This window comes from Macrotis lagotis, chromosome 1 (genome assembly GCF_037893015.1).
Source record: "Macrotis lagotis isolate mMagLag1 chromosome 1, bilby.v1.9.chrom.fasta, whole genome shotgun sequence".
Lineage (NCBI taxonomy): Eukaryota > Metazoa > Chordata > Mammalia > Peramelemorphia > Peramelidae > Macrotis > Macrotis lagotis.
Genome location: NC_133658.1, coordinates 897,363,089 through 897,645,321, shown reverse-complemented (window position 1 = coordinate 897,645,321; position 282,233 = coordinate 897,363,089). Strand labels below are relative to the sequence as shown.

Here is a 282,233-nt window from a genome sequence, read left to right as displayed (position 1 = left end):
CTGCCTTCTGTGGGGGAGGGGTGGGGAGGGAAACAAAATTAGGAGAAAAATGGTAAAATCCAAAATAAAATTTTTCTAAAAAAAATAAGAGTCAAAGGAGGCAGTTTTATTGTAAAGCACTTTGCTTAGCGTTATCGAAGCTCTTAATTTCTGGTAATTAAAAAATAGGAAACTCCTTGGTAAAGAATCAGAGAATAGGGCGGCTAGGTGGGACAGTGGATAGAGCGTCGGCCCTGGAGTCAGGAGGACCTGAGTTCAAATCTGACCTCAGACAGTAATGACCTAGCTGTGTGGCCTAGAGCAAGCCACTTAACCCCATTTGCCTTGCAAAAACCTAAAATAAATAAATAATAAAAAATGTGGCTCAGTTCTCTGTATATTTTAGAAATGAGTCCTTTGTCAGAATCATTAGTTGTAAAGATTGTTTCCCAGTTTACTACATTTCTTTTGATCTTGGTTACAGTGGTTTTATCTGTGCAAAAGCATTTTAATGTAATCGAAATCATCTAATTGGTTTTTGGTGATGTTCTCCAACTCTTCCTTGGTCATAAACTGTTCCCCTTTCCATAGATCTGACAGGTAAACTAGTCCTTGATCTTCTAATTTGCTTATAGTACTGTTTTCTTTTTATGTCTAAATCCTGTAACCATTTGGATCTTATCTTGGTAAAGGCTGTGAGGTGTTGGTCTAATTTAAGTTTCTTCCATACTAACTTCCAATTTTCCCAGCAGTTTTTATCAAAGAGAGTAAAAAGAAAAATTTTAACCTTAAGCAAACTGAAATCTCTTGAATTTCTCACCATTGCTCCTAGTCTAGGGGGAAGAACAAGGCTCATCCCTCCTCTGTTAGACCCTCTTTGAAATACTCAAAAACAGTTATCACATCATTTTTCATCCACATTTTCGTTCTTTTGGATCTTCCACTCCCCTTCTGCCATCTTGTTGACCCTCCTCTGGACATAGATCTGCTTGTCAATGCCTGCCTGACAACAAAGTGCCCAGAATTTAATAATAGCACCCCCATATGCAGTAGTGAGGACAGAGGATTGACTAATCTATGGGTGCCTAAGTGGACAAATTTTTTTTAAGTACAGGTGGTGCAGGGACAGCTGTGGCCCCACTCCCATCTCTTGAAGATTGAAACCACAGGACATGTTCCCTGAAAGCTTGAATCAGTAACAAAGCTACACATGACTTTGCACCAAACTGAGGGAGACTGAAGGACGGGTCGCTATATACTTTCCGAGTCAGAGAAAAAAATTAGTACCTTTCTTTTTGATCCACTTTAATATCCTTTTTCCTCATCTGGAAAAATGTTTTTATTTACACAAGACTGTCAGAAAATAGTCTAAATTCTTTCAGGCCTGATGGATTCTGTTCATATTGAGAACTGGAAAATTACCAAGAAACCAACTCAGATAATTTTAAGAAAAGGCCCTCAAGTGAAAAAAAAAATCAAAGACCGAATCTAGAAGCACAAATATCGATTTTATTTGACTTTTCCAGAACAATGCTCATAGAAAGAAACTAATCCATCTGTTTTACTCATATCAAAGGAACAGCCAAGAGGCATCCACAGGATTTATTACACAGTTACCAACCACACAAAAGAATTAAACAACGACAAACCAAATCACAAATGAGGAACATCTTTTAGAAAGCAATGATCTTAGTTACAGAAATACTGCAAGAGACGATACACAAAATACCTATAAATGGCTTGTTCAGTGTGGTTTTTGTCCTACACGTTTGGATTTGGTTTAAGAAACACAGTTTGGCTCAAGTGTAGAAGAAGCAGTTACTGTTGCTATTTTCAAGTTTCTTAAAATGGAAAATTCACTATTTTATTTTTAAAATCATTTTCATTTGTACACAGGGATGCTTAGATATAACTATGTGTGTATGGCAGGTCTGGTACTGGAACTCCCTGGTAGTCATTTCTACAGCCCCGATCAGATCAATTCTTCTCCTGATCGATGGTGGTGTGGATATGGATGGTGGTGTGACTTCCCTGGTTTCCAGGAAGCTTTAGAATCTCTCTGTGACCAATGTTTCTTAAGGCAAATTCTGAAGTCATCTCTTTTCTTCTCTCCAGTATGCATTCCTCTCTATTCTCTAGTAATCTTTATTAACCAAGCAGGCAGAATCCCGCACAAGGCTGGACTCTGACAGGTAACAATCTGATATTATAGTATGCTTTTATTTTCAGGACAGGTAACAATTTGAAAAGAGCCAAGCAGGATACATCCCTTAGCCCAAAGGTTTTAATTTGCTTAAGACTCATAGCTCCAGAGAAAAAAGTATTGGTTTAGCAAACATAGACTGGAAAGGATATGTGTGGGCTGTCCCAGGATCAAATTAACAAACCAAACAAGTTGTTTCTTGGCTGGTCCCCATTCAGGTAAGGATACTGATTCTTAGTGAGTTGTTTGTTGGTAGCTTTGCTGAGTCAAGTAACCCTAGTTTATGGCTGTTTGAGGAATTTGGAAACTGGTGATTTAAAGTGGCATGTAAACACCCATTGTCAAGCCCACAAACTATGGCTCACTTCCTTTACAGTGTTCATCATTTAACTTGGTCCCTATGACCTTGGGGTGTCCTCCCTGGCACAGAGTATTGGCTTTTTCATTGACCTTTTCATCTTATGTCTAAATGATGGTCCAGATCATCAGCTTCTATTTAAGAGGGTTGACAGTTTGAAAGTTAACAGATCAAAAGTGGAGCTGTGGTGCTCCAAATTAAAACAACACCAAAAAAAGACCTAGAAAACAGAGCAGAGGTTGCTAAATAATTTTTTACTTTTCCAGATGAAATTTAGGGCAAATCTGGGCAAATCATCAAAGTCCATTTCCAAAGCAACAGTTCACCATTCTATGAAGAAAAAAATATCAGTGCTCCTAAGAAAGCCAGAGGGTGCTGCATCTGTAAAGCAAAGTTGTTGCCATGACATTTGGCACTAAGATGCCCTGAGCCTCAGCCAGCAAAGAGAAAACCAAAAAGATAAACAAAACCAAGATACCCCCTGGCCAGAGTTCAGAGGCTCAACTAACTTTATCCACTAAGAATAGGAAGGGCCCAAAGCCTGGAAATGGGCAGATCAGCTCCAAAAACACCAACTCCTCAGCTCTGAGTTAACTTAAAGCAAAAAAGAAATTATTTCTGGTCCATAATCATACCTTTGTTTCATCTTTCAACCTGAGGAAGCAAAGGAAATACTTTCTGACTTCAAATCACATTATCACTTGCCAAATGCAAAAGCCATATGGTAATTCCTTTAACCCTACAACTGATCCAAACAGTTTTCTGTGGGACAATTTATATCAAAATGTAGGCGTAAAATAGAAAACCCAATGGTTTGGGAAATATCTTTTGAAATAGTTGGGGGTTGGGGACGTGAAAAAAGATAACTTTCTTTGATGTATTCTTTACACAGTTCTGACTGCCATGTCCATACCCTTTAAAATAGAAAATATACCTGTATAAGAGGATCCCCAATACTCTAGACCTGTGGAGCTACAGCTTATAGGAAATAATGAATAAAACAACCCCTTGGATTTAAAATAAAAGCTTTCTATGCCAATTGAGTGTGCTAGAGGGGAAAGGGGAAAGAAATGGGCCAATCTTACAGTGAGAATGAAGATTGTTGCAGCAACATCAGTCAAATTTAAGGAAGATATCCAGGACATTGGACTGCTCCCCTGTGCCTGAAACTCTATGTGAGGTCATGGACACTGCACAGTGTGGATAATAATCTAAATTATTGCCATGAATATCCACATTGAGACCACAGATCTATCCATTAGAATCCATATGCCATAAGAATGGAAATGTCTTTATAGACTCTGAAAAATTTTATAGAACTCCATCCTCGTTAAATTTTTCTGCTTGTTTCTTTGTTTTATAATTAAGGATGGCAGGGGCACAGAGATTAAATTTCATCATGTAGGGAACTCTTGGTGTGGAAGTTTCTTTCACCGTTGCAGGCAGGCTACTTATTTGTAACTTTTACTCTCAGAGTTGCCTGGAAGCACCAAGAGGTTTAGGGTCATTTAGACCCAGGTCTCCCTGATTCCAAAATTGGCCATCTGTCCACAATGGCATATTACTTTTCACCCTAGCGTCTTATGTTAGTAAGTGGCTAATAAATGCTTATAGGATTGATCTGGAGACTTAATACATTTCAATGAATGGTCATAAGTCATGATCCCTAACCTTCCACCTCCACTGCCCCACACAAATTTGGAACTGCAAATAAAATCATACATTTTATTCATGTAAAAAGCTTGGGTGAGGAAATATCTTCCAACCATGTAGGTTGGCAACTCCTTTGTAACTGAGGGGTCTCAGAGAATTGCCTGGGATCATGAAAGATGAATAACTTTGCTCAGTGTCAGAAGGAAGGCTTGAAGACAAGTCTTCCTACATGTCCTTAGGGCCAGGACCTAACCCTGACTCTGGCTATACATCATCTCTATCCCAGCAAAGGAAATGGGTCAATCCAAATTTTCTTTCACAAATGGCATAGAAAACAAGATGAAATCTAGGTAGAAAACCAATGCCAGGTTAAGAGCACGAAATGCCAACAAAACACATATTTGTTTCTAAGGACACACCGACAAGAGCTCAAGTAGAATGGGTTTTCGTTACTAAAATGCCTTAGCCAAAGTTAACAAAAATAGACCATCTCTGTACATTTACATTCCCTGGACGTAAAGGGACCCCAGAATGCCCACCAATGGCATTGGTGTGCCTCAACATGGAACAAGGAGCAGGCGATCCGCAGTGAGGTCCCAGGTCTGGTTGCTGGATGTAGGAAATCTAAAGTCACAAAATAAGTAAAGATTTCTAGGAATAACTCCTCTATTGATTCAGCAATGAATTCATATTTTGAATCTGGGTTTTGACTTGTTCTGTTTTGTCAGGTTTTTTTTTTTTGAAAGGGCAAGTTCCTGGAGTCAAGAGGATCTGAATACTACAAGAAAGTTGTACATTTTCTTTCTTTTTTTTTCTTCCTTAAACTTGGATCACAGGCAGCTGCAGAAGCTGCTGGCTCATTAGCTTTCTAAAGTCTTGGGAAGCCTGTAGAAGACCCACAGATTCCAGGAGATACGTCATTCTTGACCAGTGGCAAATCTTGCAAATCTCAATTCTCTGCAAGTGGGCAACCAATCATCATAGCTTTAAGGCCTTTCCAGTTGAGTACTATTTTTTAAGACGCAGAGAAAGGGAAGCTGGTGAGGGCAGAGTAAAGATCTGTGTCCTTTTGTGTGGAAGGTAGCCGATTCAATGAGTTGGAGGGTTTCGTCTGAAGTTGGTCTTCACAGACCAGCAGAATCCCCCCACATCCTCCAACACAGCAATGGGAAGTGAATTCTCTTAAATGCTGCTCTCTCTTTTAGAAAGAAGGAAAATTGGTTTCAAGGGAATGTCACTGGAGACAATACTCTTTGGAGTCTGAGTAAACAAATCTGGAATGTCCACTGTATATGTGAGTTTAACTTACTGAAGAGGTCTTGGCAAGCTAACAGGCCTGCTGTTTGCTCTCCTGCTTGTGGGAAGCCTCTCCAGACTGGCAGAACTTAATAAGACTTAATTATTGCTCTTTGTTTCAGAGAGATTTCATCTACAGAAGTAGTTACTCGAAGCATTTTACATTTTTCCAGGTGAGAAGTCAAGCAGAGAGCTAATGAGATAATTACGGGAGGCCAAGCTGGGCAGGAAGGAGAGGAAATGAGATGGGGGAAGGGAATGGTATAACATAGAGGACCCCAAGTGGCTTTTCTCTTTTATTATTCACAGGAAAAAAAATCTCACTGTCAGTGCAGCAGATTCTGAGAACCATTAGGTTCTACAGATAGTATGAAAACCCAACAAACTCACATTATAGGAAATCCCTTTCTCCATTTCTTCCACAGGTTAAAAATAGAAACAGAATGCCAGTGTAGACCATCACTGGAACCCCAAACTTCAATCTGAAGAATATTTTTTGTTAAAAAGTGCTATAATAATGCATCTCACCGAAATTTCTATCCTTCTCACCTCCCCTGCTCCAATTTCACCCAAAGTTCACTGAAGTCATGCCCTAGGAAATAGGTAAATTATCTCTCCACCACCCTATTCCAAATAACTGCACCTCTCACTGACAATTCAACTTACAAATAGTTCCAAGGATGTCAACAGACACTGGTAAAGGCACCATCAGAGGAGAAGCTGGAATACTGAACCAATTTCTGAAATTCCTGGTTCATGATATAGATTGCACTTTTTAGACAGGATGTTTTAAGATGGGGCCACCACATAAATAGAAATGTCATGAGAGAGGTTAGGGTCATTCTCTAGGCCACTTAGAGCTACAGGGGTAAGACAAACTGTTAGTTAAGATTCTAGTTTTACCTACAAAGCACAATTTTTTTATTCCCTGAAATCTGCTCTAAAGTCTGGCAATCTGCTTATTTGTTTATTTACTACAGTATCATTTTAAACACTTTATTTTAACCAAAAATGTAAACACTAATACCTTTTACCATTTTTCTTTCTCTACTCAACAACTCATGTAGAAAAAGAAATTGAAATCTTCATAAAGTCAATGAGTGGCGAGGGGGTGGGGATGGGGGTATTGGTGGTAGTTCTAACTCCACCAATGCTAAATAAGGAAGAAAATTATCCATCATTAGAGCGGAAAAAAAAGGACACCCATTCTAAAAAGAAGAACCCCAACAATAACAACATAGGAAACATTTTGTTTTGAATTAGCCAGCATTGGGAAATAATTGTCAGTTAACATTTACTCCTCATCCATACTATCAAGAGACAGGGGCCACGGGCATTGGTCCATTGGTATGCTGGCAACTGGGTGTGAATGAAAACCCCTTCAGCACAAAAGGACACCACCATTTTCTAAAGAGTTTTTGGGGCATGGGGTCAGGAGAGGAACACAGGAAATATGCCTTTCTTTATTGCACTCCATAATTTAAAGCAAGCCTATCAAATGACCCCTCTCTCTAAATCTATCTCATTCTAGAATATATCACTGGTTTGTTTTTTAATATGCAGGTTGTGAGATTTTAAAAAAGGCAAAATACAGTAGGGACCCTCAATCTGGGTCCCTGCTCCCAAATTTCCTCCTTTAAGGGGCTAGAGGGAAAAGGGTAGCAAAGGTATATGTCCACATTCTGCCAGGGTCCAGTGTTCCACAGAGAACCATCATTACCTCAGCAAACCTCTGGTCCCCAGAACAACCAGCTTTGCTCTTTCTGGCCGATCAGCAGCCCTGATGGCATCCTTTGAGGTTGAAGGCTTATCGCAGCTACCAAAGGAAAAAGAAATGTCCTGAAACCCTCCCAGGGGTGATCATCCACAAGCTTCATCTGTCTTGGTTTCTTTTTAATTTAAGGATATGTAGGAATTAGAGGACCCAAACCTCTGCACGATTCTCTATGTTTTTTAGAAAATCTCAATGGAGAAGTTCATTGATTTCCATGGGTAGTATACACAGGGAACATCACCTTGGCACCTGGATCTCAAGCTCCAGTTTCAGTTTCCGATCATCATCCACAGTAAATTTTAGACTGCCCACCAGAACAGGGTGACAGTGCTTGTTTTCTATGTGGCAATCCATTCCATTCCTCCAACAATAAGTCCAAAGACAGTGGCAGGTCATTTTTTAATTTTTTTTTCACATTATTTCGGTGACATTACTGAGTTGAAGCTATCCCTCACCAGGGTGCTGATGCCTGAGGGTCTCTTGTCCTGTCACAGCTCTCATGACAGGAGAAAGAAATGCCTTTTGCTGATGCTGGTGACACTCCAGTCTCCCAGGCGACCTCTCAGAGCAGTGGATCATGTGGCTTCTTCACTTTACAGCTGCCATGCCCACCTGCCCCCCAGTCCCCATCTGCACATCTACATGAACAATCAAGATGTCAGCAGTGAGGAAAGGACTAACTTCCATGAGATGCCAGGGTTGTATGTGCACAATGATACATTAGCAGATGGTAGTGGCAGACCAGGGTCAATGGTACGGTTTCATGTCCTTGGCAATCAGTGGTTCTGTGTCCTCAGGGGCACTTGGACTGGTTGACATGGCGAAACTCTGCATCGCCTCCTGCTGATGCTGCTTGGCTTTGTTATAGAGAAGCACACCAATGGTCACCAGAACTGTCCCGATGGCTGACAGGCTGGTGATCTTGTTCCCAAACACAATAATACTCAGCCAGACTGATAGCGCGTGCTTGACTGTGCTGGCCACACTAGAAAGGAAAAGGGGCAAAGGCATCAACACAGCACCCCTTTCCCTCCTTCTCAGGTTACTGTCATCTGTGGGAGGGCCATGGCAATCTCAACTCATATGAAAGACATGAGATGGCCATGGCTGAATAAATGGAGTTCTTTATCCACTAGGCTATCAGAGTGGGGTTACCCACGGGAGTGGTTAAGACAATAGTGGAAAAGGCAATTAGTTACCTGGAGTTCCTAAAAATCTAGGGAGACAAACCATTTTAAAAAGGTAGTTGTCATGGAAACAAAGTAAAGACTGAAAGATTGCTTTCCGTGGGGGGTGGGGGGGAGGGAAGTAAGATTGGGTGAAAAATTGTAAAACTCTAATAAAATTTTTAATAAAAAAGGGGAAAAAGGTGGTTGTCTAGCTTTTAGACACTCTTTTATGGCATCTTTTTAAACCAATCACTCATAAGAGGGAGAGAATGCAGATCTGAAAATAAAATAAAAATTAATTTTTTAAATTAAAAAAAGTTTCTTGAATCTCTGAAATCAACTAACAATACACTCTCCACATCCCCAACACACATCCCCGCACACTTACACACCCATACACACCTTTTAGTACGTTTCACAGTATTATGGATTTAAAGATGGAAGGGAACTTAGTGGCCTTCAAGTCCAGTGCCTTCATGCTACATGAGGAAACTGAGACTCACAGAGGTTAAATCATTTGCTCAGGATCACATGGTAAGCGTCTGAGGCAATAACATCATCAGGGTCCATAGAGGTTTCCTTTTATACAAGGCATGGGGGTGGTTCTGTTATGTGTTGATGATAGAGGGATAGAATACATTGGGGCAGAGTAGGGAGGGAAGAAGAGAAAGGAAGATTAAGTGAAATCATCTCACATAATTTAGATGCATAAATTCCAATCTAATCAAACAAGAAGGGGTTGAGGGGAAGTCATTGATACTTTATGAACCTCACTCTCATATGAATTGATCAAAAGAAGGAAAAATATAGACACACATATGTAAATTGGGTACAGAAATACACCTCACTCAACCAGGAAATAGGGAAAGGGAAGGGGGAGAAGAAAGACCTAGAGCAAGGATAGAATAAGGGAGTTATCAACAAGACAAACTATAAAAATATTTATAGCTCTTTGAAATGACAAAAAAAACAGGAATCTGAGGAAGTACCCATCCACCAGGGAATGGCTGAACATGTTATAGTATATAAATGTGAAGCAATACTATTATTCTGAACTGTTGTTTGCCCTTGGCTCTCCAAGAAGACCATGACATCCAGTCAGTGGACTTGAATGAAGGGGTTACTGTGCTAAGTCACCAGTCTCATTTTGTCCTCTGAAGCCATCTGGGTTCAGTGGTCAGATAAGAATAGAGACGACTGGAGATAACCCTGGATGTGAGGCAGTCAGTGCTAAGTGACTTGCCCAGGGTCACACATGATGAACCGTAATCAGTGTAATGACCAACAAGAATTCCAGAGGACTAATGATGAAACACATCACTCAACTCCTGATGGATGAAGGATTCAGAATGCAGATGGAAAAAAATATATAGTTTTTGGACATAATCAATGTAGAAATTTGTTTTGATTGACTATATGTTTGTGATGGATATTATTTTTCTTGTATTCTCATTTTCAATTGGGGACAGTAGAAGGTTTACATAATAGGGCGAGAAATAAATAAAATAAAAGACTAAGTTTTTTTAAAGAGTCTAAGGCAGAATTTGAATTCAGATCACCTTTACTCTAAGGCTAGCCCTAAGCTCCCTGAGAGCAAAAGGGCTGTATTTGTTAACCCGTTTTATCATAGCTTACTACATGAAGAAATTATGCAAGAAATACTATCATATAGCAAGATAACCTTCTTATAATAAGATGATCACTTTAATGTATCTTTTTAAAAACTTGATTTTTGTATAACAGATTTCATTAAAGACACATATATAAGAAGGATAAAGAAGTTGAACAGGGTCACACATCTAGTAATTAATTATCTGAGTCAAAATTCAAATTTGTAATCTTACTGATTCTATTTTTTTAATGCACCAATCAAGTTTGTTGAATATTTTTTCTTAAAAACTATTTGTTATGGTGCAGTAGATAGAGCACCGGCCCTGGAGTCATGAGTACCTGAGTTCAAATCCAGCCTCAGATACTTAATAATTACCATTGCCTTGCAAAAACTAAAAAAAAAAAATGGTTAGCTTGAATAACTCTCTGGGAAAAGGCTGGGGGAGAGATACTGGCAGACATTTTATTAATATAAAAAATGAGACAGCAATAAAAATTATTTTTTAAAAAATTGCCAATTTCTGAAACTAGGCAGACTATAAAGATGAAATCTAGTCCATCTCTCAATCTCTAGGCAGGAATAAATAAATTATTTCTCTTCTATATGTTTACAAGATTTGTACAGAGATCCATTCTACAACTTTTAAAAGCTGTGCTCAAAATAGAACTTACAGGTTAACAGCGGATCATTACAATAATCACAGGATTAAGAAGTACTGTTATACTTTTGGAATGCCTGACCAATCAACATCCATCTTACAAGAACACCTGATGGCTGACATTCTCAGTTGTTTCAAGCATTCAACACCCACTGTATGGGAACTCTGAGTGATTGACACTCATTTATTACAAGCATCCACCATCCACCATATAGAAATACTTGGTGTTTGACACTCTTCTTCATTCCAAGCATGGAACATACACCATACAGGAACACCTGATGACTGACACTCATGTTCACCTCAAGCATCCAACACCCACTGTATGGGAGCCCTTGGTGAGTGACACTCACATTCATATCAAGCATCCAACATTCACTCCATTGGACCACCTAGTAATGGACAGTCTAACTTCTTTTCAACATTGCTGCTCGGGAACACCTGGTGTCCTGTGCATTCCAAGCATGGGACATGCATCGTACCGGGACACCTGGTGACTGATGCTCTGCATCATCTCAAGTCCACTCCCCCTCACTCCTGCTAAACTCTCCTGATTACTTACCTGAAAGTGACGGGGGAGATCTTCCCCATCAAAGCATAGGCTGTGACACTCTGAAGATGGAACAAGATGCCATCCATGAGGAGCAGCAAGATGACATCCTGATTGTAATGGAAACTTTTCCCACTCTTTCCAATCACTGGCATATCCTGTATGAGTCAGAAGCAAAAAACAAAAATAAATGCAGCTGCTTCATACTCCGTATATATTTGTCTCTAGATTAGAAAGTCTGAATAATAGAGAAATCTGACTTTTTTTCCTGAGGAGAGGAGGGGAGTTAAGATATCACTTTGGGGCCATAGTCCTTAACAATATAAAATTTCTAACCATATTAAAGTTAATCAAATGAAATATCATCTATTAAAAATAATACTTATCACAGTGTCTGACACATAGTGAAGTGCTATATAAATGTGAATTTCTTTTTCCTTTCCCATCCAATAAATATCCATTGAGGGCTTAATATGGTCAAGGGACTGTGTTATTATTATTATTACCTTTCTAATTTTGGTATAAAGTTGACTTATTTTTCCAAAGAGGGTTGGGTTACAGAACGTATATTTATTAGTCTAACTGAGCTCTGAAAAAGGAATTAATCAAATGAAAAACTTACTCTGTGCTCTGAAACCTCTGTCAATCAGTCTCCTAAAAGTCTCCTTTCTCAGAATGATGTTGTAAAAAGGATTACAAAGGAAATCAATTCCATTGAAATGCAGTTTCCAAAATGTTAAAGAAAAATTCATGCCCCAAGTTATGCTTTGAAAAATGCAAAATGTGGACACATCCCACATAGCAGAACAACTGATGGCACCGAAGGTCTGAAGGAAGACTGAACTTTTAAACAGCTCATAAACAAAGGTGATCAGGAAAAGACAGCAGGAATAATAACCAGACCCAGGATTCTGAGAAGATGAAATGCCCTTGGTTTCAGAGGGCAGAAAGGACCTGGTTCTAGGTCACGGGTCTGTCTGGATCAGGAGCAGGATTTTGCACCTAGGTCTTCCTGACTGATTCTCAGGCCAGTTCTTATCCAATGTACCACAGGGCCCCTCCATTCTCTGAAAATCAACCTCATGGCCAACAGCAAAGGTCTATCTTTGCATGGAGCCTCTCTCACCATGAAAAAGATCCAGGCTGGAATGAGCATGACCACAGCAGCAGCACTGGTATAAAACTGAAGTTCTGGGGCACTGCACACACAAAAAAAATAATAATAAAGTACAAAATGATAAAAACACATGCACTCTTCAAAAGCAAAGCAAGTCTTCATAGTGAAACTCTAACCCTACTCCCACATCTCTTAAACATCTTATTCCCCCTAATGAGCTCTGCAATCCAGTTACACCCACAAGGCAAGCCATCTCCTATCTCTGACTATTTTCCTTCACTGCATCCCATGTCTCTGGCATGCCTTTCCTCCTTACTTCTGCCCAGAACAAATTTTACTTGATACAGGAAGCTTTTCTCCATCCTCCTTAATTCTGGGGTCTCCTTTGATCAACCATCATTTATTTTGTCTGTATCTTGTACTCAATGGAATGAGAACCATCCTGTTAGACTGGGAGCTCTCTGAGCACAGGAACTCTCTTTTACCTTTCTTTGTATCCCCAACCCTTAGACCAGAGTCTCACACCATGAACTGCCATTGACTGACTCACCCCTGAGGAGGTGGTTGTTCACAAACTGATGAATCATGGCTTTAGATATTGGGTGAGGAGGTTTTCAGAATGTAAAAAAGGCCTTTGGAAAGCATCCTAGACAACTGAAAAATATGCTCTTCTTATATGATGATGAGGGACGACTGAATCACACAAGGAACATGGGAAACTGAATCCTAATGTCAAATATTTTATGACTGTTAAGGGAGCTCCTGAATGCCTGTGAGTAATTGGCTGGGGTTTTCATCTTTCTGTAGACCAAACCCATAGATTCCCTGTATACAAATATTTTAACACACAGGAACAGTGTGGCACTGGCATCTCAAATGGGTCATGGAAATACTGGGGTACCCCTGTGAAAGCATCACGTATACTTACGAAAACCTGTACTTATCCCCACTGAGAAGCTTTTTGGAAAACACGTTTTGCAAACTAGGAAAAAACACCGGAAAAATATTTAATTGGTCACAAGTTAGAATTAAGTGAAAATTGGAAATTATTCTTAAATTATTTGTAAAGCAACCACTTCAAATAGGTTGTTTCTAAAACAGAATTCTGTCAAGGACAGAATTTTTCTAAGGATAAAGCTATTCTTTCTTGTGGATCACAAAAATATCACATGGATGGATAAATTTATAATATAGCCTCTTCTCAAACAACAATCTAACATGAATTATCTTTTTTTCTCTAGTCTTGAGTAAGATGAATCAAACAAAATATCTCAGGTAAAAAACATGCTGTATCTTATATCCTGTATCTACTAAGCTCTTTTTTCTTTTATATTTAGCATCAAAACATACTTTTACATCTATAGCATTATAATAAAGAGGATGTGGCAGGAAAGGTTAAGAGACAGGAGCTGGACTGATGATTTTCTTTGGTCCAGGGAATTCTTAGGTGAAGGAATTCCTTCGACCAAGGCACATCTTCACCTTGTCTGCAATTTAATGTCTAAGAGAGTTGCCTAGAGTAATGAGGAGACAAAAGTCTTGCCAGGAAGTGCCACAGAAGGACCTTGAACCCAGTTTTCAAAGTCAGCTCTCTGTCTCTAGGCCTTGCAGTCTTTCTGGACTGAAACAGGCATTTGTCCTGATCTGTGATTGAATCCTTGTGGGGAATTCTCAGGGGGCCAACTCCCTCCATCAGTACAGCTCCTCTGTTAGAGAATGAGAGTTCTGAGAGGTTTGCCAGTCAGGACAGGCCAAAGGGAGGATCTGAAGCTCATCTGCTTTGCCACATCACGCTGTAAGATACATTCTGCATGCCAAAACTGAACTGTCCATTCAAAAAGAATATTTAAGTATAAACAGCATAAATACAAATGGGAGAATTTGGCTTTAGAACTTCCAGCTTCACAATATCAAAGTCATTTATTGCCTAACATCTGTCATTCTTATAGAAGAAAATCCAGTGCAGCTAGGGAGACTATTAAGATCACCTTAAGCCTCACTGGGACCAATGGTATAGCTAGGGAGAAACAACATCTACTCCAAAGGTTTTTCAATTCATCTTCCATTTTTCCCTGTCTTCTTTCTTCTCTCTGTCTGTCTCTCTGACTCTCTCTTCTGTCTCTCCTTTCCCTCTCCTCTCTTCTCTCTCTCTCTCTCTCTCTCTCTCTGTTTCTCTGTCTCTGTCTCTGTCTGTCTCCCTCTCTGTCTCTGTCTCTCTCATTAGGGCCTTAGCTCTCACCAGTCCATGATGTTAGTGGACAAGGCTGCAGAGAATCCCAGAACGTTGAAGCTGATTTCGGTAGCAGTACAAAGGGCAAGCCCACCCATAACAGGGATGAGAGACAGATTCACCAGAAGTCCTAGAAAGATTGGAGAGAAAAGGAAATGTAGACCATAAGATGTTGCCAATATCTTCTATATCTAGAAGCTTAAATTTACTGTTAAATATTCTTTCTTATACTGGATCCAACTTAAAAGCACATGTTTCTCTAACAGATTTGTTCACTGATAATTTTATTGATAATATATTCACATAATTGGTAAGCCATTGATAGCTTAATAATTGATCATGACCTCACGACTTTGCTAATGGGGGGAAACCCCAGGGAGGAGACTTCTTTACTAATGCCATCTGTACAACTTTTGTCTTTGGAGAGTTGCCCTGGATACTGGAGGGTAAGGCAGAGATGGGACATGCCAATAGGGAGAGACACAGTTAGGTGGGAGTCTTAGAAAATTCTTTCTATAGTTATGTGAATGATGGGTTATAGAGGAGAAAGCGTGGAGGCAAGGAGACCTGGGAGGAGGCTATTCAAATGGTCTGGGCAAGGAAGACAAGGGTCAGAAGTCGGGCAGAGGGCTAGGTGAGCAGAAGGGACAAGGGAGAGAACAACTCAGGTGAACAAGTCAACTGTAGCTTCTACTTTCTCACTACAGAATGGCCCCAGGGCAGAGAAGGTCCCACAGTGCCCCTAACAAGGAGCTGGGGGACTCCTGCCCAGGCTGCTCAGCTTCTCCTATGTGAAGAGCTAAAGAGACAGCAGTGCCTCTCCATGGCCAGGCAGAGGTACATAGCTGGTCATCTGTGCTGGCGTGCTCTTCAGGGAGAGATAACTTAAATTACAGAACTCAAGAGTTGGAACTGGGAAGGATTTCTGTTGCCATCCAGTCCACCCCTTCCCCTACCAAGACCATTTGGAAATGCGGAACTGACCACTCACCAGTGTATTCTCCTAAAATCATCCTGGACATGATGACTGTAAAGATAGGAGCTGAGCTTTTCACTGTTTCAGCAAATGAAACGGCCACGTTTTTCAAGCTAACCAGCCCCAAGACCACTGTCGCAAATCTGAAAATGAAGTCAAGAAGGTCAGAGGTCATCAAGGTGGCTCTCCTGTGGGACTCCTCTGGAGAATGATCAATAAGCATCATATATATGAAAGACACATACACTTTTTAAAAAAATCTAAGTAAAGGCTTATATTCCTTCCTCCATAGAGGCCACTCAGAAACTCTTTCATCCTGGAAGAGGGAAATTTCTGACCATTAGACAAACATGTTCATATGAAAGAAATGTTTGCCCTCAGGTAAACCAAAAAATAAACCCCTCAAAAAAAAGCAATATTTTTACCTCCTAAAGGTGAAACTGTTTTTCACTCATCTTATTCTAGACTTATCTGCCTCCCCCTACATAGCAACTTCTGGCATTAATTTAAGCCCTGGAGGATGACCAAAAATTTTCCTCACAACACCCTGGGAAAAGGGGCTGTTATTATTATCCCTTTACTATGGCTGAGGGAACTGAGGGTCACAGAGGAATAAAGACTTGCTCAGAGTCACGTAGATACCAGTGGTGGTAGTCAGGCCTCCTGCCTCCCAAGTCCTTCTGTTCCCACTGGCCTCTCATAATCAATACTATTCGAGGGAATGGGGACTAGACCTGAGCTTTCAGTGGTTTAGGGAACTCCCAGGTGGGCAGGTCAGCATCTTCTCTGCAAACTGAGTCTTAGAGAGTTGCCCTGAGCCAGTAAGTGTTAGTGGTGGCACTTGAACCTGGATCTTCCAAGTTTTAAAGAACAATTTTCTTTCTGTTGCCTTTATGACAAGAGCTATTAAAATAAACTAAACAAATATGAAAAGGTTGGAGGCAGCTAGGTGGCATAGTGGATAGAGCACTGGCCCTGGAGACAGGAGGACCTGAGTTCAGATCCGGCCTCAGATACTTAATAATTACCTAGCTGTGTGACCTTGGGCAAGTCATTTAACCCCACTGCCTTGCCAAAAAAAAAACAAAATAAAAAAATATATATATGAAAAGGTCCTGGAAAAACAGCCATTTGTTGGAAATATCTACTGCCTCTGTATGTTGGCTGATATCATTCAGGGAAGCTGTTTTATCTTGTAAGCTATCATGAAAAGCTTCTACTTGCTTCAGAAAGCGTGAAGGAGTCCATTGTACAAATAGTGAAGCTTGGCAGCCAGGGAGGCAGAGGGCTGGAAAGGGAGGAGGGGATCTCTGAGATTATGCAACTGCAAAAGCTGGAAAATCCTCTTACATTAAAAGGTTTACATTAGAAGCAGACAAGGACCCGAGTGTATTTGTTGGCAGATTCAACTAGTCCAGTGCCAATTCTCGTGAAGAGACAGAGACAGTTGCACGCGCTGGCCAGTTTGGCTGAACCAACTCCCTTTTTAAAAAAAAAGAAAATCTCACACTTCCCCTTTAAAAAAAAATCTTTCCTACAAGGGATACTAGATAGGAGGAGGAATACATTCAGGAATGACAGGACAGAGACAAAAATCAAGGATAAAAATAAGATTTGAACAGAGAAACGTAATCCAATATTTTCTTGGCGGCAAAGCTTCTTTACCTCATTAGTCCAACAAATATCATTATCATGATGAAATTAGATGGATAAGACAGGCGGGCTTTGTGTTGATATAAACAGCAAGGAACAAAGATCTTAATGCAGCCAATGAGTGTGGTGGAAAACATCTGTACGGCTCCTAGAAAGAAGACAGCAGAGGAGAGCCGCAATCAAGTGAGGGTCTCCAGCCCCAAGGCCATGAGCGGGCTGTCCCCATAATCTAAGAGAGAGACCCCCACCCTCACACCCACAGCCACCTCCATGCGCACTTGATGCAGGCAGACCCCGAGCAGCCCAGAAACCAGACACTGGCCTAGGGTCCAGCTCCTTCCCCGCCACAAGGTCCCTGGGTCACCTCACCCAGCATGCTGGGCTCGCCTTCCAACAGGGACAAGATGTACTTGTTAAGGAAGAGTGTGCAAAAGCTGAAGAAGAACCACAAGGTGAGGTAGAGGAGAGCGTGGGAATTCCAGATGCCCGAGTCAGACTCGATGACCGTGGTCTCGGTGATGGTGATCTTCAGGACATTCTCCTCGGGGGCGCTGTCACTTCTGGCCAGGACGATTTTCTCACTCCGATTCCCAATCAGGGAGCCCAGGCCCAACAGGGACTTCCCCTTGGGTTTGTCCTCTGGGGCCGGAGGCTTCCCCTTGGGCTTGTCCTCGGCCAATGCAGTTGGGGCTTTTGTCAAGGAAGGCATGCTGCCAGAGGAGGACAACGTGGGCTGCCGGGGTCAACGCTGCATGGGGGCGGGCTTGGCCCTCCAAGGGGAGTCCTTTAGGACGGTGGCCTCTGTCTGGCAGCCAGCTTCATCTTCTGCCCTAAAAACAAGAGGTGCACAAGGGCATCAGGCTCCCTTGACAAAGTCAACAAGTTCTTGATGATGTGCTTACAAGAGGTGGGCATGCTGCCCAGTCACCTCTGGGAACACAGAGACAGAAACAGCCTCCCACTTTGAATCCCTGCTCCCATAGGCAGAAAACACATGAAGGACTAGGTCTCAGATGCAGACTAGAGGATGGTGCTAGGGGAGGGGAGGGGCTGGAGGAATGGAAGGGGGCAGGGGGGGCAGGGGTACTTGGAGAGCAGAGGGCAAGAGGGGAGCAAAGTCTAAGAAGATGGGAAGGAAGGAGGGGACTGGTAGGGAAGGGCTCTCTTTGGTCCTGGGGGTAATAGGGAGCTATTAGAATTTGTGGAGGAAGGTTAGGATGGACAATGACATCCTTCCAGGCAATCCAGGTCTGCCCATACTGTTATTCTCAATTTAAAGATAGGGAGATTAAACCTCAGAGAAATGCAAAAAACAAACAAACAAAAAACTTGGGCCAGGGAGCTAGTCATTAAAGTAGAATTCAGAGCTGGAAGGGCCTGGGAGGGCCTCCCATTCAGGGTCTTCTGGCCTAGAATCTGATTTATTTTTAACTATAATGACAAAGGTATTTTATTTGGTTCTCTTTGTTATCCTATTAAGTTTATGCATTTAAAAAGATGATTCTGGACAAGAGAGGAACTTCTCTTAGAAGCTCTTTCATATGGGGGGCTAGGTGGCCAAGTGGATAAAGCACCGGCCTTGGAGTCAGGAGTACCTGGGTTCAAATCCGACCTCAGACACTTAATAATTACCTAGCTATGTGGCCTTGGGTAAGCCACTTAACCCCATTTGCCTTACAAAAACCTAAAAAAAAAGCTCTCTCAAAAAACTTCGAAACTAAGGACTCTAAATTTTTGAGAGACAGAACGCACAGAGGGGCCCAATGAGGCAGTGTTCCTACTCAAGGTAACCTGGAAAAGAGCAGAAAGGTTCTGCTCCCCGGGGTTGGAGGGGCGGCACCCAGAGGGGTGGCCCACCAGAGCCAGAGAACTTCAGCCTCCCGGAGGCAGGCCCAGGGCGCTGGGAGCTCCAGCTCTCAGCAGCGGGGGAGTCTCCTGAGCTGCACCCTGGGGGAGCACCGGGCACAAAGTGGGGGAACAGCGGGGGACCTCTGCCAGAGGGAACAGGTGGAGCCCAGCCCTCAGGGCACACAGCCAGCAGCATGGTCTTGGCAGCCCAGATCCAGGAACAGAAGCAGGCGAGCTGGTAAGCAGGAGCCCCCAGGGCATGAGCCCATTGAGCTGAGGGAGGGGAGTGAAGAGAGACTGCAGACCTATGTCCTCTGCCCCTGGAACAGGACTCTGGGGCTCTGACCACATTCAGATCCTGATCGCAGTCTAGGCCCCCCCATAGAACAGCAGGGCCCCCCCCACCTCAGCCCTGTGGCAGAGCGGGGCTCTTATGGTCATTCACAGACCAGGAGGGAGGACAGAACCTCACACACTGAGACCCTTGTGGGAGTGTCCCCAAAGCTGAGGAAGCACCCCCAAACCAGGCTCAGGCTGGGAAAACAAGCAAGCAGAGAAATAAGAGGAACACCATTGAGAAATATTTTGCCTGTGAACCCAAGAAGGATCAAAACACTCAGTCTGAAGAGGGGGAAGCACAAGCTCCTGCATCTAAAGACTCCAAGAAAAACAGAAATTGGGCTCAGGCTATGACAGAGCTCAAAAAAAAGACTTTGAAAATCAAATGAGGGAGTTGGAAGAAAAACTGGGAAAAGAAAGGAGAGAGATGTGGGAAAAACATGAAAATGAAGTCAGCAGTCTAGTCAAGGAAATCCAAAAAAATACTGAAGAAAATAGCATGCTAAAAACCAGCTTAGGTCAAATGGATAAAACAGTTCAAAAAGTTATTGAGGAGAAGAATGCTTTAAAAAGCAAAATTGGCCAGATGGAAAAAGAGATAAGAAAACTCTCTGAGGAAAACAAATCCTTCAGACAAAGAATAGAACTCAGGGAGATTGATGAATTTATGATAAACCAGGATTCATTACTTCAAAACCAAAAAAATGAAAAATTAGAAGAAAATGTGTAACATCTCATTGAAAAAACAACTGTTATGGAAAATAGACTTAGGAAAGATAATTTAAAAATTATTGGAATACCTGAAAGTCATGATCAGGAAAAGAGCCTTGACATCATTTTCAAAGAATTACTACAGGAAAATTGCCCTGATATTCTAGAAGCAGAGGGCAAAATAAAAATGGAGAGAATCCACTGATCCCCCTGAGAAAGAGATCCCAAAAAACCCACCCCCAGGAATATTACAGCCAAGTTCCAGAACTCCCAAGTCAAAGAGAAAATATTACAAGCAGCAGAAGGGCACAGTTCAAATATCATGGAGCTGTAGTCAGGATCACACAGGACTTAGCAGCAACTACATTAAAAGCTCGTAGGGCTTGGAATATAATATACCAGAAGGCAAAAGAACTTCGAATGCAACTGAGAATGAACTACCCTGCAAAATGGAATGTCCTCTTCTAGGGAAAAAGATGGACTTTCAATGAACCAGGGTAATTTCAAATGTTCCTGTTGGAATGGCCAGAGCTGAACAGAAGGTTTGATCTTCAGATACAGGATTCGGGTGAAGCATAGAGATTGGAGGAGAAGGGGAAAATATGAGGGACTTAATGATGATGAACTGTATGTATTCCTGTATAGAAAAATGACACTGATAATACTCATATGAACCTTCTCAGTTAATAGAGCAGGTAGAGGGAGCTTTTATAGTTGAAGCATAGGAGAAAGCTGAATTTGAAGATAAAATATGGTGTAAAAAGGGAGTCAATAGAAAAAAAGGGAAATGTAATGGGAGAAAGAAAACGGAGAGGGGGAATAGGCCAAGATATCTCATATAATATGTTTTTTCTTTATTACAATGAGCTATTGCAATGATATGGAAGGGGGGCAAGGGGGAATGAGGGAATCTTTGCTCTCATCAGAGGTGGCTAGGAGAGGAAACAGCATATATACTCAATGGGGTATAGACATCTGGAGTAAGAAGAAAAGAGGGGGGACAGGGGGAAGAGGGGTGATGTGAGTGATAGAGGAGAGGATGGACCATTGCGGGAGAGTGGTCAGATATAACACATTTTCTTTTTTACTTTTTGCAAGGGGCTGGGATTGGATGGCCTATCTCCAGGTGGATGCTGGGCCTAAGGCGTGGTAGGAGGGCTTGGGGCCTGTTCGCCCCAGGGCTGGGGATCTGTCCGCTGCCCCACTCAGCGACCCTACAGCAGAGTCAGAGTGAAAGGAGAGAGAAAATATAGTACATGGTAGTGGAGAAATAAGAAAGGAGGGTGTTGCAATCAGCAATGGTAATGGTGGAAAAATATGGAAGTAACTTTTGTGATGGACTTATCATAAAGAATGAGATCCACCCATGACAGAGTTGTTGGTGTTGGAACAAAGACTCAAGCACATTTTTTATTATTATTATCGGGGGGGTGCAGGGCAAATGGGGCTGGGTGGCCTGCCTGGGGCCGCATAACAGGGTGATCATTGGGTGTCTGAAGCCGGATTTGGACCCAGGTGTTCCTGGCTTAAGGGTCAATGTTCTGTCCACCACCCAGCCACCCCTACTATTATTAGTATTTTATTTTATTTGGGGTCTTTTTTCCCTTTTTTTTTTGTTTTTGCAGGGCAGTGGGGTTGGGGTGGTTTGCATGTCACACGGCTGGGTGATTGTTGGGTGTACGGGGCCAGATGTGGGCTCGGGTGCTCCTGGCTCCAGGGCTGGGGCTCCGTCCATTGCGCCACCTGGCCATACCTACAATTATTACTATTATCTTCTTTTATTTTAATTTTTTTCTCTCCCCTTTACTTTATCACTCAAGCAAGTCTATATTTTGTGGGGGGGGTATTCTGTTTACTCTTAAACAAGAACATTTTATTAATGTATAAAAAAACATTATTTGTACAAAAAGAGAATAAATATTAAAAAATAAAAATAAATAAAAAGATGATTCTGAGAAGGGGTTCAGAGTCTGCACCAGGCTGCCCAAACCCTGGACAAATGTCCCAAGTCCAACTGGTCTAAGTTTCTTACATAATGTCTCAGGGAAATTGAGGCCCCGAGAAGGGGGGTGACCTGTCTGTGGACATACAAGAACTGAACTGGGAAAGTCCTTTATAAATAGTATCTCATCAGATCCTCTAGACAACCCTCATGCTACAGATGAGGAAACTGAGGCCAAGAGAAATGAGGGACTTGCCCAGGGCCACACAGACAAGGAAGTATATGAGGCAGGATACAAACTGGGGTCTTTGTGACTGGGAGTCTCTCCATCTATGTCCTCCGCAACTTGGTGCCTCTAAGAGGAAAGGGTAGGAGGCCAAGTGGGGTGGTGGTTCCCTCTTAGGCCTCCTCTCAAACTGGTTATTGCTAACTAGTCAGAATGGCAGTCCTGGACAAGGGGAGACAGAGGCCATCTACAGCATCCCTGCACGCACAGGCAGGGCCCTGGTGATTTCAGTGTGTGTGTGTGCGATATGTCTGTGTATGTAATACAGATGTATGTCAGTGTGTCTATGCATGTGTGTATATGATATGTCTGTGCATGTAGTGCAGATGTATGCCAGTGTGTCTGTGCATGTGTGTGTATGGTATGTCTGTGCATGTAAAGCTGATGTATGCCAGTGTGTCTGTATATGTGTGTGTATGATATGTCTGTGCATGTAATGCAGGTATATGCCAGTGTGTCTGTGCATGTGTGTGTATGGTATGTCTGTGCACGTAAAGCTGATGTATGCCAGTGTGTCTGTACATATGTGTATATGATATGTCTGTACATGTAATGCAGGTGTATGACAGTATGTCTGTGCATGTGTGTGTATGGTATGTCTGTGCATGTAATGCAGGTGTATGCCAGTGTGTCTGTGTGTGTATGTGTGTGTATGGTATGTCTGTGCATGTAATGCAGGTGTATGACAGTGTGTCTGTGCATGTGTGTGTATGGTATGTCTGTGCATGTAATGCGGGTGTATGCCAGTGTGTCTGTGTGTGTATGGTATGTCTGTGCATGTAATGCAGGTATATGCCAGTGTGTCTGTGCATGTGTGTGTGTGTGTCTGGAGTGTCTAGGGCTGTCTCATTCCCTCCTGTAGAACTGCAGTTCTCAACCCCTGGGGCTCTTGCTCTGGGGGGGCTCTGGCGGGGGGCTCCCTGTTCTGGATCACTCACAGAGTAGGAAATGGCTCTTGGCCACAGATCTGTCCTCATTCTGGGGGGTGGGGCTGGGGGTGGGGCCAGGGAGTAAAGGTTTGTATCACCTGGCTCTGAGCCTGCCAGCCACTTTCTGTGGCGATTGCCTCCTTTGATTCAATAATGAGATAGACTAAAACCAAAAGGAAGCTTGGGCCTCCCGGTCTCCTCCTCTCTTCTGGGGCAACAGTCAATCTCTCCAGGACCTCAGTTTCCTCATCTGTAAAATGAGCTCCAGCACCTCTGCCCCCATGTCCTTCCTCTCCTCCCCTCCCCGGGCCTTCCCTAAGGCAGAGACAACATTCTGAGAGGAAAAAGGCCCCCACGGTGGCTCGGAGCCGTGACTCGAAGGAGCCTGGCCTCCATGGCCCGCCTGATGGCCGGTCAGCTGGCCATTTTCCGTTATCTTCTTTACCATTCAGTGGTTGATCTGTTTACATTTTATCTACATCACCAGCAGATACCCAAAATCCTCATCCAAAGTCACCAAAAGATAAAACTAAAGCATGATAAGAAGAAACAGTTTGTTTAGAATTTGGGACAAAGTTGAGTGCGCTCTGTTCCACCAGTCTATGGGAATGGGGATCATAATGGCCTACAGTCTCTCAAGGGAAGGCACTTGCTCCAGAAGGGCCCAGGGGACATCTCTTATTCAGAGGTTCTTAAGGGAAGTGACCTGAACTTCTTTTAAAAAAATAACTGGGGGGGGGGGGGGTGGCTAGGTGGTGCAGTGGATAGAGCACCGGCTCCAGAGTCAAGAGTACTTGGGTTCAAATCCGACCTCAGACACTTAATAATGACCTAGCTGTGTGGCCTTGGGCGAGTCGCTTAACCCCATTGTCTTGCAAAATCTTAAAAAAAAAAATAACTAGGATTGGGGGCACGAGTGACCTGAAAGTGGGCAAAAAAGGGAAGAACCAATGTTCCAAGTCAATAATTCCATACAATCAACCTCAAATGATTCTGTATACAAGAGAGTCTTCCAGGTTTAAACCATCTGAAGGCTCTTTCAGCCCAGAGATAAAAGAGGGGCTTTCCAGGGGACCCAAGTCTGCTCCTCTGGAGCAGGGGCGGCACCTTTTAGTCCACTTTCACAAATCCCTGTTTAAAGAAGCGATCCTCAGACACGGTCCTGTTTTGTAACTAGGTACATCTTTTTAAAAATCTGAAGTTTTAGTGTCGAGGTTTCCTTGAAGTGAAACTTATCTAGGTAGCTGGGAGGGGAGAGGATTATCAGCAACCAGCCCGGTAAACTGAATCAGAGAACAGTTGGGGGGAGGCGCACTGTGGCCACGACCTTCGCCTTCTCCGTCTGCAGAGGATAGCCCTTCTTTTTGATAAATTCTAACATAATATTGTCAGCAAGTCCTATTTTATTTCTATTCGAGGACCTAGTTCTCTGATTCTAAATGGGGCAAATGACTAGAAATCTTGAAATCACCTTTTTTGCATAGTAATTTTTTGGGGGTAGTTTTTTTTTTTAAAGAACAGAACCCTTCTCACAGCTGGGGCTCTTCAGACCTTTTCTATCGCTCGTGGGAGACACTTACCCAAAAGATGAAAATACAGATTAGGTCCCCTCTCTGCCCATCCTGATGCCCGCCTCCCAAGTTGTTCAGTCAGCGCCTGTTGGCCAGTTGCCTTCCCCTACCCAGCCCAGCCCAGCCCAGCCCACCCCGGGGCTCTCTCCATATGCTGCAGAGATCCACGTGGCTCCCCCTGGGGGAAAGGTGGTAAGACGGGGGCAGCCAGCCCCTGACCGATGGGGCTGAGCAGGGGCCCTCTCTGGCCTACCTCAGCTCAGGGCTGGGCCTCTTCCTCCTTGCATGAGATCAAGGTACAAGGGGGCTCGGAGGAGCGCTCCGGAGGCTCGCAGCCGATTCTGATGTTGTCCTTCCTGTTGCCACCTGACCGGCTCCAGTCCACTCCCACCCACGCCCTGGCAGGACATGCATGCTCTAAAGGACCCAGGGAGGAGGAAGATCTGCCAGGACTTTGTTGGGGGCGGGGGACCGAAGAGATAGACAGATCCACCAGATGAGAAACAGAGAAACCCTCGGGGTGCTGAACTGAGGGCTGCAAAGAAAAGTCAAACCACAACATTGCATCTCTTTGCCCCAGTTCTCAACTTCTGGGTGGCCCCAAACCACTGTTATCCATGAGCATGGGTCACCCATCCCTTGAGGGCAGGGGCTGTCTCCTCCTTGGCCGGGGCCCTGCTCAGGGCTTGGCACAGAAGGAAGGGCAGCCCCCTCGAGGGCACTGGTGGGTGGTTCCCCCTCTCAGTCCCTGGGTCCTATAACAACTCCCCAGCACTGAACGGAGGCAGCTTGAACAGCCAGCACCTGAAGACACCCCCCAGTCCGGCCCTCCCGGCAAAGGGAGCTTTTTGGTAGCCACCTCCTCCAAGGAAGAATTTAGGACGAGTTCACAAAGTTCCAAAGTCAATCCCTGCCCGGATATTCAGTCTCTGAATCCTGATCACAGCACCCTGATAAGGGGACATTAAAAACCACAGAAGCCCCATAAAGCCAGCTTCCAGGAGGGCCGGGGGCTCTTGTCTACACTGTGTTACCATCATCCCAGGACAGCGAAGTCCAGGGCTTCCTGGGCACCCTCTTGTCACCAGGAGACAACGTCAGGGCAATGAGTGCCCCGCTACCCCACACGCTGGATGCAGCCTCATAGGGCAGAGTCATGAGAAGATGTGGCTAGGATATAGAGACCCTGAGGGAAGGAGGAAGGAAGGGACAAAGGAAAGGAACCAGGGAGGGAAGAAAGAAGAGAGTTTGGAAGGGTGGAAGGACCTACACTGAAGGATTTACATCCATCAGTACCATCTGTCACAGGCTACAGGCAACTTAAAGTTCAGTAAGAGGTGTTTGCCCTCACAAAAAAACATTCAAAGCTCACTCAGATATATAGAGTCCAAAGGCAGCCCAGCATCCTTCTAGTACCATTCCCTTATCTTATAAGGAAAGAAACTGAGGCCCAGGGAAAGAAACCTCCCAAGATTCCTGAGATCACAAACATCAGAGGGAGGGTTTGAATAGGAGCTCTTCTTTGACCACAAGGGACTTCAGCTACCTACGAGCTGGGGCCTTGGAGATCCTGAGAATGAGAACTTGTGGTGGGGATGTGGGCAGCAAGCCAGTCCTAGGGCAGCTCAAAGAATCTGCCTGTTCAGCTGCCAGCCCCAAAGAACCCATCCCCAAACCCCAACGTTGGGCTTCAGAGGAGAATTACAGAATATCTCTGTCCATACTGATCTCATGCCCTTTTCCTCTCTCCCTCCCTTCCCCTCTTTCCTTCCAGTCCTCCCTCTCTTCCTCTCCCTCCTTCCTTCCCTTCTTTCCTTTCTTCCACCTTCCCTCCCTCCTTCCCCTAAGAACAGTCAAACAGCTCCCCCTCCCTAGACATGGAGCTCCATTCAAGGCCCACCTGAGTCTCCATCTGCTACTGACCTCTCCTCCTCCAGCCCAAATTCCTTTACATTGATTTTATATTCCCTTATCTGTATCCAGGTTGATTCACCAAGAGAATCAATTTTTCAGTGGTTTATTCTCTCTAACCCCAGGCAATTCTCTAAGGTTTAAATTGTAGATCTCTCTCTAAAGAGAAAGTTTCCCAAAATCTGGGAAAAAAATATCCTGAGAGCTCCAGGGAGCTGCCTGTCACGGAGTAGGTGCTTAATCAGCCAAGTTCGGATCCACAGGAAGAAGACCCAGCTGCCACCATCACAGAAAATTAAACACTCCCTGGTTTATGAGATATTTCAACACAAGGCTTGGCGGACCATCAATCTGAATACCACCAATGGTTCAATAAATCACAACAGATCGTGAACACATTCAAAGAGTATAGGTCGAAGCTGAGAGAACATTAGCTACCATTTGGCCATCTCGTTGCTCACCCCACCACCACCATTTAGCAGGGAGGTCCCACCTTTTAGCTCTTCTGGGCCACATTGTCCAAGGAAAACTCTTCAAGGGCCACATCCAGAATTAAATAACCATTCATGAATACAATGAAATCCACACTATCAGGTTGCCTCAGTTTCCCTCTCTGTAAACTGCGGGTGACACCAGGTTGCCTCAATTTCCTCATCTGCAATCTGGACGTGGCACACACCTGCCCTAAGAGAAAGCAGCAGTGGACTGGAGGGACAGGGGACTGGCCTGATCACCGCCCTCGGTAGGCCTGAGGGACCATTAACTTCTTAAGGTCCAGGCAATTCTCTAAGGCCATTGGATAGACTGAGCTCTCACCTGAGAGTTCCTGAAGCCAGTGACATCAAAGATTACTCAATCAATGGGCATGTAGAGTCAGGCCCTGGGCTAAGCCAAGGTGGGTAGATACAAAAAGAGCCAAAACAATCCCTACCCTGGAGGAGCTTCCAATCTAGCAGGAGATAAACCACAAAGGGCTATAAGCAGGATGATGTTTGTCCTTCCTTGGATGTGGGTGAGGGGGGCTGTGCTAGGTCACCTGCCTCACTCTCCTACAGAGTTATCTGGGTCTGAGCCAGATATGGGGCAATCGGGGTTCAGTGACTTGTCCAAGGTCACACAGCTAGTAAGGGTCTGAGGTTGCATTTGAACTCAGGTCCTCCTCACCCCAAAGCTGATACTCTCTCCAGTGCACACACATAATTGCCCCCAATGCAAAATAAATATGAAATAAATACCAGAAGGAAGATACTGAAATGGAGAAGGTTTAACAGAGAAAACATGGTAGCTATTAAAAATCTCCACCTAATATTTCTTGCAAAGGCTTTTAATGGGAATAGAAAACAAATTTTTTGTTATTTTTTTTTTAATTTCAGCCTTGGAATTGAAAGTGGGTCCACTAGGAAAAGCATATGTCTCTTCTTCCCCCCCCATGCCTCAGTTTCCCCATCTGTAAAAAGAGAGGATTGTAGTTGATGACCTCTGAGGTCCCTTTCAGTGGTAGGTCTTCACTTTTGTGATCTTTGAGTTCATGAGAACGAGACAAAAAAATCTACCTGAGCCTTGCCCCTCTGATCACTGATAGTGAAAGCTTCTAGTAGTGATCCAGGGGCCAAACCAAGAAAAGAGGAGCCTTCTTTCCCTTCTCTGCCAGGCCTAGAAGACCTGAGTTCAGATCCTGTTTCAGGCACTTACTAGCTTGTGATCTGAATTCAAGTTTGGCCTCCAACCCTTACAGGTCTCTCTCTATTTTTGGTTTTTGTTTTTTTGGTTTTTTTGGCAAGACAATGAGGATAAGTGACTTGCCCAAGGTCACGCAACTAGTAAGGATCAAATGTGTGAGGCCAAAATTGAACTCAAGGTCCTCCTGACTCCAGGGCTGGTGTTCTATCCATTGTACCACCCAGCTGCCCCATCAGACAAGTCTCAACCTCAGTTTGCTCCAGTTTCCTCATCAGTAAATGGGGTCATGAGGATCAAAGAGGGCAGATTATAAAGCACTTAGGGCAGAGAAAGAACTTTATAAATGCCAGCGATAATTATTATTTGCCCAGGCTATGGTGGGGCATGGATCTCCACCTATTTGGCCAACCTCAGTTGATGTCTTAGATAGTTTTTATGAGCTGCTTTTTTTCCTGTTACAAAAGATGATCCCCTTTGTAGAGGTAGGGCGTATTCAAGAAATCAAAGTGATGCAAAAATAAAAGACGCTGATGGGAGAGGGCGCTGAGATTTGGAGTCAGGGGATCGATGATTCTGACCTTAATTAAGCAAGTCATACTCTCTGACCCTCAGTTTCCTCATCTGAAAAATGAACTACCAGATCTAGTGGCCTCTACAACATCTAGGGAAACACTTTGTCCCTTAGCCTAAGGTCCCTTGTAGCTCTAGAGTTATTGTCCTGACTCCTGAATAAGTAGAAACTAGACAAGATTATTCTAATAAGCCTGGAAGCTCCCTGAGGCCTGCCTTAGCATTATAGTGGGTGCTTAACAGATGTGGACTGATGCTTTAGGGTGAATGCTGACAAAATACCATTCATTAATTAGACAAGGATACTTATTTTTCTTGAATTAATTATACCTATGACTTTTTTTTGCATTTCAAAGGAAATGAGATATGTAAGTTTAGAGTTAACTACCTCAGGTGTTCACATGGACAATTTTTCCCAACCTGTGGTAGAACATTCCGGACACACTGTGACTTTTCTCTGAGGTAGTGATGTCACTGTGATCTTCTTCAATAACAAAGGACAGGAACCAACCAACACACCTCCCCTTTCCTCCATTAATTACTCCCTATTTATTGTGTACATAGCTTGTTTGTATGTAGTTGCTTTCCTGGAAGGCAGGGATTGACTTTTACCTCTTTTTGCATTTTGTATTTCCAATGCTTAGACAACATGGCCTGGAAAACAGCAGGTGCTCAATAAATGTTGACTGACCGACTAATCCAAGCTGTTATTTAGAAATAAAAGACACTAGAACCTTAGTCCCAGGAGTCCTGCCCAGGCAACACGTCTACCCACCAGACCAAGGTACCGGCTCTTAAGCACACAGGTTCACTTTGGTGACAACCTCTGAATCAGGAGATCTGTTCATTCCCCACCCACCATCTGATCCTGTCAAGCTCCAGTGACTGGGATGGGGGATGTGGGCACAATCACTGAAAAAGGCTCATGGTTCTGTGCCCGAGGAGTGGCCATGCAAAGATCTCACAGAGAAGGTGGAATAAGGATGGAGAGGCCTCAGAAGAAGGATCCAGCCTCTCAAGAAGAGTTCACTCTACTTCGAAATGACCCAGACCCACAAGCCGGTGAGGCCCTCTGGGGCAGCAGCATCTCCCAAGATGGAGAGCTCAGCCATGGGGCACTGCCAGATTCCAGGGCTCTGCCTTTACCAGCCCAGGTGTGGGACCACAGGCAGGCCCCTTCACCTCCCAGGGCCTCAGGTTCCTCATCTGTAAAATGAGGAATTCATACTTGATGGCCTCTGAGCTTATCTGGACTCAAAGCCCTATGATCAGTACAGAATTTTAAGTTTTCACAAGGTATTTGACCTGGGCTATCCCCCTTCTCCTCACAACAATCTGTAAGGTAGGTTCTATTATTTATCTATCTATTTATTTATGAATATTTTTGGTTCTACCATTTATTAACTCCATTCCACAGACGAGGAACCTGAGGCTGTAAAGGCATGAAGTAACCTGCCAGGGTCACTTCTGGCTCACCTGGAAGCAAGGGGGGGAAGGCCTGCGTGGGCTGCCGAGAGACCTCGAATTACCCAAATGTGGTCTTGTTTCTCAGCAGAAATCACCCACAGCAAGAAACTACATAATGGTTTTGAAAGGTGGGCACCAAAGGATACTATTCTTATTTGCAATCCAAGATTCATATCGAGCTGTAGAGGGGCTAAGAGTTTCTCAGAGTTCTTCCAAGGTCTAAGACTGGAAGAATACAGCTAGGAAGTCTCTTTTTCGACTTCTCTCCCCTCTCTTCCTCTCCCTTTCATCATCTTCCCCCTTTCTTCATACCCATTTTTTCCTATCTCCTCCCCTCTCTTTCCCCCTTGTCTCTTTTTCTCCCTCTTCTCTCCCCCTTTGTCCCTGTCTCTCCATTTCCCCTCCCTCTCTCTTTTCCCCTTGCCTCCTTTTCTCCTTCCCCCCTTGTCCCTTTGTCTCTTTCCCCTCCCTCTCTTTCCCCCTTGTTTCTTTTTCTCCTTCTCCCCCCTTTGTCCCTCTGTCTCTCCATTACCCCTTTTCCCCTTGTCTCATTCTTCTCCCCCTTTGTCTCTGTCTCTCCTTTCTCCATCTCTCTCTTTTCCCCTTGTCTCTTTTTCTCCCTCTTCTCCCCCCTTGTCCCTCTGTCTCTCCTTTTCCCCCTCCTCTCTCTTGAGCCCTCACAACTTCTGAAATTGGCCAATAGCCCCCCTGCCCCCAAAGGAAACTGGAAAAAAATCTGCACCCTTTTGGCCCTACAGATAACTTAAACCTACCTCTGGCCACTAAACACGTGACAGACTATCTCAGGCAGGAACTTTAGTACTGACTTTAACCAAACCACCAACCAATTAGTGCGGATTATGTCCCTATAATGGGTCCTGGAGAGACAAAGGAAGGCAGCCATAGACCTCCCCTCAAGGAGGATAGAATCCTTTTTTTTTTTAAATATCTAGAAAATTTATTTACAGTAATTTCAAAAGAGAGAAAATGATAGTAATTGAGAGGGATAGGCATCTGTAGGAGACACCGAAGTCTGTTCTATGTTGGCAGCTAGGGATTTATGTTATATATACATATTTATGGAAAAGATGTTACATATTATTGTTCAATCGTTTCCTTTTCTTCATGACCCTTTTGGGGGATTTTCTTGGCAAAGATACTGGAGTGGCTTGCCATTTATTTCCTCAAGGAGGATATACTTTTTTTTGAAGTATATAGAAAATTTATTCATAATAATTTCTTTTCTTTTTTCTTTTTTTGCAAGGCAAATGGGCTTAAGTGACTTGCCCAAGACCACACAGCTAGGTCATTATTAAGTGTCTGAGACCGGATTTGAACTCAGGTTCTCCTGACTCCAGGGCCAGTGCTCTATCCACTGCACCACCTAGCCGCCCCAACAGTAATTTCAAAAGAGAGAAAATGATAGTAATTGAGCAGTGGCTCCTATAGGAGATAGTGAAGTCTATTCTCTGATGGAAGTTAGGGATCTATGTCATATATTCACATTTAGGAAAAATAGATATATTACATATTATCAGTCAATCAATTCCCATTTTTCACAACCCTTTGTGGGGGTTTCTTGGTAAAGATACTAGGGAGGTTTGCCATTTCCTCAAGGAGGGTATAGTCTAATGGGAAAGACAACATTAAAACAACGAATTATCTAGAAGGGGAAATCTCAGGGTGGAAGGCACTTGGGGGGTAGAGGGGGGCTCAGGGCCTCCTGTGAGATCTGAGCTAAGACTTGTGGGAACAAAGGATGCTTTCAGGGTTGGGCTGTGACCCTGCTGCCCTCAAGACCACTGCCGGGTGAGGGGAGGCACATGGATACAAAGAGACAACTGGACAAGATCGACTCTCCCAAGGGCTTGTCTCTTCCCTTCCCCACATTCTGGCTGTGAATCTGCCCAGGTGAGCTGTTCAATCTCCAGAGGCTGTGAAGCTGGTTCTTATCAGACTAAAAGGCAAGACCATTCCAAGGTCCACGAGCTCTTAATGACATTGGAGTTTTTGTTTATTGCTGTTTATTTTTTAATCTGTGATTAAATTTGCTCTGGATAAGTGAGAACAGATAGCTAGGGGGTTAGGAGCAGCCGTGTTCTACTCTCCATGACCCCCTTTAGGATTTTCTTGGAAAACTATTGGAATGGTTTGTCATTTTCTTCTCTGGCTCAATTTACAGATGAGGAAACTGAGGTAGGCAGGGTTGAGTGAGTGTCCCAGGGTCACATAGCTAGGAAGTCTCTGAGGCTGGGTTTGAACTCAGGTCTGCTGACTCCGGGCCTGGGCTGTCCTGGTCAGCAAGACCTGAATTCAAATCCTATCTCTATCAATAAGCATGACCCTGAGCATGACCGCTCTCATCCATGAAATGGTGTGACAATCTTATGAGGAAGAAAATGAGGCATTTGTTGCCCGCCTGGCGGAAGATATAACAAGAATGGCGCCGGCTGAGATAGAATTCATCATTTAACATCATGTCATCCTAATTCTAGGAATTACATGAAGCTCGTCTCCTAAGAAAGCTTAAGCCTGGATTCCAGGCCAGAGGTGTCCAGTTGTTCAAACTGCAGCCGGGACTGAGGACAGGAAGAGCAGCCTGGATCTGGGCCATTTCCTTTCATTTCCAAGGGAATGGCAGCCTCCTGGAAGGAGTCTCACTATTTGGGGGGGCAGGGTGGGGGCACCATGCACCATTATTTGGGGGCAGGGCTAGCACACAGCACTATTGGGGGGCAGGGGCTGCACACAACATTCTTGGGGGCAGGGGCTACACAATACTATTGGGGGCAGGGGCGGCACACAACACTATTGGGGGCAGGGGCTGCACAACACTATTGGGGGCAGGGGCGGCACACAGCACTATTGGGGGCAGGGGCTGCACAACACTATTGGGGGCAGGGGCGGCACGCAGCACTACTGGGGGCCAGGGGCTGCACGCAGCACTACTGGGGGGCAGGGGCGGCACACAACACTACTGGGGGGCAGGGGCTGCACGCAGCACTACTGGGGGGCAGGGGCGGCACACACTATGGGGGGCAGGGGCAGCATACACTATCGGGGGGCAGGGGCGGCACGCAGCACTACTGGGGGGCAGGGGCGGCACACACTATGGGGGGCAGGGGCGGCACGCAGCACTACTGGGGGCAGGGGCGGCACGCAGCACTACTGGGGGCAGGGGCGGCACGCAGCACTACTGGGGGCAGGGGCGGCACGCAGCACTACTGGGGGCAGGGGCGGCACACACTATGGGGGGCAGGGGCGGCACGCAGCACTACTGGGGGCAGGGGCGGCACGCAGCACTACTGGGGGCAGGGGCGGCACACACTATGGGGGGCAGGGGCGGCACGCAGCACTACTGGGGGCAGGGGCGGCACACACTATCGGGGGGCAGGGGCAGCATACACTATCGGGGGGCAGGGGCGGCACGCAGCACTACTGGGGGCAGGGGCGGCACGCAGCACTACTGGGGGGCAGGGGCGGCACACACTATCGGGGGGCAGGGGCGGCACACACTATGGGGGGCAGGGGCGGCACGCAGCACTACTGGGGGGCAGGGGCGGCACACACTATGGGGGGCAGGGGCTACACGCAGCACTACTGGGGGGCAGGGGCGGCACACACTATCGAGGGGCAGCACGCCCCGCTGCTGTAGGGCCTGTTTTCAGGGACACTTCGCGCCCCCCTTCTCTAGGCCGCGTCTACAGAGGACGGGGCCTCGGCCCCCCCCCCCCCGTCCCTCCTTCTGGCTCCTCCCGGGGACCCCCCAAGGAAGCACGGAAGGAACCCCGCTTTGCAGGCCCCTCCGCGTGGGCGCGGGCGCGATCTCCCCTTTGTCTCGTCTCTGGCCCTGGGGGCCCGGCCCGGGGCCCGAGCTCTCAGCCCGCAGGACGGGGCCGCCCCCCGCCCCGCCCCCGCCCCCCGGCCCCCCGCGCCCTACCTGCGGCCGCCCCGCGCTGCCCGGGGCCCGGCCCGGCGGAGGCGCCCCGAGGCCATCCCGGCCCCCCGGGCCCGCACCTGCTCCCCGGCCCCGGAGCCCCGGCTGCGCCCGCGAGGCCTCGCCCGGAGCCCGAGCCCGAGCCGGGGCGGGGCCTGCGGGGGGCGGGGCAGGGGGCGGGGCCTGGGGCGGGGAGGGGCGGGGCCGGGAGGGCCGAGGCGGGGCCTGCGAGGGCCGGGCCGGGCCTGGGGGCGGGGCCTGGAGGGCCAGGGCGGGGCCGGGGCGGGGCCTGCGGGGAGTGAGGGGCGGGACCTGGGGGCGGGGCCGGGAGGGCCGAGGCGGGGCCTGCGGGGAGGGGCGGGGCCGGGGCGGGGCCCGGCTCGAGCACGGCCGCCCCCCGCCCCCACGCCCGGCCCCCCAGCTCCCGGGGCGCCCCTTTCCGGCTCTTCCCAAGGACACCCCGAGCCGTGCGGGAGGCCCCGCGCCCAGGCCGGCGCAGGCCGCTGCCCCCTCACATCCAGGCTTGTCGGCTATTAGCCCACGGAATCCTAAAAAGGCAGCCCTGGGAGGTGGATGCCACCAGTATCCCCGTTGACAGGTGAGGAAACTGAGGCAGGCACTGAGTCAAGGGGCGTAGCCAGGGGGTGCGGCGGATAGCGCCCCGGGCCTGGAGACAGGAAGGCCTCAGAGGTGGAACAAGTCCCAGAACCCCGTTGCCTGGCAAAAAAAAAAAGCCAAAAAGCGCCTGAGAGTGGATTTGAACCTAGGTCCTCTTGGCTCCAGGCCCAGATCTCTATCTGCTGTACCAGGCAGCTGCCCTCAGAACATAACGTGCTTCACTGTGTTGGCAGATCCCCTGCCCCTCCCACCCCTCCTGCCCTAGGGAGACAGCTACCCTCTCTTACGTCATCGTTTTACCTCCCCCTCATCGAGTCATGTGCTCCAGACTCAGCAGACCTAGAGATAGATTATTTTTTTTAGGTTTTTGCAAGGCAAACAGGGTTAAGTGACTTGCCCAAGGCCACACAGCTGGGTCATTTTATTAAGTGTCTGAGACCAGATTTGAACCCAGGTACTCCTGACTCCAAGGCCAGCACTTAGCCACCCCCAAGATATGATTTAATAAACAAAAAGGAAGAGAAAAAGGCAAAGGAACAGAGAAAAAACCCCTTCCCTTCTCCCATCACCCCAGCCTAAGCTTGGTTCTGGCCAAAGTCCAGCTCCAGGCCAGCCACAATCTGCCCTGTGGCCTCCAGTCCCTCATCTGTAATGGGGGATGACATTATCTAGCTAAACCTCTATCCTGAGACTGCCTAGAATTACCCCCAAAAAAAGAAGAAAAGGAAACATTTTTTCAGTGCTTCCCAAGCAGTTGGGCAATAGGCCTTGAAAATGAGATCTTTGGCCATAAACAAGGATTATTGTCCCTGTCTGAGAGTTAAAGATGCTGTAGTGTAAAGAATTAACAAGCCCCATCACCACTTAACTAGGCAGGCCCAAGCAAAGGATGTCTGGGGCCTGGGCTGTAACTTCACACAGGGACCCCAACTGGCCAGTTAAACTCCCAATTTTTGTTTGGAATAGAAAAAGTGCTCCCCCGGTCAATATAAATGATTTTTTTTTTTTTAGGTTTTTGCAAGGCAAATGGGGTTAAATGGCTTGCCCAAGGCCACACAGCTAGGTCATTTTATTAAGTGTCTGAGACCAGATTTGAACCCAGGTACTCCTAACTCCAAGGCCGGTGCTTTATCCACTACACTAACTAGCAGCCCCTGGTCAATATAAATCAAGGAAACATTTATTTTTTAAATCACCTAAATCAGGAAGGAGGAGGAAGAGGCCGAGAAGGAAGATGAAGAAGAAAAGAATGTGGAGGAAGAAGAGGAGAGAGGGGAGAAATATTTTTCAGACTCAAAGGGAAAAAAATCCCCTTTTTTTTTCCATTTCCGAACTTGGGTATGTCCCTGATTAACAGATCTAGATTCAACTTTCTTTTTTAAATAGTCCCATGATTTCCTCCTTTATCCTCTTACAGATGATCAAATTAGTCTGTTATTTGGAGGGCACTGAGAAGTTAAAGGTCCTGACCAGGCTCCCAACAACCAGGATGGACCAGAACTGGTCTGACTAGTCCTCTAGCTGCTGCACCAAGCTGCCTCTCCAATTACTCTATTGTTGCATTAAATCTTATGACATATTAAGAGAATTTTTGAAAAAGCAAAATATATAAAACTGGACTCCCAATGGTTAAAGGTTTTTGAACATCCTGCCTGCCTCCTTGGATGGCAATGGAGGGCCATCTTTAATCCTTCCTTCCCTTTCCTTCACTCCCCTCCCACCCTCTTGGGATTAGACCTCCAGAATGAAGCTCTCCTATTCTTCTTTCCCTTCAACTCCACTCATTTGGCCATCAGTATTGGCAAGGCAGTGTGTCACCATGTCTGTTAGTGAGTCAATTTGTTAAGCACCCACTAACCATGCTAAGGTTAAGAATTGGGGCCCAATCAATAGTGGATGGGCTCCTAGGTCTGGAGCCTGGAGATCTGGATTCCATTCCCACTTCAGACATTTAATAACTGCAGGATGGCAGACAGCTTATATAACCTCAAGACCTTGGTTTTGTCACCTGTAAAATGGGGGCCCATAAGAATTGCCTTCTCTCCATCATTATCTCTATTTTATAATTGAGAAAACTTGGATGATCAAAGGTGAAATGACTTGCCCAGGGCCAGAGAGCTAGTAAATGTCTAAGGTTGATAAGGAAAAATCTTGCATTCCAACAAAGTTCATAAGACTCCGTTTGTTTGATGATAAGTAGACTGTTACTTCAGTAAAATAGTTATAGTCCTGAAGGTTATTCTCACCATCTGGATGGTGAAGTCGTATTTTATGAAAACCTTCCATTCTTTTCTTTGCTGCTGGGGTAGATTTTCATAGTAGAATGTAACTCTGAAGACTAACCAATGAGTCAACAGAGAAGGACAACAGGAAGGAGGAAGGGATTGCATTAGGCCAGATAATCTTACTTGACTGACAATCTGGGACAGTTCCTTGTTCTTCACTACCTTTGTGAGACTTGGAGTATGCCCTTTTCTCTAGAACAGCCAAAATAAACCTTTTTTTTATTGTGCTCAGAAAAAAAAAATTTCTAAGGTTGGATTTGAACTTCTCTTCCCCCACACACCCATGTAGTACCTTAATAAACCCATGTCTTCTTAACAAAAGCTTGACTTCTCTGCCTACTTGAAGTTGCCAACTGTTGGGTTGTCATCTGCTGTTTTGTTCAACTGCCCAGGCACCATACCAGGGGCTAATCAACACTTTTTTTTTTCTTCTGTTAGGCCCACAATCATAAAACTCAAGGCCTTTTTATTTTTGCTAAACCACACTTCATTTCTGCCATCAGAAAGACTTTCAGGTTACTAAGGTTGGAAAAAGTAAATTCCTTTCAATTCTTCTTCTACCCTGGTAGGTTGGGATCCAAGTTATGTTAAATGACCTTAGAGCTTTAATGAGCTTCAAGGAGATACTGATTATGAAGTCCAAAGTTGGCAACCTTTGCCCTGCCTACCATTAGGGTCATGTTCCTATCATTCTCATAGCTGAGTAGAGGGGTTTGGTGTCCTAAAGATGGGGAGCTGGGATAAAGAAGGCTTTAATTCGAGATATTTAGCCTTGAAAAGGGAAAACTAAAGGAAAGCACAATGATACTTTCGAGTAAATGAAAGGCAATTAGGTAGAGAAGGGTTGTCCTGCCTGGCCTTGGAGGTCCCAAAACTAGGAATAATTGGTTGGATTTTACCAAAAAAAAAAAAAAAAGAAAGGAAGAAAGAAAGAATAGAAAAAGGGATGGAAACACCTCAGGAAAATTTGGGCTCTCTGAAAGTGGAAAGAATTGCCTTGGTGGGGGGAGGGGAGAAGGAGAAGACATCACAATTCACAGACCAAGGTAAGAGAAAAGATTCTTGGCAAGGTGTGGATTGGTTGACCTCTGAGATGTCTTCTATTCTGTGATTCTGTGACTTGAAAATGTTGAACAGTCCAGAACTAAGAGCACATAGATAGATCCCTGGGCATACTACTGGAGACCTCCTTCCAAGCTCACACTGCTGATCATTTTGGGGGGGTCCATTGTCATCTAATCCATGTCTTTGTAGCTCATCCACGAGGAAGCATATGACTTTGGCACATGCTTTGCTGAAAGCCAAGCAATATAATATTACTATCTGACAAGATGGAGCTTTTGAAGGCTTACAAAATACTTTACATTGCCTTGTCGGATCCTCACGACAATCCAGAGAGGTGACTACTATTACACACACATTTTACAGATGAGAAAGTGAAACACATAGAGGTTTAAGTGACTTGCCCAGGGTCAGGTAGTCTCTGGTTATAGTATTTCCTGATTTATCAGGACTGATTTCCTGTTTTTTTTTTAAAAAAGAGAGAGACAAATGAGGTTAATTCAGATTGGTTTTCAATGGTCATATCCTCCTTTTTTAAGTACCAGCCCTTTGATGTGTTGTGAAACTCAGGAGAAGCCTCTAGCTCATTGGTCTAAGACAGGATAAAGGCACCACTACTTTGTCTTTCTGAAAAATGGGACCTTGTCTGTGATTTTTCACTGCGAAGCATTTCATATGGCATTCTAGCCTGGAATCTTCATACAGTATTCTAGCCTAGAACCTTTTCAGTCAGTTAACAAGTACTAAGCACTGTGCTAAGCGCTGAGTATACAAAGGAAGGCAAAAGACAGTCTCTACCCCAAGGAGCTCAGTCTAATGGGGAAGGCAATGTAGAAACAAGAGATAGCCAGGATGAAGTGAGGCTCAGCCCAGAAGGCCAAACTTGGTGACTTGAGCTTTCAGAGGGGGGCAGTTAAATGTTGAAGGACTATTTCCTCAATTATTTTGGATACCCTTCTATCCTCTTTTTTTTTAAGGTTTTTGCAAGGCAGTGGGGTTAAGTGACTTGCCCAAGGCCACACAGCTAGGTCATTATGAAGTGTCTGAAGCTGGATTTGAACTCAGGTCTTCCTGACTCCAGGGCCAGTGCTCTATCCACTGCACCACCTAGTCACCCCCCTGCCATCCTCCAAGACCAAAACTAAGATAAAGGGGTTAGCAAGAGATTCTACCAAAGTTTGGAACCTTGAGATCCAAGTACTTCTCTCCCAACTATTCTTGGCAGACAGGTCTAAAAGGAGTATTTGACGATCCCTTAATAAACAATGCTTGATGAAGAACTTTACTGAAGGGTAGAGATGGGGGGGGCATAGTAAGATACTTGTCTTCAGGGAGTTCATGGTCTAGAAGTTAAGACCAACAAGAAAATGAGACACCGACAAAATCGGAGGCGACTGGAGGTGATCCAGGATGGGAAGAAAGCACCAACAGCTCTGGGGGAAGAGGGAGAACTGGGAAAGGGCTCCTCTGGGATGTGGGATCTGAGCAGAGGTTTAGTGAAAACCCAGGAAATTAAGCTGAGAGGCGGGAGGGGAGAGAACATTTCAGGACTTGGGGCCAGGCAGTGCAAACTCATGGAGAGGAGAGATGCAGAAGGATGCAACAATCCAACCAACCTCTTCCAGTTGGACCTATTTGATGCCAATCTGAGCCACAGCCCACCTCCCTCTCAGAACAGTTGGACCTGAGTGAGAGCTGAGTCCAGTTTGCTTTTTCACAAAAGCATCAGAAGTTTTCTTTGATATTCTTAAACCTCAGTTTCATTCTTCAAAGGGACAGTCCAGGGAGGAGGTTTAAAAGAAATGGCAGAAGAGCAGATAAGCACAGGGGAAGGGAGTTCATTTTTTCCTGCTTCACTTGGCAGAGCTATGCTTAACAAAGAAGGAAAACAAGACACTCCTTTTGCTAAACAACACCAGGAAGAGATCCAAGAAACCTTAGGAGTCTTAAGGGAATGTTACCATTTAAGGTGGCCTATGATTAATTAAAACTATGAACAGTCTGGATCCAAAACAATGATTTTCCAGAATAGTCCTCTGTTTCCTCAGGGGGGGAACGATGAAATATTCTTGGCTAGTGGAAAATATATGTGCCAAGTTTCCAAGGAGACCAAACACAGTGAGCACTCAGCAAGTGAGGTGGCACCACTGCCCTGTACTATTACCTTCTTTTTTGCAATACTACTGAACAGCATGCTGTGAATGTTCTGGAAAGGAACTCTGGGGCCATCAAGCCTTAGTTGCACCTGACCACTCAAGGGATTATCCTGGAGAATCTGAGGGAGTTGTAGGAATCCTCCTCCTGCTGATTTTTTGCTCATTGGACCTAGGTCTCTTTACCCATTCTGATGTAAGGAGGAAGTCACTGGGAGGATCCAGGAGATAAAAATGGTAAAAAACATCCCCAGGTGAGTGATGGAAAGTTGGTTGGGAGATGATTTAAATAATGTTACTGCCTCTAAATCTTCAGAGTGCTAAATCTGTACTCCAAAGTAATCAAAGAAAAGGGATCCTTAAATGCATCAAAAATAATTTATATCCATTCTTTTTGTGGCGACAAAGAACTGGAAACTGAAGGGATGCAATCAAATGGAATACTTGCAATAAGGGAATACCATTGTGCAGTAAGAAATGATGAAGAGGGTGGCACACTGGATAGAGCACTGGACCTGGAGTCAGGTAGACCTGAGTTCAAATGTGACTTCAGACATTTAATAATTACCTAGCTGTGTGACTTTGGACAAGTCACTTGTCCTCATTGCCTTAAAAAAAATGAAGAGGAGGGTTTCACAGAAACTTGGGAAGAATTGTATGAATGACTGCAAAGTTGAGAACAGAACAAGGCTAATTTCAAACACTATCAATATTGTAAGGATAAACTTCTTTGAATGATTTAGGACCTATAACCAGTCATAATTCCAGAAAGTCTGATGTTAAAATATGTAACCTACCTCCCAACAGAGACAGAAAGGTCTCAAAGTGCAGATCAAGGGATAAATTTTTTTTTGACATCACTGTATTGATTGTATTGGTTGATTTAATAAAACTGTTATTCTTTAAGTTAAAGGTGCTTCTTCAGCAATCTCATTTCTTTATAATTTTTATCCATTTAAAATTTAAATACATAATGAAAAAAGAAAAAAAACATTTCCATGTATACAGCAGAATATGAGAGGATTCAATATAAAACAATAAATTTCCATTTCTCAAAAACCAAAGTAACAGGGCAGCTAAATGATGTGGTGGATAGAGGACCTGGGTTCTAATCTGCCTCAAGCACTTAATAATTACCTGTGTGATCTTGGGAAAGTCACTTAACCCCACTGCAAAAACCAAAACCAAAAAAAAACTTTATGTAATAAATCCTACACATTAGTTTCAAAACAACCTAGCTTGTCAGTGCTTTCCTTATAGGTTTTCCTTTGTTCTCTAATATGTACTTAAAAAAAAATTTTCCCTTCTCTCCATTCCCTCCAACCCTAAAGAAGGTTACAATTGAATGCAACTATATATACATTTATATAAACATATATATATATATATATATATATATATATATATATGTAAGGCTATACTATGCATATTTCTATTTGTCAATTCTTTCTATGGAGGTAGATAATATCTTCCTTCATAAGTCTTTTTTTCCATGTTTTTCTAAATCACCCAGCTCATTGCTTCATATATCACAGTAGTAGTCTGTCACAATTATATCCTATGAAAATCTTTTCTCACTATTCTACTTTCCTTCTAATCTTGGCTACATTGGTTTTATATAAGAAAATTTTCATTTAAAATAATCAAAACTGGGGCAGCTAGGTGGCGTAGTGGATAAAGCACCGGCCCTGCAGTCAGGAGTACCTGGGTTCAAATCCAGTTTCAGACACTTAATAATTACCTAGCTGTGTGGCCTTGGGCAAGCCACTTAACCCCATTTGCCTTGCAAAAAAAAAAACACAACCTAAAAATAAATTAAAAAAATAATCAAAAGTATCTTTTTACACTTCAATGACACTCTTACCTTATACTATAGTTGAAGAGCTGATACTGCTGAATCTCTTTCCTTTACATCCCCCCCAGTTTCTTTGAAATTCTTGACCTTTTGTCCCTCCAAATGAATTTTTTCCAATTAAGTAAAATTTTTTAGTAACTTAATTGGACATTAAATAGATGTTAGGTAATGTCATTTTTTATTACATTGATTTTGCCTACCTATGAACAGTGAATAATTCTCTATTTAAATATGACTTTGTATAGTATTTTATGTTTATATTCATGTAGTTCCTATGTCTGTTTTGGCAGGTATACTCAGGTATTTTATACTGTCCAATTATTTTAAGTGATCTAAAAGAGGGGTAGGGAAACTTTTTTTTTCTGTCAAGGGTTATTTGAATATTTATAATATCATTCATTAAACATTTAATTCATTCCTAAAAAGTTCCTAGATTTATTGAATTTTGAGTCCCTGCTGTGGTTGCCATGGCAGCACCTGAACAAATGGCCCCAGTGACCTGACATTGTTTTTTTTCAAACAGAAAGTTTTTTTTCAAAGTTTTTTTTTCAAACACAAAGTTTTGAGGCTTTATTATACAGGTGTGCTACACTTAGCCACAAAGGAAACAACCAGTCTGGAATGACAAGAATCCCATGGCACAAAATCACGAGGTAGGTAGGTGGGATTTGCATTAAAAGATGGTATGTCCTTTTTTGCCAGGGAGGTGTGTCAAATAGTGGTAAGAGTCCTTTATCAGATGGTAGAGCTTGTACAATTTTTCCTAGGGTAGATGTTTACTGAAGGATTCTGCCTTCCTGAGAATTTCACCAAGGGTCAGATCATTCCATCTCTGCTCCTGTGGCCTGTGGTCAGCACAGCCTGGTTACTTGGACCTCTGCCTCATCTTTCTCCTTTTGCGTTTCACCCCGTGCATTCACTTCTTCCTCCACTTGGCTCTCATGGTGCAATGGAAGTTGACAAAAAGGTGCTAAGAAGGGCCTGACAATCTTGTCTCTGATCAAAAACATTATTGAAAAATATTAGTGTGAGTTTCCCTATTTTTCTCTTAAATCTATTTTAGTTTTAGCTTTGTGATCATGATTACTACACCTGTTTTTTATAAACTCTACACGAGTCCAAAGTGACATGTTGAATTCAGACTTTTTAATCCATCCTGCTACCTGTTTCTATTTTATGGGTAAATTCATCCCATTCACATCCCAAGATATCATCCTCCTTTGCCTATTTCCCTCCACCCTACTTTTCCTCACTGCCCTTCTTGTCCTATTTACCTGTCGCTCTCCTCTCATCTAGTTTGCTTCTACTTGCTGCCTGGCCCTCCCCAGTCTAGTTCCTGTGAGCTATGAGAGGAGGGGTGGCCATGGTTCCCACACTTGCCTTTCATTTGGACCGGTGGTAGGAGAGCTAAGGCCAGGCTGAGGGCAGTGACCTCAGGACTAGAGCTGCCTGGGTGCCCAGGTCAGGGCAGAGGCAAGAGGACAGAAGGAGAAGTGATGCTCCCCAGCTCCACGTGAGGAGTCCCTGGGCTCCTTCTCCACAAACATCAGCCTGTGACCCCGGAGGAGATGGACAGGTGGAGGGGCCCGGGGGCCCGGGCGAGCTTGCCTCCACTTCTGCCTCAGCCAGCCGGGCATCACAGGGCGTTCTGTGGAGACGAACGCGGCAGGCTGTTGACCAAGAAGGTGAAGTCCAGAGGCATCTTCTACTTGCTAATTTCTGGGAGCAGCAGTGTTTCAGCCTTTCCTCATCTGAACAGCATCAGGCCAGAGGGAAGGGACATTGCAGCGTGTTCCCTCTGGCGGCCAGTGGAGATCCTGCAGCCCAGAGTACCTGAGGAGCAGGCTTCCAGGAGGGCAGGGGAGGAGGGTGCCCACAGGGGAGGGTGCCCACCCACCAGGCCCAGTCTGGCCGGGTGCTCCTAGGACAGCTAACCTCTTGGTGAAAGTGGCATATGCAGGAATAACCGGGCTATGAAAACAAAAGGCAGAAACGCGGTAATTAAAAAACCAATCTGGATTGGAAAAAAAAGGGGATATGCCAAGGCGCTGTCTTCTAAACTGCCTTCTATTTTTGCGTATTTATTTTGTATATACTAATATCTTTACATGCTGTTTCCTGTGACAATGTAGGAAAGGTCCTGGAGGGCAGGAACTTTCATTTTAGCCTTTGAATTTTCCTCCTTCACCCCCCCCCCCCAGTACTTGCTCATTGCCTATACAGAGTACCAGGCTTGGTGATTGATTTCCAGCCGTCTTTTCCTATTTCTTTTCTCCTTGACCATTTTGGGGAGCAGTACTTAGCATTATATCTCACATTGTCCTCCTGGATATGGTCTCCTTCTCGTCTGATTCACGTCTTCCCTCTTCTTTGCTGGATCCTGAGCCATGTCCTGTCCCTTTGGTGTGTAGCTCAGAACTCGGTAGCAGACCGACCCTCTTTTCTCTAGGTTCTCTTAGTGGTCATATCGGCTCTGACCGGTTTGTCATCATGATGCAGACGAATCCCAGATACAAATCCAGTCATCTGTGACCTGAGCTCCAGTCTCACATCTACAATGGGCTTCTGGTTGTCCCAACAGTATCTCAAACTCAACAAGCTGAAAATGGAATTGTTTTCTCCCTCAGTCATTCTTCTCAATGGTGGCATCTCCACTCTTCTTCCTTGGTCCCACATCTAACCATTTACCAAGTTGATTCTATCTACAATATCTCTTGCATTGTGCCTTCCAGCTCAAAAGCACTGATTCACAGCTCTCTTATCTCTTATGACATTCTATTTGGGATAAACTTGTGAAGTGGTTCTTTTATGAATAGAACTTGCTATACAAAAACCCATGCCACAGATCTCTGAATTGTCTTTTTTTAATTGGTTCCAAGGTCACACAGCTAGTAGGTCTGACTTGAATTCAGGACCTTCTGCCTTCAGGACAGGGCTCTATCCACTGTGCTACCTAGCTGCCCCAGACCTCTGAATTTTCAAAGAACCTTGAAACTCTTTTTTTTTTTTTTTAGATTTTTCAAGGCAATGGGGCTAAGTGGCTTGCCCAAGGCCACATGGCTAGGCAATTATTAAGTGTCTGAGGTTGGATTTGAACCAGAACCCCAAAATTCTTAAGGAACTTAAACCATCTAGCTTTGGAATTTCAGGAAACAGGAACAGTGTACAAACTCTTTGACTTTGCTTTTGTTTCTCTTCCCAGGGTTTAGAAAGGCATTCAATAATGAGGTTTTCATTCACACGCTTCTCTCCACTCAAGTGGCCAGCAACCTAGGTCATACACTCTGTACCTTGCCTGGATTATGGCAATGGCTTCCTCATTTATCTGTCAACACTCAAGCATTCTGAAGGTCTTGGAGAAAGGCTGGGGATACAAAGAAAAGCAAGCATAGCCCTGGCCTCAAGATTCCCTTCTAATAGGAGTCATTACATGCAAAGAGTTATGTATATTCAAGATATACATACAAGATGGGCTAGAAGTAGTTTCACACAGAGGTGCAATCTGAGTGGAAGACCTGAAGAGAGCAGGGAGAGGCAGAGGGGAAGAGGAAGGGCACCCTAGGGAGGGGGACACCTGGTGAAAATGCAGTCAGGTGGTAGAGGAACAGCAAGGACACTAGTGATCCTGAACAAGAAATATGGAGGAATAAAGAATAAGACTACAGAGATGTGGGAAGGGATACAACTGGCTTTGAACCCCATGATTTCATATTTGATCCTTGAGGCAACAGGGAGCCACTGCTGTTGGCAGATGCTCTAGACTGCCAGTCTTTCAGTATGTCCAATGGGCACTCCGTTAAATGGAAGCAGGGACACCCCCTAGTCCAGGTGTGCAGTGAGGAAGGCCTAAGTCAGGATGGAGGGAGTCTTCTCACTTCTCACCTTGTCATACCTGTCCATATCTTCTCAGTCTTTGGTGACTTTTTTTTTGCAAGGCAATGGGGTTAGGTGACTTGGCCAGGGTCACACAGCTAAACGATTATTGTCTTTAGGTCTAATTTGAACTCAGGTCCTCCTGACTCCAGGGCCAGTACCCTCTCCACTACATCACTTAGCTGCCCATTTGGTGGATCTTTCTCTGACACTCTCCTTGGTGGAGGCCCTCATCATCTCAAAACTGGACTCCTATAATAATTGAGGGGTGAGGGGTTCTGCCTGCCCCAAAGTTCTCCCCACTCCTGACTATCCTCCATTCCGCTGTCAAAGGGGTTTTCCTAAAGGAGAGAACAAACATGTCACTCCCACTACTCAACCCTATCGACTCCCTATTGCCTCCACAGCCTGGCCCCTTCCTGCCTACTTCCCTCCAGTATTCCACCATCCACTGACAATAGCTTCCTGGCTGGTCCTCACACAAAACCCTCCAGCTCCAGACTGGCCTGGAGCATCCTCCCTTCTCCTCCTGACCTCCTGGCTTCCCTGAAGTCCCAGCTCCAATTCCATCCTCTGCAAGAAGCCTGTCCTTAATGCCTTCCTTCTAAGATATGTTCCATTTTATCCTGTATATATCTTGTGACTATGAACTCCACAAGGGCAGAGACTATTTATTTTCCCCTTTCTTAGTATTCCCAGGCATTTACTATATGGCTTGACACAGTGGGTCCTTAATCATTGTTTGGCGACTTGACCTGTCAGAAAAGGGTCTTATAGGAAAGGTATTGCAAAGGTGGAAAAGAGAGACCTTGGGAAAGGCTGAGTTCATCAAGTGAAAAGAAGCCCGAGGGCAGAACCTTGGGGGGCACTCATGATTGATGGGGCAGCCTCACTGAAGAGCCAGCACAAAAGGAGCAAGAGTGGTCCAACAAGTAGGAAGAAAGACAGGAAGAAAGCAGTGTCACCAAAATCTAGAGGAGATTATCAAAAAGAAGGTGATTCACAATGTCGGAGCCTGAAAAGAGGTCAAGGAAGAGGGCTCAGAAAAGGCCCCTGGATCTGGCAACTTGAAAAGAGATGTTTCAGTTGAATCATGAGGTCAGAAGCCAGAATATAGAGGGTTAAGAGAGTTAAAGTGGGAGCCCGATTGTGGCTGGCCTTCTTGAGTTTAGCCACAAAAGGGGAGAAATATGGGGGGCAAGAACTGAGGATGAAATGATTGAGGGGCTCTGAGGAGGGGTGAGCCATGGGCAGACTTGCAAACAGCAGGGAAGCAGCCAGGAGGCAGAGATTGAAGAATAGTGAGAGGAGGGAGGAAAGATGAGACAATCTGCTGGAAAAGATGGATCACTTGTGCATGTAAATGGGTTTGCCTTGGGCAGAGCAGGACCACCTTCTTCTATCAGATGGAGCCAGTGGGGAAGAAGAGAGTGGAGGAAGATATATGGGAAGTGTGAGATGAGGAGGGGGAGGACAGAAGAGTGAATCAAATGGCTTTTGATTTTTTTTTTCCCCAGAAAATGAGGCAAAAATCTCAGAGGGACGATCTGGTGAGTCAAAGTGGGTGGAGAGATTTGAGGGATGAAAGGAGGACTAGATGAAAGAACTGTGGTTAGAGGGATTAGTGAGTCTATTGGAGAGATATAAAAGGATTATTTTACTGCATCAAATGTCCACATACGTGACAAACATCTGGAGTGGACCCAAGCCAGAAGAGCTTGGCAATTTTTCTCTAGCTGTTCGCTGCCATCAGTCTCGCCTTCTTCATCTTCACAAAGTAAGCAGACTGACATTTCTAAAGTATGCTGCATGACCAAATCATTTTGTTCTCAAAGTTCAGTGGTTCTCTGTTGCCTCTAGGATCAAATAGAATTCCTCTGATATTTAAAGCCCTTCCCAAGCTTTATTTCGCTTCTTCTAGGTTGATTCCACATCTCTCTCCTTCGGGCATTTTATGTTCTAGAATCCAGACAGACTGGTTGGCCTGATGTTCCCTCTGACAGTCTATCTCCAGCCTCAGTAGCTTTGTACAAGGCTATGTATTCCTCTTCCTCTTAGAATTCATAACTTCTTTCAAGTGCTAATTTCTAAGACCTATCTGGAATCCCACCCCCCAATTCTTTAATTCTTTTTTAGGTTTTTGCAAGGCAATGGGGTTAAGTGACTTGCCCAAGGCCACACAGCTAGGTAATTATTAAGTGTCTGAGGCCGGATTTGAACTCAGGGACTCCTGACTCCAGGGCCGGTGCTCTATCTACTGTGCCACCTAGCTGCCTCTACCACAACCCCAATTCTTAATGTTACCTCTCCCTGAAAATATTTAAGTGTTAATATTTATACTGTGCCTACTCTGGGCCAAGAACTGTGCTTTACAAATATGATCTCACTTGATCCTCACAACCACCCTGGGAGGGAGTGCTAATATTATTACCACCACTTTAGAGCTAGGGAAACTGAGGCAAACAGAGGTGCAGTGACTTACCCAGGATCAACAGCAAAACAGCTAACATGGCAGGCACCATGCTCAAGTGCTTCACATCTCATTTTCTCCTCACAACCACCTTGGGACAATTGGGTGCTATCCCAATTTTACAGATAAGTGACTTGCCTATGGTCACATAAGAAGTGTGTGAGGCTGAATTTGAACTCGGGACTTCTTGACTCCAGGCTTAATCCTCTATGCATAATCATCTACTGCACTGTATAATTTTTGTTGTCATGTTTGTCACATCCAGCTCTATGTAACCCCATTTGGGGTTTTTTTTGGTAAAGAAACTAGAGGCTCACCACTTCCTTTTCCAACACATTTTATAGTTTATAGCTAAAGAACTAGGGTAATAGCGTTAACTTGCTCAAGATCAGTCAGGTGTCTGAGGCCAGAGTTGAACGTTTGAAGAGTTCCAAGCCTGGTGCCCCGGTACTTACCCACTGCCCCACTTTGCTGCTCTGTGTATAATTCACATACTTACACATTCACATATAGGACATATCTATGTGTGTTTGTTAATATGTATATACACATACAATAATGTCTGTATATACACATACCAAGTTTCTGTAAGTATGGACTCCTGTGTAAATACATCACCTCATACACACACACACACACACACACACACACACACACACACATTTGTGCATGTGATTATTTTTCTCCCATAGAATGGATATTCTTTGAAGGCTCATTCTCTTCCTTGATGTGTACCTAGCTGGCACATAACTGTTGTCTGTCCTCATTCTGGAAGAGGGCCATGACATTGAGGAGGGTGATGCCATGGCATGCAGGTGAATTAGATTTGAATGAGGGGGGGGCTGTGTTGTTACCAGCCTCATTTTCTCCTCCTGAGCCATCTGGGTCTACTGGCCAGGTATGGCTCAGGAGGACTAGAGAGAGTCCTGATTGACTGGGAATGAATGGCAATAACAATTGTTTCTGTTTTGGCCAGAACTTTGCAGGTCTTCCCCTCCTCTACAGAGCTTTTTAATTGTTTTTAACTAGGCATGAGGTCATTCTTTGCTTCCTTTCTTTTCAGCCTTTTTTATAAAGTCGCCTCAAAAGGCCAAGGTCTGGCCAGGGCCATCTCCAGTCCTCCTGATCGCTATCTGGCCACTGGACAAAGATGACTCCAGAGGAGAAAGTCACTCAAAGCCAAGTCACTGGCCTGTCACCTCTTTGATATCGTGGTCCTTTTTCAGAGCACTCACCTATGTGAGTAGTGGGAGCTGCCCCGCTTTTCTCCTTTCCACATTTTTTTTTCAAGGCAACGGGGCTAGGTGACTTGCCCCTAAGTATTAAGTGTCTGAGGCCACATTTGAACCCAGGTCTTCCTGACTTCAGGGCCAGCGCTCTCTCATTACTCAAAAAGGAATGTAAATGATAAGATTAGTTTGAACCTTTTAAGTATAATTACACATGAAATATTAGTAATAGAAAAATAGTAATTACTCCTGTATCAGATTGCTTTCTGTCTGGGGAGAAAGATAGAAAAGTGTGAAACGTGAAACCTTGTCCCCCAAATGATAGATGCGGGCAGTTAGGTGGCGCAGTGGATAGAGCACCAGCCCTGGAATCAGGAGGACCTGGGTTCAAATCCGACCTCAGACACTTAATAACGACCTAGCTGTGTGGCCTTGGGCAAGTCACTTAACCCCACTGCCTGGCAAAAATCTAAAAAGAAGAAAAAAAATAAAAAAGGAAAACAAAAATTATAGGTGGCGCAGTGGTGAGTACACCGCCCTGGAGTCAGGAGGACCTGAGTTCAAATCCGCCCTCAGACACTTCATCGTGACCTAGCTGCGACCTTGGCCTCGCCACTTAACCCCATCGCCTCGCAAAAACAAACAAAACGGCGGGTAACGAATATAGTTGTTGGAAAAAACAAATAAAAGTATTTTTAAAAAAAGGAGTGCGGAGGCGGCGGGCGGCGCGGCGCCGGAAGTGACGCGCCGGAAGTGCTCGGGGCGGCCCGTCTCCCGCTCCCGCCCGGCGGCCCCTCCCCCACGGCGCCTCCACCATGTAGCCGCAAAGCCGCAGCATCTCCGGCCGCCTTCAGCGCAGGCAGCGGGAGGCGGCGGCGGACGCGGGCAGCGCCGGCATGGAGTCCGAGGGGAGCAGGTCGGTCAGTCCGTCCGTCGGTCGGTCCGGCCGTCCGGCGGGGGCGGCTGCGGCGTTGCTAGGCGACGGTGGTCCTGCCCGCCTCGCCCCCATTGGCAGCCGCGGGACGGTCCCATCCTGACCGGGCGGGGGGAGCGCCGGAGAGGGGATGCTACCATCGCTCCTCCCAAGGCGGGGGGAGGTTGGCGTCGCTTCGCCCTCCGATCGCCCCTCCTAGTGGTGGCTCCCGGAGGGTCCCATTGCGACCCTGGGGGGGGAGCCTCCGCCTCTTCCCTTCCGCCGCGCCGCCCATTGGTGGCCTCCGGACGGATCCATTCTCATCCCGGAGGAGGCGCGCCGGACCTGATCACGGTTCGTCCAATCGCGGCGGAGAGAAGGGTCGGTTCCCCCTCCCCCCGCCTGATGGTAGCTTCTAGACAAGAACCTCCAAATCCTCTGGCGGCGCCGGGGTGGACCGGACTGTACCATCGTCATGGGCGGGGGGGGGAGGAGAAGCCGCCCTTGTCCAGGCGCCTAGTGGCCGCCGGGGGGCGCCCGCAGACCACACCCCGCGGGTGAGGCTGTCCGGCTGGCTGACCCCGCCCAGATGCCCGCCGTGCCACAGTTTCCCCAATGATGACCCCCCCCCCCGACTAACAAAAGCCCCTGCCACCCCGCCCGGCCCAGGGAGGCAAACAGCAGGAGCATAATAAATGCTATTTCTGAACTTCCTCTTGAATGTTCTTTCCTCCACAGGAGGGGGGGGCTGAGCCCCAACATCGAAGCCTCTCCCCCAGGGACCCCCTTAATCCTGGGGACCCCCCAGGCTGCAGCCCCTCCGGGGCCTGGCTTCTCCCTTTCCTGGATCCCCAGTCTCCACCACCGCGTCACTAGCATACAGTCGGGGCTTAATAAGTGCTGGTCCCCACGGCCCCTCCGAACCGGTCCAACTGGGGGGGGTTGCCTCCTCTGATGGCCCCAGGGACCCCCCCCCACAGGGACCTCGGCCCCAAGGCCGGGGAGGAGGCCCCCCCCCCCCCCCCCCCCGCGCTCGGGCCCAGGCTTCACCCCGGGGGTCCCTGCTGGACTCTGCCCCCCGCCCCCCCATTGTGACCAGCGGGTGGGGGAGGGGGACGGACGGAGGAGCCAGCCCTGCCACCCCTCTTGAGGCTCCAGATTGGGGGGGCCCCCCGGAGCCCTCCGCGGCCCACGCGGGACCGGGCCCTGCGGTGCTGGGTGGGAGCGGGGGAGCCAGAGGGAGAGCTGGGGGGCCTGGGCCGGGGCACGACCCCCTGCCCTCGGGGGCACAGGCCCCTGCCCTGGGGGCGCACAGGCCCCTGCCCTGGGGGGGGCACAGCCTCCTGCCCTCGGGGCCTGGGCCGGGGGCACCACCAGTGCCACCCGGTGAGGACAAGGAGGTAGAGCAGAGGCGGTGGGGGGCCCCAGGGAGGACCAGGGCCCGGTCCCAGCCGCGTGTCCGGCGCAGCTTCCTGGCCGGGCGCCCCGGGCACGTCCCCGGGCACGTCACCCCCGTTGGCCTTAGTTTCCTCGCCTGTCCGAGAAGCTGGAGGAGGGTGCAGGGGCTGGTGGAGGCCCAGCCGTGATGCCAATGAGCCGCTGCTGGGCACAAACGTGCAGCCCCGGAACCGTGTGTGCCAGCCTGTCCTGGGGCCTGGGCCAGCCGTGTCCTCTGGCGGCCTGGGCACTGCCACGCTGCCACACCTGACCGGATCTCTCCTGCCTCTTTTTCAGAGAGCTCATCTTTCCTCCTGGCACGGAGCCTGGCGATACCCCAGCCCCCAATCTGACCCCGCGGCACCAGGACCTGGTCCCGACGCCCTGTGGTCCGGTAAGTGCCACTGCAGGGGGGGGGGGCCCTGGGAAGAGCCTGTCCTGGTGTCTGCACCGGATCCCTGCGCCTCCCCTTGCCTGGGGCTCCCCTGGAGTTGGCCGACTCTATTAAGACCCCGCTGGACTGGGAGTCAGGGAGACCCGAGTTCGAATCCAGCCTGAGACAGGGCCTGTGGGAGCCTGGGCCCGGCACCCGAGCCCCCCTCATCCGTCCTGGCACACCTGCCTCCCAGCGCTGCCAGGATCAGACAGTCTTTGCCTGGTGCTTCTCCTTCCTCCACTCCTTTGCACCGTGGGCTCGAGGCCTCGGGCTTTGGGTGCCGGACTGGCCCGTGATGGTCCCTGTGCTGAGAACCTTCCGGTCTGGCCCAGGAGCCAGGGAAGCTCGCTCAGGCCAGAAAGGGAAGTTGGGGGGCAGGGCCGGGGCCAGGGGGTGTCCAGAGCGGTGCCTTAGGAAGGTTGGAGTGGCCGCAGGCCTGGACTGGGACCGGGGAGAAGCAAGTGGGGCCCTGGCAGAGGTCCTGGGTGGCGGGACTGGGGGCGCCGTGGGTCAAGCATGGACTGCAGTGGAGAAGGGGGGCGGGGAGAGCGCTTCTGGCCTGTTCCCCCAGGCCTGCAGGGCCTGGCTTGGGGCGCAGCCGCCTGCCTCTGAGCCTCCAACATCCTTTCTAGTTTTCTCCTTACTTTGCTCTGGACCCATCAGGAGGGAAACCTTGTGATTTCTGGAGGTGGCACGCCCCATCCCTCAGCGCTGAGCCGGGGCCTCTGCCCTAGGGGCTCCCTCTCTGTCCCAGCTCCCAGACTGGGGGGGGGGCTTTGGCCGGGCAGCTCTCCAGACCACGTCTGCAGCACCGTCCCCCCAGCTGCAGTGCCGGCGGGGCCCCAGGCTCCATCTGCCTGGTCTTGGCCAGCCTGGCGGCCTCAGCCCCCGTCCATAGGCATGGCTGTTTGCCAGGCCGGTCTGGGCGAGATCCTCCATCTACAGAGAGGAAACAGAGGAGGCTGTCAGCTGAGGCGGATCTGGGGGTCTGCAGTCATTTTGGGCTCCTCTCTAGAGGATTTCTAATTTCTTTAATTGATGTTTGATTTTTCCAGTTACACGTTATGAAAGTTTTTCAGCCTTGTCCACCGCAGGTGCCCATTTCTAAGCCTCGTCCTTTCCTTCCATCCCCCTCCCCTCAGCGGCGGACAGACTGGAGAACATTGTACAGACACATCTGTGTTTAACATGTTCACATGGATGAGGAATTAGGATTAAGGGAAAAGAAAGAAAACAGGAAACAGGAAAGAAAAACACAAGAGAATTTTTTTTTTGCAAGACAATGGTGTGAAGTGGCTCACCCAAAGCTACACAGCTAGGTCATTATTAAGTGTCTGAGGCCGGATTTGAACTCAGTGCCTCCTGACTCCAGGGCTGGTGCTTTGTCCGCTGTGCCACCTAATAGAAATTTTTAAAAAATGAATGTAGCCTTCATTCAGATTCTGTAGAGATATTCTGGTTTTTCTCATTTTCTTTCTTCACCTAGATCAGTCTTGGTCTCTACCCAGGCCCCTGCCAGGCTCCCCACTGCCACCAGGGGGGGCGTGCCAGTCCAGCCCAACGCAGCCCATTGGCAGAAGCTCCTGGGAGGGGGCAATGACAAGGGAGGAGTGGAAGGGGGTCCTCAGCATCCCTCCCCCTCACTGGTGCTCCTGCAGATGCTACTTCTCCAGAGGCCACAAGGCCTGGGGGGGTCACCGGCTGGGTGGTGTTTGGGTGCAGGGCTCCCCTAGCCCAGGAGACCCTGCAAGAAGCCAGCCAGAGGCCTGGAAGGGACCTTGGTGACCCTCCTCTGTGTGATGGGGTGGGGGCTGCCCTTCCACTCACAGTTCACCCCCCACATCTTTTGTTCTGCACTCTGAGGCTGGCCAGGAGCCTCCCCCTCCTGCCCACTCCTTCCAGTGGCTCCTCAGGTGACAGGCACCTGCGCCCATGCCCCTGCCCTGGGACCACTCCTTCTCACTAAGATTGCTTGGGGGGGGTCCTCTGCTGCAGGATGGAAGCTTCTGGAAGACAGGCTCCAGCCCAGCACAGGTGCACCTGGGATCTCCTGGGGAGGGAAGTCCTTTCATTTGTGTGTGGCAGCACCTCTTCTGCCTCATCCCCCAGCCAGAGTGGTTCGGAGACAAGACTTGAACCCAGGGCTTCCTGGCTCCATCCTCTGCATCATTTCCTGCTGTCTCTTCCTTGCATATATACCAAGTGCTTAATAAATGTTTGTTGAAGTGGACAGAAGGAGCTTGTTCCCGACTCAGCCCAGAGCTCCTGCTCCAGGCTGCTTTCCCTTCAGTCCTCTGTTCAGATTTTGCCTTTTTTAGGTTAAACTTTTCAGTGTGGAAATTCCCTTCTTCAAAGATTTTTTTTAAGATTAAGCTTTTTAATTGGCCCAAATCCACCTTTGCCCAGCTGGAAAATGAAAGAAAAATAAAACCCCTCTTCCAAACATAATTCCTGCATTGATGGAGTCCAAGGAAAACCTCGGTCTCCACTCTCCCCTCATGTCCCTCGTGTCTCTGACAGCAGGAGCCCTGGGGTTTCATCAGGCATCCTCTGGCACCTCCATCAGAGGTCTTAAGTCCTTCAGGAATGTGTGTCTTTACAGTGTTGTTGGCAAAGTGTTCCACCCACTTGGTTCTGCGACAGTGCGTCCGAAGCTTCCCGGGTTTTTCTGGAACCATCCCTTTCATCATTTCTTAGAGAACAGTACTCTTGTATCCCAGCCATCTGCCACCACAACAAGCGCTGCTGCAAATATCTTCACACCTCTGGGTCTTCTCTTTCTTTGGTCTCTTTGGCCCAAAGTTGAGTCAAGTGTCCAAGGCAGGATTCGAACTCCTGTCCTCCTGGCTCCCAGACCAGCGCTTTATCCACTGTGCCACCTAGCTGCCCTTACTTACACACTCACTAGCTGGGTGACCCTGGACAAGTCACTTCACCCTGCCTGCCCTGCACCCTGGGTGATCTCCAGTTGTCTCCTCCTGACTCTGGAGGAGAGGTGGGGCCAGGGACCTAGCCCGGCCCCGCTTCACCCAAGCCAGCACACGTGCTTGTCATGGCATCACCTCCCTGATGTCATGGTCTTTGGGAATGAAAGACACACTTTTTTGGTCTCTTTGGGACACAGACCTAGGAGCAGGATCTCAGAGTCTGGGCAGTGTAATAACTTTTTGGACCTAGTTCCCAATGTCCAGGTTGTTTGCACCAGTGTTTCCCACCACCCCTTCAGCACCTGCCATCTTAGGCCATCTTGGGGGCACGAGGTAGGAGCCCAGTGGTCATTAAACTGAGCACCCACCATGCACTAGGCAGCGTGGTAAGCATCGGGAAAACACAGGCACACCCAGCTCTTCCAGAACTCAAAGTCTAGTGGGAAAAGGCAAAAGTGGGGAGAGGTCCCCCGGCACGGGGGCATGACCAAGTCCTCCAGGCCGGAGGGAAGGAGTGGCCAGTGTGCGCCCTCCTCCAACTGAGGATCTGGAGGAGCTGGTGGACGTCCACCCCAGCCCCTCTCCAGTCAGAGGGAAGGAGGGTCTCAGGGGCAGAGAGAAACAGTGGGGAAATGAACAGTTCTGTAACAGTGAGGAATTCAGAGCATTTTTCCCTATGAATTTTGAGAGTTTCAACTATTTATCAATTGGACAATGGCTCTTATTCTTATAAGTTTGAATCAGTTCTCCATGTCTTAGAAACTCGCTGCAAGGGGCAGCTAGATGCTGCAGCAGACGGAGCACTAGCCTTGGAATCAGGAGGACCTGAGTTCAAATATGAACTCAGACACTTACTATTTGTGTGACCTTGGGCAAGTCGCTTAACCCCAGTTTCCTCAAGGGAAAAAAAAATACCAATAGAAACTTGCGGCAAAAATTTTCCCTATTTCCCTAATTCCTCATTGATTTTGTTGAGCAAAAAGTTGTTTTTTTAATTTTGTCATCAGAACTTTACCTTCTGGTTTTCCTGTCTCTTGTTTGATCAGGACCTTTTCCCCCTCCAGAGATCTCACAGGTAACTTCTTCCTCACTTCTCTGATTGGTTCAGACATCACACCCCTTACCCCTATGTCACCCACACATTTTGTGCTTCTCACGGGGTAAGATGTTGGTCTATCCCTCCTTTTGGCCAGACCACTTTCCCCTTGTCCCAACGCATAGTTTTAATCATATGCCCTGATAACTGGCATCTTTGAGCTGCCCAGACACCAGGTTTCCTGGGCCTGATTTGTTCTGTGTTTTGTACCAGACTTGTTTACTGGTTGACCTCTGTGTTCTTGCCCAGTACCAGATTGTCTTGAAGCTTGCTGTCCTCCTAGGCTTGTTTCCTTCCTTCCATTTTCCATGATTTCCCTTGAGATTCTTGTTTTTTATTTTTTTTGCAAGGCAATGGTGTTAAGTGACTTGCCCAAAGTCACACAGCTAGAACATATCAAATGACTGAGATTTGAACACAGGTCCTCCTGACTCCAGGGCCGGTGCTCCATCCACTGTGCCACTGAGCTGCCCCTCCCTTGAGATTCTTCATCTTGAGATAATGGTTCATATGTTTTCTTGCCCTATATAAAGTAATTTTTGGTAGTTTGATTGGCATGGCACTAAATCAGTTCATTTAAGTAGCATTATTATTTTTGTTGTATTGGCTCAACCAATTCACTAGCAGTTAATATCCCCTAGTAGTTTAGGTCCGCATTTCTTTGTGTGAAGAGTATTTTGTTATAACTCATAGTCTTAGAGCCTTCTTTTGGCCTGGCCCCTCTCAAGTGTTTGGTGAAATCCGGGGACACCTTCTGTTAAACCTATAGAATAAAATAGAGGATTACAAAGGAAACCAATATGAACCATTATCTCAAGATGAAATAATGCACAGTGGATGGAGCACCGGCCCTGGAGTCAGGAGGACCTGAGTTCAAATCTGGCCTCAGATAATTGCCTAGCTGTGTGACCCCCATTGCCATAAATAAATAATATTTTGAAAAAAGGAAATTAATTAGATAGAATTACTCAACTATTTTAAAAAATCGGTTCATTGATGCCAGGGGAAGGGCCTCTGTCGGGAGGAATTTCCTTGAGGAAAGGTTTGACCATGCCACTCCCCTCCTTGGGAATCTCCAGAAGCCTCCTTTGACTTAGGCTTCCAAGCCCCAGCCTGCAGCTTCTACCTGCCTTTCTAAGCTCAGTGGCCAGTCCTTCCCTGCTTGCCCTCATGGTCCAGCCAATCGGCGCTCCTTTCTGTTTCCCTGCCATGACCTTTATCTCCTACCTCGGGGATTTGCCCAGGCTGTGTGGCATGCCCACAGGGCTCTCCTTCCCCACCTCTTCTTCCTCAAATCCCTGGTTCCCATCAAGGACCGTGCAGCACATGAATCCTCTCCTGGTGCCCCCCCTCCCCAGCGTTAATTAGATATGTTTTGCTTCTCTCTACCCTACGGCTGTATGCGTTCTCCACCTCCCCATAACACGGGCACCTTGAGGGCAGTTCACTTGAGGGCACTAACTTGTCAGTGTATGAGGTGACTGCCCACGGTCCTGGCTTCAGGGCTGGCCAGGTTCCCACTTGAGAGATGAGGAAACCAAGGCCCAGAGATGTGGCATGACTTCCCAGGGTCACCCAGCTAGTGGAAGACAGAGGCAGGCCCTGAACCTGGCCTTCCTCAGGCCAGGACCAGTCCCTTGGCCGGCTCTATGGTCACCGCCATCTCTTTTTCCAGATAAAACCATGGTCGGAATTGTCCTGCCCAGTCAAAGTTTATTTCTGCATCACTCTGGTGTCTCTCCTGAGCATCATCGGCCTCACCATCAAGACCCTCGTGCAGAAGTCCGACGAGAACTTCACCGTCTCCCTCATTCAGCTCATCAGCATTGGTAAGAGGGTGGGATCCAGGGCTGGTGTCCTGGAGGTCCAGGGAAAGAAGCAGGTGTACCCCCTGTGTTGAGAGGGGCCCCCTAGGGGGCCAGGGGCAAGAGAGGGGGCAGGCCTTCATTCTGCTTATCTCCTTTATCCATGTTGACAGAAATCTGCAGGTTTTCTGGGGTCCGTTTTTCCCCTTTCATATTTTCCCTGCATTTTCAGTGATAATTCTCTGAAGAGCAGGAATCCCGCATCTGTCCCTGGCTCGGTGAGCTCCCCAAGGGCAGGTGCTGCCTTTTCCCTAGTTTTGTGTCCCCGATGCTTAACACACGCCTGGCACGCAGCCAGAGATTAATTAATGCGACCAGCAGACCTTGTCCCCTCCTGCCCTGGTTCTGGGGGCCGGGGGCTCCCTTGCCACTGGACCTTGGGGATGGAGCCATCCCTCCCCAGGGAAGCAAGATCCCCGATTTGGTTGATGAATTTCTCCCACATGCAGCATCCTGGCTAGAGCCTCTACAAGCTTAAACACGGTGAGGATTTGGGGTACCCAGTTGGGATATGGGCTCCCCACAAATCTAAAGAAAACTTAGTACTTGGTAAAGTGCTGCAGCCTCTTGTACGGTGGATGGGGGACCTGATAAAGCAGGGGACCAGCCCCAGGTCATCCCCATCCCGACCCCAAGGATGGGAGCCCTGTTGGCCTGGGAGGGAAGGACAGCAAAAACACCTCCCTCCACCCCAGAGGGGCATGGGGCAGAACAGAGAGCTGGCCTCTCACACCCTTCCTGGGAGAAGCCATGAAAGCTGCCACCTTTCTCCTCCCATCCTCCCTCCCTGCCATCCCGGCCCCCTTCCCTCTTCTCCTTTTCTTTTCCCTTTCTCCCCCTCCTCATCTTCTTTCCCTCCCACCCCCTTTTCTCTCCCTCCCTCTCCATCCTACCTTCCTCCTTCCCTTTTTCTCTTCCTTCCCCCTTTCCTTCCTCCCTTCTTCCCTCCCTCCCTCCCTTCAGCTTCATGCTACCCTCCCTTGGGAAATCTCTACTTCTCCAGAATAGGTTGTGGCCTTCAACTGATAGGAAGGAGCCCTCAAGAAGGATGCTATCCTGGAGTCAATTCTCAGGTCTCTTCTTCCTTTGCTCCCTTTTTGCCTCCTTCCTTCCCTTCCTCCTTCCCTCCCTTTCCCCATCCTCCCTCCCTTCCTTTTTCCCTTCCTTCCTCCTTTCCTTCTTCCCTTCCTCCCTCCCTCCTTCCCTCTTTCCCTCCCTCCCTTCATTCCTTCCTACTCTTCCTTCCTTCCTTCCTTTTTTCCTTTTCTCCCCCCTTTCCTCAACTCATGGGTCCTCCTTGTACCCTGGATTCACCTTTCATTGCCTTGAGGGCAGACCCTGGGGCTTTTCCTCTCCCCCTCCTCCCCTTGCTTCTTGGGCTTCCTCCTGGCATCTTCTCCAGCCTCATCCTCTGCAGGAGGCCTTTCCTAGTCCCCCTACCCCTAGAGCCTTCCGCCTTCCAGTCACCTCCAGAATCTTCTGCATGTGTCCTATTATAGACAGCTTCTCTGTGCTCTTGAGTTTCTGGAAGGCCAAGAAGCCTTTTATGTTTTTGTCCCCTTAGGGCCTGGAACCCATGTATCACCCAGTGGACCCTTAGTAAACACCTATTGATTGATTGATTGATTGGGCTGTATAGAGCCAACAAGTGTTTCTCCAGGGGCCCCGCTGCAGGCCCTTGTGCCGAGCATGGTGGGGATGAATTGGAGGGCCCCCAGCTCATTGCTAAAACCATCAGAGTCTTGGCTTGGGAAGGTGCTGCCTAGTCCAGAGCCTACTGAATTGGTGCTTCTACTTGTACAGCTCCATTAAATGAGACCATGCCCTGCCATCTATATGCCCTGGGCTGGTGACCAGCTTCACAACCTTCTGTCATGGAGACAACTTTCCGGCTTCTTCCTCGTTAACCTGAGCCAGCTGGTTTGGCCCTCTGATGAGGACTGGCATCTTGACATCTACCTGGGGTCCCACTGCCTCTGTGGTAGGCAGCTTTCCTGAACAGTGGGTAGGGAGGCTGGTCAGAGTCACCATTTGTCCCCATGAGTTCTGGGCATCTTGGTGGTTCATAGAAATATCCATCATCTCAAAGTGGCAGAACCTGTGTCCTGGTAGCTGGCTTGGGAGGACAGTCCTAGGTGATGGGGGAACAGGGGCCTCTGCCGTAGGGATCACTCCAGCAATAACGGGAGGGCCTGGAATTATCCCAAGACAGATAGTCTCTGTGGTCAGAGGGGCCCGAGGAGCTCTTCTAATGATGGAAAGTCAGCATGGGTGGACAAGGGCCAGGGGAGGCTCTGTGGCTGGACAGATTCCCCTGTGGTAGCTTTGACCCTAAAAATAGTTGTGACCTTGACCTGGCTCGCTGTGGAGCTTGGGCTGAGGTTGAGAATCATACTGAAATTCTGGACAAGGGACCAGCAAGGCTGCTTTGCCAGCTTCTTTTACGGGAACAGGCCTTGGAAAGGGCAGCCAGACCCATGAACCAGAGGTCAGTGAGTGTTTTCTTCATAGAATGAGGTAAATACGCTTCATGCTGTCTCCCTCGGGACGTCTTGACTTCTCTGGAATGGGTGGGTCGTTTTCTTGAAGGGGAGATGAAGCCTCCCTAGACAAATCTCAGGGCTCTCTTTGCCTCTTTTTGGATTCTTTAACTACTTACCAGAGATCGCATGAATATCTTTTCTTGAGGCCAAGGTCATGACTGACCGACTGTCTGTTCCCTGGAAGATGCCACTGTTCCAGGGAGAGGCCTTCCTGCAATGTGGACCAACTGCCCACCCTTCCTGTCAGAGTCCATGAAGAATGAGACAGTGGGAACCTGTCCATTAATGGGGGTCCTTCCTTCCAGGACACTCCTGAAGCCACAACTCCCCGCAGCTGACTCAAGTGGAAGACGCCTTCTCTGGGGCAAGGGGAGGCATCCATCAGCTCCCTTCAATAGCTTCCTTCTCAGCCAGTAGCTGACCCCAAGGATCCCTCGTCTGCTCTGTCCTAGACCTCCCCTGGTCCAGGAGGAAACCGGACCAAGCCCAGTGGCTCTAGAAAGCTCCCAAGGAGGGTTGTGACATGCTGGAGCCAGAGGGGACCAGGCTCTGGAGATTGTCCTGGGAGAGACAGGGGAGGAAGGAGGCTGAGGGGATGGCCCAGCTTCCTGGCCCACCAAGGCAAGGCTCAGCCTTCCTGGCCCTAGGTCCTGCTCTCTACTCATCACACCCAGCCTTCCAACTCAGCACAGATGTAGGAGGTGCCCACCACAAGGCTGGCCCTGCCCGCTACTTCTTGGAGAGTAGCCACCAGAGAAGCCAGTGCAGACCACATATGTACAAAGTGATTGAATGAATGGATGAAACATTGATTAGACTCTTACTGTGTGGAAGCCGAGAGCACAGTGCTGGGGGTACAAATAGAAAGATGAGGCTAGGCAGTCCTGCCCTCCAGGAGCCCCTGTTCTCCTGGGGATGACCACAGCTGTCTAGCAGATGGAGAGCTCCCGGAGTCCTTGGCAATAGGGGACATCAATCAGCAAACATTTATTAAATGCCCAATGTGACAGACATTTGGCAAAACCTTAAGGGGGCAGTCAGTGGCCGGTCTCTTCCCTTTGGAGATGATCTGACCATTCTTCCAGAAGTTTGTGATTTTGTTGTTTTTTCTTTAATATGTACATTTTTATTTGAACTGGTCTTAAAGTCAGTCTACAGGTAAAGCTCCTCCCCCCAAGTCCTGGCACCAATCTTATAAAACTTGGGGGCAATGAGAGAGTTTAGAGGGCCATCCTTTATGGGTAACAATTAAAAATAGTAACACGTATTAAGGTGGAGGATACAAAAAAGGTTTTTTAAAAAAGATCACATGAATTTACATTAATTATTGATTTCCCCCTACCCTCCTCCCTTTCTGGATTTTTCGTTAGTAAGTGCTTTGCTCTAATTTGTAGAGCAGGATAGCCTTCACAGAGGCAAGTTACTCTTTAACAATGCATTATACAATTATTTAAAATGACTTATTTAAAAAATGAGGGGGCAGCTAGGTACTGCAGTAGATAGAGCACGATCTTGTCAGGAGGGCCTGAGTTCAAATCTAGCATCAGACACTTAATAATTATCCAGCTTAATAATTGCCCTAACTTGGGCAAGTCATTTAACCCCATTGCCTTGCAAAAACCTCCAAAATTTACAGTCAGTATTCTGAAGACAGTGTCCTACAGAACTTGGGAAGTTTACCTCCAACTAACTTAGACTATTCGTCACCTTCCCTGTTCCAGTTTTTAAATCCTGAGTCAAGCACAGCCCCCCAAAACAATAATAAAACAAATAAAGCCATGCCAATTTCATCTCTTGTTTTGGCAATTATCACACCTTTTTGACCAAAAAAAAAAAAAAAGACAAATCACAAAAAAAAAAAAAAGACAGGGGTGGCTAGGTGGCGTAGTGGATAAAGCACCAGCCTTGGAGTCAGGAGTACCTGGGTTCAAATCTGGTCTCACACACTTAATAATTACCTAGCTGTGTGGCCTTGGGCAAGCCACTTAACCCCATTTGCCTTGCAAAAATCTAAAAAAAAAAAAAAGACAAATCACCAAAAAATCCACAAATAGTCTGTTTAGAAGTATTTGTGATTCATCCTCCTCCTGCTTGCTGATCCACATCTATCGGAAGGTGGAAAGAGATGCGAGGATGGACCCTCCAATCCAGAGAGAGCGTTTGTGCTCAGGTGGGGTGATGATCTTGATCATCACTGCGCTAATCCCCTGCCTGCTGTCGGCAGTGCCTGGGTACAAGATGGTACCACTAGACAGATGATACCAGATGGGTCTTTACAGATGTCAACATCTCACGCCATGATGGAGTTGAAGGATTCCATACCTAGGGGAGGTGGCTGGAATAGAGCTTCTGGGCCTTGGAACCTCTCTTTGCCATTAGTGGTAAGCTGCCATCAGGGAGCTCCTGGCTCTTTTCTAGAGAGGAGTCAGATACAGCAGGGCCATCTCTGCTCAAGGTCCAGGGTGACAGAGTCCAGCTTCTCCTTAATGTCACTCACAGTTTCCCTCTCTTGTCCAGGATCTTCATGAGGTAGTTGGTCAGATCACAGTCAGCCAGATCCATATGGAGGATGGCATGGGGAAAGTGGGACCTTCATCAATGGGTCCAGTGTGGGTCACACCATCACAATCCCAGTGGAACACAGCTGGGGGGTTGAAGGTCTCAACCATGATCTAAGGCATCTCTTCTCTGTTGGCTTTGGAGTTCTGGGGAACTTCTCTGAGCAGCCCGGCGTGCTCATCAAGGGCCTTGCAGAGCTCTTTGTAGAAAGTATGATGCCTGGTCTTCTCCATATCCTCGAGTTGGTGACAGTACCACATTCAATGGGGTATCTCTCTTGCTCTGGGCTTCACCCCCTACATAGTCTTTCTGGTCTCTACCCACCCTGATGTCTAGAATGCCCAGCAATGGAAGGGAAAGGTGATCCAAGGGGCATTGTCCATGCCAGAGCTGTTGTCAACAAGGAGAGGAGGAATATCATTGTCCGTGGCAAACTTTGAGTTTAAACCTTAGGAGAGAAAGGAGGCACTGCCACACCTGGAGGCAGGGGGGAGGCCAGAAGAGCTCCCAGCTCCTTCCACAAGTCTGTCAAACGCTCCATTCCCTCATAACTGGGGTCATGTGTTTATTGGTCCATGGGTCTGTCTGGGGTCTCCCTAATTTGTTCCTTTGGTTGAGCCCTTCCTCCAACCACTACCAGTTTGGCTTAATAGAACTACTTGGTGGGTCGTTTGAGATCTGCCATTGTCCAGCCCCCTTCGTTCCCATTTCTTTTCTTATTTCTCTTAAGATTCTTGACCTTTTTTCCTGCATAAGATTTTTTTTGCTCCTTTTCTCCTTTTTTATAGTTCTACAAAATAATTCTTTAGTAGTGTGATTGGCGTGACATTGAATAAATAAATAAATTTTGCCTCTATTGTCATTTCTTCTGATGATGAAAAGTTTAGTAGCACCATGAACTTTTGCACAAGTTAATATGTGGGGGGGGCAGAGGGGAAGGGACACTAACAGCTGGAGGAATTGGGAAAGGCCTTGTGTTGTCCCTAGAGTCAACCCTTAAAGGGGCTGGTGCTGCCAGTCACCCTGCTTCTGCAAAGAAGTTAATGGGCCCAGCTGGTGAGGGGTCTGGCAGGCCACACCCCAGACAGGATCCTAGGCACAGGTGTCTTGTGGGTGATGGACACATGTCTCTCTTTATTTGTCTTGGTTAGTGTTCTGCATTTATTATGTGACCAGAGGAATCCTCCAGGAGAATCGCCAGGAGCTCTTCGTCTTCATCCTCTCCATCCTGCTGGTGATGCTCCGATCTCTGGTGAATTTTCTCGTACTGACTGCGGAGGAGAAGCCTGCAAAGGAAGACCCCTTCCTCCTGGTAAGCTTGGACCCATCTCCTTCAGCAGACCTGAACCTGCAGTGCAGCCCAGAGTGGAAGGGCCCCCTCTGGAGCTCAACCCGGGGAAGGAGATGGCTGGGCCCGATGCAGTTCCTCTGGCTCCTGGGCAAAGGAGAGGAAGGTGGTGCACCTGGCCCCCAGGGAGCTTTGTCACTGGCTGTTGGCGGGTGATTTGTTTTGATGTTTCTTGAGGCTCTTGTCCTCATCCGGGCTTGGCTCTGGGGGTGCTTTTCCTGATCTGCTCCCATTCCAAGTCCCTTTGTGTTAATCTGACCCTAGTCCCCCATGGAATGGAAGCTTCCTGAGGGCAAGGGCTCCTGGCTCTGGTATCTGGCCAAGATAGGCCTTAGGTAGAGTCCACCTAGCTGTTGGAGCTTTTCTCCATTTGGTCCTTCTGAGCCTTTCTGATGGGGGATGGGGCTCAGTTATGGCAAGAGCTAGGAGAGAGGAGCCGGGGGACAAAAAAACCTCTTCCTTGTGGCATTGGCAGCCTTTGATTCTGGAGCAAGCCTTGTTGGTGGTAGAGAGTGCACCACCGAAGACTTCTGCACTGGCCCAGGCTGGCTCAGGGCCTCCTCTGCAGCCAAAGGAGAGGGAACCAGAGAGTGGGATGCTGAGGCCTTCCTGCCCTCAAGGGCCTTACCTTCTCCTGAAAGGATGATACATCTAACGCCTCTCCCTATCTTTCTCCCTCATCTCTCTGGGCAGGAGCCTGTCCAGGCCTCCAGCCCCTCCATGGATGCTTATTTCAATGAGCACCCACCAAGTCCAGGGCCTAGTGCTGGACACTGGCCAAGGTCTGACTTGGTGACCTGTACCTGCAAACTCAGGGGCAGCTAATATGGATGACCCTACCCAGACTGAGGAATAGAGAAAATCTTTAGATGAATTTTTCAGATTTCTTGCTTTTTTTAAAAAAAAAATTTTCATCTTTTAAGATTTTGGGTGTCCAGAATAGCTCACCAGGCTGACACTTTGCATATGAGAACTGAGCCACAGAAACTGAGAGCTGGAGGACCCTTAGCATCCTCAGAAGAGTCCCTGACCCAGTAGCCTTGACTTGAAGACCTGTGAGGACAGGGAGCTCACCCCTTCTGGAAGCAACCCATTCCCCCATGAGACTTCCTTCCCCAGCTGGGTCCCAGTTCCCTCCCTCTTCCCCAGTGGGAACAGGAGGGTCCCAGGGAACAAGTCCTGCCTAGAGGCAGATGTGTCTTCCCTCTCAGCCTCAGTTTCCCCCATCTAGAAACCTAAGTGGACCTTCACCATATTTGAAAATGGAAAGCCCTTTGGCCTCGGGCTTGATTTTTCTCCATGGCTTCTAAGCTGTTTTTGGGCAGGACCCATCTTCTCTTTGTATTCCCAGGCCCTGCACTGGGTTTGACACAGAGGATTGACTGACCTAAGTCTCAGAAGTCCTCCTGATTGAAGTGCAGCCACCATGTCTCCACACTAGGGAGGGAAGTTCTGAGCTCCCAGGCTCTTCTTCCCGTGACCTGTCCCGTGGCTGCTGCCCCTGTTTGCCCTGTCCAGTGGCTCACCTTGGGTGTCCCAGGCCCGTGCCATGACCTCCCCTGGTGCCGGGGCCCTAACTCAGCTGATCGAGCTCAGAGGAACTCTTCTTGGGTTTCTTTCCCTGCCATGGAAAGAACAAGGGTGGGGGGACAGCTAGGTGGCGCAGTGGATAGAGCACTGGCCCTGGAGTCAGGAGGACCTGAGTTCAAATTTGGTGTCAGACACTTAATAATTACCTAGCTGTATGGCCTTGGGCAAGCCACTTAACCCCATTGCCTTGAAAGATCTTAAAAGAAAAAAACTCAAGGGCTGGGCATCATTTCTTCTCCTGGCTTAGTGCCTGGGAAGCAGAGCCTCTCACTTTCCCAGGACTGCCCACCCGACCCACACTTGAAGCTTCCCTTCTCACTGTCTAATTCCTGTAGAGATTGTTCTTGCCAACCAGCCATCCCGAGACCCCTGAGCTGCCTGGCCCCACCTCTTCCAAATTCTTCCACCAAGGTCCCCTCCCAACCTGGACTCGGCAGGCAAATCAGACTAGGGCTTCCCCTGTTTAAGTCGATCCAGCCCAGCTTGTCCACAACAATGAGCCAGCATTTGTCAGAGGCTGGCACCAAGCCCTGGAGTGGCACATGGAAGCAGCCAGAGACATGAGTGAAGATCCCTGCCCCCACTGCGGGGGGCACAGCCCCTTCCCCCTGGAGGTCCTATTCAGGAGAGAGACAGCTCATGGGAGGTTTCAGGCCCTGGGTTTCAAAGGGAACTGACCCTCAGAAAAGTCCCCGTGAGCTCATTTGAGGAAGGAAAGACAACAGTTTCTTCCTAGTGTGGAAAGTCCCTCTGATCTCACCACAAAAAGAATTAAGCAAGGCCTTGTCTGGAGACAGTGCCCAGCCGGGCCTTATCTAGGAGGCAGTGCCCAGCTGAACCTTGTCCAGGAATTAACACCAGCTGGGGCTTATCTAGGAGGCAGCACCCAGCTGGGCCTTGTGGAGGGCCTTGAATGACTCTAAGGAGAGAACTAGCACTGTAATTAGGGTGGGGTGCCGGGGCCATGACACAGCAGCTTCTCAGTGTGGCTTCCCCTCCCTCACCCTCTGTGTGATTTTGCCCTTCCCTCTCCCATTCCTCCCTGCCCTCAGGGTTTGTCTTTGCCCATCACCCCTCCCTTCCAGAGCCCAGGTTGGGGTAGGCAGAGGACAACTTGCCCCTAGAGAAAAACTGGGTTGTGGGCCTCTCCTGATTTCATTGCCAGTGGGCCTGGGCCAGGCTTCCAGACCTACAATCCTATCCAGATGGAGGAATTCCTTCTTGCAGCTCTGGGGACAGCTTGCCCATGGACCTGTCAGTGGGCCCTCGTGGTGCCAGTCAGGGGCCGGTGGATGGGTCCGTTTGGCTGGGAGGAACCTAAGGCCTGGACAGTACCCCCCCAACCCAAAAGGGACAGAGGGCGAGGGGAGTCTGCCAAGCATTCCGGCAGCTGGGTTCCTTTCTCTCTCCTGACCAGGCCCGGTTCATCGTGATCCTCTTGGTGGGCTGCTTCGTGGTGATCTATGCCGTGGTCCTCATCTGGAGCCAGGGCATGATGGCCTTCCGAGTGGGCGGGGCCCTGGAGAGTCTCCAGGCTCAGTACTTCATGCTCAATCTCTGCTTCTCCATGCTGACCTTTGATCTCCAAGCTCAGGTATAAAGGTCCCAGGAAGCCCACCCAGAGAGGGCCCTTACCCAAGGGGTGACACCCCACCTCCAAGGGGGATTTGTCTGACCTATTCCTCAAAGGATACAGGCTTGTGACTGTAAACGAGCCTGGCCTCGGCCTGACCAGGGATGACAAGCTCGTTGTAGATCACCTGGGGGCAGAGAGGGAGCAGGGGTCCATGGGGCCTCCCCAGAAATAACTGAATGTTCCTCTCAGCTCATGAGGGGCCACCTGGCCTTGTTTGATTTAAGATAGTTAATTGGAAAAGTTCACAGAGGTGCTGCCCATACACATGACGAATACCACAGAGATTTCTGGAAATTTTCAGTTAGGACCCCAGGACTCCTTTGTCTCCTGGCTGACGTAGGCTCCAGAGTTTGACAGTGTGTCCCCTTCCCCCCCAGGGGAATGGAAGACCCTAACTATGTAAAGAGTCAGCAGGAACTGGGTTCAAGTCTCATCCAGGATCCTGGTGAGGTCATTTAGCCCTGGTGCCCCACACAAGTAAGATGTAGTGGCTGAGGAGGTGCCAACCTTCACTGGCAGAAAAGAACCCCCACCCCTCTACTCAGGGAGGGAGTGGGTGTGTTCCATTATCTTTTCTCTGGCTGAACCTCTAGAGCCCCCCCCCCCAGATGTTCTGCTGAGATCTTTTAAGGTCCCTCCTGGATTTGAGGATGGGATGAGGGAGAAGGAAAAAGGTCTCTGGTTGGGGTCAGTTCAGGGTTGGGCAGGTGCGTGTGGCATTGCTTGGTCACTTTAAACAGTCAAACCCAAGATGGGTGGGACACGCTGAGCTGGGACACCTTTTATCCACCCCAAGAACCCACCACACCCTGGTGGCTTCCTTGTCCCTGGCTCCCAGCCCAGGCTCTGGTCACCAAGCACCCCAGAGTCCTCCTCGAGGCCCTTGAGGGCGGGGCTGACGTCCAGCCGACATGTCTGGGAAAGTTGACACAGTTTTTCGTGTTTGGTCTCAGCCTTGTAAAGTAAGGTGTTGTCCCCATCTTATAGATGAGGAAACTGAGGTTGTAGGGAAGTGAGGAGACTTGTCCAGGGTCACCCAGCTGGGACATGGCTAGGGTGGATTTGACCCAGGTTTGAAGTCTAGCTCTGTCTACCATGCCGAGCTGGCCCTGGAAAGGCTCAAGAGTCCTAGAGAGCATCCTCAGGAGCCATCCTGATGTCGTGAGCTTGGGTGAGCCCTCCAGCGTGGCCCTCTGTGGTCTTCTTGGCTTTTCAGGGCAGAAACAAGGAGGATTTGGGCCCGGGCTTCGTCAGCTCCTCCTCTCCTCAGAAGGACTCTTGGCCAGCCCATGGAACAGATTGAGAGCCAAGGTGAACTCGCCATTCCTAGAATCCCCAAGATCCCCCCTCTGCTTCTTGTCACTCTTTCCTTCTCTTGGCCACCAGCGCCACCTGGGGAGGCATCTGAGCTGGTTTCCATCCAACATGGGAGCCATAGACCGCTCTTTTGCATGGCATGAGTGACCTTGGGAGCGCTCATCCTTGGCAACAGGGACCCACTGGTACATGGTCTCTCTTTCTGGCCCACCTTGGTTAGCAGTTGTGGCTCTGCTCTTGGTCCTGAGCTGCCGAGCAGCTGTCTGTCCTTACCTCTGGCCCTCTCGGCTGTGGAGCCCAACCTACTCTCCAGTCTGGACCTGCTGACTTTGAGTCTTGCCGCCTTGGCCTGGGATTCCTTCTGCAAGCTTCCGTTCCTCGCCTCCATTTGTCTGATTCTGAGATAAAGGGTCAGGAATGAACTCGTCCTCCTCCCAGAGGACTGGCATTCTGCTGGGGGGCAGCCCCATCACAGAGTAGGCACAGAGGTACCTTCAGGGGAGAGGAAGCCCACAGGCTTACCAGGAAAGACCCTCGGAGTGGGGGGTGGGGGCATCCGACCAACCTGTGGAGGAAACGAAGGGCTCCCAGGGCAGGACAGGCTGGGCAGAGGGACCCACACAGGCTGATCTGGCTGGAATCCAGAGTGATGAGGGACTGAGAAGAGACCACTAGCTGCCAGTGTGAGGAGCATTTATTCTCAGACACTGAATGGTGGGAGCCGGACTGCGAAGGACTCCAGAGAGCCATCGAGGAGTCAAGGGCTAAGGTGGAAGCTTCTGGAGCACTTGCTGCTCGCAAATAGTGGTCAGATCTCATGATAGTGAAAACTGGAATCCACAGATCTCTACGCAATTGGTCCCCATCTCTGTCAACTTCCTTTTCCCAGAGGAATTCAGCCTAATGGGAATAGGGGGTCCTCCCTGGCAGAGACACAGGCTGTCAAGGCACTGCCCCTTGGTGGTCTAGAACTGAGACATCTGGGGATGGGTCCCACCAGGCCACAATGACTCCTCTGAATCTTCTGAATTAACCAACATTGAATAACAACTGGATGTTGCAAGGCTTGGCCCCATCTTGGATGGCATGGCTATTTAGATGTCCTTTTAAAATGAGGTGCAAGATGACAACTTCTCCCTTACAGGCTCCTTTCCCTTCTTCCTTCTCTTCCCCCACCCCCATCCCTCCATCCCTGCTTTCTCCTTTGTTCATTTTTGGGAGAGTCAGTGTAAGACTGTATAGCTTGTCCCTTGCTTCAGTCCTTCAGTACTTCAGCCATCAGGACAAGAACAAGGCTCCTTTGGGCTCTGGGATATGATGCCATGTCCCATTGGATTCTGCTCCAAGCACAGAGTCTGAGATTTCCCTTTCTTGACTTTCTGGGGTCATTCAGGGAAGGGGATCCGCCTCCCTCCCCATCTACTCAAGCCCCTCTTCTCCTAAGTGTCCTCTCCCTTCCCCCTCCCCCCAAGGTGTGTCTATTATCAATTTTCTCTCTGCTGGCCCACAGATGGGCCCCCTCTTGTCTGACCCCTGACAGTGGGGGTCCATTCACCTCACTGTGGCTCCTGCACTTTGCAAGGAGCCAGAAGGGTCTGGGAAACTCCCAGGAGCCAGCCTCCAGGCCTGGGTCACTTTCCCAAAGAGTGAAGCCCCCATCTTCCCCACTCCCCCCAAAACTTATGGGTATACTCAGTCAGGAACCCTTGGGTCTTCCTCAGAAGGACAGTGGTTGTCCAGAGCTCCTGCGTCGCTGCTCAGACCTTGGGGGCTGGCTAGGGAGGGCCACGGCCTGACTTCCGCCAGACAGGAGAGAGTCAGGACCATGTCCCTGAGACCTGAGGGAGGAGGTCTTCAGTGGTCACTGAAAGGCCCCGTGATTTGTTCATGTGTTTTCAGGCCCCTCCTAAGCCTTCTTTTTCTCCTCTCTCTCTCCTCAGCTCTGCCTTTGTGTCCTGATCCTGACGTCGGGCCTGTATGCCTCCCTTCAGCACAGCCTCATCCTCCTCATTGGCGTCCTCTGGGCGGGCCTCAAGGTGACCATCGGCATCCTGGCTGTGAGTATCGCCCACCTTGTTTTGTGCCCCAAGGAACCTGCACCTTTGGGGCATGGAAGGCAGCCAGGGTCGAGGGCTGGATTTGAGGCCAGAGGGCTACTCTGCCTGTGGGCAAGGCTCTCTGCCCCCAGCCCTGGCTCTCCAGGCCTTGGAGCCCTCCCCCAAGGCCAGCTGCAGTCTCGATGTCTTGGGCAGGCAGGAAGCAATCTAGTATGCACATATTCTGTGCCCACCACCATGCCAGCCCCTGGGAACACAAATACAAAAGAGGTAGCATCAGGAAACCTTGTTGATGAATTGATGGAGTGATAGATAGCTGCAGGGCTCCCCGCCCACCCCCCCCCCCCCCAGCTTCTCAGTGGACTGAGCAGGAGGTCCTCCAGGGCCTGGGCTCAGCCGCCAGGACCTTTGAGATCCATGGCTGTCCCCCCCTCGGCCTGGGGGTAAGAGTTTACTTGCAGGAAGGACAGTGGACATCAGGGCCCCCCATCTGAAGGCCTGCCCGGCCCCTGCCAGTGGACCTTTGGGAGCCTCCCCCAGGGTTCTGGGTTCTCCTCTGGAAGCTTGCTACTCCTGGAGGATGAAGATGGCCCAGGACTCGAGGATGGGGCAACTTAGGCACTGTCCATCCTGATACTGACAGGCCTAGCACATGTGGGATCTGCGTATGGAGTCTTGGGACTGAAAGGACCCTAGGAAGTGTCTGAGGCAGAATTTGAACCCAGGACTCTATGCACAGCACTCACTGTAGATCTTGTAGAGCAGTGAGGCCTGATGCCTATGGTTCGGGCTTCCCCCCCCCCAAAAGAAAAACTCTCCTTTCTCTCTCTTTTACCTTCCACCCCAACCTGAGACAGCAGGAAAAGCACCCCTCCACACAGGTTGTGTCCCCAGAAGGGGGACTCTACCCTCGCAGCCTGCTGGCCCTGCGGCTGGCCCAGGTAGGCTGGGCCCTCAGGCACTCAACTGTTGCTCTTCTGGTGTAAGTTCTTGTTGGTTCTGCTCCCTCGCTCCGTCTCCATTCCTGTGGGCTCCTCTGAAACCATCCCCCTCTTCATTTCTGTCATGGTCCCCCCCATATTCATGCACCACAATTTGTGCAGCCGTTCCCCAATCAGATTCCAATTCTTTATCACCACAAAAAGCCGCCATCGCCAGGTATGTACAGTTTAATAGCTTTTAAGACATAGTTCCAAAATAGCTTTCTAGAGCATCTGACCCAGTTCACAGTTCTATCAATAATGCACTGAAGTACGTCTCCCCCCCAACCCTTCCATTTTCTCTCTCTTTGTTTTTAAATCAATTTTGAAATCTGATGGATGTAAGGTAGAACCTCAGAGTAGTTTTAATTTATACTTCTCCAATTGTTAGCAATTTAGGGCACTTTTTTTCCATTTAGTAAGATGGATTTCTTCCTCTTAAACTGCTTGTTCATATTCTTTGACCATTTATCAATTAGGGGATGGCTCTTATTTTTAGAAATTTTAATCACCTTTCTGTATGTAACTTAAGAATGAGATCTTTATCAAAGAAACTTACTGAACATTCCCCTTCTCCCTCCAGTTTACTGGATTTTTTTTTCTAATTTTAGCTGGGTTAGTTTTGTTTATGCAAAAAGTTTAATTTTTATGTAATCAAAATTGTCCATTTTTCCTCACCATAGAGCTGAAAGATAATTTTTTTCTTATTTATTTTATTTATGATGTCACCCTTTATGTCTTAAGTCACTTACCCATTGCAGCTCCTATTGGTATATGGTATGAGATGGTGGTTTTTACTTAGTTTCTGCCTGGACACTTTCCAGTGTTCTCCACAGTTTTGTTGAATAGTGAGTTCTCGCCCCATTAAACGGGCTCTGTGGATTTCCCTCAGCTATTAAATTTATTTACTTCTATGTGTTGTGCTCTTGAATGGTTCCCCCTGATTGACCTTGCCATTTCTTAACCAATACCAGCTTGTTTTGATGATCACTACTTTGCAGGGTATTTCAAGATCTGGCACTGTTAGGCCTGCCTCCTTCCCCTTTTTGTTTTCCTTCATTCCCTTGACATTCTTGACCTTTTGTTCCTTCAGATAAATTTTGTTATTATCTTTTTCTGCTCTATGAAGTAATCCTTGGGAGTTTGCCTCATTAATTGGCATGACCCTTGAATAAGTAAATTAATTTAAGTACTATTGCCATATTTATCATGATTGCCTTGCCCTACCTATGAGCAATTTCTTTGTGTAAAGAGTGTTTTGTAGTTTTGTTCATATACTTCCTGTGTTCATATTGGCATGTAGGTGCCCAAATATTTTATACTTTTCATAGCCATTTTAAATGGAATTTCTTTTTCTGTCTCTTTCTGCTAAATTTTTGGATAATGTACAAAAATGATACTGATTTATGTGAATTTATTTTATATCCTTCAACTTTGCTGGAATTGTTAGTTGTTTCAATTAGTTTTTTAGCTGATACTCTAGAGTTGCAAAAAGCAATCATTTTATTTCCTCTTTACCCGTACTTATTCCTTCCATTTCTTTTTCTTCTAAAAATTCTAGCACAGTATTGAATAGTAATTATGATAATGGACATTTTGCTTTACCTCAATTTTTCTGGAAAGGCAGCTAGTTTATTCCTATTATTTGGGGATATCCTATTATGGAAGAAAATAATTTATTACTATGCTTTCTAGTATTTTTTAACAGGAATGATTATATCTTGTCAAAACCTTTTTCTGCATCTGTTGATAAAGTTACATGATTTTTATTCTAATTAATTTAGTAAGTTATTATTATGGTTTTTCTAATATTGAACCACCCTTACATTCTTGCTAATAGATCCATTCTGGTCATAGAGCATAATCTTTGTGATATGTTGCTATTGTCTCCTTCCTAATACTTTATTTAAAATTTTAATGCCGGTATCATCAGACATAGTGTTCTATAATTTTCTTTCTCTGTTTGCTGTTGGTTTAGGTATCCAGACTATTTGTACCCTAGAAGTATTTGGTAGGAGCCTTCTTTTCCCTATTTCTTTCAGATAATTTGTGTAATATTTGAAATTATTTTTTTAAATGTGTGATTTGTAAATACATCTGATCTTGGGTCTTTTTTTCCTTTGGGAATTCATTTATGACTTCTTCAGTTTCTTTTTCTAAGATTGAGCTATTCAAATTCTCTATTTCTTTGTTCTTTCAAACTCGGTATTTTATATTTTTGTAAATATTCATTCATTTCATTTGGATTATCTATTTAATTGGCATATACTTGAACAAGATAGTTTCCAATAATTTCATTTTTTTTTCTTTATTGGTTAGGAATTTACCTTTTTATTTTTGATACTAGTCGTTTGTTTTTTGCTTTTTTAAAAAAAAATTAACTAATGATTTATCTATTTATTGTTCTCCTTTCCAAAAAAAAAACCTCAACTCCTAGTTTTATTACTTAATTGTGGTTGTTGTCTTTTGCTGTTTTATTAATCTCTTCTTTCATTTTTAGGATTTCAAATTTTTTATTTTTCTACGTTTTTTAAAACTTGTATACCCAGTTCATGGATCTGTTCTTTTAATTGGTGAAAGTTTAGAGATACAATTTTTCCCTAAACTTTTCATAAATTGTTTCATCATCATTATACTTAGTGAAATTATTATTCAAAAATTTATTCTTTAGGATTAAGTTATATTTGATCTCTAATTAATTTTAAGGGGCACATTATTGAATACATTTTATTACATTGTGGACCATAAAAAGATATATATATATATATATATATATTTGTGCTTTTCTGCATTTAAACTCACAGGGTCAATTTCTGTGAAGGTTACATGCACAGTTAAGAGCTATATATCTGTTTGTGTGTGTGTATACACATATATAAATATAATTGTGTATACACACACTCACACTGACACAGACACACTCACACAGATACAGTCACACACACTCACACAGACACACTCACATACACTCATTCACACACACACATACACACACACACCTTTGTATCCCATTCAGTAATCTTATATTTACTTCTGAAATTCTAATCAGACTTGACTTCTTTTTTGTTTATTTTTTGGTTAGTTTTGTCTAGGTTTGAGAGAGTTTGATGAGATCTATCATAGTTTTATTTTTGGTCTCTTCCTATAAGTCGTTTAATTTTTCCCTTTAAGAATTTACTTGCGGGGTGGCTAGGTGGCACAGTGGATAAAGCACTGGTCCTGGAGTCAGGAGTACCTGGGTTCAAATCCGGTCTCAGACACTTAATAATTACCTAGCTATGTGGCCTTGGGCAAGCTACTTAACCCCATTTGCCTTGCAAAAACCTAAAAAAAAAAAAAAAGAATTTAGTTGCTATGCCATTTGGTGACTGTATTTACTACTGATTCATCATTGTCTATGGTGCCTTTCAGCAAGATGTAGTTTATTTGTTTATCTCTAATTTAGTTTTTTTGGTGTTGGTTTGTCTGAAATCATGATTGAAACCTCTACCTTTTTTATTTCAGTGGAAGCATGATAGATCTTGCTTCAGCCCCATATTTTAACTCTGTGTGTATATTTCTGAAGTGTGTTCCTCATCAACAGTATATTATTGGATTCAGCTCTCTAATTCATTTATCTGTCCTCTTCCATTTTATGGGTGAGTTCATCCCATTCACATTCATAGTTGTGGTAATTGTTTATTTCCATCTATCCTATTCTTTTATGCTTCTTCTGTTTTTTTTCCTGTTTCCTCTTTGAGTTTGTTAGCTAAAAACTAATCCCTTTCTAATTCTACCCTCCTCCTCACTCTCCCCTTTCTGTTTTTCCCTTTCCCTCCCAGTTACCTGGTTACCTGTATTTCTGTACCTTGGTAGGTATGAATTCTTTTCCCCTTTGACCAGTTCAGATGAGAGTGAAGTTCAGGTGTCACCACTCCCCCCCTTCTTCCTTGTTTGTAATAAGCTTTTATTCAGGTGCCCCATCCTTGCTCTCCTGTCTTCCTCCCAGTCTCCCTCTACCCTCTTACACCCACTTAGACAGCTTCTGTGACCCCGGCATGTTAGGGGATACAATTTAGAATGTGACCAAGTCATCCTTCCTTGGTGCCTGATGATTGCTCACTCCTGTTTACCCTTTTCATGTTTCTCTTGACTCTGGTGTTTGTATTGCACAGTTTCTGTTTGGCTCTAATAGTTTCATCAGGGATAGTTAGAAATCCTCAGTTTCATTAATTTTTTCCCCCTGAAGGTTTATATTCAGTTTTTCTTGGTAAATTATTCTTGGCTGAAAACCTACCTATTTGCCTTCTGGGATAGCATATTCCAAGCTCTCCACTCCTTTATGCTTTGGCTGCTAACTTGTTTGAGGTACCTGGCTCTTTCTTCCTGGCTACTGGGGACAACTCTGGTCCTTGACCTGGAACCTCTGAATCATGGCTCTACTCTTCCTGGGAGTTTTCTTTTGGGGCCTTATTTTGGAAGTGATCAGTGGATTCTTATTATTTCTACTTTGTTCTTCAGTCCTATTACTTGAAATATAATGTTAGGGCTCTTTTTTGGTCATGGTGTTCAGATATCCACAGATCCTTAAATCATCTCTCCTCAGTCTGTTTTCCAAGGCTGTTGCTTTTGCTCTGAAATATCTTACATTTTCTTCTTCTCTTAGAACTTTTGTTCTCATTTTCAGCAAGTTATTTTCTTCAGTAAGTTTTTGTAACCCGTTATAAACTATTAATTCTCTTTCCAAATCTTTCCTCCATAGTGCTTACTTCTTTCTGTTTTTTCCTCTCGCACTCTAATTTGCTTTTTAAAACCCCTTTTTTTCTTTTTTTATAACTTTTTCTCCATATTTGCAGGAATTCTAGTTAGACTTATGCTCAAGGTGTGTGTTTTTTTGTTCCCCAAGGCTTTGCTTGTAATTGCTTTAGATTCTTTCTCTTCTTCTGGGGGTGTATCTATCTCATCATCATCCTAGCTCTTTATGATGGGTTTCTTTTTTATTCGTTTTTCCAGCCTTCCCCTGGCTTGGAACTTAATGTAGGGCCTGGACTCTACACATTCTTTGGGGGAATAGAGAACTGATTCTTTTGTCCTCTTGGGTCCTTTTGTTATTTTCCTAAGATTTTGAATATTGTGTTGTTTCAGGATCACCAAGGCTGAGTACCTGTGAGCTTTCAGTGTTCCCAGAGGGGTCCAATCCAGGGTAAAATCTTCTTGCTGACCCCTGGTCTGAGCTGGGCTTGGGCGTAGTATAAGATTGGATGCTGCCAGACCCTGTCCCCTGTTGGCTAGAGTGACAGAATGACGACAAGCTCTCCTTGGTCTGGGCTTCCTGCCCTGGTTGTTCTTCTGCAGGCTTCAGGCTGGGAAGGGGGCTCTGGCTATGACCCTGCTCTGCCCCCAGGGTCAGAGATCCACCCTTACTGTTGATTTGCTTCCTTCCTGGCTGTGTGCAGCCCAGGGCCTTAACGGGCTCCTCACCTGAAACCCACCTTGTAAACCTCTCCCCCCCAAATTAAGTCAAAGGAACTGGGAATGGGAGTATGTGTGTGATGGGATGTGGCAGCTCCCCTCAGTCTGTCTCCTGGTCTGTTCTCCAGGACCATTACACCGTCTCCATCCCCTTCCTCCTCAACTTCAAAGGTGACAAAGGTGAGAGTGGGGAGTGACCTCCCCATCCCCCAGAGAAAGAGTAACAGAGACAGGATTTGAACCTTGGACCCCTGTGCTTCCTCTCTTATTATTACCCCAAGAGCATTCAGAGATGGGAGTTTTTGGGAGGGGAGGCTCTCTCACTTGTTCTAGCTGTTTCCCCTGGGGCTCCCCAGGTCTGCCTGGATGCACTATGGTCCTCAGTCTCTGCCTCCTTGCCGGCCAACAGGGCATCCTGGCTTTGCCTTGGGGTGATCCTGGCATCTCTCCTGACCTTTTAGGACTGGGCCTACTCTTCACTTTTTCAGTCTGTACAAAATAAAGCACGTGGAAATAGAGGGGGACCCAATTATATTGAAATATACTTATCAAAGTATTAAAAAAAAAATGCGTGACCCCCAGCTTAAGACTTTCCTGTTTGGCTGCTCCACTTCCCACCCATCCACAACCAGCTCCCTCCCCAGATTCCTCAGATTCTTTTGGCCCTAACCACTGGGTGAAGTCAATGGGTGTGCCTGGCTTGGGTAATCCTAGCAGCAGATGGTGGGAGGCTCCCTGCAGCTCCGGGCACCCAGGCCAACTGAGCTGATGGACCATTTCTGTGATCCTCTGTGCCCTCAGCGAGGAGGTGGGAGGCGGTGCTCTTCAGGGGTGCTCCCAGGGTAACAGGTCCTAGGGCTAGGGCTGGAAGGGACGGTAGGATGGTACTTGGTTCAACACCCTCATTTTAGAGAAGAGAAAACGGGCCCAAGTGGCAGAATCAGGATTTGAACTCTGCTCCTGAGACTCTGAGTTGAGTTCTCCTCTACCCAAAGGAATGCTCCTATTCTCCAAAGAGTTTTGACTCTGAGGGGAAGGGAGAGAATGCTGGGAGACTAGAGCCTTTGGGGGCCTCCAGCTGCCCCTGTGATGGTCAGAGCCAAGATGACCACCAATGAGGAATGAGGATAACATTTGCTTCCCTAGTGAACGGAGAGCCAGGAGGAAAGTGACCTTTGCATAGGAAGGTCCCCTTGTCCCCCTGAGCGCCTTCCTTTGGACTGGCTAGCCCCAGTGGTGGAGGAATGTAGCCGAGCAGGCCCACTTCAGACCCTCGGACCTGAGGCAAGGCAGGGGGAGGAAGCCAGAGGTCAGAGAGCAGCCCAGACCCTCAAGGACATCTCAGATTTCAGACTGGCCCTTTCTTTTCTGAGCCCCTAAGAAAGAATCTTGTGATTCTCCCAAGGCTCCAAGCAGGATGGGCTTGATCCAAGACCCCTTGAAGGAGTCCCTAAGACTCTTCAGGGTGCCCCTGGGTTTGACTCCTGAAAGGCCCACAAATCAGCATGGATGTTGCTCCCCTCTAACCTTCTTGCCTTTGGCTGACCCATTACTGGGTCGGCCTTTGCTGTGTCCCTCTCAGGCCTTAGCAGATCTGTCCATCCTTCCATCTCCCTGCAGTTCAGAGCCAAAGGGTCTCTGTCCGGTGATCTATGAGACATTTAACAGAACCCCAGAGGGTCTGATGAAGGCTTGGCAGCAGCTTCCACGCCAACTTCCCTGCTGCATATCTTTGCAGCCCTGGTCACAGTGTTCCATCAAGCCTGGAATGACCCGCTGTCACCCCAGAGGGTCACTTCCACCACTGCCTGGGTGGAAGGGGGTTGGAGGGACCCTTAAAGGGCTCAGCAGTCCCTCTCAGCACAGCCCTGGGGAGGGGGGAGGAGAAGAGCGAGAATCTTCTGTCCCCTCCCCAGTCATTTGGAGCCAGGGCCTGTGGCTTCTTCTCAAGGGTTCTAGGACTGGTGGTCTCTGGGTCAGGCTGGGCTGGTGGTAGATGGTGTCTCTCCCCAGGAGCCAGGCCTGAAATGTGCCTGGGAGGTTTTCTCCTTTTCTACAAGTGGGGAAATCAAGGCCCCCCAAAGTGGGGGCTATTACTATAATAATGGTAATAGTAATAGCAGCAGTAATGACAGCTCCTGGGTGGCTAGGTGACCCAGTGGATAGAGCACCGGCCCTGGAGTCAGGAGGACTTGAGTTCAAATCCACCCTTAGACACTTAATATTACCTAGCTGTGCGACCTTGGACAAGCCACTGAGCCCCATTGCCTTGAGAAAAATAAATAAATAATGACAGCAAAGCTCTTCAGCTGGGGCGTCCCATTGAGCCTCAGAACAGCCCTGTGAGGCAGGCTAGATGAGGAGGCAGAGGCTCACAAGAATCAGAGGACTTGCTCAGCTTCACGTGGCTTCTACGGGCCTGGGGTGGGATTCAAGCCCAGCTCCTCAGGACTGCCACTGCCTCTTCTGTCCCCCCACCAGGGATCTCTTGGAGGTAGCATTGAAGTAGAAATGGAACTTCTATAAGTTTTCCATTAAGATCCTATAAAACCCTATTTTATAGATGAGGAAACTGAGTCCCACAGGGAAGTGCTTGCCTGCCCATGGTGGCAGAGTGGTGGCAAAGATGGGATTCGCCCCCAGTGCTGTGACCCCAGAGACCAGTCTGCCTTTTTGTGGCTCCTCCCCCCTCCCCAGGGCTGTGCTGAGGGGGCAGAGTGCCCCTGGCCCTATTGCCCGACCCTGGGCAGAGGGTGGGCTTGGACCCCAGCCTTGTCCTCTTCCCTCTCTGTTCCTCCGTGGTGGACTCAGCCCTCCAAGGCCTTCCCAGGACTCAGGTGGTCTCAAAGGAACTTCATTTCTTTACAGATTCTGAGGGAGCTGAAGGCCTTGGTGTGGATCTTCCTGCTGCAGAACATCCCTGAAGTGGCTTACCTCTTCTATCTCCTCTACACGGTGAGGGGGCTGCAGGCTGGGGGGGCAGAGCCCCCCCAAATAAGTTATCTCTGTGCAGTGGGAAGGAAAACTGGTTCCTGGAATGCTGCATGGGCTCTCGTGTTGCGGCCTTGCTCGTAGGCTTTTCTGTGGCCAGGCCTGCCAGGGCCAGACAGTATGCAGTATGCCTTTGTCCAAGGCCACTGAGCCATGAGGAGGGAGGGAACCTCTGCTTCACTTTCCTTGGCCTGGGGCAGGTCAGGCTGACCCAGCTCCCAGCAGCTTAGCATAACCGTCTCAAGGGAGCTGCAGGCAGGCTGCGATGGGGTTGGGGGACCCCTCCTGCCCAGGAGGAGGGCACTGTTCTACTCTGGACTGTTCCCATCAACCAGACCAGAGAAGAGCTGTTGTTTGGGAGCTGCCTTGGCCAAGAGACACATTCTCCCCGTTGGGGGGGGTAGGGAAAATCAGGCAGTGGAACCCCCAGGAGAGGGCTAGAGCTAAGGACTTCCTGAGTGGGCAGGAGGAGAATGGCCCCAAGGCTAGAATGGTGCCAGGTTCCAGAGTAATGCTTTGGGAAATGAAAAAAGGCCATCAGGCTTTAACAGAGATGAGCATGGAGGGTTCCAAAGACCCCCCCCCCACGCACACCCACACATCCATGGTTTCAGTGAGGTTCAAGTTCCCAGGCCTGGAGATAGGGGTTGAGACAGGCGTCCTGGCAGACAGATGCCCGGATATTTGGCAGGTGTCCTGGCTCTCTTGACCATCTCTAGCTCTTTTTTTTTCTTTAGGTTTTTGTAAGGCAAACAGGGTTAAGTGGCTTGCCCAAGGCCACACAGCTAGGTAATTATTAAGTGTCCGAGACCGGATTTGAACCCAGGTACTCCTGACTCCAGGGCTGGTGCTTTATCCACTGTGCCACCTAGCTGCCCTCTAGCTCTTCTTTAAGTGCCATTGATCCCCACTGATGGATCTTCTCTCTCTCTGGGAGTTTTCATGCAGTAGCAACCTGCTCCCCTGACCTGGCCCCAACATTTCAGCCCACTAATAAGGGGACCTGGCCATCTTGAAGCCAAAACAGCCCCCCATCCTTCCTGTCCCCTTGTCCTTGGGGGACAATGGTCACCATTAAAAATACTGAACAAGCTGGCACCAGCCTAGCATGGGGTGGATCTGGGGCAGGTGCTAACACTCCTGACAGGGTGGGCATCCTGGCTTTACTCCTGATCGTAGTGGAAAGGCTTCTCACTTTTCATCACAACACATGATAGTTGTTGGTATCAGAGACATTACTGTGATACAGCCATTTTTCCTTACCTTTTCTAGGTTTGTTTGTTTTTTTACCAGAAACAATATTTCATTTTATCAAAAACCTTTTCAGTATCTACTAATAAATTTTGGATTTTATTGTTTTTGTATTTAAGATGGTTTATGATGTTTATAGTATTCCTTATAATGAACCAACCAGCAGAGCAAGGCTGGGCCAGAGAGGCAGGTGGGCCCTGGGGCTTCACCACGTCCGCCCTTTCCCAAGCATCTAGCTGGGCTTGGGCAGTGCCAGTAGCCAGATGCCCAGTCTGGACAGAGGCTAGCTTCCTCTTCAGAGAGGATGTGAATCTTGTTCCAGCTTTATTGGTTCACTAAGTAGAGTCAGTGAGGCATAGGGTCAACAGACCAGCTCAGCTACCTCCTACTTCCTTCCTAGGAGCAAGATCCAGCTGGGCCAGGTGTGCCCCAGAGGCTTCCCCCAGCTCCCAGCCCCCAGCCACGGAACCTGAGCTTGGCTCAGCTCCTGACCTTCCTGCTTTGGCCCAGAGGCTCCAGGAACCTTTGACCAGAATGCAAATTGTGTTGCAGGATGTATTGACTTCTTAAATGGGGAGAGGCAGCAGCTAGAGCCTGGGCTCTGGGAGGGGAGGGACCGGGCTCCCTGCACCAGCCCCAGCAGGGCTCAGCCAATCGACAGTAAGTGCCCACTCTGCTCTGGACTTGGGAGTAGAATGACATGGGCACAGCCAGCTGGTGGATGGGCGTGGGGGGGACAAAGGTGAGTCTGAAGACTCCAAGGATAGGCCTCGAGGGGGACCTTGGAATGAACTGCAGAGTGCAGAAAGGACTCCAGTCCAGGCGGGGGAAGGCCTAGGCCTGGCCACCCGAGGGCAGGCAGCATCAAGTCCGACTTAGCCACCTGCCAGGTCCAGTCTGGCTATCCAAGAGCAGACAGTGCCGGTCTGGCCTGGCCACCTGAGGGCAGGCAGCACCAGGCCCAACCTGGTCACCTGAAGGCAGCGCAGGTCAGGTCTGGCCACCCGAGAGCAAGCAGTGCCAGATCTGGCCTGGTCACCTGAGGGCAAGCAGTGCCAGGTCCGGTCTGGTCCCCCTAGGGCAGGCAGCGCTGGATCCAGCCTGGCTACCTGAGGGCAGTTAGCCTGACCACCATATGTGTTGCCCCCCACAAGGGGATATCCACTTGTTCCCAGGATCCGTCAGATAATGAACTATTATTGATAACCCCTAGCACCAATGTGCCCTCCCCCTCTCCCAGAGGCTTGCAGAGGATGTTACCCAGGGCATCTCATCTGAGGCTTACAACCCTCCCAGGCTGGGGCTGTTATCCCCAGTTTACCATAAAGGAAACTGGATGGGCCAGGATGAATGACTTGCTCAAAGTCACAGAGCTAATGAGTGCATGACAGGATTTGAACTCAAGTCTTCCTGATTGTCCCCCCTCAAGTGCTCTTATCTACTGTTCTGCCCTGCGAACCTCTCACAACATGGTTGATCCTTCATAAGAATGGCGTCTTGGAGAGAACCAGTCCCAGGCCCACCTGGGCGGCACCTGGCGTGGCCCCTGAGGACACAGGTCATAGAAGATCTGACCCCATGGGGAGGGCCACAGGTGCAGTCCCTCTCCCACCACGGCTTGTCCCACCCGCTCATTTTACAGATGAGGAAACTGAGTCCCAGAGGAGTGGGTCCTCATTCTAGGTCACCCAGGGAGGGAGTTGAGCTAAGTTCTCAGTAACAAGGTGTCGATGGAAAGAAGGCCCAGAGCCCACTGAGCGGAGAGAGTCTAGAGGTCATTGGTGGTCAGAGCGACTGTGACCTTGGGAGAAGCCTGTGTGGCCTTCCTGCCTCAGAGCCTTGATCACCAACAGAGATCTGAAGGAGACGGCGCGGGCGTGAGCACATCCAGGCCCCAGAGAGGCCGTTCCCAGGGGTTCCTGCCACCCTTCCCTGCCGTAGTCAGTGCTGGCTGCCCAAGGACACGATGGAAGCTCCTGGAGGGCAGAGGCTGGTTCATTTTATGTCTTGGGGGCTCAATGTATCATTCAACAGAGTGGGGGGGAGACCAGAGGGGCAGCTGTGTGTGAGTGGGGAGGGGAGGCGTCTGGACCGTCCTGAGTACAGCGACCGCCATCTCAGGTGTGTGTGAGCCTGGCCACGTCCAACCTGCTCCCCTGACCTGGCCCCAGCATTTCAGCCCACCAATAACGGGACCTGGCCATCTTGAAGCCAAAACAGCCCCCCATCCTTCCTCTCCCCGGTCTGACTGTCAAGGGGCTAAGGTCAGAGAAACCTTGGGCCAGCAGGGTGGGTGTCCATTCCCAAGAAGACTGGACCAGGGTTGGGGAGCAGCAGGCGATGCAGCTGGGACATGAGGTCCATCAGTTGGGGCTGGTGGGGCAAGGCAGACCCAAGGTGCTGATGGACCTGGGAGGGGCTCGGGTGCTGAGTGGGACATCACTGTCTTTTCAGATCGGCAGAGCATGGGGCCAGGGCAGCTCCTACACCGGAGAGGCGGCCGCCATCGTGGGCTCCTGCATCTCGGTGGCCATCAAGTCCGTCTTGCTTTGGGCAATGGTCCACGTGTATCGAAGCTTTGGCCAGGGACTGAGAGAGAGAAGTGAGTGAACCCTTGCCCTGCCATTGGGTCATAGGACCTTAGAGGTCACCCCCCCCATTTTACAGATAAGGAAACTGAGGCCTGTAAAGGTGAGTGGCCAAGCCCAGGCTGTCCTTTGATTTCAAACCCAATAGGAGGCCCCCGAGACCCTTCCCCATCCTGCAGGCCTGAGCAGCCAGAGACGGAGGCTCATCAGCTTTAACTAGGGAGCAGGAGCTTCTCCCAAGGTCACAGTCGCTCTGGCCACCAAACAGCGCTCTCTTCTTCAATGACCTCTAGACTCTCTCCGATTGGTGGGCTCTGGGCCTTCTTTCCATCGACACCTTGTTACTGAGAACTTAGCTCAACTCCCTCCCTGGGTGACCCAGAACGAGGACCCACTCCTCTGGGACTCAGTTTCCTCATCTGTAAAATGAGCGGGTGGGACAAGCCGTGGTGGGAGAGGAACTGGACCTGTGGCCCTCCCCATGGGGTCAGCTTTAACTAGGTCCCACCTGGGACCCTGGGCTGACCCAGGCCTCTTCACTTCCCTCCTATCTTTTCCTCCCCCCAGCCCAGCCCCCAGTCCCTTTGGAGTAAAAACTGAGAGACAGGAGTGGCCGGCTTGTGACTAGTCAAGGGCAGGAGATAAGGAGGCTGGGGCCTTCCCGGACTTCATCCCCCCCCAGTCTTCTCCCCCTCCTCTGCCTGACCCCTCTCCCATATCTACCCTCCCACCGCCCTTCCCTCCTCTCCACTCCCTTCAGGAAATTCTAAAATGCTGGGGAGCCTTTCAGAAGGCAGGGAATGTCTGTCACAGTGGAAAGGAGCCCCCCAACATTCCCAACCCCCCAGATTTTAGAGATATTGATATGGAATCCAAGGCCAGACAAGGCTTGTAAGTTCACCTGTGTGGAGCCAGAAAGTTCCTTAGAGGCCATCGAGTCCAGGTCCCCACAGGGGAAGAGAATGGCCCAGGGTGGCCTCTCTGTGAAGCGGGATAGCCTGGCCTTGAACCCAGGATCCCCAGCCAGGACCCTGCCCACTGTGCTACACTGCTTCCCAGAAAGGCTTGTAGGGGTCAGTTCCCACCCCCATCCCAAGATAATAACCTGACCCACTATTTCAGGTCTCCCCTTTGCAGTTAACTGCAGCAGCTCCAGAATTGCCAAGTCCTGCTACCGGTTGTCTGCGGCCCTCACATTTAGGCTCCCGTGCCCCTTGGGCTTGGAGTAGACAGTCTTATAGAGCAGGCCTGGGATCCTGGGGCCTGGGGCTCGAGGTTCAGACCCCTAGCTGGGCCTAGGGCAGGGCGGGAGCTGGCGATTCCCACTGACACTGCTCTTTTCTCTCCCACCAGTGTTTTCTTCCTATGGAAGGATTGAGTCCTGAGCAGCATCCCTGGACCTGGGTGCCCCACCCACCCCCAGGCTTTCCCAAGGCCTCCAGGGTTGGAATCAGGACAGGCAGCTGCCCCCCTCCCCCGGCTTCTGTGGCTCCCATAGCAGCGTTCCTGTGATGACCATTCATCAGTGTGGACCCCCCACCCTCCCCTGCATGTGGCAGTCACGTCCATCCACAGCTACTCTTGTGCCAAAGCCCCATCCACAAATGCCTTGGAGGAGCCTGGAGCCCGGCTTTGCCCAGCACCGGGAGGCTCTCCCACAGGGCCAGGGCCAGCCAACGTCCCCAGCAGATGCACCAAGCCCCGGGAGCCCTGGCCAGAGCACCTGGGGTGGGCAGTGCCAGGTCTCGGCTCCTCTCAGCCTAGGTGCCCAGGCGCCAGGGCAGGAAGGCTCCAGCTTCACTCCTGGGCTTTTGGGGAGCTGCCACCAAGGAGAGCAGAATGGCATGTGGTTCCCACAGGCCACTTGAAGAGGCAGTCAGTTCCTCACCCTCTTTCATACTTGTTGCCTCGATTTCAGTCTTTCATACTAAAGAAGCAAAGTTTTATTATTTTAACAAATGGAGCTTTGGTTACTGGCTTTGTATTTTTCAATAAAGTATGCGGAACACATGGGTGTGCTGTTGGGGGCTCTTTAGCCGGATGGGGGGATGGTTATCAGCTACCTCATGAAAGGCCCAGTCTCTCCCACCCCCGGCCTAAGAGGAACATTTTGTTTCTACTTTCTTATCCCAAAGATTGGGAAAAGAGCCCGTCTTCTCCTCCCAAGGCCAAACTGTGGCAATCTGCTTGGGATTCTTACCATTTTAGTCCCAGATAATGATGTTCTTCTCAGCTGACCATTCCTCCCCTCCAGCCAGGGCCGGGCCCTGCCGCTTCAGCCGTCCTGGGTCACTCCTTCCCGGCCTCCAGGGATCACTGGGCATGTTGGCAGTCATTTTAAGTTTCCTGAGTAGAAACTGATAGAGCCAAGGCCAGCTGGGGGGGGGGGGGGGGGATTTGGCTGATTTACGTCACCAAAGGGTGCTGCCGACATAAGCTCTCTCCGGGAGAGCTGGGCTGGGGGTGGGGGGCTGGACCTCAAAACAGGCTCTTTTTCAGGGCCTCCTGTTCATCCCACAGGGCCAGGCAGGAGACTTTCCAAAGGGGCCCTCTGTAGAACCACAGCCAGCAAGCTGGTACTTCTGGATGCTTTTTTAGCAGTAGCTGGATACAGCCACGGAGACAGAATGGACCAACTGGACCTCACCTGCCATTGTTTCCCGTGTTGTGATTTCAAGTGATTCATGCATACAAAGATATTTTTTCCCCAAAATTTCCTCCATTAGTCAAGACTAATGGAAAAAACAATACAACAGGAGGTCAACTCTCTAGAAGTCAGAACCTCGAATCCTGCAGGAGCCGGGGCTCCCCCTGCAATGGCTCTGGAGGTGGGAGCTGCCTCCCTTTCCTTCCCTCTCTGTGGTCACAGGCCATGTGGACCAGGGCTGCCTGTCCAGGTGCTCTGGCACCCTCCAGGGCGGAGGCCTGGCTCCCCAGCGGCACCCTTGCTCAGAACATGTCACCAGCTCACCCTGAAGGGCTCGTCTGTCAGGACCCCATTCCCAGAGTCCAAGGGCAGGCTACATACAACAAAGAGTCACAAAACCCACGAGGGGTGCTCACCAAGGGCTTGGTGGCATTTTCTGCATCTTTCTAGGCAGGAGAGATCAAAAAAGCCTCCGAGTCTCGTCCAATGCCAGCTCATCCAGCCAACGCCTGGGGCTGACGAGTTCCTACTTATTTAGAGAGGGAATGATGACAAAGGCCGCCAGACAACCCAGTTTGTTTCTTAAGAAAAAAGTTTATTGAAAGGATGTGAAAATAGTAATATATACTTTCAACAATAATAAATTTCCAAAGTATTAACAGTATGAAACATTAGGAATCTTCATGAGAGGTTCAAAGCACTAAAATCATACTGTGTGTCCTTTTGTTTTTAGAGTTGGTCTGCACTTGAAAAGCTTAGTCTAAGTTATCTCATGGGAAGAACAAGTCAATCGGGGACCTTGACGTTTGGGGACCCATCCCAGAGCCCAACAAGTATACCAGTGCCGGGTCTGGGCAGCAGGAGAGGGAAGGTTCTAGAAGACAGACTACCTTTTGAACTTCCAGCCTGGGGCCAGGTAACAGTCAATATTTGGCTTTCGGCAAAGTGAACTTTTACCACTTTGTTTCAAGCTGTGACTTCTAAGTTAGAAGGTTGAATTCCCAGTCACCTCTCTTCCCAGAGTTTTTTCACAAACTGGGAAGAGACAGGGCATCTCATGGGGAAGAGAACTATGAAGGAAGTTTTGCATAATGAGCACATTTTTCACGTGCACTGGATCATACCACGTTCTTGAGTTCCAAAGATGGAAAATACATATTTACATATAGGCATATATTACAGGCTGCATTTTGGAAGCATGCTCTCAGTTGTCACACTGGAGCACAAACCAGTTAGTCCGGGAAGGACCAGTCTCTCTGTTTGTTTTCCTATGGGGCTGTGCCCACCTCAAATCTCCTTTACTTCACCAGCCTTCCTGGCTCTATCATCCATACACATCAGAGTAAATGGCTTTTGCTGATTCCTGTTCTTAAATCGACTGCATGTCGATGGGAAATAATACAGAAAGGAAACAGTCAAATCACAAATTAATTCCTGTAGGAAACATTAAGCATCGAGAGGAAGTGACATCACACCGAGATGTGAAAAATGAGGTGATAAAGCCATCTTAGCAGTCATAGCACACTTGGACCCAAGGTGGAAGGGTCTTGCTCACTCCAAACAACAATTTACAAAACCTGTATAAACAGATTAATTTACATCCACAGACATAATTTCCAAGTTGATTCTACATGGTTCGTTCGAGAGCCTGGTTTTGGCAAAGCTCTCCCATCTTGACTGACGGAGTAGACATGAGGACGAGAGGGCAGGAGAGGGACAGCCGCCACCAAGTTGGGAGCATCCTGCTCTTTCCCTAGCCCGGAGCCCTCAGCTCTTCTCGCTAACACCAATCATTCCAATCAGATTCATTTCACTGGTAAGTAGACCGGGGAGCCGTCAGCTCTCTGGCCTTCCTCTGGGTCTGGTGGAGGGCGGCATGGCCACCCGTGCCCCCGCAGCTGTGTACGGTTCAATCGGGCTTTGTGTTAGTACTGATGCTTTCAGCACAGATCCTCAGTTTCTGAATCTTCGTTAGATACATAAAGAAGCATTTTACAAGTGGAGCAGAATCTTTAAAAAGGCTACATAGCTGTAAAACCTCTTCGTGAGTGCTGAAGGCACCATGGTTGCTAGGAATGTGGGCAGTGTCTGATCAGCCTCCCAAGGCAATGCTAGCTATCCCTTCTGCTGCGCTCTCGGTGGGCAACCTGAAGCCAGGAACTTCCTGGGGGGGGGGGGGGGGGGGGGCTTAGAGCCTGGAGCGAGGAGCACGGCTGCCTAGGCCTATGGGGCTGAACTCTGGTTAGGTTCTGGTGGCTTTAGTTTTAGTTTTTGGAGTGAAGAAAACTCCCTTCAATGCTGATCAACCGTAAGGGGGAAAGGGCTCCATCAGGGCCCTGGGGTGGGTGTCAGCGGCTGGGGCCAGGGACCCAAAGGAAAAATCAAGGCTGCCGCTGACTCAGAGCCCATCCTGTTCAAGTAACCTCAACAACATAAACAAATCACAATCTTTCCAGATGACTAGCAAAAATGTCCTTTTAATTTTTGTCTTTGCAGAAGCGTTTCCCCAATAGTCTTCGGAAAAATAAAGATAAATTATATGTACAGAGGGGGAAAGTATTTTAGAATCATCTGCTGAAGGAAGACATTTGGCTGTGACATATTTATTTAAAACATCAAAGAACAGTTTGTTTTATAATTCAAAGGACAGATTAAGTCATACATATCCCCTCTGAATTTTGAATCGACTGATCTGTGGAATTACAAATATGAAGTTATGTAGACTATTGTAATGTCACATTTTTAATGTTGGTATAAAAAATCACTTTGAATTTGAAACTATGAGTGAAAATGTGGATTGTTGATATCTTTTAGAAATGCCAACTCATTCTAATTTTACTTATATATAAACCACAAAAGAAAACTGAATTGAAAACATTAAACAAAGTTAATCTGGTTGACAAAAAAAGACAAATTTTAGACTCTTCCCTTTGGCCAGTGGATAGGAAATAACATGATATCTGGTCATCAGCAGATCAGACAATTGATATGAGGTACATCACCGTATTCAAAAATATATATATATCATATATATATATTTACAGACACAGACACACACAGATTGGTCGAGTTCCAGGGGCTGGGGGTTCAGGTCAAAGAAGAACACGTTGAAAGGATTTGCACACAGTTCCCCCCAGGAGTCGTGGGGCTCCGCCGGCCATCTAGAACTCTTCCTCCTCCTCCCCAGAGAAGTGGTTCTGCTTTTTCCGGACATTCCAATGTAGACACTCTGCCAGGCTCTCAAACCAGTCACTCACAGGGTTCCGGAAACAGATGGAGGGGAGAGGGTAACAAGAGGTAGTGATGCTAATGCTGATACACAAACACACACAGAAAACAGATGTTTGTTATGCTTCAGAGCTTAAGAATACCAAACAGGTCGCTATGACTGGGTCAGGTGCCCCTGAATGAGACCTACACCTGCAGCTGGGGAGGTCCTGCCCTCATGCGACTGATGCCACCTGACTGAGCCACTAGAGTTAGAGAAAGGGGGCTGGAGCTGGGCCAGTGTGGCCCAGTATCTGGAGTCCCAGGGCCTGCCGGACTACGAAATCTAAGAGAGAGACACTATGAGTTGGGACCTCTTCTATCTATTCTAGGCATGGTTGGAGAGGAAAAGATGAATGAGAGCCAGCCTTGCCTTCATGGAGCTTTACAGGTGAGGAGGCCCTACACCCTTCTGCTTCCTGGATGTCTACAAATAAAGTGCCCACCCTCAGACAAGGGCAACAGGAAGTTAAAACCTAATTTATCATCCAGGGGCACCCAAGTGGACAGATCTGGAGCTGCTGACCTGTGGGACAGGGAGTGGGGTCACAGGGAGAGACCAGAAGATGCCATCAAGTCCCTTAAAACCACCAAAGTGTTTGTCTGCCAGCCCTGACCCCAACTCAAAGTGTGGTGGCCTCCACACCTTATTTAAGGACTGACAATGCCACCACATATGCAAAATTTGCCTCCAGAAACCCAGATACCAAGGATAGGGAATGGCCAGGTGGCCTGGGTGGGGATTCTTCTTCCTCGAGGCTCTTGGAGGAAAGCACTCACCTGTCTCCATGGCAGATTTCTTGTCTCCTCCGCCCATCAAATGAAACCCATGCTGTATTCCTAGCTTCAGGTGACAGTGTGATCTGGAAAAATCACCAACTGGTTCTGAATATTTATTTTGAGAAGAAAGGAATGGCTCAAGAGGATGTGGCAAGGGTAGAACAGGCCCTGAGCATCCTGGGAAGGGTCTGGGTCTGACTCCAGACAAAGAGGGAGTCACTGACAATTATGGGGTAGGTGGGTGACATGATGGAAGCAGCTGTGGTGGGTTTATCCTGCCCCTGGCCCTGTGTGGGAGAGGAGGCGGGGTGGGGGGTTGTCTCAGGACTGGAAAAGAGTAGGCAAGTTTGGGCGGCCCCAGGGAGAATTCAGTAGTTCAACACGTGGGGGGGGGGGAGAAGTGGAGGCATGAATGTGAGGAAATGGGACTAGGTCAGAGGCTGGAGGATGTGGCCATGATGGTTGGGGCATCCCAAGAAGATCACTGGTGGAAGCAGTGGCAAGTGGCATGCCACCGAGCAGGCAGATCCTGAAGGCAAAGGCAACCAGGGAAGCTATGTGAAAAGGCCACCTCTCTAGGGAAGTGAAGAAGGGCAGACAGGAACACTGACCATGCCCACAGAGGCTAAGGGAGAAGGGGTCTCCTGCTCCATAGCTCTCAGGGGTCACCAGACCGCTGTATCTAGGGCATCTTTACAAGAGTCCCCACTGACCTTGAGCTCCACACCAGCAGGCACCACGATGGGCCGGAAAGAGAGTGAGTGTGGGCAGATGGGCGTGATCATGATGGCGGGGACGTTGGGGTGGATCATGGAGGCCCCTGCAGCAGCAGCATAGGCAGTGCTCCCCGTGGGGGTCGACACAATCACTCCTGAGGCAGGAAACACAATGTTACAAGGACGGTCAGTGGGAATGACCAAGCACCACGAGACCGCCCCAATGGGGAGAAGGTGCCAGGCTGGGGCTTGGAACGTGGGACTAAAGTGGACCAGCCTCAGGGTACACTCCAGCCTCCCTGACTCTGGATATCTCCAGGCTCAAATGGATGAGATCTACACGTCAGCCTTGTTGGGGTTCTTGAGGGGATCATATTATAAAAATTTTAACTCATTCTAGAGTCACTCAATTCAGTCCCACTAGTATCCGCCAATCTCTGTTGCACAGGCCTAGAGGATGGGGGGCTAAGCTGGGAGCGAGGACGACATAATCCTCCTAGGACTAACCCTACTAGAGGAAATTCTACCTCCTGGTGGAAGGGGTCCCAGGTCCCTGAGGGCCCCTCCCGACATTCCCTTAGGCTGACTTACCATCCCCTTGGACTGTAGTTATCAGGTGTCCATCTAGATAAACATCAACGTTAGAGAGGTATGAGGAGGGACCCCGATCAATCACCACTTCATTTAGAACCTAAAGATAGACACAGTATGTGAGGGTGCCCACGCTGGCAGGGGCTACTGTATGGGCATCACCCAGAAGCCCCAAGGCATGTATTCAAGGAAGGACCATACCTGGGGGGGAAACCTCAGCTCTGAGGGGAGCAAGATACCAACTTTTTTTTTTTTAGGTTTTTTTGCAAGGCAATGGGGTTAAGTGGCTTGCCCAAGGCCACACAGCTAGGTAATTAGGTGTCTGAGGACGGATTTGAACTCAGGTACTCCTGACTCCAGGGCAGGTGCTTTATCCACTGTGCCACCTAGCAGCCCCAAGACACCAACTTCTAAGGAACACAGCTTGGAGACACCCTTCCTGGGCCTAGAATTCTATGCTAGAGGTTTAGCCAAGACTGAGAGCCTGTGTGGGCTTAGGAGACCAGACACTGGTTTGTTACGACGGTCAAACCAGGCTTCCTCCCAGTGCTCCAAGACTGGGGATGGATCCTGGCTGGGCTCCCGGAGGGACAGGTGCGTTCCTGTACAATGCCACCCTCTCACCTTGCTCACTGTCCACACCTCCTATGGGAATCCTCGAACTTTAGACAGCCCAAAGGCAGCTGCTCTCTGGGGCAGGGGGAGAAGGTTTGGTGCACTGGGCACTGTTGGAGGCCGAAGAAGGGCAGAGGGGGGCTTTCCCAAGCAGTCAAACCTGGTAGTGCATCATCTGCTTGCCGCTCTCCTTCTCCAGGCCAGAAGACAACACTCCATTCTCATCTATGCCATTCTGTAGCATGGCTTTCTTTTCTCGGAATTCCTTGACCACCTTCACTTTGAGCCTGCTTCGAAGAACAATGGCAGCATTTCCTGGGTCAAAGAACAGATGAGCCATCAATCCATAAGGGGAGCAGATCAGGTGCCACTTACAAACCAGGGTGGGGCTGTAGAAAATGGTTCTTCTTTGACATGAGGAGATAGCCTAAAAAAGGAGAAGAAACAGGCAAACCCACCCCACATTCTCCCATCCCCCTACCCCAGCACAAACCCCTGGCCTTGGCCCATCACAAAGCAAGACAGGAAAGCCCACAGCCTCACTCCACAAGCCAGGATCACCCGGAGAAGTCATCCAGCTCCACTGACCCAACTCACCTTCTATCACCTGAGTAACTTGGGATTGAAAGTTCTCAAAGTTGAATGGGGTGAGAAAGCCAAGGGACCCCAGGTGGAAGGCCATCACCGGAGGCACACTGCCCTGTTAGCAAACAAGAAGAGGGGTCACTACGTGGGAGGGCATGAGGTTATTCATCTAAACAGATCCAGCATCCTGGGTATGGAATCCCAGAGTCTTGTGGGGTCATGGAGATGCAAACAAGGCTAAGACACCAACTCATTCAAGGGCCTCCAACAGGGAAGGAGAAACACTGGCTGGCCGGCTCAGGCTCCAGGGTCACAGAGACAGGTTCCTCCTCTCATCCAGAGGCTGTCTAGCAGCTCTCCCCCATTGTCCCCAGCAATCCTCCTCCCCCAGCTTTCTTCAGGAGAATAGGGGCCCTGCTTCGGGACTGACAGCGACCTGTGAGCACATTCAGTTGTTACTGTCCAGGGCCTCCTTTCCTTCTGCCTCTATGCTGGCATGGAGAAGACAGAGGGCTGGGTTCAAATCCTCCCAAGCCCTTATCACCTGGGTGCCCTTGCACAAGGAAACCTCTCAAGTCTCTCTGGCTTCAGTTTCTCCATATAAGGGGGCTCCAACCAGGCAACAGAGCTCTGCCACCTCTGGTCCATTCTGGAGGAAGGAACCTTCTCTTTGCTCTTTCCCCTCTCTCTCACATCTGATATTCTTCTTCCCTTTCAGTTCCAAATTTTCCCCCAATTCCTCTCCACCTGATCTATTGCTCTCAGTCCTCCACAACCTGACTCTCTTCATAATCACTGTTGACTGCCTAATCAGTCCTCTGAAGCCCCCACCTCCTTTCAGAAGGCTGTTCCTAGTTCCATGTGCCTCCTTGCCCTCTAAATGGGCCACACTCAAATGTCAGGCCTCAGTTATCCACTAAGTATGATGAGAGCTGCCCAACCTGGCACCTTGCCCTCCTCAGTCCCTCATCTCTCCCAGACACGTTCTTCCCAGGCACATCCATCCATGGTCACCAGGACACCTCTGCCCTCCAGCCAGCTCTTTTTCCTAGACTTCCTTATCTCTCCCAGTGGTGCACTATCACCCCTTAAACAGACTAAAACCCACCATCTTTGCCTTGTTCCTGGACCTTGTCCTCTACATGTAGAGTCCTTCCTTTCCATCTCTACTGTCTCTCCCTCAAGTCAGGTCCTGACCACCATAGACTGGCATTCCTGCACAACTCTCTACTGGCTTCTGCTCCTCCAAGATTTTCTCCCTCTAATCCCATGTGGGTAACACTGATAGATTAGCTATCTAAAAGAAGCAATGCTGAGCTTGAAACCTGTCCCCTTCACAACTCTTCAGGTGTCTCCCAAATTGCCCAAAAGACAGTTGATACTCTCTGGCCTCCTTAGCACCTCCCCTCTCTGACCTGGAGCCCTGAAAGGACAGCAGCCCCCTGGTCCCTCCCTCCCTCCTCCTCCAATGCTATTCTAATAGATACCTGAAACACTGTCATGGAATGACTCAACTGAAAAATAACATTTCTACACTTTTGTCTAAAAAACTGAAATATCAACCAAATTTCCCAAGTGGTAGAGTACAAAACTATGAGATGGAAAGAAATGAAAAGATATTACGGGGATCTTAAGAAGTAGCTACATGAAATTCATGTGGAAAAATATAAAAACTCTCTCTTGGATAAAAACTGCTGGGAAAATTGGAAGTCAGTATGGAAGAAACTTAGATTAGACCAACACCTCACACCCTTTACCAAGATAAGATCCAAATGGATACAGGATTCAGACATAAAAAAACAATACCATAAACAAATTAGAAGATCAAGGACTAGTTTACTTATCAGATCTATGGAAAGGGGAGAAGTTTATGACTAAGGAAGAGATGGAGAACATCACTAAAAACAAACTAGGTAATTTCAATTACATTAAATTAAAAAGCTTTTGTGGGGCGGCTAGGTGGCATAGTGGATAAAGCACCGGCCTTGGAGTCAGGAGTACCTGGGTTCAAATCCGGTCTCAAACACTTAATAATTACCTAGCTGTGTGGCCTTGGGCAAGCCACTTAACCCTATTTGCCTTGCAAAAACCTAAAAAAAAAAAAAAAAAAATTTTGACCAGATAAAACCAGTGTAACCAAGATCAAAAAGAAATGTAGTGAACTGGGAAACAATCTTTACAACTAATGATTCTGACAAAGGACTCATTTCTAAAATATACAGAGAACTGAGTCATATTTTTTTTAAAAAAAAAGCCATTCCCCAATTGACAAATGGTCAAAGGATATGCAAAAGCAATTTACAGATGAGGAGATCAAAGCAATCCACATGAAAATTGCTCTAAATCATTAATTATTAGAGAAATGCAAACTAAAGCTTCTCTGAGGTACCACCTCAAACCTCTCAAATTGGCCAATATGACCAGAAAGGATAATGATCATTGTTGGAAGGGTTGTGGAAAATTTGGGACACTATTACACTGTTGGTGGAGCTGTGAACTCATCCAACCTTTCTGAAGAGCAGTCTGTAACTATGCCCAAAGGGCAACAAAAATGTGCATACCCTTTGATCCAGCAATACCACTGCTGGGTCTATACCCTTGAAGAGATGATGAAAAAGGGTAAAAACATCACTTGCACAAAAATATTCATAGCAGCCCTGTTTGTGGTGGCAAAGAACTGGAAATCAAGTAAATGTCCTTCAATTGGGGAATGGCTTAGCAAACTGTGGTATATGTATGTCATGGGACACTATTGTTCTATTAGAAACCAGGAGGGACGGGATTTCAGGGAAGGCTGGAGGGATTTGCATGAACTGATGCTGAGTGAGGTGAGCAGAACCAGAAAAACACTGTACACCCTAACAGCAACATGGGGGTGACGATCAACCTTGATGGACTCACTCATTCCATCAGTGCAACAATCAGGGACAATTTGGGGCTGTCTGCAATGGAGAGTGCCATCTGTATCCAGATAAAGAGCCGTGGAGTTTGAACAAAATTCAAAGACTATTCCCTTTAATTTAGGGAAAAAAACCTGATATCTTATTGTCTGATCTTGTTATCTCTTTATACTTTTTGTTTCTTCCTTAAGGATATGATTTCTCTCTCATCACACTCAGTTTGGATCAATGTACAACATGGAAACAAAGTAAAGGCTGACAGATTGCTTTCTGTGGGGGGGTGGGGGAGGGAAGTAAGATTGGAGAAAAACTGTAAAACTCAAATAAAATCTTTAATAAAAGAAAAAAACAAAAAAAAGGAAGTATCTACATGAAACATAGTGTTCCCTCTTGTGCCTCAAATTTACCTGGAAAAGTGAAGAAGCATAGAGCAAGGTCCCATCTCCTCCTAGGCAGATGATGAAGTCTATCTGATTTGAGATGTCATCATAATCTGGAAAGCCCAAAGCGAGAAGTACTTAGGAAAATCAACTTTCCACCTTAAATTCCAGGATGCACAATGTGAGAAGCACTGAATGGCCCCTCACATGAAGGGGAATCTCTGTTTATTGGAGTGGGGGCTATCAAGATCACCTCATCCAAGCCCTAAAAGGTGACATCAACATTACCTAAGAAGAGGCCAAGCTGAGAAGTGACTTCAAATTCAGATCCTTTCCCATCACACCACATAGCCTAAGCTCAAGCTAATCATATTCTTTGTTAGGAATAACTAGGGAAAATCAATGAAACCTTTACAACTTTGAAGAAGGATTACCTTCTCTGAAGGTGCAGAATTTCTTCTTCACGGTTCCAAAATGTTCATCGTTCACTATGGCAGGATCTTCCAGAACTTTTTTTTCTACGTAAACAATCATGTTGTTTTCCTGAAAGTGACACAAACACATAGATCATTTCAGAAACATACGAATACCAAATCAATCAGGCTCACTGAGGAGGAGCTTGATGATATAAAGTTCAACAATATTAAAACCAGAGCCTCTTGCTATGGTAGGAAAAAAATCAACTCATCAATATTTTTTTGCCCAGAAATAAATTTCTGCTTGTTACAAATATATGTTTCTATCTCTGTTGGTGAGTTTATGAGAAGTCTCCACTACAGAATGGGATATCTGGGTGGGATTTAGGAAGTCTTATACTTTACGCTCACATCTCACATTGACATAAAAAGATGAACATGAAATTTCTATTTTTTACTTAAGCAGTAATAAAGTGCTTTGAAAACTCAAATTTTTATTCATGCTAATAAACCTTTATGATAGCCACAAATATGATTTCTTTTTTGGTTCTTCCCTAATCAGAGTTCTTTTCCTAAGCAGGTTTGGATAGTTACTTCCTCTCTGGCCTGTGGGTTATAAAGGCAACCTTCGCTGTTATGGCTCCGACCAGCAAACATACCTCCATAAGATACACACAGAGGGCTTTAAAAGGCTGCAGCAGACTGGCATCTCGGATCTTTTTTATTACAAGGACACTCTTTGGAGATTTGTTCCATGTCAACCGCTGGCTTGCTGGATCCTGAATGTGCCTGGATGGGAAAAAGACATAAAACAGTTCATGTGAGGGAAGGCAAAAGTTCAAAAAAGGACAAAGGAGGAGGAAGATCCTGTTTCCTTGGACTCAAGGCTACAGCAGCAGTTTGACCAAGACCCCACTAGATCACTCAGTCTGGGCACTTGTTTTTAAATAAACTAGCTATAGAGTTTAATAGTTAAATGCAATCCAAAAAAGTTATCTTCCCTATACCTTGAACAGTTGGATCCTGTCCTGACCTCTTGTCCTCTGCCTACAATTCTTTAGAACTCAGTTCAAAAATCTATTCTCCCCCACCACCCCCAATCCTAGAAGTCTTTCCTGATTTAACCAAGAACAAACTGGCCACCATCAAGGTCCACCTCCTCACTTTCCTGGTCATGTTCATGGGTGCTCTCATCTAGGGATTGCCACAGGTTTGTTGTAGATCAGGAGAACTCACTGATGACTCCCTCAGTATGCGGCTTGTCTGGTGTTCTCCTTATTAGATGAGAAGCTCTCAGAGGGTTGGTGTTGGACTAGATATTCCCCAAGGTCCCTCTGGACACTGACACAGCAGAGCCCTGAATGATCAAAGGACCCCTCATCCACCGAAAGAAAGATCAATCATTGAACTGTATCCACGAAAAGTGCATTTCCCCAACCCTGATCAAGAGCGACACAGCCCACACTCAACAGCCATGTGACTTTAATTTCCCCTGGTGTCCATTTCATGTTCTTACCTTGTCCATTCTTTGAGGACAAGACCATGGCCACCAGAGCCACAAAAAAGTGCATCCCTTGGCCTCCCAATGATTACTGGTAAAGGATAACAAAGATGATTTACATTATGAAATTCCACCTCCTATTTCTCCAGGGTTTTATGATCAATAAAAACAGACACTTATTTTCCTTCCTCAAAAGGGCAAGCAGTAGGAGGGAAGAGGCAAGCACAGTCACCAAGAGCAGAGAATCAAATCAAAATCAACTTCTGCAGGAAAGATATAAGAGATTAAGCAAGTCATCTAATGACTGATTTTTCTAGTAAGCTGAAATATTGGAAGTAGAGGAGCATAGCAAAAAAAAAAAAAAAAAAAAGTGCCTAAGAAATACCACAAAAGGGGGCAGCTAGGTGGCGCAGTAGATAGAGTACTGGCCCTGGAGTCAGGAGTATCTGAGTTCAAATCCAGCCTCAGACACTTAATAATGACCTAGCTGTGTGGCCTTGGGCAAGCCACTTAACCCCATTGCCTTGAAAAAAAAAAAACCTAAAAAAAAAAAAGAAGAAATACCACAAAAGATCATGTTGGTTTTAATATTAATAAAGGACAGTGGTAAACACAAATGGACAGCCTATTCCTCCCTTGGAAGAAGCCCAATTCAAACTCTTTGGACTGTCTCATTAAAGATCAAAAAAACACTTTGATTGATCAACTGGACAAATACTAATTCTATCTAATCTGACAGCACTGATGGAGGTTCAGATTACATCAGGCTGATGATTTCCACACAGATTTGTCTGACACTATAACTCAATAAATGTAAATTACATATCACACCATGAAACTACCAAAATACAAGTGTGTATATTAGTCAAAATCTCAAAAAGAGATTTTGGAAGCTCCCCGTCCTTCTCCCTTTCTCTATGTATTCAGTGCTACTGGGCTGCAGAAAACACTACTGCTGGCTCCTGTGGGTCTGCCCCCCCCCCCCAATGATGCAGGTTATCTTGGGAGAAAGAAAGGTCCTTGCTCCCAATTCCAACCTCCAACTGTTGTCCCTGGGCCTTTGGGGCCTTGCCTGAAGCTTCTTTCAAGAGCTTCAACTGATTTCAACTCTTATCCTGCAAGCTGACAAAGCACGTACTTATTGGCAAACCTAGCCCCCTTGTGTGGGGAAGGTCCCTTTCTCAATTCCATTCAACAGTAGTAAGAGCTACACATAATACAAAATACAGCATACATAGCATCTGGTTAATAAATGTTATCTAAATCTAGATAACATAATAATAATCCCTGGGGGGGGGGGGGGGGGCTGAGACACTTGTCAGAAATCTCATCCTCTAGACTACCTAGTCTTCACTGATGAAAAAGGCAAGGGCACTGGAACACTGTTTTGATCCTTGCTATCAATGATTACCAAAAAGCCCAAAGTACTCATTCATTTGGCAGTACTCACCATTTCCAGGTATTTTTGGTAAATGAGACGTCATTCATAACATTCTTTATGATCTTCATGGCTTTCTTCCAAAATCACAGATAATTCTTGAAATATTTCTTGTTTATCTTAGACTAGACTGCTGCCATTGTCAAAAGAAGTTTGTTTCTCTTGGCGGGCAAAGAAAGGTTTAAGACTTGCTAACAAAACTAAAAACACGCCCAAACTCTCCCAGTGATGCATTTAACTGAAGTTAATTTCCAAATACTAAACTTTTAATTCCAAGGCACAATGCTAAGTCAACCTATGGAAACTTTTAAAACTACCAAGCCCAAAGAGACACTGACAATCACAACTATCTAGAGCCCCTGTCACTGTTATGTCTTTCATAATATAATTTTTCTCTTAATGACCCACTCCAAAGAAAAACTTCCAGATTGCTTCTAATCAGCACCATGGGAAAAAAAATCACGGGATTTTTAGCTCTTTAGTAAGCCAGTGGTTAGAGATTAATCTCCTCAGGTTTCTTTTTGACCTACCAACAGTCCCAAATAGCCAAAGCAGACCCTGTCAGGGCTAGCAAACCTTCTCTTAGTCTTGGAACAGCAGCCTAAACTGCTCTCCTTAGCAAGTAGGGGAGGGAAGGTGTCTGCAGGCTGGGCCTGCAAGCTCCTCAGCTGGCTTGGCAGTGTCCGGCCCTGCCCACCTTCTCCTCACTCAGCCCAGTATGAAAGCCAGTCAATTCTCTCACAGGTCTGGGCCAGCCCCATGGGAGGCGCTCCGGACACCACCGGGCGGAGTCTGGTGGGAGCCCAACCCTCGGCTTAGCCAAGAGGCTCAAAACAATGCAAACAAAGCTGAGATGATTTAAAGGTGAATATCACAGGGTTTAGGATTGCCTTAGGAAATCAACACAGAGTTCCCCTTCAACCTACTGTCTTTACAAGTTTAAACTGTCAGGATATTTTAGAAAACTATCAAAGGGTAAGGAAGATTTTACTGAAATGAGAAGAGAAAAACCAGACTGATTTCATTGTGCTCTAAGTGAAAAGTCAGCCCACTCCAGGCATCCCTGCAAATACTGGGAACACATCTGGGCAAAAGTGGGTGTTAAGGGCTCTCACACACACTTTATTAGCAACATCTCCAAGCAAATGAGACAGGCCTGCAGTGACAACCAGTGGGAGGCCAGGCAGCAGGGGAGAGCATTCTTCCACATATGTCAGGGAGATATTTGCATGGGCAGAGAAAGACCTAGTTGGCCCTTTCCAAGAATCTATAGGAAAACAAACATGCCAAGTGGCACCTAATTCCACAGATACCAGATGCTGCTACCACTGCTGCAATCGTGTGGGCCCCTGTTCAGGGGCTGCAGGGAGGTCCCCAAGCAGGCAGTGCATGACCACTCTGGACATCCAAGACCAACCTCTCCAGTCCCTCAAGATCCTCCCACCATCTGTCTTTTTGACCAAAATCAGGAACTGGTTGGTATTTGAACAATCTCCCACCTCCGAGTTCTTGTATGTGTGTTCACAGAGAAGCCAATCCCTATCTCATAGGGATAATGTTTAGATCCAACTATAGCAGTAAGCTGAAACCAATCTGAAAGTTAATTCAACCAATATTTGTTGAGCCCTTGCCATGTGAAAACCTCTGTTCCAGATATTTCAACACAAATGATTAAGAAGGTAAAAGGCCATCTTCACAGGAGGAAGAGATGGTGAATAAAGGTGAGTTAAAAATTAATCATGGTGATGATAAAAGTACCAATATCAATCAGTCTCCTCACATGTAAGAGAAAAGACCAAAATGAAGAGGCATTGTTATTATTCAGTCGTGTTTGACTCTTCTTGATCCCCTTTGGGTTTTCTGGAGTGGACTGGTTTGCCATTTTCTTTTCCAGTTTATATTACAGATGAGGAAACTGAGGCAAAAGGGTACTATGCCTGCCCAGGATGACACAGCCAGTAAAATGTCAGAGGATAGATTTGCAGTCAGATCCTCTTTTTTTTTTTTTTTTTTTTTTAGTTTTTGCAAGGCAAATGGGGTTAAGTGGCTTGCTCAAGGCCATACAGCTAGGTAATTATTAAGTGTCTGAGACCGGATTTGACTCCAGGGCCAGTGCTTTATCCACTGCGCCACCTAGCCGCCCCATTTATTTATTTGTTTGTTTGTTTATTTATTTGTGTATGTATGTATGTATTTATTTATTTTTTATTTCAGTCAGGTCCTCTTGACTCCATGACTAGTATTCCATCCACTGAGCTACCCAGTTGCCTTTGAAAGAGTGATTATTTTTTCATTTGAACACATTAGCAAACAGTATAATTTCTCAAAAGCCGTCACACTCTCCTCAGGTATCTGATACTCTCCTTTAAATGAAATAGTATTTAGTCTTCTCAGAAAGTTACAGAAGCAGCCACACTGTCTCAGAATATCTTCAAAGAAGAGGGGAAGGACATTTAAAAAAGAACAAGTACCAACTTTTACAATTTTGCTTATGTATACAAATGAATATTAAGTATGGAGACACTGACATGAAATCCATCACTTATTTCCTATCCTGCCTCAATTCATCTTCATCCTGAAACCTAAGAAATAGGATTAGTGATCTAGGGCTTGTCCACCCACCTTAATGCGCAGGAAGAGGTTCCTCTTGTACTGAGGTATTTCTACCTCCATAAAAGGGACCTGACTAAATCCATCATTTTAATTCTCACCAAAAGACCTGTTTTTCTCTCCTACTAATTCATGCCTTCCCATTAAAGCCACTCCATACACTAGAATAAAGATCAAAGTCTAGTTCACTCCCTCCTAAACAAATGTCCCAAAAATAAGGCACTGAACTAGAATTCCAGGTGGCTTTGTCACACCCTTGCAGGCAGCTCCCCCAATGAGGACCATCAGAAGCAGGGGGGCCCATCACTGCCTCCCTAGAAGCCTCAGGCACCACGTTCCACACAACTCTTTACTCCTCCTCCCAGGGCTGTTTCCCACTCCTTCTGGTTCTCCACCTGTGGATGCCTCAACAGCTGATAGGTGAATATCTCCCACAGGTAACCATCTTCCATTACCCCACTGGCTGCCAAGACCCTGATCTCTTCATGGTGCCCCTTCTTCATCTCTGAGCAGAGCTATCCTACAGAAAGGTCCCTCCTTGGACCTCTTCTCCCCTCTCTCTACACCCTATGACTTCAATGATCAGTCACATGCCAGTGACTCCCCAAACCACACCCCCATTCCCATTTCCAAATGTCTACCAGACATCATCCTAGGGAAGACAGGTCTTTCCTCTAAAACGTATCTGACTCTATTAACCTTCTTTGTTGATAGTACCATGGTAGGCCCAAATCAGCAGGCTCCTCCTTGGCAAGCCCTCCTCTTCTTCTTCATTCTCTAGCCCCCATCACTAGCATATGCTCCCCCACCTTCCATTTCCACTGTCAATCCCCTCTTTAATAGTTCTTTCTCCAGGCCCTGTTCCTCTGGACATTCTTGCCAAAATATAGGCCTGATCCTATCATTCCCTTTCTCATTATCTACCAAATAAAACAGGAATTTCTCAGTTTAGCAGGCAGACCCTCAATGGACTCATTCCAACCTACTTTCTTTAGCACTGGGTAAAATGGACTATTGTTCCATAAGCTATCTTCCACATAGCTGCTAGGCTCTCCCCTCTTCCTCTATCTCCACTTAGTTATAGGAATCTGAAGCTTCGCTGGATTCCTGCCTTCCCTCTCCAGACAGATTTCTCTCAGAATTTCATCAGATGAGACCTTTATATTTCATTTTATAATGAATCTGTTTACATCTCAATATCCTTAAGATAAATTGTACTGTAAGTGAAAAGTCATCCCACTCCAGGTATCCCTGGAAAAACTGGGAACACACCTGAGCAAAAGTGGGTGTTCAGGGCTCTCACACACCTGTGTACATCTCAATGGCCTTAAGGAGAATTGATTTGAGTTACTTATCCTGTTTACATACCTAAAACATGGTCATTCATACATTTGTGACTGTTTATTGAATATGTATTAAATTTTCGATGTCAAAAAGTTAAACCCTAAATATTTCTTGTTGAGTAAAAAGAAAGTCAACTTACATGATAGTCTTGGGGTTCTGCAGCATACAAGCCTTTGGTCCAAAAGTGGTCACTGGGCAAGGCCCGTGCAAAGAACGGGTCCTCCTTTTGGAGAAAAGACAACATTTTCTATTATTGCCTTAAAACAAAGATTTGAAGAAGTAGCTGTTTGGGGAAAAAATAAGAACTTATAATAACTTTTTAAAAAAAATTTTTTATACTAACTTTTAAAAGATGAAAAATGAGACTAAAATATTTATACTCTTTGAAGAGGCCCATCCCATTGCCAGGAATATAACATCAGGAAGTCAATGGCAAAAAGAAAGGCCCATAGAAAACAAAATATTTTACAGCAGCAGTTTTTGTGGTAGCAAAAACCTGGAAACTAGCCGAGCATCAAATGGGTAATTTCCCAGGAAACTGTGGTACATGAAAAATAATCAGATGTTACTGTGCTAGAGTAATATGATGTAAAGACATCTAGGACAGCTGATGCAAAATGAAGCAAGCAGGGCCAGAAAAAACAATTTACAACAAGACTCCATCAATGTAAATGGAGAACAATAAAAATGGCCTGAAAGAGCTACAAGAAGACACTCTCCCTCATTTCTTTGCAGATGTAAAGGATTAAAGGTGTGGAATATGGCATTAATAACTTTTTAAATAGGTTGGTTTTACAGCATATTTATTATAAGGGATGGGGGGGGTGGATATAGTGGAAAATGTAGGTGACATCAAAACAAAGTATCATTAAGCCTTCTTTTTGAAAATTCAAAATTCAATCTGAACTACAGTGCATTGTCCATGGAGAAAGGGATCACATAGTGTTCCTTATCTCTGACAGGGAAAGACCTAGGTTTGGGACCCAATGCTATTATTTCCAAGGGCCAATGTGCTACCATCCTGAAAAAGTCACTTCAAAAGGTTGTGATGTCCAAGCAAACCAAGGCAGCCAAGATGGTGTTGACCTTGAGAGCACCCAGCAGACTTGTAGCAGAGAACTCTGCATTTTAGAACTCAAAAGGAATTATGGGCAGAAAAGTTCAAATTCGCATAAAAGGGAGTAGGCTCCAATGACATTGAGAAAGCCAAGACCTGTGGTGGAGGCCTTTGTCTATAAGATGCTTTGCTGATGTGATGTTAGGGAATCTGTGACACCAAGTCCTCTCTTCTCTCAGCCAACCCTTTGGCCAGTCCCCAGATGAGCTAGGGATGGAAAGCCTAGGAGTTCTTCATGAAAAATGCTACTCCCCTCTTGAAAGGGAAGTAACAGACTCAAGCATATGGGGGGGGGGGGGTAGGAGAGAATACATATTTTGATTAATTGGAAAAGTAAAATTTAATTTAAAAAGTACTAGAAATTTGGCTGTTTAGTAAATTAAAGATCACATCCTTCCCTCAACATACCTGGGATAAAGAGCATAGTAGCTTTATCATTCATTTTTGCACCATTGTCACTAGAAATAGCAATCTTAGAATGAAGTGACTGGGGCAGTTAAAAATTACTGAAATTATTGAATGATTTTGTAGATTCTTTTACACACTAAAATACTGTCAATAAACAGAAGAGGATAAAGCATAATTATAAAAGGATATCAATAAATTGAATATTCTAACCAAAGGGGAAAAAAGTCTAGTTATTCCTTTTTTGGGTACAGTTCTTTACCAGGTAATTATGACATTCTTCTAAGTTTCATTTTATCCTTTTCTAAAGAAAAACTTTTAAGCTGAAAAAGTAACTGCTTCTCCAACTCTAAGGGAGCCAGTCATAGGCCTAGTAGCTCCCTCCTGCTCCCTCATTGAGGGAGGGAGGAATCAGAATTATTATCCAGAGAATCCCAGTAGCATACATTTATCAGAAGACATCTTCCAGATTAAAATCCACTTTTTTTATATATAAACATAATAAGTAGAATAATAGTTCAGTATTCTAGAGCACTGTGAACTATGTAACAGCTGATCCTCTAATATATACATATATTTCCAAAAACATGTGTGCATGCATGTGTGTATGTGCATATGTGTGTGTATGGATGGATAGCTGGATATGTGCATGCATGAAAAATAACAGATCTGGATACGTAGGCCACCTCCAATACCACCTCTGGACTCCTGGACAAATCATTCGTTTATCTCAATCCCAGTTTCAATAACTATAAAATGGGTACAATATTACCAACCTTAAATGATTGCTGCAAGCAAAGTTCTCTGCCAACTTTCCAGTCTTATTTAAATGTACTAATACAACCAGATCTAATATTGGTGGAAAAAAAATGAATGCCCTCCAGGGATCTCACTATTCAAATTCATACCGGCTATTACCATTGGACTGGAACCAATCACACACTAATGAAGTAGATTCATTATTCACACTAATCAAGAATCAATTGTAGTAACTGATACTATTTGTCAAGATATATATATATATATGGTATACCTTAAGACATTTGAAATGGACAGTAGGTTGGGCCTAGAACTGAATAGAAAAAGAATAGAAAAAGGGCTAAGCTCTTTTGGATGGTTCTGTGCTCACCTATGGCTATGGCACTTCACAAATACAAAGAGGAAGATGTTGGGTAGCTTGCCCAAGCTAGGAAAAGATATGGAGGAGACTCCACAGGATGGGCAGCAATGAACAGGCCACAATCTGGGTCTTGGAGAAAGCATCAGTGCCAGGAGAGGCCCAAGCTGCAGTTTCAGCTAGCTGGGCAGCTCAAAGAGAGCTTCAGAGACTCTCAAAGGATTCCCTGCCTGTTGGTGACAGAGCAGGGTCAGACCTTCTGGACCTCTGCTCTGGACATTGCACCTAAGCCTTTTGTGACCTCCAGTAGCTTCAATGTGTAACATTTTCCACTGTAGTTCTGATTAGAACTTGAGTTCCACTGATTTGTGCAAAGGGGACAGAGTCAAGTTTTTAAATTCCTGGGTAATAGTTAATAAAGGAAAGCTAGCATGCCAGGTTTTAAACTGGTTGATCTTCAAATTTTCTCATAAAATCTGAGAAGCATTTATTGCCTCAAGAGATAACAAGACACCAATATTAGATACAAAATAAATGAACACAATTATTTTGGTTTTACGTGTAATTCTAAAATTTAATTTGTTTGTTTTTGGCTTTTTATTTTTTTGGCAAGACAAAGGGATTAAGTAACTTGCCCAAGGTCACACAGGTAAAGCAAGTATTAAGTGTCTGAGGTCAAATTTGAATTCAGGTTCTTCTGACCCCAGAGTCGGTGCTCTATCCTGCTGCACCACCCAGCTACCCCCTCTAAAATTTAATTTCTAAAGTCAAATGGCAAAAATTTAATTTCTAAAGTCAAAGTCAAATGGCAGGATGACATTAATGGAAGAAGAATGGGTATGGGTGACATAAATAAGGAAAGATCAAACTGACATTTTCCAAAGGGGAAGAAATTTCTTATAGCAAATTATCCTAAATATTTTTTTTTTGCAAGGCAATGGGGTTAAGTGGCTTGCCCAAGGCCACACAGCTAGGCAATTATTAAGTATCTGAGGCCGGATTTTAACTCAGGTACTCCTGACTCCAGCGCCAGTACTCTATCCACTGTGCCACCTAGCTGCCCTAAATTATCCTAAATATTGGAAATTAACCTGCATTTTAGTTCGGGGTGGGGGGGGGAGCTTAAGGCTATGAAATGGTAGGGAAGAGGTAGTTTAAAATCAAGATGCTACTGAATCTAATTCACAAATTCAGAATGATCAGGCACCACCATGTGGACATGAGGCACATCCTCATGGGACATATGTGACTTTTTCATGAGGCAATCTGACATGAATACTAATCAGATATATCAGGGGACACAAAGGTCCCAGGTGATGGGACCTCTGGGAGAGGTTACCACTCATACTGACTGATTTGAGGAGCTAGGTTGCCTTCCATAAGTCTCCTTAACATTGCAAAACCTGGAGGATTCCCAGGTCTGCAATTCTGAGAACACCCAATCTCAGCAATTTTCCCTGGTCCCATCAGTCAGAAAAAGCCAATCTCCTAGCTAAAGAGGCTGGCTCTCTTCTTGCAAAGGTACTTTACCTGAATTCTTTCGTGCTCCCCAGGGCAGGTGAGGCAGATAAACTCCGAGACTTGGCTCGACCCCGGACAGGATTCCCATAGCTCCAGTCCTCATCTCCGTGACATGCTGAACAGCGGTAAGAGGATGAATCTGGATTCAACTCTTTTCCCAGACTGATTTTTTCTTGTTCCATCTCCATAGTGGACATAAGGGAATTTCCGCCAGGAAGACACTGGTGCCTTAAAGAGAATTAAAATGATAAATTCCAAGGACTCATGATTTAGTTTCTATTTTTCAGTTAATTTAGTTCGTTACATTACACCTGTCTCTTAACTGTCTGTTTTTTCTGATCTACGAACCTGTTTGAACAACAAGTCTTCTAGGAAAGCTTTGAATTCAGTCAAAATCCAGCAACATGGCCAGAAAAAGGTAACCAAATAGGTTTTATTTTCTCTTTTCCATTTTTAACTACTACTATCCCATTAGCTCAATGAAAACTTACTTTGGAAAGCTTAAACAAAATTAAAGCCAATTCTGTTTGCCGAGGCCTGTCAGGGCTACACAACGGAGATTGGGGATACAGTATAGCATTTTCAGGAAGTTACGCAGTGATGTAAATCTAGTTATTGCTCCTTTTCGTAAATCAAGAAGTCCTCTCTACTCAGAAACCTATTCCTTGAAACAATGAAAAACAAACTCAGTTCGGCAGAGCAGCCCATCAGTGGAGTCTGACAGCACCAGCTTGGCTCCACACCCATCCCTGCTGCTGCCCAGAAGGCCCACTTTGCTCTGTCTTCTGTAAGGCCAGATAAGGGTTGGGCTTCCAGATGGCTTTTTGGTTGTTCCTTCCATTTCTGTAGTCACTCTCTTTACCGTGTTCTGCTTCATCTACAAGTCACAGTAGTAGTCCTCATAGCTGTGATTTCTTATAGGTGAAATAAAATGCTCTTATATTTCTGGGCCACAAGTCATTTATCCATTCCCCAGATGATAAGAGTCTACCTTGTTTCCAAGTGGTAACTTTTTCTATCTCGAGGACATGTTTGGCTCCCCCCTCACTTCTCAGCCTGAGAAGCTGTCCTGGTCGGGTCCACTCCAGACGCCTCTCCTTGGTCCTGCTCCTCCTGAGTGCTCAGTGGTTTCTAACACTGCTGACTCCCCACATACTTTCTCCCCCTTCCTGCTTACTTCTGCATCTCAGAGATCTCAGGATCTCCACAGTCTCACACTTCTGTTGGCCTGCTTGACTTTTCCACTCAAATATCCCAGACGCATTTCAAACTTAACTTACCCCAAACATCACCTGATTCTTTACACTTTTTTCCTTTTTGGTTTTAGTGGGGCTATGGAGTTAAGTGGCTTGCCCAGGGTCTCACAGCCAGTGAGTAAGTATCAAGTGTCTAAGGACGGATTTGAGCTCAGGTCTTCCAGTCTCCTGAGGCTGGGGGGGGGGGGGGGGGGGCAAGGGCTCTCTACAATCTTTCTGATCCAAACCCTTTTCTCTATTTACGGAAAAACCACACTGATTCTGGCTCTTGTTGCCTCACTAATGGACTAGCCCAAGGTTTAGTCAACTATAGCCCTAGCTAAGGATAGTTTTTACATTTTTTAAATGCATTTTTTGGTGTCAAAGGACATAAAAACCATTCCAAGCTTTCTGGGCCCCACAGGCAGGCTGCAGTTGGCCCTCCAGGCCCAGCGGCTCAGTGCCCCCTCCTCCGTGCATTACACCCCCTACCTACTGTTTACCAGAGAGACAATCCTAAAGCTCAAGCCTCTGCCACTTCCCTAGCCTAGAAGCTGAAAAGTCCCCCCATGTTCCAAGGAAAGAATAAAGACCAGTCTCTGATGGGAAGACCCCACCTGATCTGGTCAGTCTACTTATCCAGGTTCTTCCTCTCACACATTCTATTTTCTAAAAGATCTGACCCAATGGCTGTTCCCTTGGCATGCTATTTCAAATCTCCTTCCTCTTGGTGTATACACAGGGTATTTCCCACACCTGGAATGTCCTCTATCTTTACCCATGCCTCTTGGAAGTCCAAGCCCCTTCCCCAAGGACCACCTCTTTCAGAAGGCCTTTCCAGACTTCCTTTGGGTCATCAGGGCCCCATCCCCAAACCCAATGACTGTGTACTGCTGTGGTTTAAATGAATGTACATGTACAGTGACTCAGTTGAAAACATGTCTCTCCACAACAGAATAAGGTTCACAAGAAAAGGGACTCTCCTGCTTTTGTACTGGCAGCACCTAGTAGGTTATTTAACAAATGCTTGTTGATGTACTGACCAGCCCAGGTAAATACAGTCAGTGTAGCACCAGCTGGCCAGCCATTTGATGAAGAATGCTCTGTCCACATACACCACTGAACAAAAAAATAATACAAATGGCCCTCAATCGTATGGCGTTGCCATTCACTGAGGCAATGATAGTGGCAGGGAAGTATTTTTTCCCATTATAAAATATGTCAACAAAACAAACTCCTGAAACTGGGACACTAATGCATTTGTGGAAGGCATTGCAAACTGATCCAACTATTCTGTTTTTTTGCAAGGCAAACAGGGTTAAGTGGCTTGCCCAAGGCCACACGGCTAGGTAATTATTAAGTGTCTGAGACCGGATTTGAACCCAGGTACTCCTGACTCCAAGGCCGGTGCTTTATCCACTGCGCCACCTAGCCGCCCCATCCAACTATTCTGGAGAACAATTTGCAACTACGCCCAAAGAGCAATCACCTGTATCTACCTTTTAACTCAGCAATACCTCGACCAGCTCTGAATCCCACAGAGATTATAAGAAAGGGGATGTACAAAACTAGTAACAGGGGATGCCCATCCATTGAGTAAGTTGTGGCATAGGAATATACTGGAATATTGTTGCTCCATGAGAAATGATGAGCAGGGGGATTTCAGAAACACCTGGAAGGACAGAGTGAAGTGAACTGAACCAGCAGAGCATGTATACCTCAGTTAGTAACCCTGTATGACGATCAACTATGACAGACTTAGCTCTTCTCAGCAATATGGTGATCAAAGACAATTCTGAAAGACCTGCCATCCACATCCAGAGAAAGAATCATAGATCCTGAATGTAGATCAATGTATACGATTTTCACCTTTTAAAATTTCCTTCTTGTGGTTTTTCCTCTTTTTTTTGTTCTGATTCTTCTTTCACATCATGACCAATATGGAAATATGCATAACGTGACTGCACATCTATAACCTAAAGTGGATTACTTGCTATCCTAGGTGAGGGTGAGGAGAGGGAGGGAAAACATTTTACAAAAATTAATGTTGAAAATTATCTTTACATGTAATTGGGGGGGGGGGGGATTCCTGCATTAGTAATATAAAAAAAATTGAAATCTGTAGTAAACTCACCACATATGGGCAACATATTTTTCTCTGGAACTGTGGTATGTCCAATGACCAAAGAGTAAATATTACTGAAGACTAGCAATCTCCACATTCTTGTAGAAATAAAATGAGAAGACAGAAGGAAAATGCAGCTAAATGGAAGGAACTCTTAGACTCTCTTTGGAAAGGAAAATAAAGAAAGCAACAAGTCATTTCATGGGATTTGGCCATCCTCAGTTTCAATGATTATACTAAGTATTTATGGGGAGAAAATTCCACCATTAAGTATATAAACATTAGCAACTTTTGTAAAGGATAAAGAGAATCCCATTAGATCCACCAAATTAAATCAAAATGAACTTTGATATTCAATGATTTCAATGCCACATTTAAAAAGACAGTTTAAAAAAATGGAAAATACAGAGTAAGGAATGGGAGAAGTCCAAAACTTAAGTGACCACAGGGATTGTATTGTTTTGTCTTATTCTTTTCATTTACATTGTTGCAGTCACTGTGTCTACTCTTTTCTTGGCTTCACTTCCCTTGCATCAGATTACGTAAATCTTATCATTCTTCTTTATAATTGTTGAGTTGTTGACAACCTTATTTGGAATTTTCTCAACAAAAATACTGAATGGTTTGCCATTTTCCTTCTCTAGTTTGTTTTTTAATACATCAGGAAACTGAGACCATCAGGGTCAAGTGACTTGCTCAGGGTCACACAACTAGTGTCTGAAGCCACATTTGAATTCAGAAAGATAAGTCTTCTGACTCAAAGACCAAACTATCTGCTTCACCACCTTGCTAACTAGTGGCCATAAAAAGAAATCTGAGTAAAAGGACACTTGATTCAGCAGAGTATAATACCAAAAAGCTGTTTCCCTGACATCACTCAAGTTCAGATATGAACCCCTGAAGTGTTTAACACCAGGGATGAACTAGTCTAAAGATTCTGCATTGGCCACTGTCACAGAGATGCAACAGAGTCCCAGGTTGAAGAGAAATTCCATACAGATGGTGATGTCCTCCAGATAATTCTGATTATAGATAATTATGTCCAAGCTTCAGATGGGGGGGGGGGGGCATTTGAAAGAATCTAGCCTGACCAAACACACAAGAAAAACAAGGCAGATGAAAAATGTCTATTATCCAGACTATGATATGCAGTTAGATAGGAAAATCTACAGAACACATCCATCAGCAATCACATCTTGGATAGACATACAAGGAAACACTACAAATGGAAAATAACAGGGATACAAAAGGAGGCTTAATTACCTTTGGAAAACTTCAAAGTTCTTTTACTGACCTAAACAAGGGCACATCTTTCCACAAAATAGCAACATTCAACTGGGACTGTTTGGTACAATCATGGAACAATGCTTCAGAAGAATAGAAAACAAAGGATGGAGGGGCACATAGTGAATATAAACACACCAAAGCATTTTAAATAAATTATGGAAGAGGGGTGGCTAGGTGGTGCAGTGGATAAAGCACCGGCCCTGGAGTCAGGAGTACCTGGGTTCAAATCCAGTCTCAGACACTTAATAATTACCTAGCTGTGTGGCCTTGGGCAAGCCACTTAACCTCATTGCCTTGCAAAACAAAACAAAACAAAAAAATAAAGGAAGAGAATAAGACTAAAAAATGTAACAAAAAATCCACCCAATTGAAAAAGACAGCACAAATAAGGGGGAAGGGCAGATGGTGTGTGTGCTCCACTGGTATCCCTAGATATGAGGGGAAGCTTTGGTTAATAGTACAGGGATTGATGGGCTACAATCTGTATTGTTGGAAAGAAGACCTACAATGATGAGATCTCTGAGAGATTAGATATGTGACAACCATTGAGATCTCCACTGAGGATACACTCAATTTAGGGTAGGGGAAGAAATGAAACGTGTACCATTTAGTATGACACAAAGTAGGGGGTAAAAAGGGGAGAGAGACCAAAGTGTGACAAGAAGAGGACCAAGGGAATGAAGATTGACAGAAGAGATAAAAGTTTCCCTCTCTCTATGTGCTCAAGGATATTTTTTCTTTTAAGTCTTTCTCTTTTTCAGAATTACAAAAGGTTGTTCCAAGTTAAGGAAATTATCAATATATGATTCTTTACAAGGAGGAAACAAAAAATGAAAGCAGATGACTATATCTGATAAATGTCTTATGATTTGAGCTAAGATCTTTTTTTTTGTCCAATGGCAAAATAAATATCTCAATAAACACCAAGCAGAAGGCAGTAACTATCCATAAAGGGCTAGCAAGCTCTAGCCCCAAAATAGGTATGATTATTCAATTTCCATTTGACTAACAAATTTCTATTTTTGAAAAACAAAAAAGAATACATTCTTTAAATATCTCCTATGTGTCTGTTTGGGCAGTGAGATGTTACAGTGGATAGAGCTCTGGCCTGACTTCAAACCCAGTCTCAGACACTTACTAGATGTGTGCAGCCTGGGCAACTCAATTAACCCCTATTTGTCTCAGTTTCTCATTTGTAAAATGGGGACACACTGGAGAAGGAAATGGGAAACCACTCTAATATCTTTGCTGCCAAGAAAAGCTCATGGACCAAGTCCAAGGGGTCACATAGAATTGGACACAACTAAATAACAACAATGCACTATCTACATACAAGTTGTTTCTTCCACTAGAATGTAAGTTCTTTGAGACAAAGGGTCTATTTTTTTTGGCCTTTTCTTTGTTATCCCCATTGCTTAGCATGTACCTAATATAATTTTAAATACTTAAAAGATACTGGTCAATCATTTAAATTGACTTTAAATGCATTACTATTTTTAAATTCCTTGAGTTTTTAATGGAACATTATTTTGTAAAACCACTAAGCATCTCTTTTATTCATATAATTTCCTTCCAAGTGAGGCATAATATTTCTATATTAAAAAAACATACATAATAGTTTCAAGTTTATTTATCTGATTTTCTCCACGGAATACAATATACTGAAAACTGTTGAAGCCTAGAATGGTACAAAGTTTTCATATTTTTAATGCCATTTTTGACATTAATTATTAGAAAAATCAATATGACAAATTGAAGTACTTAGTACAAGAAAACCTGGCACTTTCATTTAAATATTTCAACTCTAATTTATTCTGGTCAACAGTAGCTATATTTCGCTCCAGTCAGTGAAAAGGGAGAAGGGATATTTTTAGAGTTTTAATTATCTAAGTTTAAAAAAAATTATTTTATTGTAAGATAAAGCACTTTTTACATTGTGCCAATCAACCAAAAATAATCAAACAGGATAGTCTCAGCCCCCAAAGAGTTTACAATCTAATGAAAGAAAACACAAAGTGGCGCTGGAAATGGGGGAGGCACTAGGCCCTCTTGATATGATATCCCTTTTGGTGTTCAGGTCTGAGCAACTCTTCCTGACCCCATTTGAGATTTTCTTGGCAAAGACACTGGAATGATTTGCCATTTCCTTCTCCAGCTCATTTTACAGATGAGGAAAGTGAAGCCAATGGGGTTAAATGACTTGACCAGGGTCACACAACCACTAAGTGTCTGAGGCCAAATTTGAACTCAGTAAGAGAAGTTTTCTCGACTGTAGACCTGGTACTCTATCCACCACACCACTTAGTTGTCTGGTTATAATCACTAAGCTATCTACATATTATGATTTGAAGCAAACTGCAGAACTGTCTCATTCTTTAATAGCTCCAACTCTATAAAGAAAATTCTCTATTCTAAGAAGGGAATTTTGGCCTGAGAATGAAGCTCTCGAAAACTTGAGCTTCCTTGTTTTGCCTTGCCCTTAGGATTTTTATAAAAAAATACATTTGGGGCGGCTAGGTGGCATAGTGGATAAAGCACTGGCCTTGGAGTCAGGAGTACCTGGGTTCAAATCCGGTCTCAGACACTTAATAATGACCTAGCTGTGTGGCCTTGGGGAAGCCACTTAACCCCATTTGCCTTGCAAAAACCTAAAAAAAAAAAATACATTTAAAAAAATGTATTAAGGCCAGCTGTCCAAAATATTTGAAATAAAACATTAAACTATTTTTTAATAATCTTTACTTGAGAAGAAAAGAAAAAAGTCCCCACCTCTCATTTTGGTAAAGAGTACTTAGAAATGAGGAAGGAAAATGAATTCTGCTTACAAATGAAGATTCAAATTCAAAAATAGAAAGCACAGAAGACATTTTCTATTTTGCTAAATTTGACAGAAATCCAATCACAGACTCATTCAAAGTATTCCTTATCACACAGAACCAAATAGCTGATAAATGACAAGTTACTGCTAAGGGGAGAAACCAAAACTTTCAAAGACATATTCCAGATGTTAAAGAAGGTTCTTTTATCAAGTTGAAGGAATAAAGAATTTCTTTAGCAGCAGCATAACTAACCCACACTTGAACAAAGTGGCATTTTGAATGTTTATCATAAAAATACTTTGCTACTCAAACTTGCAAAATCTACCATCTAAGAACAAATGCTGGGAAAATGGTAGCAAGGTCATTTAATTCACAGTTGTTCCTGGACATATTTGGCCTCCTTAGCCTTCAAAAGAAGCTGCTGGGTTAGTCCTTAAGGATAACGTGCTCCAAAGGGCTAAAAGACCTTTTCATTTTGTCAAAATGATCTGACAGAATAATTCTAGCTATGTGTCCTCACCCATTCTTTCTAATAAATGCAGCAAGTGATCTTGGGGACTCAGGATTCACAAATGAAGCTGTAGTGGGTGATTCATACATATATATATTTCATATTTTCTAACACATCTTCTAGGAGACTACATTTGGCTAGTTTCTCCAAGCACTTTCATTTCCAATACATATTTATCATAGTCCTATGAACCACAACTAATAATATACTCAAACCATATGGTCATTGTACGAGTGAGACAAGTTGTTGCTAAGTGAATCACAATAGTGTTACACAAGAACTCCCACAACAGATCTAACAGTTAACTGGCATATTATTTATTCCAAATGTATTTGAATATATTGGCATATTTCTCAGAGTTGTCATGAACTTTTCCCAATTTTGCCAATTGACTTTAGGCAAGGATGTCAGGGTCTGTCAAGTGCTGAGCTACCTCCCCAGGGCCCGCAGGCGCACTGGAGTTCGGAGACATTTTCCATTTCAGCCTAGCTTTGCACAGATGTTATCCTTACAGGCACTTGAGTCATCTGAGCTTTAAAGGTTCTGAAACTTCATCATCCAGATGGATTATTGTGCTTGTCTTTTGGTGAGACTTTTTCAATGCTTCTTATGGTTATTAGGATGTTGGCTGATGAATTTTCTGAAGAGGAGAGCAGCAAAGTCATATTAGGTCATCCAAGAGACAAGAGACACTAACTTCTTAAAAATATGACAAAGGTGATCCCCATGTCGGTACTGTCCATATTAATCAGATTTAAGTATTACAGTTATTTAAAATCAAGAGAAAAATAAGAAATCTTAAGGTTTAGATTTTTTTTCCTCCTTGGGTCCAATGGATTTCCCATATCATCCCACCCCCATGGCTGGAATACTCTTCCTCCTAACCTCTGCTGCTTGGTCTCAAGACAGCTCCAATTCTACTATCTAAAAGAGACCTTTCCCAGTCATTTACCCTCACATCCCTACCATTTGGGTCTTCCCTCCGGGGTTACCTCCAGTTTACACTATATGTATCTTATATGTACAATTTTTTACACCTTGGAAGTGAGGACAATGGGTATGCTTTTGCCTTTCTTCATGTACCCACAGTGTCAGCACATGGCCCTTAATGAATGCTTAATTGTTTGGCAACACTATATACACAATGAACGTCAGCAAAATATCTACCACATAAAAAGGTTGTAGTTTATAGTTTATCTACCTCATAAAACCAGTCCCCATAATCCACCAATGATTTAGAAGAGATCAAAAAAGACCTGGGTTACAAACAGTTCTTGCTACACTGGTGACCTAAAGTTACTGAACCTCCCTCAGCTTCAGTTTTGCAATCTGTAAAACGGGCAGTTACTGCCCAGGATCACATATGATCAAAATTACGCAAAGGAGGGGGCAGGGAGAAAGAGAAAGTCAAGAAACAGACAGATATGGAGTTTTGTAAACTTTAAAGTCCTTTCTCTCATTTTCTTCTGGATTTTGGTTACTTCCAAAGAGAAATGATTTTTTTTTGGTGGGCTTATTTTGTATCTCGCTCTTTGTAAAAGTATTGTCACTCTACTAATTAATATTTCAAATTCAACCCACCCCAAAACAGAACTCATTACCTATTTAATCCTTCTCCTCCTCAAGGTCCCTAATTCATGTTAGAAGCTCAACATTCTTCTTCCATTCTGGTCTGTAGACTCAGTATTTTACTCCCTCCTGACCCTCCCTCCTCTTCCATATTCAATCCTGTCATCTCAACTACATCACTTGTATCATTGGCAGCTACCATTTTAGTTCAGTCCTTTACCCTCTCTTGCCTGGATGGATTGTGATGGGACTCTGACTGCTCTCCCCGCTTCAAGCCCCCCTGCTCTCAACCCATTCTTCTCTCAGGTGCCAAAGGCACAGCTCTCCTATTTGGACCCTCCCTTTACTCTAAGTCGAATATAAACTCCTGTTTGACATTTAAGGCCTGTGCAACTCTGACCCCAATATATATTTCCAGCCGCGTTACAAATCTCTTTTCAAAGTGAGGAATCTCTGTCTGGACAGTCAGACTGGTATTCTCTCTGTTCTTCTCCATGTCCATTCCTTTGCACTCAGATCTCAGTACAGAATGCCAAAGGCAGAGGATAAAGAACACCTTTAACAAGTCAACATCTCCCTGTTTTATCTCCCCCCACCTCCAACTTATGTCATGAACAGCTCCCCCTGCATCAGGGAACCTTGAGGACAAGTCACCTTGTACCATCTTGACCTATGCAGGAGGAAGTCTCCTTGCTGGAGAAAGCCTTCTAATTATCTTTCATAGATGAGGAGATGGAGACCCAGTTGGGTTGCGTGTCTAGCCAAGACCACACAGCTAATTTTAGGAGGGCAGGACACCCTGTCTTTCTGACTGCCGACTCAGGCACCCTAACCTTCAGACTACACTGTTTCTCTCGATAATTATACTCTCTACCCATGTCACAGCTTAAGTACAAATTATTAATGATGTTATTTATAATCTAAGAACAGCTAGGTGGGAATCAGGTGGACTCAGACACTTCCTAACAGCATGACTAGAGAAAAGTCACTTACCTTCTCAATCTCATTCCTTATCAGTAATAAAAGAATAGTAAAAAAGACTTTGAAAAGCTAGCCACATAAATGTGAGCTATGAGTGGTATGGGTATTAAGTATTGCTAAGAGCCCACCCTAGAGTCCTCCTGGGCTTCCTCCCTTTAGGATGGTGCTGCCTTGAGCCTCACTGGTCAACTTAGGCAAGGCCTCTGTCTCTGCCATCCAAAGACTATAATGGCTCCATCAAGCAGACTGGACTCATCACCAAGCTGGCTCTGGACAGACTATAACACAAACTGGGGACAGGTACAATGATAAGCGTAAAAGGAATATGCATGGGGCGGCTAGGTGGCGTAGTGGATAAAGCACTGGCCCTGGAGTCAGGAGGACCTGGGTTCAAATCCAGTCTCAGACACTTAATAATTATCTAGCTGTGTGGCCTTTGGGCAAGCCACTTAACCCTGTTTGCCTTGCAAAAACCTGAAAGAAAGAAAGAAAGAAAGAAAGAAAGAAAGAAAGAAAGAAAGAAAGAAAGAAAGAAGAATAAAGGAATATGTACATGATGATTAAGACTTATATCCCATTAAGCAGAACCAGACCTGGTAGCAATCTTCCTGAATTCAAATCTGCTCTCAGACACTCATTAGCTGTGTGACCTTGGGCAAGTCCCTCCACCCTGAGCGCCTCGCATCCAGGGTCATTTCCCATCATTCTGATCCACATCTAACCACTGGACCCAGAAGACTCTGGAGGAGACAGTGAGGCTGGTGACTTAGCACAGCCCCCTCACTCAAATCCAATTCATGTGCTTGTCATGGCAACACCTCCCTGATGTCATGGTCATCTTCAAGAAGGAAGGACAAACATCATCATGGGGGCAGGGAGAAGGCTCAGAATAAGCCTGTTGGCTGAAAGGAAGCGATCAGGAGCCTCAATGACTCAAAAGTCTCACTCCCAGAAGCCTTTGCTGGTGTTCACTGGCCGCCACCTCATGGACAACCATTGCCTCTGTGCCCCGTCTGTTCCTGTTCCCCACTGTGGCTTTCACACAGAAGCTGCCCCTGCCCCTCCTGGCTCCGACCAGCGTGTCTAACTTTCCCTTTTAAGAAATCATTTTCAGCTCACACCTCTCAGACTGGCCAATATGACCAGAAAGGACAACGATCAATGTTGGAAGGGATGTGGGAAATCTGGGACACTAATGCATTGTTAGTGGAGCTGTGAACTCATCCAACCTTTCTGGAGAGCAATTTAGGATTATGCCCAAAGGGCAGAAAAAATGTGCATACCCTTTGATCCAGCAATACCACTACTGGGTCTATACCCTGAAGAGATGATGAAAAAGGGTAAAAACATCACTTGTATAAAAATATTCATAGCAGCCCTGTTTGTGATGGCAAAGAATTGGAAATTGAGCGAATGTCCTTCAATTGGGGAATGGTGTGTGTGATGGAGCACTACTGTTCTATTAGAAACCAGGAGGGATGGGAAGTATGGAAGGATTTGCATGAGTGAGATGAGAAGAACCAGAAGAACGATGTATACTCTAACAGCAACATGGGGGCGATAATCAACCTTGATGGATTTGCTCAGTTCATCAGGGACAATTTTAGGGTATCTGCGATAGAGAATACCATCTGTATCCAAAGGAATAATTGTGGAGTTTAAACAAAGACCAAAGACTATCACCTTTAATTGAAAAAAAAATTATTTTATGTATTATGTAAATTTGTTATCTCTTATATTTTATTTTTTCCTTAAGGATATGATTTCTCTCTCAACACATTCAATTTTGATCAATGTATAGCATGGAAACAAGGTAAAGACTATCAGACTGCCTTCTGTGGGGGGTGGGGGGGAGGGAAGTGAGATTGGGAGGGGAAATTGCAAAATTAAAAAAAAATTTTTAAATCATTTTATTCTGACTCAACAAGATTTCCTCTACATTTGAAGCCTGGGGTTTGGGGTTTTTTCCCCTTACACTGTCACCATTCTCTCTTCCCTTTCTTGCTCCTTTTGCCAAGGCAAACCTCTCCACCCAAGCTCTGGATTCCCTTTCCCATCTCTGTTGGGAGCCTGCCCCAATAATTAATTTCTCCCATCCATAAAAGAAGGGAGTTGGGCGAGTGACGTAGGAGACCCTTGCCAGCACTCCCCCACACTCAAACATACTGAGTGAGGGGCTTCCTATTGCTTCTAGGACCTTAAAGAAGTCCTCAAACTGGTTTGGAAAGCCAGATCTCCTCAAGGATCCAAACCCAAGGTCTCTACTTAGCAGCATTTACTCCAGCCCTTCTCTCCTATCCTCCCACATCCCTTTCTGGGTCTCCTCCACAGAATTTCTCTTTACACCAGCCCAGTCAAGCTGAACTTGCTGCCCTTCTCCAGTCACCAACTTCCTTCCAAGACCAGCTGCCAGTGAAGGCTGTCTTTGCTCTGAAGTGAACAGAAATGACTTCATTTCTGGTGTTTAGGTTGTTTCTACGGAGAGGGCAGTACAGCCCAGGAGAAGCCAGATGACTCAATCAGGAAGGTTGGGCCTGAGTCTGCCTTGCCCCCCATGGCTTTCCAACTGCTAGGACTGTGGAGTTCAGAGCAGGGGCAGGTCCCCACTGAGCTTCCTTGTCCACAGGTGAGGAGACCTGTGCCAAAAAGAATTATTTTACACATGCCTAAGTGTGGTCATTGTTTCTCGAGATAAAATGTAAGCTCCCTTCAATGTTTGTCTTTAAAATTTTCTTTTGTCACTGCATTGGAAGGAGAAGGGAACAAGTCTCTTTGTCGTGCCTACTATGTGCCAGTCACAAAGCTAATTAAGCATTTTGCAAAGAATCTCTGAGAATAGATGACCAATCCGTCATGGTGACCGATGCCAGCTGTGCCCTGTCTCCATCTGGTTTCCTGTTCACTGGGCTTACAGAAACTGTCAGATATATGGGAGAGGATGGGGGGAGCACCCACACACCACAAAGATGCCCATGGAATCATTTCATTCCCACAGAGTTAGAGCACATTTCACTCCCTCTTACTGTCTAGTCCCAGAGATGTCTGTCCCATGATAACTACCTCAGTTTCTAGATGTATTTAGCTATCCTATTAATAGGATGAAGAAAGTAGGAACTTAGGGAACTAAATTTTAGGATAAGATTTTGTATTGTTGAAAGCATTATGAAACTCATCTCTTTGGCACAATAGTTCCCAGACAACTAAATTCCTAAACTTGGAATTTGTGGACCTGGCCCAGCCCAGAGTTACATAGCTAGGAAGCATGAAAGGCAGGATTTGAACCCTGCTCCTCCTGACTCCAGGTCCAACACTATGATTGTTACCTAAGAATGTTGCCACCAAAATCTTAAATTACCAGTGGTTGTTTATGGAAACAAAACAGGAGTTCAATATTGGTCCATTTCATGAATTCCTCTGGTAAATCAAACAATAATTAGAAGCAGAAAAATGCTATTTTCCAACATATTCACAGGTTGTAATTGATAATAAGCTATATCACTATTCTACGTCTTGACAAAACCCATCTTTTCCCCCACCAGAAATTGTGAGATATTCAGCAATTCCTGATCTATTTGCTGTTCTTTTCCCTCATTAATACACACACTTGGGTGTACCTTCAAGAATAACAGCCTCAGGAGTAGTTAAGTGGTGCAATGAATAGAGCACCCACCCTGGAGTCAGGAAGTCCTGAGGTCTCAGACACTTAATACTTACTTAGCTGTGTGACCTTGGATAAGTCACTTAACCCCATTGCCTTGGGGGGAAAAAAGAATAATAGCCTGAGCAAGATGATCTATAGGACATCAAAATCTGGTCACCTGATTACAAGGTCAAGATTCTTCCCCTCATACTTGCTACCTTGTGCAAGAGGCCCAGATAAATGAAAAACTCAGCCATAACTGAAACAACCACTTTGAATTTTATTAGCAAAAGCCAGAGTTTACTTTTAGAAGAACTAAAAAAAAAAAGCAAATAGTGTTTTTATTTTAAAAGAATATTCTAAAAAAAAAAGAATATTTATGTGTTCATGGTTTACTGCTGAACTATTCCAGAAGCTCTATCAGTCTTTGCTAGTCAAGACTATGAGTATGATGACTAAAAATAACTTAATTTAGAAAATAATGCGATTAAACACAAAAAACAGTTTCTTGAATTCAACTGAGTTTTCCATGTTCCATTTTATCAATGGTTAATATGACTAGGATGCAATTGCATTTAATCTAAGTTTGTGTTTGGCTTAATGATATTTTAAAAAAATCAAATTTCTGACTTCCTCCAAATGCATTCAGACTTCCGATAGCACAGATTTTATAATTTATTATTACAAAAACCAGGACCCACATATTTAGTTTAAAAAAACAAACATCTGGTAGTAGGATTCTTAACTAGTAAGGGCTTCCTTGAAATATTTTCTGAGAGGAAGAGTTAAAACAGGGAAAGAAAATTATAGACCTACCTCCCTAATATAGATGCAAAAATCTTAAATAAAATCTTAGCAAAACAATTACAACAAGTTATCACTGGGATAATACATTATGATCAAGTAGGATTTATTCCGGGAATGCAGGGTTGGTTCAATATTAGGAAAACTGTTAGTATACTCAATTATATCAACAACAAACCTATCAGAAACTATATGATCATATCAATAGATGCTGAAAATTTTGACAAAATACAGCATCCATTCCTATTAAAAACACTAGAGAGGGGGCAGCTAGGTGGCTCAGTGGATAGAGCACCGGCTTTGGAGTCAGGAGTACCTGAGTTCAAATCTGGCCTCAGACACTTAATAATTACCTAGCTGTGTGGCCTTGGGCAAACCACTTAATCCCATTGCCTTGCAAAAACTAAAAATAACAACAAAAAAACCCACTAGAGAGTAGGAATAAATGGACTGTTCCATAGAATAATTAGCAGTATCCATCTGAAACCATCAAAAAGCATTATATTCAACATTCAACGGGGATAGGCTACAGGCATTCCCAATAAGATCAGGGGTGAAACAAGGGTGCCCATTATCACCATTACTATTCAATATGGTACTAGAAATGTTAGCTTGAGCAATTAGAGAAGAAAAAGAAATTGAAGGAATTAGAATTGGGAAGGAAGAGACAAAACTCTCACTCTTTGCAGATGACATGATGGTCTACCTAGAGAATCCCAAGAAATCATCCAAAAAAATTACTGGAAACAATTAGCAATTTTAGCAAAGTTGCAGGATATAAAATAAACCCTCATAAATCCTCAACTTTTCTATATATGACTAGCAAGACAGAGCAGGAAGAGCTAGAAAGAGAAATTCCATTCAAAGTAACCTCAGACAATATAAAATACCTGGGAGTCTATTTGCCAAGACAGACCTAGAAACTTTCTGAAAACAATTATAAAACACTTCTTACACAAATTAAATCAGATTTAAATAACTGGGCAAATATCAACTGCTCATAGACAGGTAGAGCTAATATAATAAAAATGACAATTCTACCCAAACTAAACTACCTGTTTAGTGCCCTACCAATCAAAATTCCAAAAAATTGCTTTGCTGAGTTAAAAAAAGTTGTAAGTAAATTCATTATGGAGAAATAAAAAAATCAAGAATTCCCAGGAATTTAATGAAAAAAAAGTGCAAAAGAAGGGGGTTTAGCCCTATATCATCTGAAATTATATTATAAAGCATCAGTCATCAAAACTGTTTGGTATTGGCTAAGAAATAGAGTGGTGGACCAGTGGAACAGACTAGGTGCAATAGCAGGAGATGATTATAGTAATCTTCTGTTTGATAAACCCAAAGAGTCCAGCTATTGGGATAAAAACTCTCTCTTTGATAAAAACTGCTGGGAAAATTGAAAGTTAGTATGGAATAAACTTAGATTAGACCAACACCTGACACCCTTTACCCAAGATAAGATCCAAATGGTTACAGGATTTAGACATAAAAAACAATACTATAAGCAATTTAGAAGATCAAGAGCAGTTTGTGACTAAGAAAGAGATGGAGAACATCACCAAAAACAAACAAGATGATTTCGATTACATTAAATTAAAAAACTTTTGCACAGACAAAACCACTGTAACCAAGATCAAAAGAAATGTAGTAAATTGGGAAACAATCTTTACAACTAATGATTCTGACAAAGGACTCATTTCTAAAATATAAAGAGAACTGAGTCATATTTTTTTTTAAAAAAAAAAGCCATTCCTTAATTGACAAATGGTCAAAGAATATGCAAAGGCAATTTACAGATGAGATCAAAGCAATCTATAGTCATAATAAAAATTGCTCTAAATCAATAATTATTAGGGAAATGCAAATCAAAACTTCTTTGAGGTACCACTTCACACCTCTCAGACTGGCCAATATGACCAGAAAGGATAATGATCATTGTTGAAAGGGATGTGGGAAATCTGGGACACTATTACACTGTTGGTGGAGCTGTGAACTCATCCAACCTTTCTGGAGAGAAATTTGGAACTATGCCCAAAGGGCAACAAAAATGTGCATACCCTTTGATCCAGCAATACCATTGCTGGGTCTATACTCTGAAGAGATCATGAAAAAGGGTAAAAACATCATCTGTACAAAAATATTCATAGCAGCCCTGTTTGTGGTGGCAAAGAATTGAAAATCAAGTAAATGTTCTTCAATTGGGGAATGACTTAGCAAAATGTGGTACATGTATGTCATGGAACACTATTATTCTATTAGAAACCAGGAGGGACCGGAATTCTGGGAAGCCTGGAGGGATTTGCATGAACCGATGCTGAGTGAGATGAGCAGAACCAGGAGAACATTGTACACCCTAATAGCAACATGGGGGGTGATGATCAACCTTGATGAATTTGCTCATTCCATCAGTGCAACAATCAGGGACAATTTGGAGTTCTCTGCAATGAAGAATACCATCTGTATCCAGAGAAAGAACTGAGGACTTTGAACAAAGACCTTAAATTTAGAAAAAACAAACTGATATTATTATTGTCTGATTTTGCCTTCTATTATACTTTATGTTTCTTCCTTAAGGATATGATTTCTCTCTCATCACATTCAATTTGGATCAATGTATACCATGGAAACAATGTAAAGACTGACAAACTGCCTTGGGGGGGAAGGGAAGTAAGATTAGGGGAAAAATTGTAAAACTCAAAATAAATAAAATTAAAAAAAAAAAAGGACACTGCAAAGAACAATCAACTGAACCCCAAATGGAACACAAGAAAAGACAAGATTGATTTTGGGGAACTATGGTTCTTTTAGTGATCGTGAGGATATCCTTAAAACAAAGACCACTGAATATCCCTAATAATTGTACTGATCATGTATGTTACATATACCTGTGTCACGGGATACCAGGTTCCAAAGAAACTGAACCCGAGGATCACCCGAAAGACACCAGGGCAGGCTGCAACACTTAAATGAGCAACTGCAGAGGGTGGGACAATATAAAGGATAAACCAAAGAAGAAGACTAGAAAAAAAGGATGGACAAGTCTTGCATCCATCATGACCAAGAGCCATCTGTCTACATACTCCACTAGTTATCTACACACAAAGAGATCCTCCCTAGATTGGGGTGACAGGAGCCTGGACAAAATTCACCAGGGATGGATAGTGGGTGATCTGCACCATAGAGACCACCCACATTACTGAGGCCACAGTCATTCAAATGAGAGTTCATGAGGGCTGGAAAGGTGGTGAACATTGTCCTGCATAGCTGAACTATTGCCAAATTACTTCTATTAGGCATATGCTACACTCAGAGGATCCCACAGACCATGCCCCATGCAAAGTTATAGCTGTCAGATAGAAATGTCACCCAAGGGGAGAGAACAAGGAATGTTACCACTGGGGATCAGAGGGGGCAACAACCCCCCTCTGATGAATGGCTCTATTTTCATGCTACCACAAGCTACACCTGCGGCAATTCAAGTTCACCATGACCATGAGGTACTTCCTCTATCTAAGGCACTACAATAGATGTTTCTCCAGAAGGTGAAAACAGTCTAGTTTCTCAGAGGAAAAAGAGACAGAATTACATCTGTCTTTTGATCTAGAAGCTTAAAAAGTCTCCACACAGGTTTCACTGACTTAGAATTAAAATAGGCCTTAAGGGGCAGCTTAAGATGGTGCCCTGGAATCAGGAGGAGCTGCCTTCAAATGCAGCCTCCGACTCTTTCTAGCTGGTGAGTCCTGACTGCCTACAAAATAAGTAAATGAATAAGATAAACAGGTCTTAAAGAACAACTATTCCAAACCTTTCATTTTTCAGATGTACAAAATGAGTCAAACATAGCATCCCCTTTTGCAGGGATCTCTGTATTCTCAATATCTTGAGTCATGCCCATAAGTGTACCGGACTTCAAGCAAAATTTGACCCCAAGCACCACCAACAACAACCTAGAGTCCTGGAAAAAACTCTTTTCCAAATCAATGGAGATCTCCACCTGCTCCTCTTCCTTCTTGAATTCTTACCTGCTCTTATCAAAAATGAGCTTTTAAGAAAAATGTCTTAATTTAATTACTAATATTTCAACAGTATTTTCTACTCTGTAAAATGGGGACTAAACTCTGAAATGCTATATAAATGGGGATTTTATCCCTTACAAAATAGAATATTGGTCTGGCTGCATTTCTTGAACTCTAAATAGGCTCTGTGGGGCCGGCAGAGGGACTATCATTTACAATGTGAGCTCTTAGAATGATTGCGTTTTCTGTGTTGGTGTATTTACAATGAAACTTTCAGAAACATAATTTGCTTGTAAGCTGTGACTGAACATCCTTAAGAACCAAAGGCAGAAAAAAATCAAACAAGAATTTACTGACTACCTACTGTGTGCAAGACACAGGAAGGAGGAAATAGAACAAATAGAGCCCTAAATTTTTAAAACTAGGTGAGCTGCTCCATTCACCCAACCCTGAGTCAGACCCCTTTCCAAGATCCTAAAGAGTGGTCTAGAGGGGTAGACCCAAGGAGGCAGGCTCCCCTCTATTATCAATTCCAAATGCATCTAGAAGATGCCTAGGATAGAAAACAGAAAAGTAGAGGGAGCATTCCAGCAAAACCCTCCCTACAATCCCTTCCAAACAATTTCTCAAATCATGAAGTGGCAGAACCAACACATTTTTCCAGCGCAAGACAACTTAGGAAGTCAGGAGAGCTCTGTGACACTGGGGTGGGGGCCAGTCTGGAGCCCACAGGGCAGGAGAAGCAGCCACCTCTGGAGCACGCCGTCCAGGAGCCAAGAAATAACTTACAGGGCCTCTTTTGCTGGCTCCAGGAGGTGGTCTGGACGGCAAAGCCAATAACCACTGTTCAGATCTAGGTCAAGGCAGGGAGGCATGTTAGTGAGTCCAAGGGAACAAGGGTCCAGGCAGAAAGGAGCATTACCAATTCTTGTGCAGTGATAACACCTTTCCTTAGAGGCTTCCAGAACTAGCCCCAAGGTAATTTCAACAGAGCTGAAATGTTCAAAAGTTCAAAGTTCAAAGTCAAGACACAGGATTATTACAAAATGAACAAACAACAAAAACTTGACCAGAAAAGATTCTACAATGAGAAGATCGAGACACAAATCTAAGATACAATGAAATGAAAATAACTACAAGCAAAGCCACAAAGGAAAAAAAAGAAAAAAGTGGTGTGTTAACCAGTCCACCAAGAATTACTGGAAGAGCTAAAGAGTTAAAAAAGGAACAAAAAAATTGATTTTAAAAATCAAATAAGAGAAAAAGAGGAAAAATTGGGAAAAAAGAAGTGAGAGTGATACTAGAAAATTAGGAAAAGAGAATTATTAACTTGGTAAAAGAGATGCAAAAAATACTAATGAAAATAACATCTAAAAATTATAACTTGCCAAATGGTAAAGCAGTATAAAAACTCACTGAAGAAAATAATTCTTTAAAAAAAAAAATTAGAAAATGCAGTAGACCAAATCCTAAAAAAGGAAATCCAGAAAAACTCAGTGTATTATTTGTTTATCCCAACTCTTCATAGGGAGATAGCTGGGAGATCTGGGGACAGTAAGGACAAGGTTGGAGATGGGCAGAGTACTCTAGCACCAACATAAGGGAGCTCTCAGACAATCCTGGGGCTCTATACCCCAGGGTACCACAATGGGGATAGTTAACAACCAGTACTAGAAGCTTTGCTGCCTGCAACCCCTGGGCAATGTCCCAAGAAAGGAAGAAACTCAGAAGGTGGCAACAGTTGTGCATCTCAGAGCAAGGACCTAGAACGGCTGGCAAAGAAATAACCAAGACAGGAATTCCAGATCAAAGGAGAGCCCACAATTCTGACCCTATGAATCAATAAACTTTCCAGCTGGCTGATAGAGGGGCAGTCCAGCTGCAGTTTACTCTTGGACAGACTGGTCAGAGACTGAATACAGAAATACATTTCACTCTACAGGGAAGAGAAGGGAAGAAAAGGGAATTAAAAGGAAGGTAGACACACAAAAACTCTGAAGATATACAAAAATATTTATAGTTCTTTTGGAGGTGGCAAAGAATGGGATTTGAGAAAATACCTATAAATTGAAGAGATTAACAAGTTAAGGTACAAAAACATGATGGAATACTATTGTGCTGAACTCATATTAGAGACATGACCAACTAGGTCCAGAAGACTAATGATGAAACATGCCACCCATCTCCTAAGAGAAAGGTGAAGAACTCAGAATGCAAAATGAGACAAATATTTTTGGGACATGGTCAAAATAGAAATGTGTTCTAATTGATTATACATGTCCATAATATGTGTGTGTGTGTTCTCAATGGGGCATGGGGAGAAGGGGAGGGAGTTGAATCTTGGTTGATTTAAAACTAATTTTTTTTTTGAGAGTTATCAGCCCATCAATATTCTCAAATCCTTCAAAGGAAAATAGTTTTTATAAGTTCTTACAAGGGTGTCATACATCAATAGTTAAACATAATTATGGAGATTTTTAAAATGTTATTACCATTGTTAGGGCAGTAAACAATAATGATGTTATAGTTATTAAAATCAATTGTATAATCCTAATATAACTTTTTCCAAGACATAATTTGAAGATTTATTTAAATTTAAACAAATATTTCAGGAAAAGGTCAAAAGAAAAATGGCTTTAGTCATTATCAAAAAATTAAATCCAAACGGAAATTTAATTGCTTTTGTCGGAAAAAACCCAAGTCCCTGGAACTTTCCTGGAACCTGGTATTTTGTATTAGCTTTTGGGCACACCCTTTTCCTACAATTAAAAAGCAAAGGACCAGATGAAACTGTGTCTCCTTGCTGAAACTGAGGCTCTGGGTAGCCAGGTGCCTGTAGTCACACAGGTCTCATAACCGTAAAGAACAATGAAGTTACTTGCCAGGGAGAGCCCATTACAGAGAGCTCTAGGTCTGAATGGACTTGGTAAAAATATTTTCTTACCAGTGTGTCCCCAGGATCTTCAAAACCTAGAATAAAAGGGGTGGCTGGGTGGTACAGTGGATAGAACAGTGGTCTTGGAGTCAGGAGTATCTGAGTACAAATCCAGCCTCAGACACTTAATAATGACCTAGCTGTGTGGCCTTGGGTGAGCCACTTAACCCCATTGCCTTGCAAAAAAACCCCAAAACACCTAGAATAAAGCAAGCAGAATAATTCTATAGCTTTATTCCTAATAACTGATGATGATTCATGGAAACTTCTAGGTTTTCAACATGGCATCTTACACACAGTAGGCACTTAATAAATGTCTGCATAACAAAACTATTCCCCAGTTGAAGTGGTCAAAAGATACGAGTAGTACTCCAAAGACTTTCAAATTATTAACAACCATGTGAAAAGAATGAGAACTGGGGATTCAAATAACCTGAGCTCTCCTCTCACCCCCAGCAAAGATGACAAAAGTTGAGAACAGTCAATGCTGGAAGAACTGTTGAAAGACAGAACACCAATGTATTGTTGATGATGTGTGACTCTCCACAAACATTCTGGAAATCAATCTGGAACTCAGCAGTGACTAAAATGTAGTCAGAGATTCCAGTGCTAGGCACAGGGAGGTCACTTAAAAAAAAAAAGAAGAAAAAGAAAGCCTCCACCCATACCCAGCAAAATATTTATAGCAGCACTTTTTGTGTTTGCAAAGAGAATGCCTCTCAACTGGAAGTGGCTAAACAAATCATGGTACAAGAATGTAACGGAATACTGCTGTGCTCTAAGAAAGAACAAATCAACACAGACAAGGGCTTACACCAATTCATATAAAATGAAATGAGCAAAGTCAGAAAAATGATGCATAAAGAGGACAACGATGTGAACACAAAGAGCCGTCCTCACAGAGCACTCAAAACTGAAAACTGCCAAGCTCCAAGAGAGGCTTGGCCTGAGATCGGAGAAATCACCTCCACTTTTCTCAGTGGTCACAGTCCACAGATGTGGAGCACTGTCTGTATTGGGAAACTTTTTCCCCCATGTACTGACCGTTTCAGCTGAATGTTTTTCTCTTCTTCCTGTTTTTCTCTATGAATAAAATTCTTTGTTATAAGAAATGGTTCTCTAGGAAGAGAAAGGAGGGGGTATGGGGGGAAACCTAGGCAACATGAAAAATAAAAGATTCGAATAACAACCATTTTAAAGGTAATTGTCCATTTCTTACTCTACTACTTACAACAGTCTTGCAGAGAGATTAAAAAGAAACCAACCAAGACTAGCAAAAACCTCAACTGCAAATCATGCATTTTGCATCTCAATGCTAGAGTCAGCATCTATGACATTTGGGGCAGCATTTTAAAACTTGCTACACACGACCCATACCGTTGTGGAGAATCAATTTGCAAAACCTTGCCCCCCCCCCATTCCCAAGACAGGTGTCTCCTGACCAATTTCTTTGGACATTTTGCAGGAAATCATAAGTTCGTAGACTGAGAGCTGAAAGGGACCTTGGAGGCCATCTAGCCTGCAAAATGAGACCCAGAGAGGTTGAATAAATGACTTTCCCAGAGCAAGGCAAAGTCTGAGGAGGGATTTAAACTCATTTTTTCTGACTCTTGCAGGTGTTGCAAACAGAAGTCGGGGTCTTTCCCCTAAAATCCATCCCTCTTCCAAAGTTCCCTAGTGCTGCTGAATCTAAACCTCGGTCACAAGCCCGTCCTCACACCAGTCCGGCCTCTAGCAAGCTACCAAAGGGATTTCCACAAATCTCGTCCTGCCCCAGTCAGGAAACCCCAGGGGTTCCTTCTTACTTTTAGAATCAAATCAAACTATTCCAGGGGGCATTGAAAGCTGTCCGCGCAGCGCCCTGTCTGTGGTCCGGCCTGAGCGGCTCCTGCTATTCCTGCGGAGTCCACCCTGCACGCCCTCCCACAGGCCCCGTGTCCAGCAAGGGCCCAGCGAGGGGTGCGGGGGGTCTGCGGGCCCAGGGAGGGGTGCGGGGTGTCTGCGGGCCCAGGGAGGGGTGCGGGGGGTCTGCGGGCCCAGCGAGGGGTGCGGGGTGTCTGCGGGCCCAGCGAGGGGTGCGGGGTGTCTGCGGGCCCAGCGAGGGGTGCGGGGTGTCCAGGGGTGTCTGCGGGCCCAGGGAGGGGTGCGGGGTGTCTGCGGGCCCAGCGAGGGGTGCGGGGTGTCCAGGGGTGTCTGCGGGCCCAGGGAGGGGTCCGGGGGGTCTGCGGGCCCAGGGAGGGGTGCGGGGGGTCTGCGGGCCCAGCGAGGGGTGCGGGGTGTCTGCGGGCCCAGGGAGGGGTGCGGGGGGGTCTGCGGGCCCAGGGAGGGGTCCGGGGGGTCTGCGGGCCCGCGGGCAGCGGCTGCTTGGCCCGGCCCGCGTCTGGGACAGTGGGCGACTGGTCAGCGCCCGTGAGGGTCCCCACGTGGCGTGACGCGTGGGCCCCGGGCAAAAAAGGCGCCTGCCCGATTCATCCTGTACACGACAAGAAGGACGGACCCCCAAATACTCCGCGGCACCCCTTTTATGAGCCAAACTCCCAGAAGCAGCCGGCCCTGGCTGTGCCGGCTCAGGGGCACGATGGGGCCCGGGTGGGCTGCAGGGTCCTGAGGGGAGGCAGACTGGAGGGGGCACCCCCGCGGGGGCGCGGGCGGGCAGGGCGCACCCCGAGGGGCAGGGGCGCTCACCCCGCCCCTCGCGCCTCCTCCTCTGGGGCAGGGCGGGCGTGGCCGGCTGGGCCCCGCCCCGCGACCCCGGAGCCCCGCCCCCGCCCGCCCCGCTCACCGCTCAGCCGCAGATGCCGACGCCTCTACATTCCCGGGCTCCCCCGGCCGCTCCCCGGGCTCGCTCCTGGGCCTGCCGGCGGCCCCGCACCGGCCCTTGTCGCCGCCGCTCGCCGTCGCTACCTCCAGGTCTGCGCCGCGGCCGGTAGCCGCCCCATGGCCGCCGGGAGCAGCGGCGACAGCAGCCGGAGCGGCAGCGGCGGCGGCGGCGCCTGCGGCCGGGCCCTCACTGCGCAGGTGCCGGGGCGGCCCTGCGCAAGCGCGGAAGCGGCGCCGCGTGTCGCGTCGCGCGCACTCCGGGGCGCGAGCCGCGTCCCCCCTGCCCCTGCCTTTTCGCTGGCGCACGCGCACACGCACGCGTAGTGCGCCCCGCCCCCAAGTCCCCGGCAGCCTCCGGCCGGGTCACGCCGCCTGGGCGGATTGGGCCATTTTACAGAGGAGGAAACTGAGGCAGAGGCAGGCGGCCGGGGCCCCCCTGCAGCTCCCCGGGAGCGCCCCTCTTCCCCAGGCTTCCCTGCAGGCTCCCCTGCGCTTCGTGGCAAAGGGCAAAGCCCTGGAAGGCTCGGTGTCTTCCCCGCACCCCTCAGTTCCTCGGGGGAACCCCTTCCTAAGACTTGCTTTCTTCCTTTTTCTTTCTTTTTTTTTTTAGGTTTTTGCAAGGCAAAGGGGTTCAGTGACTGGCCCAAGGCCACGGGCTCGGTAATTATTAAATGTCTGAGCTTGGATCTGAACTCGGGATCTCCTGACCCCAGGGCCGGTGCCCCGCCGCTGTGCCACCTGACTGCCCCGCATCCTCATAAATTCTTTTTTTTTTTTAGTTTTTACAAGACACTGGGGTGAAGTGACTTGCCCAAGGCCACACCGCTAGGGAATTATTAAGTGTCTGAGGCTGGATTTGAACTCAGGTCCTCCTGACTCCAGGGCCAGTGACTGTCACATAAGAACAATCACTACTTTAATGTCTTCACCCTTTTTAGGGGTCGCCTACTAGATAACCAATCAACTTATTGCTGCTTTGAATCCAAATCACTCTTCTTCGAGGAAAATTGCAGAAAAGCTATTACCCAAACTCAGAATCCTAATCTCCATGAATTTCCCAAAGCCCATTACACACTTCCTCCTATGCTTCGAGTGGGTGGAAGCATGGATTCCTGGAAGGAAACCAAAGAAACCCAAGGTCACAAGCATCTCCCTATTAATCTGTCAACTGTTATTTTATCTGCAACCTGAATCTCACCCAAGTCAATTGGATCAGCTTTAGTGATAATTATAATACAGCATTGAGCATTTCATGTTCACGTTTCCTTTATTCCTTATTCCTTCTCATATCCACCATATGCCTCCCCATTGTCCTATGAATACTTATTTTTAATTTTTCAGAGACCTGGCATTAAACCATGTAATACATAAACCTTAAAACAGAAAGTTGCTACTGCAAAGAACGATTTATGAGAAGACCCATGCTATTCCTTTGTAGAACTAGGAGGGCAGAGGGGATACAAAAGTGGACCATTGCATATATTGTCAGACTTCTTTTTTTAATAATAAGTTTTGGGGGGGCGTGGTTTCTGCCTCTTTTTAAAGAAGTTCTTTGTTCTAAAGAGGATATTGACCCTGTCAGTAGTGAATTTTACCATCTATATGAATGAATTTTATATATATATATATATATGTATGTATATAAACAGAGAGAGGAATGAATTATTTTATTATTTTTCTGGGTCTTTAATAAAAGCAGAGTTGGTGGGCGAAAGGTCACTTTTCACCAAGGTACTAAAACTCCAAAGGAAAGTATGGAAGAAAAGGTATTAGACTGACTATCAAACTGAAGGCCTACAGAGCCATTGTGTCAACTTAATTATTGTATGCCTCTAAAACCTTGACTATCTAAATTAACAATCTTATCTAGGTTGTCTGGAAGATTCTGAAGATCCCAGAGCAGAAGATACCAGATTAACAAGGTCCTCTCTTGAGCTAAATTGCCAAGCATTCAAACTCCTACAGAGAAGGCAATGCTAATGTGCTGGCCACATTATTTCAATGTCAAACGTGATTGTCAAAAAGACTATTTTATGGTGGACTCACAAAGGGGTCCTAAATACAAAGACAATCTGAAGGTCTCAAGAATTTTGGAATTGATTATGCAACATGGCAGACACAGGCACAGGACCACCCAACATGGCATGCCCCCATCACAGAGGGTACTCTGCTCTATGAGCCAAATGGAAGCAGCCTAAAGGAAACGTGAGATGAGAAAATTTAGGGTAAACACCCCAGTGGTTCAGTTGAACTGTTTGTGCAAAGCCTGTGGTAGAGCATTCTGAGCTCCTACTGGTCTGTTTAGCCACAGTCCAATACACTATAAGACTTTAATAGTATCAGTTTTGGTCATCTTTCCAAAGAAAGACAACCACCAACCAACCAAACCTTGATAATCAGGTTGATTTCACAATTGCACACGGTGCTTGGAGAAAACTCCCTCAAACAGGAATATAACAAAGCCTTGCATGCTTAATCCCATCAAGAGCCATCTACAGCTATCTCCAATTCTTTGAAGGTCCTTAGGACGACTGATAAGGCATCTCTTTTTTTGGTGGTGTCCAATGTCCTGGGCCCCCCCTCCTTTTGAGATGGGTAATGGCAATCCCACTTCTGCTTGTTAAAAGGAGAAATAGATCTAGGAAAACACTGGCAAGAGGAGCTAACAAGTCTCCCATTCTGGGATGGGGTAGTGGGTGGGGGGGAAACGACATACCCTTCTTTGGTCAGTTCAGAGAGTCATTTCAGATCATGCCTTCTGATAGTCAAAGCTATTTAAACCCTAAGATAGAGCACCATTTTGTGGGATTTGGCTTTCTAACTAGACCCCTCCCCTGGTATAACCCCCAACTTAGAGAAATATCAATATATGTGAATGTTAGATGTTAATCTAATTCTGATTTTCTTTTTTTTTTAAGGCAATGGGGTTAAGTGACTTGCCCAAAGTCACACAGTTGAGTAAATATCGTCTGAACTCAGATCCTCCTGACTCCAGGTCCAGTACTTTATTTATTTTGTCACCTAGCTGCCCCCATGTTTTGCTTTCTTTAGGCTAGAGGCTCTAGTAACATTTGTCCCTTATTAGGACAAACTGTGGGAAGATTAAGATATTTATTCTTCCAGGCTAAAACTTAATGAGGACCCCCTCCTCATTTTGGGGGTCACTTTTACAGCACCAAAACATCTTTCCAGCCTGACTGGACTTTACTCCTTCTACCTAGCTCACACACCCAAACCTTTGCACAGACCAACCCCACCCCCCCCACCTCCACCCCCATTCATGTAATACTTAGCATCCCCCTCTACCTACTAGAAAAGACTTTTCTGAGTCCCCCTGCTATTAATGCCCTCCCTCTCAAATTACTTTAACTACTTTGAATGGATTTCTTTTTGCACATTTGAATGTCTATCTCCTCATTTTCCACCAGCCTCCACTCATTAAGGACTTCTTTTACTTCTCTGACAGCACTCTGATTGGATCATGGAGCCATAAGCTCTTCCATTGCATATAGTTGGTAGTAATAATAATAATTATAATAATAGCCAACATTTATATGGCACTTCCTATATTTGGGCCTCTTAGCTAAGCTCTTTACAAGTATTATTTCATTTAATCCTCAGCAATAACCATAGGAGGTGGGGCATGTTAAGATGTCCATTTTACAGTTGAGGAAACTGAGGCAAATAGAGTGCAGTGACTTGCCCAGGCTCACATAGGTGGTAAATGCTTGAAGCCAGATTTGATCCAGGAATTTGAGTCTTGCTAGCCCAGCCCTCTATCCACTTGAGTTGCCTAATTGAAATGTATAAATAAGTTAGAGGTATAATCTGAGTCCCATAACCCACAGGTAGGGAACTTTCTCCTCACTAGAGGAAATGAATGCCTCTTATTGATGGGATAAGTGCGATGGAATTACCGGGAGGAGAGCTTAGCTCCCTACAAATTGACTTTGAGACCCTTCTAGTCCCTTTGATCTTTGGATTTGCTTCTGGCATTTCAGTCTTCTGGCTTCTTTAGAGAGATGGCAATTCCACAGTTTGCTGAAGGGAGAATAGGACTAGGCCAGGAAGACCCCAAATGAGGAGCTAACAGTCTCCATCATGTCCTTAACTATAGCTTCCTGCGTTAGACTTTGGAAAAGTTCCCCTTGGGTGAGATCTGGGGCTCCTAGTAACAACTTCTTCCTTCCTATGGGAGAACTCCCTCCCTCACTCTTTATCTGATTTTTGGTTTGATTTGAATAAAGGATTTCTTTGTTACCTGCTATATGTTGTTTCCCATGGATCTAGCTTTAGGTGGGAAAGGCATCAAGCCTAGGATATGAAACTTGGGACCTCCTTTCCCTATTAAGAAATAGCAATCAGAAATATAACTTGAACCTGAAATCACATCCCCCAGACAGTATCTAAGGGAGAAAGCATATGTCATTCTAATCTGATACCTTCCCAGTTCTTTGGAGAGTAGAGCAGTAGCCAAGCCTCTGACTCCAACTTTCTGCTTCCCCTTCTGGTAGGAATGAAAGTCTTCCTTGGTGGGGGGGAGAAGAGGCTAGAAATAATTTATAAATTTCTAACCAAGACCCTCACCTGCCTCCTCAAACCAATACCCTTCCTCCTTTTTCTCTCCTCCCCTAGGAACCGTATATTCAATTCTCTCCAATCAGCATTTAGTAAATACTTACTGTGTGCCAGCCTCTGTGCTAGGAACTAGGGAAGACCCAAAGCCTCCAGTTGGAAGTAACCCTAGAGGGGTGCTTTGAAGGGAGCTGGGATTCTAAGTCAAACAACCAAGATGAAGAGAATGGCAAGCCCCAGGGCAACCTGTGCAAAGGACAGGAGGCAGGAGATAGAAGTTTTGAGGGAGTGGAGTAGCAGGCCAGCCAAGTCAGTTTGACTAAAACAATACCTAAATGGGAAAACCAAATGGAAATAAGCGTTTGCCTGTTTTATCCTTTGATTTATCTTAAACTTCATTTTTATTACTTGGGACCCATTTTGGAATTGTGACTTGTGAGGGCAGTTTTAATTTGCTTTGAAAACTCATTATCTGTATAGGGGCGGATAGGTGGCATAGTGGATAAAGCACAGGCCCTGGAGTCAGGAGTACCTGGGTTCAAATCCAGTCTCAGACACTTAATAATTACCTAGCAGTGTGGCCTTGGGCAAGCCACTTGCAAAAACCCTAAAAAAAACCCTCATTATCTGTATGCCATGGAAATAATGTAACGACTGACAAATTGCCTTCTGTAGGGGGTGGGGGGAGGGAAGTAAGATGGGGGGGGAATTGTAAAACTCAAAATAAATAAAATCTTAAAAAAACTCATCTGGCTTCATGCCACTCCCTTCCCCTACTCATATGCTCTCATAAATGCACACACCTTGGCTTCTCTGATTATACTCTAGCTACTGTCCCTGGAAAAAAGCTATTCAGGTGGTCCTAAGTTGGAACACTGGGGAACTCTGCATGCACCTACCCTGCATCTGGACTTAAGGTTCAGATGTTCTGGGGGACCCTCTCATCTTCCCTTAGAAATGAAAGAGGATCTCCCCTTTCTCCCTCTGAAACTAAAGGAATATTCTAGAAAAAAGTTCATACATGCACAAGACAATCATTGACGATCTCTGGGCTATATTGACCCCCAGTCTCTGCTGATACCTACAGATCCACTCCCTTCTCTCAAAAGGATCACCTAATCATTACCTTAAAGAATTCCCCTGGGCTCTGTCTCTTCACAACCCCTGTCTCTAAGTCCCTGCAGCTCACCCACTGACTCCCTACTGACAGTTTTACCTCAGGGCCCTTCCTGACAATCTAACCAAACCAGCTAGATGTGTGATAAACCAAACCTGGACCACAGGGTCATAAGCTGCCGACCAAAGCTCAGACTTGGTGTCCTGGTGGTCATGGGAGCTTTCAGGCTTCAGGGAGAAGGAACCCTCACTTCTACTCCTCTTTTAGCTCATAAATGATTGCCCAAACCTAGAATTGCTCAGCTGGCAGCCTTTAGATACCTCAATGATCATGAGCCCATGATTCAAAGGACACCTTGAAGATCAGTGAGGGGACTTCCTCTATGTCCAAACCTGGACCAAGAGCCCCAGCTGCCTCCTCAAAGCCAGATGATATGGCGCTACGTGATCCAGGACTCTAAGGACTGAGAGTCCCAACCTTTTGTGACCCAGCAATAGGGAGCACTGTTCCTCTTAGATAGAAGGAAGGCTGACCAAGGCTGGGACTAGGGCCCCTGATAGCCAAGTAAGACTTTTATTCCTCTCTGAAGAGAGAAAAGGTCAAGACCTGAATGGCAAGCCTCAGCAACAGAGAACTTCCTTCGATTTTCCTATTTAGGTTCATGAGCCTCTATCCAGGACCAGGGCTTTGGGCCCCATGTGCCTCAGTGGTAGAGAACCCTTCCCCTATTATGGTTTACACCCACTAGCAATACAGAAAAGCATGAAATAAACCTTGAAAGTTAGGTTGGAGTGTGAAGTTTAGAATATAGAGTTTGATTGAATTTTATCATTAAAAACTGATTGCATGGAAATTTCTTAAAGATGAATTATTGGGGGGCGGCTAGGTGTTTAGAGCACCGGCCCTGGAGTCAGGAGTACCAGAGTTCAAATCCGGCCTCAGACACTTAATGATTACCTAGCTGTGTAGCCTTGGGCAAGCCACTTAACCCCATTTGCCTTGCAAAAACCTAAAAAAAAAAATTAAAAATATAAAAAAAGGTGACTTGTTGAAGTTCTCAAAGATGACCAATGACATCAGGAGGGACATGTATGACTTGAAAGTGAACTGTATTTAAATGAGGGTGTTTGTGTAAAGTTACCATTCTCACTCTCTTCTCTAGAGTTATCCGGGTTCTGGTAAGACAGGAGGCAGCCCTGAAGCAGTGAATGACCTTAGCTTTTTAAAATGAAAGTGTTTCCCAGACCTTGGCCCTTTTAAGCTAAAGTCTTTCCAGGATCTCAGTTTGTCTGAAGCAACATTCATTCAAGGATTAAAGGCTAGATAAGAATCTAGGCAAAATTTGATCTAATTTGCCTTCATAAAGAATTGGTATGGTGGCCCTTCGAAAGCCACTTAGCCCCATTTGCCTTGCAAAAACCTAAAAAAAAAAAAAAAGAATTGTTCTGGGAGGGGAAGACCCTCAGTGATCACAACAGAAATAATGGCTAATTACACTAATTACACTCACTCTAAATAATCAAAATTCAAATCAGACTTTTGTCTTAGGAAGATTGCTTTGGCACCTATGCAGAGAAAAGGACAGGAGAGAGACTAGAGAAAGGAAGACCAACTAAGAGGTTACTGCAGTGGTCCAGGCTTAGAGGTGAGTGATAAAGCCTGAAGAAGGTGATATAACAAGAATGGTTTTATAGTTATTAATCTATACTCTCTGAACTGATCATGTATCTTCCTTCTCTGCCTTTCTCCCCACCCCCCATCTCATTGTCCAAGTTATGAAATGAGGTCAATAAATTTTTAGTAAAGTGCTTCATTCCCGCCCCAGACTCAAAAGCTCCTATCAATAAAACAATCAAGATCCTAGCCTCAGCAGGAAATGATTAAGTCTTTGACCTACCACCCCTCATCTCTATCCCTTAATTACCTTATCTCAGCTCTAGGAGTTACAGCCCCCATCAAAAATACCTAAATTACCTCCTATTCCTACTCCTTTAAAAACTCACTCACCCCTCAGTTGAATTACTTGGCTTCCCTTAGAGGGCAGCCCATTCTGAGGGAGTGATTCCCCCAAAATAACCTCTCACACCCCCTTGTTTTTCTCTTCTACTTACCCTTTACTTGTCTTCCTCTGAAGCTAATTCTCTGTGGGGACCCTTTGCTCTTCTCTATTGCTTTTTCCCCACCTGTTTGTCATCCTGTGAAAGCAGCCCATGATGGGGGTATGTGATTCCCCAGATAAACTCTCACACTCTTTCCTTTTTCTTAAACTATCCTTGTTCTCATCAGCCCAGCTTATGACTGCTTCTTCTTTACTTAACTCCGCTACTTCTACTAAAATCTTGCTGCTTCTCTAAAGAACTTAACCTGTGAACTTTTTTCTTAGTTACCTGTGACTATTATGTAGTATTATATTATAATATTATGTGAGAATATTTTGTAGTCATCTGAACTTTTGCAGTAACCAGGGAATTAAAATTTAAGCCTTTTCTCACCCTTCTGAGTCAAAGTTGGTGATCTCTTCACCCAAAATGAACCCACATAAATCCTTATGCCCCTTTTCCCAGAAACCCATCTTCTCCTGGCTTTAGAAAGAAAGGAAGGGATGCAAGATCAAATTGAAAGGCTGACAACTGATCTCACACCTGGCCTATTGCAATAGCTGCCTCAAATCTATCCTCACACCAATCCATCCTCTATTCAGCCATCAAAGTGATTTTTTTCCCCTCAATCAAAGGTTGGATCATCTCACTCTTCAGCTTTTCACATCAGCTTTAGGACTTCCTTTTACCTCCAGGATCAAATACAAAATAACCTTGGCATTCAAAGACCTTCTTGACCCATTCCCCCTCCTACTTTTCCACTCTTCTTACTAGTCCCCAAACTGTTCCCCATCTCTCCCTCCTGGAATTTCCTCTGAGGGTACCCAGTCTCTGGAATGCTTCATCTCATGCCTCTTGACTTCATTAAAGTCCAAACTAAAATCCTAACTTCTACAATCCCTCTTCATTACAATGACTTCCCTCTGCTGATTACTTTTATTTTTCTGGCAAATAGTTTGTTTATACATAGTCAGTTTGTATATTTTTCTCTCCCCCACCCCAATTAGATTGTAATCTCCGAGGGTAGTGATTCTTTTTTGCCTTTCTTTGTTGTTTCTCTATGCTCAAAAAACGATATTTGACAGAGATAAAGCATATGGACTTTAAAAAGGTCAAATGATTAAAAGATTATTGATGTTAAACATTGACCTGTTTCACACTCTAAAGCTGCAAGGAGAGGTCAGTCACTCTCTATAGAATTCTTGACTATCAAGTGAGGTCTCCTTACTGATCCCCTCCATGGTTTCCTTTAAATCCCAATTAAAATCCCACCTTCTACAGAAAGCCTCCCCTAGTCCTGCCTCATTCTAGTGCCTTCTCTCTGCACATGATTTTCTGTTTATCCTGCCTATAGCTATTTGCATGTTGTCTTAGACTGGAAGCTCCATGAGGGCAGGGACTGCCTCTTTTTGTATCCCCAGCTCCTCTCATAAGTCATTCCTGACTTGCTTACCCGCTCTCCTGAGAAGTGGAAGCCTGAATAGCTCCCACCTTGTTCCTCAGTGTCTTCCACCATGGCATCCCCAAAGCTGCAGAGCTATCTGACACCCAGGAAGGACCTGACAGCCTCAAGAAGGAATGTAAAAGTTCCTTCCCCTTTCAGCCTTTCCTGTCCCCCTCCCCCTACTGTTTACTCTCCCTTCTTTTTTTCTGGCCACACTGAAGTCTTTAAAAACCTCTAGCCTTTCTAATTCAACCCATTTACTTCAACACCTACTATATGCAAAAACTTGATAATAGATGCTAGGCATAAACAAAACAGGCCCAGACCTCAAAGAATAGTGTTGCTGTTGCTGGTCAAATCCTCAAAGCAGACTAAAGACTTCAGGAAGGTGATGTCTCCACTTGCAAATAAATTGGATTAAGTGAGGCTGGGCTGGGGTACCAGCCTCTCAGTAATTAAGGCTAGGTAAGGAATGAGGCAAGAAATGGCCTCTTTTTAACCTATTAAAAAAATCAATCTGGGTGGGGAAAGACCCTCAAGATTTCTGGGTGGTGACACATTGAATATATTCCTAATACTTTTGTATTATCCTGTTTTATATTCTCCCAAATGAACCATAACTTGGTAAGGTCCTCTGGGGGTAGGGAAACCTTTCCATTTGGCTGTTGTCTCTTCAGTATCTAGCATGGTCCCTTCCCCTTGCAGAGAGTTGGAATTGAAACTCCTAACAATACCTGTGTCCTGCAACTCGTCATTTTTTTTTAGATTTTTTTCAAGGCAATGGGGTTAAGTGGCTTGCCCAAGGCCACACGGCTAGGTAATTATTAAGTGTCTGAGACTGGATTTGAACCCAGGTACTCCTGACTCCAGGCCGGTACTCTATCCACTGCACCATCTAGCTTCCCCCATCTTTTTTTTTTAAGATTTTATTTATTTTGAGTTTTACAATTTTCCCCCTAATCTTACTTCCCTCCCCCCACCCCCCACAGAAGGCAATTTGCCAGTATTTCCATGGTATACATTGATCCATATTGAGTGTAATGAGAGAGAAATCACATCCTTAAGGAAGAAACAAAGTATAAGAGATAGCAGGATCAGACAATAAGATATCAGGGTTTTTTTTTTTTTTCTAAATTAAAGTTAATAGTCCTTGGTCTTTATTCAAAATCCACAATTCTTTTTCTGGATACAGATGGTATTCTCCATTGCAGCCCCAAATTGTCCCTGATTGTTGCACTGATAGAATGAGTGAGTCCATCAAGGTTGATTGTCACCCCCATGTTGCTGTTAGGGTGCACAGTGTTTTTCTGGTTCTGCTCATCTCAGCATCAGTTCATGCAAATCCCTCCAGGCTTCCCTGAATTCCCATCCCTCCTGGTTTCTAATAGAACAATAGTGTTCCATGACATACATATACCACAGTTTGCTAAGCCATTCCCCAACTGAAGGACATTTACTTGATTTCCAATTCTTTGCCACCACAAACAGGGCTGTTATGAATATTTTTGTACAAGTGACGCTTTTACCCTTTTTCATGATCTCTTCAGAGTATAGACCCAGCAATGGTATTGCTGGATCAAAGGGTATGCACATTTTTGTTGCCCTTTGGGCATAGTTCCAAATTTCTCTCCAGAAAGGTTGGATGAGTTCACAGCTCCACCAACAATGTATTAGTGTCCCAGATTTCCCACTTCCCTTCCAACACTGATCATTGTCCTTTCTGGTCATATTGGTCATAATTAAGAGAATTAATTATCTGATGATTTACTCAGGGTCACACAGCAAGTAGGTACTTAATTGCTTGAGTAATTAATTTTTTGAGCCTTAATAATTATCTTATGAAAATACTTGAGTTTCTGGGTTCTAACAAATATGCAACTGCTTTTTTTTTTTGGTTTTTATTTTTTGCAAGACAATGGGGTTAAATGACTTGCCCACAGTCATACAGCTAGGTAATTACTAAGTGTCTGAGGTTAAATTTGAACTCAGGTCCTCCCAACTCCAGGGCCGTTGCTTTATCCACTGCACCACCTAGTGGTCTCTGTGCAACTGCTTTTTGCAACTCTTCTGATTCTTAGAGAATATGGTCTCTGTTAGGATCATCTTGAACCTGAAAAGACTATGGGGACATGGTCAGCTGACTTCTGACACCTGCGACAGTACAGGTATGAGGTGAAACATTTCTTTACAGGGAGATGCTAAGAAATAGATTACTGTTTTATGTTTTAGTTTTTATTAATGCTTATGTTATCTTTTGGGTCTTAAACATTTCTGAGGAAATAAATAACTCTTGATTTTTGAATTTTTTTTCCAGCCCTATACATCATTTTTGGACCCCACTTGAGGTTTTCTTCATTTTCTTCTCCAGCTCATTTTACAGATAAAGAAACTGAGGCAAACAGGGAGAAGTGACTTGCCCAGGGTCACATAGCTAGTGTCTTGAGGCCAGATTCAGACTCATAAAGATGAGTCTTCCTGACTCCAGGCCCTGCATTCTATCCACTGTGTCATCTTCCTGTCCTATATAAGAAAACTATTTTGTATTTTTTTTCAAGAAGGCATCCTGTGAATCCCTTTTATTAGAACTCTAAACATGAATCCTCCCTAAGTTTTGTTTTAGAGATTTTCTGCTCTGGGGTAGGAGTAGAGGGCCATAATGAACCTATTTCAGAGAAGCCTGTTAAGAATCAATCAATCAAAAACCATTTATGAAGTTCACATTTTATGTTAGGTGCTGGTGTATAAAGACAAAAACTGAACCAGGCTCCTGACCTCAGGGAGTTTATATTCTACATGAGGAGAGAAGAGAACTTCTGATTAATTCTCCTGTCAAGAATTATGGTTTTTATATTGATTGATAGGATATGTGTAATGAATTTAATAATAATGTTTTAGTTTCTAGTTTCTGGTATCTTTTTACAGACAGGCTCTGGGCTTGGAAAACAGAAACAAGATAGTAATTTGTTTTAATCATGACAGGACCTGCTTCTTTCTCTCTGTTGTGATAACCTGTGTTAAATAAAGTGTATCAGTATAACTTGTTCTGTACGGCTCCTCTCAAAGCTACACAAGTGACCCAGTTGTTTCCACAAGACTCCTACTTGGATGGTCACAAGTGATGTAATCCTTGTCTGATGTAATCTTTGTATTGTCCTTGAATGGGGCTTGTCTTGGAAAGATGACTCAAGCCCCAGTTTGATTGTTTTATGATCCATCTTCCCACTTATGATCATGTATAAAAACATTTGATTCCACAACAGCAAGGAAGAGCTCTAAAGGATGGGAGAAAACCCAAAATCTATAAATCGGTTCCTTACAAAGAAAGTAATTAATAAACCTATTGGATTTACTGATATTCCATCTTTGCCTGCCTGCTTTGTAGTGCTCAGGTTAGAGATGGCTCAGTAAAAACTTGGTTAATACTGTCTAAGTCTGATACTCTTGAATTCTATATTTCTGATCAAAATTGTTTTTATTGCCTCTAGTTAAGATTTGTAAGTTTGAATGTTAGCCTCTGACCTCCACAAGGTCTGTGTCTCTCCAGTTACAAATCTGAAGGCAGGCTTTGTGTGAAACAGCCTAGTCCTTTGGACTTTCACAGTTGCGTAAACAGTAAAGATCATCCTGAGAAAGCAGGAGACTGGTCTGGTAATCTCTGTAAGAAACTGAATAAATTCTTATGCTCAGGACATTTTGGAAAGAGAGAAATCCCAATGTTTTATTTTTTATTTTTTTATTTTTTTAAGTTTTTGCAAGGCAAATGGGGTTAAGTGGCTTGCCCAAGGTCACACAGCTAGGTGATTATTAAGTGTCTGAGACCTGATTTGAACCCAGGTACTCCTGACTCCAGGGCCGGTGCTTTATCCACTATGCCACCTAGCTGCCCCAATCCCAATGTTTTATATGTCTATTTTATATCTGATAACATAAAAATATCAAGTCAGAAGAAGAGATAGTAGTCTTGTCACTAATTGGATCTTGTCAGTTCTGACAGAACAGACTTTATGGATGGGTTAGAGAATCACAAAATAATCAAGTTATCTTTATGGACTAATGTGAAACTTGATTGGTTGCCCCCCCCAATTTTATGATCTTTTGTGAGATTTCTATAAATATTGTTTCTTCATTAAGCTTTTGGTTGGTATCTTTAATGATACCATCCACCCATGGGTTCAATAAGATCCTAGAACACACTCTTTTTGGAGGTGAGGGCAATGCTATGGGGTTAAGTGACTTGCCCAAAGTCAAACAGCTAGGTAATTATCAAATGTCTGAGGCCAAATTTGAACTCAGGTCCTCCTGACTCCAGGACCAGCGCTCTATCTATTGTGCCACTTAGCAGCTAGGTGGTACAGTGGGTAGAGAACTGTCCTTGGAGTCAGGAGAACAGGAGTTTGAATTCAGTCTCAGACACTTGACTCTTACTAGCTGTGTGACCTTGGGCAAGTCACTTAATCCTGCTTGCCTTGCATCCGGGGCGGTCCCCAATTATCTTGATTCATATCTGGCCACTGGACACAGATGATTCTGGGGGAAAAAGTGAGACTGTTGACCTAGCATAGCACCCCCCTCCCACAAATCCAATTCCTGTGCTTGTCATGGCATCACCTTCCTGATATCACGGTCTTCTTCAATAAAGAAAGACAAACATTATTAAGATCCTAGAGGAAAAAAAACTTTATGGATAAAACTAACTTTTTATTATTTTACTTTTAGCCTAAGAAAATTATGGTTAGGGGCAGAACTAGGCGGTATAATGGATAGAGCACCAGACCTGGAGGCAGAAGGACCAGAGTTCAAATTTGACCTCAAACACTTAATAATTCCCTAGCTGTATGACCTTGGGCAAGTCACTTAACCCCGTGGCCTTGCAAAAAAATAAAAGAGAAGGTGGGAGCCTTACCTTCCAAGCCTAATTCCTCCCTGGCTCTTCAGCACCAAGCAGAGACAGGTTGGTGGAGGAAGATTCTGCCTTCTTCCTGAGACACCTCATTCCTCTTCCATTCAATAAGCTTTGATAGCGCCCTGTTGACTACTGAATAGAACGTAAAGGTCTTTTAGTGTTTGTGCTGCCCAAGCAAGCAGAACATAAACTTCTGGTTGCTCCTAGGTAAAGCAGGGGCAAAGGACAGCCAGCCCACAGGCTGTATCGGTCTGGCATTGCCAAGATAACAGCAGGAGGTATTCAATCAATCTAGAAGTGTTTTAGAAGTGATTAACCTCTAACCAAATATTATAAATATCCAAATAGCCCTTGGCAGGGAAAAAAGTTTCCCATTCCTGAATTTTAAGGCACACTGCAGTCTGGTAGCACCCCATGGATCCAGATTTGTCTCATACAACTCGTTCACCTATGTTTCAGCCAAAGTGAACCCAGTTCCATCCCCTGTTCTTTTCTTGACCTCTCTGTATCTTGATTCCCCGACCTGGAATTAATTGTTGTCATTGCTTTTGTAATGATTATTATTACTTCCATCCCCTGCTCCTCTGATGGCATTATCCTGTAATATTATGTATGATATGTAACCCATGTCTCCACCTCTCCAACTTTGAGCTTATTGTGGGACTAGTTCCAGGCTTAAATGTTGGCCATTAAAAACAACAATCAGTTTCCACTGCACAAACCAAGGAAGGTGTACTCTGGGGAATCTCTAAATATAGGTTATTATGGATGTCCCTTGTCTGTGTGTGTGTGTTTAATGTGAGACACAAAGTCTTCAGCTCCTATACAAGCATTCATGGTAGCCTTCTCATTTCTAGGAAAGGAAGGTTTTTATTTTTATTTCACACTACTAGTTTTTCCCTCCACCCACCCGGCAAATGCAGAAGATTCAAAGCACTCTGTAGAGCCTGTAAAGAAATACTATAAAAAACATGTAAATCAGTCATAATGGCAATAAGTAATCAATATAATCTCTTCTCTAACTAATTCTAATTTTCCACCACAATCCCAGAGTTGTTTCAATTTATCACAAGTTGGAAGAAAACTGAGCTTGAAGCTTCCAGTGGGACATGCTAATTTTCTACTGAATCTTCTTACTAATACAGATTCTGACACTATTCTTTGGTGATTTGTAGAGTTACAGCCCATGGTTTAGACTTTCCTAAAAGGTGAACATTCTGGAGAGGTAACCCCCTTCCTTTCAGATGTCATTGTCCAAATGCATGACTGTAAAAGGAGAAGGCAAAGTAGAGGTATTCTGTTCTCTCACGTCGTGACTTGAGTCCTTAAACTGAAGGAACCACAAACTCTGTCTTATAAAAGTCAACTCTTGGGGCGGCTAGGTGGCACAGTGGATAGAGCACTCGCCCAGGAGTCAGGAGTACTTGAGTTCAAATCGGGCCTCAGACACTTAATAATTATCTAGCTGTATGGCCTTGGGCAATCCACTTAACTCCATTTTGCCTTGAAAAAATAAAAAAAAAGTCAACTCTGAGCTCTCAAGTGTGGCATTACCCTTGGATTAATCTTGGATTAACCTCTCACTACCCTACAACCCCAGATTGGTGCTGCCTTGCCCAAGAGATTCCTCTTGTATGTCTAGAACTCAGATCAAATCAATAGCAATTTACTGAGTATTCAGTAAATTGAGTGAGAGTATTCCGCCAAAGAAAAATAATCCCTGCCCTCAAGGAGCCTACAATCTAATAGGGAAAAGCAAAGCACAAAAGTGGGGAGAAGAGGGAAAAGGGGAACCTTATTCAATGCTGAGGCATTGTGGAGAAGTAAAACAGTCAATTGAGAAATGAGATGATTTCATCTGATACTGATTCAGACCAAGATCACCCAGGCTAAGGAAATCCTTTTTCTATTTTTAAGGAGACAAATACTAAAAATAATAATGGTTAACATAAGACACTATGCTAAGTACTTTACAATTATTATCTCATTTGATCCTCACAAAAACCTGGAGTTGGATACTGTTATTAATCCCATTTTACATCTGAGGAAACTGAGGCAAGTAGAGGTTAAGTGACAGATGCTCAGGAATGACTTTATCCATCAACTTCTTTCTAATTAGGATCACCTAGGAGAACACATGAAACATTTGATTACTTGTCTAGGGTAATCCACAATCACCCTGGCTGCTTCCAATTCTTGGGTCAGTAAAATTACCTCTTATTTCTCTGACCTTTTACTAGAAAGGGAAAAGGGCAATCACAAAACCTTTCCTGCTTAGTGCTTGGGACAAAGTAGGCACTTAATAAGGGTGGTGGTGGGTAGGTGTTATTTTGCCATGGAAAATTCAAGGAATGCTGAGTAGAGCCACTCAGTGTGCAGACTGATAAATCCTTTTAGGAACAGTGTTGGAGTTGATTTGATTATAGCTCTAGAATTGAAGAAAGTGATAATGGTGGTGGTGGATGTAGCTTGGTTAGCGAAGAGTTCAGAGTATGACTTGGCACATCCATAGTGGCAGTAGATGGAGCCTATATGTGAAGTACAATTGATGCATATTGGTTTGGATAGGATCAAAGCAGGAATTTTGGTTTTGAATATGTTGAATACTCCAGAGTTTGTATTGGTCACACCATGGTGGGTCCTCTAAGAGTCAAATCACTGAAGTCTATCACTTGAGAGGGACAAATTCAAACCTTTCAATTCCTCATGAGTGTTGTTAACCATGATTTTTTTTTTGGGGGGGGGGGTTTGCAAGGCAATGGAGTTAAGTGGCTTGCCCAAGGTCATACAGCTAGGGAATTATTAAGTGTCTGAGGTCAAATTTGAATTCTGGTCCTTCTGCCTCCAGGTCTGGTGCTCTATCCATTATACCGCCTAGTTCTGCCCCTAACCATAATTTTCTTAGGCTAAAAGTGAAATAATAAAAAGTTAGTTTTATCCATAAAGTTTTTTTTTCCTCTAGGATCTTAATAATGTTTGTCTTTCTTTATTGAAGAAGACCGTGATATCAGGAAGGTGATGCCATGACAAGCACAGCAATTGGATTTGTGGGAGCGGGGGGGGGCTATGCTAGGTCACCAGTCTCACTTTTTCCTGCTCTATCCACTTTGCCACCTAGCCGTCCCTTTACCTTCTCTTAAGACTGAATCAGGAAACTGGAACCTTCCATATCTGAGGACTTCACTGTTCTTGCTAGCCTGCCCAATTACTGAAATCCATCCATTTGCAAGTGAAGATTCAGAGAAAGGCCTTGGATTGTTTCTGCAGGCAAGATCAGGGCTCAGGGATTCATCTGCCCACATTCCAAAGTCCAGGATCCCAATACTTTCAGGGGACAGAGAACCTGGCCTTGGGTGGCACTCCCACTCACCATCTGCTCAGCTCAGGGCCCATTGATCTAGGGCTTCCCCTCATCCTTGATCCGAGCATGAGGAAGGGTGTTAGGTCTGGCCAGAGTCCAAACCTCAGGCCTCCTACAAGTCCTAGTCCTTCTGATTCCAGAGTGAATGCGGGGAAGTGAGAGAGAAAAATACACAGCTGTCATCCACATTACTCTCAGCTGAAAGGCACATGGTCACATGCTCCCTGAGATCACTGGGAAAGCCCTGGGCGTAATAATAACAATACTTATAACAATAACAACACCACCAAATAATTGCAGGTCTGGGAGTCAGGAGATCTGGGTTCAAGTTATGGCTCTCCCACTTAATGAGTCAAATGACCTGTTGAGTAAGTCCATTCCTTTCTTGGAGTTCTGGCCCATGCTTATAAAATGATAATAATAGTTGACATTTAAATAGCATTTAAGGATTAGGAACACACACTCCATTAACATTATCTCATTTGATCCTCCCAACATTCATGTGACAGAGGAAGTGAGAAGATTTGTATCTTTGTTTTGCAAATTTTAAAATTCTCCTTAGAGCTGTCAAACTGATATTCCCCAAAACCTGAGATCTCAAAAATCTTTAATGCCTCCTTTCTCCTGCTGAGATAAACTATAAATGCTTAGGCCCAGTGTGGAAAGCCTGCCTTTTAACCCAAACTCTGGGCGCATTTCCCAGGGTCACATGGCTACCACACTGGGGGCAGTAGCTCTTTACTACATGGTCGGGCCTGCACTGAGTGACCTCCTAGACACAAAAAAAACAAAGAATAAGGCTATGCTCTGTTAGGAAGTTGTTGATTTTTTTAGCTGTTTTTTTTTTGCAAGGCAATGGGGTTAAGTGGCTTGCCCAAGGCCACACAGCTAGGTAATTACTAAGAGTCTGGGGCTGGATTTGAACTCAGGTCCTCCTGACTCCAGGGTTGGTGCTCTATCCATTGCACCGCCTAGCAGCCCCCTGTTAGGGAGTTTTAAAGACATGGTCAATTTGGGCTACACAGCAAATGGAAAAGGCTGCTCCCAACCCCAAGGTAGACCAATAGCTAATGTCTATATATGTACCAGTTGTTCCTTTTCCAAGAAGCAAATCTCTAGCATTTCCCACAAGGGTGACTCCAACTTAGATGATTTGAGCCTACAGCCTTTATACCTGGAATACATTCCCTCCTTACTGACCTTACCTAACTTCCTGCTTCAGTATTGCTTCCTGCCTGATTTCCCCTAAGGTTCATTGCTCCTCTCTCTCTCTCTCTCTCTCTCTCTCTCTCTCTCTCTCTCTCTCTCTCTCTCTCTCTCTCTCTCTCTCTCTCTCTCTCAGTGTAATAGTATTTTATTATTTCCTATTAAATGTAAAGACAACTTTCAATATTCATTTTTATAAGATTTTTGAGTTCTAAATTTTCCTCCCTCCCTCCATCCTTTTCCTTCTCCTCATGATGGCAAGCGATCTGATTTAGGTAACACATGTGCAATCATGTAAAATGTATTTCCACATTTGTCATGTTGTGAAAGAAGAAATAGAACAAAAGGAAAGAACCACAAATAGTCACAGAAAAATAAAGTGAAAATAGTTCAATCTGCATTCGGACTGCATATACTTTCTCACAATGAGGATAACATTTTACCTTATGTCTTTTAGAATTGTCTTGGTTCAGTGTTTGCTGAGAACTAAGTCTACCATAGTTGATCATCTCACAATACTATTACTGTGTACAATGGTTCGCTCATTCTGCTCACTGCACTCAGCATCAGTTTGGGTAAATCTTAAGGGGATTTTCTGAAATTCAACTGCTCATCATTTCTTATGACACAATAATGTTCCATCACAATCATGTTCCATAACCTTTTCATCCACTTCCCAATTGATGGACATCCCCTCAAATTCCAATCTTTGCCAACACAAAAAAGAGCTGTTATAAATATTTTATATCTATCTATATATGTACACACACACACACACATACGTGTCCTTTTCCTTTTTTCTGATCTTTTTGGGATACAGACTTAATGGTGGCATTACTGGATCAAAGGTATGCACAGTTTTATATCTGTTCCAGGCATAGTTCCAAATTGTTCTCTAGAATAGTTGGGTCAGTTCACAACTCTACTAACAATGCACTAGTTTCCCAGTCTTCCCCAACTTTTATCATTTTCCATTTTTGTATTATTAGCCAGTCTAATAGTTGTGAAGAGAAAGCTCAAGAGTTGTTTTCCTAAAATTTTTTTTATTTATTTAAGGCAATGGGGTTAAGTGACTTGCCCAAGTTTACACAACTTGGCAATTATTAAGTGTGTGAGGTCAAATCTGAACCTGGTCCTCCTGACTCCAGGGTCACCACTGCCACCTAGCTGCCCTTCAAGAGTTGTTTTTAATTTGCATTCCTCTAAACCATAGTGATTTATAATTGTTCTCCCCTCTTGAAATACTTTATATCTACTTGGTATTTATTTATTTATTTATTTAAATGCATACTATATCCCTTCTTCCTCCAATAGTATACAAGTTCTGTGAAAACAGACTTATTTTTTCTTTCCTATCTCTGGTGCTTAGCACAGTGCCTAATGTCCCCTGTCTAAGATCATATAATTAATAAATGATAAGGTGGGATTTTAACCTAGATCTTTCCTGGCTCTGGATCCTGTCACTCTCACAGCTCTGCTGATGGTTAAAATAAAATAATGTCAATGATGGTGGAAAGACCTGTGTCACTCAATGTCTCTATTCTTTGCTCTCCAACATTTATCAATGGCTGAAAATATGTTTTTTTCATCCATTTCATTCTACCTCATAGCATATATAAAGGACTATGAAAACTTTAAAACATAATATAAATCTCAGTTTTTGTTATTGAATTTCAGAGATTTAGGATGAATTAGTTGGCTTGGGTTGGTTGTAGATTGAAGCCAAATTTTTCTCTAGAACTATTTGTGGAGAGAGCCAGATGCTAGAGACCTGAATGGATCTTGAGCCTGGACTGTTTGTGAAGGGGAAGATAAGAAAGCCAATAATGGCAATTCTGGGGCAAAAGCACAATGCAAGTCTATATATTCTCAACCATATGGCTCCAAGAGAGGATGGAGCTACATGGCTCAACCTCCTGGATGGAGAGAATTCCTGGAGTCATCCTAGACCCATTTATAGAGAGGAATTATAACAATCTCTTATCATGAAAGGTGAGCGGTGGAAATTCTTGAACTCTAGCCTTCTGAAGGAGAATCAGGGCGAGATGTAAATTGGAAGCCTCCAAAATGGTTCCAGGATAGAAGTCAAAACCAAGACTTGGCCCTCTGCTAGTTATTCTGGAAGTCCAAAGCTTCAGGGAAATAAGTTGCTTTTCTGACAACCTCAAGAAGGTTTCTGTATGGGGACCGTGCTGTGCTAAGATTGCCCTCTCCATGTGGGGTCCTTTGGGTCAAGGATTCTATTTCCAGTGCTAATTGAAGTGCTTGGAAAGCATAGATCCTCCTTGATTGATTGATTTCTCTTACTCTAAGTGATTTTGAAGTTATTTTTGTGGGTTCATTTATTGATAACTTTTTTTTTTTGGTCTTTGAAAGGCAAAGAGACTTGCCCAAGCACACACAGCTAGGTAATTATTAAATGTTTGAGGCCAGATTTGAACTGAGGTCCTCTAGGCCCAGTTCTCTTTCCACTCTAGCCGCCCCTTATTGATAACTTTTGATAACTACTCATATATTTATCCAATATGGAGCCCTTGGATCATCTGAAATCCTTCAGAGATTGTTATAGTCTACCCATGGTTCATTAACAGCCATACTATACCAAGTGAAGAGTCCTCAATCAATTAATCCAGCAATTAAACATTTATTTAGCTATCTTTTTCATGTTATGCCTAGCTGGCTAGGAATTACAGGGTCTGTTAAACCAAGGCATCTTTCAAAGAATTTTTATGATTTTAACATAAGCAAGGGAGAAAGATTTAAGTGGTTTTATGCTCCCAAATTAAATGCTTTAAACAAACAAACAAATTGCAGAAAAGAATCTTGTGTTCTCGGTACCTTTTAATCAACTGTGAGCCTGGGATGATGTGAACTGTAGGAGAGGATTATTCTGGAGTTGTGCTCATGTGTTATTTGTTCTTTTATAGATAAAGAAGCTTGAACTTAGAGACATGAAATCATAGAGCAGGAAAATACTAGAGGTGCCAAGAAAGCCCCATATGAGGTCACTAGGAATCAGGCATGACTGAACAATAACACAACATTTAGATAAGATGGCATCCATTGTGTTAATCCATTGCTTCATATAGATTGAAGAAATACTACAAATTGACCTTGAGCTAAGACTAGAATTGGACTGGAGGAGAATGGGAGAAAGGTCTCAGACCTTCATTTACCCAAAGCTTCCATGAGGTAAAGAGTTTGACTGTGGGAGGTAGTAGAGGGAGGGTGGGAGCTTTGTTCTGCCAGTTGCTTCCCTCCCCTACTGGGCCACCACTTTCTCACATATGAATAGGGCCCTGTCTCTGTGTTGCTTCTTTGAGCCTTTTCTTTCCTGTTCTTGGATGGAGCAATATTTAATAAGGCTGCAACCTTGTGAGGTGGAAAGGGAGCCCTCAGACATACCAGGGCCAGAGACCAGGTTAGATTTTACGGCCATCCAAGTAAGTGCCAATAAGGCACAGTCTGCCCAGTCTAACACAGAATGGGATTAAAGGCAGCCAAGAGGGAGTAACAGAATCTCACTCATCAGTTTTGCCTCATTTGGAAGTCAGTAAGTTAATCAACATTTATTAGCTACCTATTATGTGCCAAGCAACAGCCAGGTGACAAGTGGATAGTTTGAGTGTCCTGGAACCAGGAAGACCTGAATGAAAATCCAGCCTCATATACCTCTTAAGCTGTGTGACCTTGGGCAAGTCACTTCTCCCTGTTTGCCTCAGTTTCCTCAACTGTAAAATGAGCTGTGTGACTCTGGGCAAGTCACTTCTCCCTGCCTCAATTTCCTCATCTCAAGATGAGCTGGAGAAAGAAATGGCAAACTACACCAATATATCTGCCAAGAAAACTGCAAATGAGTTCACGAAGAGAGTCTAACATGACATCAAAAAAAACTGAATAGCAGCGTTATGTGTCAGACTCTGAGATAAATGTTAGGGAGACAAAGAAAGAGGAGCTATCCTTTGGTCTCTTTTTAACCCTTCAATGACTCCTCTGACTACTGAGCTCCCTGTCTTTTTTGGCCCTCTTCCTTCCCCAGTCCCTCTTCATTCTAATGCCTTCTCTTTGTTCATTATTTCCTATTTATCCTGTCTAGAGCTTGCTTTGTTTCTATTTGTTTTCATGTTGTCTGTCCTATTGGATTGGAAGCTCCTTGAGGGGCAGGAACTGTCTACTGGGTCTTTTCTCCCTGGTTCTTGGTATACAGTAGGGGCTTAATAAATATTTTAATTGATGTTGGCCTGAAGGTACTGTGCTCCTTGCCCAGGTGGATGTGGTATCAGGAGAGATGAGGTGTATGATTTCATTGCTCTTTGTTTCCTTTTCTTTGTGTTGGAGAAATAAAGATATTATTAAGACAGTTTTTGATTCCGGAAGCGCCGCTGCAGCAGCTGGTCAGGGTTGTCTCAGTCGTGATGGCTTCAAGGTTACTGCGGGGCGACTGCGGTCCAGGCCCTGAGGGCCTCCGGCCTGGCCTGAACAGCTGCACACATCTGATGAGGAGCAGGCCACTGGCTTGGAGAGAGAGATTATGATAGCTGCCAGGAATGATTTGGATCCATACAATATTCTAGCCCCAAAGGCAGCTCTAGGAACTAAGGAGGAGCCCAACCTGGTCCCTTCCATCACTGACAAGCGAATAGTGGGCTGTATCTGTGAAGAGGACAACAGTGCAGTCATCTGGTTCTGGCTTCACAAAGGCAAGACACAGCGTTGCCCAAACTGTGGAACTCACAAGCTGGTACCCCACCAGTTGAGCCACTGAGCCCCAGGACTGGTTACTTGAGATATGTATTGTTTTCTTCCCTTCAATAAAAGGCTAGCCATTTCCCTGGCTCTCCCATAAAAAAAAAAAAAGACAGTTTCTGCCCACCAGGACCTTCCATTCTACTTGGAGGAAGTTGCATGTCTCCAATGGTGACAAGGGCCATAAGGCTGAGTTGTCTCCTTGGTCCTTATCATAAAGTGCTTTAGGGAGAAAGAAAGGCCTTCTAACCTCTCACCTCGGTCCTGAGAAGCTTGCCCCTCTTCTTGGACTCATGCTGAATATGACACGGTCTGGATTCTTCACCAAGGGAGGGCCTGGGGGTGGACCACAGTATCTGCATATTCCGCCTTGCCCCTGCCTTCCTCCTTCAGGCCACAGTCTGGGGGAAGTTGTTCTCCGCCCCTGTACTTCCTCCTGGAGCTTGCTCAAGGCTGAATTGTGTAAGAAAGTTCCCATCCCTCCTATCAAATCAGCCTCTGGGAAGAGGAGAAAGAGATAGACACTGATGTAAGACTCTGGGTCCCAGGTTTCTTATCTAAAGGTCAGAGGATTGAATGACCCCCCCCCCCCCAGTTCTCCTGTCCTGGTTACCCTGCTTTCTCCCTCCAGTTCCTTCTGGGGGCCCCTCCATGGCTCTGACCCTTCAAAAGGGGTTGCTTCCTCTCCTAGGGCAATTGTTCCCACTCAGATTCATGATCTCATTGTGTTGTTTTATTAATTCTGAAAATTGGGGAGACGGCCTCGAGGTATAACCTAAGTGACCCTGGCTTTACAGCCAGGGTTGAGCAGAAGAAGCACGGTCTCCAGAACCAGCTTAACTAGTTGTGTTTCTCTGGGCAAGTCTTAACCATGATCTGAGTCTAGAATAGTTGAAGGAATGTTTGACCCCAGAGTGCATGGTAAAAGGTGAAAAGAGGCTTTCTTGGGTGTGTGTTTGTGTGTGTGTGCTTGCGTGTGTGTGTGTGTGTGTGTGTGTGTGTGTGTGTGTGTGTGTGTGTGTAGGGTCCCAGGCTACTAGTTATACACAAGGGTTGCTTTGGTTTCCTCCTCTGCCAAATGGAACTAATGATACCCATGCTACTTATCTCACCTATTACAGGCCTAAAATAAGATCATACATATGAATAGTAAGATGGAACCATGAATGGAGCACCAGGGTTAAAGTCAGGAAGCTCTGAATTCAAACCTATCCTCAGACACTCGCTACCTATGGGACCCTTTGCAAAACGCTTCCCCCTTTTGGCCTCAGTTTTCTCATCTGTCAAATGAGCTGGAGAAGGAAATGGCAAAGCACTCCAGTATCTTTTCCAAGAAAACCCCCAATGGGATCACCAAGACTTGGTCACAACTAAAATGACTGAACAGTAACAACACGTTGGTAGTTGAATCGAGGTGGGTACGTGAGAAGAGAGTTATTCCCCCATGTGGGAGTGGTATATTTTTAGAGTAGGGCAAGTCACTTCCCTAGGTTCTTACCCTTGGGTGGGCTGAGGATTGGAAGGAAACAAAAGGAAGAAGCGCCCAAGCCCTATCCATCGCAGATTCTAGCTCCTGTTTCTCCCAACCTCCCATCAATAAAAATGCCAAGTTCATTTGTCTAGAGGACTCCACATTGGTGTTTTTCTCTTGACTCTGAGAAGTTTTTTTTTTTTTTTGGTTTTTTGCAAGGCAAATGGGGCTAAGTGGCTTGCCCAAGGCCACACAGCTGTCTGAGACCGGATTTGAACTCAGGTACTCCTGACTCCAAGGCCGGTGCTTTATCCACTACGCCACGTAGCCGCCCCTTCTGAGAAGTTTTTAAAATATGAATCCATCAACAATTCTTTTCTTTTCAGCTCCGAGCCCCCATGCCAAGAAAGGTCTTGACAGCAGTTAAATCTCTCTGTGTCCTTTGGAGGATTATTTTCCTCCTTTGCACCTGAGAAATGAAACCCACACAGATCATTAATATAGTGGTAAACCATTTTATCTTAGGAAAAAAGAGCTCAAAAGAAGCAGAGGGATTAGAGGACAGAGAGTGTGAAAGAGTTAGGAGTGAAGCCAAGGATGGGAAAGTGAGGAATCACCAAATTGCTCAAATCTCCTGTGTGTGCCGCCTACTTACCTTGGTCATAGCCATTGTCCTGGTGTCTCAGCTTTGTCTTCCTTGCTCAGAACCCTGCTTCCTTCCTGGTAAGAGCCCAGAACACTTGCTTCACCTTCCCTGGATGCTGGGGTCCCAGGTACCCTCGTGTTCTGTCTGATTTCTTCTTGCTCTCCTTCACCTGTCTTAGGAATTGGAAGGAGGGCTGCTAGGTGGCACCATGGTGGATAGAGCACCAGTCAAGAAGGCCTGATTTCAAATTCTGTTTCTGACACTTATTATCTTTATGGTCCTGAGGAAATCACTTTATTTCTGTCCACTTCAGTTTCCTCAGCTGTAAACTAGGGGCATTAATATAGAGGTTAATATAAATATAGGGGTAATATAGGGGTAAATATAATATTTATATTTGTTGAGTCGTGTTCTACTCTTCATGACACCATCTTGGGTTTTCTTGGTGGGGATACTGGTGTGGTTTGTCATTTCCTTCCCTAACTCATTTTATAGATGAGGAAATTGAGGCAAACTGGGAGACGTGACTTGCCAGCTAGTGGTTTACTATTTCCTTCCCCAATTCATTTTACAGATGGGAAAACTGAGGTAACAGAAAAAAGTGACCTGCCCAGGGGTCACATAGTAAGTGCTTTGCAATTTCCTTCTCCAGCTCATTTTACAGAAGAGAAAACTGAGGCAAACAAGGTTAAGTGACTTACCTAGGATGACAGATGATTTTCCATTTTCTTTTCCAACTCATTTTATAGCCGAGGAAACTGTGGCAAACATGGTGAAATGGCTTGTCCAGGCTCACACAACTAGTAAGTATTTAAGACTAGATTTGAACTCAGGTCTTCCTGACTCTAAGTCTAATCACTGTACCACCTAGCTGCCCATGCACATAATAGGATTTTTTCTTTAAATTTTCCTATTCTTTCTTTATTTTTGTTTTGTATTAAATTCTAAGAGAAGGCCACCATTTACTTATCAGCCCTTTTTCTGGAAGGCCCTTTATAGTTTGAGTTTTTATAGATCTCAGATGAACTCAGTTGTTCACAATTATTCCTCAACAATATGGCTGCTACCGTATACAACATTCTCTGTGTTTTGTTCATTACTCTTCATTATTTTGTGCAATTCTATCCATATTTTTCTAAGATCATTTCTTATAGCACAATGATATTCTATCACAATCATATAATACAGCGTGTTCAGTCACCAATTGATGGGCATCCCCTCAGTTTCCAATTCTTTGCCACCACAAGGAGAGATCCTATAAATATTTTAGAACATTTAGGTTCTTTTCCTTTTTCACTAATTACCTTAGAAACAGACCTAATAGTGGCATTAGTAGCTAGATCAAAGGGTACACATAGTTTTATAACTCTTTGGGCATATTTCCAGATAGTTCTTCAAAATGGTTGGACCAGTTCACAGTTCCATTAATCCTGTATTAATGCCCCAATTGTTTTTGCATCCCCTTAAACAATTGTCATTTCCCTCTTCTATTATTTTAGCCAATCTGATAGGTGTGAGATGATATCTCAAGGATTTTTACTTTACATTTTTCCAATCAAAAATGATTTAGAATATTTTTTCATATGACATATATAGTTTTTCTTTGTCAAAAAACTGCCTGTTTATATGTTTTGATCATTTATCAAGTGGGGAATAATTCATATTCTTATAAATTTGACAGTCTTTATATTTTGAGATATGAGACTTTTATCCAGGAAACTATAAAAAAAATTTCCTCAATTTTCTATTTTCATCCTAATCTTGGTTATATTGGTTTTATCTGTCCAAACCCATTTTAATTTAATGTAATAAAAATGATCATTTTTCATCTCCCAATGTTCTCATTTATTCATAAATTATTCTTTTTTCCATAATTCTGATAGGCAATCTGTTCTTCAAATATTCTTATGATATTTCTTAATATCTAGGTCCATGTATCCATTTTGGTTTTATCTTTGTAAATGGCATCATGATGATTGATGATGATGATGATGTTTGTACTTTTTTTTTGAAGAAGACTATGACATCAGGGAGGTGATGCCATGACAAGCAAAATGAATTGGATTTGAGTCAGTGGATGCTGTGCTGTCACCAGTCTCACTTTCTCCTCTAGAACCATCTGGGTCCAGTGGCCAGATAGGAATCAGCAAAATTGGAGATAGCCCTGGGTTCGAGGCAATCAGGGTTCAGTGATTTCTCAAAGGTCACACAACTAGGAAGTGCCTGAGGAATTTGAACTCAGGTTCTCCTGATTCCAGGGCTCTATCCACTGTACCACCTAGCTGCTCTCTGGTCTACACTCAATTTCTACCAGATTGGGGTTGTTCCAATAATTTTTACTAGATATAGTGAATTCTTATCCCCAAAGTTTTAAATCTTTACTTTTGGCAACCACAGGTTACCATGATAATTTACTATATTGTATTGTATAACTACTCTGTTCCACTTTTCTATTTTTTTATCCAGTACCAGATAGCTTTCATAATTACCACCTTATTTAAGATCTGCTAAACCTCCTCCTTTACATTTTTTTCATTAATTCCTTTGATATTTGTGACCTTTTGTTCTTCCAAATAAATTATAGTACTTTTTTTTAGGGTTTTTTTTTTTTGCAAAGCAATGGGGTTAAGTGACTTGCCCGAGGCCACACAGCTAGGTCATTCTTAAGTGTCTGAGGTCAGATTTGAACCCAGGTACTCCTGACTCCAGGGCCTGGGCTCTATCCACTGCACCACCTAGCTGCCCCTCTCTCTTCAGTTTTTGACACTGTTGATCGATCTTTCTTTCCGGATACTGTGTGATGTTCTCTAGGTTTTTGTGATGCTGTGAATCCTATCTGACCGACTCTCCCTCATTGATCTTTTCTAGGTTCTCCTCCATAACACTCCAAGAGTGACTATTCTGAGGCCTTGTCCTGAGTTGTTTCTCTCCAAGACTTCTTGGCTCTACTTACTTCACTCTTCATTATTTCATACAAGTCTCTCCATGGTTTTCTAAGATCATTGAGCACTCTATCCTCTCTCGGTGACTTCTTCAGCTTCTCTGGGTTTAATGATTATTTTCTTAGCTATATAGAACTACCCCAAGGTTCTCTCTCTCTCTCTCTCTCTCTCTCTCTCTCTCTCTCTCTCTCTCTCTCTCTCTCTCTCTTTATTTTAAATTTTATTTATTTAAGGCAATGGGGTTAAGTGACTTGCCCAAGGTCACACATCTAGAAAATTATTAAGTGTCCAAGGCCAAATCTGAAGTCTGGTCCTACTGACTCCAGGGCTGGTGCTCTATCCACTGTGCTGCTACCGCTCTCCTCCCCTACCCCAGGCTCTCTCTTGAGGTCCAGTTCCACATCACAAGATGTCTAGTGGATATTTTGGACTGAATGTCCAACAAGCATTTCAAATTCAACATATCTAAACTGAACCAATTGTTTTTTTTACTCCCAAGCTACTAAACTTCCCTTTTTCTATAGAGGGCACCACCAATGTCTCTGCCCAGGCCCTGAACCAGTCCTCTCCTGTCTTCCTTCCCTTTCTTGTATTCTCCCTTATGGCTTGTCTCCCATTATTAGAATGTGATCTCCTTGAAGGCAGGGACTATCTACTCTTATTTGTATTTCCAGGCTTAGCAGAATGTATAGAACCCAGCAAAAGTTTATTAAGGGCTCTATTTCTATCTAATTAATGCTTGTTGAATGACTGATTGATGCAGAATTCTAATCCTGAGCCTATTCAGTCCCTGCATTGGTCCCTGGCATGTTCAGAAAGTCAGCATGTCCTCTCTGCACTTAGCCCCTCCTCATTAGGGGATGAAGAACACTTGGACTGGCAAAAGTGGTCCAGGGGACATCAGCAGAGAAGGGGTTGATGGGTAAGAAGGGAATAAGTAGAGGAAAGAGCCTTGACTGCCTGGTTTCATAACTCTTATCCCCTGGAAGGGACCAATCTGGTCAATCCCTTTATCTTCCGGATGGAGAGACTAACATCCCCTTCCCAGAAGGTGACTGGCTCCATGTTGGCAGTGGGCAAAGTGTTCTAGTCTGGGGCCTGCCCCAAGCTCTGGTTGGGGATTAGCTCAGAGAGTCACTGGAACTAGAATTCTAGACTCCTAAGCTATTGTGTGACCTTGATCTTGGGCAAACCCCTTCCTCTTTCTGGACTTGTTTATCGTGGTTCTTGAGCCTGTTGGGTAACTGGCCCAGGGAGGAGGTTGGAAAGGGAAGAACTGGCCCAGAGTCAGTTTCATCCCTCAAAGATCTGCCCCATTGGGAGCCTACTTGAGTTTAAGTGTCCTGAACTGCAGTAGGGGTAGAAAAGGTCAGGGATCCAATCTAAGGCTCACATAAAACAGTGAGGGGGTAAGGGGCGTACCATGCTAAGGAGGTGCAACGTAGAAAAATGGAACCAGTCCAACTTTCAGTGCAGGGCAGTGGCAGTGTCAGCCTGGGAGAGGCCGTGCCTCACTTCTAATTTGCATGAGGAGATAGGGAGACCCAAGTGCCCCCCCCCCCAGGAGTTTGTCTCAGATAATTGCTAACTGTTTGACCCTGGACATCCCTTAATCTTATTAAACCTCAGTTTCCCCATCTGTAAAATCTGGAAAATAATAGCATCTACTTCAAAGGGTTGTCCTGAGGATCAAATGAGATAATGTCCACAGATACACTTTACAAACCATAGCTCTATGTATGTGAGCAATTATTATCCTCCCCCTGCCCACTGTATGATACTCTCTGAGCAAGGAGCTGTGTGGTATAATTACAAGAAACCTGGATTTAAAGTTAGGAGAGAGCACACCCAATTTGGATCAAGGTACAACACGGAAACAAAGTAAGGACTGACAGATTGCTCTCTGTGTAGGGGGTGGGGGGAGGGAAGTAAGATTGGGGGGGAATTGTAAAGTTCAAATAAAATCTTTAATAAAAAAAATAAAGTTAGGAGATCTGGATTTTTTTATACTTCCTAGCTGTTGCATCCTTTGACAAATACCTTTCCCTCTCTGGGCCTCAGTTTCCCCCCTGTAAGATGAGGGATCACAAGATGATGGCAGTTCAACCTCTTCGGCTTTTTTTTTTGCAAGGCAAATGGGGTTAAGAGGCTTGCCCAAGGCCACACAACTAGGTCATTATTAAGTGTCTGAGACTGGATTTGAACCCAGGTACTCCTGACTCCAGGGCCGGTGCTTTATCCACTACGCCACCTAGCCACCCCTTTAACCTCTTCGTTTTACAGATGAGCAAAATGCGACCCAGGTTAATCAAACCACAGGAGGTCATCCAGGCGGCAGAGCTGGGAAATTTGAATTCAGGTTCAAATTCCAGCCTTAAGCTCCAGGGCCCTTTCCAGTCCCAGCAGTCTATGAAGTGTAGCATTTATTATGCACCCACTGTATGTACTGCTATTATTGTCTCTATGCAACTGGGGCTCAGGCCCAGAAGCTGGGCTGTGCTGGGGCCCAGACCGACCCGTCCCGGGCCTGTGCTGCCCTCTGGTGGTCAAGGCCGAGAGAGCCTCCCATGGCTCGCTGGGAACTTGGCTGTGGGGATTGGGGGCTTCCAGGTCTGTCATCTCCCCCGGCCACTTCCTCCCCCAGTTTTGCAATGGAGCAAATGAAGCCCATGGAGAGCAAGGAACTGGCCCAAGATGGCATCCTGACAGCGTCATCTGAGTTAAGTGGAAAAGGGAGAGAGGAGTCCATGAATCATCCCACTGTCCTGAGTGGGGGAGTCAGGAATACAAGAAATGGTAGTGTGTGTGTGTGTGTGTGTGTGTGTGTGTGTGTGTGTGTGACAAGCACGGTTCCTTTGTTCTCCCTCAGATTGAAGTTCTCTTTTATTCACCCCCTTTTCCTCCTCTGACATTGACCTTCATCATCCCCCGCTGGAATTAAGGTCTCACTGCCTCAAGGCCCTCCCCACTCTAATTCAAACGTCATTCAGTCACTGAAGGGATTTACCAAAAGCGCAGATCTGATGATGTCTCTCCTCTCCTCAGTAACCTTCCCTGGCTCCCTGTCACCTCCTTCAACAAGACCCTCTGCCTCCCAACTCAAGGAATTTTTTGCAGCTTGTCCCCCAAGGCTGGAATGCCCCCTTATCTCCACCTTCTGGCTAGCCAGGCTTCCTTCAGCACTAAAGCCTGACCTTTCCCAGCCCTTCTTCACCCTTCCCCTTTGAAACCAGCCCCAGTTTATCCCGTCTTTACTGACTGATGCATTATTGCCCCTATTAACAGTGTCAGCTCAGAGGGCCGGGACTGTTGTTTCACCTTTCTGTGTCTCTGTGCCTTAACACGATGCTTAATAGGAGCTTAATAAATGTCCCTTGACTTGATATAGAGACAGAGGGTCCTGGGAGGGCCGGGGCCTTGAAGAGCCCTGGCATACATCCTGGGAATCCAGGGCTCCATGCCATTTCTTTTTGGAAAATAGGGCTGGGGCTCCCTCTTCCTGTTTGGCAGAAAACTAGATCTGAGAGAGGGACCTAGAATCAGGATAATGTTCAGTCATGCTGGACTCTTCATGACCCCTTTTGGGTTCTGTTGGTAGATATTGGATTTTCCATTTCCTTCCACAGCTCATTTTACAGATGAGGAAACTGAGACAAACAGGGTGAAATGACTTGTCTAGGGTCACACGGCTGTCTGAGCCCACATCTGAACTCAGGTCTTCAAGACTTCAGATCCAGCTCTCTATCCACTCACTATGCCACCAAGCTGCCATGGAGTCGGGTTCCAATGGCTGAACTTGGGTTCAAATTTAGCCTTAGAAACTTAGCTGAACAAGTCAATTAATTTTTTTGCCTCATTTGTAAAATAGGGATAATGACGGTACCTTAACCTACCTCACATGGCTAGTAAACTCAAAAATGTAACTGGATCCCAGCTTAGGGGAGTTCAGTATTGCATGGTGCAGGTTAGGTTTTGTCTCCTCTTGCTATTGTTTATAATAATGGCAATTTATAATAATAGTAGTGATTAATATCATTTAGTTTTAAATTTTGCTATTAATAGTAAAATATTGTATGTATCAGTAATATATAGTATATAAAGTATCATTTATATATTATATAAATGGTAATTTATATAGAGCTTTAAATTTTTATTGACATTCTTTTAAATTTTAAAAAATTTCAAGTATTTATTTTTCTTAATTACATATAAAAAATTTTGACTTTTTTTGACTTTCTTTTTGGTTTTTTTGCAAGGCAAACGGGGTTAAGTGGCTTGCCCAAGGCCACACAGCTAGGTCATTATTAAGTGTCTCAGACCGGATTTGAACCCAGGTACTCCTGACTCCAGGGCCGGTGCTTTATCCACTAGGGCCACCTAGCTGCCCCCTTTTTTTGACATTCTTAAAATTTTATTTTTGAATTCCAAATTCTTTCCCTTCCTTGAGAAAGTAAATTGTTATGGATTATATGTATGCAAATCCTGTAAATGCTTCCATCATATTGAGGTTTTTCCCCTTCGTTTTTGCCAGGCAATAGGGTTAAGTGACTTGCCCAAGGCCACACAGCTAGGTTATTATTAAGTGTTCGAGGTGCTCTACCTTCTGTACCACCTAAATGCCCCTTCTTATATTGAGTGTTAAGGTTTGCTAAATGCTTTGTGCATTTGATCTCATTTCTCATAGCAACCCTGGAAAGCACAGTGTTATTATTTATTATTTCCTATTTTTTTTTCCAGCAAGGAGACTAATTTAGGAGGTAAGTGACCTGCCCAGGCTTACACAACTCATATGTGAGTGAGGCTAGATTTGAACTCCTGTCTTTCTGACTTCAGTTCCAGCCTTCTCTTACCCCCTCCCTAGCCCAGCCTCCTCTGGAGAAGAACCTCCTCTGCCTTAGCTAGGCTGGCCTTGGTATATACAATCCATGTTATCAGATTTGAACTCAAAAGCCCTTGAGTTTCATTGATTATCTTGATGCTCTGAGAGGTCAGAGGTTAGCGGTTCTGAAGCATGGTAGAATGGATAGAATACTCCTCTTCCTGAAGCAAATAGGATTCTGTGATTTTTTTAAGGTTTTTTTTTTGCAAGGCAATGGGGTTAAGTGGCTTGCCCAAGGCCACACAGCTAGGTCATTATTAAGTGTCTGAGACCAGATTTGAACCCAGGTCCTCCTGACTCCAGGGCCGGTGCTTTATCCACTACGCCACCTAGCTGCCCCCAGATTCTGTGATTTTCTCATAAGGTTGTTGAGAGGATCACATGGGATAACAGGTTTACCAGATTCAGAGGGCTTTACATACATATGGCCAAGGAGAAGATTCAGACTGTGGGGCGGGGGAGGGAGGCCACTCTTTTCCTTTAAGCTTATAAAGAAGGCAAGTGGATTGTGGCAAATTAAATCACTAAATATTCAGTAAGTGGCACTGTGCCAAGGACCAGGGCTACAAAGAAAGGCATCTGTGGTCTCCACAGAGTGGGAGGGAGGGCACAGCACAAAGGCAGGCTCGGGCTTGTAAGGCAAGGGACCCAGGCATCTCACCAGGGTTGGCACGTCTGGACTAGATATGGCTGATGCCAGTGGGGTCAGGTGGAGGAAGAGAGGAGAGGATTTGGGGAAACAGCTAGGTAGCCCTGGTCCCTCCCTTCCAATTGTGTATCCTAAGCTCAGGGGATGCCCTGGGGACCCCAGCAGCCTGCTCCCCGGAGCTCCTGCTGGTAATGATGGGCTAAGGCAGGGTTCTCAGGCAGCCCACCCCCAGGTTGTTCCTTTCTGCATTTTGTGTTATTTAAACCCACCACTTCAAATGCGCCTCCTGCTCTCCCTTGGGTGCTGGGCCCAGCAGTTACAGAAGCAGTCCAGCCATTAACCAAAAGATTCATAAATAATTAAAGATGGAAAAAAAATCTCGAACACGCTTCTCCTTTGTTCTAAATTAAGGCCTCCAAAAAAAAAAAGGCAAGAGAAGCGAGAAAGTTGGCATGAGGGCATCTGGGGTCAGGGAACAATTGGGCAGGGTTAGGAGTGGGGGAGATGCCACAATAGCAGCTGGCTTCCTCACCCACCATCTAGGTGAGTGTACCTACAGGAGAGATGGAACGTGGGGAGAATGTGGACTGACCGGGAGACCTGGGTTCTGGTCTCTGCTTTTGTTGCTGCCTCATGAAGTGACCTCATCCTTTGGGCCCCTAGTTTATGGATTTGTAAAATGGATGATGGGTCTCTTCTGACTAACTCTCTATTTCTAGGAGTTGGTGTTCACATGGGCAAAAAGAGTGGGGTTGGCTTAAATTAACCTCTCTGGGTCTGCTTCCTCATTGATAAGACAGAATCAGATACCCAAGGGTGCCTTTCAGTTCTGCATCTCCCATGACAGCCTTGACTAGGTGGGAAAATATTCCCTTTTCTCTGCTGTGGTTCAACAGCATTGGGAGAAGATGGCAGGAACTGGGTTGGCCATGTTGGGAACATCCTAAACATCTTGCAAAGATCCCAACAGGACGATCCTTTCTGTGGCCAGTGGCCTGGAATCCAGACTCAGCACCTGCCTATTCATGTGACCTCTAAGTCGCTTCTACTCCCTGAGTTGGAAAATAAGGGAGTTGGACTAGATTGGGAATCCTATCCTGGGATAGTCAAACTTTTCTAATTTTGAATGCAATTGTTTCCCTTGTGTTCCTTCTCTTGAATTTTATACATTCTGAGAAGGGGTCCGTGGCACAAGCGATGAACCCCTGGATTAGATGATTTCCGGGTGTGTCTGAGTTAAGATCCCTGGAAGGTTCAGTGTTAGTGGTACTGAGATTTTAACTGGTTTCCTTGGTCCCGCTCTTTTGTCCACCCCCTCAGTCATCCCAAATGCTTTATGTGAGCTCTTCAAATTTTAGGACTGTGAAAGGAGGGATGGAAGAGAAATCAATTCCCAGTACCATCCTCAGGGGCCCCCAGTCCAACCAAGGCCTCCAATGTGACAGCTGGTCCTGCTTTCAGACCAGAGACCTCCAGGGAAGGGGAGTTCACAATTTCTGGAAGCAGCCAAGTCCACACTGGACCAGGTCTCATTGTTCAGCATCAAGGCCAAATCTGTCCTCTCTGCCACTTCCATTCCTGGTTCTGCTCTCCGGGGGCAAGCAGAACCGTCATCATGTCCCCGATAATTGGTTGGGGAAAGTGAGACAGAAACGAGCAACCCAACTTGGATCGGCAACTCTCACTCCAAATTTGTTTTCTTCTCCAAGTCATGTCTTCTTAAAAATGTCCAGAAAATGCAAAGAAATTGCTCTACTTGCCGGAATCTCATTTGACCATAGGCAGTAGCGGGTGAGCTCTGAGCCTGTTCAGGCACTGGCCCCTTGAGCCCCTCTGGCCTTCCATATACATTCCCAAGCACAAATGACAGACCAGACAGGCTATGCAACTGAAGTGAAAAGCTCTGTATTCTCTTCCTGGTGCTCGGACTTGCAGCTGGATTTGCAGCCTCGAAGTTGGAGGTGGTGGAGCTGGAAGGGGACCCAGAAGTCATTGGATGTCAACATCAGATGGAGGAGAAAATAAGGCTGAGAGAGATTAGGTCATTTACCCCAAACCATCTTGGTAAAAAATGGCAGAAACAGGATTGATCTAGAGCAGGACCAGCAGAACCGCAGAACCCTGGGGTTTGGGGAACCCTATCTGCATGATGAGGTAATCTTAACCTTCGATTTACAGATTAAAAAATTCCATTTGATCAAGGCAGTCCTGGCAGGGTGGGGAGACTGAACTTGTGCAGTTATGGGAGGCCCGTCAGGCCAGGCATTCCAATTTAAGTCTGCCAATTGCCTGCAAATGCTTTGCTAGGCAATACTTAAGCCATGAACCTTTTTTCCTAAATCAGTCCATTTTCTGAGACTGGAATGGAATGCCCCCCCCCCCATTCCTCCCTTGCATTCGGCCCACATTGCATCTACCTTCTAAGGTAGAGGTCTCTGGACAATCTGCTCATAGGACTACAGGTCGAATTCAGACCATTGCTCCTTCCCTGGACTATCAACACCTCCCCCTCAGCTGAGAAAGACTTTCTCAAAGCACAGGGGGCTGACCAGTCACCCCTTTTTAAAAAAAAAAATCCAATTATCTCTAGGATAATTTAGAACTTCAAAACCTGGCCCTTTCCTCTCTCTTTTCAGTCTTATCCTCCATAGACCTAGAACTGAAAACTCCATCTCCGTGTCTCACCTGCTTTACCTCCTAACCTCCATTTTTTTCTTCCGAGACCCAACTCAAATCCCGTCTCCTTCAGACCTTTCTGCTCCACCAGCTGTACCCTCTTGGCGTCCCATCTGCCTCCTTGTTTAATAGTTCTACCAGAAAGGAAGGTCCTTGAGGGCAGGGGCCATGTTCTACTTGACTTGAATGACCTCAGCCCCTTGCATCCATCCCCCAAGGTGGTCCTCCCTCTAGGATGGGACAAAAGCTCATTCTCCAAACTTCCTGAGCATAGAAAGACAAAAGGGGCCTTAGCTTCCTGGGTGGTTGACCCACCTAATTAAGGTCACACAGGGAGCAGCAGAGGCAGCATTTGAACTTGGATCCTTAGTCTCCAGTCCTTTCCACTGTCCTCAAGTCCCGGGGACCTGATGTCTCTCAGATAATCCCAGCTTCCAAAAGTGGTAGCACTTGGAGCTTCAACTTGGAGAAGCAGTGCCATCCTGTAAAGCTGCCTTCCTTCACAGCTGGGGACTTTTCAGATGAAGCCGAGGGTCTTGAGGGCCTGTGACTTGTCAGAGGCGGGGGGCGGTCTCACTTAGGCTTCTGTCTCCTGACACTTGTGCCTGGTTCCAGCTGTTTCTTTGCCACAGATGTGACTTGACACCCCCTTTTGCCTGAACTTCTCAAGAACCTATAAGGGTCCTTTCCCATCCACCTCCTCTGGCCCTGAAACCTGGCCCCCTCCCAGTCTCTCCCATAGCTGGACTCTTTTCTTCAGACAGAACTGCACATGCTGACCACAGTATAGAAATGGAGCCTATCTCAATGGGCATCAAAACGAATAAATGTCTGTGAGGTGACATCTTCAAGGAGTGTGTTGAAGAAAGCCCAGGGAGCTGCTGGGGCTGCCCTTCCCTCCTCCCTGGAAGGGGCTGGGGGGCTGTCAAGGGTTGCTCCTGTTGGCCCCATCCATGGGCTGCCCCAGCCTCACTAGAAGGCAGGCTCTTTGCTGGGGCGGGGCTTCCTCCATGAAAACAAAACCATCAGGTTCTGGTTTTTCTGTTGCATATTTCTAATTCTGTCTGGCATGTAAATTTTCCCTTGGATGACCAGCAAGTCCAGGAGAACCCCCTGCTGACATACCCTTTTGTGGTATTTAGAAAATGAATGGCAACTTTGCAGGCAGACCCAACCCCCAGCCAGCTTCCTGGACTGCAATAATCCAGCCGGTGACATGTGGAGGCTCGCCCCCATTGAGTGCATCCCTTCTTTTCCAGATCAATTATTTAAGTCCCAACATGAGCCACAAAATGGCTTAGCAAAGTAACTTTGTCTAATCTGTTTAGTGTGCTGGGGGGCTTATTGCCCTTTTCCCTTTTTTATATTTTTTTACAGTTACTATTTTTATTTCCCACATTTTCAAGCTGCCTTTGAACAGTGACTGGTGTTTTCTTCCATTGGGTTTTAGTCCCAGCTAAATTGGTTGAAAACTGCTCTCAGGAATGGGGGAAGCATGAGGTCTGTTTCTCCCTAGAAATTCTCTGGGGCAAGGGGAAGAAAGGAAAGAGTCTTAGAATCCTACCTGGAGGGAGCTTTGCTAGGGCACTGGGGCCAAGGGCTCCTCTGGCCACAAGGCAGCAGTGGCCTATGGTCATCTTTGCCTGATCCTAATTTTTTTTTTGTTTTCCTGACACGGGTCCCCCTTCATCTGTTTGGTGTTATCTGAAATGCCCCAGATGCAGGAATAGAAAGAGAAAGGTTTCTGGTAGCCCACCCAGGTGGTCACCTCCCCAACCACAGGCCAAGACTGCCCCCAGGGATGGCTGCTCTGTTAGGGGGCGGGGAGGGCAGCAGACTCACAAATAACCAGTCATAGCCCGAACCCCCTCATGTCAAACTGCTTTATTACATCTTAAATAACAGTACATTTTAATATAGTTTCTATCTTGCATCCAGCTTCCTTGCAGTACACTGACTTTAAAATTAAATACAAAAGGTGAAAAGGGACACGGGGTGGAGAGCTCTACCAGGGATTTCATGGAGAGAGAAGGGGGGTGGGGTGGGTGTGGGGAGAAAGAGAGGTTTCTTTTTTTCTTTTTGCCAAGTCCAGGCCTAACGCACGATTACAGCACATTTTTGTACAGAATGTTGCAGAAAAAACAGAATGGAGAGAAGCCACTAGAGCTGCTAAGGAGGAGCACTTCTGGATACATGAGAAGGGAAGAGAGTTAACAGAACAATCTACTGTCCAGACGCTGCTGCGTAATATTTTATTTGAAAAGAAAACCAGGAGAACCCGGTTGTTACAAAAGGACCATTCGTTCTACAAGAGGGTTGGGCTGGGCAGGACTAACTGAGAGGACGGTCCCCAGGAACCTCTGACAGTGACCGTCCGGATGGGCCCATAAAAAACGAGGGTGGGGGCAGGGGGGTGTCATGGTGCTACCGCCGGGCGTGCATAGAGTCTGACTGGACCCCGCCTGGGCTTATGCACAGAGTAGCAACAAGAAGTAAGTAGAGCGGCAATGGTTACAACTTTAAACAGGTTATTTCTGAAAAGAAAAAAAAACACCTAAGGACTGAGTCCTATATGCATTTTTTTGTTTTGTTTTTTTTTGTTTTTAGCATTTCTACAGCATGCGATTCTAAGAGTAAACCCACCCAATATGGCAAACAATCAAAAATTTGTTTTAACTTAGAAAGTTCAAGATCATTATTTTCAAAACATTGATTTGTACATCATTTCATACACAAAGAATTGACTGACTATCCAAGCACAGGACAGGCATCTCTCTTGAAAATCGAGGTTCCTGATAGTTGGGGGTGCTGGGTAGTGTTAGGGTATATGAACTGCCCTCCAACTGCACAAAGAAACCCAAAGTCGATAAAAACTTAATTGATGGGGAGAGGAGCAGAAGGGAAAGAAAGGGGATGACGGATTGGAGTCACCTACTCACAAGAGGGGAAAGGCTCTTGAAACAAGCGTTCAATACCATTAACAGCATGTGTGTGCTTGGTTACCTTACTTCTTAACATTATTCTCTATATGCCATATTTTTGTGCAGCAACAATTATCTGAGACACCAGACAAAAAAATAATAAAAAAATTAGGGACTAAATTTACATCATTAACAATCCCAGAGAGGCTGGGGAGGACCCTCTTGTTTTGCTTCATTATTGACCATAAAGTAATCTATTTAAAAAAGGAAATAAGAATGTTTTCAAAACCCTGCTACAAACATGACTTTAAATTTTGAAACCGTTATGAGATAAAACAAAGTCCTCGACTTGTTGTATTCACAAAACAGGATCACTGGTCTAAAATTTAAATGAAAGACAGTGGAAAAAAAAATCAGCTGTGGGCCTGTTTCCCAATTACTCAGGCTTACCTTCTGGTGAACATTTTTATTATAGTATTTCCTTTTTATATTAGTTCAAGACAAAAAATAAAGAAGAAAGAAAAACAATGACAATGGTCCCAAAGGAATGCACAATTTGTTTGTTTACAACCACAGAGATTCTTCTTGTAGAGGGAATTGTGCTCTTTGTCTCAGCAATAGGTGAAGGGAAAAAAGATCTTGCCCTTTTGAAGTTCTGAGAGGGAAGGAGGGGTGTCCGAGTTAGTACGGTTGGGTTGGATATGCTATCATGGTAACTCTTCCAAGGTTGGAATGGTCTTCCAGTCATGGTGGAGTCCATCTGTTATCTTAAAAAAGAGAGTTTGAAGAAGCATTAAAGAGCTGAGACTTATTCTGCAGTCAGCAATTTTACTGCAAGGTGGATTGGCAAAAAACCATCTACATGTGTCTGTCTATCCCTCTATATATTTTTGGCCTACTGAGAAGTTATATATGCAACCTTACTACTACATAGTCAAATCACCAGTTATAAATCCAAAACAAAAAGCTAGGAAAAAATTAACTTGTATCCTGAGACCGGTGCCACCTCAGAGAGGAATGCTGATTTAAGTCAGTCAAGCCGTATAATACCTATATAAGGTGTTAGTTCCATATCTTGAGGAAACTATCCCAGGATCCTGTTGCCACCGCCATGCCATCATCGGTTACCCCCAGGCAGCTGACACGATTATCATGCCCAGCCAAAACACCTAGAAAGTAAACAGAGCTTCAGAAATAGGAAGGAACCCCTAAGTTATTTAATTTACACTCACATGTTGGGACAGATCTGCCAGCTTATACTCATTTGACGTTCTATAGTAAAATAGTAGTCCTTAGAAAACAGATAGAAACAAAGCAGGAATGACTTCATTTGTTGGGATTCAGTTGATCCAAGAATCACTTGTGGTCTTATTTAGAAACCCAGATGAAGTTAAAAGGTCATTTCTGAGGCTATATAAGTTTATATAAAACTGATGCCGAGTGAAGTGAGCAGAACCAGGAGAACACTGTACACATTAACAGCAACATTGTGAGAAGATCAACTCTGAGAGACTCAGCCCTTCTTCAGCAGATCAAGGACAATTTTAAAAGACCTGTGGATGGACAATACCATCCAGATCCAGAGAAAAAACTGTGAAGTCTGAATACAGTGCAAAGCATATTGTGTGCACTTTTAAAAATTTCTTTCATATTTTTCTTTCTTATGTTTTTTCTCCTTTAGTTCTTTTTAAAATTTTTTTGTTTTTTAAAAATTATTTTATTTATTTAAGGCAATGGGGTTAAAGTGACTTGTCCAAGGTCACACAGCTAGGCAATTATTAAGTGTTTGAGGTCAGATTTGAACTCAGGTATGCCTGACTCCAGGGCCGGTGCTCTATCCACTATGCCACCTAGCTGTCCCTCCCCTTTAGTTCTAATTCTCATTTCCCAAATATGACTAATATGGAAATATGGTAAACACAATCAGATTACTTGTTGTCTTGGGGAGGGGTAGAAAAATGTGGAAATCAAAAGCTTACAAAAAGATAAATGTCAAAAATTATCTTTGCATGTAACTGTAAAAAATAAAAGAATGAAAAAAGTCATTTCTACTTGATGAATTAAACCAATCTTACAAATGACAAAATTATGTATTTTATGTTTATCAATCTTCAGACTGTCTAAGCTACTTTCATGTATCCACTACCATAGGCTCATTTTTTTTGGGGGGGAGGGGAGAAGAAGAAAAGGGGGTTTTGGAAAACAAAAATCTTTCAGTATGATGATAAAGCAGACATTAGATGGAAGGATCTTAAGTAACAATCTAGTTCAAGAGGATTCAGGAGAATTCTCTTCTCCATTTATCAAAACTTGCACCTGCAGTGAGTGGGAGGAAGGATTTTAGAATAACAAAATGTTGCCCTCAAGATCACTCAAATCATAATGATGGCTGGACTCAGTAATTGCTACAAATATGTTGCTAGGGAGGAAATCATCATTCAAAGTAAAAAAGATCTTTGAAAAAGTTGATTATCAGGCCTCAGAGAAAGTTACAGAAGCCAATTCAGGTGCAAACCTTCTATGTTTTAAGAGTACCCAAGGACGACTATATGTAAAAAGGAGTCAAGAATCCATTTATCTGTACTTGAACAATAGCTCTAGATCAATAAATTCCAGTCCAGTTCAATCTGGAGACCAAGAGTGTTACGGGAAGAATAAGCCAAGAGTGTTACAGGAAGAATAAGATTAATCAAAGCAGACCCTCCTCATCCCTGAGATTTGGACAGAAGCTGCCCAAAGGGCTAACTGTTCTGAGCTCAGGTTTGTGGTCTTCACTTGACCTTGCTGAAGGCCTGGAAATGCTGTCTTTGCCCCACTAAGCCAGTGGGAACTGGGGACTTCGACTTTTTAAACTCTTCTTATGCCCCAGGAAGCCTGTCCCCCTGCTGGGGAAATAGACCAGAGGAACTGCAGGATGGCATCTGGGTTAGATGTGGAACACCCCACCTTGGGGGGACCTTAGGATTAACCCACCAACCTGGTAACAAACTCCCCTTTTGGAAAGAAAATGTTCTAGGAATGCAAGGAAACAAGAGATCGAACACTTTATATCAGGAGCTCAGCTTCACATCTTCAAGATGCTATGTAGATTCAATCAGGTTTTATCATCAATGAGAAGATGGGGTCTTATTCTCTCCATTTCTGAGAAGGTTGGGGAGGATGGGGAGAGGAGCTAATATTCAGAGACCTGTACTGAGTAAGTCACTCAGCTAGTCTCCATTCTTAGATATAAAGGAGTACACTGTTTCCCAACCATGAAAATAAAATAAACTCATTCTAAGGCATTTACATAGACCATAGTTAGCACTTCAGAGGGTGTCACCTCTGCTTCTGAAGAGAAAAGTCACACCAATGTGCTTTTTCCATGAAGCAGCCATCTGGCCATAGGCTTTCTTTGGCCAGGAACGGTCACCAGCTCAGCTAACCGGTGAGTTGTCTCCCTTGGGATGAACTGCCTGCTGCTGGGGCCCCACCAAGCCTACCTGCTCTGTCTGCTTTGAGCGCATCCCAGACATTGCAGTTGAAATCATCGTATCCGGCCAGCAGAAGGCGGCCACTCTTGGAGAAGGACACGGAGGTGATCCCACAGATGATGTTGTCATGGGAATACACCATTAGCTCCTGGTCAGCTCGGAGGTCAAAGAGCCTACAGGTGGCATCATCTGAACCTGTGGCAAACGCATTGCCATTTGGAAAGAACTAGAGAGACAAAGGAGAGCTTAATTAGGTAGTGTGCTCATCCAGAACATTCTATCAAAGGACCATCTAGAAAAGATATAAATAAGTGCTCAAAGAGGGTATCAATTGTGCTTCATGCTAGGATTGTGCACCGAGACATCCTATGGTTGTAGGATGCAAAGATTCTTTTGTAGCCTTAAGATTTCTATGAATCATTCTGTTATCTCCCAAAAAACCTTCTCCTGTGTTGGAAACACTAGTAGAAAGGGGCTCAGCAGAGCAGCCAGGCATGCTCCTGTAAAGGATGGTCCCACAACTGGAGAGGTCTCCTATTTTAATGGGACACTCCCCCTCATAAAACACCAATAAAATGGAACACATTGGAATAGACTTTTTTTTTCCAGAAGCAAGTAAGAACTCTAAGAATTCACTCACTGTAAAGGCTCTTATGAATACATTTCTCTAAGATAAGCTGTTGAATCAGAGTTCCTTGGAGAAAAAAAATTCAACAAATAGCCATTCCCACATTAAAACATTAAGTTTTTCCATATGGCTACGATAAGATACAATAAAATTCCTTTAACATATTTGTCACTAAATGAGATGGCTTTGGAAAAGCCAGGTAAGACTATTTTGAAATTATTAGTGAAATTGTCTCTAAAGTGGGAGCTGTTATCCAGAAGTAAAAAGTAATTTCTACATCTCTAGTTTATTTCCCTCCGGAGTTCTCTAGGTTAGCAACAGCTGACGAGCTTCAAATTAAGCTGAACATTTTACTAAGAGCCAATGTGGTTAAAAGCTTTTGTGAAAACTGGAACACAAATAACATTTGTAGAAAATGTGGCCACTGACAGAGGGTAAAACTAAAAAGAAGGAAATGTGCCATGTTCTTACAGCTAATGAATGAGTTTTCAAAAACTGGATTTATTAATCTGAACCCTTCAACAAAAACCTTTACATTCTTCACAGGCATCCATTTGTTATACCATGTCAGTAAATCTGGTCTTACAGTAAAAAACTGATGATATAATCCAGAAAATATTTCAAAGATAAATCAAAGACATTCCCTAGCAGAGCTGGGGAAGGATGACCTCATGAACACAAACTGCATTGCCCCAAGTCTAAGCATATACGTACACAGATGGCATTGATGTCAGACTCATGGCCGGTGAAAGTTTGCCGACACATTCCTTCTCGAACGTCCCACAGTTTGGCTGAAGCATCACAAGCCCCAGAAACAAATAATCTGGTGTCAGGGGCAAGAGAAAGACTCATGACGTCCCCAGTGTGCCCAGTGAAGGTAGTCGTCTGCTGGCCAGTTTCGATGTCCCACAAAGCACTGCCAGAAGAGGAGAGAACAGGGCAGATGAGAGGCCACACCACAAGGAGGGCATGTGATGGTCAATCTCTCTGTACAACTTAATCAGATTTTATTTAAAGCAGATGAATTTTCTATTGTCTCTTTTTTAGGAGTAAGGGGGGCACAATATTGGTGGGCATTGCCAGCTCTGCCCCCCCTCCAAAGGCCAGCTTCACCTAACTGGCCTTTGCTCATGGCCTCCAGAAGCTGCTCATTCTATTTCTGGCAGGCTCTCATGACAGACACAAATTTCTCTTCTTTTGATTTCTACTTCCTGTTCCTGCTGCTGCCTGTGGGGGGGGGGGGGGAGGGAAGAAAAAGGCCCTTTTTCCACATGCTGTCCAGTTGTTTTTCTGTTGTGACCAATATTTTTGTGCCCCTATTTGGAGTTTACTTGGCAAAGACACTGGAGAGGCTTGTCATTTCCATCTCCAGCTCATTTGACAGTTGAGAAAACTAAGGCAAACAGGGTAAAGAGCCTAAGGCTCGATTTGAACTCAGAAAGATGTGTCCTCTAGTTCCAGGTCTAATGCTCTATGCACCCTCCATTCATATGAAGCCCCTTTTCTCTCTGGGTCAACTTCGTTCAATTTCTTCAACTGATTCTCATGCCATGGATCCAAGACCCTTCCCTTTTCTGGCTTTTTTCTTCAGGTTGTTCTGCATCACTAACTCCTTCCTGGTGTCCAGCCCCAACTACAAGACTGCACTGGGGTCCAATTGAGCTCTGGCTCTCCTAAGCCCAACAAAGTGTTAGCTTTGGGAGCACGCCCAAGTCTTTTTTTCCCCCAAACAAACTGCTGTTAACCATCTCTCCCACCTTGGACCCCAGGATAAGATTCAAGATAAATTCAACCCAAGTTCTTCCCCATCAAGACCGTTAGACCCCAAACCTGCATGTGGTGAGTTAACTCTCTTGTATGTCATCCAGAACCTTGTAAGGGTATCACATACAGTGCCCCACATTCATGATAAAACAATCCAGAAGCCCAGGTATAATGTATCCCAGGATCATTCTCTCTTCTGAGCTCTCAATGAACCATAATAAAAAATCTGGTCACTCAACTAGTTCAGAACCCCCTAACAGAACAATCTCTGGTCCCCATCTCCATCTTTTCCACAAGAAGACTAGGAGCTACTTCATTGAATACTGTTAAAATATAGGTAAGGAAGTATCTCAGGGTGTACTAATCCCATTTAAATGAAAACAAAAACAAAAAACTGAGTTATCTGTCCTCTAGTTCTGCATGGAACAGGGACTAGTGTTGGGAGTTTCAAAGAATTAACTGAGGGTTCAAGGTCAGGAAAAACACATGGACAATTAAGAGCTGTAGACAGAAGTAGAATGGAGCACCTTGGGAGAGAGTGGAAGAGCTAGAGGTCTTGGAGTAGTGGCTTGATGCCATTAGTTGTCTATATTACTAGAGCAGATTCATTTGGGGGTATGCATCTCTTCCAATTCTTAACTAAAATTTTATGGCTCTATGAAACAGTAAGCAATCACCTTCTCTAGATATTGCAGCCCCAAAGCCATGTCATCTAAGCTAGTTAACTTAATTTCAAAGGTAGGTAGGGTTCTTACTAGTGCCTTACTTACAATGGGCCATTCTCCTTGAGAGAGAAAAGGAAAACAAATAAGCAGCTTTATCATTTTTCTATAGTCAAAAAACTCTCATCAAGCCTAATCAGAAGTCCTGGTCCTATCCCTTTCTTTGAGGTTTTCTCTGTTCTCCAACATAGCTTAAAATAAGCAAACCAAACAACAAAGACCTCTTAGTTTTCCTTGTTAGATCTAGCTCATTGACAGTGTTAGCACACTTGGTTCATTTTAAGAGTAATGTGTTACCCTTTTACAGCTGTACATTTTCTTTAGATGACTGGTCAGTGTTGTAGGAAAGAGAGGGACTTGGAGTCAGGAAGAACTGAGTCCAAATCCTACCTCAGACACTTACTAACTGGTGATTCTAAGGTAGTCATTTAAATCTCATTTTCCTTATCTGTAAAATGGGGACAGTAATAACACCTCCCTCATTGGGTTGGTTATGGGGAATCAGAGCCTCTCAAATACTGAACTCAGAATTTGGGAAGCTCTGAAAGAAAGTGTGACAGAGAGGAGTTATTAGACTAATTACCAAACTGAAGGTCTACAGAGCTGGGTGCTGATCTCATTGCTATATGCCTTTGAAACCTGGACACTCTATTGGCGTCATGTCAGGAAACAACTGTTTCCATTTAAATTGTCTAAGAAGATTCTGAAGATCACCTGGTAGGAGAAGCTACCAGACACTGAGGTCCTTTCTTGAGTTAAACTGCCTAGCATTCCAGCATTGCTACAGTGAGTTCAACTATGATGGGCTGGACATGTTGTCAGAATGCCAGATGTAAGCTTGCCCCAAAAAACTATTTTGATGAGAACTCACACAGGGCAAGCGCTCCCCCAAAGGGGTCAGAAGAAGTGATACCAAGACACCCTGAAAGTCTTGTTGAAGAATTTTAGAACTGATTGTACAGCACGGGAGACACAGACACAAGATTGCCCAGCATGGTGTGCCCTTATCAGTGAGGGAGCTGGGCTCTACGAGGAAGGCAGAATTGAAGTGACTCAAAGGAAATGTGACATTGGCAGGTTTAGAATATCCACCCCAGGTGTTCACATAGACTATCTGTGCCCAACCTGTAGTAGAAAATTCTGAGCTTGTACTGGTCTGATCAGCTCCAGTTGGATGCACTGTTATTTGTTTCATACATAGGGATGTCATTTGGGTCTTCTTCAATAACGAACCAACTATGGGGAATCAAATGAATTAGGTGAAGTATAACTATGATGAGGATTATTACATGCCTTTTAAAAATCTAAATGTGGAGAGGCTGCTATGCACTCACACAAAGATCTCTTCAAATAACTGCATTTCCTCCTCAAAATGGTTTTCCTTTGTGTCTCGAGTTGTCTTCTAAGTTAGTTTCCTGTCTCTCCTGGAGAATATGAGTTGATGGGACTTCTATCCCTTTCCACTGGCTGCCTCACCTCTCCTCCCCACCAAGGTTCCACCCCAGAACCAGCTTCTTCCTGATGCTGAGAATCAGATCCAGAAGAGAGTTTGGCTTAAGTAGATTCTTGACTTTTTCACAAGGTTGAAATGATCATGAAATGATTAGTTACCACCCAAAGTTATTGGCAGCTCTGCTTGAAGCCCCCATGAATCTGGCCATTTGCCTCTGGGCTGTTTCCCAGATGATTCCTCCTCTATCCAAGTGGTTTGGAGTTAACTTCTGATAGCCCTCCATGGATCTTCAAACACATTTTGTTGACCAGGTTTCTGTCTTAAGATTTTCTCCCATAAATACTAAATACTCCCAGTCTCTCACTTATCCTATTCCCTTTGAAAAAGGAATATAATCCAGTCTCAGAATATCCATGAGATCAAGATGAAGCTTAAATTAGACTCCTTGCATGAGGACCTATAGCTAACTTTGCTAATTGATACATACACATATAAACCCTTGAGTTCATTCATTTTACTTGAATTTTCTTGAATTTGATCTATGAATTCTGGTGTGCCTACTGCTTTTCTTCTTCCCACATAGTTCTATGTAGGCAATTTTCTCCTCCAAAATTTTCAGTTTAAAGCCCTTTTGATCAGATTTGCAAGGTAGCAGGCAGATATATAGTCTCACAAGGAGCCTGTCATCCTCCTATTTTAAGATGTAATCCAGAAATCCAAATCTGATTCTCAGAACCCGAGAACATCTTTTTAGCCAGATGTTCACTTTCCAAATCAGCTTTTCTCATGACATTCCTTGCTTCCAAAAGGTGGTGGAGATGAAAAGGGTCCCCGAGCCTTTACAGCCTCTAGCTTTTTTTTTTTTTTAAGGTTTTTGCAAGGCAAACAGGGTTAAGTGGCTTGCCCAAGGCCACACAGCTAGGTAATTATTAAGTGTCTGAGACCGGATTTGAACCCAGGTACTCCTGACTCCAAGGCTGGTGCTTTATCCACTATGCCACCTAGCTGCCCCCAGCCTCCAGCTTTTTGCTCAAGACCTGATAACCTCTGGCGATGCTCTAGGCACCATCATTTTCTGCTCACATCAACTGCCAGAAATGGGGACTCATCTGGTTTTGACTACAATACCCCACTGCAAGTCAACCTATGTTCCTATCTTTATTGGGTTAACAAACAGCTGCCTCAGCATTCCCCAGACATTCCTGGCCAAGTCTCACCATATGGTCTCTGTGGATCTGCTTCATCGATCCTTGGAGGTTATACCAAGTACTTGGCTGCCTTGCCTTCAGAGTTCAAATGGACCCCCTTCCCTCTTGGCTCCACAGGATATTCCTCCACCCTTACCTCCCAACGTGGGTTCCATTTTTCTTTTGCCTTCATACTTATCCCCCCAGTCCCTCCTCTTCTAGTTTAAGGGTCAAATTATTCCATTCTCTCTGATAACCTGAAGCAGGAAGAGGCAGACCATTTCTCCTAGGGAGACCCCCATGTACTTTGAAAATAGAAGGAAATGTTCACTGGGCTTTAGCAGGAAGACAAATATCACATATTTGATGCAAGCCATGGAAACTCATGAGTGAGAATGGATCTCCCTGGAAATCTTTTCAACTGCTCATGGGAATTTATGACCACTTCCTAACACAACTTCCCATCCTTTCATCACTGAAAGGTGAACAACATGGTCATTGCCTAATGGTCTTTGGGAACCATTTTGAATTGTATCTATGAGGCGAAGACTGGCAGGACAGGTAAGGGAGAGCCATACTCTTAGAGAGTACCAGGTGGGAGACCCTGAGTCAGTCACAAATGGAGATCATAACAGCACCATCTTTCTGGGGTGTTGTGAGGAACAAATGAGATATGTGGACTTCTTTCTTTCTGTCCCAAGCAAGAAGGAAACTGTATAATACAGAATCCTTTCAGCCATAGATCACAGGTGTTTGAGCACTAACAAAGATGTGACAATTGGTCAATATGGGTTTTAGGGGCACATCCAAGTGTTAGTGGTCTCATGGGTCCTCCCCATCTCCTTACCCCATCATCTTAGTCTACCTAGTTCATAAACTTCTAACCAATTTCTACAGAGGTAACCCCCACCCCCCAGGAGATGGCTGAGCCTGGCACCCTCCCCAGAGAATAGCAACAGTGCTGCTAGGCTTGCCCCACGAGAGGTCCCACAGAAAAGCAGAGTGCATGTCTACTTCTACCATGACCATCCCACAGGCAGCTCTTCTGGAGACTCCCTTCTAGGGGAGCTAAGAGAGTCTAAGAATGAGACAACCTGCTTCTAGGATTCAAAGGTCTGCTATACAGGCGTATACTTTACTATTAGTTTCTCTTTAACAAGTTTTCTTGGACAGAGTTCTTGAAGAATTTGCTGATTGCTTTCTGTTCCTAGTTCAGTTAGTTACTTCTTTCCCACCCTTAGAATGACAAAACTCAATAATGTGAAGCAGGCACTGAGCTTAATGTTAGGCCTCAGTGACTACAACCCTGCCACCCTTTCCCCTCACTAAAATGAGGAAGGTATGAATGATAATCTGTTCTCTCTCACCAAGACCGGTCATTGCTCTTCTGCTTTTTTAAGGGAAACCAAAGATAATAAACAACTTTTTAAAAAAATTATAGCAAAAATTAGTGTTCACAAAATCTCATCTTAAAGAATTGTAGTGAAACTATTTCTCAATTGTACTTTAGTAAAGAAAATTCAAAAGGTTATTTCATTTTTAAGGGCAAAGAAATTTCTGTTAATTTTGCTATTCTAATTGTGTTATTCAGTACAAATAAATGAAGAAATTTTTTTTTTCCTTTCCAAAGCAGGCTTAAAGCACCTCAGTAAGGCTAAATGATTATGACAATTTAAAAACTTGGTGAAATTGGACACAGCCCTGACTCAAGTTGTGGCCTAGTGATCTAGTGATAAACTCAGTTCTTGAGCTCTGAGAGCATATTAACTATAAAATTTTGATTTTGATATTTTGTCCTTCATTCTTGAAGAAGACCATAACATCGTGGAGGTGATGCCATAACAAACATGTTAACTGGATTGGGGGGGGGGGTTGTTCTAAGTCACCAGTCTCACTTTCTCCTCCGGATCCATCTGGGTCCAGTGGCCAGATATGAATCAGGACAATTGGAGATAGCCCTGGATGTGAGGCAATCAGGGTTAAGTGACTTGCTCAAGGTCAAATGTCTGAGGTAGATTCAAACTCCCCAACTCCTGACTCCACGGCCAGTGAATACTCTTTTCATCTAGCTTCCCTGACAATAAGGAAAAGTTTAAGTAAAGCAGTTTCTTGAATTTATTTTTTCCCTCATCCCTTTACCATAAAGGGCTGGGATTATTAGACTATATGGGAGATGGTCTCTCTCTTGCTACAGCTCCAGAGGACTCCACCTACTTAATACAGTGACTTGTGTGTGGAAAAAAAAGGATTCTTTTTTTTGCATTGACCAAGCAGTTCACATGTCTCAAGCTTCATTACTATTATATATGTCAAACTAATTTCAAAATGAGAAAAAAAACGAATGCAGAAAAGCTGATTCATTAGCCCTGTTCAGTACTAAACATTTTCCTGCCCATTTTCAATTATGCCTCTGTGGCCTGGTCTACAATGCTGGAAGTCCCAGGTCAAACAGACTTTTGAGAGATGTAAGTAGGGCGACCGAAAAGACAGATGAGAAGTCGTTGGGGCCTGTCACTCACCAAGTGGTGTCTCCAGAGCTGGTGACAATTTGATTATCATCCAAGAAGCGGCAGCACGACAAGTAACCTGGAAAACAGAGCGTAAACACTAAAAGTCAGATCAGAACCGACACCTCTGAGAATGAACCAGGCGAATTCAAGGATTTGGTGTGAAAAGGTTTTTCAATGCTCTGTTCTATAAGTCAAAGTCTTAAGGTCTACTACTATAGCCAGGATTTCTTTTTTTCCCCCCCTTTAACCCCAAGGTAGAGTTAAAAAGTCCAAAACAACACTCACCCCACCCCCAAACCAAAGCAAAACACAATATTTATTTCTGGGGCAGAAGCCAGCTTTGATCTGGGCAAGCAAATGATGATCTGCAGAGTTAAGGTAAGAGGGGTAAGATTAACTATGATCTGCTGAATATTGGGAGGAAATAAAATTTAAATTAAATTTATCCAAGAAAAAATAATATAGACATTAGGTATATAATATTCTTGAATGTGATATATACCATCCTATGATTTTAACTGCACAAGAAGGACTAAATAAATTTACAAACAATGAGATTTCCTACTCCGAGCAATGGGCAACATTCTGTAGCACCTTAAATTTGTCTTGTGGATTCCCTTCCCCTCCCCTTCCCCTGCTTTCCTTCGTAACATTTCTTTTCCTTTCCTATATAGGCAGGCTCTCAGCACCAAGATTGCTGCTGCAGTCCCTAACACTATCTCTCAGCCCCCAGTCTTTCTCCCTCACTGACAACACATCATACACACTACTTTCTCTGAGATGCTCCTAAAGCTCCTTTGGTTTCATAAGCTGTGGGGTTCAACTCTTCTTCTGGCTCTTAAGTCCCATCCTAACCCAGATCCAGACTTATTAGACATCAGTCCCTTCACACCCAGTTCTTGCCGGACAATGCTTTTACCCAGCACTTATGTCTTCCTTACTTCTTAATAGCTGAAGGTTAACCTTCCAAGCAGATGATGGGTCTATTCTAATCATTATTACCTTGCATTATTTGGTATCCTCTGTGTGTGTATGCATGTGTGTGCTTATTTCTTTAAGCTCCTGTACTGATTAGGCTCTTAATAAATGGGGGCTGACTAACTGCTAAGAATCAGCAAGCTATATTGCTATGACTCTATGTGGGTAAAATGATTTTTAAGGAAGGAAAAAACCACTAGATTTTCATATAAATGACCCTATTTCCAATGAGCCATAATTCCTATCTATTAATGCTGTGTAATTTTTGAAGCATGTGTGATCAAAACCCTTCTGAAAATGGTTTCTTCAGATCACTCCCACATCCCACCAGAAACCTCCTCTCCAGGAAGACACTTGTTCAGACTATTTACTTCAGGGCAGTGTTCCCTTCAAAACCTTCCTCAGATTCTTCAGCTCTTCACCCAGTTACCATTCTTTTTAGGTTTATTATGAAACAAGGCAAAGTGAAAATTTCAAATTAGTGAATTTAAATGGGACATCCTAGTTGTAGTTCCTAGGACACAGTGTTTATGACTCAAACCTAACCAGTGACTTATTCTGGAGAGGCCTGATTAGAAGGACTGAACAGACAGAAGCTTTGGGGATCAAATTCTAGCTCAGACCTCTGCTTTGGTTGAATCTGAATCACTGTGAAATTGTGGTGGAAGACTAATGCTAATAGGAATTTCCTTAGAAAAAAGGAAAAATAAGGGCAGAAAAAATATACATCATGGTAGTTACCCAAAGAATCAATTTGAAGATGGGACATGACTGAACATCCTCCTAAATTATCTAGAGGTAAGAGTCACCATGCAAAATGACATCCCTAGTGAAAAGTAAAGTCAATAAAGCAAAAATCTTGTGGACTTCAACTGAAGCCAGGAGATAGGACCAGGGGAAGGAGAACTCATGTTAAAAGTATTCTGATGGGAAAAAGAAGTCAATTTGTCCTGATGGAGCAGGCTTCAGGCAAGGATAAAGAGGTAGCTGGGCCAGAACCCACAAGATGGAAAGCAAATCATAGGTAGCACTCAAGCCTGGCCACTAGAATGCTCCAGTAGATAAGGAGCGGACCGAAGGGGGCAGGCTCCTGCTTCTCTACGGCAGACCCTGGAAAGAACCTCAGAGTTCCCAACAAGAAGCTGCCTCCAAAGGTGAATTAGCTTTGGAATCAAGATTAGTTTAAATTCTTGTTCTGAAACTGTCTAGTTCTATGACAATGGGTAACTCACTGACCTTTCTGAGGGTCATTGCCCCTGCATCTATAAAAAGGTAAAGTTCTGAAAGACCTTGTATATGAAAAGAAGTCTGCTGAAAATAATCATGATAATAACAGTAGCAACTTACATTCTAGGGTTCTTTAAGATCTACATAACTTATTTGATCCCTAAGAAGCCTGGGAGGTAGAATCTATCATTCCCTTTTACAGATGAACAAACTGAAGCAAGATTTGATCTCAGGTCCTCTTGATTCCCAAGCTCTACCAAAGCTGTAGACTTGTACAACCGAGCTTTGGGCATTACCCATAGTCATCTTGAAACAGAAGCTCCACAAGGAAACCTTAATTTGATCTGAGGTCTTGGGGGGGGGGGGCTGCCCACGGCCAGACTTCCCTCCTGGCACCACACACTCCCTAGCCCTTTGGCTGCATTTGAGCAATCTAAGTCACTGACATGGTTCTTGATAGGAGGAACACAAGTCTGAAATGGCAATGACACCAAACTATCTTTGCAGGGTCATGAATACTGGAAGTTTCTTATTTGTGGACTAAAACAGTTTCAAGGAGACATTTCTGTAACTCACAGTAAAACAGATTTTCCAGGGAAGGTTTCACAATAATTTGGAAACAGAATAAGCTTAAAGCATGTCCTTATAGTGATAAATATTAACTTAACCTGGCTCTACTTTCCCTTTCAAAAATCTTTTCATTAAGGTAAAGACAGCATATCCTCAGTCAAAAAGCCCTGATAACTTTCTTTCTCTTCGATTTCCTGAGTAACGTCTACTTCATCTAAACTATTCCATTTAATTAATCTAAATCACAGACCAACAAATTGACAATGGACCCCAAACAAGGGGGAAACAGACACCAATGTTAATTAGGAAAGGTATTCTCTCCTTCTCCAAAGGACATAAAATATCATGATGACGTGTAAAACTAACTCCTGTAGTAATTCTGGAACAAATTACTACTAATTTCACTACTCTGGTATCAACGTATCGATATGGGCTGCTAACTGCAAACATTAAACATGATTAAATAATTATTAAATGTTATGATTAAATTATCAATGATAGTATTAAATAAATGTTGAATGTAGATACAAAAGGGCACATGAATGTTGAATAAATGAGTAGTAAAGAATGCTATTTTAACAGCCCACTGTTTCCCAGGGCTCCCCAGGTAGACCTCAGGATGATACTGACATGGAAGAAAATGGGGGGTCAGTTGTTGAAGTCTGCAAGGATGAGAGAAGGTTGACCTGGGGTCAGCAAATGACAGTGGTACAAAGGAATAGTATTTATCAGTAGACACCTACTTGCATGGACAGTCATGCCATACTTATGGGAGGGTTCCAGCCATGTAACAGTGAGAGTAGAGGTGCTCAGAGGGCACCCACAGAAGGCACTAAGAAGACTGGTCTGGGAGGGGAGGAGGAATCTAGTCTGTGACAGTCCAAGATGGGCACCTTCATTCAATTTCCACTTTTCCTGTCCCTCAACACACTACTAGAAAACTAATGGTAAAAGCTATGCCCCAAAGAGAAACCCAGCAATGAGATAACCATATAGACCCCTCACCTGTGTGTCCAGCCAGCTCACGGCTCACACGCACATTTCCTTCACGAGTTTTCAGATTGTAAATGGAACAGATGTTGTCAAGCCCACCACAGGCCACGTAGTTGCCAGAAGGTGCATAAGCACAGGTCATGACCCAAGAGGAGCGCAGGGGAATGGCGTGGACCTTAGGACAACAGATAGGGACAGAGTTGAAGTCTCCTTTTCAGTTTTTATTTTTGAGTAGGAGACAGCAGGAAAGAAAGTGTGCATATTACAAGGATCAAAATTATCCTGAGGATCATCCACACACAATCATTTGACTCACATTTCAGTGAGGTCTGTTCACTACTGGAGAGACCAATTTTGATTCTAGACATCTACAATAAACCAACTTAAAGCTCAACAGAGCGGCTCTTGATTACGACTCACTATAGCAGTTTCTCTGGTGCAACAGGATGATGCACCCGAATAAATTTCTTCCAAGAAAAATGTCACATTTTTTTGTTTGCAAATTTAATGTTTTGTTACAAAATACTGCACTTTACTGTACTTAAGAGCTCAAATCTCTTATAATGTTGGATTAGACTAAATAAAAACTTTAAAAAAACTGTTAAATGTTAATTTAAGAATCATAAATTTCAATTTTTTATTAAATTTTGAAAGTAGAAATTCCTCCAGCATTTTTCAGAATAAAAATTGTTTTTAAATACTAAATTGAGAATTTTACCTTTTGGTCTGTGTGATCTTCTGCCTGCCTCTGTAGACCCAGTCCTAAAATGTTTTCTATTTCCTCTAGTCAGAACAGCTCTGGGAAAGTAAACTGGTTGTTTTAATTACAGTAATATGCTCCTGCATGGGCAGTCCATGTGGCTGAAAGTAATTTTTAAAAACCTCATCCATCACCTTTTAAGGCTCCAGCAACTCTATTGCTGGATGGTATGTAGGAGTCCTCAACTCTTATCAAAGATAAGATTTAATTTCACAGAACATTCAGGTATAAACCACTCAGTCTACTTTGCATTGAACTTAAGTAAACTACAACATTGTCTTGGGCTCTCTCACCTTGTTTGTGGTGTAGCTATCCCAAATGATGAGTTTTCCATCTTGTGAGGCACTAACTAGAAGCCTGGAAGAAAAACACAAGGTAAACACATGTGAGTACCACAGTAACCAAGAGCGGACAGTTCATTCTTAAATAATAAAAAAAGTTAATTAGAACATTCTATTTAGATATCTAAATCATAGGTATCTAGGTACCTTCTAACTCTAGGGTTGGTGCTCAATCTACTATGCCCTGTAGCTTTGAAAATTTCTAATATATTTTTGTGCATTTGGAAAATAACCTTCTTGTTTTCAAAGACACTATTTTATACAGTAAAATATTTGAAATAATTATTTTACTGATAGAAATAATTTTCCTTTAAGAATTTTGTGTTAGACTCCCGTAAAACAAAAGCAAAAGAATAAATATACTGTTGGTGGAACAATGAAATGAAACCCATTTTGGAAAGCAATTTGGAATTACACTAAAGGGGTGAGTTAAAATTTCTATGCTCTGAGACTCTAAGGTCTCATATACATCAAACTATTCACAGCATCACATTCTGTGGCAGCAAACTGGGAACAGCTAAACAAAATCTAGTATGTGAAAAAAATGAGTAATTCAGAGAAATCTGAGAAGGCTTCTGTGAGCTGGGGTAGAGTCCAGGAGGCAGAACTGTAGGGACACAAGATCACAGATCTGGAGTTGAAAAGCTTCAAGGTCATCTGGTTCAGAGGAGGAAATCTGTGGCTCAGGAATCGTCAGTGACTTTGCCCAAGTCATAGTTTACAGGCAAAAAGCAGGAGAGGCAGGTCACATTTGAACCCAGACCTCTGACCACAGGCTCAGGGCTCCTTCCACTGTTACTATACCTGCTTCTCCAGAAAATACCAGTGACTATATAATGTGGATGGAAAGAACAGGAAACTGAACTTCAACCTGTAGTTTTAATGACCAATCCTTCCCTTCTTTCATCTCTAAAGTGAATTATTATGGGTACACGGAACATTAAATGACTTTTCAGCTGAGGCTAATGTCACTTCTGCCAACTTTTGCTGATCTCTTTTTGTTCTTTCTAAAACTCTGTTTTTTTGCAATGGCTTGCTGGGAAGAGGAAGAAGTCAGTCTACTGTGATCTGAAGACAAAAGACAGTCCAACACACTGCACTGTTGACTGAATAGATAAAAACCCTGAATTCTGAACACTCAAGTAAAAATCAATTCTGGCCAGTGAATTTTTTCCCATAGGATTGTGAAGGAAAGTACTTTGTAAACAACCAGGTACATATGAGTTACTGTTACTCAGAAGTGAGAGGGTTAGATGTCTTTTGAGCACCAGTAAACTAGATATCAACTAAAATTCATTAAAATTTTGAGACCTATATACATATTTCTAAGGCCACAGGCAAAAGAAAATCCCTAGTGCTTAATTCTCTGTCCCATTCTGACACAGTTAAAGACTAGATACAAAAGAAATAAGCTTTTAGGCTTCCAAATTTCTCCTAACCGTAAGATCTTTCTGAGAATGATTTTAATCAAGTTTTTTTCTTCCCTCTGGGTAATCGTGCTAATTATCAATGTGACTTTGATGAACAGTTCAGTTATAGAGGTTTCAGTTTTGTATGCTGAAAGATTTGTAGAGCAATTGTGGAGCAATGAATTTTGAACTGAAAGTGCAATTTATTAAAAAAATTTATTTAAAAATATTTTTATGTTAAGTATAATCTTTCAATAAATGTCTTTTAAGAATACTGAAAAAGGGGGTGGCTAGGTGGCACAGTGGATAGAGCACCAACCCTGGAGTCAGGAGTACCTGGCTTCAAATCTGACCTCAGACACTTAATAATTACCTAGCTGTGTGGCCTTGGAAAAGCCACTTAACCCCATTGTCTTGTACAAAACAACAACAACAACATCAATAAAGCCCTAAAAAAAAGGAATACTGAAAAAGATTTGAAATTAGGCTTATTGAGAATGCTTATCACAAGATTTTAGCATAAATGAGTTTTTATCATTTAAGTTACAAGACTGATTTGTCTACCTGCATGCTGATTTTAGTAGATTTTTGCTGAGATAAGGAAGAGAAAAAAATTGTCTTAACAAATTATTTGGGGGCGGCTAGGTGGCGTAGTGGATAAAGCACTGGCCCTGGAGTCAGGAGTACCTGGGTTCAAATCCGGTCTCAGACACTTAATAATTACCTAGCCGTGTGGCCTTGGCCAAACCACTTAACCCCATTTGCCTTGCAAAAAAAAAAAACCCTTAAAACCCCCCCAACAAATTATTTGGGTCTTTTTATGCAAGTTGAAATTTACTCATTTATTATAGTGTGCAAATTTTAGATTTTTCCAAATGTTATTTGATAGAGATCATATTTCCATGTTACAACATTTGGAAAATCAGTTCTTAAGATAAACCTGGACTAAGAGAAAGTCACCTATGCATTATTGATAAAAGCAAGGCTTTCATTTTCAAAATTATATGATAGACTTTAAGCTGGTATTAGTTCATGGAATGACAACACTCCAAAGCTGGAAGGGTTTATCCAAAAAAGTCTAACCTACAATACAATGCTAATCTAGCCTTGGCTTGAGAGTGGAAAATCTAATTACTTTGGAGAACCTTAATAAATAGTCTTTGTTCAACTTAGTCTTTAGCAATTTAAGCCAAACACTTTAATTCAGGTGCTCTGGCACCTCTCTCCTACAATGGTGGCATCAATTGGTCTCTCTGCCTCCAGCCCATCCCTCACTCAGCTGCCAAAGAGATTTTCCTTAAGGTCTGACTAGGGCATCCCCTACTCAGAAAACTCCAGTGGTTCCCTGTTGTCTCTGGGATAAAATATAAACTCTGTTTAGCATTTAAATCCCTTCAGAACCTGGACATAACCAACCTTACTGGATATTCTTCTGCCCTCCTTCACTCTTCTATCTAGATAGCCAAACTTACCTTCTTGATTTTTCCTCTCTGCCTTACAACAATCATCAAAATAGCTAACATTTATATAGTGCTTACAAATATTATCTCAATTCACCTTCACAACAATCAGGCAAATTTGATGCAGTTACCCCCATTTTACAGCTGAGAAAACTGAGGCTAACGGGTGAAGTGACTTGCCCAGGGCCATCCATCTAGTGAGGGTCTGAGGCCAGATATAAACCCAAGTCTTCCTGATTCCAAACATGGACCCTATGCACTGCCCCCCCATCCTGCTCTACCTGCCTATTTCTCTTTCTTCACGATGCAGCTCAAATACCTCCTTCTACACCTGACTTTTCCTAATTTCTTTTTACTGTCCTGCCATCTGTCATCTCCTGTGTTCATCCTCTTCTTCATTACAGTATAAGCTTCTCAAGGACACTGTCTCCTTTTTTTCAGTGCACACTTAGTTCATTACTGAGGGGCTATTTAAGTGTGAGACCTTTCTTTATAGGCCATCATATTATTAAGAAAAAGTTTTTGTTTCCATCAACTAAATTTTTAATCTAATTTTTCCTTAGCTCAAGCCCAAAAATTTCAAACACATCTCTATGGACAGCTGTTTTGCTGACTTCTTTGCTATATGCCTATGAAACCTGGACAGTCTACAGTGCCATGTCAGGAAATGGAATCACTTTCATTTAAATTGTCTTAGGAAGATTCTGAAGATCATCTGTCAGGAGAAGCTACCAGACACTGAGGTCCCTTTTCAAGCTAAACTGCCTAGCATTCCAGCATTACTACAGAGCAACTACAATGGGCTGCACATGTTAGAATGCCAGATGTATGCTTCTCCAATTATAGAGAACTCACACAGGGCAAGTGTTTACAAGGGGGTCAGAAGAGGTGATAGCGGGTCACCCTGAAGGTCTCTCTCTTAAGGACTTTAGAACTGATTGTACAGCTTGGCATAGGACCACCCAGCATTGCATGTCCTCATCAGTGAAGGGGGCTGGCTGTACTCTATGAGGAAGGCAGAATTGAAGTACCTCAAAGGAAACGTGGCAGATTTAGAGTATCCACCCCAGGTGTTCACATGGACTATTTGTGTCCAACCTGTAGTAGAGCATTCCAAGTTTGTTTTGATATGATCAGTTACTGTTAGACACATGGTAATTTGACTCAAACATAGTGATGTCGTTTTGGGCTTCTTCAATAATGAAGGACAAGAACCACCACTGTCACTCTGCTTTTTTTTAAATTGATCTTATCTTGTGGCATGATAAAATTCTAAATTATCTTACAGTGCTGAGAATTAAGATGATCTAAAAGAGAGAAAATCAGTTCATTTTCATTAGATCAGTAAGGTTACCTTTAGTAGTACTATATTATATAACTAAAATTACCCTTATTGCTATTGAACTGAAGATGGTAGAAGATCCTAATCTGTTCATCCTTTTTGAAAGTGAGCAAAGACAATCCTGCTAATCTCAAATCAGGAAACTATGAGAGGCATTTTAAGAATATAGTCTTTCGGGGCCTCAGTTTTCCAAACTGCAAAAAATAACCAGCTTGGATGATCCATATCTAAATTTATGATCCTATATAGGGTACAACCAATTTTAATTGGCATTACCAAATTTACCTCTCTGAACCAGAATTCAGTTTATTTAGCAGCCCTATCAGAAATACTGCAAGTGGCGAGGAAGGAAATAATAAAACAAAAAAGGCTCAGCTGGTCTAAAGTTCTTGTACTTCCTAATTAGAGAGCTTCTTCAAAGTCTACTTATTCTTAATTTACACATAATTCTAAGAAAATGCCTGATTATTTAGCAGGGAATAATAACTTGTCCTTTCCTTCCCTCATGGAGGAAGTCAAGTCTCATTTATGCCCATTCTATTGATGAGCCAACAGGAGCTCTGAAGATTATGGGAGAACAATGGTTAAGGCAGAATTTGAAACTAGGTCTCCTAGTTTAGGTTTGGTGCTGCATCCCCACTCTCCTTCACAATGACTGCCCCTCTGGCACCACACTTTGTGACTCAGTTTGTTTCAGTCAGGTCTGTGTCTTAGTGCAGTCTTGCTTTGTTCTTCAACATTCAGCTCCAATACCATCAACTCCTCCCTTCCCTGGCTGTTCCAAACCCTAGTGATCTCTCCTTTCTTGGAACAGTATTTACTATCTATAATACTGTTTGGTATTTAATAACTGGAAGTTTTCTACTCTGGAACAGAAAAAGCTCTTGAAGAAAGAGGCTGTTTATTTTACTCTCTCCCACCTGCCTTAACCCACCCCACATTCAGAGAATTAAAAAATGAAAAATTAGGAGAGTGATTGTTACACTGCCACACGAGCAAATAAGAGTTAACATAGCAATATATCAAAGGGAGGAAAAAAAATTCAAAAGGTTGACATAACTAAAAACTCAGTTCCCTGGGTCTAATGAGTTTAAGCACCAAAGCCCTGACTAAATCACTGTATGTTAAGATTAATGGTTCCTATGCTCACCATTCTAGCTCAGGGTTCTTAATCTTAATCATGGATAGACTTCAGGGGGGCTATGAACATGGATGGAGAACTTTTTTTTTTAACATTTTAATTTGGTTTCCTTTGTAACTTTTTATTTTATTACAATGCTCTCTATTTTATGCATTTTCATTATTACTGAGAAGGGGGGGTCCAAAGGATACCTAAAATTGCCAAAGGATTCCATGACACAAAAAAAGTTAAGAACTTCTGGTTTAAATCCTAATTTGCTATTTCTAACCTGTCCTGCTAACTCATGAACCAGAATGACAATTTTTGGGGGGATGACCCCATTTCCATTCCATTTATTCAAGAATTTAAAAATGCTAAGGGTAGTTCATGTTCAAGTAACTCTGCCAGAAGTGAAAGGTTATACTTAAAGTGAATGTATCAAGTTCAGGTCTAAAGCTGCAGTTCTTAGGGGCAGCTAGTTTGAGCAGTGGACAAAGCACTGGCCCTGGAGTCAGGAGGACCTCAGTTCAACTTTGGCCTCAATAATGGCCTAGCTATGTGACCTTGGGGAAGTCACTTAACCCCACTGCCTTAAAGAAAAATTAAAAAAAACTGAAGTTCTTATTCCTTGATTTCAGAGCATTACTATAGAGCAGGATATGGAACAGTAACCCCCATGTAGGTCCCACACATTTTAAATGACTGTTCTAAAAACATTTAATACCAGTCTCAGATATTAATTTGTGTATTGAAATCCCATGGACAAAACCAAACATCAATAGATTAAAACTTTGAACTTATTTTGTGAAGAGAAGATTATACGCTTCTGAATACAGATTTTTCTCAAATTTGTAATTTCTACCACTATTTTAATTACTCTACTGAACAGATTTTAACTTTTCTTAATAGATATCATAATGATTCTTCTCAGTTCTTAAACTAGGACTCTTCCAGATTTGGTAGAGTTCACTTCTGGATAATAACAAAATAACAGATTTTATTATAGAGGGAAATGTTTTGACAAATTCAAGAATGGCAAATCTTCAAAGAGTCAGGGAAATTCCAAGGGAAACTTCCTAAACCTTTGAACCTAACATTAAGAATGATGATCCTAGGAATACAAACTGAGAAGTACCACAAGTGTCAGAAACTGCAAGAACAATTCTTAGGATTTTGAAATAACAGCAGAATTAAGGCCAACTACAATGTTTTAAAATGTACTAAAAACATTTTTCTTGATGCTCCCCACCCCCAAGAGTGGGTGAGTCCCCTCTTCACTTTGACTTTTGAACACCTTGTCATCATTAAGGGATCACAGCATGCAGGACCATAAAATATGCTAATATAAACTGAAGCAACTGACCAAGGAAAAGAGTCTATGCAGCTAAACAATGAGACAGATCAACGTAGAACACATACACTGACCTAGGTGAGGACAAGGCCCACCCAACACAGTGCATGGGTTAGAGAACTGTGTCAACCTCAGAACCACTTCACTGGGAAAGGTCAGAGAGACCGAACTTCAAGAAGCCTCAAAGAGGGAGGAAAGGGGAAGGAAGAGAAGAAGCATTTATAAAGCTCATATGTGTGCCTAACATCCTGCCATGAGCTTGACAGATTTTATCTCATATGATCCCCATAAGACTCCTGGATAGTTGGGCTAGGATGACCTCCATGTTGCAGTATGAGGAAAGGAGGCACACAGGTTAGGAAGACTTCAGAGTTCCACAGCTAAACACTGGAGGCTCATTTTGAACTCTGATCTTTCTGACTCCACTGCATCAACAAGCTGCAAAAAGACCCAATAGATCTGGAGGGAAAGCTTCTCCTTGAGAAAGCTCCTTATTGGCACTGAGTCCAACCTTCACCCAAAGCATTAACTTCTCCAAAAGCTGAGAAGAAGCTCAGATTCCTGGGTTGAAGAAGACTACTAAGTCAACTGGCATCATTCACCCTGTCCCTTACCTTTCCAGTCTCCAAATCTTCACAAACCTAACGTGTCAAAAATGATTTCAGCTTAATTTCAGCAAGAATTCAACTCAACAAGTATTTATTAAGGGTCCCCAAAGCCTGTACTAAAAACTAACCCAAATGAAGGCAAAACAATTGTTCCCACTGTGAAGAAAAACCTGCTGGGAGACAACACATGCCCATAACTTATGAAGAAACAAGCTGCAGACATAGGGGTGAAGTAGCGTGCAGGGGGAATTAGGACAGGCTTCTCAGGAGATGGTTTTAGTTGGGATTTCAAGGAAGTCAGGGGGCCTGGACAGATGTGAGAGAAGGCCTGGTGTTAGGAAATGGAACAATAAACAAGGAGACCAAGGTCAGCAGATCTTAAGGGGAGATGGAAGTGAGTAAGGTATACAAAGACTGGAATAGGTAAGAGCTTTGAAAGCCAAAGAAAGGATTTTATTTTTGAGAGGGCCCCTGGAGCTGAGTGACTAAGTAGGGAGAAATGATCAGGAAATTAGATTTGACAACTGAGTGAGGAAGGATCAGAGGTATCAGGATGATGGCAGTGCCAGAGGAGGGAAGCTGTGAAGGGAGAAAGGATGGGACACAGAAATCCACTGGATATGGGGGGGTGGTGAGGGAGAAGAGTGAGGAGGCAGTCAGGGAGAGAAGCTCAGTAGGACATAAATGCTCCAATTGCAGTTGTACGTACCTGGAATCGGTGCCCCAATGCATTGCATAAATTTTAGCCAAGTGTCCCCTCAGTGTTCTTCTAGTACGCATTTGGATCCGACCCACTGGATCAATGTTGGCTGTGATCTACAAAAGAAAAGCGTTCTAAATCACAATCTGGAGAGCACTGGCAGTTCATGACCTTATCGCAACTTCACTCTATAAATGGTCCCACTGTTGTTCTTGGCAGAGGGCGTGGGGTTACTAAATGCTTATCAACCCAGGTTTCACACAGTCATCATCTTTGCATTGGTTCAGCAGGTGCCACACCTTTTAGGTCCTCCTGATTGGACTCTGGAGCGTCTCTTTTATTGAAAGCTCCTTCTCCGACTCAAACTACCATCAGATTCATCCTCAAATACCATGGTTCATCATTTCTTTCTTTGCTCTAAAACCTCTCACAGTTCTGTTTTATGATCAAACTATTCTGCTTGGTCTTCAAAGTCATTTATAGCATAAACATTCTAGGCTCTCTCTTCTATTGGTACTCTTTGTTCACTTTTTGGCCCTTAGCAATGTTCAACTGGTAGCCAAGTCTTGTCAATTCTACCTTCATAGTATTTCTTGTTTCCATCCCCTTGTCTCTACTTAACGACATACTAACTGAAGTCTGGATATTTCACCAGAAATACTGCAATAATCTCCAGATTGATGTCCTTGCTTCTGATCTTTCCCTTTTCCAATTGATCATTCACGTTGCTCACAAAATCATATTATTAAGACATAGGACTGACCTTGTCAATCCTCTGCTGAAAAAACAAAAAACCCAATGGTTCCCTTCTTCCCCAGGATAAAACACAAATTTCTCAGCTTGGCAGACATTCTCCAAAATTCAGCACCAACCTATTTCTGTTTTTGTTTCAAATCATTCCTCCATGCACACTTCATTCAAGCCAGATTGGACTACTAACTATTTCCAGAACCAATATTCCATCTTCTGCCACTGTGTATTTTCACAAACTATTCTCCATCCTGGGACTACAGTCTTTCCTCATCTGTTTCTCAGAATGGAGAGTGTGACTCCCCCCACCCCACCCCAAAGCCTACTAGGATTTAGTCCAAATGCTCTCATCTCCCATTCCTTCATCTATGTTCGTGTTGGCCTACATGCTACCTACATTAGCTTACACATCTCCCCACTAGAAGATAGAATGCCCAAGGACAGGGACTCTACCTCCAATATGCAGCCCAGTATGGGGAGCCTGGAGCAGGGACCCTGGAAAAACTTGCTGGCTTGGGGAAGGGAACTTGTAGTTTGTGTCTCTCTCTCTCTCCTCAGAACCCAGCAGGGGGTCCTGGAAGGCAGCAGGTACATCAAGTGGCAAAGAATTGACCTGTGTTTGCCCTCTCCAACCCCTCTGTCAAAACTGAGCTCAATCATTACCTTTTCCATTGAACCAGTCATACTCATACTCTGCAGCAGACAAATTCTATCTCATTGCTGATACAGTCTGTTCCTGAGACCCCTGGGTTTCTCAGACTTACCCTCAACCAGACTGCAAAATTCTAGAAAGCAAGCACCTCAAACAACATATACATGAGGGCTTCTCAAGCAGACAGAACAAGATGATCAAACACAGGCTGGCTCTGGATCTACCCTATCTTAGTAATTTTTTTTCAAAAGTTTACTACTAATTAGAAAGAAATATTAAAGTATGCAGTTGATAACTTTGATTAGTCTCTATAAATGTGGATCTTTTATCTCTTCATACCGTTCAACCTCATTTAAAAGAATTCCCAAAAGGACAACTTAAAATCCATCAGTCACACTCTAGGAAATCAGGAATAATAAAATTTTCCTTCATATTTTGGAATAGTTCTTTGGGTCTTAGACAGAAGTTTAAAATCTTAGCTTTGAAAAGAAAATCTAAAACTGCTACAACTTTTCATAATTATTTCTACAACATGGGATTACTTTTCATAAATTATTTGTGAATAAATGAAAATCAAATTATTTTAACTTAAGTTTTACATTCTGCAGAAAAACTTCATAAATTTGTATTAACTGGTAGGAAGGTTAGGCTGAGATAGAGATTATTTAATTTTAAAGTTCATTATTGCCTTTTGTTTTAGATAGACCTCCCCCTCCCTTCACAATAAACTCTTCTTTGTAACAAAGTAAAAAATTTAAGCAAAGCCAAAGCACACAGCTACAACATCAGAAAACAATACACAATTTTCTTAATGGGCTTCTCCACAGAATCTTTAAGGACTTGCATTTAAGAATTAATTATTTACAATTAGTTTGTTACTTTATGCACATAAAAACCACATATATTTTCTTTTTAAAGTAGTTTAAACATAATCTCAAGTTGCTCTGCTGGACATATGATAGGCATTGAATGCTTCATCAACAAACACTTCTGCCATTTTTTTTTCTCTCCTGGAGACTAGGGATACAAATACAAAATGCTTGTTTACTAAATATTCTACTTAAAATTCTGTTCATATGTTGCATTTGTCCCCAATAGGTCTTTTTCATGATGAATACAATGGCAATTTCAGTTCTGAAATGAATTAGCATAAGTTCTGAGTTAGTAAGATTTTAATTTTATAGTTGGAAGACTATCCTTTATAACAAATTGCAAGTTTTAAGAGAGAAAATGATCAGTATTTCTACCACTAGTCAGTTCTGTCTGGTGTTCAGACTATCTGACAGGTAGCCAAAGCTAAAGCATCAGGACATCTCCAGTAATGTACTCAATGATTCAATCTGTCAGTCTAAAGGGCACTGATTTCAGTACACTTTATAATTTAGCCTTTACAGATAACATTCAATCACTTGCTGTCTCTGTGTAACACAATTATTCAACAAACAAATTCTGCTTTCTCTTTGAACTCTGTCAAAAGAACTTAGTTTGGTGATCAAGAAACATATAAAGTAATATTTCAGATTTAGGAAAAAACCTCAAGAATACTACATTTTGATGTAAATTTGGGACTTATTTACTGAGCGGTACTTTTCTAAATTGCCCATGATTTTTAAAGTAGGTGCCATTTTTTTTACTTAATAAAGCAGGCCTCTTTGAAATACCACCTCAAGGATGTTGGGAATGGACCGAGTATCATGCTAAAACAAAAATACTGTGTTTTATCCCATAATCACCTCTTTGAAAACTAACCTCTCACTCAATTAGCAGATTTTTTTATACAAAAAAGGATAAGATGCCACCCTGGAAAACGTATCTTTGGATAATCTAATAATAGGCCTCAAATCTCACTATCTGAAAGACATGCATCAATCCATAAGACAAAAGCAACTGACTCCAAAAGCTTTCCATGTAGGTAAAAAGAACTGTTAAGTGTAGTAGCATGACTTACAAATTATGGGAATTCATCTTAAACAACTTCTTACCTGAGACAAAGTTGCATCTGCACATGCTTTTCTAGCATCCTGCAAAGGGAAGAAGGGCCAGGAGGGGTTGGAGAAGGAGGAGGAGGAGAGAAAAGAAAAAGTTTAATTTAAAACTCAAGCAAACATCAGAAAGGGCCCCCAAATCTGCATTTCAATAAAAGCTGATCTCTGGCAGAGACCCCAAACTCTCAACCCCCATGTTCTAATAGCTGTGCTAGCCACTTGTCCCTAGTTCAAAGCAGTTTCACATCGACAGCCACCAGACAATCAATTGAGACCATACCATGAGGTCTGTAGAGTTGGCCTATTTTACAGGTGAGCAAAGTGTGACAGAGAGGCATACACAGCTAGTGAACAGCAGAACTAGTACTATACTACAGTTTATGAGCATCTCAACTTGCAGATTTTTTTTTCCACTAAACTATACTCCCTAAAAGGATAATATATTTAATTTACTACTGCTGCTAACTGCAGTCATCCTGACTATACTCCTATTGGTCATGTGGATGGGCCATCCCTCTAGCCCTGATTTTGCTGGGGCTGGCAGCAGGTTAGAACCCCTATTCTCCCCAGGCGGGGGCAGTAGATACCTCTCTGACTGAAGTTAGGTTGGTTCCCAGGCAATCTGTCCATCACTGAACTCTGTAGGAGAAGCCTTTCTGGCTTGGGAGGAGTGGCCAGAACTTGTGCTTCCCTAGTGTAATCCCTAGAAGATCACATCAGCCCTAAAGCTCACACTTCAAGAAGCCCTGAGCCCAGGTTCAGGTCCCTTAGATGGAGAGCTGGAAGACTCTACAAGCAGTTAGCTCTTCATTTCCTGCCTGGCTGCACCCTCATCTTCTTACCCCCTTAAACTATAAGCCCCTTGAGGGAAGGCACCATCTTTTTTTTTTCACATCTATCAGTACTTAACAGTGCTCAGCATAGAACAAGCACCCTGATGAATGCTTACTGACTGGACTCAAAATCACCTACAGAATAAAAGAAGGCACCAGAGGAGGATTTTTTTTTTTAAAGACACAAGCTTTCTGTAATAATTTTATCAGCATGGAGTCTGTCTCTTTAAATAATTCTGTTTCATAATTGCTCCAAATATGCTCTCTCTGATATTTTGTATCTTACAGAGCTAAGCTCTGAAAGGAACCCAGCATTTTGATAAAATAAGAAATGGGGAACAGGAGAGTTTATTTAATATGTGAAGTGTCTGCAAACTAAAAGGACTATATGAGAGATACTTGAGACAAACTGTGATGATTTTATGCAGGGCAATTCCATTATTAAAAATTTAAACAACCAAACTTACATATACAAAGGGAGATTGCTTCAAATGCCTTCATTTCAAACAATGAATCTAAGCTAATATTTTACTGACTTTTTGAAGGTTCTACAGTACACAATTCTCAGAACAGATACACAAAACTAAAAATTCAGGAAGCAGTAATTTTATTGGAGCCAGGCTTTGATAATTGTTTAAAACAATTTAAAATTGATGAAACCAAGAAGAAATAATAGCCACTTTTTAAGCCATCTGCACCACTGAATACTTCCACAACTGGATAATATGCAGATAAATGGGATTATTTCTGTATATTCCATATACTGGCATTTTCTTCGCAGACCTGGATTATAAATTGTATTTGAAGCACTAGTAATTATATTTGGTTTGGAATTTAAATTATAGCATAGAATGAAAACATTTAGACCAGTAAGCTGCATGTTCAGCATTTCTTTATTCTACTTGGCTGCTCCCCACCAGGTTGACTGGTTTGAGACATCATTTAAATATCGACACTGGGCTCTGCTCTAACTCTACCAAGGACAGAAAAGAACACCAAGATTCAGAGCAGTTTATCTCTTGTGCCGGTCAAACACGCCTCTTTCCATTTTTGTAAGCACTCAGATCATATTATCTCAATACAGAATTATATTTTTTCATGGGAAAAAGTCTTCATAATCTACCAGGATCTCTTTATTCATAGTAATTTAAGTTAAAGCATTTTAAATTAATTTTACACTGAGATTAGTGTGATATGGGGGCAACAAAAATAAGAAGACACCTGATAGTTCTGGTTTTGCCCATTAACTCATTGTAAATCTGGGCAAATAATCATCTGCAGACATCAGCTGGATCTCCTGGATAATGAAGGAATTGAATGATGGTGATTTTTCTAGGGTTTTATTTTATTTTTTTGCTTTTAAAGAGGGAGATGTCATTTCAAGTTGTAAATGGTTCTCATGAACTCTTCTGGCTTAATTCACTAAAAATGTCTATTTGAGTCTAACTTTGTTTTCTGAGGACCCATTTTTATGGTTTGGAAGAAACAATTCATCTCATATGTATTTGTCATAGTGGGACTTTTTATCTGGTTTAGATGTCATATGTTACAGTGCACTGCAACTTCTCCCATTATCTCTATACATCCTTCCCAATCAAAAATGGAAAGAAAAGCAACATTTCCAGCTACAGTTCATAAACAGACATCTGTTAGCTCTTACATAACATTTATATCTTTTATGAGATTTGATTTTTAAAATCTAATTTTGTATTTTGGTTGGTTGATATAAACACAATATGAAAAGGACAGAGACAAAGCCAAACCACCAGATAAGCAAGGCTTGAGTTTTTGATTTAACCCAACCCTTATTGATAAACTTAAAACCAGTCATTAGGGTAAATGTTTAATATGGTCCCAAACACCCCAAAATTCTGATTTTTAACCTAAGTTTTGAGATAATGCCTATCAATGTTTACCACAAAGGCATGGGTAGCCAGCAGTTGAATACTTATGACAAGGGGAAAGAAAATCAAAAATTAAATTAAAACTAATTAAATTGTATGAGGATAAGACTCGAGACTGCCAAAATATACTAGTTAGTGCTTTAAACAAAACGGAAAAGTAGCTTGATTTGTCAGGTCAAGCAAAATCTTTTACAAAGACACAGCTATAAAACCACATTTTGGTCAATGACCGAATGGATTTATATACTTAGAAACAAATTAACTCTTTGACTATTTGAAAACAGATTTTAAACCAAAACCATGACATTCATCAGCATATAAAAGCAGAAATGAAGAGTTTGAAAAAAATAAGGAACTAGGAGTGTATGTGAGCAGAGGTAACATTACTACAGGTTAGAGCATATAAACATTCATTTTATTTTCTTTACTGAGCTATATTCTGATGCACTTTCATTTTGAAGTTTGAATATGCGCTTGCTATAAGAAGCAAAGGCATTTAAAGTCTCATCTCAGACAATGATGGCTATCTCAAGGCTTCCTCCCTGGGTCTCTCACCAGTTCATGTTCTGGCTATAAAGCTACAAGCTCATCCAGACCATGGAAGAAAACACATTGAGTATGAGCACAGAACTAATGGGCCCCAATTAGAAGAATGGTGAATCATTTGTCACACTGAAAGAACAGGGTGGAATTTGAATCTGGCTCCTTGCACACTGTACGTTATGCTGTAGATCATTTCTCCTGATTTTGAATCTTATTTTGACAATGTAGACCACAGTGTAAAATGAGGCTCAGCTATATGTGAGCAAAGAAATACAAGAGAACACTGGGCCAGAAATCTACATGCAAGCTATTTTTTCCCTGTCAAGTCTTCCTTTTCCTACTGCTGACCATACCATGAAGATAATAGTGTCTACTTGTGGTGTTAATAACCCTAACAAATACAGAAAAAGAAGTGAAAAGTGAAGAAAGCCCAAAGTTACATTTGAGGTCTTTTTAAAATTTAGCTTAACATTTCTTTTTAACATTGGAGGCGCATGTCATGTGAAAACTACTTTAAAAACGAACATTAAATAAAAACTACTGTTCAGGCTAATTTTCAGATTATTTTAAAAAAAGATAATCTCATTCCTATTTATCTCTCATTTTACACAACAGGTAGATACTTGAAAAGAGATGGAGGACAGTTTGGTGGTAAAGTGAATAATAGTCCCCCTGCCCTGGAGCCCTGGAGTCAGGAGGACTTGAGGTCACATCTGACCTAATACTTGACACTTACTAGCTGTTATGACCTTGGGCAAGTCACTTCAAACAAACAAATAAAAAAACAAAAAAACGAGAGAGAGAGAGAGAGAGAGAGAGAGAGAGAGAGAGAGAGAGAGAGTAATCTGATTTTCAATTGGAAGTGATTTCTAATTCTAGAGTTTTAATAATATTCTTAATCTCTGACAACCTCTTTAAGTAGGAATTCTTTAATAAAGTTCCTCTGATTTTAATTTTTTTAATAAAGTCCTTTTTGTTTAGGTTTGAAGATCTGAATACATTTCAGATGGTTTTAAAGCTGCACAGTTTGTAAAACAAACAAATTTTAAAAAATACTGCATCTAACTTTGCAAAGTGTTTCCATCTATTTATTGTTCCTTCTATCATTATAAAATCCCTCAAAATCCCTCAGATTCAAATGTAGGGGAATCCAGCTGTTTGTTGTTGTTCAGTCGGGTCTGGCTCTTCATGACCTCATTTCATATTTTCTTGGTAAAGACATTGGAATGGTTTGCCATTTCCTTCTTCAGCTTATTTTACAGAAGAGGAAACTGAGGTAAAGAGGATTAAATGGCTCCCCCAGGGTCACATAGCTAAGAATTATCTGAGGACAAATTTGAACTCAGGAAGGTGAGTCAGAAAGATCAGAGTTCAAATATGAGCTCAGACACTAACTTTGTGACCCTGAGCAAATCACTTAAGCCCTGCCTAAAAATGGAGAAGGAATTAGCAAACCACTCCAATATTTTTGCCAAGAAAACTCAATGGACAGTTGACCCACAGGATCAAAGAATCAAGATATGAATGAAAAACAATTGGGGAAAGCAGGTAATACAGTGGATAGTCTTGGGCCTGAAGTCGGGAAAACTCATTTTCCTGAGTTCAAAATCTTGTACCAGATGCTTATTAACTGTCTGATCCCTGATCTGTAATATGAGCTGGAAAAGGAAATGGCAAATCACTCTGGTGTCTCTACAAAGAAAACCCCAAAAAGGGTCCACGAAGAATTTGTTGGTAGTACTACAGAATTAAAAAAAAAAAGCTGAGATTAAGACTAAACAACACAAAGAAGTACTTTTAAATGTTAAAGAAATAAGATCTTTGTTTACTCAGGATATCCAATTCACTAGAAGAGGCTCTCTAAAGTTTGAGGCAATTATCTCCATCCCTCCTTTCTTTTTTCTAGGCAAACAATCACAAAACTTTCCTGGAAAGGATAAAAATGGTACCTATATAAGAATGATGAATAAATCTGAAGAAATGTTTAGTTACGTACTCTAATTTGGTTTTTCAGTTGCTCGGCCTCCTGCCGTAACTGGTCAAGCTCACTCATTTTCTGATCTTAAAAGATTTGCTTTGCAGATACCTCCAAGACTCACAGATCTGAAAAAGAAACATAGACACAAAGGATTAATATAAATATTGAAGGGCTCAACAAAGGATAAGCAAATTTTCTGACAGGCTGAGTATAATTCAACACCAATTCAGTTTTGGCTTCATAACCAGCTTGTATACATGTGTATGTTTGTATGTGTGTGTAAACACATGCTTTGTCATTGCTCATCAGCATGTTATAAAACCATAACTTAGTTAAGAGTTCTACAGATTCAAAAGTGTAGTTATAACTATCCATGCTAGCCTTTCAAACTTAATCTTATTTTATTTAAGAATATTTTCTGAATTTGTATTGCTAAACTTAAGGTAGTTGACTGCCTGACTTCAACATGTCCCTGATTTGTAATTGCAAGCCCTTATCAAACTATTCACAGGTTTCTGTGGCCAAAAGAATTTAATTGCCTTGTGGTCAATCCTATAGTAATTAGTTTCTCTGCAAGGAGCTAAACCAGTGTTCAAATGATAGTTGCCAAGCCATGAAGGCTTCTCTAGCTTGGAACAATTTGCCAGAGCTTACAATCTCTGAGAACAATCACTAAAAACTCAGTCTCCAACACATCATGGTGAGACATCAAAGAGCACTTTAGAAGATAATGGTTTAAGAAATAAAAAATCCTAAACTCAAGAAAAACCTTTCCACGTAGTGAAACAAAAGTCACTGAACTCTGTTATATGCATATAGATGCAATTTAAATAAAATGCAAAGTAACAGGCAAACCTCTTTAGGATAATGTTCACTGGACAACATACAAACAAGACACACGCACATGTCCTTGTTAGGGATTCACATATTTATATATGTACTTTTCTCCTCCTTGTGAAGAGTACTCCTGTTTCATACTGTGTATTTGTATCCTAACCTAATACCTGGTTCACAATAGGCACTGACTAATAACACCTTTTCATGTCTTGAAATCTGGCACAGTGGGTATGAATAAAAACTGAGAGTCATCAAGGGAAATGTGGTGGAGTACCATTACTTATTTGGAAAACTATCAAGAAACCAAGACAGCATTCAGTTTTGGAATCAAGAAGGATGCTGCTCCACCCTTCCCTCCAAAAGAAAGGAAAAAAAAAAGAAAAAAGTTATTTGTACTAGATTTTTGTTTTCACAAGGCAATAGGGTAAAGTGGACTACATATTTTTGAGGACCTTCCAGCTACAATCATACATCCTGTGTCAAGTCTATGAATTGAAACTTTTACTCTTTGCTCACCTACCAGTTGAACCTCTCAGGTCTTCTACTTAACTCAGCTTTCACTGCCTGGCATATAATAGGTTCCAAAGCCAAACCAAACCAAATCTAACTTCCTTATTCTAATTCTAGCATCTGAGATTCTCTATAATCTTATTCCCCCTTACATTTCCAGTCCTGTTTACATTCATATAACATTTCCTAGTTTTATTCACTCTCAATCTCATCCCTGTACATTTGCACATGTCCTTTTACAAAGGATAGGACCAAGAACAATGGACCCAATTTGGAATCTTGGCTCTGCTGCTTACTGTTTTGACAAGAATAATCTCTACAAGTTTTAGTTTTCATATATGTAAAATGAAAAGGCTGGATGAGATGACTTCTATCCTGTAGTCCTTTATCAATTCTAAAGTCATCAATCCCAAGACAATCCTTCTCCTTCCTTCCCAGATAGCACTAATTTCATGAAGTTTTCTAGTTAGAAGTCATTCCTCTTATCCCCATGCCTACCCTCATGTTTCTTTTTGAATTCTAGGGAATAAATCATTTTCTGCCTCGTTGACATATTCTTTTTCTTCTTCAAGATGTTAAGTTACCTGATGGTAAGGCCTGTTTTTTTTTTTTTAACATTCTCAGAGTCTAAGATTTTTAGATATGGGAATTTTAAAGTTCTTTTCTGAGTATAGGCCTGTGGCAAGGTGAAGAGGATAATTCAGGTCTTTTAAAACAAGTTAAAGTCTGACTGGATGTGCTCTTTTTTTCCTATTCAAATTTCTCTGTATCAGAATTCAAATATTCTTCTACTGAATTCTTAAAAAAGGGAGAATGCAATATCTAGCTTTCAGTATTTCCTACCTTCTCAGTTTAATCAATGACACAAGAGAAATGATTCATTAAAATACCAGGGAACAATAAGTTCTCTTAAGCCACACAACCTAAATATTTTGTTCCTAGCAATCAGAGCACTTAATACTGTACAAAATGACCTGTTTCTGAGGCTTCTTTCATCTTGACCTCAGGATAACGTAACACCTTTCACTACTCACCTCCTCCATGGAGTTATCCCCTTCTCATGCTGTCAAGGACACCAAGCTCCTCTCCCAGTTTTCTCCTGACTTTTCTTACAACTTTGTTGGTTTCTCTTCTTGACTTATTAATGCTATTACCAAGAAAAGAGCCAGCTAAAGGAGCCAAGATCAAAGTTATCTACATGCCATAATGTATGGGGAATCTAACAAAAGAGGTAAATTTAGCCTCATTGGTATCACAGAAACTAAGCGGATTAAAGCTCATAAATTAGAATATTATCCTGTACATTATTCTATATAATAAAGAAAACCTCAGAGGTGAAAGGGAAGATGAGGATATAAAGGTGGTGAAGCAGTATTTATTGTCTACTGAGAAGACATACTTGTGAGATGAAATTCTCACAAAGAACAAGAATAGAAAACACAAAAGATCAAGAGACAGAAACAGAAAGAATATTGCCATTTGAGCTTACTACAGCACATCTGGACAGAAAGAGGAAACAGATGAAAATTTGGGAAATAAAATTACAAATCTGAAAATTTGGAAAATAAAATTACAAACCTGAGGCTTTCCTCAAAGGAGAGCAGCTAATAACTTGATCCTTCAAAAATTGAAGGAAACAATGAAGAAATAGTTTTTTAAAATATGATTTTGAAGTAAAGGGAGATGTAAGGGTAGATGTGAAAAGGAAGAAGAAAAAAGATGAGCACATGTATGACATAGCTTGTGGAAGACTGCAGAAGAGGGAGCTGGACCACCTTTGAGAAAATGCAGAATTCTTTGAAGGACCCCAAGTTTCTCTTTGAATTAAAGTCATATTTTAAAAAGATAATATTCTTCTGGTAATATGACCAAGGAATATTAATTTCCAAAAAAGTGAATTAGACAGACATGTGACTACTCATAGGAAAAAAGATACAAGAAAAGCATTGTGGAGGATGGCATTCACAAAACATGTGGGGCAGACTCATGGTGAGAATAAACTGGTATTTCCCCTCCTCTTCCAATGATAACAGACCTAGAGGAAAGTTCCTTCAGATCCAGGGAGAATCTTACCTAACCTGTTGCAACCTCATTTCCCTCCCCAAATGCATGATACTTGTACTATGTTTTTTGGTAGAATGAGGGAGCGGAGAAAATGTTTTGGAAATCAAAGTTAACAATGAACAACCAAAATCATAAAAGAAAAAAAGTATCTGCTCAAAATGTTTACAATTAAATATATGTATAATGGTTAAAAAGTGCAAACAGATATGCCCAGAAAACGAATGGCTGAAAATATTATGACCAATGAGATATAACAATACAGAAAAACAGTAAATACAAAAAAGTGCTGAAGGATCTAACAGGGATGTGGCTAAGGGACTTTGAAGTCAAAGCTGAACATGTATGCAATGACTATAATAATCTCTCCAAAGAAAATAAAATCAATTCAGACAGACCTGGAAAACTATACAAGGGAGAGAAAAAAGAAAGCAGCACTATTTTGTTGTATTGTTAGCTCACAGAATGCTATGGGTTTTAAGATTTTATTGTTTTTTGGGGTAGCTAGGTGGTGCAGTGGAGAGAGCACTGGTCCTGGAGTCAGGAGGACCTGAGTACAAATTCAAGCTCAGACACTTAATAATTACATAACTGTGTGACCATAGGTATGTCACTTAAGTTCAATGCCTTGCAAAAAAACTAAAAAGAAATTTTTTTATTGTTTTTGTTAATTGTCATTAAGTTTATAATAAAAAATTCTATAGTAGCTATGTTGAATCTTATATGACAATGAAAAAACACAGATACCAAAAATCTGTTTGAGGAAAAGATAATGAGTTTGACTTTGGATGAGCTGAGTTTGAGGCATTAGCGGGAACTCCAGGAATGAGATAAAAGTACTTGATAATCTTTCAACAGTACAAAATTCAATGCATAACAGGATTCTGTTCAAAAACCTTTTTGTAGTTCTACTATGTACTAAATAAAAAACTATTATTAACAAATTTCTATAGCGTTCTAAAGGTATGCAAAATACCTTTCCAAAATAACCACATAAGATATGTAGTATAAATGTAATTATGCACATTTTATAAATCAAAAAACAAAAACAAAAACTCTGAAAGGTAACCTCAATTAAGTCAACAAGTATAAAGTCTGTTTTATTAAGGGTAAAGCATGATGTTAAGCCCTGGGATACAAAGAAAAGCATAAACAGTTTCTACCTTCAAGCAATTCCTAGTCCAATGGGGAGACAACAAATGGATAAATTGGAGGCAATTCATTCTAGAAGGAAGGTTTTTAAGAACTTGGAACAAAGAGAAGGAATTTTGCAAACGATAAACTTTTAGTTCAGATGAAGGAAGACAAAAAGTGTAGAAAACATAAAATTCCATGTACAGAGACAGTCAGGGAAAGAAAGATCATCTTGTGCAAGACAAGAGGGCAAAGTATAAGGTTTGGAAAGGTAAGAAGGGTCTGGGAAATAAAGAGTTTTCAAGGTCACCCAAAGGACTTCTATCTGGGGGATACAAAAGGGAATGGGGATGCTAGTGGATAAGGGTGGGTGACATTTGAGAAAGATGATATATAATTTGTCTATGGTCACGCAGCTGATAAAGTCTATGTAATAAACACTGCCTTTCTCATTGCCTCAGACTGACATTCAAGATGATGCCCAATCCATTCCAGTCTTACATTTCCAATCTTTTTCACACTATTTGCCCAACAAACTGGATGACTTACAAGTCCTTATACATGTCCTATTTCCTCAAATCTGAAAAAATTGCTCACACTGATTCTTTTTTTTTTTTTTTTTAGGTTTTTGCAAGGCAAATGGGGTTAAGTGGCTTGCCCAAGGCCACACAGCTAGGTAATTATTAAGTGTCTGAGACTGGATTTGAACCCAGGTACTCCTGACTCCAAGGCCGGTGCTTTATCCACTATGCCACCTAGCCGCCCCTTCCTAACACACTGATTCTTAAAAGCCTAGAAGTCCTCTCCCTCTACCCTTCCCAGATCTGTGACCCTTGAAACTTGTAAAACTCAACCTAGATGTCCTTTCTTTGTGAAGCATCCCTTGATCTTTCTAGTCATTGATTCTTTCTCCTTATTCAAAGTGTAAGGAAATACTTCTTATGCACTTGTTTTTATTTTTATTATAGTTGGGTGTGTATATCACAAACTCCTACCAGATCATAAGCTTCATAAGAGCTTGGATTTAGGTTCCATTCTATCTTTGTATCTCCCTTAGCACCTGGCATAGTATTTGGTTATGAAGTCCAAAGTGCTTATGTATAAAATTTTGTATCTCTGGGTGTGAAATAAATATGAATGGAATAAATGAGATGTGTTTGTTCATGGAAAAAGTACAGAAAGGTGGGTACTGTTGGTAACTTTATTTAAGTAGGTATCTTCAAACTTAATATTACCATGATTCTAAATATGACCCCTAGCATAATAAAACTATCATCCATCTTACTACATGAGTCTAAATGTGGATGAGTTATGAGCTATATCCAGTACTTTACAATCATCTATTTGAACTCTGTAAACTTATTAAATAACACATATTTAACTGGATTTTTCACAGAGTAGAGAAGCTTTTTGTCTAATTTCTGTCCAAAACCTAGAGATAAATGATGTTTTGCTTGGATAACAGAACAAACAAGAGTTATCTACATGGGACACTTAATAAATGCAATGTGACATCACAGCTCATCAACGGAGTCTCAAAAACTTCTGCATTACTGTGGATTGCTTTTAAATTTTAAATTGCAAAAAAAAAAGTATGACATTGAGTTGAGACTAGCTCTTTTCTCCTCTATCAGCTAATTTAAATCATGTAATAGAGATTTTGAGGAAGATTCTATTGTTAGTTTTTGGTTTTGGAAATTCAGAACTATGTTCATGAGTTCACTCTATTTGGTACTGAAGAGTAAATCTTCAAATTAAAAAAAATCCACAAGTATGCTTTTCATGGTCAAAAGGCTTACCAAAGAGGTTCAAGCATAAAATGCAATGGTTTTATCTTCAGGAATGATGGTGTTGGGAATAATTCTAATCAGGATTATTTTAAGGTCAGGGATAATCTTTAAAAAGGCATTTGTGTGCCTGGATGGTTAGCTGAGTTGATTAAAATATGAATGTAATGAGGCCAAGGTCACAGGTTTGATCACTCTTCTAGGCAGATAACTTTTGGAACTACAGAATGCACCTCTAAACTCTGGTAATTTCAATATTATATTGAAAATTAAATTTTTCACTTTCATATGAAGGGCAGTGCCTAATCACAAAAAAGAATTCAATAAGAAATTGGTCATGAAAATTTACTTACCCTCCACATTCAGTCAGGTGCCAAGATCCATGACCTCTTTGGCATTCATGCTCTCCTCTCTATTCTTATAGCCACCACCCTCTCACCTCTTGCTCAGACTACTATGCTATTGGCTTTGGTCTCTGGCCTGCAGGGGTTCGTTCCTCTTTCCAGTCTATTCTCTACCCAAGTATCAAATGAGAGATAAAGCAAATCTCAAGTGTGATTTGGGAATCCCAATGTCTGACCTAAAAGCCTGGCTTTATCACTTATCTCTATGGGCATCAATTTTCTCATCTCTAATAAAAAACAAAGAAGGTTAGATTAGATACTTCCTAAGGTCCCATTGATCCAGAACAATAATTCTATAAACTATGTCATCTCAACTTAAAACTTTTCAGTGATTTTCTACTGTTTTTAGGATAAAATAGAAAATCCCCAAATTGGCAATTAAAGCCTTCCTAAACAATCTGGTTCCCACTTGCCTTTCTAATTTTATCTGATAAGATATTCTGCCTTTACTACACTTTCTGTTCCAGTTAACTTAGTTTGCTCATAGTCCACTCTAAACACATTCTCTCTCAACCTCTGACTGTTCCATGTCTGGAAAGCCCTGGGTATTCTTTTCTCAGTTGTCTTGTAGAATTTTGGGGGTTCTTCAAGTCATATCTGGGCTGTCACTCTCATATGCACCTTAGGTCATATAAGTTCCTTGAAGAAAGAGAGTATCTTTTCATTCTTATTGCCTTAAATGTACTATGTGCTCAGATTTAACAAATTTCATATTGTATTAAATTCAAAGGGTTCATTTCTTCTACTGTATCTTGAAGGAATTTACATCTAAAGAGGGAAAAGCTATCATTCAACAAAGGTTTTTTTTTTACTTTAATGTTCAAAAAAATTAAAAATCTGTATTAATCAACACTCTGACATCTAGGTCTGCTACAGAAAATTGATGAGATTAGCATTTACTATTTCTATTACAAAATGTTTTCTTTTAGTTTAGTTGAACAATTTCATACCAGAAAAGTTGTTTTGAAATTCAGAAATATTTCTAAATTATTTAAGTAAAGACATTCAATAAACAGCAATTTATAATATATTCACAATGCTTCAAAACAAACAAACCAACCTCTCAAAAGCCCTCAGGTGAAGAAAACATTGTACGCAAACTACAAATATGAATTAGTTCATCATGTCCCTAGGAGTAAAGACAGCAATTTATATAGACTTAGATTTTACTCACTTCAGTCTGTTCTATTTCTCATCACCATCCCTTGTCTTCCAAAGCCTTATGAAAGCTGTACTATTCATGTTTATGTAGATGTAGATTTCTTCTCTCTTCCAGTTCCAATGTCATTGTTAAGCTCTAAGAGTGATGAATCAGCGCACTTAGTCGTTCAAATCCACTAAGACAAATTCTGCTGAGAGTCTTAGTCTGTTCTCCTTTCTGACCCATATTTATCATCATGTTTTTATTTATCTTTGCTTTTAAGATTTTCCATTAGAAACTTCATTCAGCATGTCCATCAGCAAGCCACGGGAATGAAGTACTTTGTTTCTCCTTGGTCTGTGGTGATCCTCATTTTTACAGTACAAAATAAGAAAGAGGCTTGCGAATTGTGACTATTAACTCCACTATGTTAGTTTTCAGTGTAGTGAAGTTCTAGATAGGTCCAAGGGAAAGCCTAATGGAGTGGTGCCTGAGCTTAATCCCACTCTGGTTCTGTTGGGTCTCCTTGGTTTCAGGGGTGACAGACTATAGTAAGACCAGATGCCTTGCAAGGTTCCTTCCAGAGCCAAGTACTATGATCTCATCTTTTCCTCAGCCACTATATAGGAAATTCAGACTCTTCTGGAGGAGCTTCTTTATTGTCCTAACAAGCTATATTATTTCTCGGAACCATCCCCCTCTCTCCACCAGCAGGCACGACTACCATAATTTAGGCCTTTAGTATCATCTATCACTTCAGCTCCTGAAATACATCCTAATTGACCTTCTAATTCATTCCATTCAATCCATTCTCCTTCTTACTTACAAAATGATTTCTTAAAATGTAGGTCTAACCATGTCATTCTCGTTATTCAAAAGTCTCCTTATTAACCCTTGGTTTGGCCCAGAATGCCCTTCAGCAATCTGGCCTCATCCTATTCCTTATACAATCCCCTTTCCCTCATCTCTGTCTTTGTACTTGTTATTTTCCTCATACCTGTAACGTACTGTCATCTCTGCTTTCTACCTCACAAAAAAAAAGTCTCAAATCAAGCACCTTCTTCTTTCCAAGAAGTCTGTCCTGATCTCAGACCATCTTGTACCTGTTCTGAACCTCTCTAGATGGCTACCACCTGCTGTCCTTCTTCAAGGAGAGGAACTGCTCCTCTTTGTCTGCATCCCTAGCACTGAACAGAGGGCCTGGCCCAAAAGTGGGCACAGAATAAATGTCCACTGACTGGTATTTCCAGGAAATATTCTACTTCTAGTTACAAAATATGGTGCTTCCCCATTTTACATTATAAATTACTAGAATACATCAAAAATTAAGCAAAAATTATAAGGAAGCTAACTAAAATGAGGACAACCCAAAGTAAAGGCCAAAAGAAATAAAATGGAATACAAAGAAAATAATTAAGCTAATATTTACAATGAGCCATAACAAAATAAGAGATTAATTTCCTTAGTTTGTTTTCCTAATATTATAACAAATGATGTATGATAAAAATTATATAATGTAAATCATATAAACTTTATTAGCAAAATTTTAACCTGATTTTCTCAAAGCAAGAACATTTAAAAACAATATATCATTTCAATAATTTTATCTTTCAATTTGGAGGGACTTTTCTATATCAACAAGATAGAAGTGTACTCAAACACGCAAACTTTAGACTACTGACCCAATATATTAATAGGAATGGACTGCTCTCTTATACTGATTTTCATCTGTCTTTTACTCAATGTAAAAAGATGACATTCTAAGAACACTAGGGAAAGTTGAAGATAAGCGTCAGATCAATCAATGGGACTTTTTTTATTTATTGGTTAATTGATTAATTTAAGGATTGGAAAAAATCTGTTATGGCCATACTATTATACTTTTAGGAGTTTTTGTGTTAATATATGTATCACCTATCCTATAGTAGTTTGACTTTAATGTGAGTCTGCAGCTTACTATAGTTTCAATACATATATTTCAAAGGTTTGTGTTTTGAAAAATAACAATAAAAATACACTTATATATAGCTACATACCTATGCATAATTTGCATACATACATTTCAATAAATCTATTACGTTATTTGATGAACATCAGAACTGCAATCTTATTGACATTTAAGTTCTTTAAATGTAAGTCACTTACAAGTTTGGTTAGACAGTATTTAACCTCAGTTTTATAAACAAAAAACTTTTCAAAAAAGGTAACATTATCATATTGGCTGTCCTAAAGTTTTTGTAGCTTATCTGACAGGAAAGGATCTTTTATGATATTTATTAAATAAATGAAATATTTATTTAATCTGATAGCCATTAGTAGAAAAGTTATCCTGTGAATTTTGTTGAACTAGATATAGTTCATCTTCACAATAAAGAGGGATCACCTGAAAGTTTAGGTAGTTAGTGCTGGCTGTCTGAGTACAAATAAAGGAATAACTTCGTTTTAGGGCAAACCAAACTTAAATTAGCATACAAGTTACAAGCCTATCATGAATTTTAATATTAGAAAGATTCTTCATAGGCCTTTAAAATAGTTATACATTAATGCCACACTTACCTTTGTTTCCCTTGAACCTAGTCCTAGGTTTTCTCAAAATAGGTTTCTTCACCAGGCTTCTTCACCAGGCTCAAATAAAATAGTTGTCAACGAGTTGAATATACTAATTGGGTCTCTGCCTCAAGTCTAAATCCTCTTAATCTTGTTGACCAAAGAAAAAAATCTCATTAATTCTTACTTTGAAAGACATCTAGGGGCGGCTAGGTGGCGTAGTGGATAAAGCACCGGCCTTGGAGTCAGGAGTACCTGGGTTCAAATCCGACCTCAGACACTAAGTTACCTAGCTGTGTGGCTTCGGGCAAGCCACTTAACCCCATTTGCCTTTGCAAAAACCTAAAAAAACAAACGAAAGACATCTAAATGTAAGCCCAGTGGGGGGGATAGATTATACTTCAAAGACCTGAACTTCTAATTTTGTTTTCTTAAAAAGTATAAATGCAGTGCAAACTAGAAATATGGTATTATGTTATTCATTACTTTAAATGGGCAACATTTAAAGAAAAGGAAAATTAAATTTAAACAATGGCTCTTATATTAGAAAAAGGAAGCAATATAGTATATAGTTCAAAGAATAACTGATGAGTCTAAAGATCAAAGTTCTAAATCCTGACTGACGATTATCAGTCAAATGATCCAGGGCAAGTCATTTCCCCAGTGTCTCCTGTCTGCTATAAAATACTGGGTTGGGCTAGCCAAGTGTCTAAAGTCTCATTGAGTTTTAAATATCTGAGGGATTTTTAGACTGATAATTCTAAACTCTTTCTTTCCAAGTCTTTAAAACCGACTGGGTAATAGTTCTAAACCTCTGATACTACCTAGAAGTGTAGGCATGGAGGAAAGAGGGCAATCCACCTCAACTTCCTGCTCCAAGAAGGCACACTGAGCTAGTTCTGATATAATTTTGCTTGTGGGGTGCATTATGTTCTCCTTTGCTATTATTTTTGCTCCTCCTAAGATGCTGGCAGGAAGATTCATACTCTAACAGTTTGAGATGGATCTGGTAGAGAAAGGGAAAGAAATGGAAGAGGGACCTGTGCTTGTCTTTGTGTGGACTTAAATCTACTAACTGCCAGACTCTTAAGGTTGCCATCTCCCTGTAAAGGACAAAGTCTCCTTTCAAGAAAAGTTCCGACAAGCCCATAGCTCTCTTGGTGGTATGGAACCATGTCTAACCTGCCCTGCATTGTAGATGTCAACGTGTATAGGTAGCTGTGGAAGCAAGTTTCCCAATACCTCAAGCAAACATTAGCCTACTTAGAACACCTGTCTTGGCTCTCCTGAACTCCCTTTGCCCACTGTCTCTTCTTGACCCCCAAATTCATCTTCTCTATCCCATGTCCTCACTTTGTTGAGTCATCTTCTACCCTTCTCTAGTTTACCATGCTACCTATATGACCCAGTTCCTTCCTCTTATTATCCAACCTTGTCGCCTCCCTCTCCCAGTAGGTTCCTTTTAACTTCTCCTCAAGCTACTAATTCTCATTCTATTTATCCTCAATCTCCTACCATGTTATTATTCCTCTACTTCTCCAATTCCTCCAGGCCTTGGTCCATTTTTTTGTCATTTTGGACATATGCCTAACTTCTTTACTCATCCAACCAGAATAGGTGCTCATTTTTTGTTCATTAATTTACTCTATTAACCCTGATTTACAATATGAATAGCTTTTCCTGTAATATATCTTCCAACTCCCTTGGATCAAAATATCTTGTAGATCATAGTATGACTCTAAATTCAACTCCTCTGGCAAGTCTTCCTTAGTTAATGTATGAATATATCAAGCATCTGTGATTTCATTGAGTATAGGAGAACTACCAGGAGCCCTTCCACTGAAACAGCTCAAACTCTGTCTATAATTTAGGACAGGGTCGTCCAAAATGTGACCTGCAGTGTGATTTTATGTAGCCAACCTAAGGGTTTTAATTTTCATGTGTGTAAAAGATAAAATAATAATTTGCATGGATGTGTATTAGATTTTTTAATTCCATCACTAATAAATTATCTTGTTGATGTTAATTTTCTTTGGTGTTTTTAAAAGTGTTATGCATGGAACACATTGCACGGAATTTTCAACTGCTCTGTGGGATGCATTCCACCTGTATGATGCAGACTAGTCAGTATGCACCTACCTTTATAATGTTGTGTTGTTTTGTGTTTACTTTCAAGCTTTGCAACTTTGCCTTTGGTATTAATGACTCATGTTCCCCCACTTTCTAAGAAATCAAAAGTATCATGACTTTTTGTAGAGCTTGCTAAACCTAACTAAATTAAGACTACAAATTAACTACTGGATTAATATATTGTATTTTTATTCTGGGTGTGGCCCTTGAATAATTATTTTATTTTAATATGGTCCTAAGATAACCTAAGGTTAGACAGTCCTGACTTAGGAGATAAATGTTACCAAGTTGCTTGAGGTACTGTCCAGGGTTACAGAGGTGTCCTATTTCCCACTGCCCAAACTAACACTCCCTTCACAATGCCATACTGTGGAAGAGGTTTCAGTTCCTGTTCTTATAAGGTCATTTCAGTTACTATTGTGTCTTCTGTCCAATTAATTAAAACAACTGTCCAACAACAACAAATAAAGCCAGTAGTGAGGCCCCATGAGTTACAGATTTAAGAATGAGGATTTACAGAGTACAGATGGGAGTAATTATCGCCTAAGTTAGTCAACCTAAAAGAAAAGAATGGGGTAGGATGAAGAGAAGTTAAACCAAAGAGATGCTATACTGTGGAACCTTAATTATTCTTCAACATAATTTTAATAACCTTTGAATTTTCTTTTATCCTTCTCAAGCATTTATACAATCAATTCTTTAAAAATGTTTTAAAATATATTTTGTCTTTGTATATACTTAATTTCAAAACAACTCTCCTCAATAAACCATCCCTTAAGACAAGGAATAAAAGATGTACAGAATAAAAACAGTTGAGCAAAACTAACCACATATTAACTGAGTCTGTTGGTATATGCGATAGTCTAGGAAGGGTATATTTTCTTCTCTCTCTACTGGTAACAAATTTGGTTATTAGAAATTACATTAAAAAAACTTAAAAATTATATTGCTCAGTTTTGTTTTTCTATTACTTCCACTTACCATTTTGTAGTCTACTGGGGGTAGCTAGTCAGGATGGTGGATAGACTACAGGCCCTACTATAATTATAAGAAAACCTGAATTCAAATCCAGCCTTGTGAACTTAGTTGCTGGGATGGTCACTTAACCTCTGTTTGCCTCAATTTTCTCCTCTGTAAAATGAGGGTAATAAGAGTAAGGGTTGTTGTGAGGCTCAAATGAAATAATAATTGTAAAATACTTAGTAAGTAGCACAGTGCCTGGCACATAGAAAGAGCTATATGAATGTTTAGCTGCTTTTATCATTATATTCTTCATCTGGTTCTATTTACTCCACATAGTTCATAAGTATTCTCAAGTATTGCTGAATTTTTCATATTCATAATTTCTTATGTTGAGTGATTATGAGGCAATACTCAAATTAGATCCACTTAGCAGTTTGTTTGTCCATTTCCCAGTCAATAGGCTATGCTATTCAATTTTATACTCGTATTTTTTATCTGATATTGCTCTGCAATTATTCAAGCCATTCTGACATCATTTTCTGTTGTAGTCTATGCATTTACATGAAAGTACTCTTTCCTGTAACTAGTCTCAAGATTTGTTTCTGTTTTAAGGTGTTAACTTTTAAAATTCCAAAATATGAGCAGTCAAGACTTTAAGGTTAAAAGGAATCTATGAAAAAGGTGTTTTTATGGTAGAAGGTAGGAGAAACTAGTTAAAGAATTTAGAAGAAGGTGGGTAAATGAATTCTGATGGCTTTCCTAGTGGACATAAACCAACTATTTTTTTAATATTCTGCTAAGTACTTAGAGGCTGGAGATCCCTGTTTTAAAGATCATTCTATCCAAGAAATTTCACATGAAGTATTGAAAAATGAATTTGACAGGGGTGGCTAGGTGGCACAGTGGATAAAGCCCTGGCCCTGGAGTCAGGAGTACCCGAGTTCAAATCCGGCCTCAGACACTTAATGATTACCTAGCTGTGTGGCCTTTGGCAAGGCACTTAACCTCGTTTGTCTTGCAAAAGCCTAAAAAAAAAATATGAATTTGACTTTACTTCTGTCTCTATTATAGATGTCACTGAAAAGAAATTTTTAGATTTTTTTTTTTGGTGGGGGAGAGACAATGCACAAAAAAAAGAAGCTCCTGACTTTGGACAAAGTCAAATGAGAAAAGCCAGCTCAACTATCTCAATATAAGACACTGAGCAAACTCATCTCTGGAGAATTTAATTATACCTCCTCTAACTACTGGGGAAAGTCAAAGCAAATTAAAGTGATATTTCTGCTCATTTTCTAGAACATTCTCAGAACTGATTGAAGATGCTAATTCCATTCCTTTCCCCCTTTTTACCACCCACTTTGCTTGAAATCCTACAGTTGTCCTTTGTATGTGAGATGATGTACCTAACTGACAGGGCCAGGAGGAGAAGAGCTTCCTAAGCTCCTGGACCCCCATCATTGATAGTGATGATAGGTTGGTACAAATGCATTGTCCTTCTTGGGGGCAAGGGAGGAATACTATTTAGTATTAGAATTTCCTTCCAGCTCCAGGACTGTTAAGCTTAAGTTGATAGGGAAACACTGGAATAGACTAAGATCTAATTTCTTTTTTTCAAAGAGTTGGCGCGTGTTAGTTGGTAAAACTAGCATAAATCAGACAGGATGCTGCAGAATAGTTGAAGTAATCCCTATTTTGGCCAAACTCCCACATTTCACTTCTTGCTATTTTGCTCTATTTCTTCAATAGGCATCCTTGACTTTAATTTTTTAAAAAAGTTTCTTGAGGTTTTTTGCTTTTACATCACTGATATTTTCCTATTGGGCAAATAGGAGGCACGGAGGGTAGATAAATGATCCTGGAGGAAGAAGTACCTGAGTTCAAATCCATCCTCAGACACTTCCTAGTTATGTGACCCTGGACAAGCCACTTCACCCTGTAGGCCTCATTTTCCTCATCTGTCATATGATCTAGAGATCTGTGGTGCAGGACAGCTCTGCCTGAGACAGTTTTCTCAGTTTGAAGCATGGAAGGAAGGAATGTGCTTCTGCAAGGAATTTCCTCACTTTGGAGCTTTCTACCAACTACTGATGCAACAGGTCCTATTCCTATTTCTATATATAATATAGTGTACTTTGTTAAACTGACTTCACAGGAGTTTATGGATTTTGTTATTTTAAATAGACTTCCTCCTTCCAATTTCCTCCTGAATTTTGTTATTGCTGTTTAAAAATGCAGTTGATTTTTGTGGACTTAGTTTATTAACTGTTACTTTAATGAAACTATAAATTGTCTGTTTCTTGACTTTTTTCCCTAAGATTTTCTAGCTAAATATTTATCGGCAAAGAGGGATGAGACCTTTGTAGAGAGCCTTTCCTCAATTTTGGAGAAATAATTTGAGAATGATTTGGATGGCAGAAATACTAGTCATAAATCAGTTTTTAATTATGTTAGTCCTAAAATAATATTTGCTTTCAATCTATCCTATTTGTGGAGATTTCCCTTTTTGTGTTTGAGGTTTGTTAATTTTCTCAATTTTAAAACCTAGACATCATTCATTAATCATTTCTTTTTCTAATTTTATTAGTGCTTGTTTTTAGGGATATAATCCATGAACTTATTTTCTTAACAGTTTTCAATAGAATCGATTCTTTTTATAATTCTATGTATTTTATTTCATGTATTTAAAAACATTATTCTGAGAAAGATGCTAGTCTAGTCAAAGGGGGTCTCTGAGATTTAAGAATTCCTACTCTAAGGATTGATTTAATTGAATGCCTAAAATTTTACTATGTTTTCATCATTGTTTCTGTTATTTGACTTATTCATTATTGAGGAGTGTGTTATTAACTCTCTATGCTGTTTTATCCTCCTTGTTAATTATTATTTTATTGTCTTATGGTCTATAAAGAAAATATTTAATATTTGTTTTTTTCCAAACATTTATTTGTAAATAAGGATGTGTATATGATAAAACAATAAGCCTTATACACACCAAAATAGGTAATGGCAAAACTGTTCTGTTGAAGCAAAAAAAAAAAATGAAAACAAAATAGATAGCCCCTGATGGGGGAATGGGAATAGATTATAGCTAAACTATGGTACTTAAATAACAATATTACTGTGCTACAGATCAAAGAAAAAGATGAATACAGAGAACGAACCCAAGAAGAGATATGACAGTGTACCTCTCTAACCACTTCTTTGCAGAGGTGAAGAAATACTGACTATGATGCCAGACTTTTCTGATGCATGTTAATTTTGCTGAAGTTTTTACCCCCCTTTAAATTTACCAATTTAAAAAATGGCTCTCTGGGAGGGTACAGAAGATTACCCTGGGGAATGTAGATGACACAAGAATTTCATTAATATCTTATATATGAGTCTTTTTTCTGCTTTTTCCTATTAAAATGTTTGTGTTTATTGAAAACTGTTCAGTTCCCAATAAAAAAGGAAATTAAAAACAAAATCCCCTAAGAATTAAAGGAGGAAAAAAAAGCTCAGGAACACTAAGCAGCACATATACTAGTAGGACATCATGTCTAGTGTTCCACCCTCAAAAGTCCTCCACCACTGCAGAGAAGAGACATGCATTCACTGACCCTTCTTATCAACCTGGTCATTATAGCCACCATCTGGAAAAGCAACTCCTGTGGAGAAGGGTTCAGCAATGCCCACTAACTTCAGGAAAGTCTGGCTTGCTAAAGGTACCACAAGAGAGAGAAAGGAAGAGGCATCTGCTGGGCAAGACCACTCCCTTTATCATCCCTTTCCCTCTGAGCCCAAAGGAGACAGGCTAGAATCCTGAGACCACTACTCTCGGTTCCAAAATCCGAGACTCTGTAGTCACCCCTGAAGTGAGCAATTATCAAAGAAAGAGTCCATCATTAACTGCTGATCAACTCTGGCCAAAGGGGAGGAAACACTTCTCTAAATCATTGGTCCTGCTTCTAGCCCATCATCTTGGGAAGCAACTCCTCTGGAGATGTAACCTGGTAACAGTCTGTAGGCACTGAAGCCCTGCCTTCTCTGAAGAAAAATTGCTGAAGACCCTGGCAGAAAAGTTCTTACCACCAATGTCCTTGGGCTCAACAATCAGAAACACATATGATAATATCAGTGGAAATGATAAGATATGTTACCACCTTCTTTTGTCACTTGCACCCTCAAGACCATGAAATTTTTTTATCTGATCTGTAGAAACCTTTTATAGATCTGGGATTCAGGAAGGCAGAACTAATAGAAAATAGGAACTAGTAATACCAGTTCATGGTAAAAATACAGAGATTGATATCCATACCATTAGGTCAAACACTATCCCCCACCATTATCTGGAGGCCAGCTTGCCTTTACACATATCCTCAGACTGTTTTTATGTAAATGACCAAGCAGCAGGAGAATAGCTGAGACAGCAAAGACAAAAAACAAGGACCATATTCAAGAGGTACCTTCTATATTTAAAATGCTTCCATGTCTATTTAAAAAAAAAAAAGAATATTACCTTTGAGATCATGTTAGTGCATTTTGAATGCCTCAGCTAAGAAAATATGCTGAGAAGAAAAAAGGTCTCAGTTTTAAAAAAATCTATATATAGAAAAGTTTGAAGAGGCCAGAGTTATTTTTGAAAAGTCCTAATTCTAAGCAAGCAAGCAAAATCATTAATACAATGTTTGATGTTTATTATTGCTAGAATTTTCCTTTATATATGTCAGATTTATGATATGGTTGAATCACATTCTTCATTTGCTCTATGTGTATGTTAAAGAATCCTGAAGGCTTCCATCTCACCAGTGTGTACAGGATATCTGTGCCCTTTGTATAGAAACTGGAGCACATCTTCTCTTTTAAATATCTACAGGTTTAAAGACAAAGCACTGCTTTTTGACACATGCAACCTTCAATTAAAACAATGATTTTAACATAAGATTTCTGATATTCTTCCAAAAAATGTTTTGGCATGAAAAATTTGGGACAGCGTCTTTACAATCAAATGGTGTGATATAAACAATGTTACAGGAGTTTAGAGAAGAGAGACATCACTGTGGGTCAGAGAAATCAGAGAATGGAGGGTACTACATCCTTCCTGAAGTCATAATAATAACTCATGTAAGCAGCCAACCTACCATAGAGATGTTGCTTCTCATCATACTTTAAATCAGGGTGCTAAGTAGACAGAGACTTTAAACCACAATGAGCTCTAAGACCACTTTGTGATTTTCTAGTTGAACAGTAACTGGATGCCTCCTTCACAGAGTCAATGGAGCATATTATTCTGAGAGTGAATTACTATTCATAAGAAATTGTCTCAGAGACACAAAGTGAACTGAACCTTGTGCTCAAACAGAAGCATGAAGCACCATTATAACAAGGAAAATATTTTCATTTTAAAAATACTAGTTAGTTAAGAATTATATTAAAGTTACCTGAAATCAGAAGTGCTTCTGGTCTAGCCTGCAATACATGTAAACTTATCTGTAATAAAGAAAAAAAGAGAAAGTTAATAGTTGCAGATAGAAACCAAAAGATCTTCTTGTAGGAGAGAGCCTATTAAATACTCTCATCAAAAATAATTTTTCATATTAAGCATATTTTGCTATTATGGTTAGTAAACTGCTAAATCAGAATAGTGGATTTTCCTGTCTGTCCTTTCACGAATCTTCATCTTCACCCCCCCCAAACACCTTTAAAATACAAACCCTACAAATAACAAAAAAGAAATCATGTCACACAGCTGAATTTTCAATGCTTTATTCTGACTACCCACAGAAAAAAGAAGCATAATTTACAATTTAAACATCTTTACTTTATAGAACAAATGTTGAAAGTCTTAAAAACTAAGGTATAAAAGAAAGGAAAAATTCCAAATTTGTTAAAAAATTCAAAGTTAGCTTATGTTTTATGTTTGAATTCTCAGTTGTATCCATGAGAAATAACCTGCCTGTTATGACAATGTGGATCAATATGAAAAAAATAACAAAAAAAACCATTTTGGACCACTTCCTAAGAAAAGTATTAATCCTATATATGTGCACAGAAGACAGGAATAAATGACTGTGTAACTAACTGTCACAATTATAACAGATTACCAAAGATTTAATTTAGAATTATTCTATTCACATATAAATAAGCACAGGCTTTTTGTAGGAATGAGTGAAGGTCTGGAAAGCTGCAGAATGAAAAATACTATTAGATCTTTTAAAAATTCCATGGAAAAGTGCTAATACTAAAATAGAGAAAAGTAATCATGACATAGTTCTTAAAAACTTAAAAATTCATTTCACTGGAATGACAATCAAACCTCAACTGTAAATATATCCCAATTAGTTTTAAAGAAAAACTCTTTTTTAAAAGTAAGATATGAAATCTCATAATAAGCTTGAGAGTGATATAGTCAGATTATATAATTGGGAAACCAAGTTAGAAGATACTGCCCTTGTCCAGGTAAGCAGTGATGCCAATCTGAACAAAGGTGGCAGCTGAGCAAATAGACACATATTATGGAGGAAGAATTAAAAAGATTTGGCATGTTATTGGTTATGGGGGATGAGTTAGGATGGTGCTGAGTTGATGAGACTGGGTGATCAGGCCAGTGACTCTATAGGAGTAACTCCAAGAAAAACAAATCCTGTGGTATAAAAGATAAAAGCTCCAAATGAAGGAAACACAATAGGCAAAGAGAATTGGAAACTGCAACAGAAGTCTAGGTAAGATGGCTTGGATTTGAGGATTTATTGTAGCAGTAGTAAAATTAACAGGAAAAATATTTAAAAAAATTAGAAAAGTAGATTTGGCAAAAAGATTAGATGTTGGAAGTGAGGGAACGTGACGAATCACGGACAACTCCCAAGATTTTAATCCTGGATATCTGGGAGAATGGTGATATATGATCACTGAAATGGTAGATTTGGAGTAGATGGAGAGAAAAGAGAAGCCATTAGGGAACAAAACAAGTTCAATCACTTGAGGAGTCAAGTAGAGAGAGATTCAGCAGGCAATTGGAAATGGAGAATGTGCTATAACTTAAATCTGAAGCTCCCATCACCATATCACAAAAAAAGAATGTGCTTGCAGAATCTCAGAATATACTTCTATACACCAAATACCTTAAGAAGATCCTTCTAACATTAGACATTCTCTTTTTAACATTAAATCTTGATTAGAATTTTTTATAACCTAGTAAAAATGCAACAGCAATGCCATCATTGTTTTTATTTTTAGTTATGAGATTTACATCAACAATGCAGAAAAAATTAGTTTCCTTTTTCACTTTTTTTTTACTTAAAGTGAAGACTTTTGATTCTCAATTTCAGTTATTTTATCAGGAACATCTAGGAACAAATGGTAATATTAAAAAGATAGATTTTATCAGACAGGTGTCTCTCTCAAAAACTTTTTAGTCTTTATTATTAAAATATTTTTCTTAAAATAAGATCACCAATTTTTCCCCATGTTTATCTTTTTTCTTTAAATTGTTTTTTGAATTTTACATTTTCCCCTCAATCTTGCTTCCCTCCCCTACTCCACAGAAGGCAGTCTGATAGTCTTTACATTATTTCCATGCTATATATTGAAGATCACCAGCTTAAAAAACAAACTGAAGTTTTAGTTTCATTTGATGGATAAAAACATCCAGTACCAGGGCGACTAGGTGGCACAATGAATACAGCACTGGCCCTGGAGTCAGGAGGACCTGAGTTCAAATCCAGACTCAAACACTTAATAATTACCTAGCTGTGTGGCCTTGGGCAAGTCACTTAACCCCATTTGCTTTGCAAAAACCAAAACCAAAACAAAACAGAACCAAAACCATCCAGTATGATTAAATATTCAGTTGCTTTGTAGATGATCACAAACTTGGAAAAAATAACTTGATTTTGGGGGCACATACCTAATGAAATGGGTTGCACAGGTCTATGAACTGACTGTTAGTCACTTTTTTAAACTAAATTTTACATTGAAATCTGCACTCTATAGAAAAATTTTTTTTTATGAAGGGTAGGTAGCATTGTTCAACACACACACACACACACACACACACACACACACACACCACTCTGCCAAATGTAAAATCATCACTGCTCTATTTCTTATATAGTACTCCAAAATGTCAGACATTTCAAATCATGAACTTGTACTATATTTTCTTGTAATTAAAAAAAAAACACAGCTAAGACTTGACAGAGCAATTTTATTTACAAAACAAATAGAACATTACAAAATAGGAATGGAGTTCTGAAGTAACTACAAGTGTCCCAAGACTCATTCTACTTTCGATCCATTTGTTATCTAGAGAGGAAGAAGTCTATCTATAGTAGAAGATTTGGGGGTCAACAGAAAAGGAGGCTTGAATAAAGGCTGCTCTGAGATTCAGTTTTTTCATCTATAGAAGAGAGATGATCATTTCTGTAGTGCTTAACCTCATCAGTTGGCTGAAAGGATCAAATGAATTCATGTTTGCGCTTCAGGCAACTTCCTAAGTCTCAACTGCTGATGATCCACCTGCCTATCTTCTTTGGTGAAGAGTTTCCTATACTAGGAGTTACATTAACAAAGTCAAAGGATCCCAACAAAAGGAAAAGAAAACCAACTCCCATCTTTAAACACCCAAACTTAGTGGGATCCCAATCAATTTACTAACTGCTTCTCCCTGCTTTTTAGTCTCCAAATCTGACAAGCATGCAATGTGTTTTTAAATAGGATAAAAAGAAAGGATCCACTTTTTCTTTTTTTGCAAGGCAATGTGTGTGTGTGTGTGTGTGTGTGTGTGTGTGTGTGTGTGTGTGTTAAGTGACTCATCCAAGGTCACACAGCTAAGTAATTATTAAGCGCCAGAGGCCAGGATGTGAACTCAGGGCTGGTGACTCCTGACTCCAGGGCCTGGTGCTCTATCCACTTTGACACCTTGTCACCCACCCTTCTATTTTTATTAAATTAAAAAAAAATCTTTCACTTTAGTTTGAGTATTAGTTAACAGTATATCTTTGCTCTCAAAGGCTTTATTACAATGAAATACTATGCACAGATACCTTAAACTGTTATATTCATGTATTAACATCAAACCAAAAATTGGCAGTGTTCCTTAATAACAAATAAGGGGAAAATCTATTCCATAATGTGTACAAATTTGAATAGTTTCAATATAATTTACTTGACGTTGCCAAACATTTACTTTTAGAGCAGTTATCCTGAGTGTATAAGGACAAACTAAAATATTACAGTCAATACAAGCAAATCTAGAGAGGATCTGATGGTTTCAATTTTAGATAAAACATAATTTTGTAAAAACAAAGCTGAAATTATAGACACAATTCCTTTCAATTATATCACAGCTTTGCTTTAGTATGTTGGAGGATGCCTCCTTGAGATTTTGCACTCTCTTCAACAATACTTAATATTCCAGTTCAAACATCAGAGTCTCAGGGCAGCTAGGTGAGGCAATGGATAGAGCACCTGAGTTCAAATCCAGCCTCAGACACTTAATGATTACCTAGCTGTGTGACCTTGGGTGAGTCACTTAATCCCATTGTTTTAAATAAAAAAGTAAAAATAAAATAGAGTGATGATGTTTGCTTCTTAAAAAAAAATTAGGATCTCAAAACTAGAAGAATTGATTTTTAAAGGTTAAGTAATTAAGTAAATAATGAAAACAAATTGATAGAAAGCAGGCATTTAAAAAAATTTTTGACTTTCAGTCACTTAAGAACTTTGCTAGGAACATTGTTCTTCTAGGAATAAACAAATAGATTTGTAGAGACCTTCTTACAGTGGATTACAAAAAATCTTTTCCCTGGGTTTTCTATTGAGAGAAAATGACCAAAAAAAGCAACAAAGCAGACCTAGGGAAAGCAATAAAAGAAAATTATAGCAGGCGATAATACAAAACGATAGTTCTATGAGGTAAGGTGTCAGATAACCATCACTCTTAAAATAGGAAATGTGTGCTGAAAAGCATACTCCAATTTTAGCTAATTAAGTCAAGGCTCCATTTTCTTCATTCAGTTTTGTCTTAAACAGCACCTACTTTGGATACAAGTCGTACTTCACTTACATCTGGAACTCTTATTTTTCTGTATAATCTCCTGAAGGTCTTCAGACTAACTACTTTAAATACTATAAACACCCACATTAGACTTACCTACTTTTCAACTTAAATACAAAACCCCACAAGTATAAAGTCAATTTATACATTGTTTTTTTTCCCCTTCTCAGATAATCTAATGAGAAGTGTCTTTCATCAACAATTCCAATTGTATTTGCAGTGTGGCTCTCATATTCCCCTTTTCAACATTAAAGCTTAAAACTGTAACATCTTGAGAACTTAGTATCTATGTTCTTGAGAGAACAACAGTTATTTTTAAAATTGCTTATATTTTAATAAAACTTCAAGCTATGGTGATTGACAATTCTAAGAACTAAAATCTACAATAGATATGTGGGGAAAAAAGATTAGATCACCAAGGTAATCTTTACTAAGTAAGCCAAAATTTTAATGAAAAGTCAAATCTTTTTTAAAAATTAATTTTCTTAATCTTATTAAGCATGAATTAAAAACATTGCACAGAACTGATTCCTCTCAAACTTTATACATAATAGATACTTAAACTGAGCAGGGCCAACAATTGTGAATATCACATAAATTTAAATCCCACACCCCTTTCCTGGGATTGTTTTATGTTTACTCTGGCTAGACTCCAAGAACTGGTCTCTGAATTTTATCGAGATCAACTGCAAACCTGATCCCAGGGATATGACAAAATAGCCAAAAGTTTCATTACTGTACAAGTCACAACATAGGCAAATCCAATTTCAACTGAAATGGGGCTACTAATTGAATTCATTTGCTCAATTTTTTCCTTCATTTTTTAGGTAGTTTAGGTGAACAGCATTGGACCTGGGAATCAAGAAGATCTAAGTTCAAATCCTGATGCATATTATACTACCTGTAAAATCTGAATCAAGCCACTTAACCTGCTTGCTTCAGTTTTTCATTTATAAAATGAGGCTAATAATAGCAATCCCATGGTTTTGAGGGTCAATTTAATATTTTTAATGTAAAAATATTTTGTAGACCTAAAAGTATAAATTCTGGCTGTTTTCTGAATACTCTTTTAGAGGGCACACTTCAATACAAATAAAAAAAACCCAATTACAGTTTGCCTTACTGGGAGAAAAGAGCAAAATCCATAAAAATTTATTTTTTAAGGGCCAGCTAGGTGACAGAGTGCATAGAGTACTGGCACTGGAGTCAGAAAGACCTGAGTTCAAATATGACCTTAGTCACTTAATACTTACTTAGCTGTGTGACCCTGGGCAAGTTAACCCCATTGACTTACAAAACCCAATAATAATAGTAACAACAATAATAGTAACATTTTAAATTGGTATTTGTTTTTTTATTCCATCTACCTTTTTAACGCTATTGCCTACTTTATGCCAAGAGCAATCTTTTTTTAAGGTTTTTTTTTGCAAGGCAATGGGGTTAAGTGACTTGACTAAGGTCACACAGCTAGGTAATTTTTAAGTGTCTGGGGGCTGGATTTGAACTCAGGTCCTCCTGACTCCAGGGCCGGTGCTCTATCCACTGGCCACCTAGTTGCCCCTAAGAGCAGTCATTTTTAATATAAAGAAAAAATTTAAATGCACCTTGATAACGGAACATAACAAAAGAATTTGCAGCAATAGGTAAGAAGTGTGGAGGGTTTAGGAGAATTACCTCTGCTCCTTGTCTGGTTAAATAATCACCATCCCCCCACTCACCCCCAGCCTGAGTTGTGACAGGCATGGGATCTGCTCTAAATGTATACATTCAGGTCATATATCCATTTTGTGTATATTAGTCTAAGCCTAATGTCTAGGACTGTTTTTCAGTCTCCTCAGCAGGTTTTTATCAAGCGAGGAGTTCTTTCTTAGCAATCTGTGATTTCATATTAAAAAAAACCCCACACTGAATTACTAAATTAAATTATTCCTTATTCTTTCCTGTCTAGTTTCACTGATCATCTTTTCTATTTTTAACAAGAATCTAATGGTTTTGATGACTATTACTATGTGATGTAGTTTTGATATTTTAAAGTGTTATTTTCCATTAATTTCTACCTTTTAAAAACATTTCCCTTAAAATTCTAGATGCTTTCTTCCTCCATATGAATTTTGTTTTTTATTTTATCCATCTCTGTGAGGTTTCTTTTTTTGGTAATCTGACTGGCATAGCATTAAATCTGAAAGCTAACTTATGGAATTCATTTTAATGATACAGCCCAGGAAAGAGCACAGCTAAATAAGCTATTCTTTAGGGAATAATTGTTATCTAATATAGGCATTTAGTGTGCTTTGGTATTTTAAGCACTGTATATTTTTTCAAATATCACTCTTTTTATTGCCACCTTGATTTTATTATAACAGAAATGCTGAAAGACTTTTTTGTGGATTCAATTTGTAATCTGCTTCTTTACCTGAACCTACTGCCTCAATTAGTTTGTTCACTGATTTCCTAAGTAAATCATCACTCCTTACTAAAATAGTCTTGTCTTCTTTTTGTCTATTGTGTCTTTAATTTTTTTTCTCTTGCTTTACTGCTATTATGAGTCTTTGTAGACTGATGTCAAATATGGTACAAGGTAGAATTCTTCTTTATGTCTCTATTGGAAAAGTATCTAGTATTTCTCCACTATATATAAGTCTAATCTTTGATTTTTAGAAATTTTTAAATAAAAAAAATACTTTTTTTCTGTTAAATTGTTAGGCTTTTTTTTTTTTTTTGCCATGACTTTATTTAAAATTTAATTATAGGGCAGTTAGGTGGTACAGTGGATAGAGCACCGGCCCTGGAGTCAGGAGTAGACAATTCAAATCCGGCCTCAGACACTTAATAATTGCCTAGCTGTATGATCTTGGGCAAATCACTTAACCCTACTGCCTTAAATTAAAAAAAAAATAATAATTATAATGGTCTATAGTTTCTTTCTTTTCTTTATCTTTTCCTGGGAGATATATATATATATATATATATTGCAATATTTACCACATAAGAAGGATTTGGTAAAGAATATTTAATTTCTGAGAAGAATTCAGGTGGTACTGGTATAGTAATTGTTCTTTGTAAGTCTGAAAGAATTCTTCTGTAAAACCATCTGGACCAGGAGTTTATTTTTTAATTTTGGTAGTTCCTTTGCAGCTAGTTTAATTTCTCTGGTTGAGAATGGATCTATTTAAGATCACTATTTGGTGTATGTGTGGTATTTTGCATTTTTGCTGGTTTCTGGATTTGCTATCACATAACAAACATCCTGTTTAGGGTAGGTAGGTAGTAATCATGATCCTAGATACCAAATATTATATAGGAACTGAAGTGAAGAAAGCAATTCCTTTCCAAGGCCTACGTCTAAATTTGCACCTAAATTTGTCTGAGTACAAATGAACTACTTTAGAACAAATGGGACAAAAAGAATCTCCTAGATTATTCAAGGGCCAGAGGGGGTCTGGGGATCATCCAACATCCTCTAATTACAAATATGTAAACTGAGGTCCAGATAAATTAATGTCTTGCCCTCAAACACAGGCAGTATAAAATGCTTTCTACTTCACCAGTGTGAAGTCACCTGGGATTTATTTCACAAACCTGGAATTCATTAATATTTTGTATATGTAAAGTGCTATGAATTCAATAAAGAAATTATCCAAATGGAGTTTTTAAAACTTAAATACTGACAGATTTAAAAGGAGTTTTCCAAGTTAAAAAAAGATTTAATTCAATTAGGTAAATGCCTAAATAAAACAGCAACACAAAGAAACTATGGTAGTAGCATGGAGCCTGAAATATAGTAGGTACTTAATAAATGTTTATTGATTGATAGCTAAGGTTTGGGTGTGATCATAAGCATTATTACCATATTTCCTTTTTAAAAATTCTTAAAGATTTTATGTATTTTGAGTTTTACAATTTTCCCCCTAATCTTACCTCCCTGTTCCCATGCCCCACAGAAGGCAATTTGACAGTCTTTATATTGGATTACCATATTTCTAATAAAAAAATCAATGTCAATACTTCCATAAAAAACTTAAAATTATTGATAACTAAAATTCTTCACTCCAGATCTATCTTCAAGTATGAAAAGAGAGATATTCATTAGTTTTGATATATGTAATAATAGAACTTTTATGATCCAGTCTATTCAAAGAAGTCTTATTTGAAAATCCACTTAATGATTAAACTGCAAGTTCAGTTCAACTTACGTTTATTTCTGTGCAATACAGAGATAAAGATGGAAAAACAAACTCTGTTCTCCAAAACTTTAGATTCTGTTGTGGGAGAGGGCATCTAAATAGGTAGGTTTTCAGGATACTCTCTCCTGGCTTTTTTGTTATCTGTCTGCTCCTCTGTCTTCTTTTTGGGAGCTTCCTCCAGAACATGCTCTCTAATCCCTGTTGTCCCACAGTCCTCTTACTACTTCATTTGCTAATGATTCTCAAACTTACTTTTCCTACCCCAAACTTGCTGCTGATCTCCAATCCTTGCATCTCTAACTTTACCTTTCAGACATCTTGAACGAGATGTCCAAGAAAGATATTCTGAATCTGCCCTGATTCCTACTTTCCTATTAGAGTAGGGTACAACACTATCCTATTTCCTTGGGCTTGCAACCTTCACTCTCTCATCCCTGACATCTAAGCTGTTGCTAAGTCAAAGTTCACTTTTACAGCATCTCTCAAACACACCACCCTCTCTCCTGACATGGGCCCTCATTCCCTTATACCTGGATTACTTCGATAGCCTCTTGAGGTAAAGGGAGAGAAGGGGAGGAACTGCTTGCCTCAAGTCACTCCCCAGTTCAGTTCACCACCTACACAGCTATCAAACATCTTCCTAAAGGGCAGGTGTGATTAACTGCCCCCGCCCCCCATAAATTCCTTTGAGTTTCTAGCCTCAAGTCAGCTATTGCACTGACCGCAAATTCTTTAATTTGGAAAGGCTACAAAAGCCAAGACCAAAGTGGAAGGAAGTGTTGGTGCAGGATCTTCTGTTTGCAGGTGATTGTGCCCTCAATGAAGCCTCTGGAGCTGAGATACAACAAAGGTATGGATCAATTCTCTGCTGCTTGTGCTAACTTGTGGTCTAACAATGAACACCAAGAAACCCAAGTGCTCCATCAGCCAGCAACACACCATCCATATGTGAAACACTCAGTTACAGCAAATGGAGAAGTTTTGAGGACTGTGGACAAGTTCACTGACCTTGGCAGTGTCCTTTCCAAGGAGGTACAACATTGACAATGAGGTTGAACTCACATTGCCAGGGCTGGCTCAGTATTTGAGGGACTCCAAAAGAAAGTATGAGAGAGAAGAGGTATTAGACTGGCAACCAAACTGAAGGTCTTACAGAGCCAGATGCTGGCCTCATTGCTATATATTTGTGAAACCTGGACCGTCTACCAGTGCCATGACAGTAAATGGAATCGCTTTCATTTAAACTGTCTTAGGAAGATTCTGAAGATCACCTGGCAGGAGAAGCTACCAGACACTGAGGTCCTTTCTTGAACTAAACTGTCTAGTATTCCAAACATTACTACAGAGAGTTCAGCTATGATGTGCTATTGTTAGAATGCCAGACACGTTTGCCAACCCCCCCCCCCATTTTATGGAGAACTCACATAGGGCAAGCACTCACAAGAGGGTCAGAAGAAGTGATACCAAGATACCCTGAAGGTCTCACTTTAGAATCAACTGTACAACTTGGAAGATACTGGCACAGGACCTCTCAGCATGGCATGCCCTCATCAGTGAGGGGGGTTATACTCTATGAGGAAGGCAGAATGGAAACAGCTCAAAAGAAACGTGACATCCACAGGTTTAGAGTATCTATCCCAGGTGTTCACCTGGACTGTTTGTGCCCAAACTGTGGTAGAGCATTCTGAGCTCATATTGGTCTGCTTTGGCCCCAGTCAGACACACTGCCATTTGTTCTAAATATAGTGATGTCATTTTGGTGTTCTTCGATATCGAAGAACAAGAACCAACCAACCTTCAAAAACATAAAAAATTTTTTTGGCATTCAAAGCTCTTCATAACCTAGTTCTTATTGCCTTTTCAGTCTTTTGATACCTTCCTTCCCAATGCATACTCTTTAATCCAAGCTGATCTACAGACACTTCCTATCTCTCAGTTTTAGACATTCTCTTTGGCTCCAACTATTGCTCTCTTGGGCTTTCTTTAAGTAGGTCCCCAATTAAAATCTCCCCTTAGACAGAAAGCCCTCCCCAGCTCCTCTTCATTCCAGAGACTTCCCTTTGTTAACTGTTTCCTTATTTATCCTTTAAACAGCTTGCTTTGTATACAACAGCTGTTTATATGGGTTCTTCCCCATTAGATGGGAAGCTCCTTGAGGGCAAGGGGATGTCTTTTGTCTTTTTCTGGATAGCTGACCTAGATGCCTCATTTGCCCTCATTGAAGGCATTTGTCAACATGGCTGAAAATATCATGCTAAAAATAAAAAGCATGACAGCAAGTTCAGCTTTGTTTCACTACACTGGCCAGAAGAGGGGCCACCTCTTAATGTGAGGTGGGGAAAAGGAGCAGATATTGGGAAAAGGTTATTTGGGTGATGGGGCAGGAGAAGAGGGAACTTGTGGTGAATAGCCCAAAGAAATTAGGAAGTAAGGGTCTCAGGTCTCAACTGAGAGGGAGGGAAGCCATGAAAGCTGAGGAAGTTGGACCATTTATCTATCCGATCCCTGCAAGAAGGTGCCACCTGAGTTGAGTCTTCAAGGAAGCAAAGTTTTCTGTCAGGTCACAGGAAGTACATTCCATATCCCACCAAAGGCAGACAAGCAGAGGACAAATGCTATGTTTGGGGAACATCAAGCAGATCTTTGGGATGGAACTAGGGAGGCATGTAAAGGGGCAGATTTCTGAATCTATGAGTCAAACCTAGAAGGTTCTTTAGAGATGATTTGGTCCAAATCCCTCATTAGACAGAAAAGGCAATTATTTGCAATTCCTAGGATTCCCAGTACAGTAGGTCATCTATTACATCATTTCCCAAGGAATAAATGCTAAACAGAAGAATCTGCACTTTTTCCTGGAGGCAAAAGTGAACCCAAGCAGCTCACTAAGAAGGGAGTGATAAAGGTCAGATCTGCCTCAGGAAGATGATTTTTTTGTATTTTTGTGAAAAACAGATCTGAAAGGGAAAAGGTTGAAATGTAAGTCAATCAAGAGGTTATTAAAATAGTCTTAAGAAGTGAAAGAGGGTCTAAATGAGGTCATGGCCATGCAAATGGAGAAAAACTGATTAACTTCAAGAGTTCTGGTCAAAGTGCAATCACCAAGACTTGGGAATTTACTGAATACTTTAGGTGGGGAGGAAGAGGAAGAGCTGGGGTGACTGAGGCTTAGGTTACTAATGGACAACAGAAAAATCAACTATATAGGGAAGGAGAAATTTCTTAAGAGCAGAAAAAGCAGCAATAGGAATGAAATGAGAAAAGGCCATTGGATTTAGTAGTTAAAAGATAGCAGGTATTAGAGAAAGAAAGTTCAAGAGATGAAGAAATGAGATCAACAAGTGTAAATAAATTAACTTCTTCTGAGGGTTGGGGAGGAAATGTACAGGGTAATAACCTGCGGAAATAAGCAAGATGAAGGAGGTTTTTTTTTTTTAAAGGAAAGGGAAACTTGAACATGAGAAATGAATTTAGCAGCTCTGTGAAGTATGGATCGGAGATATAAAGAGCTTGAGGCAGATCTATTTGGAGAGCACGGCAATAGTGCAGCTGAAAAGTAATGAAGGCCTATCTTCATTTTTAATTTTGCCAAGGCAATGAAGTCAAGTGATTTGCCCAAGGTTACACAGTATCAAATGTCTGAGGTTAAATTTGAACTCAGGTTCTCCTGACTCCCGGACTGTGCCACCTAGCTGCCCCTAAGGACTAAATGAGTGGGAAGGAGGAGATGGTGGCCATTTAAATGGAGAGATTGAGAGATGCAGGGGAGGCAGAATCCATAACATTTTTTTAATGTGCTCTCAGATTTTTTTTATTTCTTTTTTTAAAAGAAAGATTTTATTTATTTTGAGTTTTACAATTTTCCTCCTATTCTTGCTTCCTTCCTCCCAACCCCCACAGAAGGCAGTCTGTTAGTCTTTACATTGTTTCCATGGGATACAATGATTTAAGTTGAAGGTGATGAGAGGGAAATCATATCCTTAAGAAACATAAAGTATGAGATAGCAAAATTACATAATAAGATATCTTTTTTTCCCTAAATTGAGGGTAATAGTCTTAAGTCTTTGTTCAAACTCCACAATTCTTTCTCTGGATACAGATGGTATTCTCCATCGCAGATAGCCCAAAATTGTCCCTGGTTGTTGCACTGATGGAATGAGCAAATCCATCAAGGTTGATCATCACCCCCCATGTTGCTGTTAGGGTGTACAATGTTCTTCTGGTTCTGCTCATCTTGCTCAGCATCAGTTCATGCAAATCCTTCCATGCTTCCCAGAATTCCCATCCCTCCTGGTTTCTAATAGAACAATAGTGTTCCATGACATACATATACCACAGTTTGCTAAGCCATTCCCCAAGTGAAGGACATTCACTTAATTTCCAATTCTTTGTCACCATAAACAGGGCTGTTATGAATATTTTTGTACAAGTGATGTTTTTACCCTTTTTCATCATCTCTTCAGGGTACAGACCCAGTAGTGGCATTGTTGGATCAAAGAGTATGCACATTTTTGTTGCCCTTTGGGCGTAAAAATCTATAGGATTTGGAAACTGATCAGATAGGTGTGGTGAGTGAGAATAAACAGGTGATGTGCTCCAGGTACCTCAGATAGAATAGGAAGTTCTGGAAGACAAGGAAGAAAGGCGATGAATGCATTCTATTTCAGACAGAGTAAGTCTGAGATGCTGAGAGGATTATCTAGTTCGGAAGTCAAACAGACATGGATTGGAAATCTAGGAGAAAGAAGGAGAAATTCAGGCTGAATATGTCTTGTAATCATCTGCATAGGGATAGTGGGGTCCAAGACAGAGCTTTGGGGCATACCTACAGAGAATGGGATATGGATAATGATACAATCTCATGAAAATCCAGGGAAGACACTGTCCAGAAAGAACGAGTAGTTATTGTGTCAAGCTAGAGATTCAGAATGAGAACTGAGAAGTCCTTTGGATCTTGTCACGAAGAGCTATAATTCAGAACAGTCATTTTAGGAGAGTGATGAGGTTGTAAGTCAGACTGCACTGGGTTGGAAACTATGTGAAAGGAAGAGATAAGTGCAGGCATCTTTTTCCTAGGAGTTTGCTATGCATAGATAAAAAGCTTTCGTGTTGTCAAGGTACCTCACAAATATATTAAGATATCCAAAATCTCATGGTAGAAGTAACCATTAAATTAACTGTTTAAGAATCCATTGAGTAGTAATATCATGAGTAGCATAAAACAACAATATAAATATAAGTATGTATATACATATAGGCATCTACACACACACACACACACACACACAAACACACACAACCAGTGACATCTGGCTTCATTCATCCATTATAAAAACATTATATTTAGTACTGTCAGATAATAAGGACCCTGTAATGAGATCTATGAGCACACAAGAGATATATTACTTGAGTCATTCACTCCTAAAAACAACAAATCTAGTAAATGAGTAAGAAACATAATAAAAATAATAAGATGATGACATGTAACTGGACCAAAAGTCTATTGTAGCAGTCTATAAATGTTTTAATTATTCTGCAAATTCAGAACTAAGTAAGGGCTCAAGTTGAATTGGATATGGCAGCACTTTCAGTCATCTCAAAAAACTTCAATTTTTTTCTCCAATGATGCCATCTGCCTTCAAAACAGAATCACTCCATTCCTGATGCATCACAATTTCAGGTGCCCCAAAGGGCAATGGAAATGGTGAGGCTAAGTAGGTTAATTTCAATGTCAATAATAATATAACAACAACAAAATGTAATATCATTTATATAGTGCTAGAAGGTTTGCAAATTCCTTGACAAATACACTTTCTTGTGATCCTCACAATAACTCTGGGGGAGGAGCTTTTATTATCCTACTTGATAGACAGGGAAATGGAGACAGCTATGTACTCCAATGCTCTGGACCCCAGTTTCTCATTCTGATCACGGCATGGATGCTGAAGGGGTGCTCTGAGGTGCACTAAAGAGACCAAGGACAGGCATCATTAACAAGAAGCCACATCCCAGAGGAAAGACAGCCTGACTCCTCCACTAATATGCACAAAAAACTAAGACCACCAGGATATACACAGTCTCTACGGCAACAGATGGAAGTGTTGGGAGAGGCTGTGATCTGTCTAAACAGGGCAGGGACCAACTCTACTAATGAGACCACAGATTCAATCTAATGTACTTAAATATCACTTTAGGAAGGGTCAAAAAGATTTTCCCAAGGAATAATATGGATTCACCCAGGAGGGTACTAATTACACAATGGCAACTGGAAAGAACAATCTAAGATTTCCCTTCCTAAGTTATACTAGTTACAAAGAATATTTCAAATTGAGCAGGTTGAAATGTTTTCCAAGGTGTGTTCTCAGTGGCTGCCCTAATAATCTGACACACCTTTTGGGATAAGCACTAATAAATGTATGACACCTAGATCTAGTTCAATATGTTCAGAAATCACTTTCATAATATATCTGTATATGTTTTAAGGATTTTAAACGAGCCCAACAAAAACAAATTACAGTAACATCCTATCAAAGTATAGATAGTAACTGTGTTATGTCTCATTGCAAGTAGAATTTTAAGTAACTGCTATTCTGCTCTGGTTCAAATGCTGATCACATTCTATGGTACATTTTAGGTATGTGGTCTCAGAAATCGTATTTTTGCTATCTCCTTAAAAATGTTTATATTCAGTTTATATGTTCATTAATGTTTCCTTTTATTTATCTTGCTGTTTAGGGTGTCTCTTCCCTCCATTTAGTTATAATAACAACAACAACAATAATAATAATAATAATTATTGTTATTATTTTAGTTTTTTGCAAGGCATTGGGGTTAAGTGGCTTGCTCAAGGCCACACAGCTAGGGAATTATTAAGTGTGAGGCTGGATTTGAATTCAGGTACTCCTGACTCCAGGGCCAGTGCTCTATCCACTGCGCCACCTAGCCGCCCCTGTAATTATTTTTTTAAAAGGGAAATGGCTCTGTCATAAAAAAATTTCTTAAAAAAATTTCTCTTTCATTCAATTATACTGTTGAACTAGAAGAGATTTTCCTACGAACGAGATCACGGTTTTCTTCCCAGTCTGTTTCCAAATGAAGCCTATGCATACATTTATAGTGACAGAAGAATGGTATTTAGACCACCAATTAGGTAGAATAAAAACATGACAAAAAAGGAAAATGATCAATTATAGGAAAGAATGTGGGAAAATCAGGACACTAACGCATTATGGGTGAAATTGTGAACTGAACCAACTAGTCTGGAGAGCAATAAAACTTTGCATACCCAAAGAGATCATAGAAAAGGGGAAAAGACCCACATGTACAAAAATATTTATAGCAACTCTTTTTGTAGTGGCAAAGAACTGGAAATTGAGGGGGAAGTCCAATACTTGGGGAATGGCTGAACAAATTGTGGTAAATAAATGTGATGGAATACTACTGTTCTGTAAGAAATCAAGAGCAGATGGATTTCAGAAAAATGTGGAAAGAATTACATTAACTGATACTGAGTGAAGTGAGCAGAACCAGAACATTGTACACATTAACAGTACTACTGTGTGAGGATCACCTATGATGGACTTAGCTCTTCTCAGGAGTATTATTTATGATCAAAGAGAAATATAAAAGACTTATGATAGAAAATACCATCCATATCCAGAGAAGGAACTAGAGTCTGAAATGCAGACCAAAGCATACTATTTTCCGTTTTAAAATTTTGCTTTATGCTTCATTTTTTTGTCCCTTTTGCTCCGATTTTTCTTTCACAGTAAGATTAAATAGGAAATATATTTAACAGTTATACATGTATAACCTATATCAGATTACTCATTGCCAAAGGGAAGGGGAAGGGAAGGGAGGGAGAAAAATGTAGAGCTCAAAACCTTACAAAGAAATGAATGCTGAAAATTATCTTTGCATGAAGTTGGAAAAATAAATTTATTAAAATAAAAAAGAATTGAAAACAAACAAGAAGTGAATGATGAAGTATAACTAACATTTTTGTTTACCTGATACAAATCCCCTTGACTTTGTTTGCACTAACATTTTTAAGAACAAAAAAAAGAACATGACAGCTATAAAATGTACAAGGTTGACAGATGGTATAACTTAATTATTCTTTTATTTTTATAACTTTAACTAAAAATAGTGGACCATTACCTAAATAGTAATTAAAATTCATTAATTTTAAAACTTTAATTATCTTAGTAAAGTATTTCCAAAATGCAGTTGAATTTTCAGGGAATTTCTCTCCCACAGCACTCCTCAATTCCAATCCCCTACCCTTACTCCTCCTCTACTCCAGTCTAATCATCTTCTCTCCTCCAGGAGCCTATCCCAATGACAATCATTTCATTTCTTTATCATCTTTAGTCTCTCACTACCTATCAGTTATTTCGTCATGCCTAGTACTATCTCAGGCTGGTCTCGCCCTTAAAAAAAACCTCTCTTGACCCTGCCCATCCCCTAAGTTGCCATTTATCCACAGCTCTCTTCCCTTTCACTGCTGCCTCCTAGAAAGAATAGCTAATCACACTCCCAGCCTCCACTATCTCACCACCCACATACAATCTGCCATTTGATGCACTCCTCAACAAACTACTCTCTCTCCAGGTTACTAGTCTCTCTCCATTTTTAAACTTAATGGTCTTTTCTCAGTCCTTGCAGCTTAGACCAACACTTTCCTCCTAGATACTCTCCTCTCTCAAATTTCATAACTCTCTTGTTTTTCCTCATAGATAAGACTATTCTTCCTCAGTCTCCTATGCCAACTAGATTATTATCCATTTACTGCTCCCTTACCATGGGTATTCCCAAGGCTCCTTCAGAATTAATGGCTTGCTAGTAGGTATTTTAATGTACTGCACCATATCTACTGAATATGATTCAGTAGCTATTATATTAATTTAATATATATCATACATCAATATCATGAATTATATTAAAAAAGGCTATGACTGTGGGCTCTCAGTTGTTCTGGTACTCATAAATCTCAGAGAAAGAGTGAGGATCTTCCCAGGAGATTTTCTTTCTTTGGAAATAAAAAGAGAAAACTCCTTTGTCTAATTTACTGGATGCTCTCCTTCCCAAATCCTTTGCATATTCTCTTTATATAGATTTACAGAGCTTTTTAAGCTCCTTTGGAGGGAATCATTTTATTTTTTGAACTTGTGTCTCAGTGACCAATCCAGTGCTGGGCCCAAAGCAGAGCTAAGCCCAGCCGTTTGCAGCCATCTCCATGATATGTAATATTCATTCAGGTTGTCCCTTTTGCCAGCAGGAAGTGCAACTCTGTCCCTGGATCTACCTTGGGCTTTGTGAGGCCAGCTTGAGCCTCATCTTGTCTGAATGCAGCAGCACTTGCTGGTAGCCATTACCGCCCCCCCCCCCCCCCCCCCCCCCCCCCCCCGCACTTTCCTATTTCCTTACAGGATATTCCCTCTCTCTTGCCAGTCACCCAAGGACCACTTAATTGTCTATTACTATCTCATCCTTTCCCCCATAAGAAGAGCACGAGATGCTTCAGCAAAAGTTGTGCTAAAATCTAGGTAAACAATAACTACAATATTTATTGCATCGACTAGTTTAGAAGCCCTGTTTAAAAAGGGAGATGGATTGAGTCTGGTTTGCTTTGTTCCTGATGAAGTTAGGTCAGCTCATTGGATTTAGCTTCCCTTTCTTGACACTCACTGACCAACTCTCTTCATAATCTATGGTGGAATTTTCCCAGCAATCCACCAGGTCAGGCTTACGATCTATAGTTTGTTGCTTATGATCTTCCTTTTTTTGGAAATCAGGACATTTGTCCCTCTCTGATCTGGTAGCCCAGTTCGCACTTTCCACAATCTATCTCTCAGAGAACACTGACAGTGGCTCAGCAATTCTCACTGTCTATTTCTTCAGGATGCAGAGGATACAGTTGATCTAGGCCACGTGGCCTAAATTCAAAGGCAATGAATGCTCACTTACCCTGTCCTTCCTTATCTTGGATAGCAACTTATTATTATTAGTAATTTTGTTGTCATTTTCAGTGCAAAGATAGACAATTCTCCATGTCGGGGGGGGGGGGGGGGAGAGAAAAAGAGAATACCTACGAAGCTGTTTTTAGGTACCATCACGCTATCCTGACCACAAAAAGTCTTGGTCTTTCTTTTTACCCTCCTTCTTCTCCCAATATAGCTAAAACAAACAAAAAAAAAAAACACAACAAAAAACCACCCATCTTTGTAGTTCTTAGCTTCTCTTGACAACCTCTGCTCATTCTGAGTTCTGACATTCCTGGTACTTTTACTCAGTTACCTGGCTTTGTTTCATCTTCTGTACTTTTTAAAAAAGGAACATGAACACTCACTCACAAATCTTAAACACGTCATTCCTACATGTGTTAATTCCTCTTGTGTCTCAGGAAGATGAAAAGGCAGTTTTGGAGCTCAGCTTCTTTCTGTCCAAGGAAGGGTAGGAAAAATATTTCAAGTATGTTATAGACTTTGCTTTAGAAAGAATAGAAGCTTGGAAAGTGGTGACAAGACATCCAACTAAAAAAAGATTCCTGATACCAAAGTCTTTCATAAGTTCTCTTTAGATGCCACATCAGCCTGTTCCCATTTCTTCCCTTCAATGAAATTGTTTACCTGTATCTTGAGAATTTTTTATTCTCGAACATCTTCCACACCTCTTGAACTTTACCTCTGGAAAATTCTTGAGCTTTCCTTTGGAATTTACATCCAAGAGATACTATTGAAACTTCCCTCAGAACCCTCTGAAATGTAACTTTCCCTAAATTTAGAATACAGACTTGGCCTGAATAGCCTCTCCCCTGCCACTAACTAACTTTAGGATAATAGTCAATTCCCCTCTACCCTCAGTGTTCTTTTTTTTTTTTTTTTAGGTTTTTGTAAGGCAATGGGGTTAAGTGGCTTGCCCAAGGCCACACAACTAAGTAATTATTAAGTGTCTGAGGTTGGATTTTAACTCAGGTACTCCTGACTCCAGGGCTGGAGCTCTATCCACTGTGCCACCCAGCCACCCCTACCCTAAATGTTCTTATCATTCCCACCGCAGCTACCAATTCCTCCCAGTTAGTGAGAATTGGAAACAAAACAGGATTTTCCCATTGCATAGCATTTTTCTCCACCTTTTCCAAAGATGAAACTCTTCTCTTTAAAGGGAGTCACGGATTCATTAACTACTCTGTTTTTGGTGAGAGTTTCAACAGATGTAGAGCTAATTGAAATCCTTCCTTACAACCCTTTCATGTCTCTGGGTCAAACTTGTGTTCTCGTTTCCCAAACTCATTGATATCCTTCTTTGTTCAGCTAAGAAAAAAATAATCATCTTTGGTTTTCCTTCCATCAATTTCCATTCAAATGCTCTGACCATCATGCTTTCTTCTGCTGGTTCCCAAATTTCCTCACATAAATATACCTTCTAAACATGTAATGTCCTCCCCTTCCCCTCCATCTTTTACTTAACCCACTTCTTTCTGAATATGTTAATGCTCATTCAGAGTCATAGTCATGGAGTCATCCCACCAAATCTCAGTGACAGATCTAATTTTCCCTCTTGCTTTAGGATTTCAATTTGTGTGTGTGTGTGTGTGTGTGTGTGTGGAGGGGTAGGGCAATGGAGTTAAGTGATTTGCCCAAGGTCATACAGCTAGTAAGTACCAAGTGTCTAAAGACAAATTTGAACTCAGGTCCTCCTGACTCCAGGGTAGCTACTCTATCCTCTTTGCCACCTAGCTGAACTTTCTTTATTTGTTTGTTAAGGACATTTTGATATTTATGAATAAACACTTGAAATCAAGGGTTTTATTACTAGTTCCTTTCTTCTGTTTTGCCTCCCATATACTTTTGGGCATCTCAACTGCTAACCTTCCTTCACTGAAATTATTCTCTATTGCAGAGATTTTGTTTTTTTAGGTCTCATGGACTCCCCCCAAATAATCTTTTTTAAATGTATAAAATATAGAGGATTATAAAGGAAACCAATTATACTTAAGAAGAATTATCAAAATGTTAAAAATGAAAAACAAAATACCTTCTCTAGAGTATCTAGCTCAGGGAGATACATAAACATTCTTCTCTTCCTTTTATAGTTTAAAATCCTTTTGGTTAGATTTGCAAGACACCTGACCAAATAGCAGTTTATGTAATTTATACTCCATCTCTGACCAGGAATATTTAATTTTTACATTGAAAGCTGTGGTCCATAAATTCAAATCCCATTCTCAGACATGACCAAGTCCCACCAAACTCTAGGAGCTTCTTCTCTTAAGAGACTTCATAATCTACTCTTTCTGCCACCTGATAACCATTCTAGCTTAAGTACAGAAAGGCTCATCATCAGAAGGCAAACTAAATCTTTGTACATGGCAAGTCTCCAACAGGTAAACAAGTCTCAATCTGATGAGACAGAATTCTGCTTCTAGTTGTGGTGACGGATGGCTATAAAGGGAGACTTAAGAATGAAATGCTAAGAATGAAACTCTGCTAACTCTACAAACTTTAACTTCACTTTCTAGTACCTTCTCTGAACTGCCAACATTCAAAATTTACTGCAGAGTACAATCAATGCTGGCCACGTTGTTTCTCTTTTCTTCCACTTTCCCTCCCTCTCCAATTACACGTAAAGATAATTTTCAACATTCATTTTTCTTTTGCAAGATTTTGAATTCCACATTGGCCTCTTTCCCTCTCTTCCCCTCTCCCTAAGACAGCAAGTAATCTGATAAGTTAAACATACTTCCAAATTAGTCACATTGTGAAAGAAAAATCACAACAAAAGAGAAAAAACCATGAAAAGGAGAGGCCATGTCATCTGAATGTCAAATGTGAGGAAATAGCAATGGCACTTAGAAATATAACTGGGATGATTGGCTGGAGATCTCAAGTGATATTACTACCAAAAAAGAATAAAAGAGAAGACATCTAGAACAACTGATCTCTATTTTAAAATTTTTAAGAGAATGAGTTCATTATGCAGGGTATCAAAAGTATCTTTGGTTAAAACATCATAAAGGGATAAGGAAAATTTTCAAAGATGATTTTTCTACAGAAAACCATATTTTCACAATAAGACAATGGAGAACTCTGAGCCTGCCTGCAAAAAAGGATCAGACATTTGTTTAAGTTTTACTTATGTCTGTTTTGTACTTTGGTTTGTCCAGTGCTCTCTGCTCGAAAGGCAAAATAGATTTATAGGCTTAATTCTTGGTCAGGCAGAAGTCCAGATGAGAAATTTTGTATCTCCAGTACAGTTTTCTTAAGGGCAATCAGATAAGAGATATGTTTTATGTAATTAGGAGTTCACTGTAGTGACTTTCATTTAATATGGCTGTCTCAGAGAACAGGGTTTCATGACCCTGCACAATGTAATTTAAACTTATGGCATTTTTACTGTGTATAATACGGTATCTTCCAGGCCAGTTTTTGTACCTTAAATAGAGGTAGATGACCTCAGATTGCTGTGGTTCTAATTATCAAAATTAAGTTTTGTATACAAAACAACCGTAAGAAATTTGTTTCTATAAAGAACTCTCTTTAGCTGTGGCCTGGCAGCTATAGTGGAATACCACTGGAAGAAATAAAGCACACTTGACATAAAAATAATTGTTTTATTTTTATTGACCTAATGCTATTCTGTACACTTCATTAAATTGACTGTGAAGACTCAGAAAAAAAAGGTAGGAAAAAAATGTAGCCTTAAAGTGTTTCCTCAAACATTCCTTGAGTTTTCAAATAGATGCAATCACAGAGACATCTAAGTATAAACATAGAGTAAAGCATAAAAAACAGACTACATCTGACAAAGGATGCTGTTCGTGTCACAGAGCAAGTCCTATACAATTCCAAAAGGGAAAGTCATCTTATAAGGTAATGAGGTTTTAATGAAGTTTTGCAGATGTTAACTGTGTTATCTCGTCATGCTCCAGAATGTTACAAGATCTCCTAACCTAAGCTAAAAAGTGGATAAAGTATGCATGTTGCCCAAATTAAGACATATAGCTGGATGGGTTGAGCCAGTGTATTAGGATATGACCTAATGATCTTGACCCAACAGAGAAGAGCAGGCTACATATCTGGAAAATTCTTTCAATTAATCCAGGTTACTCCCTTAAGCAAAAGTTCCTTTTTTTTTTTTAACACCAATAGAATTCCCGTAACAGTATATGGTTGCAAATCATACAATACCAGAGCCTCAGAAGAATCAAAATTTCAAGTGAAGAAAAGTTGAGTGCAAACAAGCACTTCACCAGTGATGATTTGTATTCGGGATAGGCTACATAATGAGAGCAGTCAGTTACAAAGTTTGTCCTGTATGTGCCTACCCACATGCAGGGCAGAGTCTTTGAGGAACAGAGACAAGGTTGGAGAGCATGAGTTAGGAGCTACAAGAGGAGACAAAGTGCTCTCAAGTCCAGGGATGCCACAGCTTTGGTTTTGCACTTTCTTGGCCTCTTTCTTATCCACTTTAATAGACCCCTCTTCTGTAAGCCCTTAGGGAACAATGACACTTTATAGAAGTGTGCTTGTGTCAGGTTTCACTCAATAATCCATCTCCCCACTTCATGTCTTTGCACTGTCCAGATATCCCTGGCCTGGAGGGCACTCTCTCTCACCCACCTTCTTTGCCTAGAAACCTTGAGAAGGCCTCCCTTATCCTGGGCCCACCCTCTGGTCCCAGGCTCTTTGCTAGTGCCTTTCCCTCTGAGCCAATCCGTCTGCATGGAGCACACCCCATTAGAATAGGAGATTCATATAAGGACAGAGAGCAGGGTCCTGCTTTTCTTTTATTTGTAATGCTTATTAGCACAGTACCTGGAATCCCGTGAGTACTTTAGGAGAGGGGAAAAAAAAGAAATATGCTAGAGATCAAATATACCTTACAAACATCAGAGACAGAGGGCAAAGGGCCAGAAAACAGATTTAAGAAATCCAGAAAGAGAAACAACTTTTTAAGAAGATAGTCTTATAACAAAGCCTGCTTGCCAACCTCCCCTAGCTTTTTTTTAAAACCTACTTTTTAATTTTAAGACAATGGATATTGTTTCAAACACTAAAATGTATACATTATTAAAAACTCAAATGAAAGCCATCATTATATGCCACTCATTATGTATAAAACCCTTAAGGTCCTCCCCAAATCCCTGGATACCCTTTTCTGAACACACATGGCAACTCACTGGGCGAAAGCTATTCACTAACGAGTAGATGAACACCTGCTAACCACTGGCTAGAAAAAGATAAACAAGCAATTTCAAAAACAAGGATGACTATGAATCTTGATAAGAAATTTCTGGTTCAATCTAGAGCTGGACTAATTGATTTTAATTCCTATAACACAATTCTAATAAACTAGGGGGAATGATCAAAAAGAAAGGGTTTACCTATCTGTAGCAATTACAATTACAATTGAACTACTGAGCTCAGTCAATGTCCGATGCTGAATACTTTAAAAGAAGTGCCCCTGAGAAACCCTTAAACTATCTGGTATCATTTACGCTGTTATCTAGACTTAGTTCAACTGTACATTAGAACCATTGGAACTGTAAAAACAAACAAATCTGCTCAAACTTACAATTTGCCTAAACCTGGAGTTTATGTCATGATTTAGTTACTCATAAAAATGCCTGAATTTGGGGGGCAACTAGATGGTTCAGTAGATAGAGCACCAACCCTGGGAGTCAAGAGGACCCAAGTTCAAATTTGGACTCAATACACTTGATATTTACTAGCTGTGTGACCTCACCAAAAAAAATGCCTTAATTTCTAATTGGACATCATATAGTCATGTCCTCATTTTTTTTAAATTTAAAGGTGCTCAGAGGAAGCTTTAAAGACATATATTCAAAAAATAAAACAGATTAGTTCTAAACCCACTGCTTTAAGCATAGTTTTTATTTTTTTAAATCAACATTATAAACTGATTCTTCTTAAGAAGAATCTGCTAATGCCTTTTCGAGCACACCGCATTAGAATGGCAGATTCATATAAGGGCAGAGAACATAGTCCTGCTTTTCTTTGCATTGGCCAGATGACCCTGGCCTGGAGGGTACTTTCTCACCCTCCTCCTTTGCTTAGAAACCTTTAGAAGGCCTTCCTTATCCTGGGCCCACCCTCTGGTCCCAGGCTCTCTGCTAGTGCCTTTCCCTCTGAGCCAATCTGTTTGCACGGAGCACACCTCATTAGAATGGGATTTTCATGAGATATGTCTATATTCATGAGTTATAGAATATTTATGATACTAATGGAAACTGAAAAGGAATCAGAATAAGACAAGCAACTATACACCATTGCTTTTTTATATAAAAATCACTTATACACTGATTTAAGGTTTCACAATCCTTTCCTCACAAACTTTGATTTTTTTTTAAGTGAAGAAACTGAGGTTCAGAAAGATCAAGCAATTTGTCTGGTCAACCAAGTTAAATATTGGAGTCAGACTCAGAACTCCCTTGACTAATGCCAGTACTTTTTTTTTACCTGCATCAATGGTCTCTCAAAAACTGAAGTTAATATCAATAGTAAACAAGTGCAAAATTATTTGGCAAAGAGCAAACCTGCAAGAAAAGGTAGCAATTCAACAATATGATTTAATGCTTTCAAGTGCAGAAACAACAAGTATATGGAACAAACAGGTGATTTTATTAGGTTAAATACATTATCACATGCACTCAAAAAAATATGGCAAAAAAAACCTCCCAGGTTTGTCTTTGCTTTATGTAGTTATTGAAATAAAAACACCCAAGAGGGTAATTTTCTAAGACTCAAACCAAGCAAACATTTTTAATGAAAAAATGACTCTGAAAATCTAAGCATGTCCAGGCCCAAATCCAATGGAGAACTAGGGGGATAGGGTGGGTGACCCTATACTTCTTTGCATAGGAAGTCTACCAGAAGCTCTTGTATGAAAAAGAATCAGAAGGGTCAATAAATATTTGTTGAACGACTGACTGAAATAATTTATACAGCACTTTATTTTATGGTTTACAAAGGGCATCATACTCTTTATCTCATTTGAGACTCACTAGCCTGGGAAGTAGGTGCTAGAGGTTTGGATGGCATTATTTTCACTTTACAGGCAAATAAAGAGGTTCAGAGAAAAGAGATCTGCTAGGATCAATCACAGGGTTAGTAAACAGCAGCAGAATGAACCCTGAAGCCTGGGTTTCCTGGCTCTCTGCTAAATGCTTCACTTGCTACTCCAAACACCATTATGCATCTCTTGTGCTATATCTGTCACTCTGATTAAGAACACTAAACTGGACTTGCCATGTTCACCCTGGACAAGTCACTGAATCTAAGAGCTTCAAGGAATTCTCTCAAAGCTACAGATACAATTTTTCTCTATCAGAACAAAAATAACAGACTCTTATTTTGATGCTAAATTGTGGTGGGGAGATCAAAACTTATTTTCCAAAACCAACCACATTCTGAAAATCTAGAAGGACTCTTTTACTTCATCATTGGTATACCCAGAAAATTTCCACCCTGATTTGTGCTAGATAGCAAATTAGGCTTCCCACCCTTTACCTGAATAACATGAGGCTCATTCTGCACCATACACACAGTGTATGAATATATATGTGTATGCATAGAAGGATATCTAGCTATATGTATGTGTACATATGTATAGGTGTGTGCCTGTAGACATACATGAAAGATTAACATCCTGAATTCTAAAATGAATGCTGATAAAGAGGGAAAAAACCAAAACCTCTACAAATGTGACATGAATCTGTGGAAGCAATGTTGTAATGGAAAGAATAGTGAACTTGGATCAGAAAGTCCTGTAGTTTAAGTCTTAAAAATAGTTCTTCAATTGTGACTGTGATCAAATAAATCCCTTAAGCTATGCTGCCCTAAATCCTGTGCCTCCTTTAGGAAAGGGCCATAACTGTTGTAGGACTGCTACATATAATTTGCACATGTCAAATAAACTTCATCTTTTAAAGTTAAATGTTAAGTAGATTGTGCCCCAAACTATAGTGAAACATTTAACTTAAAAAGACCAGAAACAAAAATCCTTTGTATCTCATGTTCTGATTCTGCCTACTTAACCAAGAATCAGTCTATCAAAATCTTCTTATATTTCTCCGAATTCCTCATAATCACAGTTTCTAAGGGTTCAATATCTCCTTTAGTTCATAAACTCTAATTTATCAGCCATTCTTCAATTGATAGGTACTCACTTTGGCTCTATTTTTTTTGCAAACAAAAAAGCACTACTATTAATACTTGTGTGTGTGTGTTAAGTGTTTATTTGTATATGTGTGTATGTATGTACATATACCCACATACAATAAGAGAATATACTTTTTAAGAAATTGTTGCCTACTTACATATAGGGTACAAAGGTCAAGAGGAAAAAAATATAATGACTACCTCAAATGACAAGACTTTGGACAATTTCCATTTTCTATGAATAGCTTTTATTCACCAGGTGAAAGCTGTCTAATAATATATACACTATGCATGGTCAACCTGTGGCAAACTCTTTGTGGAGTTTTTTTTAATGGAAGATATAAACAAGTGTGCTTTTGAGGAATCTATAATAAATATTATCACGTCAATTATAACTGAAAGGTAAGATCATCCTAGTACAATTTAAAAAAACTAATATGTATTTAATGATTATGATTTAATATTGTAGAGGATTCAAAAGGCTTAAAAATATAGCAACTGAGATAGGACCATGTCTAACCATGAAAATCAGTCAATAAATGTTTATTATAAAATGCAATGCTTGCTCTGAAAGAGCTCATAATCTAATGGGGAAAACATAATGCTCAGAACAGTGAATGGATCACTGTTAATCTGGAGCATGGGGAAGGTTATGTCTTGGTCCATTTTTAAAAATCAATGATTTGAAGAGATAGTCTTCTTATAAGTAAAAAACCAATGCTCTAGTACTGAACTAATACCAGTATAATATTAGCATACTGATGAATACTATAAAGCTGGAAGATAGGTAAGACTTTGAGAGGGTATCAAAGTAGATACAAAGTCTTAATCACTCCAAGGTCTCATTTTCTCATCCCAGTTCTCTGTCCCATTAAACAACAGTTCCAGGAAGGTGGGGGGGGGGGCCCTGTCCTTAGCAGGAGGGAAGGGAAAAAAAAAGGAAACAAAGGACTCATTAAACACCAACTGTATGCCAACTGCCCCCTGAGAACTTTACAAATATTGATCTTCAACCTGGGAGGCAGAGGGTGTTATCTCCACTTTACACAGAAGGAAACCGAGGTGGACATCTGGGCCCAGGGTTGCCTCTTTTTGGGCATAGTGCCTGGAACACAGTAATCACTTAATAAGTGCTTGGTAAATTATTGATGAAATCTGAAATCTTGCCTGAGTTTAAAAGAAAAAAAAAAGCAGGCTGCCCATCCAAGCCAGGGAGAAATGGCTAGAACACTGTACCAGTAGAAGAGCCCTAAGTGCTGCTGAAGGGCCTGCTGTGCACTGGGTCAGTGGTGTCCATAACAAGGCAGGGGCAGCAGCCACATGGACACAGGAAGAAGACAAGCCTGATGTTGAGGAAGAGAGAAAAGATAACTGTAGTCCTTAGAGAAGCGGTAAATAAATCAAATGGTGAATGGACTAGACTTGTTCAGTTGGCTCCAGAGTAGACTTGGGACACGAAAAGCAAAAATTATGGAAAAACTTCCTGAAAAATTAAGAGCTTTTTCAGAAAACAGAATGAACTGCCTCAAGAAGCCTCATCCCTGTGGGAGCTTCAATTGTCTGTCAGCAGTGCTGTGGAAAGGATGGCTAAGATTTAAACAAATGCAGGATGAAGTAAAAAGAAGGGGGGCGGGGAGAGAAGCAGGGCAGAGAATGGATCCAATTAACAACACTTGTAAAGACAAACAATTTTGGAAAGATTCAAGCTGCAAAATGAGATATCTCCTTTCTGGACAGGACCAAAGCAGGAATTTGTTTTGCTTGAGTATGCATGACTGTTATGGGAGATTTGTTTTTCTTTTCTTTTAAAAACTGGGAATTAGGGAGCTGGGAAGGAAAGAAAATAGATTTTTGTTATGTATAAAAAGTAAGTTTAAATTTTAAAAAGGATTGCTATTTTCAGATGGGAGCTAGACTAATGACTTCTAAGATTTGTTCTTTCTAGTTCTAAAAATTCAACAGTTCTATGAAATATCCTAGCTTCTCTTAATAAGGCAAGAATTTTCCTCCATAAGAATAAAACTTTATGAGTCAACAAAGGGTTCCCAGAAGGTGACCACTCAAATAAATTTTCATAACAGTGTGTTAAAATAGACATTTTGAAAATTAAACATATACCATTAAGGTTTCATAATTTTAAATGGGATTCAACTCAGAATAGTTAGCAACAAAAGCTAGAGTTTCTATGGTGCTTTGCAAAGCACTGCCCAGTTATCTCTCTGATTCCTCCCAACTTCTTGGAGTGAGGTAACTGCCATTATTATCTTCATAATTACTCAAGGTCACCCAGCTAATTATTTGAGGTAGGCCTTGACTTCTGGAATCTTCACACCATTCTAAGACATTGTACTACCTCCCTGCCTTAATTATATTTTGGATATTTACTGGAATTTGTTGAGTATTAAATTTATAATGAAAAATTCTTTTTGAAAAAGTAAAAGTTAATGAGGTAGTTAAACCTATTAAGTCTTCAAATAAGCCAATCAACATTTATCTTTGATGTCCAAGTTAGGAAACATACTTTCCTCAATAATCTTGTAGTACAGATATTCGAATCTTCATTTTATAGATCAGCAAAATAATGCTTTCAAGTTAAATGATGGGCCCAATATTGAGTCAAAACTAAAACCTCAATGTTCTGACTTTAAAGTCCAGTAGCCTTTTTCCTTAACAAGAGTTAATCCATAAGCAAAACAGAAAACAAAACATCTCCTTGATTTGTGAGGACTAACCCCCTTTTTGCTAAATTTGGATCAACTAACAGTGAAATGGGGAGAAGGGGAAGAAAGAAGAAATATGGCTCATCAGCAGTTTAACTAAGGACTAGAGGCGTACAAGTAGGCTGAATTGGACATAATCCCACCATTCAGATTTGGTTCAAGAGTTTATGTATGAAAATTTAGTCACTAAATGGAAGAAAAATAAGAGGAACAGACTAAAAGGGACTGCTGAGTACTTTAAACAAGTAGAGAAAAGTTGTGAAATAAAGAACTCACAAACTACTGGAAGGGGGTGGGGGGTGAGGAGCAAGATCAGTGTCATCATCAACAGAAATAGGGAAGTCAGAAGAAGGAGCAGGTTTTTTGGTGGGGGGAGGGTTCCCATTTCAGAATGAATTTAAAGCAGAATATTTAAATGGAAATATATAGTAGCATTTTGGAGATGTAAGAGTGAATCACAGAAAAAGGTCAGGTGTGTATGAGAGGCAACGGCGTATACAACTGCCCAGACTGTTTAAAGATAACTCTCTTGAGGGTGCTATAAAAGGATCAATACAATCAAGAGGACACTCAGGATGTCCAAGGGGAGATTGCTTTTGAAACTAACTATAGGAACCTGCACTGAGAATTCTGGACAGTTCAAAAACAGAGCTTTAAGACCAATCAAAAATGCTAGAGACGATGTGGGAAAATTGGAACACTGATGCAATGTTGGCGGAGTTGTAAACAGATTCAACTATTCTGGAGAGCAATCTCGAATAATGTCCAAAGAGCAGTCAAATTTCAGCAATACCAACTACTAGGTCTGTATCCCAAAGAGATTATAAAAGAGAGAAAATGACTTACATATATAAAAATATTAATAGCAGTTCTTTTTGTGGTGACAAAGAATTAGAAGTTGAAAGAATTGAAAAAAAGAAATTGAGAGAATGTCTATCAACTGAGGAATGGCTGAACAAATTGAGATATATGAATTGAATGGAATATTACTGTGCTATAAGAAATGATGAGCAGGCAGATTTCAGAAAATTCTATAAAGATTTACATGAATTGAAGCTGAATGAAGTGTACAGAATCAGGAGAAACTACACACATTAGCAGCAACATCATGAGATGATCAACTACAATGAATCTCTCAGCAATGCAATAATTCAGGACAATTCCAAAAGATTCGATGGAAAAAGCTATCCATGTCCAGAGCAAGAACTATGGAGTCTGAATGTAGACTCAAGTATATTATTTTTTATAGTTTTTCCCTTTTGTTCTGTTTCTTCTTTCACAACACAACTAATGTGGAACACCACTAATGTGGAAATGTGATTACATAACTGCACATGTATAACCTATATCAGATAGCTTGCCATCTTGGGAAGGGGGGATGGATGGGAGGGAGAAAAAATTCAAAACTTAAAATCTTATTTAAAAATGAATGTTGCAGAGTGGCTAGGTGGCACAGTGGATAGAGCACCAGCCCTGGAGTCAGGAGTAGTTGGTTCAAATCTGGACTCGGACACTTAACAATTACCTGTGTGGCCTTGGGCAAGTCACTTAACCCCATTGCCTTACAAAAACTTTAAATAAAAATCAAAAAAATAAACATGAATGTTGAATTGTGTGATGATAAACTGTGATAGACTTATATCCTCTTTTCAGCAGTTCAACGATCAAGGTCAATTCTAAAAGACTTATGACAGAAAATGTCATCTACAACCAGAGGAAAAAAACTTGTGTGTAGTCTGAATAAAAACCAAAGCATACCATCTTCACTTTTATTTAATGCTTTTTTCTTTCCTTTAATTCTGATTCTTTCACAATATGGAAATATGTTAAATATGATTGTACATGTATAATGGATATCAGATTACTCAGTGTCATGGAGAGGGGGAGGAAGGTAAAAAAATGTGAATTTCAAAATCTTACAAAAAGATGAACTATCTTTGCTTTGTAAGTGGAAAAAAAGAAAATATTTACTCCTCTCCCTTCCTCATTCCCTCTCCCCCACAGACCAATTAATTAGCATTTACTAAGGGATATTCCCTGTTAAGACATTTGAGAAATAAAAAGCAAAATAATTCTTGCCCTCAAAGGAGTTCCCATTTATAAACACACACACACACACACACACACACACACACGTAAGATACAGTGAATATATAGCAATAATGAGGGGGAGATTTTGAGGAGGAATCAGGTAAAGTTTCAGAAGTAGTACATCATTTCTATTCCTAACTGGTTAAGAAAAGTATGCATCTAATAGATTGGTTAAAGGTTAAAGATTCAGTATAACAGTTTTATTCTGGGTTAGATCTGTAGGCTTTGCTGACTTAAGTTTATAATAATAGCTTTGTTTTAAAAAATACCTATGCTATAGCTGGAAAATAAAAAAACTAAAAGAACACTAATTATAAATCAAGGCTCTGGTCCCGAGTCAAATTATAGCTACAGGGGGCAGCTAGGTGGCGCAGTGGATAAAGCACCGGCCCTGGAGTCAGGAGTGCCTGGGTTCAAATCCGGTCTCAGACACTTAATAATTACCTAACTGTGTGGCTTTGGGCAAGCCACTTAACCGTATTGCCTAGCAAAAATCTAAAAATAAAATAAAATAAATTATAGCTACAGAATTTAAGAACTACAGGTCTCTTAGAGATCATTAAGTCTAAAGCTGTCACAGATGAAAGAAACAGGAAACCAGATTCTAATCCTGATTTGACTCTTACTAGTTAGTTAGCTCATCCTTTTGGGCCCTCTACTATCTCACCAATAAAAAGGGATTGTACTCAGACCCTGTACCATATATTCATGAGAATCAAAACATATGAAAGATGTTTGAAAACTGTAAAGTAAGGTACAGAAACAAAGTTTTAGTTTATAATAAATACAATAGCTTGAGTTATTATTAGCTATTAACTATATTACAATAGCTTGAATTATTAAGTGAGAAAAACCAAGGAGAGTTTAACCAATTTCGTAACTTGCAGGGCATGCCTGCTTTTTCTATCTCATTGTGCAATCATAGCACAACATTTAGTACTGGGCTTCAACTGATGGTCAGTGAGTATAAATTTGCAGAAAGAAAGGACTACTTCCAGCTAGCCCTACATTATGCTTCAAGTCTAACTACCCCAGAAATCTGTGCCATCCCCCCACCATTATTTCTCAAGAGGTTACGAAAATACATTGCTCTAGGGCTCCCAGAACACAACTCTCCCTTTTTTGGTCACCCTCTATTAGAATGTGGGCTGCATGTAGTCTTGCTGTTGTTGCTCAGTTGGGTCTAAGTTTTCATGACACCATTTGAGTTTTTCTTGGCAAAGATACTGGAGAGAGTTGCCATTTCCTTCCCCAGCTCATTTGACAGATAAGGAAACTGAATCAAACCTCCCCAGGGTCACTCAGAAATGATGTCAGCCTCTGTATCCTTAGAGTCTAGTACAGGACCAGGTATACAGAAGGCACTCCATAAATGCACCCGACTTTCTCACCTATAAAATGAGAGGCTTTGAGTAGATGGTCTGTTTTCACTAAGATTCACTGATTCTGTGAAATTAAATCATGTTGTTTTCCACAATATGACTAAGTTAGAGAAGGGGGTTCATTTTCCATTTTGGCAATGCCACCTATTATGATAACCTTATAATATATAATTTAATGATCATTTTATTTAAATTGAAAAGCTTAAAAATAAGCCCCCACTGCCTTTTATCAACAATGAGTAGACAAGTATTAGGCAAACAAAACAAAAACTAACCAATAAGTAAAATGCCCACTTGCCTGTAATGAAATATAAGGCCCACCCAAGTGGAGAACAGGTTGGATTCAAACAGGTTGGACTCAAAACTTGTCTCCTTAAGAAATCTTGACTGAATTCTTCTCACCAAGAACGTAGCACATTTTAAAAAGGGCTTAACAAATGTATTTTCATTCATTTGTAACAATTCAAATGCTAAAAAATAAAAAGGTCAAACAATAAGAACCATAGAAACTGGTCTCATCTAAAACTTTTCACCAACTTTGTGATACTGAGATGTGGTCTATGTGTTAGAGCAGTAGAATGGATAGTCAGTCATGGAGTTATTCAACTCCTACTGGGTCTATAAGGCTGCAACCCTAGGCATGCAAGTCACTTAATCTCTCAATGCCCTAAGGAATATATTATGCAGATTATAAATTGCCTCAGAAGAAATTTTGTAGGGAGTCTTCACTGGGAGTTTTCAAGTTCAGGCTCAGTAACCTTCCAAAAAGATGCTAATGTGGGGATATTGCTACTAAAAGCTCTCCCTGGTTCCTTTGCTAATCCTCCTCCAGGATGCCCTTGATGTATGTGTGTAGATATTCCCAGAAAAAGTTTATATAGATGTCCCCTAGTTATCCTTTTTTAATGAGTAGGGTCTGCAATCTCCCCTTCCTCCTAGATGTGTTTATATTCTTCTTCATATACCTTGATAACTGATCCTTTAATACTTTCAAAATTGTCTCCTCTATGAATACTTAGTCCATTCTGGCAGCTCTCAGTTCTGTTATTTTCTATTTCAATTTTCTCTTTCAGCACTGCTGGGACTATGATAAAAGATGGGCTTCAGGGTTCATGATAACAAAAAGATTTGGGGCAGCTAGGTGGCACAGTGGATAGAGCACCAACCCTGGAATCAGGAGGATCTGAGTTCAAATCCAACTTCAGACATTTAATAATTACCTGGTTGTGAGCCCTTAGGTAAGTAATTTAACCTCACCGCCTTGAAAAAAACGACCCCCCCCATAGATTTTCTCCATCTTTCTTATGTTATTATCTTTCCAATTTCATCGACAAATATCCTTGGGATTGATTTTTCATAGCTGGATGATTTTTCCATCCACTTCTCGCTGTTTTATGAGGCAATGTAGCCCAGGATCTTGCATTATTCTTTTCATTTAGGATGTTAAAAAAAATGACTTCATATTATACATCAGTGTTGCTGTTGGCTACTGTAACTTTCCATTTTAGGATCCTCAGTTACCTTCAAAACTCAGCTTAACTGTAAAAGGCTTTAAATATCCTAAGAGTCAAAAAGGAGCCATTAAGTCAGATGCAGATTTTAATTTGGCCAGTATACTAGAAAGTAGTTTGGCAGAAATTAGATATACTAACATCTTACACCATACAGCACAGTATATTCCAAATGGAAATATGAACTGAATCAGAATAGGTACTTTTCTCAGCTACATGAAGGAGGGAAAGTCCTAAACAAACAGGTAACAAGAGGCAATCCTGAAGGATAAAAGATAATTTCAATTACATGAGATTGAAAAATTTTTACAGTAACAAAAGTCAGTGGTACTAGATGAAAAAAATCTTTGCATAAAATGTTTCTGATAAAGGGCTGATAGCCAAGATAAATCAGAAACACAAATATGTCAGACCAAAAGCTATTTTCCAATGGACAAGTAGTCAAAAGTTAAGAACATGCAGTTCTCAAAAGAACTGTAAGTTATTAAACTGCAACAATGTAAATGGAAAGAACCATCACAAAACAATCAAAACTTATTGCTGAGAAAAGTATAAAGAACAAGTTTGGCTCCCCAAAGAGATACAAGAAGACTTGTTTATTCTCCCCTACTCCCTCCTTTGCAGAGATTGTGGGGTGGTGTTCACAGGTGTAGGACAATATAATAGAATTTTTTCAAAAGGTAGATTTTTTAAATTCTGGTTCCCCTTCCTCCTTCCCTCTCAAAATTCTTTTTTAAAAGGAATAATGAGAGTGGAAAAAGGGGAAAGAAAAGGGGAAAATCAGAGCAATATTTTTATAAGTATCAATAAAAATCTTGTTAATATAAGAAGGTTTGTTCCATATCACTAATAAGCAGAATACTTAAGATTATTAATAATATCATAAAAAATACTGCTTTACTTGGCAAATGATTGATGAATGAAAAACACAAACATTAAAAGCTTGCCATGTGCTATGTTAGAACACTGGGGATGCAAACAGAAAAATGAGAGCCCCTGTTCAAGAGCTCACACTCTAAGGGGAGACAAAACATGCAAGACAGTTCTGCTGCAGTGTGGTTGGAAAGGCCCACAAGTCCTAAGGGAATGAGCAGTAGAGCAGATGGCAAAGCAAGGGTCTTTAGGGATCTATTAGCCATTCACATAGTAATGCCCAGAGGTTTGGAGGACAGGGTGGCAGGGCAGACAGCAAGGCCTAAAAGTCCTTTGGATAGGAGTGGTGGGGCAGATGATACGAGCTAGAGGTCCTCCATCTTACTGGAGAAATTAAAACTCCTTGTTCATCCAAGCAGTGGGAATAGCTGTGTGTAGGATGAGGAGGAGGCCTGCCCTACTTTAAGGCTTCTATCTCAAGGTAGATAATTCTCAGGTCTGAATATACCAATGATTCTGGGATTTCTTCCAAAAGTAGTAAGAACAGGGCTTTAGGAAGAAAGCTGGGGGGAAAACTGGCACTTGATACACAAAGGCTTCCTGGCACTCCAATGGGGCAGAGAGGAAAGAAAGAATGCCCCCTCTCCTGGCTGCATGAAAGGAATAATCAATGTTACAAGTGGTTATGGTTCAACCATTGTAGTCTAAAAGTAACTATGCTAAGAAAGTGACTAAATTGAAGTCCCACTGCTAGGAATATGCCCAAGGAGGTCAAAGACAGAAAGAAAGGTCTTAAACATAACAAAATATTCATAGAAGCACATTTTGTGGTAGCACAGAAATGGAGACAAACCCACTGACTGGGGAATGGTACATGAATGTAATGGAATGTTGTTGGGTCTAAAAAAGAAAGAAGAATTCAGAAGACAGGGTAAAACTTAGCTGAATGAAGGGACACTGAAAATATACACAATGACTAAAGCAATGCAAATGAACCAATTTCAAACTGAATCCCATATGATTCTAATCAAACTTTTCCTTAAAGAAAAAAAAAATGAACTTCCTTTTTTCTTTGCAAAGGAGGGGACTATTAGTGTAATACGTCACTTTTATGGGTAGATGAAGTTGATGTATTAACTCAAGAAATTTCAGAGACTCCTAGTTCTAATTCATCTTTGCAGGTTGCTTACAGTTTCAGCCAAACTGCCGCACTGAACCTTTTGCCTTTCCGAGATGTCTGGGGCATTCCATTTTCTACCTTACTGCCTGGAATGCTATGCCTCCTCATTCTAGTCTCTCCTACAAAGTCCAACTCTAAAGCTAACAATTTTCACAAGGATTTTCCCCTTGTAGTCTCCTCCCCAAATTTACCTTGTACGTATCTGTTGTTTTTCAGTCATTCTCAGTCATGTTCAATCCTTTGTGACTGCAAAGACACTGGAGTAGTTAGTTTGCCATTTCCTTCAGCTCATTTTACAGATGAGGAAACTAAGGCAAACAGTGAAGTGACCTGCTTAGGGTCCCACAAGATAGGAAGGGTCTGAGGCCAGATTTGAACTCAGTAAGGAGTCTTCCTGACTCCAGGCCTGGTACGCTATCCACTGCACCAACCTAGCTGTGTTAACAAGTTTATGGAGTACTTTAAGGTTCTCATGACATCCTTCCTATAACCCTGTAAGACAGGTTATTATTCTCATCTTACACACTGAGCAAGGTAAAGGAGATGGTAAGGGATTTGCCAATTTTCTGGCAATGGGATGTGAACACACTCCCAACTCTAAATTCAGGGTTCTTTCCAATTTATCCCATCACCCATCTTGTTCTGAGGTCTAATGAGAACATTGGTTTAGAGAACTCTTGGTATGTAAATACCTTCCATCAACAGAGCAGCAGCTCATTGTCCTATGGAAGGACAAAGCTCCCTGGGGCAACAACAAGCTGAGCTCACACAATATCACACAACTAAGTTTTGTGTAAGACGGATCTTGAACCCAGGTTGTCCTGACTCAAAGGCAGGAACACCCCCCCCCACACACACACATACTCTACCTCATTATTTCTCTGGTGTTTTCCACAAATAACTTATACTGCAGCTTATGTTAGTATCAAGAGTCACATTCACAAGCAGTGTACTCTTTTCATTCTCTGGGCCATGAGCTGTTGGCAATTTCTAACCTTATTAGATAAAGCATTTATTAAACATTTTCGAGTGATACAAATCCTAGAAGAGAGAGATTACATTCCAGTGAGAAAAGACAATACAAAAGAGAGACTGACTGGTTGGGGAGGAAGCCTGGCCCTGGATATAAAGGCTTACTTCCTGTTTATTTCCTGGGGGGAGTTCAAATTTTCATTGGGAAGGATGTAAGGGATGAGGGGTGGAAGTGTAAGTGACACAGTGTAGAGGGAGCAGCTTCCTATTCAAGAAACCTTTCTAACAGGCTGTGAAGAGTCCAATCCCTACAACTGACACTTACTTTCATCTAGGCTTGAACTGATTTCCATTTTTCCCAATCATATTAACAATCCTAATTTACACTCTATAAATTGTTAGGCTTTGTTATTTCTACAATCGACATGTCTATCACTTCTGCTAAGCCAACTTTTAATCTTTGGAGATAACATTTTAATATCATGTTATTAGCAAATAACAACCCACCCAGCATTGTCCATGCTCAACCACAGAATTGGCTGGAGAGAGGTCTTCAGGAAGTATACCAACTGTCCATTTTATCTTACATTCTTACTGTGTGGATACCTCACTTTCTCTTCTAATCAAACAAATCCTTAATGACACTTCTCACTTCAGATTATCTCACTGATTTTTTTGGGGGGGCTGTAGCTTGCCTGCATCTCCCATGTGCCACTCTGCTACTGCTCTCTGTATGATCCTCATTTTCCAATTCTTTGGAAGCCACTGAATTCAATGCCACAGGGCAATACCAACAGAGATTGGTATTAAAAAGATGTGCCTTCAACTTCATGAAAGGCTTTGGGACAACAAATTACAAATTCCTGAAGTCCACTTCTCTCCACATGTCCAACTCTCAGCCCAATGCATGGTCTAACTATCCTGTTTGTCCTCCATGTACTGCCTGTATTATTTGTCCTAGATATGCAAACTGATGGGTGAGCTCTATGGGCTGTTTATTCAAAGGAATGTAAAATCAGGGAAATAACATTCTTCATTCATTTAATCTTTTCCATATGGATGGTCAGGTTAAACTCCTTTGAATGATTATCAATATTTTCCAATAGGTCCTACAATGTTTTAAGGTTTCATGTAATCCATAGAAGTACCTATGGATCAACATTACACAGTGGCAATGGAAGGTAGTCATTCAAGTAGTTGTGTGACCTGGATTTTAAGGGACATATCATTAAAAAAAATTAGAAAATATCATATTTCTTTTATAGTTATGGCCAGGGCAATGAATTTTTTTTTAAGGAAATCAAGGTTAAGTGATTTGCCCAGGATCACAAAGCTAGTGAGTGTCAAGTGTCAGAGTCCAAATTTTGCTCTATCTACAGTCTACCTGCCCCAAGGCCATGAATTCTTATCCAAAAAAGGGATAAATAATTACAAAAAGACAAAATAGGCCATTTCAATTACATTCAAATGAAATGCTTTTACATGAACAAAATTAATTCAACTATGATAAGAAAGGAATTGTTGAATAGGAAAAATCTACCAAAATCTCTGATTTGTTGTTCTTACTCATTCTTGTCTTGACTCTTCATGATCCTGTGAACCATGACATGCTTTACTTTCTATGAAGTTTTCTTGGAAAATATACTGGAGTGGTTGCTATTTCCTTCTTCAGTGCATTAAGGCAAACAAGGGTGAAGTGACTTGCACAGGATCACATGGCTAGTGAGTATCTGAGGCTAAATTTGAACTCAGATCTTCCAGAACTCCAGCCACCTAGCAGCCTCAAAATTTCTGATAAGGGTCCAATATACAGAAAACTAACAGAATACATAAGAACAAAAGCTATTTCTCAATACAAGTCAAAAGATATGAAATGAAGTTATGTTTTCAATTCTTTTAGTATTAATTACAATTTGAAAAGAAATATTTCTAATCACTAATAAGTAAAATGCATGTATCATCATGCACCTAGCAAATTAGCTATCATGATAAAACAAGTATAGCCACTGGCAAGATGGGCACACTAAGGCTGAATGGAGCTATGAATTGATTCAATCATTTTGGAGTTATAGGAAGGAGATGACTAAAGGTCTCTATTTCATTACTAGGTATATAACCCAAGGAAGTTAATAACAAATAAAAAAAAAGTCTCATATTCACCAATATGTTTACAGATGCACTTTTAATAACAGTAGGAAGAATTAGAAAGAAAGACAATGGTCATCAAGTGGAGAATGTCTAAAATTGTGATACAAGACTGACAGAATGTTACAGTAAGAAACAACACGATGACTAGAAGAGAGCATTAAGATATATGAGCTGGCGAGAAATGAAGTAAGCAGAATCTGGAAAAACAATGCTTATTGGGAGTACAACAATGTGAATGGAAAGAAAAATCAAACAAAAAAATCAAAACTGAATGCTATGAAATTACAGTGAGCAAGTTTGGCTCAAAGCAAGAGATAAGAGAAGTTATCTATGCCACTTGTTCACAGAGGTGGAGGCCTATGAATGTGGAAGATAGTATATAAAGTCAGATCATTTTGATTAGTTATAAACTTATTTTAAGAGATAAAGTAGCCATACAAATAAGAATGAGCTCATAGATCAGAAGCTGAAATAAAGCATTTTAGACATAAATGATTTATATGCCAGCAAATATCGATTTTAAAAACCCACCAAAAATTTAACTATACCATTGTAACTGTAGCTTATTTGACAATGAAACCCTCCGATAAAAAAGGGGGGGGGGCTTAGAGTCCAGAAAATCATAGTTAAAAATTTTGCCTAAGACAGTTACTACTAGTTGTGTTTTTGGTGGCCAAATCACTTTAATTTTCTGCCTGCTCCATTAGTAAAATGGGGATAATAACAGTATCTACCTCATAAGGTAGCCCTGTGTCAAATGAGATATCAAGTGTTTTGTGAATCTTCAAAGTGTTATGTAAATGTTAGCTATCATTACTACATGATTCAACCTTCTAATGGCAGCTCGCATAATAGTTACCTATTAATATAGAATTTCATAATCAAAGAACTAGCAAATCTATCTTAGTCAAAAAATCAGACTCAAAAATTATATAGCAAATGTCCTGAAGTAGAAGCAACATGATTTGGTCCTTGATATGTAGGGTAGGGAGTGAAGGATCGAAGACAATTCCAAGGTTGTGAGGCCAGGTATGGTGGGGTCCTTTGTCAGGAAGAGGGATGAATTTGTTGGAAAACTTAAGGTAAGAAGAGGTGGACCATAGGGTCATCCATGCCTTCTCATACTGGACGTCTTACTCACTCTTTCCCGGTGAAATCAGAAGTTAGGAGAAGAAATGCAGGAGGGGCAGACCTCTAGTCCCAGCCAAGGCAGGGATATGCCAGAAATAAAGTTAAGTTATAAACGAGAGAGGCCAATACCCACCCCCCCATCTCCCCCTCCTTGTTCATAATCTCTCATAAATCCTTGTTGTGGGGGGCGTGGCGGCGGCATAGTGTTCACTCAGGGTTTGGGAATCTTCCTCTACCAAAAAAAATTCTCACAAAAATGGTAACCTGAAAAGATGGGTGATCATATGACTAGAAAAAGTGATAACTAATGTATAGAGAGACTTGTGACAGAACCTACCTAAGTCAATCAGTCTTATGTAAAAGTGACTCAAATCATCAGAATTTCTCTACAATAAAAACTAGCAACATCCCACACCTCTCAAAGGAGAAAGCGAAAGTAATGCTTTGCTTCTGTCATTTTCACTATCCTTTACCAGAGGATTTCCACCTAAGATTTCTGATCATTTTGAAGGGCACACCTGAAAGGAAAGCAAAGACCACCAATGGCTGATTATCCTTTTATTCCTATAGAACAGAGGTGAACAATTCAAATAGAAGCAGGGGCCAATAAAGTAGACAAAAGGATATTAATTTAGTTTTACAAAGTAACATTATATTTTATTTTTGTTTAGTTTGTTAGATTTTCCTAATTGAATCTTAACCTGGTTTGGTCAGCACTTGGAAGTGTAGCGGGCCACTGGCCTGGTTTCTGATACTTCTGCTAGAGTTCATACTTCTGCTAGAGTTCAGAAACGAGGAACTTACTGCTCTGATTGCTCAAAAGGCCAAGGACAGAGGAGCCTGAATAGAATGTGGAAAATGGAAGTTAAGGTCTAGCTTAAATTGTCAAATAGTTTACAGTTATATTTATAACAAAACAGTAAATTAAATTGACAAATTTGTAGTTGCTGTAGAAATAAATTATATTTTAAAATAAGTTATAGTAAATGTCATAACTTTATCAGGCAGTCTAGAATGGATGGGAAAAAACTGTACCCTACCAGTTAGAAGCTCTGATCCTGGTTAGTCACTTATTAGATGCATGTCCTCCCAATAGTCACTAACAGGATAATAAGATTTGGAACTAGAAGGTATCTTTGCAATCATCTTGATGAAGAGTTTTTTTTTTTTGGCAAGGTAATGGGCCCTTCAGTTAGCATTAAGTTACGGAGGCCGCATTTGAACTCAAGTCCTCTTGACTCCATCTAGCTACCGCCTTGATTAAGAGTTCTTAATCTTCTTTGTATCAAAAACCCCATTTTTTTTTTCAGTCAGGTGAGGTCTATGGACTCCACCTCAGAATGTTAAAAACAAAACAAAACAACACAATGGATTACAAAAGAAACAGGTTCTGATACAGAAATTACCAACCTACTATTTAAATTAAAATATTAAACAAGTTCTACTGAAACAGAAATTATCAACCTATTATTCCCCAGGTCAAGAACCCTTGGTCCAGAACACTGTAACCCAACAAGCATTTATCAAGCACTCACTCCCCCATGACTCCAGAATACCCTGGCTTTCTCCAAATCTCGGTCAAAACTTTACTAGACATTTTTTCTGGGTCACCTCTGAGGTGTATCTTGTGTGTATAAAATTGTTGCCAGGTTTTCCCCATTAGACCCGCAAACTCCTTGAGAGCAGGAACACATTAAAAAAAAAAAAAGCAAATAAAACTATTGTCTCACCAGCACTTGGCATCAAATAAAGATTTGTTGACTTGACAACAAAAAATAGTCCCTGCCCTCAAAAAGCTTATTTCCTCATTTTACAGCAAAGGAAACCAAGGCCCAGAGAACAGCAATGGGCCCTAGGTCCCACATTTAGTGATAACAGGAAAAGCTGCCACCAAGCCCAGTTCTTCTGGCCATCAATCTTTCACTTTTCCCATAGAATGTGTATGCTACTACCGCTATGCCACTGAACCTCAGCATGAGTTTCTCAATTTAGAAAAAAGGAATCATATGGAGCATTATGTTTAGAAGGATGAACTGGGAAATGTGAAACCACACTGAAATCAAAGTGGTACACAACACATGACATCTTTTTATTTTCCTAAGCAAAGACTCAGATATGAGATAGTGTGTTAAGTTTTACTTAAAAAACTAACCTCAAAATTTCAATCCCTCTATATATTATTCTTCCCCTTCCCCTCCAACCCCTCAAAAATGTTCTTTCCCCCATGCTTTCAAAATTTCTGGAAAAATGGGAGGTTAGGGTAATAGAAGGAATACTTTCTGTAGGCATTCTTTCTATAGTAAGAAAAAAAAATGTTAAGAGTTTTCTCCCCCAAACACAGGGAACTCACTTTTACGCTAGAATAGGAAAATTAAAATTTTTTAAAAAATACTTTCCATTCTCTTCCTCACTTTCAAAATAAAATATGAATACTATTTTATGAAAAGTTTCAATGTGTATATTGTTGAGTTTTTAAAATACAGGTTTAATTCATTATAAGCATTTTCTCCTGCAAATGAGCCCTATGTTCCTACTGATCTGAAATATAATTTTAAGGCTGCTTTGCTTTCATTTCTCTTAACACCTCAGCTTAAATTTATCAGTTCCTCATCTCTAAAAAGAAGAGTAGTTAGAGTCTAAGGGAGTTAACATTTAATGGACCACAACTGTAACACTATTTTAGGGTAGTTTGCTGTAATTCAGGAAGCTTTTCTTAAAATGAGGTATGCTGCTATTAACAGGAATCCCTTAAAACGGTTTGGTTTTGATTTTCAATTAAGACTACATTTGGATTGGGCAATTTCCACCTAAAACATTTTTTAAGACTGTATAGTGGGACACAATTTTCATTCACCCATCCAGCATCTGCCAATGTCTTTCCTATTTTAGTGAATGACACTGTCTTTTGCTTAATCCTTATGTGACACAAATATAATAATGGAAAATGCTCAATTTAAAGACTCAATAAAGAACCTAGATAAGTGAGCATTTAACAACTGCAGAAAGAAATGAGGAGGAAGAAGTAATGATGGATAAACCTTGGGTTGTGGAAGTGGAAATCACATGACCTTACATATGAAATGAGTCTTTAGACCATCTAATCCAATTTCATTATTTCAACAACAAAGAGACTGATACAGAAGAAAGGTGCACATATAGACTCACATATGCTGAATCAATCTAATTATGAAGAATTTTTTAAAAAGTTTTCAATTAATCATCTGCTATATGACAGATGTCCAAACAAAGGTGACATACTAGCACTGCTATTTTTATGAAATTAGAACAAATTTTTCTACTTTCTCTAAAACTGAAAGTTGTAGTAGAATTACCACTCAGATAATTTTTGTTATACCTAGCAGGCATATTTTATGGTCACCCTATTCTTTTGCCAGACATGCCAGGACAAAGTTAGGAAAACACACATGCATATGTCAAAGAAAACAGAACACAATGTAAGCAAGATACAACATGATATCAAAAATTTTACAACTCTGAGTATTCTAGGTTTGGGATGCTGAATATTTTATATTCTTCGCTTCCCTCAACTTGAACTAAATCATTTTTAAGACAAAATAACCCTTTATCAATGATAAGGCAGTTTCAGATGTATAACCTATTCAATAATGCCTCAGAGAAACTTGATTTTGTCTTTTAAATCAATAGAATTCTACAAACAAGTCAGCAGCTTAAAAAAAAAATTAGGTACCTTGACTTTTTTTTTTCCAAATCATGTTTACTATTATTCCATCAGGAAATACCTAGCATCATTTCCACTAATCACCATGGCACCTAATGGTGGAGACACTGCTTACAGGCTAGCTCGAAGCTTTTAAAAAAAGCTTTTAATAGTCTACTAATCCACTGGTCAACTCTACAAATTGCCTACATCTCTAAAATGAGGTTTTAGTAGCATAACTCAACTTTTAAATCCTATTCCTTGTCCAAAAACAGTTAATGTGAAGATTTCAGAGATTTTGATTTCAATGATTTTCAAAACCAGCAAGATGTGAATTCCCGTTCTGGTCAAGGTTTGGCATGACCTTTTTCTAACTTAGAATCACTGATACAAACACCTGATAATTCATCACCAGCATATTTCACATTTTCTGTCAGTGCCCTATATCTAGCTACTTGAAGCAATAATAAAGAAACAAGACCAGTTTTTCTAAACGTAAAAAGTCCAAAGATAAGGTGTTGTCTACAACTAATTCAGTTATAAGACCATAGGATTTTTGCTTTTAGTCCTGTCAAAATTTAAAATACTATGGAATATGCCATATGGTCAAGCCTAGATATTAATACTAGGAATATCAGTTACCAATCCACTAAAGCTGAAAAGCTAAGAGTCCACTGTCAGTAAGAATTTAATCCAATTTAGAGGACAATGTGAGCCAAGCTTATCAGGGAAGGGGGAAAAAAAACCCCACAATTATTTGAAGATGAATATAAAATACCAATAACTATAATAACTAAATGTTAGTTCTACTCATTAAGATATATACTGTCTGAAAAAGTCAATCTAATTAGATAATTCAGACAGATATGAGCTCACTTTATGAGATATTTTGGAGATAGATTTTTCCAAGGGAAAATAATACCCAATAGACTAAGTGAAAATAATAACACTTTGAAAATGTCTAACTTTACAAATAATGTTTGAAAAGCTATAAACTTTTCCTAACAATCTCTAAATTCAGAAGAAAAATATAAAAACATTAAATATCTACTGTATGCAAAGCATGGTGCTATGGGACCATTGTAATATGAACAATGTGAATTTATCATACAGGCTCAGACTTGCAATTCAGCAAAAATTTATGATCATGAGAAGAGAGTTGTAAATGCAGTCACTGCACAAACAGGGATACCTCCTTCAAGGATCCATAATTTTCATCAGTGTACACTAAAGCAGCTCATAATCTCTCTTTATCTGAATAGACTGTCCCTCCAAAATTCACTGGAAGCTAACCTTTTGGCGATGAGCCTCCAAACTTGGCAAGGCATGGTCCTTAGATGAGAGACATACAGCCTTTCCAGGTTGGTAGACCTGTCACAGTTCATACTTCACTAGCATAAACACCTACAGTTTGCTAAATAGGTAACAGAAGAGAGCAGCTAGGTGGCACAGTGGATAGAGCATGGGGTCTGGAGTCAGGAAGATCTGAGAGTTCAAATCCAGACTAAGATACTAGTTGTATGGGCAAGTCAATTTCATTGTTTACCTCAGTTTCCTCATCTGGAAAATGATCTGAAGAAAGAAATGGCAAACCAACCCAGGATCTTTTGCCAAGAAAACCCCAAATGGGGTGACGAAGAGTCAAGCATGACTGAAATGACACAATAATCAACCAGACAAGAAAATGCCAATTCTTCAAATCTTAGACTGAAGGATCACTACCAATTTCCTTACAAAAAAAGCAGTGACTTGATTCCAGCAAAATGTCCATGAAATTCTAACACTGGGTATTGGACTTCAGAGACAATATGCCACACACTAACCTATGAACTGGTACTAGTGAGCAAAGATAAATGGAGTGGTTTTAGTCATGAAGATAAAATGCTACTTTGCCTTGCCTTTCCAAAATCTTATCTTTAAAGAATTCCTGTGTAACTAGAATCACAATCACCTTGGCAAGAAGAGAGCTTGATCACAGTGGACAGAACCTGTCTCAAATGCCCAAGTCTGGCCAGAACCAGATTAAAATGTAATTGGGAAAATATTTAACAAAACAAAAATATGATACAGAATGTAAAACAACATGCAGCTGCAGGGATCCATTTCTATTTGAATTTGGCACCAGAGATCCAGTTCAATACTTTGTCTAATTCAAGAATCTCTGTAGTAGAAGTGCAAGATTTCCGAGTTTCAGAGAGAATATTAGAGATGCTCCACTACAAGATCTTGCCCAAAGCTCTACCCCCTGAGCAAGGGGGAGCCAAAGTTTGAAGGCTCTTGCTTACTGGTCCCCAGCACAAAGAGCCCCCATTTTACTTAGGCAACTCTCCAATTATTGGAAAATTCTTTTACTGAGTCAAAATCTAGTTACCGGGAGCTTCCCACCCACTGGCCTGATTCTGTCCTTTGGAGCAATATAGCCCAGCTCTATTTCAACTAATTTCATTCCCGTCAGCACACAAAATGCTAGCGCTTTAGTTTTAACCTGAAGTCCACCCCCCACAAAAATTCACTAAAAAAATCAGTTCATCTTAGAGATTCCTGTCCCACCCCTGAAATGGCATCCTCCAGCTCTGTACATACCAAGCCTTTAATAAGTTGCACTCTAAACACTTCTTCTTAAACAAGGGACTGTTCTCATCCACCCATGTCAGAACTTACTCTATCACACAAGCAATGAAAAATAAAGAGAATAAATATCAGACAGTAGGGGTCAACCCGGACATTTCATAATTACAAAAATATTCAAAACTATGATCAGTTACTTTAATAATAAAGTTGATAAACAATATGGCTTTGTTACCCAATGCTGAATTCCAAGCTGTGTCTAACAAATTTAAAATACACAAAGAGTACTAACTCCTCCAAACTATCAATAATGTACATTACTTCTACAGAAAATGTATGATACACTATTTAAATCATGACTGTTCCCACTTCCCTTTGCAAAGCAAAATATAAACAATTACTATTTTCCTTCACTAAATGAAAACTATACACTATATGTTATGCATATAAAATGTATATAAACTATATACGTTAGCTCAACCACAATTTTAAGGTTTTTGTTTCCCAAAAGATGAGCAACAAAGACCTAGCAACAAGTAGATCAGATGGAAATACATCTGTTTTTATATTATTAATAAATTCAAGTATGCTAAAGTTCAGATAAAATGTTAAGAGCTAATATGAACAAAATAATCACGTATTAATTATATAAAGGAAAAAACCTCAATAATATATAGCAAGAGGTAAAAAATTTGCTTCATCAGCTGCTCTAGTTACCATACCATCTAGGTGGAATTTTCAATTGAACTATTTACTCCTCCCACTTAAGTCTTCAGTTTGAAGAGAAGCCCTTCAAAAAATAGGAAGAAACCTAGTCTCTTGAGTCACTTCCCTTCTCTCCCTCTTTTGAAGTCTCCTCAAATAATGCAAATGAAAACTAACAAATGCAAAATACAAACAAAAAGCCCATCGTGTAATTTCGTAAAGCTGGGATGAGGAGGGAGCTTTCTGAAAAAGAGAAAGCTCCAGCCTTGGTGGGAACGCCATCTTGTTGCAGCTATTGGGCCCAGGCACAGAAGGCCCCATTCATTCACAGCAAGGGTGCGGGGGACTCTCCCCATCCACACCGCCGAGGCGATCTTCGGCACTGAGCAGCCAAACAGCCCCCCAGACTAACCCTGGCATCCTTTCATTAGCATGGAGAAGGAGAGCTAAACCCTTTCCAAGTGGTTGAGTTCTGTCATTTTCAATCTCACACCTCCCAAGATAAAATTGCATTCTGAATCAGCTGTAGAGCAGAAAAACCTAAAGATGTGGGATAATTTTTCATGAGGTTTCATTTTACTGCTATAAAATGTTATTTCCTGCCTCATCCCAGTTCTTTGTTTCTGTTTTAAATCCCCTCCCTCATTTTAGTCAGCTGTCTTACAAAAAAGATTTAACTAGATTCTCAGCTTCCTCATTTTATTCTTCCTCTCTTCTTTAAATATGCATTCAGAACCTAAAATTGTAATGTGGAAGTCAATGGCAAAGGAAAAATGCATTTTTAACTTGTTTGTGTCCTGAGTGATTTTGTTACAAAAATTTTAAAGCCACATCTGCTAAAATATCTACGAATCCCGTACAAGTGACAAATTGGCATCCTGAAATAACCTCGATTTAAAAAAAAAATCCAAAAAAAAAGAGGTGGAGAGAAGATAAGGTCTGTCAAAGAAACTCTATTATTCTTTTCATATTCCAAAGTATTTACTGCTCCCTATTCCTTTGTTTACTAGCTTAAAATTAGTAGAATCTCACTTTCTAAAAAGAATCTTGAACTTTTCACAATAGCTGTTTGGGTATTTTTAACTCCATATTCTAGCACTGATTTCCATGGAGACTTGCTCCCTTACTCTGTTCTGGCACACATCCTCCATGATCTTACATATTCCAGTTACATGCATCCAAAAAAAAAATGCACCACCCTACCAGATGCAGAAGGAAGAAATTCACAGAAATACATATGGTACCAAGTCCTTTCAGCATGCTTTCTGATAAAATACAGTCATTTCCCCCCTTCAGTAAACAGCAATTTCATCCCAAATCTAGGGGCTTCTTTTTCTGAGACAGTTTGCCAACAGCCCCTATCCCCCCTCTTGGATTCATCTCCACTATTGCATTACACACAACAGAATTCTTGAAAATCCCTTTAACTCTCCTCTTGGGATCGGTCTTCCATCCCTCTTCTCTTTTTGTTCACCATTAGAAAACATGATTCACTCCCCATTTCAGAGTTTAGGTGGAATCAGGCTGAAGAAAGGAGCCCCACCACAGTCCGCCTCTCCCGACCCTCCATGAACAAACCCTCCCGATTCTCCTCTTTTCCCCCACAGCCCCCGGCACAAACCCACCCATTTTTTAAGGCGGCAGGGAGATGGGGGAGAGCCGGGATTTTCCCCCTGGGTGTGTATATTTTTACACCGAAAGCCAAACTCCAGCTCTAGCCAGATGCAAGTGTGAACCCCACAAGGCTCCGGCGAGGGCGGCAGTTTCAGGGGGCTGGGGAGGGGGAGGATGTTGGGGGCAGGAAGGGAGGAAAATGAGGCGGAGGGCGGGGAGGGGAGGAGGGGAGGGCGCAGGGAGGAAACATGGAGCCCGGGATGCCGGGGCCCAGGAGCGGCGGCGGGGCCGGGGCGGCGGGGCCCGGGGGGCTGTGCCGGAGACAAAGCGGGGTGCGGGGCGGGGGAGGGGCGCTCACCTGCGGGGCCGCTCAGCCACGGCCCGGGCCTGCTGTGGGCGCGGGGTCCGGCCGCCGCCGCGGGGCCTGGGCCTGCTGCTCCCGCCGCCGGGGCCGGGCTCCCGCGGGCCGGCGAGGGTGGGCGGCGGGTCCGCGGCCGCCGCTGCTCCGCCCGGCTCGCCCCGCTGCCCCGGCCCTGCCGCCGCTCCGCTGCGCTGCGCTCCGCCCGCTCCGCCCGCTCGCGCCCGGCCTGGCTCCCGCCGCTCCCGCCGCCTCCGTCCGCCCCTCAGATGCCTCCAGCCATCGGCGATGGGCGCGGCGGGGGCCCCTGCCCGCAGCCTCGGGAAACCCCACGCACCGCCCTGCCCGCCCCCGCCCCCCGGCTGCCTCCCCCTCCCCCTCCGCGCGCCGCCGCCCCCGCCCGCCCGCCTCAGGGCGCATGCGCCCCCCGCGATCCCGGCCGCCGCCGCCGCGCCTCGGCCCTTCCACTTCCTCCGCCCGCCCGGGAGCCTCCGCGGCCGCCGCCCCGCGCGGGGGGGGGAGGGGAGGGGGAGGGGAGGGGAGGGGGCTGCCCGCGCCCCGCCGCCACTTACCGGGCGCCCACTCTCCCGCGTCCGGCCTGACGGCACCAGCCAGCCCGCACCCATTAGGCACCGACTGACTCCGCCGACTTGTGCCAGCCAGCACACGTGTTCTTGAAACCCCGATTACGTTGCCGCCCCTCCTCTCAGCCCGAGGGGACAGCCGGGGGGCGCCGGGGGCCGGGGGGCCCCGACTTCCAATGCCGCGCAGACACGTGGCACCGGCTGTGTGCCCGTCTGCGGCCGCCCTGACCCGGCCCAGGGGGCCCCTACCCGCTCCGAGGCGCTTCAGGGGGTGCCGGGGCATCCCTCACCGGGTACAGAAAGACCCAACGGCCCCTTCTCTCAAGGGGGGGTCATTAGAAGAAAGGCTCTTGGGGAGATGGGGGTTGAGCTCCCCTGGAAGGCACCCCCAGGGCAGAGAAGAGGAGGGTAGCAGAGAGCCCTGGCAATGGGCACAGGACTGCTAGTTCTTAGGGCTGTGGCATTTGTTTTCAGACTTTTTCAGTAGGTCGACTGATTTTTGCCGATTTTATTTTTCTTCTTCACCTTTAAAAGCATTCTTTATTTCTGTGATGACTCTCCCAGCAAAGGAAGAGATAAAGGGGCAAAGTTAGGCATATCAAGAAAGATTTATTTATTTGGAAAAAGATGGGTTGGAAGTAGAGTCTGAAGTCTTTGAATGTTAGGCTGGACGCTAAAAAGGACGGACAAGCCCAGAGTCAGGGAAACCTGGGTTCAATCTGGCCTCAGACGCCAGCTAGCTGTAAGACCCTGGGCAAGTCACTTAACTTCTGCCTCAGTTTCCTCCACTCTAAAATAGAGATTATAATAGCCTCTGCCTTCCAAGTTTGTTCTGAGGGGCCAGCTAGGTGTGGCTAGAGCACCAGCCCTGGAGTCAGGAGTTCCTGAGTTCAAATCCAGACTCAGACACTTAATAATGACCTAGCTGTGTGGCCTTGGGCAAGCCATTTAACTCCATTTGCTTTGCAAAAAAAACAAAACAACACTAAGTTTGTTCTGAGGATAAAATGAGATAATATTTGTAAAACAGTACAGTGCCTAATACATATGATATATATCACATATTTAAATAGAACTTTTTGTTTTTTATTTTATTATTATAATGCTACATAATGGTTACATGTAATACAAAATATACAAACACAATAAGTTATTGATTTATTTTTAATTATTATCATTTGTTGTTATCACCCTAGAGCCAGTGGGAAGCCCCTTGAAGCTTCTCAAGCAGGTGAGTGACATGGTCAGGTTTGTTCTTTAGGAATATCCATTTGGAAGCAGTTTGCAGAATTGAAAGGGGAGAGGCAGGAAGCAGGGAAACCAATGAAGATGCTACTACAGTAGTCCAGGGACAAAGGGCTGAATGAGGGTATCTGTAATGTGAGTGGAGAGAAGGGGAGCAGATGTGAGAGATGCTGAAAAGGTAGAATCAATAAAGACTTGGCAAACTAATTAGATATGGGAATTAATAAGAGTTCCCCATGTCTGGAACACTCTCCCTCCTCATCTCTCCCTCCTGGCTTCCCTAGTTTCTTTCAAGTCTCAGCTAAAGGGCAATGTTCTACAGGAAGCCTTTCATAGTCCTCAGAGGCTACCCCCAATTTATCCTGTCTATATTTTACTTGTAAATGGTTGTTGGCCCATTGTCTTCACAGTTAGACTATGAGCTTCTTGAGAGAAGGGACTGAATTTTGGGGGACTCTGTGTGTGTGTATGTGTGTGTGTTTGCCTTTCTTTGTAATCACAATACTTAGAGTGCCTAGCATACAGTAGGCACTTAATGTTGGTTGATTTCTAAATGATACATAACTGAGGTATACATGGAGTCACTCCTTTCATTGCAGGCCACTTAGGGAATACCAGTTCTACTGGAGCAGAGTCTCTGAGCAACCAGAGGCTTACAACACTTATTGACTCCTTTTTCACCATAAAAAAAAAATAGACCTCATTTTGGTCAGTTTGTGCCTTTTGAATGCAAGTCCCACTGGCAACTCAGTTAATCAACAGACTCCTCTTCTTTATACAGTAATGACCAGGAAACAGTCATAGAATACCCTGAATTGAGTCTTCCATTATTCATGGCCAGAAACAGTCATTCCAAACATTCAAGTAGGGGATTTTATCAGATAGCATTCCTTGGGCATGCTCCTAAGGATTAGCTTTTCATTGCCCAATCCTCACTAACAAAGAGAGCATTGGTCAATTTGAGAAGATCATTTTATTCTGTGTCAATGTTCCTGGGCTTTTCTAATTTCATTGGATTAGATTTTCTGGGCCTTTGTCCTGGAGTTAGAGGAACCCACAGTGGTTCTTCTTTCTTGTGGACAAGAAAGGGCCAGGCTCTCAGTTCCTCAGATTTGTACTGAACCCTCCCAGACTAGGAAAGGATGTGCTTACAAAGTACCCCTGTAAGGCAATCTAGCTATACCAGATCCCAAAATATAAGTGTACAAGTACAAGAAATGACTGATTTAATATTTATTTTTTAAAATTATTATTATTATTATTCGTTGTTGTTATCCTTGAGCCAATTGGGAGCCCCTGAAGCTTCTCAAGCAGGTGAGCATGGTCAAGCTTGTGGATCTCTGCTGATCACTTCTAAACAATCTGGTATTGGCTAAGAAATAAAGATCAAGACAATCTGCTACTGGCTAAGGAAAAAAAGAGTGGTAGATCGGTGGGATAGATTAGGTACACATTATATTATAGTAAATGACCACAGTAATCTCATAAATGCTAAACCCAAAGATCCAAGTTTTAGGGAGAAAAACTCATTATTTCACAAAAACTGCTTGGAAAATTGGAAAATAATATGGCAGAAACTAGGTATCTCCCACCATAAACCAACATAAAGTCAAAATGGGGTGCATGACTTATACATAAAGGGTAATACCAAGAGAGTATGGAATAGTTATCTGTTAGATCTATGGATAAGGGAAGATTTTTATGACCAAAAAAGTAATACTAAACATTATAAAATGTAAAATAAATAATTTTAATTAAATACCATCTAAGTTCTTGCACAAACAAAATCAATGCAATCTAAATTATAAGAAAAGCAGAGGGGCTGCGTGGCATAGTGGATAAAGCACCAGCCTTGGAGTCAGGAGTACCTGGGTTCAAATCCAGTCTCAGACACTTAATAATTACCTAGCTGTGTGGCCTTGGGCAAGCCACTTAACCCCATTTGCCTTGCAAAAAAAAAAGAAAAGCAGAAAACTTGGGAGAAATTTTTTCAACATTTATTTGATAAAGGCCTCATTTCTCAAATATAAAGAGAACTGAGTCTAATTTCTAAAAATACAAGTCATTCTCCAAATGACAAATGGTCAAAAGATATGAACAAGCAACAACTAATCAAACCAAGTAATCAAAACCATTGTCAAAAAAATTGCTCTAAATTGCCATTGATTAGAAAAATGCAAATGAAAACAACTCTGAGGTATCACTTCTCACCTATCAGATTGGCTAATATGTTGAAAAAGGAAATTGTTGGATCATGGAAAACTAGAACACTGATGAAGTTATAAACTGATCTAACCATTTTCCAGAGCTATATGGAACTATGGCCAAAGGACTATAAAACTGAGCATATGTATTTTTTGATTCAGCAATACCACTGCTAGAATTATATCCCAAAGACTTCCAAAAAAGGGGGAAAGGATCTATATGTACAAAAGTATAGCAACTCTTTTTATGGTAACAAAGAATTGGAAATCAAAAGGATGCCCTTCAATTGGGGAATGGTTAAACAAGCTGTGATATATTATTCTAATGGAATATTATTGTGCTATAAGAAATGATAAGCAGAATGATTTCAGAAAAAAAAACTGAAAAGACTTACATGAACTGATACAAAAGGAAGTGAACAGAATCAGGACAATGTTATGCACAGTAACAACAGTTTTGTTCATTGAAGAATTGTAAATGACTTAGCTAGTCTCAGCAATACAATTATTCATGAAATACCCCCAAGGACTAATAATGAAGCATACTGTCCACCTCCAGAGAAAGAACTGATACTGATTGAATATGGACTGAAGCATGCTATTTTTCACATTTTTTTTTCTTTCATTCTTTTACTTGTATGGGATTCTTTTTATACAAAATGACTAATATGGAAATGCTGTACATGATTGTTCATTTATAACTCATATCTGATTGCTTACCATTTGGGGGAGCAGGAGGGGAGAGGACTAAAGAAGAAGGGATAGAATTTGGAACTCAAAACTAAAAAAGTTTTAAAAATTGTTTTAACATGTAATAGGGGATAAAATATATTAAAAAGAAAGAAATACAGATAAACAGTGAAACTGTCTTGGAAGCAAAAAAAAATCAGAAAAGTCAACTAGCAGACTAAGACATCATAGTGTGGTTCAGTTACGCTTAGCATTGTAGGCATCTGTTCAATACAGAAACTATGTTTTAGGAACTTTTATGGATAGCTCCTGAGAAAGATGATAGTTCCAGAATTGTAAGCTATCCTAAATACACAGGATTTCCATATTCATATGCTTCCTTGCTGGGTTTCTAAATGTATATTCCCACTCTTCTGTAAGTATAACTTCTAAGAGTGTAACCCAGGTTTGTGTGTGTAATAGGATATATTTATTCTTCCTGCATGTTCCTTATAGGAAAAACTGTGATATTATTGCTTTCACCTTATTGCTAAGTAAATGGTTATGTTTATGCTCTAACGTATTTTTATTTAAAAGAAAAAAGAAAGAAATGTATTCCTGTGCCACGGTGGGGAAAAGCCACCCCTCCCTAGCCCTTCCTGGGAAGTTCACAGATGCCACCTGGAGAATGTGATAAAATAAAACTTCCTTTAAAAGGGCTACTGAATCAGTGACTTTTCTTGTTTATTGACCAAACTGGGATTTGTTTCATTATGTGAAAGCACCAAGCCCCTTCTTCATGTAGTCATATATGCTACAGAACTTTTTAGAGGAAAACTGAAACATATTTTCTATGGGATAGTCCATATAAGTCCATTTCCTTGTATACTCCTTTGGACCGCAACCTTGAATAGATTCAAAATACATAACAATTTTACATTGCAATATATAATTAACATGGAATTTAATATTAGATAACAGATCATATGTTATATGACAATATATAATAATAATGTTCAATGTATCATATAGACTACTAGCTATATATTATATTGCAACAGTCATAGCTTATATCATATATATGTGCTATATAGCACATAGGATTATACAATTACATACCATAATCATATTATATACTGTATAACTATATAGCACAGGGATAGCAAACATATAGGACTTGAACCAGATTAAAATGCAACTGGAAAATATTTAATGACAAATTAAAATACAATAGAACATAGATGAGGTTAATATGTGTCTTTTTTTCCTTTTTGGAAGGCAATGGGGTTAAGGTGACTTGCCCAACTTCACACAGCTAGGTAATGAAGTTACTGAGGTCAAATTTGAACTCAGGATCTCCTGACTCCAGGGCCAGTGCTCTATCTACTGCACCACCTAGCTTCCCCTAAATATGTGGTTTTCTAAATCTATATTTGGTTTCAGATATATGGTTTGGTGGTCCCCATTTCTATTTGAGTTTGACTCTACTAATAGAGCATATAATTATATAATATTTAACATATTATATAATTATATAGTATCTACTATCTTTCTATAAATAGAAGCATCTACTTATGTAGCCATAGTCATATATCTATACCCACAAGTTTTTTTTTTTAAGTTTTTGCAAGGCAAATGGGGTTAAGTGGCTTGCCCAAGGCCACACAACTAGGTCATTATTAAGTGTCTGAGGTCGGATTTGAGCTCAGGTCCTTCTGACTCCAGGGACAATACTCTATCCACTGCGTCAACTAGCCGCCCCTATACCCACAAGTATTACAAAGTATTTATCCATTATCTATGTTTGCTGTCTCTTAGCACAAGTTAAGTGATATAAAACTGGACTTGGAGTTAGGAAGACCTGAATTGAATTCTGGTCTCTGACCCTGATAACTATGTGATCTTTGGTAAGTCACTGAACTTCTTCTCAACTGTAAAATGGAGATCATAAAAGGACCTATTTCAAAGGGTTGTGAAGAATAATTCTGGTACTATTAAGAAAATGTTTAAGACCACATCTGGTATACTTTTGTGATTGTTCAGCGTGTCTCCTCTTCGTGACCCCATTTGAAGTTTTCTTGGAAAAGATAATGAAGAGGTTTTCCATTTCCTTCTCCAGCTCATTTTACATATGAGTAAACTGAGATAAACAGGTTAAGAAGA

General features: G+C 42.4%; 4 protein-coding genes across 9 annotated transcripts; 1 reads left to right on the top strand and 3 right to left on the bottom strand.

Moving 5' to 3' along the window:
* Positions 1-1,468: 1,468 nt before the first annotated feature.
* On the bottom strand, positions 1,469-34,440 carry SLC35E2B (solute carrier family 35 member E2B). 2 transcript variants are annotated; one of them, XM_074218717.1, is made up of 9 exons: positions 34,423-34,440; positions 17,598-18,058; positions 17,241-17,376; positions 15,591-15,718; positions 14,609-14,729; positions 13,298-13,351; positions 12,379-12,451; positions 11,265-11,410; positions 1,469-8,248 (listed from the first exon to the last, which is right to left on the bottom strand). In XM_074218717.1, exons 2-9 carry the CDS (start codon positions 17,935-17,937, stop codon positions 8,011-8,013), a joined length of 1,236 nt encoding a protein of 411 aa, XP_074074818.1. In that variant the 5' UTR covers positions 17,938-18,058; positions 34,423-34,440; the 3' UTR covers positions 1,469-8,010. The 2 variants fall into 2 exon arrangements, with proteins under 2 accessions (XP_074074818.1, XP_074074817.1); XM_074218716.1 differs by lacking the exon at positions 34,423-34,440 and adding an exon at positions 25,108-25,526.
* Positions 34,441-50,289: 15,849 nt separating this feature from the next.
* On the top strand, positions 50,290-87,006 carry LOC141508486 (uncharacterized). The gene is made up of 12 exons (XM_074217158.1): positions 50,290-50,303; positions 50,670-51,434; positions 51,616-51,759; positions 52,036-52,263; positions 52,612-52,708; positions 58,449-58,602; positions 64,892-65,052; positions 68,096-68,272; positions 71,572-71,688; positions 80,988-81,074; positions 84,816-84,963; positions 86,303-87,006. Exons 1-12 carry the CDS (start codon positions 50,290-50,292, stop codon positions 86,332-86,334), a joined length of 2,124 nt encoding a protein of 707 aa, XP_074073259.1. The 3' UTR covers positions 86,335-87,006.
* Positions 87,007-88,170: 1,164 nt separating this feature from the next.
* On the bottom strand, positions 88,171-142,982 carry NADK (NAD kinase). 4 transcript variants are annotated; one of them, XM_074218712.1, is made up of 12 exons: positions 142,889-142,982; positions 108,909-109,127; positions 104,879-104,962; positions 98,506-98,635; positions 97,865-97,973; positions 97,458-97,543; positions 94,163-94,265; positions 93,726-93,880; positions 92,951-93,050; positions 92,357-92,514; positions 91,644-91,726; positions 88,171-90,908 (listed from the first exon to the last, which is right to left on the bottom strand). In XM_074218712.1, exons 1-12 carry the CDS (start codon positions 142,954-142,956, stop codon positions 90,758-90,760), a joined length of 1,446 nt encoding a protein of 481 aa, XP_074074813.1. In that variant the 5' UTR covers positions 142,957-142,982; the 3' UTR covers positions 88,171-90,757. The 4 variants fall into 4 exon arrangements, with proteins under 4 accessions (XP_074074813.1, XP_074074816.1, XP_074074814.1 ...); XM_074218715.1 differs by lacking the exon at positions 142,889-142,982 and adding an exon at positions 133,607-133,816; XM_074218713.1 differs by lacking the exon at positions 142,889-142,982 and adding an exon at positions 132,630-132,860.
* A 24,498-nt stretch (positions 142,983-167,480) lies between these two features.
* On the bottom strand, positions 167,481-275,960 carry GNB1 (G protein subunit beta 1). 2 transcript variants are annotated; one of them, XM_074218711.1, is made up of 12 exons: positions 275,941-275,960; positions 225,455-225,503; positions 206,539-206,645; positions 201,260-201,298; positions 197,885-197,991; positions 189,838-189,901; positions 188,797-188,959; positions 185,026-185,092; positions 178,095-178,296; positions 176,762-176,978; positions 174,330-174,448; positions 167,481-174,046 (listed from the first exon to the last, which is right to left on the bottom strand). In XM_074218711.1, the coding sequence occupies exons 3-11, from the start codon at positions 206,593-206,595 to the stop codon at positions 174,342-174,344; spliced, it is 1,023 nt and encodes a 340-aa protein (XP_074074812.1). In that variant the 5' UTR covers positions 206,596-206,645; positions 225,455-225,503; positions 275,941-275,960; the 3' UTR covers positions 167,481-174,046; positions 174,330-174,341. The 2 variants fall into 2 exon arrangements, with proteins under 2 accessions (XP_074074812.1, XP_074074811.1); XM_074218710.1 differs by lacking the exon at positions 275,941-275,960 and adding an exon at positions 275,369-275,480.
* Between the last annotated feature and the right edge of the window lie 6,273 nt (positions 275,961-282,233).

Bases quoted from the DNA above. Each gene is read 5' to 3' on its own strand.
- LOC141508486 (XM_074217158.1), top strand. The intron at 51,435-51,615 runs GTGAGGCTGTCC...TTTCCTCCACAG, and splicing joins CCGCAGACCACACCCCGCGG to GAGGGGGGGGCTGAGCCCCA. The intron at 65,053-68,095 runs GTAAGCTTGGAC...TCTCCTGACCAG, and splicing joins AGGAAGACCCCTTCCTCCTG to GCCCGGTTCATCGTGATCCT.
- SLC35E2B (XM_074218717.1), bottom strand. From the start codon at position 17,937: ATGCCTTCCTTGACAAAAGCCCCAACTGCATTGGCCGAGGACAAGCCC. The intron at 14,730-15,590 runs GTGAGTGGTCAG...CAATCTTTCTAG, and splicing joins GATTTTAGGAGAATACACTG to GACTTCTGGTGAATCTGTCT. The intron at 11,411-12,378 runs GTGAGAGAGGCT...TGACTCATACAG, and splicing joins CAGCCTGGATCTTTTTCATG to GATATGCCAGTGATTGGAAA.
- GNB1 (XM_074218711.1), bottom strand. From the start codon at position 206,595: ATGAGTGAGCTTGACCAGTTACGGCAGGAGGCCGAGCAACTGAAAAAC. The intron at 197,992-201,259 runs GTAAGAAGTTGT...TTTCTTTTGTAG, and splicing joins CAGATGCAACTTTGTCTCAG to ATCACAGCCAACATTGATCC. The intron at 185,093-188,796 runs GTGAGGGGTCTA...TCTGTTTTCCAG, and splicing joins TGAGCTGGCTGGACACACAG to GTTACTTGTCGTGCTGCCGC.
- NADK (XM_074218712.1), bottom strand. From the start codon at position 142,956: ATGCCATGGTGGAAGACACTGAGGAACAAGGTGGGAGCTATTCAGGCT. The intron at 109,128-142,888 runs GTAAGCAAGTCA...ATTCTCTTTAAG, and splicing joins TCCACTTCTCAGGAGAGCGG to GCACCAGTGTCTTCCTGGCG. The intron at 94,266-97,457 runs GTAAATTTGAGG...GTTTGCTAACAG, and splicing joins ATGCTTCTTCACTTTTCCAG to GGCAGTGTGCCTCCGGTGAT.